Here is a 288,358-nt window from a genome sequence, read left to right on the forward strand (position 1 = left end):
AGAAGACAATTATCTGCGTCTGGTGAAACTGTGAAGGTGTAATCTACTGGGTAATACTGGAGATGAACAAGACTGTCGACAAGGGACGCTATCTCGCCCAACTTCATCGCGTGAACAAAGCAATTCTGCAGAAAATGGTCGATCGACGTAGTAAAGTCATCCTTCTTCACCCAAAAACCGCAATATCGTCAAGGAGGCTCTAAATCATCTCGAATGGTTGTTCTACCGCATCCTCTGTACTCTCCGGACCTTACGTCAACGGATTATCACCTTTTTTGTTCCATGTCGAAACAAATGAAGGGCTTTACTTTCGACTGAAAATTGATTAAAATGGCTGAAAATTAATTTATTCGAAAAATTGATGTAGATAGGTTTGTAGAGCAACAAAAATACTTTCTAATGCATATATATATATTTTACATAACAAATGTTTTACATTGAAATGTACGATAAACAATAAAGTAAACTATTTTAATTTAAAAAATAAGTAATAAAATGTAAATTTTACGTTGTTATAAATAGAAAATGTCAATATTATTTTTAAATAGAAATTTTGTTTATTTTTTACAATGGAACTAATAAACTCTGTCGTCAATGTTACAGCATTATGTATTATTATAGTTTTAAATAAACAATATTTGAATATTAGGTTCGGTGCATAATTGTCAGCGGATTTTAAACAATATTTATTATTAAAAAAGATAGATAAAGAATCTACAATAACATTCTTAAATGAATATTCCGGAGCGTACTCATCATCTATTACTTCAATAAGTGCTTCCCATTTGCAAATAATATTATTATTTCAAAAAGTAAACAAAACAGCAATTTTTATTAACAAAAACCCCATCTACAAAAACGTCTGATAATTATGCACAAACTCAATAGTTTTCGTCTTTTTGTTGTGGATAGTTTTTTTGGAATACAATTGTTCTAATACATTTAATTTAATTTTTTTTCTACGCCGGACACTGTAATGGGAGAAAATTTTTTAATGTTTGGAGCCAACTAATATTTTGCAGGGTCCACAATAAATTGAATTTTCATAACTTTTCCAAAAAAAAGTTAATAATTATCATTCAATGAGTATGAGTAAATCTATATTTCTGGTTTATATTATGTACAGAGTTGATAGAACATATCAACAGCAAATATTGAAGTAATTGTCCATAGCCATCATATTTGTAATCATTTATTTCCATTAAAAATTTTCAATAATTTCATAGACATTAGAATCATAACTTTTACAATTGTTATAAATATTATTAATCTATTATATTTAATTGTATCATTTTATTACTACAAATTAATACTTGATCGATTAACCTGATTTCAACATATCACTGTATATGCAGATACAGTGGAACCTCGCTTAACGAGTTCAATCTGTTCCAAAATTTCCTGATTTTTACTCGTATAGTGAAATACTCGTATAGTGAAACACGTTTCCCATATAAAGCAATGTAAATTCCGTTAATCCGTTCCATGCCGAAATACATTTGTGTTTTGCATTTACAGCAAACACACATTATATTTGCAAAGTATAATCCGCTTTAAACAAAGATGACAAAGAAAATCGAAAATGGTTAATATATTCAAAAATACATTTTGATGATTGGCAAATAAAATAATATTTTTTATTCAAAAAAGTAAACAAAACTGTTTAAAAATGAAAGTTTGTTGTGTCTAACCATTATTATTATAATTATATACTATCCATTATGAAGTCTCTTAGTCTATATGTTTTATTATATAAACAAATACGTAAGTACAAAGAAACCTCCATCAAGCGTAAACAATCCAATTTATACGTACGAATACGATTACCTTTTTGAATACTCCGAATTCTGTGAAACACTCACTTAATCATCAATATAAACAAGGCCCTACTCCTAATCATAACTCGTTGAATTTTTGAAATTATCTATATTATACTTACATAAATGAAATAAATAATTATAATAATAGTATTATAAAATGTGTTTTCTGTTAAGTCCAGGCGACGTATAATGGGAATAAGTAGAAAAAGAAACATATGTGACATCTTGTATAATTAGGGGTTCCGTAATCCCCTTACCTCAGGGGTCGTTGAATGGTTTATTTAGAATTAGAATGGAATATGCTCGTTCCCGTTTGAACCATCCCAACTGAATAAGTCGAATGATTGGCGCGACAATTGGTAATTAAAACAAAACAAAAATGGGACAACAGCAATGACCGGTCCAAATGTTTGTTAATTGTTTTAGTTTCCTTAGATAGAAGTGTTTATTTGAGTGATTAATTAAGCTCACACACACGCGCTTTGTGTTGCTTTTTATTTTCGGTGTTGCATGTGTACGTATTTTTCGTTGTTTCCTCTGGCTGATTAATGAGCTTGTTTAATAATAGTTGCGAGATAACAATGAACCCGTGTAGCGAAGTACTGTAGTTCGGCTTGTATAGTTTAGTGGCGGCGATCTCACAATGGGGGGAATTCGAACATGCAAATGAAGCCGCCAAAATCGGCTGAACTTTACCAGAGCGGTGGTAGGTGACCAATGCTTGTTGCCCAGAAGAACCGGGGACCTGTTTCGAGCGCGCTCCGCAATTGGTTCATCTGAAAACCACCGGAGGGAAAATTCTTGGTCAGACTCAAGCAAAAAGTAGTACCGCGATTTTCTCACGCGTCCGTTTACGTAAATGGGCTATATAAGATCGAAGATCTCGACGGCAATCGAAGGGTAGAAGACTAATCTTCCAGTTTTCATCCAGATTTTTCAAAAATCCGACTGGTAACGTGGTGGTTTCAGGGTTTAAATGGTCGTTGGTACATGGCGTAGGAACACCCTATGGTACCCGGCTGCCATCTTTGCGCGTCCCGTCCGAAGCCCCTCTCTCACAGAACCGAGCGAACCGTTGTCGAGGACGTATCGGAGATACCCGTGTGCGTATCCAAAACAACATTTGTTTATAATTTGCCTCCTTTGACCACCACAACAACAGCAACTAAAGACAAACAATACCATGCAGATTATTTGAATATAGAATATGCGTGACACCTAGTGCGCGAGTTCGAGGAACCCTTCCAAGAAGTTTACGAAGGATTTTCATCACGGTTGTTGCTGTTTCTGTTTATTTATTTAAAATTTGTTCTGTTATTCATGTGGAAGGTACAACGATAATTCAGTGCCCGCGGAAGGAAATTTGTGTGTTATGTGTGTGTGCCCCCATGCGGGAAGTTAAACTAAAATGTGGATTACAAACTCGAGAAAGGATTATTGTTTTTGGATTATAGCATCTTCCGCACTCGTACTCCTCTGTCTGGTGCACACTGCAACAGGTTAGTGATATTTCCTTTCCTCCTTGACGATCCACATCCTCTTAATTACATAAACAATAGCTTAAGTTTAAAAGTCTTTGTGGTAACGGCTGTATTCTTATATAATTTCATGCGTTCTTCATGTCATTTTCTTATTTTTTTAAATTTATTTTGCTCCCCCTTTTCTAGTGTGCAAATGCAACAGACGTTTTATATTTTTCTTCCCTTCTTTTATGTGCATGGGTGTGCTTGTGTGTTATAGTTGGGTGGTTGAAAAAATCCTCAGCTGCGCTCGGAGGGGTGTTATAGTTGAGTTACCACTTGTATGCCAGGTAGGCTCTGCTCCCACCTTTACTACCCGTCCTGAAAACATCGGGACTACCTCACCTCCACCTCTCTATCTCCGATCGGTTCCTTTATCCCTTCAGTTTCGGCTCTGAAAAGGAAAGACAGACCATAGAGGAGAGATAGCAGCATCAAATACAAACAGACAACCCGACGTTTTTCGCCTCGATAAATATTGACGAAATTCACAGACGTATGCCAACACAAAAGAAAGGCGTAAAATTTATATCTTAAAGACTACGTAAACCTGCAGAAGATTACAGAATATGCTTTTCGGAAAAACGTCTACACCGGAAGTCCTGACATCCTAACGCAAACCAAATGACCAAACACAATTTAATGTAAATGCGAAAAGTGTAACCTCGCTTCATTGCGCCGTTACCATGAAATCCGTTACCAAATGAAACGAATGAAGTAAATTCCTTGCAAAAGAAATGCTTTTATTGATACAAATTAAGCGTTACGCAGTCTGTCGCTTGAAGTCGGTTCGGGTTCGCTTTCCCAACCGGCCGTTAATATCACCTACCTCTATAGCCGTACGCCATGCCTTATTCTTCCTCCGTTCTCTCTGTCCTCCCGTTTATGGAATTTCAGACGCGTTTTCACACAGTAAAATGCGGATGTCGAATAGAGAGCCTAATCGAAACTACTGGATGCAATTAAAACAAATTTCATCTTGCGAAATCATCACGGAATGAAAATTTTAAAATTTGTTTACACGTCTCCGATTGAAACATAAAAATTATAATAATGGTACGGCTCCACCTCCATCGCTCCGCTCCGTCCGACGTTAGTTTCTCACGGTTTTTAGTTCTCTCATATTTTTTTCTTCTTCCTCTTCTTGTTTTTATTACGCTCGCTCCGCGGCCCGATCTTCGGCGGAATGTAAATATTTTCTTTCGCTTTTAATTAACTTTTTTTTTAAAGTTCCCTTTCGAAATTCATGTACGCACCGAATCCTGCGAATTACTTACCAATTCCTTGCGTGCAGTTAGTTAGACGCATTAACAATACAAAATTGGTCATGCTAGCTACTCTTTTAGTTAAGCTCGCTCTTTGTTTCGCTTTGCGTTTGTTTTCAATTCACCTCATATGATGCATTTTAGTGTTAAGCTTTGCGGTCATGTTTTGGCGTATCTCAAGATTATTGCTACTATTACTACTAAACTTTACAAGTAGCAAGTACCATAATTACTTGTAAAAGTTGCATGGCAAGTGGCGTATTTAAAATTGTGAACTTTAAACATTTAATATAATCATAAAATTTATTGCAACAACCATAGAAATCGTTATCTTTGCTTATTTGTGTATATTTTTTTAATTGGGATCGGTTTATTTATATGGAATCATGTGCGAGAAAATGTGGGCCTGGGCGTGTTCTCGGGCACACACACAAACACACACCAGATCTCTTCGGAGAGAAAGCTTGTGGGAAGAATTCTCTCACTTGTCGGATCCGTGCGCAGCCAGCTTTAGTAATCGAGTTACTCGAAGAGATCATAATAATCAGATGTATTAAATCTCATGTTTATTTCTGCGATATTTGCCAAGTAACTTGTATTAATATTATAATTATATTCGACAATCTGGATAAGTACTTATTAAGTAATGCGTAGCTTGAGATGAAAATCTTAGGTTGCGTAAATCAATGAAAACAGTATGTTACTTGAAAATTGCCGAAAAAAACTATTCGCGATATGCTGTACAAACAGAGATAACTTCATGCAAATAGATCATTTCCTTAAACGAGCTTATTTGTTCCTGTGCAAACATCGATACGAATCCGCGAGCTAGTCAATTCCTCAAGGTAGATATAATATCGCCAGAAGAAAAGTACCAATATATATATATTTTTTATCTCGCCGCTTCCCACGAAAATTTACATACCCGATTTATTTGGAGACTGTGACAAATTAATTAAATATTTGAATTATTTATTTTTTTCTCTCTCTAAATCCGTGTATACGTTTTTTTTTTGTTGTTAATGTGGAAAGCCAAATTCCCACCGAGCCTCCTCTTCGTATGGCCATTAACATTCAAATTCTCCACCGCCTGTGTTTCCTTTCCTTTTTAATATATCGTATAAATTTATATCGCTCCGCTCGTTTATCCTTGTAGGAGGAGGTTCTTTAATATTTCGAATGCGGATCGCGGAATGATATTTCGTCAGTGATGATTATGACGGAATAACAAGTCGGCCATTGTTGCTCCTCCATCCATTAATATTCGGAGAATTCCGTGACACTTTGCCAATTGCGAAAAGTACGCGGTCACTTTTTTCTCTTCTTTCTTCCTTCTTGTTGTTAATCTTCTATGGAAAACGAGGGAACAAAACCCTCGTCTTCGTTCTACTCTTTGTTGTGCTTTTTTTGTAAGCGGCGGAGGGAGGCTTCAAATGTCACGTACCGGTTAGGTCATCCTATACCATTCAATCGTCCAAAAGTAATTTTATAATGTTTGCCTTTCGCCTCTGCTCGTTGTTTCGGACTTAAATAGTTAATAAACCGATTTAAATGGCATCGATAAATTACTATTTCTTTGATCATCCATTAATCATACTCCATCGACATTCCGATCGATCAATATTTATATTAATTAAGTCGTTCATCAATTTGCTTCGAATGATTTAAACTGGTAGTACATTCTAAATTCTTGTAGTTATTATATAGTGAAATATTTCCCTTACCGAATGTTTTGTTTCTTTCAGATTTTTTGTTTAAAAAATTACACAATACATATTTGATCATAAAATAAACGAGCTTATTGATTTTATAATTTAAATTTGTCGATTTACATAATTGTATCATTATTCAGCGACTTGTATTATTCAATGTCAGATTTGTATAAATTAATATATAGTAGCAAATATTTAAGAATCACATAAATAATAAAATCATTTGGATTTCATATTTATATATATATATATATATTTACATTACATTTCTAAAGGAAAAAAATCACTAATTAAAAGTATTTATTTTAATTTAAAGGCTTTAAGATTATATGGTTTTCAACATTTTCACAGCGCATAAAGCTTTAATCCTTTCTAGGAAGTAACGCGCTCATCCTACTTTATTTACAAAAAAAAAGTCTGCATAGCATGTACAGAACCCAAGTACAGGTAGTTCTTGTTTTACCCATTCTACATCTTTACGAAATACTTATAAGAATAAATGAAATATGGTAAATACTTCTTTATAAGTACAAAATAATGTATGTATAAGTAAGATTTTCACTTTGATATAATATTTAATAACAAATTATTTCACATTTGCTTCTATTCTATTTTTCTATTTATTGCTTTAAAATTTCAATAATATATATTGTTTAAAAAAACATTTTAATTATATAATGGAAATAATTTTATTATCAATTCTTATTCATATAATTTGTTCAGATAATATGAAAAGTTTGTACGTTTATATTTTTCACATATTTTATGATTTCTTACATTGAGTAATAGAGCTAGCTAATTCTTCAACAACCCGATGATTCAATTGTGGGACATCTTGTAAATTTGAAAAACATGGCATTTTATTATATAAATAATACTTGTTTGCAAATTTACTACTATAACTTGCGTAAATATATAAATAACACATGGTTTAAGTTGGTACACATGTAACAACTAGTCGTAATGCACGGTGTGTAGCCTTTAACCAGAATTAAAAGCCTTGAACCAATAAATGAAACGTTGCGCTAACGGAAAAATATCATTATATCATCAATCATTTCTTCTGCATCATGAAACTGTGTTTATCTTAGTAAAAGTAATCGGTTTTGCACATGCTTCCATTGATATTCAGAGAAAGTTCATGGTAACCTTTGAATTGGTGAGCTTGATCGGTAATTCGGCAGATTCGCATACGCTACATATGATTCGGGATTGTTTTGCTCTCAGCAATATATTGTAATGTTTGGATGGAAACAATCATTCTCAGGCGCGCGCTTTTACTTCGCCTCTCTTTTCGCTGTGTCATGTAACTCCGCTTCCCTAGAGAACATTTTTTTTTCTCTCTTTCATACTTCTTCGGCTCACCGAAACGTATTATGTAAAAAAAGACAATATTGTATGCTAATTCTTTTAGTACATTAATTAGCTATGAACAAAAAAAATAATAATGGATAGAGAAAGAGAGAACTAATATAACATGCAAATGCGTTTTTCTAATTGGCCTGTAAGATTGCATCCGTTTCGGTTTCTCTCCGCTTTTCTCTCTCTCACACACTATGCTTGTTTCCATTCTAAAAATTGAAATGGAATTGCGGTAATTACTTGAAATTACTAAATCGATGCGAAGATTGATATGAAAGAGCGGTTCACAGTTACACGTCTCTCGGCATCGGTCAGGAAGAAGAAGTTTGTGGAAGGTGGAGCGAGAGGAGGCGGAGGTCGAGATTATAATTTCTCCCGTTTCATTTGCGCCGATGCACGTGAAAACCAGATTGAATAAACGTAAAGAATCTTCTCTTTCTCTCTCTCTCTCTCGTTTCATCTCTCGCCTCCACCTTCTTCTTGATTTCCACCGCTTCTTAATCGGCGATTTCGTAAAGTCTATAACCCAGATTTTCGTGCGGTGGGTCCATCATCCTGTGCTATGGTGCTGCGATCGCTTTTCTTCGTATGCCTTTCAGAATTCTTATTTTCTCGAATGCCTGCCCTCTCAGGCCGCAGCTGTCGGTGACGTCAGTTCCCCTGTTTGCGCCCCCTTTGTGCGCGCACAGACGACCGTGTAACGGTTCCGACAGGTGGTGGAGGCAGCAGCAGCGACGGACGGCGGCGGCACCCCCCATCGTCACAATGGGGTCCCTCGCATACACCGAATACATACACACACCGTACATAACGAACGAAACAATCAGGCTCTAATCGAAAAAAGAGCACAGTCCTGGCATTCTTTATGACACTAACAATTAAAAAAACAGTGTTCCTTCTTTTAACGATTCAGTTGCGTATAACAGTTGGCCGTTAATTGGAGCACTCCGCCCAAGACGGTATTATTGAATATAGTTTCCTGTTGGTGGTACTTCTTCGTTTTTTCTTGTTGTTGTCGTCGACGTCATCGCTGTTGCTGTTCCCCCTCGTTGTAACACGATCCTTTTTCGCCGTGATAAATCTCTTGCGAATGATCGGCTTCTGGTTTTCTGGCTGCTATCCCAGCAGCCGGAAGTGATCACTCCTCTTCCAATGTGCTTTTCATCCACATATGCAGGACACCCTTTGTCGATTCACTTGGAAAGTGATCGTTCCAAGTAGACTCTCATAACACGTAACACGCATTCTTCGGGCGTTGCTTTGGAACGGGTTCAACACATGTCTTCCAAACTAGTTTCCAGTTTGTTTTTCTCTTCAATTTCAATAATAATCCGTACAGTTTTATACAATATAGAAAATACATGAAAATCAGTTAAATAAATAGATAATTCAATAATATTAAACAATTATACTATAATAAATATTAATGGTAGAAATATCACCCATTCAACTGGTATTGTTTAACTTTCATAAACTGTTGGACGTATAAGAAATACATAATGTTTATATCTATGATTCAATTTATTTGCGCAACTATTTATAACATTAAAAATTATTTATACCTTTTATAATTGCGTGCATAAACACGGACGTCACTAGATTTGCATTTGATGAAACGCAAATATCTATAAATAATTAATGAAATGGTTAGTGAACATATGTAGATACAATAATTATTTCAAGCAATATGATTTAATTAGTGAATTGATTTGGATACAATGTTTGCTTGCAGCCTATCGATTTTTTTCTATTCGAACACGGACTCGGCTTGTAGTTTATGGATATGGCAATAAGTGTTTAAAGTCTGAACAAATTGCCTGCATTCCTCGGTGTTAATTAAAATTAATTATACTAATTTTTAGTGAGCTAAGTAACGTTAATTGCGTTTAGTATATTTAGGCGAGTCGCCTGAGCATTTTGCAGCAAAATAAGATATTGCAATCGTTTTATATGTAACAAATAAGTAAATTGTTACAGCACTTACGAATTAACTCAGTCCACTTATCCTTTCGAAAAGCGGAAATTTTGTAATGTGAGAATTCATTTTCTGTAAACGCAATATATTTGTTTCAAAGAAATACGCACTAAAATATAGCTTGTGGGGGATGTAGATTTTGTAAAGTATACTAACAGCATTTTCTTTATTAATGGTTTGTTTATATATATTAGATTATTATATACCATTGCGTTCAAGATGATAATGATATACCTATTAGTGTATTATTATCCGGTAGATTTCTTATTAGTCATTGAAGCATCTTTCTTTGATTTACTGTTTTTGAAGAGAATTAAGTAAATGTTTATCTTATTTCAATAACTTATTTATTGGCTGTTAAGTTGAAAGCGATACTCAATATTAATGTTAGCGAATAAATTACAACGATTGGAAATACGAAATTTCTATATCCTGTAATTACGTTTTTTTCTTCATTTGTTTTGTTTACGTCTGAGCTGTTAAATTTTATGCGAATTGAATGATTATTCGTGTTGATATTGGCTAAGCGAAACTGAAAGTGAACATTTATTTCCAGTATTTACTCAACTATGGTAATGAAAGTCTCGATTAGCATTTTGTTGGTTTCCGTTGCCCATATTTTTTTTGAATCGTCCAAATCAATTTACTGTCCAATTTACATAAAGCGTGTGAATCTAAAATGAAGAAGATGAAGTAGTCAATGGAAAAAATAAATAAAGAATTACTATTTTTGCGCCAATATTGTTACGGTTATTCCGATCCCACAGAAGAGCTATAGTTCCGGCTGTTTATGTCTTTTCTATTTTCATCTCTCTTTTTTTAATTGGTCATTAAGCATTAATTATGCTAATGTCCATTGTCTTTAATCTTAGAGCATTCGTTTCTAATAACAATAATTGTTGAAACAAAGGCGCCTTTCTTTCTTGTTTCTTCTCGCGTTCGGATCAATTGATTTTGGTGCGTTGGCATTCGGAATTGCTAACGGTGGGCGCAGCGAGGCTCGCATTTAGATTGATGATATAATGGAGTGTGTGGCATGGAAAATTGTTATATCCCGGATGGATTCATTAAAAGGCATTTTACATTTCGAGTGGTGTTGTTCTTCACTGCGGGACGAAGCCCGAAACGACGGAGCGAAGGGAAATAGAAACGAAGACAATAACAATGTACAATTGCCTCAATTACATCTAATTTGAATTTTCTACAAATTAAGATGTTTACGTAATCGATGAGTGCTGTTTTTGTTGGTGGGGGGAATGCGTACTACTACTAATTCGTTGATTATTAACTAACTGCATTTTGTGTTGAGCTTAAGACTAATTCCTTTTCTTGTCGTTTGTTTTGTCTGCTTTCAGGATTCGTTTCGTGTTCGCCCAGTCCATGCAAGAATGGAGGGTCCTGCATATCATTGCCACGCGGAGACTCTTATTGCAAGTAAGTACATAACCAAAAACGAGAGATAAAATCCTGAATGGAAAAAAGTTTTAATTTAATTACGTTTTTTTTTTGTTGTTCGTCGGTTGTTATTTATTACGAAAGTAAATGAATTCGCCTTCCACGAAGCACCGAGCGGGGAAGACTAATTGAATTCTTCGACGCGATCAATTAAGCTTTCATTCTTTCAGCATTCCTTCGCCCAAAAGATTATTAAGCTTTGTTTTGGTTTTAATGCAATTACAAGTTTTTTTTTGTTGTTGTTTTAAATATCAATCTTGCAGATGCCGTTGATCTTAATATCCTGGTATTTCCATCTTTAAATTTAAATTTATTCGACTTTCCAATGTAAGATTATTCGTTACTGTATGTAACTTTCTAAGGAATTCAATGGCATTTTTGTTCGTCTTTAATTGTCCGGCTGATTCTTAAGGTCAAATGGTTTGATCTGAACCGCAAATAAATCATGATTGATGGTGATCTCGCCAATTGGTTGGGTCGCCTGGGTTTATGGACGATTTTATGGGCCGCGGCTAATTTCATATAGTGTGCGAACAGCGACATGTGCGCTGTCTCGCTATACGTCGCGCAACAAAGGCGCGATCCCATTCACCACGCCGATGATGATGATCACAATTAGAGGTTTAATTGAGCGATTCGTATCATCGGGCACTTGCGATTTCCGCACTCGAAGAACTAAACGTTGATCGCAGCGTGACGAACGAGAGCTTCAACAAACAGATGGACGAACAATCGGTTTTAGGGGATTCCCCCTACGTACTTTTATTTGTTATATATTTTATTCGTTGCTCTATAGGATTTAATTTGCTATTGTATTGTGATTTATCTGTTTGGGCAGCAGCGGTACACGTTGTTGCTGTTTTTTCCTCGCTCTTTTGATTGATTAAAGCTGCTACCACATATGGTTTAAATTGTAAATGCGTATGGTAGTAGATTACTTTTAGTTTGTAGAAATCATTTCGTTGCCCAATCGTGATCTACCGTAAATGAAACAAAAATAATGGACGGTTCAATGATCCAATCAGTTTCATGAGATTTATTTCATTTCGTTGCGTTCACCTTCGGGGTTCACTGTCTTCCTGGGCATGATTTATTCGAATTATTTCACGTTCCTTTTTTTATATTGTATTATTATTATTTTCGATCCAACCAAGCGGCAACGTTTTTGTATTCTGTGCTGTATCCCGAAGGGGGGAGATTGATGATGAATTATGGAGCGTGTCTCTTCTAAATTTGCCATATTGTCAAGTATCCAAGCACACCCTTCACTATAAAAGGGTTCTTTCAAAAGGCACAACACACCATATGGGGCTCCAAACAATATTTTTTTAAAGCCTCGTCTTAATTTATCCACTAAAGCTCAATTGGGCTCATTCCCTTTTTAAGCCGAGATAAGTTAATGTAATCTTAGTTACTTACCATGGCGTTTTCGTGAGAGGTTTTTTTTGTTCGTTCAACGATGTTGGTTTTTCCTGACATGCTTCGGATCGGATCGAATTCGGAAATCAAAGTAAACAAAGCTTTCGATGCGCGTCCGAAGAGAAGATTTTTTTGTTTCTCTCTTCTTTCGCCGGCGTTGTACTGTACACATTCATTGGACGATCGGATAAGCGATGCGCGCCTAGCGAACGGGCAATATATTTCAAAGGCGATCCGCCTAAATGCCTATTCAGGTGAGGAAGAGGAATATAAATTTAATGGGGGAGAAAACAAAAAAAATAAATATATATACGTAGGAATTTATTGTGGACGGAAGACAGAAAGGAATACGAGATAAAGGCGTGTTTCTCGTGTGCGCGGCGTGTTTTGTTGCGAAGACCTATTGAAGATAATAGATAAAACATTCGCTTTTATCCATCGAATATGACTTGTATAATTCGAGGATTCACGGAGAACGAGTGTAAATGGGATTTTAATGTGCGTGGAAGCAATTGATTCCACGATCAATTAAAAACCATGAGCGGAGAGACTTCAATTTAGACAATTGCTTTAGATATTCGGGAAAGAATGGGACGCTGGTTGCTAGCGTGTAGCAAAGCCAGGATTTCACAAAAGCTGAGTTAATTAGACTTCACGCAACGCTTCTAATGAACCCGCGGACGCGCACCTGAAGAGGTTCATTGTGGATGTTGTTACCGCAAAGATTGAATGCTGTTACCCGTGATAAGTTCTGCATGTGCAATCAATGCTTGAGCGACATGAGAAGGTTGAATCGAAATCGAATTTCGCCGTCGTCATCATCATCATCGAGTCTGCGGTTTTTAATTGCAGACGCTTCGTCGGCCGCCATCTGCCGTCCACTTCGTCATTTTCAGGCTCTGCACGTCGTTTTTCGGGGCGGCCCTTCCTTCGGAGGCGCGCTCCAGATTTCTCACAGCAATCAGAGGGGCCACTCGGTAGCAATCGAGAGAAGTGCATTAATTTTGAAAGGCAGTGCTGCGATTGAGAGACGAGATAATTGTTGGCTTTGGCTAATACGTTGATGCCATCGACGATAATGGGAGATGCTTTTTTGCTGCAGCTCTAATTGGTGATTCTTTAATTAATTGTCACCACCTAAATAGTGTATTATATGTTATGAATGCGCGAAGAAGAAAGGGCGCCAAGTTTCGCTCCTCTGCTTCACATGATGGAGCCTAGGTTTTCGGTTTGCCAAGTGTATGATTGGCCAAGTAGAAAATTGCAACTTTATTTGTTTTTATTACACCGCATTCGCGGGTAATTGCTTGTGAACCGAGGTAAAAAAGCGAAAAGAAGAATGTGCGGATCGTTTGTAAATGGAGCCAACAGCCAGACCAACTGATCGACCATCCAGCAAGAAGCCTGGCCGGTCCCAACCTTTTCTCTGCAACGCGATGATCATTTGAATACGCACGCCCCGGGCGGCACGATTTTTTGTGAAACTGCTCCTCCCATCGGTTTCGGATTAATAAATGTGGAACATTATCGTGCTCTAGGCTCTATTTACATCTTTCTCCTTTCAACTTCTTCTCAGCCGCAATACCAATATAATAATCACGATAAGTCGACCTCTTCGCGCTTTTGCTGCCATTGTTCGCGGCCGATGATTCTTGTGGGAAAACTAGCATCGGTCCCGGAAGTGGGCAGTTAGACGCTTCTCCTTAGGGGCTCATTCTACATTTTGACATTTCCAAGTCCGTACGTCTTTCTGCTGCGGGGCGAGGTTGCCGATCCTCTCTTCTTCATGTGAAACAGGTATCCTCAGTGTGTGGATATAATATATAACGTGTGGTAAAATGTTATTTGCTCTAGCTCCATTCTCGGAGCTGCCGAAACGGCGTTTCCGCTCGACGAGGACTCTCCGAACGTATTGAGAGAGAAAGAGCAAGAGATGTTGGCGCGGAGTAGGAGGAATGGAATCCGAGAGAGGAGAAGAAGTAATCTACTTTCGAAGACTTGTGTAGCGGCATTGTTGCCGTGTCTACGCTCTTTTGAAAAGAAATGGATACACGGGTTTCATTAACGGACGGAGCTTTTCGTGTTGTCCTTGCTGTGCTTGTATGGTTGGATATTATATAGAAACAAGGAGGACGAGGAGGATAAGTGGTCCAGTCCAAGCCGCTCTGTTGTTATCTTAATGCTTTTTGTTTTGATTGACCCGAGAGGAGGAACGCCTCGTCATTATTGCATTAACTCTTGCGTTTCCACGCGTCCTATCGGGGTGGATGCTGAGATAAGGCTTTCATTAATCCATTAAGCCTTTCCACTTCATTCAATTTTCCATCGTCATCCAAGTATCCAAGTCATCTCATCTTGGTTGGTTTGAACAACCCTCACAGACCAGCTGCACCTTTTCGTGTAGCCTACCCTTCATAAGCTCACAATGAACCACCGTACCTGGCCATAAGGCACCCTAGAAAATAGGGTCTTAAGGCGACGCGACGAACTCGATCCGACTCTCATCATACATACATATATCCATACACACATCCTCACGGCGAGCGGATGTTTTCGTGTCTGCTAGTATAGGTCTCGTAAGGTGGTGGCACTCAACAAGTGGTCTTCGAGGGAATCTGAGCCTTGCGTTCGTCGCTACACAGAGGCCCGTTTACCCTGAAGACATTGCCCTGCCGAAGAACGCACATATCCCAACGTCCCACGTGCAACACATATGTTGTTATTGTTGTCGTTCGCTCTGCGTTGCCGCTTTCTCGGTCGAGTTGTGCGTGGGCGAGCCTTGCAATTAAAGCTCAAGACTAATTAAAAATTACGCTCTAAAGAGATGTCGGCTTTGCCGGAAGGGAAGCCCATATAAGATCCCGAACAAGCTTCTTGTGGTCATGATGTTGTAGTCATCGTCGTCGGTGTGTGGTTATGGTGGTAGGTAATGATGGCTGAAAGGCGATCCATTCCCACCAGGATCCGGTAACGTTGAACCCACTTAAACCCCTTTTTCCTTTCCACCTATTGTCCTCTCCCTAGCAGCTTCCGCAAACCACTTTTGTTATCATCTCCGGCCGTGTTTATCATCATAAAACAACACACATGCAACTAATTAATCGTCCCTTGAACAACTTGAATTGAGCTATTGGTCATTGACTTTTATGTCAGTTTGTACAGAACGGAGTAATACAAATTGCCGGCGCAGTTTTTAACTTTGGCAGAGATCACGATGCTCTCCGGTCATGATGATGATAATGATGATGGTGATGATGATGAATTGAGTGATTCACTCACTCGCCCCTCTGAGGTCAAACATTTACGACGTCAAGACAAATTGAGTCGGGCCGCTGAAAATGAAGTACTCCTCGCTCTTCTATGTGGAATAGAAGCGCTCCCAAAGCTACCGACGAGAGATAGCATCTTCCGCTAAAAGCAGTTGAAGGCGAGCAGGGACACCGTTTCATTAGCACTTCATTCATTCGCTACAATGACAATTGCTTATATCCATGGTTGCGAAGTTCTGCAAACAGCCATGTATAGAAAATATCCAGTCTAGATTCGAGTAAATTATCGCTTTCTAATCGATAAATCAAAGTAAAACTCGATTGTGCGATTGAAGTGAGTGTGCCGAAGTGAACGATATTTTATAGCCCGGCATCTCGTAATGCTCGACAATTTATTGCCGAGATGTTGTAGGCTCAAGAGGATTAAAAAAATGTATGTATGCCTCTAATGAACTATTGTTATACTATTTATATAGGAAAACATAACAATAGTATGAATCGACTTATCAGATTTAATACTTTGCTTGACATAAACACTAAATACGTGTAATGCGATCATTAGTTGAGAAATAACATAAATGATACAAAGAAATTGTGTTTGTCATTTAATTTTTAATTACAGACATCTACAAGTTTTGTACTTCTGGTCCATTGAATTGAATAGAATCATTATCTAGACTGTTCGTATGTATAAAATACAGGACTGCTCGGTCTTCTCTTCTCATCTCCATGTTGGTGGCTTTAGCTGTGTGTGTATGTAAATTATGAATACCGCCGTACAATCCGGTTTTAGTGGGCGAGACAAGTTCAACTTCTTCTACCTCTTCTGTGATGCCCTCACATCGTCATCTTCGCAAGGCACAAAGCAATTATTATGTGGTCGCAAAAATATGTACAATGAAAGGAGTGAAGAAGAAAAATACGAAATAGGAAAGGACAGTGCGCCACAGGGATGTGATCAAAATATGAAGAGAAAGAGAATAGATGAATGCGTGTGGAATTGACTTTTTACGAATTGGAGAAGGATGATTGAGAGGAGGCTGGTGGTCGTGAATAAATCACAACGTCTAAATTGGACGAACGCGCTTGACTTCTCTTAACCTTTACAATTTAAAGGTTGGAGGAGAGCAGAAATAAAATCAAGAACAGAACATATTCCATCTCGCTTCGATCCACAGATGCTGATGCTCATTGTTTCGTCGTCGCCGTTTCGTAACCTTTTTCCCCTCGAGATTATCGATTTCAAAACGAAGCAATCAACTAATGGGGAATCTATCTTTGGTTTTCTCTCTTTCCACGCGAATTGTTCTCAATTAAAGATACCTCATCTCGCTCTTTTTATTATTATTTCTTCTCCTATGCTCCTTTCGTTGCCACTCACTATTTCTTCTCGATGCACTAACGACCGCTCTAGCCTAGTCCTGATTAAGGACGTGCCTTCGATGACTTCTTGCACATACAGCACACACACACACATATATAAAAACATCATGACCGTTCGTACGTACGTGTTGTTCGTCGATGAGGATGAGAAGAGTAAGTCACTAACCTTCCAGAGAGAGCCACCATTCAGCCGAACCATCGGGAGTTCGTCACGTCTGCTAAATGCAAATACACTTAGCATTCCTGAGTGATTGTTATTCATTCACACGAAGGTTTCGATTTATGAGATGTCAGCCATTAATATAGGCTATACGACCGACCGGTAGCTGAGAGATACCATAGCTAATCGCCGATTATTGCCGAGAGCATTCTGACACTCTTTGCCACAGATGATTTATGCTACGTTTCGAAAGAAGCGCTTTTAATTAAAATCGAAAATTCCTTCCTGCCTAATGCATATCTGAAGTATCTTATCCCCGGGGATGGATAGGAGCTACCGCCTCTTTCTCTACATTTTTTTTGCTTCTCGAGCTTCTGGTTTTCATAGCCAATTAAATCCGCAGGCAAGCGTTAATTGCGAACGGCCGGGTAATGTTTCATGTAATTGAAATAGTTTTTAATTACGCGCTCACTGCACCAACAAAAAGTGTACAACACGACCTGCAAAGAACGTCGTTTTCAACTACAGGTGGATGTCGATGTATCCCGAACTAAGTATTTCCAGTATTTAAGTACTACAAATACAAATTTAAGTTGTTAAATTCGATTCTTCGGTCCAGATCAATTACAGCTGAAAAAGACAATACTCATTGACTATTTGTGTATATTTTTTATATATCACAAGTATCTTGCGTTAAATCTAAACAGATTCTTTTAAATCCATTCTAAATATTTATGCGGTGCAAGAAGTGTCTCTCAATCAAAAATAGTGGAGAGCGTAATTATTTTGAAGATGAATGGTGTTTCCTTTCTGTCGAATCATTCATGAACTCGAATTGATTATGAGTATTCGATTACGAATGAATCAATAAATACATTAAGAATATGTCGACTCACTTAACAGGTGCATCTTAATTGTTCTGTCAATTTAATTTTATCATTTGTCTATTATATAAATTAATTATATAATCATTTACTACCAATCATTATTACCAAAAAGCTTAGTTATTAATACCTGAACTTATGTCATTTGATTGGTTGAAAAGTTTCATGTGGTCTACAATAAATGTATAAGTGTTAAAAGATAACCTTTCCAACTGGTCATCGACCATTTGATGTCCTTCAGCCGTGTAAATTGTGTGAATGTGTGAAGTGTTAAGACTTGTTACTCTAGCGAATCGTCTTCGTTCTGCTAGAGTACCATTCCATTTGTTGTAATAACATATATTTACAAAATATAATATAATTAAGTAAATTAGACTATATAGTCATCTGGTAACTGTATGCGAATCTAATGATTGTTTAATTTAATTCTAGCTGCACGTCGAAGTACGTAGGAGAGTACTGCCAACATGTGAATCCTTGCTACACGGGTCCAGGACCTCGATGCCAGAACGGCGGTTCCTGCGAGGTGCGCGTGTCGCCCGGCACCTCGCCAAGCTTCACGTGCGTTTGCCCGCTGGGTTTCAGCGCCTCCCTCTGTGAGATCCCCATCGCCAACTCATGTGACATCAAACCGTGTAAGAACGGCGGCACGTGCAACCTGACTTCCTCGCTCAAGTCCTACAAATGTAGCTGTGCACCAGGATATACAGGTAAGGCTATCAACATCTCCACGTTCGTAAGACGACGCTCACGCACTTCTGTTTTCTTCTTCAATAGGAACGCATTGTGAGAAACAGGACCACTGCGCGTCGCAGCCTTGCCGCAACGGTGCCGAATGCATCTCGGTCGGTGACAAGTACAAGTGTAAGTGCGCTTCCGGTTTCAAAGGACTCTCGTGCACGGACGACAAGGACGAGTGCCGACAGAAGCCGTGCCATCATGGAATTTGCCACAACACTCACGGAAGCTACACGTAAGTCAAAGCAAACTCTTCTTAAATCGAACGCGATCTTAAAGATTTGTACTCTTTCAAATTAAGCTGAGAGAGCACCTCAATTTCTCGACCGCGTTTAGAAAGCCAACATAAATGGTCTCCTTTTTTTAGTTATTCCTACATCATCATTATTATTATTACAGTAGATTTTTATCGAATCTTTCTTTTTCTGTCGAATCAAATTATGCTCAATTATTCCTCCTCTCCGAAGCATTAACTCTCAAGATTTCAAATCAGAATCGTTTGCGAAAGCTTCAACTATATCCAACAACAACTAAGATTTGTTTTTTTATATATACATTTAACGTCATTATTTTCGACTTTGACAAGATAACAATAATTCTTGAATTAGAAAATTTGGTAAACTTGTATCTTATTTTTCTTTAAAATTACGATTGCATACTAATTCAAGGTTTTGGATTTCGCGTGCTGAGGTCGTTCCTGAGAATGGTATATTTTTACAAAATAAACTAATGCCGTAACCTGTGTGTGGTCTGGTCGATTTGAATGCTATTTTTGGGGGAATCAATTAGCGTTTTATTAGCTACAAATGGTCGTCTGCATAAGCATCCTTTTGTTAAACCGCTCTTGATGTAAGAAGGCGGCTGCAGTAGTACGTCAACGTCGCAGATGGATCGGTTAAATGGATTCAGCGACATCCAAAAGCGAAGTAGCATTTCAAAATGAAATAGAAGCTAATTTATATTTTAATCCAGTAGTCTGCGTCCGGCGTTGTGGTGTTTTCGTTTCTTTCTAAAGCGTGTGGTGTGTGTGTGTGTTCGTTCTCCGAGTGTTTCTTTCTTCTCGTTGAGACACTTGGAGGACTTATGAAACGCGAGATCGAAGGTTATGGGAACGAAAGAAAGCGTTAATTAATGAATTTCATTATGATTATTACAAGTGTATGTTGTTATTTTTTGTTGTTTCAAACTTGTTCTTTCCTTCTTCTCGCTGTTTCTATCCTTCGGAGCTAATACCTAATTCGCTGAATTCGTAAATTGCATTATGGAACTGTCCGGCGAGGTGGATTTTTTTAACGACCAATTTCATGCGGGATTACATGTTTGCTGTGCGGCGAACCTTCTTTGTCCGCCGCGTCGGGTGAAGATGGAAATGGAGAGATGAACCTTTCAGGGTTCACCGAAGGGCGGGTTTTAATTTATCGCGGCATTGTTTGCGCGCGACCGCGTATATACCTATACCCATAAACATATATTATATGAGGCATCGATTTTAATGACACGACATTCATTATGATTCCGAGCCTCGAAATATCCAAGCAAGAGCAGCAACAACAACCGTTGTTATTTATGAGGTTTTAGCAAACTGCGAGTTGGTACCCTCTTCTCCTCCTCATTTGTGTTGTTGTTGCCGTGCTTCGGTTCACGATAAATCCTGAAATCTCTCGTTTCATTTAACGCCGCTGCAAACTAATTACCACCATATATCCGCCACTTGTACATTTTCGCGACACTCTCATATACACTAAGTGTGTGTTACACAACATACACACACCATCTCCTACAACACCAACTACAATTATTACCATTGCAACACGGGAAAAATAATACCCATTTGCAGGCACGTCTTCATTTGTTGCTTCGAAACGCCCCAAGCTCCAATACGGTCGATACATTTTCTTATAATTACACTCCAATTAATTGGACTCTCCTTAAGAGACTTTGATCATTAATAATTAGTATTTTTCAATCAAGCGTTTGCAGTTTTTTCATCTATTCATTTGCTAAACTAACAAAATATCATCGATAATTTGTCATTAATAAAGTGTTCTATATCGTATTTATATATTTTATTGGCACACTAAAGGTTAACTGTGTTGTGAAACAAACTCCATGTACACGCAATTATATTTATTTGATATTTTAAAAATAAATTGTGCATGAAAATAAGCGCACACGATTTTATAAATAAACATCTGCACAAAATAACATGGTAAAACTGTGGCATGCATAATCAAAACTAATAAAGAGCATTTTGTTCCATGAGTTACAAGAGGCTTGTTCTTAACTACGGCCAATTATGCCGCTAATTGATTCAATTATTCAATATTCCGTTGACTGAATCAATTGCCAGTGCATCCATAGATAACCTCTCTTTCACCAGAGGCACCCACCTTTCTTCTTCTTGCATTGCAATTCTCGGTTTCCAATTAGCCCGTTTGATGCATTAGAATGCATCGCGCCGTGCATCGAGTTTTATGCAAATGACAATTACCCGAGAGGTGCATTAATTAATTAATTTATTGCGTACACCCGGATTCGTAACGTGCAAATGGAAAGTAAACTATTTGCGCTCTGCATCTGACAACTCCGTCTCTCTCAATCCTAACCATTCGATTTTTATTTTGTGTTCTCGTTCTCTTCTATTTCCCAGTGCTATTATGATATAGGTATAATGTAAGCGCTTCCAATTATAGAACTTATTTTATAACGCGTTTGTGTGTAAGTAAGAGTGTGGATTTTTTTTCTTGTTCGTCGCCGTATGCCTTTCATCGGTTTATACGTGAGACAATAAATCAAAGGCGCGTCCTTCCCGCAAGGCTTTTCGCAAGAGACAATGCACTTTTGCACTTGTGCAATCATGTGGAGGAGACTTCGGAGTGTCTCTTTTGCCAAAGCTCTCTTCCTCATTATCGGACGGCGCTGGAGGAGGCGAAGCCTATCCTCTCCGAAACGCTTCCTGAATGAATTACCATGAAATTATACGCGGAGACGGTGCACGTTTTATGAATTAATTATGCAGACTAATCTCGTGGTCGCGACACACACATACATACACACACATCCAACGTTCAATTCATGAGGACAAAGGAGGCCTCCATTGAAAAGGGGACCTGCCACCCCGTATCTCATCATAATCATCATCATCACCTGAAGAAAGGTACTGCTGCTGTTCTGCTGCCGTTGTTGTCCTCGTTGAATGGAAGAGCGAAAAAAAAAACTGGCGAAGAATGGCCTCCTCCCTCCGTTCGTCTCTCCAACCGAACAATATACACGACACCGTAAGACAATGTCCCGCGTTTTCTTTCGCGACCATATGTGGTATATAAATAACACTTTGGTGAACGGATCGTGACCGGGCCCTTCCTCTTCATTACTGATAGGGGCCCCACAGGAACGAAACATCGGCCTGCTCCTCGCAATAATATAACTAGAAATAAAAACGAAGGTACGCGGCGACGTTTCAATCCGTTATCGGAAAAAGCAACAACTATCCTTGGAGAGTTATCACCTCTTTGCCCTCTTCTTCTTGCCTAGCACCGCGAACAAAGACACGCTTGGTAGCTTCCATCCTGTCAGCGTTTTTCTTTAGCTTTCAGCTCTTTACCACTTATTATACCTTTGGTCAGGTCATCCATATTTAGTCTTCAACTATTAACCGGTATTCCTTGCTTCTCATCATTATTTTTATATACACCTAGATCCCGCTTTGCGTCGATTATGCTTGCAAATTATAAATCAATTAAGACATTCAACATTTGAAATACCCAAGTTGCTTTGGTAGTTAATCGTGATTTTAATGATCGTATCCCAATGAAAAAGGAGCATAACATCTATTTCTTCAAACTGAAATAAGTATTTATTCACCACGTCTTTGTTTATGATTTTTTGTTTTTCAATTATCCAATATGTAAATAACGAAAATAATTAATAATTTCACATGATGCAAAGTTCCATGTGTTAAATACTTTCGAATCTGTATATCAATTGATTAATAATTATTTAAAGGACAATCAATCATATTTAATTGGTAATTTATTGCCTCGCACAATAGCTATAACCCGTTAATTCTGGTTATAGAAATCAACTGCAGCTATAAAAGTAAATACTTCCGTTTGGCCACATTCTCTTGATACACTTCAATAAATGATCTATTTAGAGTTTATCTAAACTATTTGAAAGTCTCAGTTTTTGCTGAGAAACTTTTTCATTACGTTTTTGTGATGAAATACAGAGTGCAATTAATTAAAGCAACGGAAGCGAAATACTATTTAAAGATTGCTTTTCTTGTGGTGTACTTTTTTTTCTACATATAAATATATATATATATAAAAAAAAGTACAGTTTCCAGTTTCGATATTTAATTATTATTTGTTTCTCGCTTCGGTTCTCTTCATTAGTTGCGACCAATTAATAGCGTTAGGCCTGAGGCCACGGCCGTTTAGAAAGAATAATCCAGGTCTTTCGTATATATTGGCGTTGCTGTAATTAATGTAGAGAACGAGGAGATCTGTTAGGATTTCAAGAAAGTCAACGAAAGGAAGAACGTGTATTTAGTATAATTATGCAATTAGAGGAGTAGCAGAGGGGACTTTGATGGAGGTAAAAAAAAATGAAGCAAGCAAGTAATTTATTCTGAGATGTACAGATTTAATGGTAGCCCGACCTATACCAGTGTAATTGGTGATTGTAATTAATGACTGATTTTTTTTTGTTCGTGCAAGTATATGTGTATTCCCCGTTGTTCTTGTTCATCCTCTAACTCTCCGGCGGCTCGTATTCTGGTTTCCGTTTCTGGTACTTCTCGCAGAGTGTTTACTTTTGCATCATTAGAAGTAATTAGCGTCTTCGGCGACGAAGATTGAGCGCTTTTTTTCTTTCTTCAAACGCATTTAAAACGTTCGTTTCGTGTTGTTGTTCTTCGACGGCGATTATTATTTCTCTTTGAATCGTGTTCATTTTTTGTTTGTTCTTGTTTTCTTATTCTATTCTGTTTTGACTTGGCGTTAATTTAATTGGTACACGCGGAGATCAGACATGGACTAATACCCAACATAATGCAACATCTCTCGGCGATGCGAGGAACAGGGTCCGGACTCTTGGTTCCTTATATGGCTGTAAACCGGCTCTCCCCCTGTCACTTATTTAACATTTGCTTAAAGCTAAAGAAAGAACGCAGAAGAAGATATTATTTAAAGAATAATTAATAGAATTCCTTCATTATCTCTGTATTCTGCCGCTTTACCAAATACGTGGTTGTTTAGTGCGCGTGCATGCTTGGATGTCACTTGTACCATCGGAGATTAAGATCCAGGCGGATAAACAATTATCATCAATAAACTGTTATAAAACTCTGATCGACTGCTTTGTCCTATCCTCTGGCATCCAACAACTATTTCAGACTAGATTAGTTGTTAGTTGATAAGGGTATAAACTTGGCTTGAAATGATTGTGTTTAATAAACGCATTTGTAATTGCGACGTTCACATAAATTGCAAAACTTAACTTGATTTTTTTTACATAAAACATTTATCTATACTGTTACCACTATATATAGAAATATCTGTATCTTAGATATTGAGGAATTAACAATTCTCATTACGTTACAATTTATACAAGATGTTATATTGCATTGTTTCTACTATTGCAAACAATTATAAATGGAAGGAACTAACCATTATTTTTAAAACTGAATTGATCAATGGACACTTTGAGTTTTTATGGTTACTATTGCAAGTTCTTGTCAACAAGTACACAACCGCTGCATAGTATATTTACTCATTAAAAACGTTTATTTACAATAACATGTCTAATTGTAAATTTGTTTTATTGGATCATCATCTAACATATTTATCAGACAATTTTAGCGCTTTTCCATGGAAATTATCTTCTCGATACGAGGAGGAGAAACTATAGCAATTAGAAGTAATGATAGTTATTCGGAGGCACTTTGCGAATTTGCATTGGAAACTAATTTCGAATCTCGCTTATATCAATTGTTGGTTATAAAATTGCGGACGATGATTATTTCTTGTGAGAAAATGTCGCTCGAGAAAAACGCTTTAAGTAAATCCTGTTAATTAACGAGGCGCGATGATGATCACCGAAATGGATATGTCGCAAAACTAATTAGGTCTTCGCAATCTGGACTCGTGCGTTTATCAATTCGAATGAATTTATATGCGTTGAATAATGTTGCATTTCGAGCAGACCGGGTGAGATTTTCAATTACATCAGACGTTTAATTGCAAGCGCATACACACTATTCACATGGCATTAGCATAATGGCGGCCTTCAGGAATAAAAAGTCGACTGGAACAGTTAGTTCGTGCTGGTGTCGATGGAGCCGAGCGAAGGAGAGGCAAACAGTTTCCACCATCAATTAATCAACCTGCAGGTTATATATATTTTTAATTCTTTGTTATTTAAATCGACGTTTAAATCTGAGTTGATTGGAGCTCGGTAATATCTGTGAGAATGTGGAAGCCATCATACGCACACTTTATTGACTTGCAAATACACGCCCGAGCCCATGGAATGTCTTCCCGATTCAATTAGCTTATCCTTTCCATCCTTTTCGTTTTGTTTTTCTTGTTCGCTATGAGGAGGTGTTGATTTAATCAGTTCGTTTTTTGAAATTTTATCGAAGCGATGCGGTCGAAACCCTACACATTTTCTTCTCGGTTTTTACGCGTTATTCATATTTCGATGCACTCCACTTGACATATCCGATTCTGTTGTTGAGGATCCAGTGACACGATTTGTATCTACGTCGCGAGGAAGAGCAAAAAACTAGAGAGAGGGCTTTGATCCTGATTCCGGTTTTGCGTGCAGATAATCACAATAGTGCACGCACTCTGTGCCAAAATGAGGCAACGAAACAAGAACAATGATGTATGGTACATATGATGGAAATCCATTTGCTGAAGTTGTTATTTTTGTTTCATTTACATGGTGTACTGGTATGGTATTTCATTATTACCATCATCATGGTCTCGTATAGAGATGCCTGGACGCGTTTCGCTACAAGTCGAAAGAGGACGGTCGAAGCAGAGTACTTTGGTATGTTCGGTTCGCGAATTATAATGCCAACAGAATACGTATTCAAGCTCGGCGCTTGCTCTTGCTGTTGTATTGTTTCTGCACTCGTTGTTAGCCACAAGAAACACGCTTTCATTATTATAGACAACGATTCCTCTGAATTACAATAATCCGTATAGTTCGTACATATATTTAGTTCCAAATTGGATCAAAGATGGCTTCACAATTGTTACTGTTTTTTTTTTTTTTTTATTAAAAACGTGTTTTTAATTTTATGCAATCTTCAATATATTATGTATTATATATTAATTGTATTAGAAACAGTTGCATGAACAAACTGAAACTTTTATTTTCAAATTTTCATTTCAAATAATAAGAGTTTCATTTGAAAACTATTTCTCGCATAACTTGTATTTGGGGTTTTAAAGTGGTAATTGCAAAAATAGTGCACTGAGGGTTCTTGACCGCCAACAAGTTTTGTTTTTCTTCTTGCATTTTCGTTTTCGGTGTTAAATACCCATGGGATCGTCAGTATCTACTGCCTACAGTTCTTGGAAAAGTTCTGTTCTGGGGTTAAAGCCTCCGGTGTTCTCTTTTCAGCGCGGTGGCTGTGTGAGTGTGTGTATGTGTGGGTCTTTGGACTTTGGGACGATTTGAGGTAAAGTCGAAGAACCGGTGCGTCTTGCAGCGCCGCACATGTGACGACAATTCCAACTCGATTTTCGTAATAACACCATAAAAATTCCCGGCCGACGACATTGACAGAGAAGCGACGCGAACGATTAACGACCTCTCATTTCACATGCGACAATCTTTGTAATAAAGATGTGTACTTGTTATACAAGAACACTAGTTGTTCCGAACGTTTACAAGGGATTACGTTGACTACAATTTTTGGATTCCGGTTTATTTTTTTTATCTTCTGGGCCCAAGTCGTGGGAAGGACCCACCACATTTCCTGAAATCCCCGAAAGCATGTTTTTTATGAGCATTTCTTGTGTTGCTACTTCTTCCTGAAAATAAATATGAAGAATTAACATATTCTAATAGTAATTTGGCGTCGCCGCTATTGGTGTGCAGCTTTTCCCACCGTAATGAAGAAAAGCAGTAGTGGGCAGCCAATTGCGCGAATGGCTTGTTGTATTTTGCACGCCCACCTCTTGAGACCCTCAGGCGTAAATCACTCCATGGAGGAGCGGAGAGGAAAGGAGATGAGGATTCTTCCAGCGCAGATTCGTATTTGCTCTGCTGTGGCACGGCGAACAAGAACATGCACATCATCCCAGTTTTACTTTCTAAAAAAAAGCATAGCAAATCACATACAGAAATAAATAAATAACTTTACATTCGTATTTCTCGGAAGGCGATCTAAATGCTCTCGCATTTATTCGAATCGCGATTTAGTTATTTGATTCGAGCAGGGAAAATGATTACTCTGGGAATTGTTCGTAATCTATTTATGGTAAACACGGAGGGAAGTGAGACGACGAGACCTTGCGTTCGCAGATCGGTTTGCATGCGATGCCCTGAATTTGCAAAATTCCTCGTCTTTCCTGCCAATGCAATATAAACTATCAGATCTACTAATCTAAATATGCATCTTATTGTAATGCCCGAAACCCGAAGATTTAGTATACATTTTTTACTTATAATATTCTCAAAATTATACTTTATTACAAAAATTCGTATGTACTTTTATAATTTTTACTTTTATAATTCATAATAGAAAAAACATTACAAACTTTCCGCGTAAATATTTCTTATTGATAATGAATTGGGATTTTACTTTTCAATTCATCAAATACATATAATTAAAATTACATCTCTTGATTAATTCATAGAATAAAGTTGTACCCATACTATGGAATCTTTCTCAAATAAAGTAAACGATTGAATTGGAAAAGTTAGTAGTTAAAAGTTGAGTGTATTCAAAGATCGAGTATCTTTAGAGATCGCATATCGCGAATCTGCGGATAGATAAGTGGTTGCACGGAAGAGGCCGGTGGGATAATAACGGTTTTTAAATGTAAATCAAAATATCAGGCGAAAGAGAGAGCTTTCCACTGAAACGAACGATATATGGCCGATGAATACAATTAAGGTCTTATTGAAGCGAAACGCAATTAATTCCGCCGTGGGTTTTCTCGTCGCATTTACTTTGCAGATTGCAGCCGCGTGTGTATGGGTATGCATGTGTATGTATCTGCGCCAATTAATTAAAAGGTCAATTAGGTTTCTTCTTCCTATTTCGGGCCGAGGGTATGCCGCAATTTTCCATACATTTAAGGATTGAAACCCATTCATTGTGTGTCCCATTGGCGCGGCGGCCGCCATTGTGTTGCCATAAAAGCAGCAGAAAAACCGATCGATTAAATTTGCCTTTTATTTTATATCAACGAAGAAAATCAAGAAGAAAAAAATAATAGAATTTGGGTCACAATCTCTGCGTCTGCGTCTCAGGCATCATCAAATCAAGATGATGTGTTTTTTTTTATAGATTTTGTAGTTCTTTTCCAGTTTCTGTAAAGAAGGATTAGCGCATTACGCAAACGACTAAGAAGGACTGAAATGTTGTTTCTTAATCCCGGTGGGCTTTGCGGAGAGTTATTTAATCGAGTTGCAATTAGGAGAGCTTGAAGATTGATTCTCCAGATTCCTTCTCAGTCATTCGCATTTATCTCCCGTTTGGGGCCTTCTTGTTCTTCTCGATGATCATCATCATCTAACTTGGTTCTCTCCCACATCCAACGTAAAATCGATTATTTGATCGATCGCCGCGATTAAATCCAAATCGAGCGAACTCCATTTATTATTTATAGAAACGCATTCCGTAAAATTCGCACCGAAAGAGCGGTGCTCTCTTCTACGTTCGTTTCCCTTGACAATTAGCGTCGGATGTGGTGGCATTTGGATTAGGATAAACATTGTCAATCATCGTTTGCTGATAATAATCCGTTTAAGGAGCTCGACTGTCAATCACGTCTCTTTTCCCCATTAAGAATAATTATGATTATTTATTATAAGTTGGAACAAAGGGATTCCACATGAGAGCGAGCGAAAATGAATCAGATCAATAGGTGGAGCTAAAGGTTTATTATATTTAATAAATGATGAAATGCCTGCACGTCGACATCATTATCGTAGACTTCTTACAATCGCAGGTATAGCCCTTTTTCGGTTTGTTGTTTCCCAGATCCTCGCGTCCAAAATTACGTAAACAATTACGAGCGATACGATTCTTCTTGGTAGCATTAAAACGGATTAAGAAATAATGGAACCTGTTATGCATGTCACTTCTTTTATGCTTTTGTATGATATTTTCGGTGCGTGTGACCCGCGCAGGGGTCCTGTTCAAGATGAAAAACCCCCCATGTCGCTAATGGTTCCGGTTATGGCGCAGCAACGAAAAATTCTGAAAAATTCTTAGGTTTTGACCTCTTCGATGGACGGAGATCGCGCGCGCCGCGCTGCATCGTATAATCAAACTGTCAAAGTGGATGTGGTTGATGTAAATAAGTGTGTGTGTATGTGCAGTCGCCGGAGATTCGGTATGAATACAATTGAATGCCATTGGAAAGGTTAAAATCATTTGTTCATCTCGCTGGTGGAACATGCGCCCGCCGGGCCCCCCAGATTCCCCCCTCGTTATCATCGACGAGTCGTGATCGAACTGTACTTCTCCACCTCCGGCCTCACGATTTGGTGGTTGAAATTATTCATTTCCAATCCTTATTTTCTAATTATTTATAGATTTCCGTTTCTATTCGCTATTTTATGTTGCAACATTTCATATTTCGACCATCTAAAATGGCAAGTCCTTTCTTATAGTAATCTACCAAAAATAATACGCTGCATTTGACTTTTTTTAAACAAAGTACATTCTAAATTATATTTATACTTTTTTCGTGAATCACACCTGTCGTGTACATATAAATTGTACTCAAAAACAAATAATATATTACCTTTTGGTACACCAGCTACAATTGAACATAATTCGAAGTAAGATAATATGATTCATGAATATAATATTGATAATAAATGAATATCGTATATGCAGTCAAATTATTAGGGCAGAAGGACCTATGGCCAATAGCCCTTTGTATCAGTTAACTTTTTTGAAATTATATTTATTTTGTACGACTAATGCAATAAACATTATAATTATTATTTAAATTCTTAATAATAATAATTATTGAAACAATAAAATTACAAAATAAAAAACTCAAAGGGCTATTGGCTTATTTTGTGTTTTTTTATTTTGTAAAACTTGATTCGCATTCACAATAATTTTATAATAACACAAATATTAAATTTCTACATTTTTTCGAAAATGAAGAAAAAAATAATTTTGTGGTGGATGAATAATTAAAGTACGGTATTCCTATAATGCATTGTATGCATTCGGGATAAAATCTAGTGATATTTCACTATAAAAGCTAATTGAATGAGAATTGTTCGGAGATTGTGGTAGTTTCGCATGTGCAGTTAATGGCGCGGCGTAATTGCAGATGAAGGCTGGATGTAGGAAATTTAAGAGTACCGCTTTTCCAAGCGGATTGATTGAGCCATTACCGGTAACAATTGGCCGGAATGATAACCCAGGGACCACCCGACTATTGATGCAGGAAGCGAATGGAAGTGATCCGCGCCTCAGGTGGAGGAAGTGAACGTCTTCGAGAGTGGTGCAAAGAGCAGCAGCAAATCTGATCAAAGGTTGCCTTCAGTGGAGGCGGATTCGGAATGCCGCGACCCGGACGAAAGTGCAGTAGCATTAATTACCCAACAATGCCTAACGCTTTAATAGATATTGCACGTGACTGCACCGTAACGGTCGCAATAGGAAGGAGGCCCCCTTACATTTGTATTACTGCCCATTGAAATGATTCTATCTGCTTTCCGAGCAGCAGATTATCATACATTATTTATCTCCGCCACTCGCGAGATTCATGCATACATACATGTATGCATACGTACGTACAAGCAGCATTTGCTGGAGCGATCTGAAGAAGGTGTATTATGGTAAACCCGTTTACTCGCTCGACGCTCCGAGATGTGCGATGAAGGTACGAGCGAGCGCACAAAGGGCACAGCATCACGGTGAAGATGGTCCAAGAGATGCGGAGTGATGTAAAGAAAATGAACTGAATGCATGCTGCATGCGAAGGAAAAGAAGAGGCATTCACATTGAATTTGAAATTTAGTTTCGGAAAATTGCGACACCCGTTTTCCGCTGCGCCAGTATCATTTCATCGGAGATGCCTATAAATCGCTCCTTCGGCGAGGCGATGTAGCCTTCTCTCCATAGGCGACCCATGGTTGCCCGTCAAACCAGTCCCGTTTATGGCATCTCCCCAGAAACTTTAATTGTTAACCAAAAGGTCTTTTTGTACGTCGTCCTCGCATCGGGGGCTGCACACTTAAACTTAAAGTAGCTAGCTAATCAAATACATGGACCCAGGGAACAAACAAAAAAAAAACAAAGAATAAGTAACCAAACCGACCCAAGCTTTTATGCTTTAAATATATTACATACACGGCGCGTATTTACGTGATGAAACCCTTTTTCTTTTCCTTCGTTCTTTCGCTGTCTTCGTCCCTCCGGATGGGAGTGACTGAGTCAGGTAGAAGCTCCGAAGAAGACAAGGAAAAAACAACCTACCTGACTTTCGGTTTTGGGGACTATTTTTTTTGTATTTCTTTCGTTGCTCCTTTCTGTTCTTCGTGTTTTCTTTTGTTTTTGTTTGATACACACGCATGCAGGCCGCGTCGCGCATATTAATCGGCTCGTTTCTTCGTCGGCTTGCTAATAAAATGACTGAATAGTGTAGTATGCTCGACCATCGAAAGAACAAGTAATTACAGCTCGAGGAGGAAGAAAATCCCATTTTCTCGGACTGTTCCCAACGATTGGCAACGGTGCGAGCGCGCGCGCTCCTTCGCGTCCGTCTTCCGCGCGCCGCGTAATTGGATTCCTCTTTATGATGGATCTATTAATGTCGGCGCGTCTTCTCCTCTCCTGTCTTCTTCTCCTTGCCGCACACAATGCAAATCGCGCGCTTAATAACTGCAATAATCGTAAATTCCAACTCCATCCTGCTGATTGCTCGTAAAACAACAAATGCGCCACCTCTTCTTCTGCTCACTCATATTCATTTCCTTCAAAAACGGAAAGTCTCATTCTTTTGTTCTCCAACGTTGCCAACGCTTACATTACTTTTATGTATAGGACAATTTTATCCTACCTGAAACTAATAGATAATAAGTATCGTGTATTGAATGAATTATAATATTGCATTTCGCCTAAACTTTTGAAAAACTAAAGATTCTTTCAATATAAGTTCTTAAATAAATATTATTATTTTCATTTGCAATTTTTGTTTTTCCATAAAGATAAAATTGAGCTTATTGTAAATATTTCTTAAACGCATTATTTTACTTAACTATTTATATTTGTGCTTTTTGTAACTATGTATGAAAGTATGTTACTATTAAATAATATGGGAACAGATGGTCGGTCTCTCGTCGACTATTACATACATAAATGGAAGATGAATGGAAAACTTCTTTTGCAGAATGTTACGGATATTTCTTTCATAAAAGTATAAAATTGTGAGGTTTATCATTCATATCTGTTTGTTTTTATTTTAGTAATTACTATTAATTTTAATTCATGTTAATGTTTTACTGTTTGCTTTTATCTGTGTTGCTCTAATATCTAATATTATTGAACATGTATAATACAAGTATTTGCGAAATAAAACGCGATACCTCCGAAGATCTTGTCAATTTATTTGACAGGTGTTGTGTGGTAATGGACTTATTAAGAATGGGTGTCTAATGTTTTGATATTTGTTTCAGATGCACTTGCGATGAGGGTTTCACCGGAAAGAACTGCGAGAGCGAATACATTCCATGCAAGCCGAGTCCTTGCGAAAATGGAGGGCTCTGCAGGCCCTTGGATAAGCACACATACACATGCGACTGTCCCAGCGGTAAGGCCTTCTCTTTCGACTTCTTCTGTTTTTTTTTTTGCTACCGAAGTATTGAGTTTCTCCTTCGGCAAATATTTTTTTCCATTTTGGTCGTCGCCGTCTTGATCGAGCGTTTTTCCGCCGTCTCCTGGAATTCTTTGCCTCGACGTTGCGGGGCGGTAGACGGACGGTCGGAGAGGGTCAGAAGTCTTCTCTCCGTCTCCGCCTGCTCCTCCTTCTCTTCTTCGTCTTCGTCCTCATCCTCCTCGGTTCGTCTCAAGCCACTCTTTTCCCAACGAGAGATAAAAACGGCCGGCTAGAACAATGCGTTCGCCCGACCTTGGAAGAGTTTAGTTGCTTTGCGGTTGCCATTGTCCGAAACATGATAAATGTACCATTGTAGCTGACCAATGGGGAATTTAATCCCAGAGCGCGGTGCACACAATTTATTACGTCACCGTGTCGGGCCTATCTCTCTCTCTCTACCTTGTACTCTTCCCCACTTGAACAGTCATCGACGAAGACGTGGAAATCTGGGCTCTGAGTTCTCTCCGTTTCTCTCTTCCCTTCTACGTGAAGTGTATCAATTGATTGAAATTTATGGGCTCCCCGGCATTAGGCTGTCGTCCCTCGAATCAACGCCTCATTATTTACATTTCAGTTTACGTTTATTAAATTCATCGATGACGGGCCTTGTATTCGGCCCCGGAGTCTGTCTGCCTGCCTGCCCGTGCATACACTACTATGTGTCGGATCCGTTAGATTCCACAAGACGTGACCACTCAACTTTATAAACAAAAACTCGAATAATTACCACCCGTCCATGTCAAATAATATAGGAACAGATGGTCGGACTTGTCGTGCTCTTATCACCTAAATTGCTGGTAAACAATTTCAAACTATCCAGATGAATTGAAAAAAGTAAAAATGCAAGCATAAACGTTTAAAATAATGTGAATATGTGTTCCGTCTTCGCGAGCGTATGTCACATGCAAGAATGTAAACAGTTCAAGTCTTTATTTTGTTTAGCCGAGGTCCCTCCGTCGTATCGCACGTAAATATTTATTCTCAGTACCGAGATGTAAATAATCAAGAGAGTTGTGTTGACAAAGATTCCGGATCATGTTCATAAATATGTGAGCCACTTGGCGCTGATGATTTAATTCAGCATTGTAAACAATACAATTTCATTAATCCGGCATTCGATAACTTGTATAGTTCACTCTGTCTATTCGCAGCGTGTTTGGCGTACAACACGTGGGGCGATTTTGCACATAGAGACATTTCCCGTTACTCGCACTAAGAACTGGATCTTCCTGGAACTGTTAACTTTTTGTTCGGCTCAGGTACCAGAGATTAGATCCTCTCCTCGCTTTGTTGTCGTCATTCCCGCGAGAAAAATGGTTTTCTTCCCCGTTAGGCTCCTAACAAAAGTTTTTTTCCTGCATTTATACTTTTCTGTAATTCCTTCTCCAATTCTGTTTCTTTTTTTCCTTTTCATTATTATTCTTACTTCTTTTTTTGTTCTTTTCACCTTGTTCTTTTTTCGGGGTCATCGCGCCCAACTCACGAAGAATATTTTATTGTACATTATCTATGTCCACCGGGTATAATTATACGCAACAATTTCATCACAGTCGGATCACGCACCTACGTCGTAACTCTCTATGGAAATTATTCCTATATTACCTACCTCTCCTCTTGTTCTTAGAGTCCACGCAGTCTCTCCGTCCCCCTGGAAATTCCGTGGTGGAAATTGTAAAATAGCGAAAGGAAAAAAAGTGAATTGAAATTGTACGAAGACAGAGATAAACAGAGAGAGAGAGCGTACATTTGAGATAATAAACTATTAGAGGGGAGGCAGGAGCGTGCAATTTGCGAGATGATGGCCTCTAAGAGGGGCTTTTAAGGTATATTATTGGATGCATGCATGCACATGAGGAAGAAAAGAAAGGCCGCAAATCGAGGAGGTTTAATTATCCTCATTCGAAGTTATATGTATATATATATAGAGTCGTTTTAATTCCTCGCGTGAAGATGAAGAGGGCACATTCCGATGATCCAATTAAAATATTCCCCCGGCCGCATTAAACGCGTCTGTTATTATTAAGTAGTCGCTGATTAATAATCCCGCATAAATTATGCAGATGCACAATTGCATTCGTGCTTTCGCATGAGTGAAATGTTTTCTCTCCGACGTTCACGTGCATTCCCCAATAAGTGCGATCGTACCCCGGGCCTCCACTCTGGGTCTCCTATTTTGCATTCTTTTATTTTCTATCCATCCAACCTACCTGTTTGTTTATTTGCCTCTCTTCTTATTCCTAGCAGCTAGCATGCAAACGTCTCGAGAGGTGGAGGTGTTCCCTATACATAACTACCTCTCTTTCCCTCTTTCGTTCTCGGCACAGCGCGCAGCCTTTGAATAATGCAAACAGATCCAGTTATGTCGTGTGTTGTTGAAATTCAAATTATTGTATGTATCTGACCCATATTCGTGCCAATTCCTCCTCGTGCAATTGTTTAAATTACGTGTCATTAGAGTCTTCGACTTTCCGATTGCTCTCACGTTTCGGACATATGTATCATTTTCACATAAGAAGAAATTACTATAATGAGGCTCGAGGAGAGAAAGAGACACGGACAGAGGTAACTCGTAAAAAGTGAAGTGAGAAGAAGAGAGTCAGAGTGAGGAGGGGATTGGTGGAACAAGAGCCATAGGAATTCACCTCTTGCGAAATCGAGATGAAAGTTAGCGGGCTTCAATTTTCAGGCGAAATCGAATCTCCCTGATTTGCATTCAATAATCGCAATTTTCTCTTTGTCTTTTGCCTTCTCGGTTCTGGAAATGTTTCCTGAGGCTCTTCCCATGTGTGTGGCCTCTTGACGAGGAAACACTGCCAACGCGCGGTCATCATTCAAAGTGATGGGACAACCCGGAGGAGTTTGTCCGTTTTTTTGACCCCTTCTCTGAAGATGAAGCGTGGGCGCCACGCATCACCGTAAAATGCAACAATGCATACGTAATCACCATCGATCCTAATTAAAATTGCATTTAGGTACTAAACAACAATCGACGATCGCTAGCAACAACATCACCGGATTACCTAATATCACCCGAGTTATGCTTTGATACCTGAGACATACTCGCTTGTGATCTGTACGTCGTGTAATTCAATTAATTTTATTACTTTGTAATTAATACGAGGCATATGCAATAAAGCAATTAAAAGCGCGCTCTCGAAAATGGATGGATGCAATAAACTCGGATGACCGCTCTTCGTCCAAGAGATGAATGGATGCAGAGGATCGAGATGACGGGGGGACTTCTTCTGTGACTGCAAGAGATATAGAGGGAGAAAGAGAGTTAAGTCCATGCAGTGATGATTTCAATTAACTGCCGTTACGCAATAGTTGCTCTGTTTTTATTTGCGAGAATGAACGACATCAGCGTTGCTCTCGGATCATTAATTGTGGACTTTTGTTGCTTTCATTCTTTTTCGATGTTAAGTATCTATCTCAAGATTAGATTTGCGAATAATTCAATCGGACCAAATATAAGATGTACTTCTACGAAACGCTTATTGTCGTGCTAGTGTTTTTGTTGTGTTAATGTAAATGTATGATTGCATTTGTTGTTGCGGCGGTGTGTGGGCGAGAGAGGTGTTCAAAAGAAGACGTTGGGATTCTCAGCGAGTGGAGGAGAACTAGCCCCGAGGACAATGGCGGCGAAGTCGGGACACCCCGAGGTCCGAGTGTCGACACCGAGGTGCACGCACCATTACTCCACCTCCTCGCCAACTCGGACACTGTGAGAACCAACATTTACCGCCCATCAATAAGCCCGGCTCTCTCGAAGAAGAAATAACCCAGCCGCAACAACAACAAACATACAAGAAGTATTAAGAGAAAAAAGATCGTTTATGCATTCTTCAAAAGCGAGTAATTAAGTTTGTTACCATTAGCTTTTTAATGATGTTTAATGGTATTTGTTTATGTTTAGGAAAAGTTTGTGGTTTCTTTTTCATCTGCTCGAATGTTTTGTAGAAGGGGCGGGCACAAAAAATAATCTAGATGCTTGAAAGAATTAGGAATATCTGTTTCTTCTCAACGGCATTTTTTTTTGCATCATTCCACTTCGTAGGAATAATAATTGGGTGGGTGACACATGTTGCTAGAAAATAAACATCCCTTCTAATGCATTCCAAACGCGGAGCCACCAGATGTCTGGGCTGGCAGAATTCGGGAGACGAAGAATTGGCGAGTTGTTTGCTGTATATGTATATATTTATGTGTGTGTATGCTGCATTCATCAGCATTCTTTCTCCACTTCTCTCGTGGTACGATGAACGATTACGGGTGTGCAGAAGAACCTTCCCACAGTCGTGCTTCCTCCTGGCACTCGCCAAGCGCACGAAGGCAGTGGTGGCGGAGGGGGAGGCGGAGAAGAAAAAGACGGGGAAGGACGAGAGAAGCAAGAGAGTCCGAAACGACAAAACGGCAACGCGTGGACTCGAAATGTGAAGCACCTCCGCCGTCAATTTGGAATGCAAATCGGGTGAGCGGATCAGCGGGTTCTTCCCCCTTTCGGGGTCGACACAGTCGAACAGACAACGTGCACTATAATAATAATAGCTACATACAAACAACAAGTGGATGTTGTAGTTGAGGCGTCGGAGGAGGAAGAGGAGGCGGCACATCTAAGCGCAGAAAATGGAAAGGAAAGTGGCCGGGCAGCGGGTGATAGGGTCCGGATAAACGACGGCGGAGAGGCGTTCGTTCCTCGCAGATCGTCACGTCCCGATATCCGTCTCGGCGCAGAAAATCCGAAATTCTTAACCACTTTATGCACACAATAACGGGCGATGGCAATCGCTCCACCGCTCGAAATGTGATTTCATATTCCTCACCTGACTTTCACTTTATTCTAATCTCAATCGAAAGGTTTCAACCGTTAATGATTATTATTGTTGTTGTTAATGCTATTAGACCTGTTGCTCAAAGCAAAGAAATAATTATTATTGTAATCGACACGTACGTTATATGTGTGTGAGATATAAAGGAACGAAATCCGGTTTGGCGTACAGATAGTTGCCGGAAGCCGAGACTCAGTTAAGAGAGTATATCTCGAAGAGTTGGGAAGTGATAGAAGAAACATCGGCGTGGGCTGAGAGATAGATAGTGACCGTGGGAAAAGTTCTCCACTGCGAGTGGAACGCGCTGCTGCTGCTGCTGCCGCCGCCAACTTGATGCTCCAGATGGCCATGGTTGTAGTAGTAGCAGACGAGGAAGGAGTATCCGAGGACGAAACGAGAAAGTCCTCGACACCCGAAATATTCTTCTGCAATTCCGACACTCGCATTAACAGACGAGACAACATGCAGTCCTCGTCAGTCGCACAGCTTTATATACTTATTCAACGAATAGATTACATTTGCATCGCGCCTTGTTATTTACATGAAATATTAATAATGAACTAATTACATCCTGTTACGGGCTACGTACTATTAATTGGATACAATCCAACACGCAAACGAAATCATAATATAAAATAATTATCGAAGCAAGATTTAGCTGGTTCACCAATTAACGGGCGATCAATCCAACACTGTCAATATGCTGATGATTATCATAAGGACAACGACTACGACGATGATTACTAAGAGATTACGACGACGACGATGATGATGATGACAAACAGTAAATTCAATTAAGATGGAAATTACGGTTCACAGAATCACTGTTTCTTCGTTTGGAAGAAGTGTCGTGTCACTTTCGATTGTTTCCATTAATTCTACATTAGCATTGGTTGCGCTCGTTTTTACATCGATCACTTCTTTTGTTTTCTATAGGTAGTAAAAACTTGTATTGCGTTATGTTAAATCTCGGACGGTATTGGAATAGTACTCAGAATTCCAATTTCATTTTACAACGTAAATATCTATATATCTACATTTTGATTGAAATCTTTGCATGATTTTAATGTTAGATTTAACTGTCATAAATTGGATGACATAGATTCAGACTGGTTATGATGACCTTACCTATTAGTAATTTGTTTTTTACTAATAAATCTGATTTTTTTATTAACCAATTAAAGTTTTTGAACTTTATTTCTAATTTTTTTTATGCTCGTGCTTAATTTTAGCTTTAGTTGATCCGTCTATATCTAGGATAAGTCTTCTAGTGCACATTTATCTTCGTTTTTAAGGCATTCCAAATATATTGAATTCAATTCTCAACATATGTCTTTACTATAAAAAAATAATTATATTTATGTCTGAATATTATTTTTGTTGCAGGTTTTCGAGGTCCAAACTGCGAGGAAAACATTGACGACTGTCCGGGTCACCAATGCCAGAATGGAGCGACCTGCCTAGATGGAATCAACTCGTACACCTGCCAGTGTCCTGCGACCTATAAGGGTCGCTTCTGCGAGCAGGACGTGGACGAATGTTCACTGAGACCGTCCGTTTGCCAAAACGGTGCGACCTGCAACAACAACGTCGGTGGCTTCTCCTGCATATGTGTAAACGGTTGGACGGGTCCGGACTGCTCCGTTAACATCGACGACTGCGCCGGAGCAGCTTGCTTCAATGGGGCCACATGCATCGACCGGGTGGGCAGCTTCTACTGCCGCTGCACCGCAGGAAAAACAGGTACGCAACATCTCCGAAGAGCAGGAGGAGGAGATATTGTTTGCAGGTTGTTTTGTCATTTCGAAGAGGGAACACAATGGACCATGGGCGTGCCCCTCGACATCGAATCCCTCGCGATACCCGCTATTAGTGTATAATCAAGAATGCCCCATTCATCATGTCTTCTTTTTATTTCCCATTCTTCGATCCTTTTTTCTTCTTCGTTTTAACGTGTGCTGCGTTCGAGGACTGGTCATGTAACCACACCTATCTTTAATGATCTCTCACAACAATACAAGCAATGTTGACACTGCACCAAACGCTCACTCTCATACACACACACATAGAGAAATATATAAATATAGATACACATACATACACACACCCTTCTTGTTTGCGTTTCACATGGGCGATTGCTAAATCGCCAAAGGTCTTTCGGTCCTCCCCTGCAAGGCGCGAGTACGCGATCAAAGAAGACATCTTTTACATTCAGCTGTCTTCGGGGCCGCTGCGGCTCCTTTTCCAATGCATACCAAATAGACGACGACCGCTTCTTTGCCTCTCTGAAAGCCTCCGGGACCGTTTCAGATGGAGTCTCACACATGCCATATAGTAGGAAGGAAGGCAGGCAGGGTCAAGAGATTGTGTGCACTCCATAGGTGTGGCTTTATTAATTGATGATTGCATTCGAAGCGTTGCATCTAGGTCTCTCTCAATCTCCCAACACACACAGTCTTACTTCTTCTATTCGTTTACTTTATTAAGGAACATCATTAAAATCTGAATCGCCGTATTCTTCGAAACTCGAAATGCTGACAATCTTGTTTATTTTTCTTTTCTGATTTTTTTTTCTTCTTTATGTACAATAATTCATCAACGATATCCTCGTCGTTCTTCTAGGTTTGCTCTGTCATTTGGATGACGCCTGTACTAGCAATCCATGCCACGCAGATGCCATATGCGACACAAGCCCCATAAATGGATCGTACACTTGCAGCTGTGCATCGGGATACAAAGGAATCGACTGTTCGGAGGACATTGATGAGTGCGAGCAAGGTAAAAGAGAGGAGAACCTCTTTCCTTTATTTCTTTCTTTAAGTTGTATTATTTTTTGTTCCTATCTTCTTTCCACCGCTCTTGTACGTTGCTTCATTCGTCAACTGCGAGAGAAACCAAAGCTAAACTGCAAGCGGCGTAGACAATAAAATTATATTAATTTTGATGCAATTCGGAAGTTAATTATTAATTGTAATTTACATTTTTTAATCTAGAAATAACTTACTTATATATTTTAAACTAAAATTAAAGAAAATAAATAAAAAAAAACAGCTTTATGCTGAAAATTCTCATAAATTTAGTAATAAACATTTTAAATGAAGAGTATTAACATTTATGGTTTTCTTTTTGAAGGATCACCATGCGAACACGATGGAATATGTGTGAATACACCGGGGAGCTTCGCCTGCAACTGCACCCAGGGCTTTACTGGACCGCGTTGCGAGACCAACGTGAACGAGTGCGAATCCCACCCATGCCACAACGAAGGATCATGTCTGGACGATCCTGGAACCTTCAGATGTGTCTGCATGCCTGGTAAGTTATTTGGTCTTTATAGATAAGAATTTTTCAGAGAGATAGATATAACTAACATGTTACCTGGAAATTAATTAACATCATTGTTAAAGTCAACGCGTTAATGTGACCATAATAGTTTCGAAATCACCTGAACTTAAACGAAGAAATTCAGATGATCAGATCATCTTAAATGGCAGGAGGTAAAATCACAAAATGATGTTTTAATCAACACAACATTAATCTTTGTGTCAATTACCATTGAAAAAGTATAAATATTGTCGCAGGCGATAAGATCGAACAATTAAATATTCAGCAATTAAGTGGGAATCCTGTAAACCGTTTTCGGTTTGCGGAATTGGTTTATAAAACGTGGACGATTTTAATTGGAGAGTTTTTAATTGAAATTAATGCCAGGATCGCTGTGTGCAAAGCGATCAAGCGTTTTTTTTGCCAGTCTGAATTCTCGTGATTATAAATCTCTGCTATTTACATCTTATGCATATTATATGAATCGTCATTCTCGGGTCTGGTTTACTCCGTTCTTCTTCGCGTCCGTCAGTATTTTAGTTTTACTTTTTTCATGCTGCTTAATACTGAGAGTTCGGCAGATGGTGGTGGAGACAATTTTGGCGAAAATTCGGAGATCTTCAGATGCGCGCAATGTGGTTTATCGCTTCCTCCCACGATGCCATTTTATTATTCATCAATGAAACGTTTATACGATTCCAGCTAATTGCCATGCAGTTTTTTGGGTGTTCGGCCATCCAGACGCGCACCCATTTTGTATACACTAGGTATAATATGATGTTAAATTATAAGAACTTATTAACGGTTCTTCGGGGTCTCTCTCAGGCATCCACGCCTCTTCTAAGCACTCGAATATACATTGGTATGCTCTTTACTCCCACGTTATAAGCCCCGACCGGCACGGCTTGCATATATTATAATAGTAATTGTTCCCTATTTCTATATAACTTACACTAACTACACTCTTCTTCCACACAACCTAGGCTGCACATACATATGCATACACATACATATCCCGGCTAATATTCAATCTGGCATCGCTCGCTCTCCGTCGAAAAACCTGTTCCTCGTCCAATTTTTTTTGTTGCCGTTGTTGTAACTCTTCCGCCCGTCGAGAAAATTACACAATAATTGACGTTCCTCTATTTTTCTCCCGCTGCCGCCACCGCAGCCTAAATGATTTGTTTCTTTCATTCTTAATAATAACCCAAATTGATAATTCCTCGGTTTTGGTAACGGGACACATATGTTCCAGGATCCTCAAATAACTTCATTAATTTATATTACGATCATCGAGATTATTTTTTGTCCGAAATTAATTCACATCAAATGTCCGTAATTGAGGCTATTAAATTTCGTTGCTTTTTAATGGAAGACAATTAGTGTCCGTATGCGTTATGTGCTTCTTGTAATTAACAAAAGGAAATCGAGCTTTAAGCACTACCAAATGTACGTAATTCGGATACTGGGAATATGCTTACAACACAAATGTATTCATTTTATGTTCTAACTATTTCATTTAATCCTTCTTCGTATGTCACCCATATGCATTCAGTTTAGTATATGTGTATGTGTTTTTATCCTTTTTTTCTACTGTACGTAGATTCTCGTTTCTTCTTAAGTTCTTGCGTTTGCAGCTCTAACTGTAAAAGATATAAAAAGGAAAAAGTGGACGAAGAAGCAGTCTGCGTCGCAGCAAGTCCATTTATAAATTCAACTCTATCTTTATCCGACGTCCATACGTACAATCTTAATGCAATCTCGCAATTCTTAACTGGGTAAACAAACGAGATCTCTCGAATGTACATATATACATATTTTTTTTTGTTGCCAGCGTACTTGGCTATCTAGAATTGTCATCTGCACGAAATGAAAATTACACATAACATAGACACATATCATCCACGTAGTTGTCAGCAGTTTAGCATTCGGAAGTTGAAAGGCATCTATGCTAGTCACAATGATGGCGATGGCCTCACCTTAATCACCAACAATTTGTCGCGCGGTTTTATGGCTCGCGTCGCGTTTCCGATATTATTGACATTATTATTACTACGGCAGCGGTGGCTATGGGAACGGGGCCAATTATCGTTACACCGAAAATAAAAGAAGCAGAACACCAACACAAGTTATTGATTTTGACGATCTTCAGTCGATTTCTTTGAAACTATTTCTTGTTTGGTATTTGTCCACTTCCTTCTTCAACGCGAATGTCCTCTCGTTGTATTTATTTTGTTGTCTCTTTTTTGTTGCTGTTGGTTTGAACTCGTCTCTTCTTGGTTCCGCTCGGTCACCTCGCGAGACCAGGAACCCAAGAGACGTCGTCCCTTTGGCCATTATTCATTCTCTCATTGTTAACACATAAAATTGAAACCCGATCGTGTATAATGCAAACAGAATTACGGGGTTTTATTTATCGTGTGGAACTATGAGCCGTGCGACCCAGTTGTCATGGATTCAACACGCTCGGTTCTTTACAATTTTTGCCTCTTCCTCCTCCATTGAATCCGTTCCGTGGGCAAAGCCGCCTTTATCCGAGATGACATTTCCTCGTTTCGGGAATTGAAAATCTGCATCGGTTTGCACTCGAAGATCGTTTATGCATTCGTTCGCTTTGTTCCTTATGTAAAATATACATTTTTATTTCCATATGTACGTTTAAATTATCTACGAATTACGTCTAATTAAGATAGATTGGACTTGATTTCCGCTCAATTCGTGAAGCGTAACTGAAACTTCCTTATTTAATAAAATTATAAGAAAAGTAGACGAAAAAATAAATCACAACTATGGAACAAGAAGCATTACATTTTTGTTTGATTTTGTGAGGTATATTAAAGTTGGTTATTCACTATGCGACAATTGCAATGTAACTTTAAAATTGTACGGAAATGCGTATCTGGAAGCTATTTCGCTTCTGCAGTGAGTGTTGAAATCATTGATCACAATGATTAGAATATCCTCTGTCAATATTTTGTAGTTTATCTTAATTGTATGTATTTGCAGGATTTGCCGGTACGCAATGCGAGATCGACATCGATGAGTGCAAAGATGGACCATGTCTGAACGGCGGCATCTGCCATGACAGCATCAACTCGTTTAAGTGTACGTGCGCCGTTGGCTTCACCGGGTCCCGGTGCCAGATTAACATCGACGATTGCTTCTCAAGCCCCTGTCGCAATGGCGGAACATGCGAGGACTCCATCGCCGGGTACACTTGCATTTGTCCACCAGGATATACAGGTAATAATGATACTAGTGATTATCTGAATGCGAACTAAACTGTTTATATCTAAAATAGGATACTCCTGCGAAACAAACATCAACGATTGTCAATCCTCGCCTTGCCAGCATGGCGAATGTATAGACGGTGAAAATTCGTTCTCGTGTACTTGCCATCCGGGTTACACCGGCTACTTGTGCCAATCACAAATCAATGAGTGCGAGTCAAATCCGTGCCAATTTGGAGGCACATGCCAGGACCTCGTGAACGGTTACCAATGCATCTGCAAAGCTGGCACATCAGGCAAGAATTGCGAGATCAACGACAACGAGTGCATGAGCAATCCATGCAGGAACGACGCCCGCTGCATCGACGAAATCAACAGGTAACTATTGTCCACTAATACACATTCAAAATATAACGAATTTTGGACTAACACCCGACCAAAACCCTTAACTAATTAACTCTCTTCTTTCCTTTTCATGGTGGCGTTCTAACATTATAGTTATTATTATCATCGATCGTAAGTGTCCAAAGTGAAGAATCGCACAAGTTTTGAGTTTGCTCTGCATGATATTTTTGTTTGATTTGAATTTGTTTCCGATGTTTGTTTAGCTTACCTCAATCTGTTTTACCAGATAATGCTTTTTTGATTATTTCGATTTCCATATAAACCTGTCTTGATTTGCTTAATGCATTGTTTGCGTTTTCTTTGTCTCAGGTACACTTGCGAATGTAGACCTGGTTACACTGGACAACACTGCGAAAAGGACATCAATGAATGTTTATCGGACCCTTGTGCAAACGGAGGTGTTTGCATTGATCTCGTCAACGGGTTCCACTGCGAGTGTCCAAGAGGTTACCACGACGCGAGGTGTTTAAGCGATGTTGACGAATGCAAGTCTAATCCATGCAAACACGGTGGTACTTGTGAAGATGGCGTCAACCAGTTCATATGCCATTGCTTACCAGGTACTTGATTCAAAGAAACTTATCAATTTCGTAACTAACTCAAATTACAACCCTTTCAGGATACGGAGGAAAGCAATGCGAGAACAACATTGATGAATGCGCTTCGAATCCATGTCAGCACGGTGGACATTGCCATGATCATTTGGCATCTTACATGTGCGAATGCGTACCCGGCTATACCGGCACTAACTGCGAGACAAACATTGATGACTGCGCATTCAATCCGTGCAAAAACGGCGGTACGTGCATCGACCAGGTGAACAACCACATGTGCATCTGTGAACTACCATTCACGGGTCGCGAGTGTCAGGAGAAGTTGGATCCATGCTCACCGAACAAGTGCCAGCACAATGCCCGCTGCAATCCGACCAACAACTTCATGGACTTTGTCTGCACCTGTAGCGCCGGATACTCGGGACGCCTTTGCGAAGATGACGTCGACGAGTGTCAGGCTTCGGCACCTTGTCGCAACGGGGCAACGTGCAAGAACACCGACGGATCGTACCAATGTCTGTGCGCCCACGGCTACGAAGGCAAAGACTGCACCATCAACACCGATGATTGTGCTTCCTCACCCTGTCAAAATGGCGGCTCTTGTCGCGACGACGTCGGAGATTACGAATGTTACTGCGTCAGCGGCTTCGAGGGAAAACACTGCGAAATTGACGTGGACGAGTGTCTGTCGAACCCCTGTCTGAATGGAGCTACCTGCAATCAGTACGTCGATTCATACACGTGCACTTGCCCATCTGGATTTTCCGGTATAAATTGCCAAACGAACGACCAAGACTGCACCGAGAGTAGCTGCATGTACAGCGGCACCTGCATCGACGGCATCAACTCCTATAAATGTATCTGCATGCCCGGTTATACAGGCTCTAATTGCCAGAATCGCATCCACCTCTGCGACAGCAATCCCTGTAAGAACAGTGCCATCTGTCACGACCACGACGATCGGTACAGCTGCAAATGCCCATACGGATTCACTGGAAAGAACTGCGACGAATACGTCGACTGGTGCGTGACCAGCCCTTGCGAGAACCAAGCCACTTGTCACCAGGTGAAAAACCAATACAGCTGTGCCTGCGGACCGGGATGGACAGGAAAAGTTTGCGACGTGGAGATGGTCAGCTGTACGGACGCGGCAATCCGCAAAGGCGTCCACAGCAAACATCTTTGCAACAATGGCACCTGCGAGGACATTGGCAACTCCCATCGCTGTCGCTGCGTGGACGGATACACCGGATCCTATTGTCAAATAGAAATCGACGAGTGTGAATCTGCTCCGTGCCAAAACGGAGCCACCTGCAGAGATTTAATCGGTGGTTACTCTTGTCAATGCACCAAGGGTTTCCAAGGTCAAAACTGCGAGCTCAATGTGGACGATTGCACGCCGAATCCATGCCAGAATGGTGGTACTTGCCACGATTTGATTAACAACTTCCAATGCTCGTGCCCTTCGGGTACTCTCGGCTTAATATGCGAAATCAATTCGGACGATTGCAGACCTGATTCCTGCCACAAGAACGGTACCTGCGTGGATAAAGTCGGTGGTTTCGAGTGTATTTGTCCTCCTGGATTTGTGGGAACACGTTGCGAAGGTGATATCAATGAATGCTTGTCGAATCCATGTTCAAATCCGGGGACTTTGGATTGCGTCCAATTAGATAACAACTACTACTGTAACTGCAAAGCTGGATACTCTGGACGACATTGCGAGAAGGAGGTAAACATCTGCGACAACTCTCCATGCCAGAACGGTGGTATGTGCTCTGCTATTCGAGCCGGTCACAAATGTACATGCCAAGAGGGCTATTTCGGAAAGAACTGCGAGTTCAGCGGTTACGACTGTGAATCGAATCCATGTCAAAATGGTGGGGTTTGTAGAATACTTGATGGAGGCGGATACCAATGTGACTGTCCGGCTGGAACCAAGGGCAATAATTGTGAGATAGATTCATTTGACGAATGCACTAGCAATCCGTGCCAACATGGAGCTATATGCCACAACAAATTGGGTGATTACATCTGTTACTGTCCGCCGAAACGCAATGGCAAGAATTGCGAACTTTTCGATCCCAACTTCAAAGGTGGCATTGGAACGCGGATGGATGTTTCGCGTAAGGATCCCACCATCTACTATGCCAAAGATCTGGAGATTCAAAGGAAACAGTGCATCAAAAATAAGTGTCCATCAAAACGTGGTAATTACAAGTGCGATGATGAATGCAACACCTACGCTTGCGATTTCGATGGCAACGATTGCTCATTGGGTATGAACCCATGGGTTAATTGCACGGCGCCTATCAAATGCTGGGAAGTATTCAGCGATGGTATCTGCAACGAAGATTGCAATAACGCTCAATGTTTATTTGATGGCTATGATTGCCAGAAGTCATTGCAGCGTTGCAATCCAGTTTATGATGCCTACTGCCAGAAACACTACGCCAACGGACACTGTGATTATGGATGCAACAATCCAGAGTGTAATTGGGACGGTTTGGACTGTGAAAATGAACCGCCGGCAGTTGCTGAGGGAGTCTTATCGATGGTCATTCTCATGGATTTGCAAACGTTCAAGCAAAATGTGGTTGCATTCTTGCGTGATACAAGTCATCAACTGCGAACGACAGTGAGAATCAAGAAGGACGATTTAGGCAATGACATGATTTACCCTTGGATGATTTCGACTCCAGTCAGTTTCCAAGATTCTTACTATGAAAAGAAACCGCAAGCTACAGGTGGCGCCGGGCAATCGGGCGTCAATGTATACTTAGAAATAGATAACAGAAAGTGTACCACCGTTTCGGCCAGTTCCGAACTTTGCTTCCAAACAGCCACATCTGCTGCAGAGTTCCTTGCTGCTAAAGCGTCAAAGCACACGCTTTCACCGTCTTTCCCAATCTACCAAGTGAACGGTTCCACAAGTCCCAATGATTCCGTCAACGAAACAACAACAAATGCCAAGTATGTTCTATACGGAATACTCTTCGTTGTTCTATTTGGCATATGCGCGGTATTCATCATCACCACTCAGAGGAAAAGAGCTGCGGGTATTACTTGGTTCCCTGAAGGTTTCTTACGCACCAACTCCGGTACAAGAAGACGATCCCGGCGCCGCGGCCCAGATGGCCAAGAGATGCGAAACCTTAACAAGAATCCGTCGATCGCTTGCATGGACTTAGATATGAATATGCACGGACAACACATGGGACACGGGCAACAGTGGTCCGACGATGAATCCGAGGTGCCGCAACCTAAGAGAATGCGCGTTCTGGAGACTGATTATCAATGCGACCAAACGGCAATCACCGATTATGAGGAGGCTGAACCCAGACACTGGACTCATCAGCATTTGGAAGCCGCTGATATTAGACCGTCGGCTATGCTCACTCCTCCACAGGGTGATACCACCGATGCCAATGCCAGAGGGCCTTGTGGATTGACTCCCATAATGGTTGCAGTTATCAGTAGGGGCGGCGGTTTAGAACCCTGCGAGGAAGATGAGGATGATACGGCAGGTGCTGTCATCCAGAACTTGGTAGCGCAAGGTGCTGACTTGAATTCGACCATGGACAAAACCGGAGAGACTCCTTTGCATTTGGCTGCTCGCCTGACTCGAGCGGACTACGCAAAACGCTTCTTGGACTTGGGTGCCGACGCCAACGCTCAGGACAACACTGGCCGTACCCCACTGCATGCAGCCGTCGCCGCCGACGCACAAGGAGTCTTCCAGATTCTTTTACGTAACAGAGCCACCAATCTAAATGCTAGAATGCACGAGGGAACTACGCCGCTAATTCTAGCCGCTCGTCTTGCCATCGAGGGAACAGTCCAAGATCTGATCAACGCCGAAGCTGACATCAACGCAGCTGATAATTCCGGCAAAACAGCGCTGCACTGGGCAGCAGCTGTTAATAACGTAGAGGCAGTCAACATATTGTTGTCGCATGGTGCAAATAGGGATGCCCAAGATGATAAGGTACTTTTTAATTTCAACACATTTTTAAACTAAAAGAAAAAGATACTGTTGACTTTTTAATCAGTTCAGGTAATATAATAAATGCAATTAATGTTTATTGTGTGTTTGCAGGATGAGACTCCATTGTTCCTTGCCGCTCGCGAAGGTTCATATCAGGCGTGCAAAGCGCTTTTAGAGGCGTACGCCAACAGAGAGATTACCGATCATATGGATCGGTCGCCACGGGACGTGGCCAGCGAACGACTGCACCACGACATCGTGAGGCTGCTGGATGAGCACATACCCAGAAGTCCGCAGATGGTGAACGTGATTCCGAACAACTCGATGATGAGTAAGTTTTACTTGTCTGATTTCACGGACGTTTTGATTAAATCGAAAGTGTTCCATCAATTTGCAGCGTCGCCAACTGGACAACTAATCCAACATCCGACAGTGATCGTGCCCAAGAGGCAGAAATCGAAGAGGCCCAGCAAGAACAACAACAACGGGCCGTTGGGACCGACGAGTCCGCAGGTGGAGGGTGCCAACACTGGCAGCATAAGACGGAAGCCCAGTGTGAAGAAGGGTAAGAAGGCTCAGCAGGGAGCCATGCAACATTCAGAGATGGTGCAGAACGTCGACTCTTCTGTGACATTGAGCCCCGTGGAGTCGCCGATGACGAACCTGCCGAGTCCGTACGACACAGCATCGTTGTACTCGAACATGGGGATGACGGCTGGATTGGAAGGTATGCTGGTGAACAGCAAGCAACCGCCGCCCTACGAGGACGTCATCAAGAACAACAACCAGTCGCTGCATCTGGTCAGTATGGAGAACTACAACGCATACATGTCAAACTTTCCGGAGCAGATGCAGATGCATCAACAGCGGCAGATGCAGCAACCGAATACGCTGAGTCCACCATACTCGAACCAATCTCCGCCGCACTCGGTGCAGTCGAATATGTCGATGTCACCGCAAGCGTACGGCTCCCCATCGCCGGCAAAGACTCGGCCCTGCCTACCAACCAGCCCTACGCATATCGCTGCAATGCGCGCCGCTACTCAACAGAAGCATGGCGGCATTCCGCAGACGCAGGCCGTGCAGATGGGCTTCGACTTCAGCCAGGCCAGCCTCGAGCTGCCCTACAACGCGTCGCATGTCGCGAACGCCAACACCGTTACGCCGCCAAGCCTGATGCCGCAGCAGTATCAGCAAAACTACTACCTGACGCCTCCGTCCCAGCACTCGGACGTCGTCACACCCCACAACATCCCCGACAGCTGTTTCTCCACGCCAAGTCCCGAGAGCCCCGGCCACTGGTCCTCCAGCTCGCCACACTCTTGCAACTCGGACTGGTCTGAGAACATCACCAGCCCAAATACCTACACTTCTACGCACCAAACGAACAAAGGCTCGGATGCGATTTACATCTAACCCCAACCCCGAACCGAAACTTTACAATACTACTTTGCGTACTCTGAACATACATAATACACAACAAAGAAACTAAAGAAAAGAAGTTAAACACACACGAGGATAGCCCACAAAATATCCATATTATTATCATTATTATTAATTGTTATTTAAACTCGCTGTAAAATAATTACGTAAAACAATATTATAATTATAAGGTAAGTATGAAATCAAGGGGCATGAAAACATGAAAAGCTGCGACATATCCAAGTTTATTATTATTATTTTATTATATATTGTATATAATATTTTTATATTGTTAGTTAGACATTTAAGATTTTTTATTTCATTTCACTAGATTTCAGTCTCAAACTATTTTCTAACCAATTCCTAAACTTCGACCAATGATGATTACTATAAAGAAGAAGAAAAAATACAACACACACGTGTCTTATTTTTGAGATAATTACTCTTAGGGAAAGGATAAATTCTCTTCGGAAGCGACAATAATCTCTCTCACCCAAACTGTCTCTCTATTATACATATAAATATATATTTTGTGTAATTTAGGTTAAGGATGTTTATTTATAATGAAAAAAAATCTATTATTATTATTATTAATTTGTATTGTTAGACTTTTCAGATCGTACAAAGTTTAATGAAACAAATAGATCTGTGATGATTCCCCTTTATAATTTATGAACATTGTCGATCATGATATCCGACGGACGGATCGACGGAGAGGAAAACTAATATTAAATAGTTGAAAATGAAGAAGTCGTTGTTATCGTAGCGTTAAATTTTTCTTCGGGGTGATATACATATATATTATATATACTAATGTATTTATATAATATAAATATGGATTATGTACATTTTTTTTTAATTATTTGGTATTGATGTATCTCTGATTATAACGTTCGATAAGTTTAAACTTCATTCTCTTTCATTTTGCATTTTATTATATTTTTGTAAATTAAATCTTTAGTTTTAGTTTTATTATATATATTTTTGTTTTGTTTTATTAGGATCAATTCAATTCTATCTATTCCTTCTCTTTCTGTAAAAAGGTACTGATTTTTTTTCTCATACGTTTATTATTTTATTATTACATTCTTTGCTAGTTTAAAGGAAAAGTAAAACGGTCGAGACGTAGTTTAGTTACGAAATGTTTTTTTTTTATATATATATATATAAATTCAAATATATATATATGAAGTGTGCGTGGTTCAGTGGACGAAGGCACAGCTCATGCGGATCCACATTTGGACCATGCACTTAATTTATAAGAGACAATTTACATTTTATATTAGTTTTATATACGACAAAATTTGCATTGTATTATATTCCTTTTTTTTAATAATAAAACAAATACAACTTTATTATTATTGTTTATTACCGCATAATCATCCATCAACATAAATAATCTGAAATTGTACTAATTATACTTGTACATTTTAGAGCCAGAGCAAATCTTATAATCATTTAAAAAACTCATGGTTGATAATCAAGCACAATTTCGCCAGCTACATATGTAGCTTTCAAATTTAAAAATATAATTTAGTCTCACATGCTGTTTATTAGGCTTTTCATTTTTCAATGCTGAAAATTATAAATATGTCTATAATATAGGAAACGCAATTTCTATGGAGAAAGTAAATTTTATATTAATCCAATAAGAATTGATCATGTCTTGTTTTACAATATGTTAAGAACTGAAAATTACAATATAGAAATATAGCTATTTTTAGGAGATGGACATGGGTGATTTGTTCATAGATATAGAAACATAAGATTTACTAAATATTGAAATAATAAATTTATTATCTTTATATACAAATTGCACAGTAGCTAAAAAAAACAAAGGAAACACTGTCTAAATACATATGATCGTAGAATATATCTTAAAAGAAAAATAATATAAGTGAAAATAAAATATCGTTCAGAAAAGATCGAAAGAGAATAATAGTCGCAAGTGTGTCTATGGTGTGTTGTGTCTGTGTGCAGATTAAAACGTATATATATATATACATTAAAAAGAAACACGAGAATCTTCAACAATCAAACATTGAAAATAAAATATATATTGAAAAGCCCTAAGTAAATACGCTTATATTAATCATAATATTAGATAATACGTTTTATTCTTCTTATTGAAATTTAAGCACAAATTAATTTGCAACCTGCTTTCTTTTTGTTTCTCTTTACATCATTATTAAATAGTGACGAACGATTGATCGTTAGCAATATGTATATATATAATTATTGTGTGTGATTGTGTGGTGTGCCGAAATATAAAACAAAGTATAAAGAAAGAACAAAAAAAATAATCAAACACGAATACAACGAAAATCGTAAAGTGCGCGTAAATGTTAAGCAAGATGTACTGTAACGTACTGTCGTCGAGTCGATATCAAAAATAAGCTATATCATATCATTTCTTTTCATGTAAAAAACTAATTTTCGAATTGAAACGTTAATTTCATCAGTATATAAAAGGAATATTGTAAATTCCATCAGTCTACTAAACACCTACAAATTATTTTAGTTATATCATGTATGTATATATATAAAATAAGAGACAAAGAGATTGAGAGAAAGAATATGATGAAACGCAGATTTATATGTATATATAGATATTAATATTTATAAAGCAGATGTATGTAAGTAAACCGCAATTTTACTCATGAAAATCGTATCACAAATCAGTGTTAAATCCATCCAGACATGTACTAACATTTCGGGGAAGCGGAGGTTTAAATGCAAGTCATCGGTTGCTTTCGGATGAAGATAGTTGGAAGGGAGAGAGATAGAAAGAGAGGCACAGTAGGATAGGGAGAGAATGATTGAGTGAGAGAGACGTGTGGGTTTTTTAAGTTAAGTGGGCGGGGCGTCGGTCGAGAGGCGGGACTTTGTCGCTGATTCATCGAGTTTCTTTGGCGGTTAATCTGTCAATGAGTTCCTGCAGCGGCGCCAACTCTCGCCGCTCGATAAGGTTAAACTCCTGCACGAAGAATATAAAATGCTTGAACGAGGTGTTCAGATGAGCCTCCTCACCCAGCTGAACGACCTCGCTGAAGTGCTGATGGTAGATGTGGGCGTACACACGGAACAACCGTTTCAGTATTGTCTTTGCGTTCAGCAGGAAGTTCTTCGGAAACGGCACACCTGTAACGAACACAAATAGAAGTAGTGTTATTGAACGATTGATGTACGACGATGGAATTTACCTATTTTAGATGGGAAAAGGGTCTCGTCGTCCAGCTGGTCCTGCACCCACGTCATTAAATAGTCAATGTACTTGGGTGCGGAACATTTGATGGGCTTCTTGACCGTGTGACCGTCCGCCCAATGGTACTCGTACTTGGGACCCGCCGACATTATGGGACAGCTATCCTCCGTGCAGAACTCCGTTATCGTTCCATAGAGCATGTTGATTTGGTTGAAAAAGTCGACAGCTGCAATTCAATAATGCAATCAATGTTAATTCTTTTACTTTTACCTGCACAGCCTGGAGACTCACTGTTCACAGCGACCCATTCATTGAGATCTTCTCCTTCAGGTAGCATGACAGCAAGCCTCAGATTGCCTGAACCTAGTGTTGCAGCAGCATGTTTCATCAACTCATATTGATGAGTACCCTCTGGTATATTCTTCTTTGGCTTAAAGGTTTTTGAAGAGCGGCTTCCACTAAACAGACAAAAAAATAAGTCAATACCTATGATCACATATTGGTTTCTCTTTATAACATTGATGACTAATTTAGGGGAATGAATCATTTACATCTTTCCGGCAAAACAAACAAATGTAAGGAATATCTTTGATGTGTACTTCCCAATATCAATAATGCCAATTTCCCAATGCTATTTTTAACTTGATGACAAGAATCCCCCTCACACAAACCAAACTACATGAAACCACCAGAAGAAACCCAAGGATATTGAACATAAATAGGTAGTTATACTTACAAAAGGAAGCTCATCTTAGTTATCAGTCCTTTGATTGAGCGACGAGTCCACCCTTTAAGGCCTGGCCACCCTCGAATACCCACACAAACCAAAATAAAAACACACTAGTCGAATACAACTACTGACACTACGAATTTCTCGCCGCTCGAACGTACTGACTACTCACACACTCGGTATATTGTTATAACTAATGTATGTATGTATATACACGATATATCGGGGATCAGTTATTTGTCAATGACCTTTCACTACATACAGATGTTTTTGACATTTACGACAGACGTGACATATCAGAAATAAATAAATAAAATCGATGCCGATTCTTAACTGCAAATCGATTAAACGGCAATTTTCTTCGCCACCCGCTTAACCCGACCGAGCAACAAATTTCACACGAAACCCATTTGCATGAACCACCAGACCAGACTAAAAATATTTCGAAACCTTAGACAACCCAACAAACTTACGCAACTCCAAGTATTTTAACAATAATTGAATTAACTAAACTCTTAAACGTATTGATAATTAAATAATTTCGTAATATTTCAATTACTTATGTATTCTGTTATCTAACATCATATACAATTTTTTAATTTTGTTAAACAAATTTGAATAAACAATAAAATTGTAGCTTGAAATTAAAAATGGATATTTAATAATGTTGCAAAATTAGAAGTCCTGGATAATTTTAAATATTTACATTCAAAATAATACTAAATTGCAGTATAGAATACTTGGTTTTCATTTTTTTGATGTTGGTACAGCTGCATGTGTCATAAGAATCATTATAATATACAACGATGACCGTTTTTGTGTATTTGAAAAGTTTTATGTGACAGTAAGATTTAATTATTTTTACATTATATTTCTACTAACTTCTACAAGCATGGATTCCTTTTATGATGCTCCAAGGAGACCCCCGATGTTTCGAAGCCCCGCTGTCCCTTTGGCATCAAATGCAAATGTAAGTAGCTTTCATATTGTTTGAAACAATTGAAAAACTGAAAATGTTGTAGATATTACCAACACATGTCCCTGATGTTTCAATGTTGGAACAAAATTATGGTACTGTGCCTATAGATAAAAAGGTGGAGATGTCATACAATGCATGGAAAATACAGAATCAATTTGGGAAGGAGAATGTTCAACGAGTAGCTGCTCCTCAAAGCCAGGCCAGTATCTTAAGAAAGCAAGTACGCTTCCTGAGTCCACAAGTACAAGCACCATTTAGACCAATGTTGCCAATGGAAAACAGTACACAACCTCAAGTAAAAGAGAATACATTTCAAGCACCCATTTACAATGCCCCAAGAAGTACCAATAATATTCTTCCAGCCAAGCCATTCCAGAAGGTTTACTTGAGTAACATTCCAAATAGAAATTTGGATTTAAGCATTATTGAGTCTTCAAGAGTTGAAAAGATACCAATATCAAATGGTTTTCAGAGGCGTTTTCATGTGGCAGAATCTACTACAATTGAACCTAGAGTGGAGCAGCAGCCTCCTCAAGAGAAAGCAAGTGATGAGCCAACTGTCAAAGATCTGATGAAAATTATTCAACAACAGAATGAGCAATTGATATGCTTGCAGAAGCAGGTGTCTACTTTGTTGCAAGAAAGAAACGAGAAACCTGCAATGACACCACCGCAACCCATTCAATTGAAAACGATTGATCCGAATAAGGGGGTTTTACCTAAATTTGCGTTCGATGTGATGACCAGCTTCGAGGTATCACTCAAACCATCTCCTTCTAACAAGAATTGTTATCAGGGGCCTAAAATACAGGAGATCTTTGAACCTGTCAATGTTCCCATTCAACCGTATAGATCAACAGATCTATCGCTCACTTTAAACGAACCAATTGTTGTACAGGAAGAATGCCATAGCCCTGAACAGAGTATTCACGTGGAGATGCAGGATTTCAGCTCCGAAAGTGAAGACGACGAAGTACCAAGCAAGAATTCCCTAATTGGCTGGACTATTTACAACAATGTAATGGATCAGGTGAATCATTTGCTGAAGAATTCTCCAGAACAGAAGCACAACCATCAGGTATTGGGAGGAAACACAATGAAGCAAGTCAAGCAGACTACACTGAGGCATCTTAAAAGTGTTGGTGTTAATTTGCCAAACAATGTACCAATTGATGATTCCAATGACTACAGCTCAGAATATAGTCCCAATGAAATCAGTTTCGCTGTCAAGCAATTACTAATGAAATATTTACCTGATGAACAGCTGGCTAAAGTGAACAGTAACAAAGGTAAACAACCTCTAAGCAAAACAAAGCCCAACTACCCAACAAATCTCATAAACAGGAGGCCTGAATTTTCTATGGCCACAGTGCAATATATGGAAAAGTATAATCTACTGAACAAAGATAAGCAATCCAACAAACAGCAAGACAATTTCTTGGACATGACAGCTCTGAAACAGCAACCAAAATTACTTTGATTACATTTAATATTATTTTAATTTCTAATTTATTAATTGATTTAAAACAAATTGTGATAAAACAAACAATATATATTTTACATAACCAGGAATTGAATATATAATAAATAATCTAAATATTTACATATTGACTAGTCCTAGAGATTACTACACACTGAATGATTCACCACATCCACAGGTTCCTTTGATGTTTGGATTATTGAAAACAAACTCTGAGCTCAGCTTGTTGTGCACATAATCCATCTCTGTGCCTGTTTATGAAACATTAATTAATTTTATCATTTATGTTTCAAATTTATTCAATCATACCTAGCAAAGTTAGTTGAGCCTTTTTATCAATAATAACTTTAACACCATCCTGAGTCACCTCCTCATCTAATTTGTCCTTCTTTTCTGCATAATCCAAAGTGTAGGAAAGTCCATTACACCCCCTCTGTCTTACACCAATCTTTAACCCAATCTAAAAACCATCACATATTTTTTTTTTGTATTTTTTAAGATATAAATGTATAAAAATTTCTCACGTAATTATCCTTGTCCTTCAAAATCTCCTTAATCCTAGAAACAGCTGATTGTGTCTAAAAAAAAATATTGCATATTAATTTGCAACAAAACTGAGGTTATGCTTCAGATGTTTTTTTCACGAAGGTATTTACCAGAACCAGAGCAGCTCTAGATGGTAGAATTTTTCTATTCTTAACGGCTCTCACTGTGGCCGTTGCCAAAGATTTTGTTGCCATCATAAAATTACGAAATTAATTTCTTAACATCCCAACGAAATTTTGCTAAATTATCACTGACAAAATCGAAAGAGCTTATGCAACCACACTGTAGATGATGTGACGTAAGGGAAGCATAGACTGTTATCTCTCGTGAAACAAATATAACTATTGGTTTCTTGATCATGAAAATATTATATTCTTTTAACTCATATGAAAAATATGCGTGAAATATTTATTGTAACAATAAACTACAAACTTTAAAAAGCTCAATGCAATAATTAAACTAAAATAAATAAGTCAACTGCTGCAAAGGACTATTGACCATGGGTCTTTCTGCCCTTGTAGAGCGATTATTTTCCATTTATAAAAAATAATTGAAGTTTTGTTTCTTTTTTTTTGCAAAATAGAATTCTTTGAAGAATGAAAGAAATAGATGTTCTTATAAACTATTTTATTTTAAAATTTATATAATATAATAAACATTATAAAACGTTCCAGGTTTCTTCGAACGCAGAACATAACTTTGTACACGTCAAAGCAGCACTCAAAGGGTAATTACTGATTGAAATTGTATCCTCTGTATAATCTAAATCTATCTTTCCATGTGCCATAGCTCCAATAACTATGGCAATTGGTTCTTCTGTAGGAACAAGTTCTCTGCAAGGAGTAACCTTTGATGAAAAAGACATGGCAATTTTCTTTACACCCACTGGTAGGTGGTCAGTCACTGGATTCTTAATAACCTTCAGCAACTTCATTGAGCTATCACTGGCACGAACTGCAAACTTATGCAGCAATTGCACTAGAAACGAGAATAATTAACATTGATTTAATTAAAACTTTGTATGTCAACTTACCCATTAATCCAGCAAATCGTTTGAATGTTCGTGGTATCCTTGTTTGAGGATTTACTTCAATCAACACATTATTTTTAGTATGTATATACACTTGCAGCAGACCAGCCCTGTTCAATGGGCTGTCCAGCAGCATTAATAAGCATTGATGTGTAATATCAGGCCTCACCTCAGATGGATTTCTGTTATTCTTTTTAAGGATGTGTGCATGATCATCACAATTCAACAGCTCAAAACCATTGCCCACCTAGAGAATATGATAGATAAATAAGTAAATGTCAGATGATAGAAAGATATATTTTACCTTAACACTCTCAAGTTGAGCATCCTCCAGGATGATGATCAAACGTTTCTCCTGGTTTTTCACGTGTGCAGTCACTAGATGCTTAGGCACTGGATCGAATTCATTGTCGTCTTTACTATCCTTCAGCTTCCTTTTCTTACCCATCTTACTAACCTCAAAAACACGTGTGTTTTGAATGCGTTTAAGTCTTGAAAACAAACTGAACAAACTTCAAAATTCGTGCGACGAACTTCAAGTCGAAGATGAATCAAGCCCGCCAACATAAAAATAATTAAAACACGACAAAAAAAACAAACGCACATGGCATTAGCATTGACAGATAGGTGCTTGATCCCTTTAAATATTTTAAATAATGGAAATTGATACTACACCCTCCACTTCAAATGTTGACCAGACGGTGGATAAAAAGTAAGTAAAACACAGTTAATAAAGGTTAAAATAAATGTTTAATTCATTTACAGATTGACTCATTGTGAGGTTTGCTCAGTTGCTTTAGCAAAATACACTTGCCCTAAATGCGAGGTTCGCACCTGCTGCTTAAAATGTTCTTCAATACACAAGAAGGAGCTCGAGTGCAGCGGCATTCGCGATAGGACGAAATTCGTGCCTATGAACAAATTCACGAATCTTGACTTGTCCAGTGACTACAGACTTTTGGAGGAGATTACAAGGAATTTTGAAGTGATTAAGAAAGATTTGACGCGTTATAGGAGATTCGATGATTTGCCCCATGTAAAATAATTAATTACATTTGCATTGATGATAGATGTTGATTTTTTTTAATTTTTTTTCAGTATTTGCTCAGGTTAAAGAAGGCAGCATACGCTCGGCAGATCAACTTGAAGTTCCTTCCTCCGAGTTTCGAAAGGCGGAAAGTTAATTCCACGAAACTTAAAGGTTGTGTGATCAATTGGCACCTTGACTGGGTGTTCGTGAACGCGGATAACTTAAAGTTCTCAGACGAAGCTGTACCGGAAACTGAAAAGCTCAGCAGCGTCCTTGATAAGTATTTAAATGAGCAGGAAGACAAAGTATTGCAAGAAAGAATGCAATTCTACCAAGCATCTGGTCTGCCGGCTCTTAGGATTCTTCTGAAGGCGGAACAGAAGAAAGGCAAGAAGTATTACGAATTGGATCCTGAGGACAGTATCAGGGATAATTTAAGAGGGAAGATGATTATCGAGTATCCAATAATCCACGTTATGATGAGAGATCACGCGATAGGATTAGACGTGATTGATTCGGATAATGAAGACGAACAAAGCGCAATCGATGGAGGACTCGTTATTGATAAGATGCTCAAGAATGCGGAGAGCGATGAAAGTATATATAATTCATTGAAGAATTTGCTCTTCGTATCCGGGGACGAAATGTCCGAATGATTTATATAGGCAATAGGCAATATTACGTCTCAAGAATGATATTTATTTTATTTACTATTGAATTTATATTGATTTTTAAAATATATGGAAATAAAATTCAATTTTTGTTTTTAGTAGGTTGTATATCCTGTAAATTAAAAAAAAATAGTCCTGTTTATTTTATCCTTATTTTGGCATTCCTGCTTAACTGTGTTTTTTTTTCGACGCGTCGTTATTGCTTGTTTGTTATATATTCTGAATTAGTGAATTATTTACGGACATATATTTAGGTAATTATTAATTTATATTTACTTACTACATTAAATTACTTATTAGTGGCTAGAAACCAAACTTGATATATGTTTTTGTAATCCCTCTTAAACTCTAACCTATTTAATCTCGTGAATATCGTTTCTCCTAGGATGTCTGATTTCTACATTAGATACTATGTGGGCCACAAAGGGAAATTTGGACATGAATTTCTTGAATTTGAATTCCGTCCTGATGGCAAGCTAAGGTATGCTAACAACTCTAACTACAAGAATGATACAATGATCAGGAAGGAGGTCTATGTACATGGCTGTGTCATGGATGAGCTGAAGCGCATCATCATGGATTCCGAGATTATGCAGGAAGACGACTCGCTGTGGCCGCCACCAGATCGTATTGGTCGTCAAGAGTTGGAAATTGTCATCAACGACGAACATATATCATTCACTACATCCAAAACTGGTTCATTGGTGGATGTGAGCCAAAGTAAAGATCCAGAAGGCCTCCGTTGCTTCTACTATCTTGTGCAAGACCTCAAGTGTCTAGTATTTTCATTGATTGGCTTGCATTTTAAAATTAAGCCCATATAATAATTGATAACTGCTAAGTTTTTTTATAATATCTATTTATAATTTAATAAATACATTAAATTCATAAAAAAATAACATCATTTTATATTTATTTCATTTATCAAATGGATCTACAACAAAGATAGGTTTTGTTTTACGAATTGAACATTGCGTATGTGTTCTTTACGAATTAATTATTTTTTTAAATAAAAAAGAGATTTGTATCAATTTATTTATTGATATAAATCTCTTCCGGCCCTATATCTACCCTTTTCGGGTTTAACAGCCACTGCACATTTTTGTTGGTATTTTTGGGAATCGAACCAACGACCTTTCGTATCAGATTTTCGTGATGCAGCCTGGCAGCACATGACGAATGAATTTGTATGGGCGGGAATTTATTAATTGTAAATTGGGTTGCCTTTAACTATAAAATTTAGTTATTTTTCAGTTGCAGTGATGCACACCTGACTCAACAATTTGAATCTGACAGATTTTACGGTTATTCAAAAAAAGTGTGAAACTTTTAAGAAACAGTGAAAATGAGTTTCAATGTGATGGTCGATATGAAGATGCCTTCATATTTACAGGAGATATTCAGATCAGATGAGACTGTCCACATGGTCTTCAATGAGGTAATTTTGTTACTACTGATTTCATATTTCTTATTGAGTCACATATGTAACTAGGAAAAGCCAATGATAAAGTGTGAGGAAATTATTGAAAGTGAAACAATTGAATCTCCTAAGTGTGATGAGATTGATCTCACAGGAAACCCATTGGAGTTGGATCTGAAGGACAATGACTTGTGTGATATATCAGTATCTATGGTATCAAAAATGGAACCAAATTGGAGCCCTGAAGAGAACAGGCATTACCCAATTGATTTGAATAGTGCTAGGTATAATTTTGATCATACTTGAATTATTACTTAAATGTGTAGTTGTTAATATAGGAAATGTTTGAATACTGTGAATATGAACTACGATTGCAATGAGGATCATAAGTTGGAGCCTGTGGTGTATTGTATTTGTGATGGTAAAAATCAACAAAAAATTTTGGTGCTTGGTACAAATCCAAAAACATTCACCAGGACCAGGGTGTTATTTACTGGATGTTTCCTACAAACAGAAAATATTATAAGCATCAATCACATGATTGAGAAACATTATTTGAATTGTGACTACAAGACTAAGGTCAACACAAATATTAAAGCCTTATACTCAGTAGTTGGTTGGAAGATAGCTGAACATAACTGGCAGAAGTCAAAGAACAGTTGTTCTGCTTTGATAGAGGGAACTTGGAATGAGAAAATGTATGAACCTCTTGGGGTTAATTCTGCTTCATTGGTAATTTCACGTATTATTATGGGTTTAGATGTATTTATTAACAGAATCAATTTAAGATAATGCAAGTTATTGTGGGGCACGAGAAATCACCTTTGAACGTAAATTGGGAGCAGCTGAAGCTTCTTAATCATTTCAAATGTATACTGGAGGAGAATAATGATTTGGAGGAAGAGATGGTGTCCTGTGATCCCAGCGATCTCATGGACATCCTCAGCAGTATAACAGAGATGACCATGGAGATGCAACAATTTAGGAAAAAGTCTTCGAATAAGGATAAGAAGGAGAATCATGAGCTGAGTTTGGTTAGGGAGAAGGATTTTTTGGATAAGTTATGGGACAACTTGGTCGGTTAGTGAATTTCGGAATAGTCTGTATGATGAAAATATTAAATTTTGTTTTTTCCTTTTCAGTGTGTAAGGACGTCGGCACCTTGAAGATTTGCTTCAAGAATATATTCGAGGAATTCGCCAACAACACGTTCATTAAGCTCAAAGTTCTTAAGGATAATGATACGTCAATTGCAACTATCCTTCTTGGCCTGCTGGAAGGGAAATTGGCGGTGCCGAACATTTCTTGTGCAGAAGCTCTGCAAATGCTAGTCGAGTTGGGATCGGAAAAGCTTAAGAACGATTATCTCCATTTGATAAGCAGCGCTCAGCACAGCAACGTTTCCAAAGAAATCGCGAAGAAATGGATGTAAGCATTTTGTAATATCAAATTTAACGTTATTTATTTTTTTCTGTTTCTAGGGAGTTCAATGATCGTCAGGATAGCAAAATGCGCATGACGACGGCCAATCCGAAGGGGATGGTGTCTCGCATAACGAAGATGACGCTGCACAAAGATACTTACCACAAGAATATTCCCAATCTCACCAAGAAGCTGAACTACCTGAGCAATTTGCATTTGATTGCTGAATTCCTGTACGTCGCCAAAGCATGCAACCTGCCAGATCAAACGTCGGACATTATCAAGAGCGTGCATGAGAAGTATCTACACACCAAGAGCAGCACGCTGGAGAGTCTTCTCGATTGCGGACTGCGGGAATGTAGGGTGAACCTGCACCGCATCAGTTCATCCTTGTTTGTCAAGTGAAGAATTCTTACATAATAATCTTCAGCAATAACCATTTAAACGCTTTTTTTTCAGAGATAAAATTATCTATTGGAATATGCGTTTGGAATCTGAATTCGGTAATTCTAAAACAGTCACGATATTCCATCATACAAGGAATCCCGTCTTCCCGACAGCTATATTCGATGATTATGGTGAGTAAACATTTCTCTTTTAGGTACTATTAGTAATTTATTTTATTTTTTCAACTATTCTAGATATCGTTACTGCCTCGAAAGATGACGATCTTGTGTATGTGGTCGAAGCTATTATCGATATTAATTAGCAAAATCAATTATATTTATTAATCTTTTAATTATTTGAATCCTGAAGTATATCATTCCATAATGAATTAACATATCGATGTATCGTTATTATTTGTTGTGAGTTGAGAAACTGTTTGAGAAATAAAATACAGCATATTTTTATAGTTTTATTAATGTCTTCTAATATTTATTTACATTCTATTCAATTTAAATTAGGCTTGTCCAACCCCCGAACCAAAACTGTTGTTCTTTACAAATGTGTTAAATTGGATTTTGAGCCCCCGGACATAAATATGAAATGCCCCCGCCCCAATACATGGATGGTGAGTCAACTTAAAAAAAAATGTGAAAGCGGTGGAGGCGACATTCCAGAAAAAAGAGTGATTGTGGTCCCCAAACAGTGTTAGTTACCCTCCCGTAACTAAAACTGTATGGGGGCCCAATTGGGCTAATTACCGGTCAATCGGGCCTGTGCTTTCCAATGTAGTCTAGAAAAGCTAGAAGGTTGGACATTAAGTCTTCAGTAAATTAGTGAGCAACTGACACCAAGTGACATTTATTACCTATTAATAGATTTTCTATGCAATTATGAGTTGTAAATTGTCATCATAATATTATGGCTGTTTATCACTTACAAAAAAAAGTTTATGTGTATGTTTATTAGTTGTATGTTTTATATCATGTTTGTTTTCTTTACAATTCCAAACATAACTATTAGTATATTCAAATTATTAATGTGAAAATTCCAGGAGAATTATATCCATTGACGTATTTATTGAATTTTATTTGACTTAGTAATTTGCAATAAATAATGTATTTCACTGAAGAGTATAGATTGCCTGGACGTTGAAAATATTATGGAGAGTTCTAATCAAAAGATAATAATAGATAATTCAAATTCATAACAATAATAAATAACTGAAGGTTATTAAAAGACATGAACTAATATAGATGCTAATTAAAGTTCTAGAAGTAACCAATTAGAATGAACAAGTAGGAACTGCATAAAGAAAGAGTTGCCTTTCACAAAGAAGTTATAATATTTTTTCCGCCAGACTTATGTGTGGATAAAAAATCAATTTCAATTAATTCTCAAGAACAAATTATGTATATTTAGCAAGGAATTGTTAATTTATTCCATCTGGATTAACATGTTAAATTGACTTAAACCGTAGATGGGAACCGCCTAAATTGAGTATATAGAATACCAACATAACGATATTCTTAAAAATCGTTCACCTGTATTTAAAACGCCCTTCTAACAAGTTGTTTCAGTTTCTCACGTTGCTGGTATTGCTAATATAGGAAGAAGTGAAAGATATAAATAGCATACATTTATGAGTCATGCATGACGGCATGATTTGAATTGCAGGATGTGTTAAACATGATATAATTTTGTAAAACATATTTAAACGTAACTCATGTCATCAACATAAATAAAGTCAATAAAGCTAACATCAATGTAATACTTTTTATGCTCATTTAGATGTAGGTTACGAAAGTAAATGAAAAAGAATCAATTTCACCCATTGCTCGCATTTGAAGCGATGTTCTCCGAACATCCACGATTGTTCGAGCGGTCTGTATGTATGTTTGTTGAAATGGAAAATATTGCGCAACGAAACGCCTACAGTAATAGGATACATTGAAGAAATAAACGTAAAATGGGAAACGTATAATAATACACGCATAGGTTAAGTGTACACTAAATATAAACTGAGACGTTCGTTGGTCACTGAATTCACCACCGTGTGCTTTTTTTTCTTTCGATTGTATCAACAGGCAGTTGTAATATAAAAGCAGGTAAATATTTGGAATAATATGCAAATTCCCCATTTTCATTTTATATAAATTGGTGCTCTGTGTCTAATTTTGGTGATGACTAATTGAGTAGCATCATTGATTATCATTTTATTAGAAATAAAAAAAGCTCATCAATAAATTAAATTTGTAGAGCCATGGCTGAGGCAGGATTTCCCAATCAACATACCACAAGGACAACAGTCACAACTAACACAAGGGTTGAAACCACCTTGCGGTTTGATAAAAGTTATGTCAAGACAATTCCTGGAATTCTAAAAATTGCTCAACTTGTAAGTTGCATTTGATTATTTATTTACATTTGTTTACTTATAATCAATTATTTCAGGTATTGAACATTGTTGGTTTCATAAGTATTTCTGCTAGTGGATTAAGTTATTATTCACGGGCTGAATACTTTAACACAGTTGCCATGACTGGTTTTTGGTTTACTGGTATTTTGTTGGCTTTCTACCTGTTCCATGTTATTGAAAAGTTCTACAAGGTGCCATGGCTGAAGATTGAGATGATTTTTTGCGCCGTTTGGGTGATTTTATATTTGATTGCCTCCTGTTTAGCTGTGACTGCTGGATTCGAAGGGTATTCAGTTGCAGGTGTATTTGGTTTCATTGCTATGGTCACATATGGTTATGACGCCTGGCTGAAATATAATGGTGTTCGAAATGGGGAATTGGCCCAAGGTGAACGAGTCATCAGCACACAAAAAACAACAGTCACATCACCAACAGTGAACTACTAAATAGCATCACACATAAAGCAAATTAATTAATTACGTAAAATTTATAATTTGAGCAAGCATATAGGTTGCATAATATGGTGGCATCATTATTCCAAAATTGCATTAATGCACTTACGTTACGAAAATGTTATATACATTCTAAACTTTATTGAAACATTTTTTTTTATAATATCTTTATAGGATTTAATCCCACATATCTATTAAGCATATTCATATATTTATGTTATTCATATATACAATTATTCTTTTCAAAAGAAATGGCACATAGTGCATATGTTGTTTTTTTAAATTATTTTGAACAAAAATTAATATTTATTTCAAGGAATGTTTCTAGCTCATATAAATATATCCAAACACTGGAACAAGTTTGTGGCCTTACACCATGTAAATAATAGAATTATTTACATATTGGTTGTACATAACTGGGAGATCTTAATTCTCTAACAATAGGTATTTATTTATATTATATATATATAACACATTACACATTTTTTTTAATATTATTCACATGTATTCTGAGAGATTGTTACTTAAATATATTAAAATAGGGAAGCATTTAGTTTAATTTCTAAAATGTTGCAATGTTTTGTGGGAAGCAATTCAATGTGAAATTTCTTGTTGATTTGAGATGTGAGTTGAGATTTATTTTTATTTTGCAACTTTGAGTCCACTAATAAACCATCGAACTTACGTCTCATAGTTTTTTTTAGTTTTGTTTTGATGTTTTAAACTTGTTTGTTACTTATTGATCTGTTTTTAACACAATTTTAATAAAAAATAATAATATTATTAATGTTTATGTCCCTTATTTGATGTAGTATAGGATATCGAGTAATCTTTTTATTTATATTCTGATAAAAATACAAATATCAGCTATTTGCGAAAATTGATAAGGTTCATTTCTGTGCAATTGCAGAACTCAATTTACTAAGGAATGCTTTATAAATGCAATATAAAGCTGACGTTTCATAATATCATATATCCAAATTGATTGATAAAACAAGAGATTGGCAATTTACGTAGGTGCAGGAAATTCGACAAAAGCGATACAAGTAACCAGAACCGACCTTGAAATCTTATCAGTCACTTAACAAATACAAATTATGTAAATAAATGTGCTTTTGCAATTCGCTTCAAAAACAAATGTAAATTTCTCAGATCCACAGTAGATTAAAAAATAGCAACTGCAAACTATTTATTGAATTCATTTAAAATATTAGAAAGGATTTAATGAAATAATATTTTTATTTTATTTATTGTAATGTAATATGTATAAGTTTTTTTTTCTATGCAACAAAACGAGAAAATTATTATACAAGTAGCTAAATATTTATAATTTTTTTCCTTCCTCCTGCTTCTTCCTTTTTGGTAAAGCCTCTGCCATTTAGCTGATATTTATAATAAAAAAATACAACAAACAGGTGGTGGAACAACAATACCACCGAACCCCACAATGCGATGGGGTCGAGGACGGATTTATAGGGGGGCATATAAAATGTTTATGGCCCTCAAATACTTAAACCTACGAGAACTGACACTCCACCCAAACCTATAAATGAAGAAGAGTAGGATGAAAAGAAATATTGGGGTTAAAAAATAAATGATTGAAATACAGTGGAACCTCGCTTAACGAGCATAATCCGTTCCAGAATATCCGGATTTTTAGTCGTATAGTGAAATAATTTTCCCCATATAAACTAATGTAAAATATGAAAATGCGTTCCATGTCGAAAGAAAAGAGTATAACTTGGTCTCGCTTTTTAATGATTTTGCTTTTCGTATCTATGGTTAGTTTTATTCTTTCGCTTTTTATTCGGAGACATGCAAGTGTTATTAAATTTAAAAAAATCATTAATAAATACAAATAATAATACAAGTTTTGAAAATGATGTAGCAGCCACACAATCTGAGACTTCTCCTTTCCTCGTCACACGTTATGCGAAACGTCGTTAAACGAGTCATTTTTACAATTTATTATGCTCGTTAAGCATACTATTTAGCTAAAAATTCATAACATTAATCGTTTTGTAATGTCTGGCTTGGTATATTGTTATTTATTGTTTGTCAATCTGACACTACGTTACCAAAAACCTCATACGCGAAAGATGACGGACAGCCGGGTGTACCTTATATATTTGTATCATGGTTGCTTAGGGCTCTATGATTTTCCCTATTTCAACATTAATAAGTTCAACTGTTTTACAATGAAATATATGTTACAATGACTGACAATGACATAATCAAGTTCTTTCAAAATCGATATCAAGTAAAATATAGAAATGAAGAAAAAATAGTTTTTATGTCTTATTGTTCGCGATCGACCAGCAAATTATAAAATCCAATAAAATGCTTTTTATTATAATGAGTTTGGTATTCTCTTTGAGTCGTGGAATATAAGAAAATATTTAATATGTTATTATTTAGAGGTAAAGTATATTCTATACCAGTGTTACTCAATTACTGACATTTCACATTCTTATTGGAAAAAAACTACAAGTGTTTGTTGTTCAAATGTAGATATTAGATTTGTGGTCCCATCATTTTTTGTGGACCCAGATATTTCGTCCGACTGACGGACCATAGCGACGCTACTTTTGTAAAAAAAAAACCCTCGAAATTACATGAATATTATTCAAAATCAAGTTCTATCTATACCTAAACAAGGTATAGATTTCCTAATTGTAGACGTTGTCGATGAAACATGAAAAAAAAATCAGTAAAATGCTATTGGAAAACTTTATAGAAATTCAATATTTTCAAGAGAGTTGCGCCTCTGGTGATGAGGTATGAAGATGACATTGGTCGAGCAGGATAGAATGTGCGCAAAAACGTTAGATTCAAACATGTAAGTAGGCAACTTTATTATTATCATTGCGACCAGAAGAGAACGTCGACGCAAGTCAAATAGAGAGCTGAACGAACATTGCGTTGCGCTAGATGAGGACCATGTGTTCGCCTGTCAGTCGAGCGATATTTTGACGTTCGGTGCGGTAACACAAAAGTGCGCTTTGTTTATAGTGAAGCAGATCGGGCGGAGCGAAACACATGCGAAAACATTGGAGGAGATCAGCAATTTCCTGACAGCTGAGGACGTCGTTGTGGTCGTCGTGGACGTCGCGACGCAGGGCGAGCGCCGCATGCGACCCCGCAATACAACAACACTTCAATAAATCGACTATAGAAATTTCTGAAATTCGTCGCGATGGTCTTCGAATCGGTTGTGACGGACGTGCTGAATCGCTTCCTGGGGAACTACGTCGAGAATTTGGATGCAACGCAGCTGAAAATCGGCATCTGGGGCGGTGAGTGGCCAAGTTCTTGGTCCGTTTGTTGTTCTATCTCTCTCTCTCTCTATCTCTTGAATCGACGCGACCTGTGACCTCATTCTTACAAACTGAAATTGGTACATGGGATTCAGTTGCGAAAGGCATCTATCTAGACGACGGCATCGATATGTTGTTTTGTTGCCTTTCCAGCATGATGTCATCGTCCGCAATAGGAAACTAATCAACATATTATACTATGTTATCATCATCGCGACTCATTTGAATATCAGGCGCTCTGTTTTCAAAACAACGCACCTCACTCACGCCGTCCGAATTTAGTGTCAATTACATAAAACGTGCACGAAATTTAATTACTCCAAACCAACTGCTAATTACTCTTTCTTTTGCTCTTGTTTTTTTTTGTACCTGTTTTGCACGCTCCTTTTACGAGCCCTACTTTCCACTCCTAATTTATCGACGTTCCATCTCAGAAGGAGTGCTTCCGCATTTAGTTTTTTTTTACTTTCTATACGTACAATTTTTCTAATGTTTCAATCATTTTTATTTTTATCAAAATGGTTGATATTTTCAAGCGTGCAGAGCAGTTGTTTCCAAACTTTTTTTATCCACGAAATATACTATATACAGCAATACCACGCATAGTGCGGCTTCGTTCAGTCTGAATTCACTATAGTCTAGTTTGAAAATTTCAATTAAGTAAAATTAAAATAAATTTAAAAAAATATATTAGTTATACATAAATTATTGTTTTTTTTTTACTTTTATACAGTCAAGTCTCTGTACGGTTTATTTTTGTATGTATTAAATTCCTCAACAGTCCGGTATATTAGAGGAAACAATTCAACCGTTTCAATCTAAATAATTTCATTTTCTATAAATGCTATTTTACATATTGATTGTTGAGTATTTTAAAATAAACATAGATTCAATGGTCTTAATTCCATATTATTTTGTTTATTTATTTACCCATTTGGGAATGTATACATTTATATACAGTAGTAATTGTTTATTGATTAGCTTATTTATAAAATTTATTTATTTATCTGAAAATCAATAAAACTTATATTGACAAGGCGCGAGCCAGTGCGAGTTAAGTTACACTCTTTGGACAAATCTTGGAAACCACTGTCCAAACTAGTTCACACTGTAACCAACCTTTGTTTTATAGTCGCAAAATGTATAATTGCTATTCTTGGTATTTTCGCTATAAGTTTTTAGTTTAAAATGCATATTATTCTAATTCTGTTCACTATGCAATTAAAGCAGTGCTTCCCAAACTTCTATTATTCTGACTCAAACCTACACAATCTATACTAGTGAAGATCTGATTTATGTTAATATCCATGGCATACTCTATTAAAAAAAGATATGCAGTATTTCAAATATTGATTTTTGTTTTTATTTCGCATATTCTAAATAATTAATCATTTTTCCCATTTTATTTTATGGAAAATTGGGTTAATGCATAGTTTTATTCAATACTTTAAAAATGTTTATCTATTTGACGGAAAGACTTCGGTTGATAGTCCTTTAGTCTATAATAAGTTTAATAATAATGGTTATCTAACAATATTGTATAAAGATAACATTATTTGTACAATACCCACTAAATGCACTTTGATGAGTGAAATAACAATTGCTAACATGTGTATTATCTCTGTAATATCTGTGTATATCCGGAATGCTTTTTATTTGCATTTATTTCATCTACACTATTAGATTTTTAATTTTCTACACTTTGATTTGGATGTATTGCTCAGTCAGGGATTACGTCGTTCGAAAGGATTGTAGTGTTATCGGTATTTCTATTATTAGATGTATGTGGAGTCGTAAAAATGGAACATTAGATTCCTTCCTAAAAAAACTTTATGCATTTGATTCACAATGTATGAAACATTTTTGTTGTAAAATATTAAGTTCGATTTTTAAAAATATGGGTAAAAATGGAGTCGTGTAGATTACAAAAATTCATATAAAACTAGTTATTTTAGATTTCCAATAAGCAACAAAATGTATTCTCAGATTATTTTTCATGTAAGACTCATAATATCAACTAAAGCAATTCACACTTGAGTTGAATAAAAAATGAAAACAGAAATTGACATGAAATTTATCTAGAATAAATGATGATTCATTTACAAAAATAGATTGGTGATTATATCTGATATTTTGGGATATAAATTTACCAAAGAAGAAGAAGAAATTTCATTAATGCCAAAAGTGTAGATTAACTATAATAATAGTAAGCATTTTAAATTTAAGCTATTTTTTGTGTGTTAAAGTTGGATATGATACAATTTGTATGTAATGTAGACATTTAGGTTCATTTAAATTAAGTTTAATGATGACCTATGGAGACTAAAATAAATCTATCTCGGCTGTGACAAATTCTTAGGTCATGGGTCGCACGTGTTTTATGCATCCCTTTAGATATTAATTTGAAAGTGGGTTCAAGCGAGCAATTCCTTAATACAGTGGAACCTCGGTTAACGAGTTTAATACGTTCCGGATTTTTACTCGTATAGTGAAACATATAAAAAATACACATAATATGTGTACACAAGTTTTAAAAATGATGTAGCAGGCGCGCATTCCGGGACTTCTCTTCTCATTGTCACTCGTTATGCGAAACGTCGCTATTTAAGCGAGTCATTTTTCTTACAATTAATTTTGCTCGTTAAGAGAAATGCTCGTTATGCGAAGTGTTCGTTAAGCGAGGTTCCACTGTATTCAAGTCTAGAATATAACACATTGTTAAATATAACATTTTTGTTGCCTTCATTTAATTGTTGAATATTAAATTTTACTTGTTATATTTTTTTTAAACAATTTATTATATATTATATTTGTTGTAGATAATGAATCAATAGTTTTATGTTTTCCTAATATATAGAAAAAAAATAAAGAAACTTGGATAGGAGGAAATAAGTCGTTCCAATTTTAGTTTTGTGCAATATAAATAAATACCAAATGGTTGAATTAATTAATCCTATACACATAAACTCAACATTTTAAATATTGCATAATCATATGTAAACTTTCTCTTGAAATAATATACAACACGGCAATAAATAGCATCGCGATTACGCAACCGCGATTTGTCACGGTCTACTGAAATTACATATGTAACCTTTGTATTTTGAAGTAAACACAATAAAAATCATAGTGTTTGGTACTCTGAGGGGAATCCTCCTTTGTTGATTCAATGCGATGTACCAATTATGAGGATCGCAGACGCATTACTAATTACGCAATTTCATTTCTGCGCTGCCTCTATTTATAAATAGTCATACTCGTATTTGGCGCATCGATTTCTGTTAGCTGGAACAAAGAAAAATACAAAGAATAGAATGCTATTCGGTCTAGTGAAAAGTCGTCTCCGAATTATCGATTGATAAAAAATGAGAATCGAAACGTTTGATTCCATGGTAACGCATTTAGCTTATATGATTTTGTTATTTTATTACAGGTGATGTTGTCCTCAACAATTTAGAGTTGAAGCAGTCCGCGTTGAGTGAATTGGATCTGCCCGTGCAGACGGTCTATGGACGCTTAGGTAATTCAATTGTCGATCATCTCATAATTAGTTGATGTTCACCGTTTGTTTTCATTAGAAAAATTGGTATTGAAAATACCTTGGAAGAATCTTTATGGCGCAGCCGTCGAGGTGTCCGTGGAAGGACTGTACTTACTTGTGCAACCCAACAAGGAAGTCAAGTATGACCCTGAGAAGGAGGAGCACCGCCACCAGGAGTTCAAGCAAGCACAACTGGAGAGGTTGGAGGCCGCCAAAGCAATGAAAGGTTTGTGTTTGATTCGTTGCAACAGTTGTATAGGTTTCATGTATCTTTAATAGTTGTTTTAATTTTTGTGCAGGCATCAAGAAAGGCGATGATTCGTTCGTGGAAAAGTTGGTCGCACAAATCATCAAGAACGTGCAATTATCCATCAAAAAGATTCACGTGAGATACGAGGAGAAGCGGTTGGAAAGGCCTTATGCTATGGGTGTTACGCTGAACAATCTTCAAGTGCAGACCACTGATGAGAATTGGAAGGCTGCCATCGTCCAAGAAGCTATCTCGATGATCTACAAAGTACGAAGTTATTAATCAGTTGAGCGCATTTACTCATTTGATGTTTACAGGTTGTCTGCCTAGATAGTTTATCCGTTTATTGGAACTGTGACACAGAAATGTTCAGCGATATTCAGGACAAGGACCGACTCATCGAAGTTTTTCAGCGAGACATCGCTTCCAGAGACAACGTTCTTCCGAATTACAAATACAGTATGCATCAGACGTGGTGGTCGCTAAATATTTAACTGTGAAACATTTCTAGTATTGGGACCCATTAACTCCGACGCCCGATTGATAATGAATATGAAACCGGAAAACGACAAACCGCCAATGTCCACACCAAAGGCCCACGCTGAACTCATAATCGACAATCTGGCAATCGGTAGATGTGACTCGCAATGAAGCAAGGAAATGTAATAATATTTGTTAAACCTTCAGGAATTACCAAGGACCAATATAGAGATGTGGTAGAATTTGCGGATTCGATGAGTCTGCAGACTTGCGGGTTGCCGTATCGGAAATACCGACCGAACGTGTCCTCTTATCGCGGACATTACAAAGAATGGTGGAAGTTTGCGTACACTTGTATCGTGGAGACGGAGGTCAAGAGGCGCAGAAAGGAATGGGATTGGGTCCACATGCTGGAGCACCGGAAAAAATGCAAGGACTACGCGGAGTTGTACAAGACAAAGAAAGTTCAGAAAAAAGTTAGTACAGCTAACTCATCGATAATAATCATTTATTAATCCAATATAATTCTAGCTTACCAACGATGATGAATCGAACTTGTCGAATCTTGAGAAGCACTTAGATTTCTTCAATCTAGTATTAATTCGTGAACGCATGCAGCTTGAAATAGATAAATTGAATAAGATGGTCGAAGATAACAAACCGAAGACTTGGTTTGGAACGATTTGGAATCGTTTGAGCAGTAATAGCGCCCATGAGATCGACGAATCAACCAATATTTGTATGCAAATCCAATTAAATGAAACATGTTGACTAATTTGTATTTTTGTGTTTGTTTTAGTGTCCAAATTCCAACAGGCTATGACCAGTGATGAGAAAGAAAAACTTTTTGCCGCTATTGATTACCAAGAGAACATGCAGCCGGAGAATTATCCGGAGTCCTATGTGGGTGTGGTCGTGAAGTTTCATCTGAAGAATTTTGAGATTAATATTAGCAACGACACCAAGAATATCTCGAGCGTTATTAAAACGAAGTTGCAGAATGTGCGATGTCACATCGAGCAGCGACCTAAGAAAAACGGGCTCAAGATTGGAGTAAACATTCAGGATTTAAGCATGTATGGCATGCAACAATCTGACGGTAATATCCCAGAAATTATCACATCACAGGTGGACGATTCTGGAACATTATTAGACGTACTTTTTGAAACGAGTCCGGTTGGTACGGACTACGGACAGCGGATTCACGTATCCGTGGAACCTTTGAAGATTGTCTACGACGCTGCAACAATACGCGAAGTGATTTCCGTTTTCAAAGTTCCTTCGTATAGTGCTCTAGAACAGTAAGTCTGCGTGCTTCATTTCTTTCAAAAGGAAATAAATCGTATTGTTGAATTACAGGTTGTCTCAAGTCACTGCAGCCCAGTTGAGTCAATTTAGAGAGATGTCGGCTGCAGGATTGCAACACGTAATCGAGCAGCATGCACGCATGGATTTAGACATCAAATTAGCTGCTCCTTACGTGGTTATGGCCTACAATGGTTGTTATACCGGTAACGAGAATGTACTTGTGGTAAATTTGGGTCGCCTCCGGTTCAAATCAATTGAACGCGACGTAACCGAAAATCCACCAGCTAATGTCTCAGAGATGTACAAGCGTGGAATCAACAAGGAAGATATGATGCATGAGCTCATGTCGCAGAGTTACGACCGATTCACTCTAGACATTTACAACGTGCAAATTCTTTTGGCTCAGAGCGACGAGAATTGGCTGGATTGTATAGGTCAAGGGTACGATAAGGGAATTTCACACATGCGAATCTTAGAACCATTAGATCTTCACTTCATTCTGGAAACCTGCTTGATAACAGACGACGTCAAGCTACCAGCAACCAAAGTCGCCGGCGTATTACCTTCGGTTTTGGTCAACATCACAGACACCAGATTGCTTCTGTTACTCAGCCTCTTACAATCGATCCCTACAGATTTTGGAGAAGAGACTGTGCATATAGAACATTTGGTAAATATCGACATTATGCCACGATATTCCATAATTCAACAATAAACAATTTTAGCCGCGAAGCGTTAGCTCTACATCGCTATACAGGCATAACGATATGTCAGACGTTATTGTTCATCCCAGGAAGTCAACCGCCGCCGTGAACGTTGTCCAATTAACCAAGATGCAGGTAGACTTCGAGCTTAAAGACATTACGATAAAGTTGTCTCATCAGGAAATGCTCTCATCGCCTATCGAAGATGTAGCCATCCTGAACGTGCACTCTATGAGGTGTCACATGGTTCAGCAAACATTCAACATGGATGTGGATGTCTCATTAGCAAGCATATCGATGTCTCAATTCCTCAACGGTCTTAATCAACCGATCGAGGTTATTTCAACACCGAGATCAGACAAGGACTTCCTTTTTAACGTTAAATTCTTACAAGTAAATATCTTTGTGCCAATTGCCATAGTTTTTAATTATCGGTTTATTCTTTAGGTTGATAAAAAGTCCCCCGACTTTGTCACGAAATACGAGGCTTGCGAGGCCTTGCTTTCCGTCGATTTTGCGATCTTAGCTTTGCGTTTGCACCAGGAAGGTTTGCAGGATCTGATGCGATTTGCAAACGACTTACAATGTCAATTAAACGATATTACTGAAAAACCTAGGCAAAAATCTCGAATTTCTAGACTTAGTAGTACCAGCAGCTCTACTTCGAGAAGAAGGAGCGGAAGCTTACATAGGTTATCAGTTATCTCCCGTATGTATTCTCTTATAAAATTATACATTTTCAGTAAACAAATATTTTGAATTGTTTAATTAACCAATTTATTTCTATTTTTTGTTCAGATATATCAGAAAAGCAGTTGAATATTAGAAAACCCAAATCACGGACGTTGGTGTTGTTTAAGTTGAAGGCGCGTTTGAACGAGGTTTCGGTTATGTTCGAGAATATAAATACCCGTATCTCTTTGATCTCAATCAATGGGCTCAGTTCAGACATCACCATGAAGAACTATTCTACCGCTATCAATCTTACCTTGACAAACCTTCAGATTCTAGACATGAACAAAGAGAATATTCACAACAAGATACTCACTGTAGCCGAAGACCAGGAAGCATTGGATGTAAAAATTGTTATCCATAATTTGGAGCCTGGTGACACGACTACTGTCGATATGGAGGTCGCTGTTAAGTTGGGTTGCATGAAAGTGTCGTTTGTAAACTGGTACATTTCTAATATGATTGTAAGTAATAATAAGAGTTATCTCATAATTCAATTGAATTATTTGAAATGCTTAATGTATGATTATATTTAATGGTTCTATTTAACTAAATTTAATTTAGGATTTCATGAATCGCTTCCAAGTAGCACAAAGAGCAATCGCTGAAGCATCTGAGAAAGCAGCGAGAACTGCGAAGGAGAACATGCAGAGTATTTATGAAAAGGCCACCAAGATATCGCTAGATATACACTTGAAAGCGCCAGAGATAATAATTCCAGAGAACTCGAAAAGTCTGAGCGGTCTGCTGGTCGATCTAGGTTTCATCACCATCACCAACAAATTTAACGATCTGGATATAAAGAACGAAGCCGGTTATCGAGTTGTCATCGATGAGCTAATGCTGAAATTAGAACGACTAGGTTTCGAAAGCATTAAAATGAATGAGAATCTAGAAATTATCGAGAGGGAGACCTTAATTGAACCGGTTACCTTCACTCTTGATGTTAGCAGGAATCTCTCGACCTGGTACAAGGCGGTACCCGACTTGGACATCAATGGACACATCGACTCGATTCATTTGCTATTGGGTGAACCAGATTACAGGACAATGATGCAGGTATTGAATGGGAACCTATCTGAAGGAAATGTATATGTCCAGGAAGCCGGTGACTCAATTCTTGTAGACCAATTTGATAGGGAAGCGGATGCTTCGGACGATCCTACTGGAGATGCGAAGATAAACAACGCACCAGGCACAGGGGACGATTCACTAGTCACAACCACTCTCCGTTGGAACTTCATTATGAAATGCTTTAAGATCAATCTATTTGTTCTGAATAGCGAAGGCAAACGGGAGGGTTTGGCCGAGTTGGCGCTTGAAGGTTTTGCAGTGCGGGGAAGATTGTTATCCAACAATTCGATGTCAAACGCCCTGCTACTAGTAAACTGCTTGCTCACAGACACTAGACCTGGAAGGGAGGATAAGATCAATTGCCTCTTCAGTCGCACTGCAGACCCAGTGGAAGAACGTGGCGTTCCGGACAGCGTTCTGGGGCTTAACAGAAACATGATTGATATTACCTTCACTAAGAAGGAAGATACATTTAGTAAGCAATTATCAGTCCATTTGGTGCTTCTTTGCTAACTTTTTATCTCTCTCATTTAGTCGACATCAGGATTTACAGTTTTACATTTATTGTCTCCATGGAATATATGCTTAAGCTTTCAAACTTTTTCACTGGAGCGTTAGTCGTTCCGCAGGCCCAAGTCAAAACAACGAAGCAGCAGCCTGTTGCGACTACTACAGAAGCGAAGGAAACTATGATGTCGCTAACGTTAAAATTGGAGAAACCCCATATTATCTTGGTCGAAAGCATGGATAGGATCGATACAAGAGCATTAATCCTAAATGTATGTAATTCATTTGAAATTAGTATAGACTATTGACTATATTGTTTATGTGTTTAGAGTGAAATTCAACTGAAGCTGCGATTGATCGGTACACATCAGAGTATCAACGGCAATATAAAAGACATGCAAATGTACACGTGCATCTTCGATCCGAAATTGCGACAATCTACAAGGAATCCGGTCTTGGAACCTTTGACGATTAGTGTGGCTGGATCCACGCCTGAAGGAAAGGGACTGCACATTGAAGTATTAAATTTATTTATATGTCTTTGGGACATATTTTAAAATTAATATTTGCTTATAGATTTATCTAACTGACGTATGCATTAGCGTATCCTTGTACACAATAGAAGTGTTGAATAGGATTATGGCTTCTTTATCTCCTGCAAGTGCGCTTGAAGAGAATGAAGAGGGAAACCAGCATATTGATTTCACGGATATGTGGAATTTTAATAAAAATACTGATTTTTGGTTCCTCAAGAAAGGTATGTTGAATTGTTATGTTTGAGTTTAATTTATAAAAAATGTTCGTGTTTTGATGGTGCAGAAGACACGGCCGCAGATGCCTTGGTAGCTTTTAATGTGGACTCCTGCGGCAATGAGGTACCCACTAAACTGAGTGAGTTGTGTATCGTGAATATGCCTTCTATCTTGTTAACGTTGGAAGCCGGCGTCGGTAACAACACATTCCCCATGCTTTTACTCCAATCCAGTTTCGACGGAAGAATTCATGATTGGAGTTCACAGGTTTGATTATTATTAGTATTGTAAATAAATTGCAAATTAATCAGCGTTGTGGTATCAGATCTTTATAGAATCTATCCTCACCATTCAAATGAGTTACTACAACAGTTTCTTAGCTATCTGGGAACCTTTGATCGAACCCATACAAGAGATCAAAAATGGAGTCACCTTACACAAACCTTGGGAATTAAAATTAGAAGTAAGTGTACACGGTTTTATTTTCTTTTTTTCGTAATAGGAAGATTTACTTTAATTCTGCGTTAAATTTAGGTGGCGATGAACGATCCGACCGATAGCAATGAACAATCAATGAATGGATCGATGGTCGCGCAAGAGGGAGGCGAGATCATCGAGCAGATTCAGACAACTGCCGCATGCGTAATTGACGTTTCTTCTGCATATAATCTTGAGTTGACCCTCACGAAGACCAGCATCGAAGTGCTTTCGAGTTTGGGCAAACTTTTCGCAGCCGCCGTTAAAGATTCAGAAGCGTCCTTTGCCAAGACGGAAATCTCTGCTCCTTATAAACTGATCAACGTGACTGGAATTCCCGTCGATCTTCTACTTAGCGATGATTCTCATTTTTGTTTGGCAAAGAACAGTGAGATGACCAATCTTGTGCATCTGGAGTCTGGAGCCGAAATCGAATTGGAGCTACGCGATCAGACGGACAGGCCGAACGATGCTAGGAATTTAGCCAAAATACTAAACGGCACTGCCAAGACAATTGATCGTTTCTTGACCATCGAAGTTAAAGATATGAACTGCAAGTTGCATCTGCCTGTGATAAAGGCAGACAAGAGGTTCTTCATGATGAAGAAAAAGGCAATTTACTGGGGTCTCGTTTCTTCGGTAAAAGTTGTCAATGGGGTCACCAAAATCACACTTAGCAGTTCTCTAAAAGTAATAATATTTTCATAATATGTATGAGTCTATTATTAATTATTTTGTTCTTAGGTTTATAACAAATTTTCTGTTCCGATTGATATGTATTATATGAGGGACAGCGGTAATGAATTAGAGTTTATAGCCACAATCTCTCCTGAATCTGCGATGTATGTACCGATGCGTGCCGTCTACTCTCAAACCAGTGAGCTGTTCTTCTCGGTGGTCAACTATTCCGTTACGACTACTCCCTATGTTTGGAAGGATCTTCAGTTGAATGTAGCCTTATCAAAGACCTTAACTTGCTCCTCCAAAACCGCAAAAGACGAATCTTTTGTCATACGCGTAAGTAAATATTTATTATTACATGCGAAGCGTAGTATTAGTGTACTATTTTGAAAAAGAAGTTTGGATTCGTATTGAAGCGATCGTAGGACCGGCCGACCCGAGGCGGAAATAACTTTAAATGAAGTGTTTAAATAGAGCATACGTTAATAAGAGCATTTCGTTAAACTTTATGATTGCAGTATAATTATATTTAAATATGTTGTCTACACTTTTATATTGAAAGTGTAAATATAAAAAGTTCTATTACTATTTAATATAAAAAATGAATGTATAGGCTGTGGGTCAAATGGAGCAAATTTACTTCGAGAATACTATCAAACACACGATGGTTAGTACCGTGTACAACATTTTCTTGAGGCCAGCAGTCATTTTCAAAAATTGTCTTCCAATCGACATAGAACTGTGCGTGCAGAATGTGGTTGGAGATCATCTGATCAAACCGGGAGACATCCTCGAAATTCCCAATGTTGAGCCGGGTAAAACTTATATCGTTATAAGAGTAAGTGAAATTTAATATGGTATATGAAGTGAAAAAGAAATGAAAGCTATTTGGTTTACTTTATTCCTTAGCTACCCCTCTATCTGGAGAAGGAGTGGTCGTGTCAACATGATGTTTCCCAGAATCCGGTACCGTTCACCGTTTGGACCTTCGATAGTTATGATAGTTCACAGAAGGTGTCCCTTGATTTGGGCATGCACATCCTTGTTGAGAATGAAAGTTTCATCATGAGCTTATACTGTCCGTTCTGGATGCTAAACAAGACTGGATTAGCACTCTGCTACAGGGTGAGTAACCCATAATCCCATCCCTCCATAAAATGGTTCTAAGTCCTCTCTGTTTCACACGGTGTTTTGCAGAAGTCTAGAAAGACTGAGCGGAACGAGGCGTCCGGCAGCCCCGTTAAGGTACCCTCCCAAATTCATTCACTTTGCTCATTTTGTTTTTGTTTAATATTAATGATGCACCCCAACTTACAAACCTCAAATATATTTAATCATTGGAAGATGTTTTTTTTTGATCGCCGTTTTATATATTTATTTCAATTCCAACGTAAAGGTCATGAAAGAATTTCCTTCCACCTTGTGTGCTGTTAAATATTTCGAATTAACTGTTATTAAATCATGTTTCCAATAATATACCTTCCCGCAAAAAAGAAAATACAATATTTGCATGTTTGTACAGATAGTTTGCAAAATCTATTGAGCATGGCTTAATTCGAGTCTGCTTATAGTCTACTGATTTACAATTTATTGACATGGCGAAAATTGCAGAGCACCGATGAGAATGCGAACATCCTAAATCATCCGGCCAATTTCAAGGGACCCATCTTATTCTCATTCAATGCCAAGAACTTCTTCGGAAAGAAAAAGGCCTGTGTTCGCATTGAACACGGTGAATGGTCCGACAAGTTCTCTATCGATGTGGCCGGTTCTTCGGGAGTTATCATCTGCAAGCACAACGAAAAATTGCATCAGGTAACTTTGCAAATGTTTTTAATCATTAATTAATGCGTATATTTGTCGAGTATTAATAAAGTGGTGCTTTGTTTTTTTTCTAGATTGGTGTGAGCAATCGCTTGACGTACAACGGCTTGACCAAGCAGATCATCTTCACGCCGTATAACGTGATCATCAACAACACTCCATTCACAGTCGAATGTCAGGAGGTGGAACGTCCTGCAGATCCCTGGACTCTGGTTGCCTCCAAGGCGTGTTCTTCGTTCTGGCCATCCAGTGAAAAGGATGATAAATTAATCCGGGTGCGAATCGCTGATACTGATGAGATCACCGCTCCCTTCATGATCACCGAGAGCCACACTACTTTGTTGAAACTAAAGAATAAAGTAAGTAATTGACAGCGGTGGATAAACGAATAGATGATAGATAATTATATTTTTCAGTATGGCGGTATTAACGTTGATATACAAATGACTGAAGGCGCTGTTTACATAAATTTGGCCCTTTACGATCACGGCAGCGCTCCTGCTCTGATTATCAATAATACGATGCATACCATGAATTTATGGGAAAAAGGATCAGTACAAATTAGGTGAGTTTTCTTAACCATTTAGAAAGTAAATATTTGTGAGACTGCAATTTACTAAACTTAATAGTAGGCGAATTTCCGTTCCCTAAATTTAAGTAAATTGATTCATAATTGTATTTTAGGAAATTACCTCGAAATCAAAATATGTATTACACTTGGGATAATCCGTCAGGACCTAGGGTGTTGGTATGGGAAGGTGGTTATAGGAAGGAAATGGAAAATGATTTGCGAATGGACGGTGTGGGTGAATACCCCATCTCCGAGCAGTACAACGTATTCTGGGTATCCTTCCTCGAAGGAATGCAGCGCATCCTCCTCTTCACCATGGATCAGGAGGTCGCGGAAAATGCGCAAGCCTCCAAGCAATTCGAGCAAATCGACAGGGAAATAACTTTATCCATCTACGGCGTCGGCCTATCTCTCGTGAATAACATGAAGAGACATGAGGTGATGTACATTGGCATAGCCAGCACCGGCATTATTTGGGAGACGTGCAAGATGCACGGCAAACGCTACAAGCAGATGAGCACAAAGGACAATATCGCCATGGAGAAGGCTTTCCAGATTTACAACTTGCGGCAGGTCGAGAAGCAGGACGAGACACTGCAGAAGAAGACCATGGTCGACGATCGCACAGAGGTCAACTTTGGTGAACTGCTTATGCTAAAGCCGCATAAGCGTAAAATCAAACGGCGTTTCCAGACCGGCCTCTGGGTGCAAATGAAGAGTAGCACCCATCAGATGCAGCTGCACGCCAAGGTGAACAGGCTACAGATTGATAATCAGCTGTACGATTGCACGTTCCCAGTTCTCCTGGCGCCGGTGCCTCCTCCTAAGTCGATTTCAGTCAATAACGGTATGATTAGTTATTAATATACAAATCATCAATATTCATTCATTTCTTTGTAGCGCATAAACCATTCGCGGAATTGAGTATCGTGCAGCTCTTGATGAAGAACAGTCAGGTGCAGCAGTTTAAGTACTTCAAGATCCTCATTCAAGAATTCCATATCAAAGTAGACTTGGGTTTCATCAACGCCATCATGGAGGTCATGGATACTGTTGAGAAGGAGGACGATATAGTACATAATACCACACATTTTTTAATAACAAAATATAAAACATTCTTGTTTTTTTTTTTTGCAGAAGGAACGGTTCCTTTTGGATTTGAACTTAGTCAACGAACAACTATATTCGCATGTCAGCACACACTCGATCCAAGAGCAAAAAAGTTTTTACGATTTGCTGCACTTCTCTCCGCTCAAGATACACGTGAGCTTCTCGATGGTATCTGGAGGAGGTATTACAAATATGCCTAACTTCTTGAGCGTACTGCTTCAGGGTATCGGCGTTACCCTCACCGACTTGCAGGATGTCATTTTCAAGTGAGCATAATCTTATAATCTCCTTCATCCAGTTAATTGATGAATCTATTTTTTCCCTTAATTAGATTGGCTTACTTTCAACGTGAATACAACTTCTTGACGCAGCGGCAACTAATTCGCGAAGCTACCGCTCACTACATGGGTCAAACCGTGAAACAGCTGTATGTGCTTGTCTTCGGTCTGGATGTTATCGGTAATCCATATGGATTGGTGTTAGGTATTTCTCAGGGCGTAGAGGATCTTTTCTACGAGCCAATACAAGTATGTAAATATTTATTAATTTTAATTCTTATTTTTATGATCGGTTTTTGTCTCTCATAGGGGGCAATTCAAGGTCCAGGCGAATTCGCCGAGGGTTTGGTGCTAGGTGTTAGGAGTTTGTTTGGACACACGGTCGGAGGAGCTGCTGGTGCAGTATCAAGGATTACTGGGGCCATGGGCAAAGGTATCGCGGCGTTGACTTTTGACAAGGAATATCAACGAAAACGACGGGATCAAATCAACAAGAAGCCGGCAACGGTACAAGAAGGAATGGCGCGGGGCGGCAAGGGTCTTGTTATGGGAGTGGTGGACGGTTTCACCGGCATTTTCACCAAGCCAATATCCGGTGCCAAAGAGCAAGGCGTTGGTGGTTTCTTCAAAGGTTTGGGTAAGGGTGCCGTCGGTTTGGTGACGCGTCCCACCGCCGGCGTCATGGACTTTGCCAGCACCTCCTTTGACACCGTGAAGAGGGTCACCGATTTCGGTCATGAGGAGGCCTCGCGTTTGAGACCGCCGCGATTCGTGAACGCTGACATGGCTGTGCATCCTTTCAATAATCTCCTGGCAGAAGGAAACAAGCTTCTCAACGAACTAGAGAAAGGCAAATATTATAACACCGACATATATTCCTGCCATTTCCCGATAATCGAGAAGAAGGAGATTCTGATTCTCTCAGACAAGAGGATGGCCTACATCGTACACAATGACCTGTTCGGAGGTTGGCAAGTAGACTGGTCCTATACCTGGGGCGAAATCGACAGGGCGCCAGAGCTGACAAACCGCGGTGTTCAGATTTATTTCGAATGCAAAAAGAAAGGTATCCTATACAACTCGCACGAACAGAGCAAAATGATACTTCTCTCCAATCCAGAACTGTGCAAGCAGATGATCGCCAAGATCGTAAAGCACATGAGCGTTACATAAAATAATTCACATGGTATCCTGCGATTCGTGGAACAAATGTGTATTATTAACGACATTGAAAATGCACTTGTCGAATCCGCGGAGCTTGGCTTCACTCCTAAAATGAATAAGAAGTGCACGCTTGCTTAAAAAGAAACATAACCTTTCTGTAGAGATTTTTATATATATATTATTGCCCTTTTTGTAATATCGGTTATATATTGTTGAATTTAAAAAATTCTATTTGTTTTAACAGAAAAAGAAAGAGGTAAATAAAACTGCAATTGTTTTTTATAGATATTTTCTCATTTAATAAATTTCTGCCTGTCAACCTTTTTTTTTTCAATTTTGTCTTTGATATGTCGAGCGGATCTCCGGTAAACGCCAACGCAAGAACCGAATAATAGTTAATATAATAATCAGTTGAGGTTGGATCTGCGCAAAATATGCATATGTACAATAAATACCCTATTGTCAATTCGCTTCATGCTCGAAATCATATATGTATACGCATACACACATACATACATATATTATATATTGGCGCAAACCGAGAGATCCAAATACCAAAATCGTCTGCCGTGTTTGTCGATCATTATTTTATTTCATCATTTATTGCACTGCATTATTGTTATCGTTCGTTCCATTTCATCATTATAATATACACGTTCATTATTTCATATTATTTTTTTACAAAATATTTTCTTGACATTTAAAATCGTTCACAGTCCGTAAAAACACTGTTCGTTTTCATTTTACAACACACTGGATTTTTCATTGCTCGACGACGAAAGGAACCATCCTTCTTACATTTCTGCGTGACTGGGGAGGTGGGGTGTCAATCAAATGCAAGAGTCTCCGCAAGAAAGTTACACAAACAAACAAAGAAAAAACAACGATAGAACTAATTAATTGCTAAATCGTAATCATAATTACAGCCTGGAAGTAGAAAGAAGTTGCGATTCAAGTTACACTATTTTAACTGAGGAACGTAAATTATATAAGCTTTGTACAAATGGAAAATTAACAAAAAAAAATAAGAAAAACAATGAATCGAGGAAAACTGAGAGAAAATAGTTGAAATAAAATTACAATAAAATAAAACTATTGTCTTAGCGAGAGTGCGTGGACACACACTCCCCATTCACGAGGAAAGTACGCAGCAAAGGACGATATCGAATCGCAGCTGCGGTGCCTCGTTTTGTTATATAATAATAACATTTATATATTCATATTTATATATATATAATATCTATGTATGTATAAAATTATATTGAAAAATAAAAAATAATAACAAATAAAATAATAAATTGCTTAAAATAACGTTAACTTGTTTTGTTTGTATATATATAGTAGTAATAATATTATTATTATCATCATATGTATTATTAAATATAAATTTCATTTAGTATTAATTTTTCTTGACGTTAAAAATAATTTATTCGTTAGTTGATTGATGGTTCTAGTTTGGGTATTATGATGGTGATGACGTCGCGAAGGAAGAATTAGCGTTCGCTTAGTCGGCGTGCGGTCACCTGCCGGTAATGACCTCTTCCTCGACGTTGAGTAACCGTTTCACTTTGTCCGTATACCTCACCAAGAGAATCTTGGAGGAGCGTGTGCTCAGTTTCTCGTTGGCATTCAAGAACTGGCAGCACCTGGCCCGCTCCAGGAACTCTGTCATCTTCATTTCCCTGATATCACCGCTGTTACTACTACTATTGCCACGTTCCGCACCACCACTAGTACTGCTATTATTACCAGAGCTAGAACTAGCACTACTGCTACTAGGATTGTTATTGAGTTGACGCAACAGCGTTTCTTTTGATTTTATCTTGAGGATGTTTGAGAGGTCCTGAAGAAGCACCCAGCGCTCCGATTCGCAATCAGGAAGCGCGTACAGATTTGGCAGCATCTGTTCGCTGATCTCCATCTCAATGTCTTCTTCCATCGGAATGGGATCACCCTCCGGTGCACCGGCCAGCGTATCAAAGCCAACGTCTGGGTCATCTGGAAATACAACAAACAAGTAAATACATGTATTGCTTGGTATATTCAACTAACTGTGATAAATCAAACATTGTAGAACATTTAAAAAGCGATCACCGAAATCTGAAAAGTCACGAATTGATCCCATTATTATAGCATTATTCAGGAAATATAAATAATTTATTGGCAAATAGTCCAATAAGCAAATATTAGAATCTTACTAAACTTTGGATTTACAATTTGTTTTAATTAGACATTGAGATAATTCGAAATTATGAGGAAATGCGCTGTACATTTCATTCATTCATAATCCTAGTAATATCATAGTACTAACCGAAGAGATCGGCCGGCCCGCTGTACCTCCAAGCCGGCATAGGTTTTCCTTGGAGCTCGTGCAAATGTTGTTGCAGGAGCGAGACCGTGGCATCGTCCACGGCCAGCTGTATCGGTGTTATGCCTGAGTAGGTTGCGAGGGACGGGTCTGCGCCGTACGAGAGCAGCAGCCTCACGATCTCCACGAATCCGTTCTCCGCAGCTTCGTGTAGCGGCCTGCGACAAGCAACAAATAACGCGTTAATTATATGTAATTCTGGTGGGCTAGTTAGCGCGCGCGCGGCCTCAAATTTCAATTTACCTTATTCCCCCTTGCGCAGACTCGCTGACTAGAGCTCCGTATTGCAACAGAAGCCTCGCAATATCCAAGTGCCCTTTTGAGCAAGCCTCGTGCAGTGGTGTGTATCCCGCATTGTCCTTCGGCGAAGGATCGCAGGAAATCTTCTCTAGGCAGTACGCCGCTATATCCTAAATTGTAAAGAAAAACAGAGAGGGATGAGATCACGAATGAATGTGAACATTGTGAGTAGTCATGTAAGAATGAGAGAGAGATAGAAAGATGAGTGATAAGGTATTTGTGCCTGAACTCACCGTAAAACCGGAACGCGACGCCCTGTGGAGTTGCGTTTCGCCGACCCCTTTGTTCAGTACCCACGTCTTGATCTCCTTCTGAATCTCTTGGACGGATGAAGGGATTTTCGTCTTTGCGCCCAAACTCCGCCTACCCCTTGGCCTCTTCCCGATTTCTTCGTTTGGTTCGGTTTTCACCACGTCCTCCTTCTTCACGGGCTTTTTCTTTTTTCTTATATAGTCGAAACCTGAGCTGAATTTTCGCTTGCCTCGCTTCTTATCTGTACCGCTCTTGACTACAACGCTAATCGTAGGCTGCTTTTTGGTCCAAACGCTATCGTTTTCCTTTCCTTTAACAACCTCTTCCTCATCCTCTGGCGCCACCAGATCATCGACACACGTTATAGGCGGTGCCGAGGCAGGTCGGTCCTCTCCAAACACCTCCCTAATGGTTGCCTTCTCCTTGAGTATTCGTACCAGCGACGAGTTTTTCGGAGGCTGGATAATCTTAGGAGCATCGGCTTTGAGACGTTTCCTTTTTCTACCGCCGTACCTTTCGAGCAGCTTATCGATGAAGGAGCTGCGCAGCGAAGTCTCTGAATCGTTTGCAAAGCTATAGTTCGACTCGAGATCACTGTCCTTTTTGAAATCACAGTTTGTAGGGGATATGGGATATGGGTCCAGGTCCGGCAGCGAGGTCGATATTCGATGCATGTTGGGCGGCCTCGACACCTTGATCAGCATCCTCGGCATCCGCAGCGACTTTTTGTACCTGTACAAATCCTCCTCCCATCCCGGTTGGAAGGCGGATCCATCGCCAAATGTTGGTTTTTTCGCCGGCTTAGTTACGAGTAAATTCGGCTTAATGTCTTCATCCCACAATTTGAATTTCGGTTTCACTTCAACAGATTTACTAATTGTCTCATCCTCCTCCTGTTCTTGCTCCTTCTTGATCGTCGACGTTATCGTTGCGGAGCTCGTAGTCAATTGACTAAGTGGAGCATCCGAATCGGAATCACTCTTCACTTTCATCTTCATCGGCTTCGCCTTGGGCTTGGCAGGTTTCTTCGATGGACTTCGCAATTGCTCTAAGAACTGATCGCAGGCACTGTTGAAGAGTTCGTCCGTTGGACTGGGTGGCAGCTGGATCTGGTTAGGTACGGTCTTCCGATCCTTACGCATCTCCACGAGACTCTGCCTTTCGAGCACTGGCATTTCGTTGTCGCTATCTTGGAAGTCGAAAACACTAGTCTCCGATGAGCTTCGGATATCCGTGCGCATCTTCGAGTGGATCAACTTTGGCGGACTAGCGTTATTGTTTACCGTCTCCTCCACCTGTTTCAGTTCGGCCTTTGTACGGATCCTTGCAGCAAGGAATGCGGCTAGGCCATCCAGATCTGTGGACTGATCCTTGACGGAATCAACCGCCTTAGGAATGCTCGGTTTGTACGGGGGAGTGTTCGAGGTCCGCTCCAAGCTGACTGCTGTAAAGGGCGAAATGTTCCTACGACCGACGATACCAAGTTTCGGCTGCAACGGGGCCATCACCTCCGTCGTCGGCTGTTGAATCTGCCTCATCAACTGTTGCTCTTGTTCCAACTTTCTGGCACCTTTGTTCTGAAGGCTCGTACGCAGTATGTTAAGCACATTCTTAGTTGCTTTCTTCGCCCCCTGTTGTGGATGCGGGTGCGGCTGCTGAGGTAACAACGGTTGAGGCGGTGGGTGTTGCGTGTTCATCGCCTGCGATGTCTGGTGTTGCGACGGCATCATCATAACTGGCGGCACTTTACGCTGGAACTCGTAAGAAGACAGTTTCTGCTCGATTTGCTGGTCAATGGTTTGCCGCCAGGACTCCATTTTCGGAATTTTCTCGGGAACTTGAGAGGGTAGGAACTCTTGCGGACGTTTCGTTGGAAAGTCCATTCGGGGCAGTGGTGCTGTAGCCGTCGATGCCATCGGATATCTGTAATAGTTCTGGGGGCCACCAAAGTTCGGCAAGAAGTCGATTTTGGGAGCCCTCGGCGGCGGCGGTTGGTATTGCGGGTTGTGCTGCCTGTACTTGCGGTCATCGTAGTCGATATGAGTAGAGTCTGCAGTCGTCTTCACTGTTTTCACGGACAGATCCAGAGGCGACTCGCGTTTCTGCTTGGCGGTAAGCAACTTCTGTGGCGTGGTAGGAACAGATTTTTGTGGAGGATGGTAGCTCTGCGCCGTCGTCGGCGGCTTCTGGGCAAAGGCCTGGGGGGCATTGGAGTAAGATATGGGTGTATTCTGCTGATAATATTGGTTAGCAGTTTCCGCCTGGTAGTGTTTCTGCCTGTAATCTTGCTGATAATAATTCGTTGCTTGGCTATTGCTGCTGCTACTGCTGCCGCTCCCGCCTCCACCTCCTGGTCCGCCAGCACCGCTGCTCGTATAAGGTTTATAATTTGTGTATGGGGGGATAAGACTAGAAAATGAGTTACTATTGTTTGTTGTTGAGGAGTGGTATTTGGAATAGGCGGGATAGGTCTGCTGGTAGGAGTGCGGCGGATACGATGGGGTAGTCTGTTGTTGTTGTGGCGGTTGCTGCTGAATTGGTTGTTGCTGCTGTTGCACCGATTGCTGCTTATGGATCTTGGACTCGAAATAGGTTTGGTATTGAGGTCCGTAGCTCGGTTGCTTGGCAGGTTGGTGGATTGCGGTATTCGGCACGTGTGAACCCTGACCTTCGTTCTGCTGCTGATCCCAATAAGGGACAGCAGAATGTTGCTCTGATCGCACAGATCCATCGTTATCTCTATTAGGCTGAAGACGCTGTTGCTGGTGCAGTTGCTGTTGTTGCTGCAATCGCTGTTGCTGTTGAATTCTTTGTTGCTGTATCAATTGATTCTGTCGTTGCTGATGCTGCAACCTCTGTTGATGTTGCTGCTGGTGGTGAAGTTGTGCCGGTAACCGATGTTGCTGTTGCTGCGGTTGCTGGGACTGTTGATGTTGTTGCTGTTGCGGAGGATGGTGATGGTTGTGATGATGGTTTTGCTGTAACAACTGTTGTTGTGGTTGTTGTTGAGGTTGCTGTTGCGGTTGTTGTTGTTGATGATGATGTGGATGCTGTTGTTGATGATGATGATGATGTGGATGCTGTTGTTGAGTGTTGTTGGTAGATGGGCTGCCTGAGGTTACGCCCGTAGCCGCAGGTAGCCCTTGGAAGTATTGTCGCGCCCCCTCCAATACGTTGCTGAAGGTACTATCCATGACACGCAGGTCCTTACCCTGCTATCGCGTTTCCTGCAAGATGAACGAAAATCGAATTAGTTGGAAAGAAAAGCAAGCACCGTGTTTACACACACACAAATTCACCTCTATACTATACACATGTTATATCCCTGCTATTTTGAGCCCAATGTGGCGCTCCGGCTTCGACAAAAATCCCAAACGTTATCTAAATATAAATGACTGAAAACCTAAATTCGCCCTGCATTATTTATAGGCCATCGGCGGGCGAGAAAAGTTTCGCGAAAGAAGGAGTCATGTGTGGCGCGCCTTCTACCCGTCCGTCCTCTTCGTCTTTACAGTTTCGAAGCATCCTCCAGATTTATGTAGGTCATATAATGTTCGTTCCGTCGCGCTGTTGCGTACATCGTCGCACATACATGCATACTCCATATCCTCCACACACGACGCCTTACTTTCTCCAAACGTAACGGTCGCAAAACGAAGAACCGGACTTTGGAAACGATTTTCAATCGCTAATGTCGCTGTTACCGTTCGTTCGTGCCTTCGAACGTTCAAATCACTTTTGTTTCGATTCATTGATTCACAGCTGATTCGCCCAATTCAACAAAGTGTTCATTATTTATTTGATATCATTTAACTTTGCCGAATTTGCAAAATGAATAACACATGGAATAGTACTATTACCAATACCATTAATAAACCGCAGCGATGAACAATTGCGTAACACTTGATTCAGCAAACAAAGCTACTTAATTTATTAATTAATACAACTTTGAACGGAACATAATATAATGTACAACATACAATCAATATCTGAATGAATAATTTCCGCGCAATTCACCTTTACCAAATATCTTAATAGTCAAAATAATATTTTAAACATAACACAAATATATTCGATTATATAATTAGTACGCTTTTTATTGTTCAAAACATAAACTATGTTGATTTTTTTAGTAATCCACCTACTGTACTTCTGTTTTAACATTTCACGTTGTGCAAGTGGAATTATTTTGGTTGGAATGTACATTATTGGCATTTCCACAGGTTTCAAATAAGAATAAAATGTATTAATACTAGCACAATGCACTTACTTCTGCATTATTACTATCTATAATAGGAAACGCTCGTTTGTTTGCCACAACCGCAGTTCCCTTTCTCGAATGCACGAATGAATGAAAACGCGAATTAAGTATCAAGAATTTCAATTGAATGGTCAATGATTGTTAAATCTCATCCAAGATTACTACAGAGATTCGTAATAACTTGGGTTTTGAGAACACCGACATCATTATTATTCAATGCTTATTAATGATTGGCTGCGATTGGGTGAAAGTTTTGGGCTTATATTATTTGATACTTAAATGGTATTTCAATTATGGAAAGTCTGTTGAGAGAATGGATGTTACTTTCATTTTTAATTTAATAAAAAGAATGCAATTACGATTTTATCAAATATAAATGACAAACATGTTGTTGTATTTAATGATAATACTATACATGACATATATGTTTTATTAACGTAAGAGTAGTTAATTAAACGTACTTATAAAAAAAACAGGATTATACAGTTCCTAATTAGATTTTTATGTATGAATAATTAAATGATATTTTGTCCAATTAAGCTTTATACTCCTGCTTAGATATATAAAGTTATTTGCTAAGGCAGTGTTTGACACTGAGAGATTAAATCTTTTGATTTCGATTAACTTCCTTTGGCTTCTCAATATATATAGTATACTTTTTTTCATATGAAATTCAAGATTTCAATTATAATATAAATAAAACATCCATATTATTAGTGATACATATTATTCAATGACAGAAAATGTTTCACTGACATTGAACACCTTAAGTACTAAGTTTATTTAATTGCTTATATTATATTGCCTAAACAATTTATACATGTTACAACTACTTGTACAAGTTGTCAAATATAATAAACACAGTGTACCGCGTTGTATACGTTTAAATTAATCTAAGCTCAGTAATACTGTGGATCAAATTACTTGTATATTCTTTGATTGTTAAAATATAATGTTTTTGTGAAATCCGAATCAATAAGTATAGGATATTGTTACACAATTAGATGTAGTTGACAGGGTAAACAGATTCGTAGTTTTTATTATTTATAATCGAGCGTTTGAAGTACAATTATTCAATATATAATAAAATGTGGATGTCGCGAATGAATCAACAAAAGTCATTACGTGGATTCACGGCCAAGGCCGTCGTTTTCCGATCTCTCTCCCAGGGATCGCAGAATGAAAACCGCGCGCGCGCTATGCTTTTTACTCTTTATTTTTTTTTGGTTTGTTTTCCGCCGATAAAAAGCGACGCTCGCTGAAAGTCTAGCAGCGCGCGCCAAACGTAAAATGGGAATCCCCTACATACACTCTTTTTTTTGTTATCCCCCGCTAATAACAAGCGGATTAATCAATCCTGCCGCAATTACTGCGCGTCGCATATGTCCTACAAATATTTTCGCGTTTGCTTCGATTGCGCCGAATCCAATCCACACGAATCTATTAGAGGAACTGCGATAATTAGTTTTTAGCGGATACAATTAGTTGCATTTGCATTTCAGTGCCAAGGTCGAGCGAGCATTGTCCGCCACGAAAGGGTGTTTCCCCTTTTGCGTGCGTGTTTTAGAATTCGTACGATCCTTACTTATTTCAGTTCTTCTTTTTTGGGTTCGTCCATCAGTTTCTTTCGGTTCGTCGCGCTACGGTCTCGCGGCGGAGGCAGTTAGCCCACTTTCTCGGCTTGCTTAATGTATGTTTACAGTTAGGTCGGGACGAGGAGAAGGAGGAAGGAAAACGCCGAGACGCCGCCCCGCGACAACCGAAGATTCGCGAACTGCGCCAATTCTACGTCTTCGGATCGTTTCGGAAAGGTCAGAGGAACTGCGAGAATCGGGTCAATGGACAATGTCGACACCGCGAAACGCACGTCGAGCGCTTTACCGAAATTACTAGCGGGTCGAAAGAAAACCGAAACACTTTCCACATATATATATATATATGTGCGATTTTCTTTTCCTAATCCCAATCCCCATCAGTAGTACCCAACAGCTGATTACGCAACAAGTCTGTGGGAATCTATGAATGGAAACAATTGTAACTTAAGCTCTTAAGGTCGTCAGCCACCGGATCAGGCACGTCCAGCCACCGAATTATCCATGACACGTCCGGCGTCGTTCCGACTTTCTAGTTAAATAGTTTATTATAGAAAATAAAGACCGTACTTATTTCATTCCGTTCAGATTGTATCAACTTAATGCTGAGAAAACCAAAAGTAAAACATAATAAATAGATAACAATAGAATAGTTTATATTTTCGCATTAATCGGATGGAATTTAATATAGCAGACATTATAACAAATCTTAACAAACGGTTAAATTTAACATATCAAAAGAAAAATACACATTCATTAATCACAAACCATAACCTTTATTTCTTATTTTTAGATCTAAATATAATGATAGTTTATTGAATTATGTATCAAATATCATCAATAAAATAAAGCAAAAATTACTATGTTTTTCGTATTATGTAAGTATAATCTATATTCGTTTTTGTGCTTACGAATATCTAATTATACGATATTTCTACTATCAAAATCTATAAAGAGAGATGTAAAATGTATACTATAAATCTCATATAAATATGATAATCAATTAATCCAAATAAACATTACTACATCTTACGATAACCTAAGATCTACATTATTTATAATATTTGATATTGTTACTTTTACTATCAGTATGTAATACGGCTTTTCATTAAATTCACGAGAACATTATTTCAAAATGTTTTTTTTTAACTTTAAGTATTTTTATGTCGTATTCACACGGTGCGTGACATGAGACATACATTTCTGTCTGGCATACCAAATACCATGTACACTATCAGTTGCACTTTCTAGTTCAGTTACATTCAGTAGTAGGCCTGAAAGACATTGATGTCTCATCTCACGTATAGTCTGGTTGCATCATTATTATATGTTATTCATTATCAGGATCCTACATCTATTTACATGTACATTCTATTACATTAATATAATAAAATCAGTTTAGGTTTCTTTCAAATTATAAATAGAAAAGTTACTAAAATATAAACATTATATATAAAATATATATATAAAAAGTATATCTACGATTATTTGTTTGATTTGTTTCGTTGACAATAAATTTATATATATTTGATAATGCCAAGTATAGAGATATATCAATTAATAACTATTTTTTTTAGTTAATAAGTATAAATATAAATTTTGTTAATTCCTATGTAATAATGGTATCAATGATAACTTGGTATCTTATATCACATTATTTACAGTAATAAGATCTTTATTTAAACATTTTTTTTTGGTCACAATATGTGCCAAAAGGTTATCGACCGAGGTCTTTTCGCCATAGTAATAAGATTTTGTAGTATCCATTTAAATGTATTCTATATAAAAAGCTAAATATAGGTAACATGAATGGGTGTCCGGTAGCTTTTGACAAAACGGGACAAATATAATGGTACTTTAGTAGATCGAAAATGATTTGCTTGAGTAAAAAGTTTTAACACCACTTAGGTACACATAATACATTCAGCTCAATAATATAGCTGATGTGTGACGATTTACAAATAAAATTACTGTTACCGGTATAATTTACCATTTATATATTAATCAACTTTGATTTGATAATTATTTACGAAAAAAACATAGATTTTACATTAACTGGATTCGATAATAATTTTTTAACTAACTTTAATAATACCCACAATCAATATTTTTCAAACTATGATACAAAATCAGATGTGTCAATGAGTCAGATTCAATTAGAAATATAGCATTGACAGTGATATAATACCAAATAATTATTAATGTGACAGCACAGTCAGGAAACATATTGTCATCGGTGATTGATTATTCATAATACAAAGTAAATATCTCTAAATCTGGTAAAATATAAGAGATGATAAATGATAGTCATTTTGAAAGAAGCAACGATACACTATTAATTCACATAAGATAAGTAATCAACATTCATTAGTAAAATAAATCAAAACTATTCATTATTATAAATGACAGATACTTTTTTTGTAAATTTTTCTTTATGATACATATATTTCTGGACAGATCACGTGCTTCAATAGTCGTTGCAATAAGGAAACAAAGAAATTAGGAGTCAGCGATTATTTTGATCTTGCGCGTCGAGGCCAGGCTGATGACTCACTGATTTAATTAGCAACTTGGCATTGGCAGTGACATAATAACAGATGACGTACTGTCATAGAATCAATACAAATGAAAACCTCAAGTTGTTTATGTGCGTTATAATTATCAGCTAATACGCCATGGTAACATGACATTCCGTAGAATCATTTGACACAAATTGCATTGTTTTCTTTTTTTAATAACAATTTATGAAAACATTTGCGAGGCAATAAACGTGGAGTAATAGTAACAATTATTAATTGATATATTCATTCAAAATAGTTTATTTAAACGAAGTCATTTGTATGCGTGTATTTAAATAGGATTTATTGAAATTTATACGGTAATGGTTAGTTTAACTAACATACAATAAGTGATTTGTTCAACCGTATCGGATTGCGGTCATTAAACTTTTGGGTTTGATTGTAGATTGATGCAATTTTCCTTAATGGAAACTTGTTATAGATGCTTTAGATTATGTTTGTAGTTTATTGGATCGACATATAAAAAACTTCACTCTACTTAACAGATCACTTTAACAGACACAAACAATTTTCTCTGAACTGAGATTTCACAATATTATTTATTTATACTCACTAACTTATTTTATTTGCTTAAGACGTTTTAATGTGTTTGGACTATGTTTTTTTTAGAGTATGATTGATGTTCGTTCTAACCGAATGAAGATGTCATTGAGTAAGTTGGTGATTGTTTTCATTGTTGTTTATATTAACGCGAAAGCAAATGTTTTATTACCTTGACCGCGATTTCCGACTGGACGGAAAAGGACAGTGCATGTAATGCAAGTTGAATGCATGCCAAACAAACAGACATCGGATAGGATTGAAACTTCGTGTCAGGAGTGCGAAATTGAAAGAAATTCTTTCTTTTCGGTCGGAATAAAGTTCACGAGTTATACTAGAGTAAAATTGGGCAACGATATGTAAATTATACACTTACTCTCGCCGAAACTATTTCCTTCTCCTTTCTCTTTTATCACGGCTGCGATTATTCTCATATTTTGTGTGTGTGTGTGTGTTGGAACTCGTCACGAGCAATTGCGAGGACGGCTTTTGAAACTTATGCTCTTAGTTTCATCCATGGTTTCCCATGGGTCGGGGCCGGTCGGACGGACAGGGATTATAATTTATTGACACTCACAAACACACACATTTCTCTTCCTATATATGTATACAAAAACACACTGAGTCAGTCTCGCAACATCATAGCCGCATGCACAACAAATGTTATTTTTCTTTTGGTTTTTGGGACTCCTCGACTTCCCCCACCAGGCAACCAATGACCATACACCCAACAAAATGTCCGAGCAGGTAGAATTTTTAGATCATCGCACTTTCTTCCTTCAACCAACCCGGCGAGCAAACGCAGAATAAATAGAATATACTTCGGGTATTTTCAACTGTGTCGACTTTTCGCGATGCAATCTTCATATCATTATACTGAAGACCCTGATTAATAAGTAGTTAGTGATAGTTTCGTAACTAATTTAAAACTGTTCTATTAGTATATAAAAAAAACATTAATTAAGTAACATATATTATATAAGTCAATATGTTAACATTGTTAGCCTATAGAAAACTAATACCAATTAATTGAGTACAAATTGTTAGAATATTACAAATGTCATATTTTAAAAAAATACTTAGCACTGAGGATTATTTCCTATTAATCAAAGAAGGTTTGTTATTTAAAAACATTTTTTTTGCAAAATTATAAAAAAATGTCTGTTCTAAATGTTCATAAATCCAGTTTAGATTAATTTATTAATAAATACTTTTTTTTACATATTCACGATTAAATAATTACAATCGTTATTATGATTACTAATAAATGTAGATTTTGTTTTACAAAAATAAAATCTACATCAGCATTAGGATTATTTTTTGAGATAATTAAGAAAATTCGGTTTAAAATAAGCTAATAATCTATAAGTTTACTATTTGAAAAAAAGAGTGCCATTGTAGTCCAAGCAGGTAAAGACTAGCGTCACTCAAGCAAATCACAAGATTTAACTTTAAGATGTCAAATATAAACACTATATGATAGATATATCTATAATAATTATAAATATGATGTATGTTAAAAATAAATTATATTTTGGCTAAACTCAATAGTTTTCATTTTATGGAGATTAATTTGTGGATGAAACTTTGTGCGAACAAGTATGTTTGTTTTAAGTAAGCGTATTTAATATATCCGTACGAGCGGAGTGCTCATTAGAATAAAGATTCGTTTACATGCAGAATAGTTGGTAACGAATACGCGCCATAAATATTATGCACTTAGGATCGTGCACGTTGTATTTATTACCTAACAAGCTACAGTTAGCTAGTTATGTAAGCCGCGCTGATTTTAATGAATCATCCACGCACACTTGTCGTCCTATTCATAGCGCACTTCTCTTTCGCACATATAATCTGTACGCCTCTAGACGTAGAATATATACATATGGTATAAATCGATTCAAATCATATTGCATCAACTATGATAATTTTTGCATGAAAATGACGGCGACATATTTATTAAATCATTTCAAGTCATTCATATTTTTACTTCTATAGTAAGATTGCTACATGTAATACTTTTAATTTACTTGTCAATTAATTGTTAAGTATCACGAAGTATGTACTGAATTTGTTTAAAATCCAAGACCAAAACACTTTTATATATATTTCAAATATATATTTAATATATTTCAAAATTTTATATTAATAAAAACTTTTAAAACATTTTAAGTTATGTTTCAATTATGAAACTCATTTATATAAGTCAACAGTTATCGCAAGGACCAATACATTTTGTAAATTTTAATTTATAAAGGCTTTTCATTTTAGATATCTGCTTCCATTATAAAAATTAAACACCACCAGTAAACCATCTTTGTCCACTGTACCCAAGCAGATACAGCGGTATTTATAGAATTTTCTGCAATCTAGTAAGAAATAGCTAAAACTTGTAGTTGTATATTTGTTTTTTAATATATAGAATTATATAATATAACGATAAAAGTAAGACATGTACTTTGCACTCGAAAACTCTGATCAAAAAGGGCTTTAGGGCAACAGCAACCATTAGAAAAAATAGAATGTCGAAGTGTCTGATACAATCGTCAAAGGAATTATCAAAATAACCGAGAAGTACTTTTGATTTTCAACATGGCAAGAAATTGTACTTTTTACTTATATGTTGGACCTAACTATGGACAACGCATGGAAACTGTAACAAATACCATCTGCCTAAAAATAACTCAATTGGAGTTTACAAGATACATTGTACGTAGAAAAAATTGCATTGAAGTACCCACTCGAGTACACCAAATTTTTGTATTTTTTTTTTGAAAAAGAAAATGTGCTGTTATTTTTTTGTGTTTAGTTTTTATAAATGAAGGAATTTTTAAAAGAAAATCCATGTTTTTCTTTGTTGGAGTTTGGGCACAAATGGGTTAAATAGTAGAACAAAATTAGAAAAAAAAAATACTTGAACGCATAAAAAAAATCGAATAGTCCGATAATTATTAGAATCTAATTCTGAGCGATTTTGCAGGTTTTAGATGTGTATTACTTTTATTTTTACACTATTCACTCTTTAAATTCTAAAACTTACAAACAGAAATGATTAATTTGATCGTTTTTGTTTTCTGAGATAAATGTTCTTCTATTTGACATTGACATTCTTTCAGAAAATCAAACAAAATTCAAACGTATGTAAGAAAACAATAAACAATTAAGAATAAACCTTAATAATTTCTTATTATACTCTATTATTAATATGAACTTCTTATGATTCTGACACAATAAATTCCAACGTTTGCGTAACACAACAAAACATTTTTCAATCGGCAATTTGCCTGCAGCAATTTCGAGCAAAAAAAAAGAACAAACGCAATTTATAATTTTGATTATGCAAACACATCGGTACAATGTAAACCGCAGCGAGTCGTATTTATTTCTCTATCGCAATCGATTTTGGAAAGTGGCCGTATCCGAATTTCGTTGTCATTAAAACTTTTCTTTTCCAACAAAACCCCGGTCCGTTTCTTTTTTTTTGTTTCCGATTTTTTACGCTATTTTTTTTCTAGCGTACTCACTTGAAGATTTTTTTTGTAGTATTTACCTCTTCGTTTGCAGGACATAGCGAAGAATGATGATGCAACATGCTATTCCCAGTCGTGGGCTCCTCGCACTTCGGAATTTATTGCATCTTGCTGCGGTACATTTCCTTATATCCTTAAGATCATGTTACCAATGCCTGAAACAAAAAAAAAAACAAAAATTATAGAAAATGTACGACGACTTATCTACGGTCAATCACTGATTTCGTAACATAATGAAATAATATTATTCTGGAATTTTCCACATATTTACATAATAATATGAATCGAATTTACATAGAAATTATATAACTAATATTATTGAATAGTTATTTAGCTAATATTATCGAGGAAATGTGTTCAGTTTTTATATATTTGGACTTAAATAGGAACTAGCCATAAACAACACAACACTTTACAGGTATAATTGACTGGAAGGTTATAATGATTATGCCTGCTTCAAAATTCATTTATTGTAATTGTGTAGTAATAAGAAAAAAAACAGTACACTTTTTTGTATTATTTTAATTCAAAGCGTATTATTTGAAAATTAATTAAATTTTATAGTAAATGGTTGACATTTTCTCGTGCTTTCATATTGTTGGTACTTAAGTATGGATATTATAATTAAACTTCACATTAAATTTGAAGGTTTGGATTTGATTGTCTATATTAACATTGGACTTTTGTCTTTTTTTGCGATCTTATTATCATTGGATATTAGTGCTTGTATTCATTGTGTAAATGTATTTGAAATCAATTTATTTACAAACTTGTATAGGTTTAGTTGTAAAATTTTCTTAGAATAATGTATATTTTGTAATTTTAGTATATAATAACTTAGAAAGATAATTGAGGTAATGAAGGTGAAGGTGAACGTCATTCCAAACACATCGTAATAAAAAATCAAGTAGTGATGGAACTGTACGAGACTAGAATCAATATTTACTTATAGTTAGATATTTCTATTAAGATCTTTGCGGAATTTGCGGTAGAGCGAGAATTCATCTGAGAGTTACTAAGAAACTATCGAGACTTAAACTATTACGCATTCATTACATGTTTTGTGCTTTTGGTAATTGCAGGCTTTCGCAAGGTTTCGACAATAACAATGTGTCCGACCGAATTCGGTGTAGATTTCGACGAAGACGACGTTGTCCTTGGACGTGCGTATGTGTCGAAACCAAGGTTGCAATCTCCGCTCGAGGACGAAGCGGCAAGTGTACGTAAGGATGCAGCATCATGCTCCTGCCTTTTGCACGACTTGAAGCAAAGTGCAAAAATAACGCAGCATTCGGCACACAGCTTAATGTCCAGTAGCCGTTCGACTTTTCGTAGATTCGCGTTGCATTTGTGGATGCACGCAGAGCGCACTGTTTTTGTTGCGTAACCGACGTCGGTAGACGCGGTTCTGCCGCAACATCAATGTCAGAACGCACCCAACTATTTAGGTCGCAACTCGAAGCCGCACAAATAGAAATAACAAATAAATCATTTACGAAAAAAAATCACGAGTGCTCACGCTCACTTGCTTTTACATTTAATCGCTGGATTTATTTATTTTGTCCACATTTAAATGCAAGTGCATCAATAGTAGATTACAAATCTGTAGTAGTACTAGGACTTCAAAATATTTATTTTCTTTCATAAAATATATATATTGCCCAAACTTTAAAAATCATCCATTTAATCTGTAAATTATACAGCTATATTGATATTTCTCCATGAATAGAAATAAAAGAACTATGGAGTATCTTGTTGTCAGAATTTCTAACTTATTCTTTATCATGATTGTATCCTTTGCTAAATAAGGTATTATGGATTTGTACATACAATAACAATGTATAATCTAGTATATGATTGTTTTTTAATTTTCAATGCGTATTAATAAGCATTATCTTATGGAAATCCCCAAAAAATACTCATCATTTAAAAATTCCGTGTCATAAAAATATACAAACAATAATTTTGTATTACATTTAAATAAGTCAAACAATAAGTTTTTCTAAATTGTTTTCGTTCATTTGTCAATAAAAGTGTCATTCGTAATGTGGCAGTGATTTTTTTCAAACCAAAATGTTGATGTTTAATTCAGTCATGCTTTTTCAGAATATTAATAAACCACTTTATTTATGATTCCTTCATTGGTTGCTGATTTTGATCAACCTAAACATCTAAACATCGTTATTTTAAATGATTCAACATGTCTCAATTCACTAATTTGTAGTTTTTACTTAAAATTTTTCAAAATAAAAATATTGCAACATTTTAGGGAAATAACGGTAAGGATGTTTTTCTGAATAAACTAATGATCAATTCATTTAGCCAAGATTGTTTATGTTTGAAGGACTCGTATCCATAATTCAAACCTTTTTGACTTTGTCTTCAACTGCTGAATTTCCTTTAAAGGATATGTCGCAAGTCTAAGAAATAAATCGTGAATTTGTTTCAAACTATTTTCAAATTTAATTAATTGATATTAAGTATATTTAGTAATAGAATTATGACCTACTTTTCTGAAGTATTTTTCCACAAATTATATGGCATGTGGTTTGAAGTTCTAGTCATTAATTGTATTTTCCTGTTTTTGTATTTTGTTGACATCATTAAGAACGTTAATTATCTAAATAAAAAAATCAAAAATGATGTTAAGATTTCATAAGAACTTTATTTAATTTACGAATTTGTTTTCTATTAGTATTTTAATATTTATTAATCAAAAAATGTATTTTCTTAAGTAATTTTGCTTTAACTTCATTAATAATTAAAAAGATACTTTCGTAACTTCCATGTAGTTTGCGTAGATTAGTTTGTTTTCTTCTATTATGGCTGTGTCAGATCCGCTATAAATAATGCATGCGTCTTCTGAATACATCTATAAACTAGCATTTAATTCAAACTCATTCATGCCGTTGTTGTTTGTGTATACAGGAAAAGTGTACCTTCCTGTAGAACTTCCAAATTCAGCTGTTCCTTTTATTGCTTATTATATGACCCAGTCGACTCTGTTGTGGTCTGTCACGCAGATATGTCACGAACCATTCAACTCCAAACACTCAATTCTTTGTTCCACTTATTTTACTAGCCCAATTTTGAATACAGTAGTCATTGTGATTTCCAGATTCACCAAGATTATTTTGCGTCACGTCGAAGGTTTAATAATATTTTATTTGAGCTTTAATTTTTGTATAATCACTTGTTATTATTCTAGTGATTATGACCTTCTCAACTAATTTTGCTAACACCGATAATTAAAGATAATTTGTGTAATCTTATAAAAAATAATACACGTATATCTGACATTATATATTTTTAACATCTTTGATTAATTTTAATAATTGTAAATATGATTAGTAAGAAAATATAAAAAAATATAGTTAAAGTATGTTTCAATTATGTTTGATGCTTTACAACAAATGTCGTCCAATACTTAAAGTAACGGATCTGATGAATTACAACCTAGATATTTTTTTCTTTTAAGATTATAGTCAGTACCGTTCAGTTTCCGACATATACCAGAGGAACAACCAAAAAAAAGATATGTCGGATATGAGACTACGAAATCTAGTTTCTTATTAAGATAAGTGTAGACTTCGTGACCTATTTTTTAATTTACCTTCAGTAAATTATATAATTATATCCGGTATATGATTAAAACATTTGATACTAATTTTAATATAAAACACTTTAATACATAAAAATAAAGAATTATATGGTTATATTTTTTTTTCATAAAATGTAGTAGGAAGTTAATGATTAGATTTTGTTTCAATACATTTATTTCAATGATACAAACGTTTAATGGAAATTAATTTATTCCGCATTCTTTCATTTAGTTTAAATATTCAGTTTTAATAAATTCCACTTAAAAACATTTAATAAAATAACTTGTTAATAAAATATAACGGTGTAAATTTGTTTAAATTCAAGAAACTTGAAATAAGTAGGTCAGTTTCAACCAGTTAAAAAAATAGTTAAATATCTAATTTATTTTATTAAGTAACAGTTAAGGAAGATTTGTAAATAATTACGTTTGAATTGAAACCGTGCAATGTGGGGAAGGCGCGAACGCAACGCGGTATAAAATTATTTTTGTTCTTCGTTTCATCGTCGTAAATTTCAATTAGGTTAATTAGTAGTAATCACCTTTTATTGACTTTCCAGTTAAAAGTGTTTAGCCGTAATATCCTGTTCATTAGGTGCGTATATAAGAAAGTATGAGGAATATGTTTTAACTGTAACTTATTTAGCGCGCGACTCGCGTTCACCGTTAAACCTTTTTAACTTCTCTTAACGTGTTTCACAGTCGTCATTAGCGAAAACGAAGAACGAGGCGCGCACGAAACCTCCTTTGTATTGATGTGAACCACGGTAGTAGCCCCGTATATTCATTGAACCCTGGCAGCATTATGAAAACACGTTTGCACTCGTAAAATAAAAAAGAAAACTACTACAACAAATAGATTACAACCATTAACATGTTTTGAAACACTTAATTCTCAGAATTATAATCAAATAGGATGTTCTTTACATTATTTTCTTTGCATTTTGTCACGATTTGTTAATAATAATTAAATATAAAAGTTATTCATTGTTTTATTTTGTTGAAGTAATTGTATGGTTGTTGCAATAAAAATAATCGTAGAAATGTTTTCACTTATAAAAAGTATATGATGGGAGATGTTAATGATAAAATTCATGAATGTCTTTGTTAGTTTGATTAGATATATAATTTATTGATTGTATATTTCGACGGTTTTTCTATTCTATAAAAATGAACATAAACAACTAAAGGTTATTAACTGACACAAAAAGAAATGTTGAGGAAGTTGAAGCAAATAAAATTGAAATAATGTCCCATTATGGTACGCCCACACAACTTACATCCGATAAGAGAAGTCGCGCGTGAACTTTACGAATGTACTCTAACTTTGGTTAAGCACGCATCTCAAAACATATGTATGGAAAAACTATTTCACAATGGAAAACGAATGTGAATTATAACAAGAATAATCATATTGTTAAAGGTTTTGATTTTAAAGAATAATTATACATATATAATTTCAAATAACGTTGCAGACATATTTTGAGGATCATAATACCATTAGTATTTTTTAAAAAATTGTTTGCGCGTCTCTGATTTAGATTATATAAGAATAGCAACAAATATGAAAACGTCGGCGTAGACTCATCATTAGTAGCAGTACAAAAGTAGCGACGACGATGTTGCGTCGCGGCAATAAAATCAATCCGTACATATTTCAATGGCACGAGATCAAAATCCATTCGCCAGAGGCAATCTTCATACCTTTACGTTGCGTTTCTCTTTTTATAAAGATTGCAAGATTAATACAAAGATAATTACAAGTACACAAAAAAAACTGGTAATCAATTGAGAACGTCGAGTGAGACGAAACGGAATTTGATCATCTGTTCTGTCCGCGACGAAACAAACCATTTCATTCAGACGGCGCGCGGCCTCTTCCCTAGGGTTACCATGGTTACCAGTCAACAGTTAGTTCTAGGTTGGGGGCGCAATTCGGGAGAGTTGGCGAGGATGGGTGAGCGGAGGGTTGAATTACGAGCGGGAATACTGCCATATCTGTGTGAAGCCAACATAAAACAGGGTTGCAGAGTTTTCCGTGCTAAAGAAACATTAATTTCGAGGGGAAAAATAGCGCATGCAAAAAAGCAGTTAATAAGTTAATTACCTCTTAAGTTTAAGTTTCATTCGACTTTGAAGATATTCGTAGTTTTGCTTGAGATTAGTAAGCGCAAACTTTCTTTAGTCTCTTTCTAGTAGCAACATATAAATAAAATATGTAGAATCCTGGATGGCATCAGATTTATACAAAGATGATATATTTTACTAGATAAGTCACATATTTAAATACATTCATTGATAACTTGGACAAGTATTTATAGTATGAGTCACAAAATATCAAATCATTTCCAAAATGTTTGTCAATCATCATACTTTCCCAAGTATTTGAGTTTTTCGTCATTCTGTATTACCAAGGTTATTACACAATAAACAAAATAAGTTAGTATTGTAGTAGTATACGTAGTAAATAAGTTAGTATCTTGTCTCAAGATAGTAGGCGGTGTTAATGATTTATCAAGTATCGCGTAGTTTTTAATAACATGTGTACTCAATAGTAGCTCTCTTTCTACAATTATATTCTTATTATATGATGGAAAAAATCTAAAAAAAATTGCAATAGTTGCATTAAAATTTGTTGAAAATGTATAATTAACGAGTCATCAGATTTCCACCGATTTTCACCATTACCATCATTTCATTGATGCAACGTAATTCGATGCCAAACTACAATTCCTGGTAATTCGTACGCGGGTTCAGCGACCTCTGCGACGATCAAACGCATTCCCTTTGAGCAATCTTCAATGGATGAGCATGAGGACAGGACGTTTAATCTGCCACTAACGCCTTTTTTTAGCATTCGACTAAAGATGTAGGAACGTAAGATTAAAAAAAAACAACATATATATATGTGCGAATTGCCATGCCAGATGTTTTAACTCTGCTTGCAAACTCGCCGCACACTGAAACAGCATGTTTTGTACTTCATCCAAATGAGCCTAATAATATAAGAACGTCTACATATAAAAAAAAAATGGTACATACTATTTCATTATAGTGAGAGTACAGACAGTTATATGAAGAGTGTAGCTAATTACTGTTCTGCTACTACGGTTGTTGTAGAATTTTCACAAACTTGATGAAATAATAATAGGCTGCGGATTAAGTTTTCATTATAACAGATGCAGTACCGTAAAATTTTGAACATAATACACACTCGTGTACAATGCGCGCACTTGATTTAGCGCGAAAGTTTCTGATAAAATTTCCTATATAATAAACATCCATAACTTTTCAAACAACTTAAGAACTGTCACGCTTGTTCAATATTGAAAATAATGTTTTCAATATAAGTATAATATGCACACTCATTTTTAACAGGCTATAAAATGAATACAAATTGTGCGTATTATAGTGGAGATTGTACATAAGTTTTATCTGTGTACAATGTTAACATTACTTATAAAATCGAGTGTTCGTTGTGCAAGGTTGACGGCGAGCGATTAATGTCAATGTCAGCATTGGATTTTATTTCAATTTTGATAAACGTAACTGCGAAATCAGTGGCTGTAAGCATTATAGAGCACTAATTAGTTTCGCAATCGGTAACGGCCGTCACTCGAACATCATCTCGTTTACGGGGAACGATATATTATTACACCTTCGTATTTTCACGTGTATCGCAATTATTCCGACCATGGCATATCTCATATGTACGTACGTACTGTTGCGATGATTGTGTAATGCCGCCACACATCCATCCATGCTCGTTGCGTAACGAACGTCGCGTCACGGTCAGTTGGATGGAGTCGCGGCACTGAAGAGAGGAGGTTCGCTCTCTCTCTCTTTGTCTGTCTTTCCCCTGCGGGCGTTCCCTTTCGGTTCCTTCTTTCGTTTTGCAGAAAACGCTTTGCTTTCTGCCCACGAGAACCGTAACCGAGGCTCCGTGGTCTCGTTGTAAACCTGTCCGATTATTGTTTCCTTCGTTCGGAATCTTAACTGTTAACTTGATGCTTTTGTTTCTTTCCCACTCTCTCTCTCACTCTATGTCACTATTTATGTTACCTCAACAGGAAACCAAATAGACAATGCACATTCAATATTATCCTAAACGTAATTAAATTATGTAACAGAAAAAAAGGAATATGAATAAAAAAACAAATTTATCTATGCAAATAAATGCGAATTTGAAAGGGTGCCACGTATATTTTTTTTTCCTCATCGACAAGGGAATTAATTCAATCGTTTACGAAGGGTGTGTCTTCCTGTTTTCGTGCGAAAGAAATTCCTCGTTCGAAGCTTATCTCTTAATACCCAACTGAACCTTGGGTCTATTAATAGACCCGGTTATATCGTGAATTTCATTCAATCATCATAAATCTACTACGTTTATTTGCGATTTACCACTTTCAAACTGTAACCGAATCAAAACAATATTGAACAATTTCTTTGTTCTCTTAAAATAGATCAAACTTTACAATGAATCACATAAAAAATAAATTGTTAATTATTTTTTATTTAGCTTATTTTATTTTTATAAATAATTAAAATTAGTTTTGTCCGATGTAATTAATGTCTACAAAATCAGGTAAGCTTTGTTATCTAAAATATGATGATTAATTATATGGAAAATTTGGCTATTAAATATGGACATTTACACACGATAATGACACACTAAAAATTCCAGCAGTAGATATTTTTAAACTTTTTGTTTATTTTTAATGAATTAGAAAAATATATATAAATCATTAGGAAAAATGTCATTGACCGTAGACTTTTAACCTTGTATTTTTTTTAAATAATTTATGTTTATAATTTAGTAGTTTTCCGCGAATAAACTATTTCAATTTATTGTACTATTTACAATTTTAAAATTACAAAAAATATGAAAGAATTATTATAGCTTATATTATAACAGTTAATATTTACCATTTACCAAAAAGTTTGGCATCAGAAAAAGGTACTCAACATGTGTAAGTGATAAAACTTGAAACAAATTATAAAAGTTTTAATCATCAACAAGAAAAAAAACAATTGTTATCATTGAAAGAAGAGAGATTACCACATTCGAATTCCCAATACAATGAGGAACTGAAGTCAAAGTATAATACTTAAGAGAAATGAAGTGAGAAATAAAAAGTACTAAATTTTTGTATCCAATAATAAAGTAATAGAAGTTGAAGTCAAGTTTCAAAATAAAGAACTGACGTTCGCAGTTTATTTGATAAAAATCTTCTTTCCTGAAAACAATTTCACAAGTAATTTCACTTGTATAAATTTTCTCTTAAATCAACTTGCATACGTTATTCGTTTACACAATGGAAACAATATTCAAAAACTCACATTTTCAATAAATTTAGTTATAAATTTTATTGCAATTCATAATGATATAAAATAATTAGATAATTATGTTATTTGCTAATTTGTTTACTTATATTTTGCACGAATAGAAATAATCAACATAATTATAATTAATCAGTATCAATAATGAATGCTTTAGATAATACAAACCAATTAAGTTTATTTAATTTCAATTGTTTATGATATGTATTTATGTATATTATTTCTACACGTATAATTTTATAATTATACTTTTTTTATAATTACTAAATTCAATATTTCATGTGATGTGGGTATAGTATTGTATTCATTTCATGTTGCCTAGTATTCTCAAAGTCTTCCATTTTCCGCCTAAAAACACGGGGAAACCCGAAACCCTCGAACCAAAGCCCCCACAATATTCCCTGTTCCGAGCAATTGTTGCATGATCGATCGCTCCAAATACCATCCCACGCACAAAGAGAACCTCGTAACATCAACCCCTAAATGTTGATGTTGCTCGACGTAGAAAGGTAAGCCAACAAATAATCCGCTGTATCTGAGTAACGCTACAAACAAATCTTCTGAGAATATTGATTATTTTCCCTATATTGAAATTAACTATAACTTTCCATATTCGATATTTGATAATTTACTAAAGTTTAACAAAATTTTAAGAGTTTACTAAAGTTAAACAATATTTGACAGTTTATTAAAGTAATATAATAGTAACTTTATTACAATCCTCTCATTAATTCTTAAATAAAAGCTACTACAAATACTTTTTTGTGATATACAAATGTAATATTGTCATGTGTTTTGAATCGTGAATTTACTTTTCAGCAATCGCGAGATCAAAAGGAGAGTAAGTTTAATATTATGATTGCAATCTCTGGATGCTTTATGAATGGAATCTACGTCGGTTGAGTGACTCACGCATCATCCCTCGCAGTAAATTTAATTTCCTCGAGGGAAATCCCATCGGGGGATTCGGCACATCTTAATGTGTGTACCAAAAACTAACTGAAACCAATTTGGCCTAGTGAATCAAGGATTTGCAAATTATCGAGCTTTCCGAGTAATTTCTTTTTCTATATATTCGCTTCTTATTTTAAACGCACCGCCGTTTTGTAATCATGAATTATGCATGCAGAGAAGGAAACCCTTTCCAGCAAATTTAATTTCCCTTAAGAGGGTTCCAATGGGAATTCGCAGGTTTATGAATGTAGCAAAAAGCATCGTTTCCGCAACAAATCGATGGTTAGGATTACTACCGTCAAGGAATGCTTTCGCGATGAACGCCAACATCGCGAATTCTGCGGCACAAATTTAATCATTTAATTACTTAACTGCTTTCGCTGCAACCGCAGATTGAAACACGATTCATAAAGATACAAACTGTATGTTTATGTAAAACCAAATGCGACTGGCAAGGAAAAGTTTCAGCAATCCTAAGACATCTTACGTAACTTCAATCGGAGATCGCTTAGGCAACGTCCTTAGAGCAACTGATGTAGTTTCTTTTTTCGATCAGATGGTTTTATATTGATCTAATATCGTTGCTTAGATTGAAGTCCCGGGCGACAGTCAAACATGACTACTACATTCGAAATAAAATGTAGGGGAGAATTTTGCCAGCTTTACTTCTATACAACTTATATTGCTTACCATATGGTGCAAATAATAATCCAGGTTAGTCCGATCAGTCATTATATGAGTTGTAGTTAAATACACAATACTCAATGAGACTATACGGATCTAGTATAGCAAAAGAAGAAGCAATAGAAGTTTTTGGATTAGTTAGTTAGTTTCAATTTTTAATGTTGTCTACTGACTATATAATTCAGTCGATTCCGCTTAATCAGGACACATTGGAACTAGTACATACTGTTCCTATTAAACAGCTGGCCCAATTATCCGAAGTTACACATGTATCAGGTTGGTCCGTCCATGGATGCGACTCAAGCACAGCATTCATGCGTATGCGCCTCAGACACAACATGCGTGGATGGATTTCTGTCCCGATTAAACGGAATATTTTCCCGAGTTTTCTTTCCGTTCTTTAGGATTTGTCCCTAATAAGCGGCTGTCTCGATTAATCGGAATAGATTGTACTTTCCAAGTACAGTCGAACCTCGCTTAACGAATTAAATAAATTGTAAGAAAAATAATGTTTCGCATAACGAGTGACGATGAGAAGAGAAGTCCAGGATTAAACTCATTAAGCGAGGTTCCACTGTAATTTGTTATATATCGTGCAGTTAAGTCAGATACTCATGATGATTATTGTAATTTCTATATACACTCCATTTTACTTAACTGACAAGTATTGAGTATTAAACAGCCAGCTTTAAATAATCTATTTAACTCATTTAATGTTATTTTTAGATTATTTAAATTTATTGGTACTATCCATCCAGTATCTTCGACTGAATTGAAGCCCAGCAATCGTAGCAGTCGAATATTAATTTGTTCAAGTGAGTTAATTAGCTTTATGGTGGCATTAAACGGCGAATCAAGAACGATCGAGCTCGTAGCGCTGATTCACTTAACTATCTGATACGCCCGTTAATTGTGTAATTTCGAAATTAATTGGTTCACCTAATATTTAATTTATGACAACATTCTGAAAACGAGGCAACTTAATATGCCGCATATTAATACCATCGTTGCTTATCATTGAAGTTTGTTTGGCGTAATTAGTTATAATTTAAAGACCAGATCAGTCAGGTTGTGTCACCAAGATCACCACAATAATCCATTTAAGAATTAACTATAGGAATTTGCCGGAGACTGCACGGAACCGATTCGGTGGGCGACGAGCTTCAAATGACGATTACATTAACATCTATTATGTTTCAATTATTATAACACATAACCGTCAATTATACACATGTACAACTAGAATGTATGTTTAATTAAAATCACGGACATATCATCAATTAACAAAAAAAAATATATCACAAGTAGTTTTCGTAAATCGAGTATTAGAACGTGTCTAAAATTTGTTCTCAAAAAATAAATTTAAAATTGACTAAAATATGGAATTCGTAAGTAATACCAATTTTTTTTATTTACTTTCATAGAATTGTAATTGCATTAGTTTTATTTAGATCACTTTAATTCGTTGCCGCTAATAAACTTATTGAGTTAACTGACCTAGAATCCTTTGATTTGTTCAGAGCATCTTAGAGTTACTTCTCTTTGTAATAACTTGGAGAGTATTCTAAACTTTGTCTCGTATTGATTGTATTTCCTTCGGCTGGTGTTTTCCAAGTTTACTATAGATTCATGTTTCAGTTTCAGCCGTTAGAAAATTAACTCAAAAGTAAACAAATTTACAAATTTACGTAAATTTTGTTCCTTACTTTAATAAAATATTTATCACACATATCAAGTTATAAGGAAATATAATTTCAGTTCTTTGTTTTGCATTTATATAACTATAATCTTTTATTGATTAAAAATATCAATCGCATTTACACAATACACACAGCTGAAGGATTTTGTAATTGATGTAAATTGTAGGGGTAAATCTAGACGAAACTTCCTCAAATTGTATTATTTACACAACACTTAGTAAATATATGTTGGGCTTAAAATCAGTAAATAAATACAATTAAAAAAATAAATGAAATTCCTAACTTGAAAATTAGGTGAAATGTTATATTTTAACATCTTAATTTTGAACAATAATATCTCAATACTGAGAAAATACTGTGAGAATTTAGTACAATTAAAACCATTAATTTGTGTCTTCTCATGGTACAATTCAAATCTTAATAAAATCTTGCTATTTTTAAAAATATGTACTATTATTAGCAGCAAAATTAGTTATTTAAAGACTGTATAAATGAGTTTGTATTAATGCTAGATAATCAAGGTTAAGTTGATGTAATTTACACTGACTTTGGCAAGGCCTTTGAAAGAGCGGATCACGCGATTTTCTTATATAATATTATAGTTCAACATAAGATAATTTTCTTAACGTCTGATTTTAAATGATTTTCCAAAATCAATATTTTGCATAATTACTACAAAACATTGGATTCTTTAAAGAAATTAAGTAAAAGAAACACATAAATACACATTTAACAAACTCTGAAGTTTACCTACAACATTAAACACTTTTGTATTTTTAATAAGTTATCTGAAATAACAGTATTGAATTGTAAAAAAGATTACGCAGTATTGTGATAACTTTTTTCACTAAATTATAAAAAAATGAGTAAGATTAAAATTAATAAATATATTCTAACTTGAACCATTCTTACAACAGTCAGTGTACATCTTCGTTAAGTCTTGGTACTGATATACTATGTAAATGCCACTAGCCTTAACCGTTTATGACTTAAGACTTCAAGCATGAAATACATATTTTGTTCTCTTTATAATAATTAAGTTATTAACGTTGCACTCTGTAATAACATACATGTTCAAATAAGTATTTTATTTTTTACTACTCCCACTACATAAGTTTGTTTACATAGTTTACTAAATTATGTAACTTTATTAAAATTTAATATTAACTATTTACCAAATTTGTTCGTAATCAACTACCAATGAATTAATAAGCGTATCTATTAAAATCCCGACACCATGGAAATTCACACATGATTACTGTCCCGATTAAACGGAATATCGTCATGTAATTTTTTTTATTATTTCCTTAGTTAAGTTTCCGTTCTTTAGGATTTGTCCCCAATAAGCGGTTGTCTCGATTAGCCGGTGTCCCAATTAAGCGGAAACGACTGTAATTAGTTTTTAAATTGTAAACCAGGAAATTTCAAATAAATGTTACAATTGAATAGATTGCAAATAAATTAAGATGTCTAAAGAAATTCGAAGCAACCTGTGGAATAAAGTACCTATAAATACCTTAATAAACTGATTATTTTAATTAAATAGTTTCAATTAAATAATGACTACGACAAGGATACGTCTATGTGTATATATTCAATGGGGCTTATGTATTAATTAGTCTATAGATTTGTCCAGCAAATCCGGCCTCGGTTTATTTACTTTCCGAGCAAACACCGCATCTGTTTATTTAGTATTCGTCGAATCGATCCGCACTTTTCCCTCGCCAACTTCTCTCCCACTCCACCCCTCTTTCATTCGCAGCCTCTATATCTGTCAAATTCGCGCGCGCTCTTCGTCGCCGAAGTGCACGGGGAATCCACTGAATCTTATATTGAAATACCTTGGTAGATAATGAGCTACCTTGAAACGCGATATCTCCTCCGGCTAGCTAGCCGGATCAGTACTAAGGGCTGTGACTCGACGAAGTGTGGAGTGAATTTCGGATAAAATCACCCCCGGCGCGCTCGCATATTTATTTACCATCATCCCTCTGCCAGATTTATCGGGTGCCCCAGCTGTGCGGAAAATAATCGTTCTGCCATAAATGACTGCATTCTCTTTCAGTTTCATTTTTCAATTCGCGGAATTTAATTAAATGTGTTTTTCGTGTACGGCGCGACCTTTTTTTCCTTTCGCCAAATTTTAATTATCATCCTCTTTTGATGTTCATAAACAGTGCGAGCTAATTAATTTTATTTCAGCATTGCGGACGCCGAATTAGTGAATTCACCAATTACAAAAAAACACGTGTTGTTTGTAAATTAAATTCAATTAAATATGCAAAATAAAATGTTTTCAAATCATAATTTTATCAATCTTTCAATTAAATTCTAATTTATACCTTACATAACAGCGATATACATTAAATTATTCAGTAAAGTGTAAATATGTATGTATTATCTAATAAATAGTTGCCTGTTTTGGGATACTATTCAAAATATTTGACAAGTAACTTCTAATTTTATTCGACGATCAGCAAGTCCTTTGCCAAGCACAATTTTTTTCTAGGATAGTCATGATAGTATGTACACACGACGCGAATTTTACATATTACTCGTACCGCGTATTAGTTTGCTTTAGATTATCGTCTTGGTGAAAAGCTACGAGTACTTTCAATAATTAAGTGTATAACAAATAAATTACGATCGTATAATAGTCAATTATGACCATTGAAACGTTCAATAAATACTTGTTATTCAAAAATTGAATATCTATATGATTCATGCACCGCATTGAGATTCATTAAGTGCACCTATTATATTCTATTTACATCATACAGTACGTATTCGAATGGGAGTATGGTCAAACTTCACAGCATCATAGTCAAGTAAGAAAAGCGGTATAGATTAAGACCAAAAAACGTGCACATAGAAACTATGCGGCGGTAATGAAGTTTATAATAGTTAAATCCTCTATTCAATATTCAGGAGTTCCCTTTCCGCTACGTCCGCATTCATTTCAAATGTTGTTTTTTCTCTTTCTCTCTCTCTTTCTCTTCCCTTTTACATCTTGTTTTTACGTCAGATCGAGCCGGTAAGCCGGCATAGTTTATTCATCGAGCACGAACCGAACATGCCTCATTAAAAATGAAACCCCCAATTCCGACCACCTCGAAATCAAGCTAACGTACGAGAACCAAAGGCCCCCTTCTCCTTCACCATTCCAGTCCTCTCAATCTTTCAGTTCTTTCATTTCGCCAACGCTAAAAGTCCAAAGATTATTCACTAAACTTATGATACTTGCAGACTAGGCCCTATTGGGAATGCTCAATATGTCAAGGACGTGTTGTATACAATTATGTATAATGGAGTATCACGTGAAATAATCGAGCCGGTACATTTCGAAAGTCCAGTTTTTTTTACTTGTTTTTTAATCTGCGAGTATATGGAAAGCGCGCGCTCGACACAAAAATAAACGCTGGCCTCAATTTTTAAGGTCAAGAGTGCGTTCGGACTTTCTTTAAAAACAGAAATATTGAAAACGAAACATTTATGTATTTTAATCTACAATTTAAACGAATTTTATTTTAATCAAAAGAACTTGTTAAGCTATTTACAATTTGAAATATATTTAATAAATAATTGAATAGTACATGGATGCCTCCTAAATACAAAAAAAAAACTGTTAACAAAGTGTTTTAAAGTCACAACATAAAATTTATCGATAGATTAACTAATGGAAATAATATAAAATATGTATAATCCTGACATAATAAAATTAAATTAATTAAACATGTAAAGTAAATTGCATTTTACATTTTGTCAATACACTAATTACATTGCAATATTTCTGTTTCTATCAGTTGAATTTGTAGATTAGAATATATAGTAATTTTCATTCGGTGTTAGTACTAATTACGAGCTTTCTGTAATAATTAGCTACCAATCAAAGTAAAAAGAAATCTAATATCCATACTGGTAATATTTGCAATAAAATGTTTTCTTTAAAGTTTAGAAGTTGTTAAAATAACTCTTATAATTATGGTAGTATATTCAGATATTTACCTACAATTTAAAGATTTCATTTACATGTCAAATGATAAAAAACTTCAATGGTAATAATAAACTATTTTTTATAATTGTATTATAATTGTATTATAAGTATAATTTGTTTCTTAAGTAACTAATGTAGTTTAAAATTTCTTGATAGCTTAGTTTAATTTATTTGTGAATTATATTTTTTTGTGAATGAAGAGAATACAAACATAAATTAAAGTTAATTTAAGTTTATTAGTAATAACTGTAGTTTCAAAGTGTATGCAACCTCCAAGTGTTTTAAAAGTCTCACACAATTTATGTATGTGTTTTTGTCTTTGGTGAATGGAGAATGGAGAAAAGACTTCAAAGGTAAATCTAAACTTAAGTTCTCAAAGGCTGGAATTGTCGTAGGCATTTGTACTTGAATTATATTTGGAATTAAACAAAAACATCCACGACCATACGTGCGCGAAGCAACGTAAAGTTGATGAGAAAGAGGAAATCAGGAAGCGCTAAAGAAACGTGCTCGACTCTATTTGCAACGTTTGTAATTTCTATTTTTAAATGCACTTTCGTACATGACCTATATCGACTGGAAGACCTCTTCAAATGGCCGAAAACAGCAGATTTTTGTTATTGTTTACGAATGAAGGAGAGGAAGAGAGTCCATCGATTGCGTGCGTCGCTGAATCTCCGCTAGGGCCGTTGCCAGCGTCGCGACGCCCGTTGTCAGGACGTCCCTCCCGACATTCACCCTCTGTCCGCGCTGCAACGGAGCCCTATTTTCAACCCTATGCACACACACTCGCACCGATATAACGAGCAGAATGCGATCGAAACCCTCGTTTATAGCAAGCATATACTATATAGTATGGAGCACGCTTATATATAATTACTTCCGCACCTATGACCAACTTTTGGAGCAGGCACCTCGTTTATTCGTGTATTACAATCCGTACTTCATGCATACTACATATTGCAACTGCAATAAAACCTCAATGAAGTCACTTTCCGATGATGATGCGATTACGCGTTTGCCTGACGCACTTGATTCGATTTTAATTGTGACATTCCCGATGTAATTCATCCCAGACCTGTATAAAACCGTCAGTCTACAATTTGTATCTTGTCATCGCTGATGCTCTCCAACATAATCAGTGACAACTTAAAATTAATTTATCATATTATAAACTTTCAATATTATTCGAAAATTTATAGTATTATAAATAATAAGTGACAAATAATTTATAATATAATTTCAATTTATATATTTGAAAATGAATATTGATATATTAATACATTTTATTAGAGAATTGGATATTTTTAGTACAAACAATGTTATATTTTGTCCAGAATCTCTCAATGATTTTGATTCCTTTTCTCCATCATCGTAAACTATGAAATTTGAGGATATCACATAACGTTTGCTATTTAAACCAGACCATAATGAGATAAAGCTAATTAAGGTTATTATAATATGTACAAGTAAATAGAAAACTTTTCCTGCTCGATAAGACAATTATTTATTTGCGTAAAAATAGATCATCGCCAATTGGAAAAATGTTGATATAAAAAAAAACATATATCAATAACATTTCTTATAGAAATTAATGATGTTGTTAATCAGTGAAAATTGTCATCTTTATGAATAACACTATTTTATACTGTGGGTTCGTGTTTATTATAGATGTTTATGGAAAACCAGTCCACAAATTACAAACAATGATTTTTTTTTTATTACGAATGATTACTTTCTTTCAAACAGTTATAAAAAGTAAACTCATTAATACATATTTTGCATCAATTAAAATTTCAATAAACAATTTTTTTTCTTAATGTAAAGAATGACTCAAAGATCTGTAGAGAATGACTCCTAGATTTGCATAAAAACTCCTAAAATAAATTAAAAGTAACAATGGTCTATAACCAACAATTATTACCATAATAATTACATTTGCTACTCATTTGCTACAATTTACTCATATCATTCAATCAGAGATATTATTTATATCAATTCTGTAATAAGAATCTATCTGATTAAAGGAAATCACGTTTAATTTTTATGTGCAATCTAAACGGGAGTAAAAAACGCGTTCTTGAATGATGGTAGTAAACGTTTAAGGAGTTGGTGCTTGACGTGCGTGAAAAACGAAGTGCAATAATAACGTGGACATAGTGTGCTCTCGTTAAGGGAACGCGCAAATAGTGGTGTAGCAAAAGAAATAGAGAATCAGTTAGGATGCAGAGGCAATGACTTCTATTCTTCGGTAAATAAGAATGAAAGAAAGAAGGATAAAAAAGCAGGATGTTTACTGGATTTGTAAATAGCCTTCCTTCGCTTGGTTATTATACTCGATGTCAAGCGAGTGGAAACACAATTTCTTTGTGGATATTATTGATATTTCACTACTTATTTTATTCATAAAATGGATCTATAAGAACAAAATCATTTTTCCGAAGTGGTGTACAGCAATACCTCGCATAGTCCAGCTTCGATCAGTATTCTCAGATCACTATAGTCCGGATTGAAAATTTCAAACAAATCTAATTTTAATTGTGCAAAATTAAAAAAAAATAGTACACAAGTCTCTTTTTGCTGTTTATTTTTTGCGGTTTTATAGTTCAAGATATTGGCGAAACCGAGAATGCGAGGTATTTTTGTATAACCAATATGGATAGGAACATCCTGTTATTATTTATTAACATTAAATACTAGTTAATATTGCTAATAGAGTAATAATAATTTGACTTATTCAAAAAAATCTAAAATTAAGTATGAATGTAAACTATGCAATTTAATAGAGAAATATATAGATTTATTCATATTTCATGCATGTTACATAAGACATAATTGACAGTTAGACAGTTGAACTATTTATTATTGATTATTGAATTTCCCAATGTCAGTGAAATTGACCTATTTATTTGTCAATTCTTAATTGAATTCCAAAACTGTCATTTAAATATGGAATTCATGTTAGAGCTAAAAACATGAAGTCACAGTTTAACTTATTATTGTATAGAATATGTGTAATTCGATTACACGGCTGATTTATCATCGTTTATACAACTCAATTTAACAATGAAATAGTCTATTGTTTCCATGATGCAATAGGAAACTTTGGCAAATTTAAATTTTATCTTGATATTAAATTTAAGTTCGTTTATACATTCGATTCCGCTTAATCGGGACACATCGGGACTAATACATTTTGTCACAAGTTCCATAAAATTACAGGATTAGTGTTTTTTAATATTTAACTTAATAAATGCATACATATTAAACAAAGTGTATACGTACTACATAATAGAAACTGATATAATAACAATAAACATGTATCAGGACGGCCTGTCCATGAATGCGGTAGATGCGGCTCACAGCATCCATGCGCATGGCGCGCGTATAACATCCATGAACGTGGCGCTGGGGATTCACACACGATTATTGTCCCGATTAAACGAAATATTGGTCCGAAAAAGTAAATATGTATTATTTCCTTAGTTTTGTTTCCGTTCTTTAGGATTTGCCTGTCGCAATTAAGCGGAATCGACTGTGTTAAACAATGTAATAATAATTGATGAAGGGCGGAAAGACATGATTTTATGGGTAGGTTTTTTTTAAATTTTTATACATAACTGTTTCAATAAATATTACTATTGATAAGTTTGTCGAGTGAAAATTAAGTTCAGTCTCAAAAATTGACTGGATGAATAGATTCAAGTTGAAGTAGACACCGGATAAAGCGACGGAGAAATATTGTGAAATTAATTGGAAGCTTATTACTCGGAAAACGGTTCGGTAATCGATTCCCGAACAAAACGCTCTCTCTCTCTCTCTCGATCACAACCAGACGATAAACGCTCGATTGCACTCATTACATATTTATGTTATAATATCTACCTCTGTTACTTCCATTGTTTTGACTGCCTCTCTCACTATTTATGTGTTCTATCGCTGCATTGCTTCTTTTAATAGCAATTCATTATCTAAAGTTCTCTTTTTTTCTTTCTAGTTTTATTAACTCTGCGGAGAAAGTAAATAAATATTTTCAGTATAATTACAAACACGTTCAATTGGTTTCAAAATAAACTGCTTTACGTCCCACACAAATTAGTTTCAACAGCAAATACCTCATAGGAATAAACATTAGTCAGATTATCAACAAACTTGACGTCATCTAGTTACATATATTCATTTCAAGTATTTTCTAAGATTAATTCATGAAATAATAATTATGTATTAGAAAGTTATACATTTACATTAATTAGATTTATAGAGAGAGTTATCTTCAACTAATTACAACAATACGTCGCATAGTGCGGCTTCGTTCAGTCCAGATTCACTATATGTATAATTTGAGAACAAACTAAATTTTTATACATAAAAGATAGTTTTGTGCTGTTTATTTTTGTATGTATTTAGTTCCTCGATTAGTCCTGTTTCAAACAGTCCACAATGTTGATACAACCGATTACCACATAGTGCGGGTATATGACAATTAACTAAATATTTCGGAATAAGAATGTATACATACATTCTTGACGCTTCTAATAATATTTTGAAAATATCCACTGTGTAATGAATGTTTGCTGTTTAAATCATCGGTAAAACAACAATTGAAAATTAAGAATGATGTCTGTTGGAAAACATTGAGCAATTCGAGACAGTCGTTACGTAATCGATTATTTTCGGACACGGTAATAAGTTTGGAATAAACATGGTTCGCAAACCGCGCTGAAAATAATTAACTCTGATAAACTATTATATGAATATTCAATGCAAATATTGTACTGTTCAAAATTCATTTCCAAAGTATAAGTAATAAGCCTTCAAAAAAAAACGAAACATTCAGGCTTCTTCATTAATCTACCTGTCGTCAATTGCTTCACCGATTTATTTCGAAATAACCTTCAGTTAATCGTTTTCGCACGGTTTCCATATATTATATAATGTACAAATGCAAGGATTCATATTTTATTATTGATTAGCTCTTACATAATATTTATAATTGCTTTATCCAATAAATTATAAAAGAGAAAATTAAGTAATTGACTTCTACAATTAATAAAAGCATATTTTTCTTGAATATTTATATAAAATAGTTTTTAGTAACAACTAAAAACTTTTAGTAACACATATCTGAGAATAGTTGTAGTAATACCTTTTTCGCATATAAAAATAGCTTACATAGTCCAGTGTGAAAATAACCTGCACAAAAAGAAACTTGACAGTATAAAAGAGGTCGGGGGGGGTTTAACGATTTATATGTAAAAAAATATAATGTGTACTAATTTTTTAGATTTTTTTTTTTGCTGAATTGAAATTTGGTTTATTTTGAAATTTTCAAACCGGACTAATCAAACACTTCAATAATACAGTAGTAAATTGTAAAAGTTATCAAACTAAACTAAATTGATTTAAAATGTATAATTCTACAAATGTAGAATATTCTTCTGAATATTTTGTTTGTAATTATTTATGATTATTTATAATTTATGCATGGTATTGTTATACTATATTAGTGTTGTCAAATTCAAATGTGTTCAGAAATTTAAAATTTTGAAACGCGTTAGATAAAATAAACAGCTGTAATACAATCAATCTGCTGATAATATTTGTCCGATTTATGTTATACAAAAACAAACGGTTCAATCTTCTCCAGTTACGTATCTCAATTGGCAATTCGAAATGCCAATACAGTTTAATTTGCAGCGGATTGATCAATTGAAAAATAATTGCAAACTTGGCGAGATCGAATTTTCGATGCGAACGCGTACGCGAAATTCTTGCGTTATTATGTGATCTGCAAATGGAACGATCGATGTTCGCCATTTTAAAGCCTGAAGAAACCAGTTTTCCAGCTCGCACAAACAATAAATAAATCGATTTTCGAAAACGTCATTGCAGTTGCCGAGGGAATTGGATAAATGCTTCGATGCGATTAATTAATCGACTTGTTTTGTGCAAAATAATATCATTAGATGTTTTATTTATAAAAAAAACATAATTTAGTTATGATCTAAATTAATAGTAACAATAATAACTAACAAAAGTCTAAAATATAACATTAATTAATTTTCTAGAGAGAGAGTATCTTCAACTAAGTACAACAATGCCCCGTATAGTGCGACTTCGTTCAGTCCGGATTCACTATATATAATTTGAAAACAAACTTAATTGTATTTGATAAAAACAAATTCTTAAAAAGATAATTAAGTTAGATCTATATTAATAGTAACAATAATAACTAACAAAAGTCTAAGTGAATTCTACATAATTTCCCCTATTCTCTAACTCGTGATGCTCAAAATGTCGTCGCAAAGGTAGTTCTTGTTTTGTCAAAAAACAGCTAACATTTATTAATTATATCAATTTGTAGTAACTTCCTTGTTGTTCAATATTTTTCTTTAAATTTCGCACTAAAAAAATCTATACGAGCTCCCTTTACATTTTTTTAATTTACTGTACAATTACGTATGTAAGATTGAGAGCATGCTTTACTAATGTTGTTTAGATGAAAATATTCGAATTTAAAATGAGCACATTCACAAATCCAAACATTTTTTTCGTAAATTTCTCTATAAAAATGCCTTTTAATTGTTTTCGTTTGAGGCCGAACTTAATATTCGTGCGGGCTTCGGGCCTTTAAGAATAATATCTTTTTCATTAAACGGGAGAGAAGCAAATCTTTTAAGAATATCTTCAATTAAACAATTACAATTAGCCTCATCGGTTAGTCCAACTTCATCCTTTCTTTGGTTTTCCATATTAATATTTTCTATAATAAATGATAATTTTAACACGGATGTGGTGAAAGAGTACACTAAAAATAGAGTTAAACTAATTCAGACAACTAATTCAAATAAAGTAAATAACGGAAATGATTATTTTCATATAAAGAAATGAACCAGCCAGCTCTTTATATGATCTTTATATGATATATCAATAAACACTGCTCGTCCACGAAAACTAAGCCAGAAACCGCATCTACTAGTAGTAGTGAAACAGTTGTTAACTTGAGCACTTGACCTAGAATACCACGAAGTGCGCATGCGCTAAGTAAGCATATCCCGAAATTGACTATGTGGCATTTGTACATGAGCAGAGGGCATATCACTGTTTGTCAACCGTTGAATCGAACACTTTCGACAACTTTCTTTTATATTTGATATGATTTACGTTATGTAAATGCTCTTGACATTTTAAAATTTTAGGGATGCTCCGTATCCGGACGGATGATGTACACTATATACTCAATATAGGTAAATCTCAAGTATAATACCGCACAATATGTACATTTGTGTACAATTGCTGTTTTCTTTACTTTTTTTTAATAAAAATATTATTTGTAAATGGGAAGCAGTTATTGAAGTCCGGAATAATCATTAAAAAATGTTATTGTTTTTTTTCTTAATAAATATTGTTTAAAAAAACGCCCGATAATTATGCACCAACCCAACAATACATTACATTAATTTTCATTAATAAGTACACGTAAAATGTATCATTGATTAAAAGTTTGACATTATTGTTTTTTTTATATATTAAAAATGTAAGTTTAAAAAAAAACTTAAAAATCAATTAGTGCGTATTATATACGAATTTCAATTTTATCGGAAACTTTAACGTTAAATCAAGTAAGCTTTTTCTACAACAAAGCGGATTACATTCAAAATGTTCCACTTTTCAGATACTTAACGTGCGAAATAAAATTATTTTCCGTGTTTATTGTCCTGTCTTGTATATTACATTTTTATTATATAAGTATATAATATTTTTCTGGTTTTAAACGTTTATTGGATGATAATTAAATTCTTACTTGTCTTTCTTAATACTCTTTGGTATATATCACATGATTGCGTCGCTGATTGTTCGCAACGTTTTCCATTGGAATCTCTGAAGTATTTCAATGTTGGTGTTGCTCACTGAACCGTAAACTGTATTTCATGCGACAACACTGGATTGAGAATGGATTGTAGCATACTCAAATCCAACAATTGCTCTGTCTTTCTTTCAACTAACCAAATATTTTCTATAATTGACATCCATTTTATAATTGATATCCATTTTAATTCTAAATTTGCATATTTGCATGTATCTAAATTCCGCGACGAGAACTTTAATGGGAACGTAAAAATAATTAACTTAACATGCGTTCATTAAATCCAAGGAAACAGACAAAAAAAAAACTTAATTAAAACCCGTATAAAATGCACGTAATTAAACCACCTGTATGTTGCGTTAATTGAACGATGGACGTTAAAGATTTATTCGTGTATTAAACGTTTCATTAAATAAATAACCCATCCACATAACTGATTTAATTGAAGATGTCCAAAACTACAGATAACTTCTCTATTTAATCAAAATTTACATAATTTTATGTGCATTTACTTCAATAATAACAAAAAATTCGTAGCGTAATTAAGTCAATTAACTTTGCATGAAATTAAAACAATTTTGTTATTTTTATTGCCCGTTAAATGAGTATTCATATCCTACATATATTTTCATTGTGATTCGAATATAATTTGAAACATTTTTTCAAATTAAAATAGTTTCAAACAATTAAAACAATTAAGTTGTGTTTATATAAATCATATTTTCTAATTTATGAATTCCTCGCTTTTAGATTTATTTTACTTTTCTTTCCTTTTGTTGAAGAAAATGAATAATTTGAAAGAAGAAAAACAGTATATATTTTTACACTTGCTATACTAAAAAAAATGGATCTGTCTGTCTCTACGATGTAAATGATTGATCACCTTGAAGAACTCACGAGTGAATACCTTTTAGAATTGGAAAAGAAAAAGAAATCTGAAATATTATTTTATTTTTATAGACCTTGACGATTTATATATAAAAAAAATATAGTATTTCCGGTTGCAAAATCAAACTTTAAGAACAACTTTTTAAACAAAAAAAAAGTCTTTAGAATCAAACAAAACTTACTTGCAAAAAAAGTAAAATAGTTCTCAAAATTAGTATATTTCGTAATATTGCCAAATATGCATAATTTTATTAAAAAAAACTCCAAATATTGTAGATTAATATATCTGCTCTATTTTATATAATATGATTATAACATTGTTAAACTTACAAAATATTTTACGAATTTCTTAATAATAATATAACTCAGTGATTCTCAAAGTGTAGGGACATTGTTATTTCCAAAAGTGGGTCCCAGAAACTTTTTATATCCAAAAGGGGGTCGCAGAAACTTTTTATGTCCAAATGGGGGCCTCGGACCAAAAAGGTTGAGAATCAATGATATAACTGTTTCAATTAAATTAATTAATTTATAAATTAACATGATATATACAATTATTATTATAGTATCATTTTATGTATAAACTATTTTTTATTAGCTTCTAATTTTTGTAATAAAGTAAATTAAAATGTACACTATAATTTATATAATTTCTTGTTTAAAGAATACACAACTTACATAAAGATAAATATAAACTAACACTAATCCACTCCAATGCACTGTACAATCGCATGTAATTGCATTATGCGTAAATTAAGATATTACCTAACAGATAACTTAAACATACTTACTAAACTGCAAATCGCGTGATTGAAACGTTTAGCGCCGTAAACAGCATCAGCCCAATTGGACAAGGACAAAAAGAGAAATTTGCTAATTAAATCCACTAAATTCGTCGGTAATTAACCAGGACTCCGTTTAATTAATTAATATACTTCGCGGAGCGAGAGAAGCACGCGGGGTATTGGATTAGCCGAGGCTAAAGAATCGATACGCCAATACCGATTAAATTATAAATAATGCTCCTAAACGCAGGTAACAACAGCAAGACGACCGAATTACTTGAAAAACAAACGAACGAACATCCTTCAATGTAATCACATCTCACTGACATTTTGCTTTATTTCAGTCCGTTGGAGCAGAGTAATCAATTAAGTCCTTTTGAAGAATGCTTTGCTTTCGGTTCTCATTCTCTTTTTTTTAACCACGAGATGAAAACCGAAGGGTTTGTTGGAACGACACGTGCAACGGGTCCGAGGATCGAGGACGAACTGAATGCGCGGATGACGTTGGGACGCTGAAAAAGTGCATCCGACGCGACCCTTGTTTCGGGGAGGAGAGGGATCAAAGAGTGCGTGCGACGCGTCGGAAGGGGTGCGAAAGAGAGATGACAGAACGACGAAAAGGGAGGAAAAACAAGGGCAATCGCTTGTTAAGAGTGCATCAAAAATACTTTAATCCAGGCTGATTGCGCTCCAAATGACAATTATTTTCTTTGAAATATTTATCAAGCCGCTGTAATTTTCTTCTTCAATGATTGTTTTTAATATACGCACGCACACATGTTTCTCTGCATTTACAATGTACAAAATAAAATATTTTATCATAAATTTCACTTTTTATATAGTAATAACAATGAACTCGATTGGTGTAACTTAATAATAAAACTATCATAAAATATAACACATTTTCGACTTACAATTTTTCAATGATTCTTTCGATGTAAAACTGGAACTACCTGCAACAAAATATGACACATGAGAATGAAAATTTTATAATGGTTTTATTTGATACATATCTTAAGAAAATCGAATTACATAGTTTAAGTAAACATTCTTAAAAGAGTAAACATTAGTTTTGAAAACATAATAATTATTTTCGGTGGAGATTAGTGCAGGTAAAAATGTCTTTGTTTCGAGGAAAACCAAGAGCACAAAAGAATTACTAACTCGAATGCCGGTGTCATGTGACTGAAAAAGGTATAGTTTCAAAGATTTTATCAATTAGAATAAATACCCAAGCAATGAAAGTAAAAGAAAATATATCAGAATTCTATATACAATATACAGCTGCTTGATAAATACAAGTAAACAAAAATTTAGAATAATTATAAGCCTTTAAATTTATGGAATTAATAGAATAATTGAACTATCACAAACAAGATGTAGCACTAGATAATAATAAATATTATATTTGGCAAAGCAATGGAATAGTTGAAATATCTACTGTACTAAATGAAAAGTTCATACTAGATGATATTACAGAATTTCATTGCCAATACTGTCGAGAAAGCTGAAAAGCCTGTACCGGAACGGATCTTCACGATGACTGTCGGAAAGTTAACTGAGGCCTTGAACTAATTGAGACCGGGGTCTGAAGGTTCTTAAAGAAATCGATTCGAATAAAGACAGAGCAGCAAGTCCAAAAACATAGTATAAAGTTGTTGATTGCCCGTTGCAAAGAAATAATACTTCTATTTATCTATTTTATTATTTATCTCTCCCTGTATATTAGATTAGTATTGATAAATTGCCAAGAAAAACATAAATATTCATTTATTTAAGCTAGAAAAGTTAATAGTATTTTACTTATTATATATTATTTCAATAAAAAGATGTTAAGTAGCAATTATCTTGATTTATTAGGGAATTATTTGAACTTTACAAAATCACAGATAATATGCTAAATTCAATTATGTATCTAATTAAGAGTAATTCCGACATTTACAAACTTAATTACAACCAATAATAAAAAAAAGTTATGTAAACGTAATTCCGTCATTAAAGTGTACACATTTTTTGTATGCACTAATAATATAATAAACAAGTGTCAAATTGCAATGTTTTGTAATTTGCACGTGGGCGTTTGAATTATTACGTGCACTCTTGTAAACGATGAACAAACACAATTGTTGTTGAAAAACAAATTTCGCATCAATTTTTCGCATTAATGCAGGTTGGTAACACTGCTCGTGTTTATTAAAATAATAAAAAGCAAATTTTACAAATAATTTATATCTGCTAATTGCTATCACAAATAAAACTCGTTGAAACGGATAAAGGAATTCACATAAAACGCGTACGTACGCTCGCAGCGTTTTTAATAACCGCTTTTATATGTCAATGTCAAAGGTTACTCATATGCTCTGAAAAGTTCGCTCATGCAATATTTACAATCTCCAGAAGAACGCACATGAAGCTTCTCTTAAATTGAACCTTGAGTACATCAAATAATCTCAATTAAAATACAAACAACAATACATAACAATACTCTCGCATAATCCAATTAAGCAATTATTGCACAACAAAAATGTTATATTGTATTATTTAAAATTCCGCTCTCTCCATCAGCGTTTATTAAACTGGGACGTAATTAAATCTCCACAGAAAGCTTCACTCTCTTTTATTTATAAACTTTTATTATATTATACGTTGATTGCAGAGCAAAGATGTTTTTGGTTGCGAGCGTATACTTCCCTTCTATAGTGCAGGAAATGGGAACGCATTCCGCAGAAAATGTAATTAATACTGGGGGCGGATGATGCTAGAAATTGCCTAGCCGCAACGGCAAGGTACAAAATAGTATGTCGTCCGGTATTAATGAAGGTTCGCTTCATTGGCTTTTACGAGGTCTTTCTTAGGGAAATTCAATTCATTCCTGAGCTTTTCATTGCTATGATATTGTGGTCATTACCAGCTGTTGCATCGGCTTGCGAAATTACCATCAATCATTCCGCATCTAATGGTTCTCCAAGTTCAACGCCTACCAGAGCAACAAGCCATCCTACCTAAACGCAGTCCTGTACAATCTTGATAATATCATATTAATATACAACTGTGTTTACATAGTGCAATGGTAATAATACACTCAATTTGGCTGCTACATTCTTCGTCTTTTCTAACTCATTTTATATTTATATCATAACAACTACTCATTGACAAGTTATATAAGATTTTCGTAATCTCCAAACATAAGTACTTGCGTTTTCCGTATTGATTTTATATTATATTATTGTGAAGCAGGTAAATATAGATATCTTAAACTTAGTGTATTATATAAAGTAATACCTCTCATAATGCGGATTTACTATAGATTACGAGGACAAAACAATTGAAAATATTTTTTTTGACATAAATCATCGTTTCTTTTATTATTATGGTTATATATGAAAATGTTTATTTATGTTTTGAAAAAAGATTATTATTTACGATCGTTATTTCAAGTCTCTTTTTGAGCTTTTATATTATGAAGTAATCTTCAATTAGTTTAATTAGTCAGTGGGGAACATAAGCGAAACCAATTACCCGCACTATGCGAGGCATTCCTGTAAAGTTGTAAACAAATGAAAAGAACTATTATTCTTCTAATATGTTTTATGATAATAAGAGGTCTCATCAAGAGATATCAAAATACAGTTGATTCCGCTAAATCGGGACAAGTACATTTTGTCCCTATTAAGCGGCTGGCTCAATTATCCGAAGTTCCACAAAAATTACAGGATTAATGTTTTTTAATATTTTATTTAATAAATTGCACAAAATAAATAAATAATAAAGCAAGTCACAAAACTATAGTATGCTTACATATTAAAAAAATGCATACGTACATAATAGAAAATTATGTACTCTGGAGGAATTTGTCCATAGTGGTTTGCCTTCTATTTTTACGATATTGAATATTGTCCCGAAAAAGCGGAGTAATTTTATGTTATTTCTTCGGGGTTGTTTCCGATCTTTGTGATTTGTCCCTAATAAACGGCTGTCCCGATTAACCGGTGTCCCTATTAAGCAGAATCTACTGTATAGCCAAGTATTATTTTTATGGCCCAACTATTTATTTTTAGTGATAGATAAATATTGCAAAAAATACATACACTTGCTAAATAAATAGTAATACTAAATAGGTTTATTGAGCAAAACAATATATACATAGAGCAGCAGTAAAAATATAACTATGAATGTAATAACTGGAAATTGGCCAAGAGCATACGAATGGAGTAGTTCCAAAATCATATTTACAATATTCAGAAGTTTATTCACATTTACGCTTGACAATTGAATTTTATATGAATCTAAATCCTACATATTTATCTCCAGTTAATTGCGTTTGTTATATAAATCACTTAATTAAAAAAAATAATAACTTAAGTCATTATTTTCATTTACCAAAACAATATTATTAAGTACTTGATAAATATAGCGTAGTATATACTTGCATAATTATAAATCAAACATAACTATCTACATTTTTTTTTAATTGGTACACATCATTTTATTCAATAGAGATTGTCTTTCGTATATTAAAAACCATTTTATCAATAAGGAATATTATAAAAAAGGAAGTAAGCAAGATGGTCGTAAATCAATAACCATTTGTAACAATTACTAATTAACATGTTTCTCTTGAATTTATGGAAATATAAGTATTGTTACTATAATTAACCTAAATTGCATCTAATTGCATAATCACCCAGCTCTACTCCCAATCATAACTTCTGAATTAACAAGAATTAACTTTGTAAGTAGAATAAATATTTAAAATTAGCCTCAGCAGAACCTTTAAAGATGAGCATAGTCTCATAACAATCTTAATATGACGAGTATAGTCTCAAATCTTAAATCGACCAAGTACATTATTAAAGTTATGTAAAACCAAACGAATTTCATTAAATTCCCAACTATTAAGACTCGGCACAACGACAACACCAGACAATATTCCACTGTGCCCAGAATTCCATCCCAGGGACACAAGTACTTCACTTGGAATGTTCTCCACAATATGTAACTTAAAAGTAATAAAATATGAGTGGTAATTTTCCTATATATTACTTATTATATTTTGATTTAAAAAAATATTTTTTTATATATTGCATGATATATTTTTTAATTAAACATACAATTATACGAGATGATATGGGATGGTGGATTATTTGTTCAGATTCTTCTCTATTCTATTTTCCTGATATATTCGTATCAAAAATAAAATGTTAACTTTGGAATAATATTTAAATTACGTAATTTATAGATGTGCTTTTTAACACGTTGTGCTGTACTTCTATAACAACGGATGCTTCAAATAAACGTGCATTTTAAAAGCGGTGATTTCATCATGTAAAGCTTAGTGCCAGCCATACAACAGTGGCTTCGCGAGGTTCGCTTTTACGAATGGTAAAAGGCATGAAATATTTAATCAAGTATGAGAGATGCGAGGAGGGCTTTTAATTTTAGAAAAGTGATTGAATGCAGTGCGGAATCAGCGGTTGGAAAAAAAGGCGCAATCCTGTAAAAGCCTCTCCGCATCATCGATAATATTTTGTTTATTATTGGCTATCCATTAACGGAAAAAGAGAATTATCGAACCAATTTCCATTTATCCTTTTTTACACGTATCAATCTTGCTACTTTTTCCATGCATTTATACTTGATTAATGGCACATTGGCATCAAACGTAATCCAATTGTAAATCATCAAAATCCAAGTACACGCGCAATCAATGGACAAGCATTGCAGATTTAATATAAAATTAACTTCAATCATGACCCGTCTCGTGAACTTCAGCATATTGTAATAATTGAATTTGTGGCATGTTCGAGAGCAGTTGGCGCGCTTTTCATTATTCCCCACATCTGTTTGACATTATTGAGCCGTAGAAGGCAACGCCGATGTGGGTCAATTCGGAGAAGTTTATAATTCATCTCCGGCAAGTCTAAGTCTTGGTATTACAGAACGGACTACTACTACAAAGACGCGACATTGCAATTCATATTTCAACACGCGACATGACTGATTATTCATAAGCCAGCGGATATTTTGGTCGGATGAAAATTCAAATGTAAAACATAAACATCTTTAACGTGCATTAAACGAAACGATATGAAGTACAAGGTGAAAAGTAGAAGACTTACGTCAAGTAAGCAGCTGGTTCGCTGTTATTCCCGAAAATAAAAATGCAGCGACGTTAAGTCTGGCGACCTAGTTCAGACGGTCCCATATCGATCAGCAGTATTACCATTTAAATATGCTTGAAGTCCTATAGGTATAAGCATCAAAACAACATCTCTAATTCAGTTACTATAGAAATAAGTCTTTTACTTATTTTTTATATATTGTTTACGGCCCTATTTCTTCTCCCTTTCGGAGCGTATCGACCCTACAACCATTTAGCGAGATGCACGATCCCGAGGATTTCGTCCTTTCGTGACTAACCCTCGTTTCATTTTTGTGTTAACTCCAGTCAGATACAAAGCAAAGGCCTTCGAGACACAGACAACGTAGATCAACGTCTACATACAATTATTTATAATATATTATACAATTCAAATCAACACAAGATACCGCCATAATATAAATTGTTTATGTTTATCATCATATAATTATTATTTCAACATACACTTGATTACAGTTATATAAAAAAAATGTCAAGTATAAAAACTCCTTTAGAAATCTTCTGAATGTTTTATAATTATAATAGTTAATTATTTTGATAATAAATAATTTGAAATAAAACAAAAATTGCATGATCTTAGATAATACAGTAAAATATCTTTTACATCTGTTATGAATTAAACCCAACGTTTAAATTTCACAAGCAGCTGTGTTATGCACAACACAGGTAAACCACAAGCATTAAATAAGTGTAAATCCCAGATTTTGTGTTTAACAAAAAAATAAATATGCATACGCATTACAAGATATGAGAATATTGACGTAGACATAAATAATAAACAATTTATTGTGCGCTCACGTTTTTTTTTTCAGCGAGATAAAAGAAATGGGAATGTCGTTCAGGTCGTTCACTTTCTAGCAAAACAATCGACGATACCGTAAGTGAAAATGAGTGTTTCTTCCTCGACCGCTTTCAACGCAGTTGAACGTTCCAACTCACGCAACAGTATCTTCATAGTCAACGGTAACTTTCCGCAAATTTTGGGAATACTCAATAATATCAAGTAATCAGTGTTTTCGAACCGTAACGTAAAATACACACAGTTCAGTTCAATTAGATTACGAATCAAATTTCCAATCTGACTTCGCAAAAGAAAATAAAACAAACCAAAAAAAATAACAACATTTTGTGTTTCAGCAATTAAAACAAATACACGGAGAGCGCTATTAAAGATTAGCGCGCCGTGTATATGGGAGAGTTCATGATACACAATGCAATTCATTCTCTCTTCTCTGTGGGTTTGCATGTGTTTGCTTATATTGCATATATATGCTGTCCTTGCGTTGTGTGCGCGGAGAGAGCACAATATTATTTACCAACAAGAGTATACGTGTATATGTATATATACCCGTGCATATGTATTCGAGAATCTCCTTGACCGGTGCACAATAACACGACGTTTAAAATTAAAATCGTCTATCTTTATTTCTTTCTTGTTCGTCTCTCGAACTCGCCACAAAAATCGCACCATCAATTTTCTTTCGACGCGATGTCTTGTCCCGTCTAATTTTAACGTCGGACGGCAAAAAAATATATATATATATGCTCGACCATTGCCAAATACAAAAAGGAACCTACGTCCTGCGCTTGTGACTCGAAGCGAGGTCAGTGTGAGGATAAAAAAATGTGACGATTACTCGAAAACTTATATCATCATAGCGTTTTACTCGCAAATAAATATCGCATTACCGAGACAAATGATCTTCTGAAAGGAGAAGAACGTAGAGTGAATGATGTGCGAAAGTTAGAGATGACGCAGCGCACCCCACGGCTCCGAACCGAGGATTATTTACAATGAATCACTAGATTGATTCTGTACTTGTGACTTAAAACGAAGTTCACATGAGAAAACAAAGTGATGATTATTTGAATAATTACTTATAACATTGTGATTTATAGCATAAATATGTTATAAATTACTAAGACAACTTTATTTATTTAAAATGTAGACACTGTAGAAATATTGTGAATACAATTGTGAAGTAAGGTCAAGAACATAAAATGAAACTAAATATAAAATTACCGAAATAACACATATTTTTAAAAAGTACTAAACATTATGCGAAGTATTAAGTATATACTATATTCCAAAGGGTTCTATATTGAGTTCTATTATTTGGAATCACAAAATTAATCGTGACACAAATTTATAACTTATCATTATGAATTAGATTAAACTAATTCGTTGCTCAAGATAAAGATGTATATCTAACGGTAAAAGTACATAATCGGTAAATGTAAGTTCAACTTACATTTCCGTGAAATATATACACTTACCCAATGTTCATATAGGTAAATAAAATATATATGTTATGTCAAGCCAAAAAAAAAAATAATCACATAAACACATAATTATTTTATTTATTTCTTTATAATTTACCTATTTAAAACTTTACTAATAGCTTCTTTTAACCTAACCTTGATATACAATAACTGTATCTCGTATTTATTATTTTCATCTTTTACCGTAGTACGTAAGTAGATGTAAACATTTACCGGTACAAGTAGGTATATGACGCTGCTGTCAGATTTATAATTACATTTACATTGATCGGTAAATTTACATATTTACCGGGAAATGTATACATTTACCGATTGTGTACTTTTACTGTGACATATATATAGCACATATACACAAATCAGTTTGTGTAATAAGTAATGAGTATTTATTATAAGTATGTTTGTGATTTAAAGTGAGGTCAATAATTGGATAAAAGCGAGGATTACCTAAAAATATACTTATACCTTATTAATAAATATCTATACGTATGTAATAAATTATTATCGACGCAAACAAGTTGTGAGTAAAGAAAAATGTGAAATAATAAATCAGAGCTCCATATTTTAATAATAATTTTATATAAATCATTGAATACATCTAAGTGTTCTGAGTTTGTGACTTAAAGCAAGTTCAAGGACAGAAATGATTATTACAAAAGTTACTGTTATCATCGTATTTTAGATTAAACTAAATATTAACGAGACAAATAATTACATTCAAAGTACTGATGTTTATTTTATGGTGTACAGAATAACTATACAAATTTACAAAGTACGCCCATTTCAATTATTATTTAAAATAAATTAGTGAAATCACATAAACAATTGTATTTTTAAGTATACAAATAATTATTTTAATACAATAAGCGACGTTATAATATAAGAAGATTCGGCGTACTGAGTCCGATTATTATTATAATTTAGTATATTTATGCATGCGTTTGTGATAATAATAGCGAGGTCAAAAAAGTGAGAATTATTTAAAAAAATTACTTATATCATCGCGCTTTACATAAAACTAAATCTCAATTACTAATTGACGTCATGTGAAAAAAACGAAGAATATTAAAAGAAAATGCGTTCGTCAACATTCCAAACTGGTATCCATTAATACTAATTTGTTAATGAAACTACCGCATGAATTATGTGATAATTAAGATTTCTAATAAATCAAGTATTTATTTTTATTTTATAAGTACTCCAAGGCTTCACTAAGTCCTTTGATAATTGAAATTTGCAATGAAAAATATTAAAGTATGTTTTAATTTACATTAAAAAATATATTATATTATATAAATGTCATGTCTGGAGTAGGTGATGTATATATAAAACTATGGTGTTCTCCAAGGCTCCTCAATAATTGATATTTGCAATGAATCACTCTTATGATTTTAGTGTACATAAAATATTATATAAACGTCGTTGCATGTAAACTAGCGTACCCCAGGGCTCTATACTCAGGCCTTGATAATTGATATTTGCAATAAATCAAGTATAAAATCGATTGTTTTTTTTTGTAATTGATGGTTGTAAAGAAACAGTCTTTTGAGTCTGTTTTACAGAAAATACTGGTTTCGAGAGGGAAACAATTAGATGGTGCTGAGGAAAAAGATAAGTAAAAGTTCTGCGTCAGGCCAAAAAGTTGTTGTTGTTGCTGGTGCAGTAGTCGGGTTCTCACGGCGCTGCGGAACGTTCGTTCGTAACAACAGCGTTTGTAGGCGAACAACATGCCACACAAATAGACACACAGGAGAGCGTGTCATCGCGCGTCTAAAAATAAAGCAACATCTATAGACACATAGTCTCACTGTGAGCATACACACTCTGTTGCTGCTACGTGTTTATGGGACGCTAGTTATAATATTCTCAGAATCCCCAGAGATCTCTTGAACTACGATAATTCTTCGCATACTCGAAATCTCAATACAAACGAGCAACTTAAAGATCAAATGTGAACAGGGCTCAGACGATCGTGTTGCATCGCAGCGGTGAAACTATTTAGTCTACTCTACACCATGCGAGAATAATATTTATTTAATAAATAACTAGATCGACTGCAAAACAAACCGATACAGAAATTATTGGTTTACTTCCTAAATATAGTACAACATAATCTAATTTTATAACTGTAACCTTCGATACTTTATTTTCATTTAAGTGTTTATTAATTTCATACCGTTCATCAAATAATTACAAAATTTGATAATAGTATTTCGAATGTCAAGTCTGCAAATGTTGTCTGCAAATCAACAGGTATATTCATTATAAAAAAATACAAACAGGTGGTTATGTCGCGCAACAACATTTGAATTGGACCAATAACACAGCAGAACATGTTGTGGTTTCCATGGCAACCTTAAATACAATTTGATTGGTTGTAGGCTACATAAAAACAATAATACGAGAAACTTCTAATAAAAATAAAGAATATAAACAATTATAATTGAAAAGTTAAATATAAACATTTATACACAATTAACCATTAAACATGTTTTTTATATAATTGCTACTTTATTTTAATTAGAAATTGCATTAAACACAATTATTACATTTAAACAATAGTCAAAGTTAAGTAGTTAATAAAATTAACATCTCATTTCTAATAAGTCATTTTTCATATAAAAGTTCTTTCATTTTATCAAGACAAAATAATTTCTAAAACTAAACCACCTATACTTAATAAATAAGAAATTCTATATTTAACTAGCATTTTAATAATGATTTCTTTTTAAATACTATATTAAAAATATAAATTTATCTTTTATGAAATAAACGACTAAAAGATTATATAGGCAATTGTAAAGTGACCTTTTCAAAGGACGAGTTATGGAAACAAAGTCTTTGTACTGAAAGTAAGTTATTAGTATTAAATATTATGATGTACCTCCAAGAACCCTCAATTATTTCTTTTTTTAACGAGTTTAATCCGTTCCAAACTTTCCGGATTTTTACTCGTATAGTGAAACATATTCAAAAATACACATAATATGTGTACACAAGTTTTAAACATGATGTAGTAGGCGCGCAATCCGGAACTTCTCTTCTCATCGTTATGCGAAACGTCGCTCGTTAAGCGAGTCATTTTTCTTACAATTCATTTTACTCGTTATGCGAGGTGCTCGTTAAACGAGGTTCTACTGTATAGTTAATCCAGATACGACTCTAGACTTTATACATATACAAAATTAAAAAATGATTTAAAGTATTGAATTTTTGTATACATAAAGAACTGCAGCAGTAAAAAAGCAATTTACAAATGTAAATTAATGCACATATTTTTATATAAATAAAAACGATGAATATGATGGACTATTTATTAAAGTAAATTGCTTACAAACGGTTAGTTACGTAAGTGAAATTTAAATAATTCGTAATTAAATTATAAATAAAAATGGAATATGAATTTACTTTAAAATCAAAATTACAGTTAATTACTTTAAATAACCGACAAAACTTTTAGAAAAGTTGATCTCACTCGTAGACACTAAGTTCAAAGCGAATTTTATATGAATATACATTTTATTATAGAAAATCCGTTGATCATAAAATTCGCGCAGTTATGTAAAAGCTTTTGACCAGGAAAACATAATTCACTCGCGAAGTATTTTACATTTCTATACGGTACGTCTGTGTCCGTGCTTCCTTTGATCAATTTTCTCGCGATATATTTTCTTTATGCGAAGACGCGCTCGGTATTCGTCTGGCCTAATATCGCACCTAATATTTGTGAAGATTCCGATCCCTTTGTTCGCCGGTTGAAGAGACATACTTAACATAAAACCTGGATGTCAATGCACTGAATGACACTCGTAAAAAAGAAAGAGAGAGAAAGAAAAAGTAAATAAAATGCCGAAAGATACGGCGAACGGTTTGTGCTCGAGATAGACGGAGTGCAAACGAAAAGGACGCATTCTTTCGATACATACATAAACAGGCTCGATGTATAAATAATCTCTAAGCTTAAAGTCGAAACGAAAGGGCAATAAAATCGTTAAGAGGGATTGTAGTAAGTCGATTTTGTTTTTCTTAGTCTATTTAAGTAGATGTAATCAAACCAATTCTATCGGTAAGTTCTGTGTTTTGGATAATTTGTTACTCTATAAATCGCATTTCTTCAGGTTTTATTTTTTATATAAAACTTCGATAATATTATTGTTTAGCTTCTCGAGCCAATTAGAGTAGAGTCACTAATAATCCACGGGAAATTGGTGGTAAACACGTCTGAGGTCAAACGAAGCGAGCATTCAACTTTTATTTCGTAAAGTCGTAGCGTTCGCGCGCAATTGACACGTGAAAAGTTTCGTTTCGTTGTTTGTTTGCCTGCTTGCTTACTGTGCGAGCGACTCGTCGAGGTCTGAGCACACCTGTATGAACCCTGTGTACCTGACCCCAACCATTAATGCACCACCCGTGATTGTACCTGCTTTTAAACCGAGCGCACACCGTCGTCCTCTCCCCCACTGACAATGATTTATGCACTTTAAAGCTTTCCAGCTCTGGAACTACTACTGTATTGGGCGGAGAAAAGTTTAAAACTTTCACACATTCCAAACCGATTTCAACAATAACAACAACTTTTCCCCGCCTTGACCCAGAAAAAGCCTACTTTTATAATTGCGTCCGCGCAACTTGGAAACTTTTTCTTACCTCGTTTTATCTAAAACACATAAAGCCCATTTAGATGGATGCAGCGTAATCTATCAAGGTTACTCTATGCATCGCATCTCGCTTATATCGAGTCGCAAAGTATTTTCGTTTTTTTTTAAATTTCGTACTGGTAATTTGTAATTGTCTGTGTATTTGTCTGCGTGGATCCTACAAGATACGATTGTGTCAGATAGCACTGGATTTCGTTTGGTTAGTTACATTGACCCAATTTCGTTGGCACACAAACGAACGTAGCCGCCGTCGTCGGCTGCTTTCTGTTCCATCGCTCTTCCTCTCTTAACTCTACATTTCTCGCTCACGCGCGCTAGATTACATTATTACGATGGGTACTCTCGCGCAATCTCCCTTCATCCCAGATCTACTCATCCTACAATTCTTTGTTATATAAAACGGCGAATCCTCAACTTTCAAACAACAAACATGAACATCACAGCATATTGCTGGATTCTTCAGCGAAAGAAGCCCTTCTCTAATAACTTTTATAGAAAATTTATTATTTATTATGATGGATCGGATGACTCGATAACTACTAACACTATACATCACTCAATCATGTTTAAAGAAAAACCAATCCTCTCATATAACAAGTTATAACAAGTAAAAATATCATGTTAAATAAACCAAACGCAACAAAATTTTAATTTTAAAATTTTGGTGTCAGATTTTGATAAATGAGTTATATATTTCTATTTTTCAATGGAAAATCGAATAAATGCTGGTACAATTTTAAACCAGTTATAATTTTATAAACAATGCTTTTTGAAAGAAAATTTAAAACAGAAATAAGAATTTTCTTGAAGGGTTTTCCAAGCGGAATTTCAGTCTTAGTCAAGAGCAGGAAAAATTACTATTCGCAAAACGAGCTGAAAAGTGGATGCCAAAAAGGATAGGTTTCTCTACTACCGCACCACCTGCTCACTCGGGTTTCCCCCCGTCTCACTTAAATCAAGTGCAACTTCTTTCATTCCCCCAGCCACAAAAGGCCCTTTAAAAGACGTGAACTAATGACATATACGCATTCACTGAATAATTACGAAATATGATAGTTTGTATCGATTTCGTGTGTGATTCGTAGTCGAATTAAGAGTATTGCAAAAAAAAGTTTACTCATTAACTACTGATTCATTAATTTGACTTTGTTGATACTTTCAATAATATACTTTTTTATTAAGATAATTGACCGACTTTTAACTAGTATTTAATTAAAATAATATAAAAACGTTAATTATAAATGAAAAATCGGTGACAGCATTAATTAATTCTAAGATGACATCTTTTTATACCAAAATTAAGATCGGAAATATCTTATTATAATAATTAAAATATAATATAATTAATTTTTGTTAAACTTTTGTAATAAATATTTTACTGCATTAAATTATATATTAATATATCGCATGTTGATGCGGCCAGAATTGAGCTGATTAAATAGATAATTACACGTATTAAATATATAGTTGAGAAATTATACTAATGCAAATTATGTCATAATGGTAAATGATTTCAGTTTAATTGACGAAATAAGGGTAAATGGTTTTATGAATTTATTATTTATTAATTTGTAATCTGGATTTTAACCTAAACATGTTGAGATTTCGCAATTCAATTAAGTAAAATTTAATTTAAAATCAATAGTTAATATATTTATGGTAAAGGTCACAGTTCATTACATTTACACACATAAATGTCCGCATTTAAAATAAATTGCATTCTCTCACGTTAAAAAAGTCAAAATTGATGGTTAAGAGATAATTAAGTAGATTGTTGATAAGTTGCATTCAGTAACACAATTGTATGCTCAATCAAACCATTATAAAAATACATTTAACAACGTGTACGTGTACTTATATATACTAAAACACATTTGTGTAACTAAATTGGAGATAACGAAAAAAATAACAAAATCATTAATTTTCTAACTATTGTCTTTAACTTTGGAAGATTTGGAAATATAAATTTGAAGAAAGTTATCTCATTTTAAAATCTGATAAACAATGTCTTTTCTAAGAGAATTAGAAACAGAATGATCGGATGACACGTTTAAAATGGAATAAATCTTGATTATACAACTAAACTATTAAAAGTCTGATAATATGTGTGAATTTTTTTGTAAAATATTCTAATTAATACAAAGAATAGAAAGAACATTTATAACACTTTAAAATTACATAAATTGAAAACTATAAAACTTGGTCAAAATCAACTTTTATAGTGAAAAAAAACTTGATTGTAGAAAATAACTAAAATAAAATATTTCTAAACATTGAACGTGATGAAATATATATATGCACTTTAACGGTAAGTTTAATTGTAATTTATTTTTTTTGAAACTGTTCGTGTGTCGTAAAAAACATCTGGAAAGCATCGGGTCGATGTGTCCTAATCCAAAAACGAGCGAGGATAACGGGATGTCAAAGCATGCGAAACGGACGACCGTAAATAAACGACGAAGTCGGTGTTGGTTTCATCGAGCAAGAACTTTTTAACGATTAGAATTTTAAAATAAACGTACATAAATTTATGTATTCGGGTCCAATTTATTTTTTGAACGTCGGCCAGGATCACGCACATATAGCCACAGTCACAGGGAATCCAACAGGTCACCGAACCAATTCTCCATTCGCTATTATAAACTCTTTTTTTGACCGTTTCCATCCACACATTTAACTGTAAATCCGTAAATTCAAATTTATAAACGTTTTAATTGATTGGAATGACACAGATTAAGTTGAAAATATCTCTAAATTATATTACTTTTTTTTTAAATTTATTTGCGTTTAAGTATATTCAAAGATCAAGGAGTATGGGCATTAATTACGCTTAAGCCAAGTCCATATAGAGTAGAAACATGTTCAAAGATTAATTGTAAAATAGTCTAAGATATTAAGACGTTAGTAGAGGAATCCGAGCGTTTATATCTCGCATTATTAATAAGTACCTCCCATCTACTCCATAAACCTATAAATAGAGTGAGAATATACGGTTTTTTTTATATATATATTATCGACGCGCAAAAATGCACGGCTATCGCGATTTTTATGAAAACGACGGGAATCACGTAATAACGATGGATAACAATATAAATGTACACAATAAAATTGTGTTTAATGATGCCGCAGCATTAAATTGAAAAACTCACCGGGGGCTTCACTTTTTTTCTCTTTATTTATTCCTCTATCCGTCTACGTCTTTTTTTATTTTTGTCGAATCCCTTCTGGCACAAATGGGGAAAATCCTTTTAATCCTCTTCCGTCGATCTCAGTTTCTCCACGGTATTTAAACAACAAACACTTATATCATTTTCGAAACGGTCAGGATGAGCACTGTATAGATTTTCTATTTGTTTCGGGGGGAGGATTCCTCCTTCGTCTGCGCATTCACTGGTTTCTATGTGTCAACACTTAAGCGGAGCGACGACCGCCAGACGTCGGGGCTCGACCCGAACTTCTTCTCCTGCAAAGAAAAAAAAAACATTAGGACCAAAAAAATACACACGCACACAGAAACTGGAAGAAAGCATTATGTAACATCTTGTGCGGAGATACGGGGGGAAAAGAGAGACGGATATGTGCGGAGCGACTGGAGAGATAATACCGATAGCGAGTATACATATATATTGGTGTCATGAAAAGTTGATAACTTTTCTGTTTACATTACGCTGCACTTATCAATAGTAAAAATAGCTTGATCACAATTGTGAGGCGATATGAAAAATCGTATGGTTGGTTTACGCGATTTCCGAAACGATGCATTTTCGTAACGTTTCTATTTGTAAGATACTGGAAATTAATTTCGATGATTCGACAACTGCTGCTGCTTTTTTCGCTCATTCGATTATGCTGGGAAACGAATACTTATCGTGAATGGAATGGGAACTAACTGACCTAGAACAACGCTTCACAACAACACGCCATTATTTTTTTTATATTATTATTTTAATTTGATCGCTTCCGACGAAACATCCCAGATTCCAAACACTCACAATGGGCATTACGCAATTATGATTTGCTACACTTCAGGTCTTCATTGTATTCCGTAATGGTAGACATTTAACTGAGTTAAAACCGATTTATACCAAAGTTAATTGTGCTAGTTTTTAAACAATTAACAATCTTTTTACATAAATAAAACTTCATAGTTAATGTTTTTATTTAAATTTGATATGTAAACATGGACATGGCTAAAAACCATGACTATCCGAAGATGCTGAACATACTTATTTCAATTATTCTACATCATTTGCTTATAATACGTTACGTGACAAATACTACGTAATCTGTTAAACCACAATTAAAGTTGAAAATATTAGTATGTACCAAATAACACGTTAATTAACAAATAATGCATATTGAATTACTATAAGGTATTAGTAAGTTCAAAATTACTAATATAATTGTATTTAAACAATATTTGTATAAACAGACAAAAAATACTTATAAATAAACTCGTTAATATCATAATTATAGATACAAACGGCAATAATAAAAAGATACAACAGTAATTTAATATATGTATGTTTTACTACAATTACAATCAAGGCTACACATTTTTAACTACTTTAAATTATTAAATCATGTAGGATGGTAAAAAGTATAAATAGTGTAAGGTACTTTAAAGTTGTATATTATATAATGCTCCCACCGACAAATTTTATATGTCTTTCCATTGGAAGTGACACATTAACAAATAAAAGCAATAAAGAAGTTCCACGAGGTTATGTTTTAAATATATAATTAATTAAGAAAACATAATGACAATTATTTAACCTTCACATGCTGAATAACTACAAAATTGTCGATCGGGTAATTTTTTTTCTGTTTAATTACATTATTAATATGAATTATAAAATTCATCCTGCATAGCTTTTTTCAAATAAGAAACGTGTGTTGAAATCCTTTAATTAATTTGTTAGCCTGGAGGAAGGTCAGTTGTTACTGATCCGCATATCATACCTTTTGATTAAATGTATACATTTCCTCGGTAAATGTAAGTTTCCGGGAAATGTACACATTTACCCAATGACGTCGGTAAATATTCATATGGTAAATAAAATATATAAGTTATGTCAGGCTAAAAAAATAATCACACAAACACAGAATTAATTTATTATGAACCTAACATATTGTTTGCTGGTGACCTAGCCTAACCTAACCTTGATATACAGCAACTGTATCTGGTATTTATTATTTTCAACTTTTACCGATATATGTAGGTAGATGTAAACATTTACTGGTAAAAGTATATATATGACGCTGCCGTCAGATTTATACTTACATTTACCTACAAGGTCAGTAAACGTATACATTTGCCGTGACATATATATATATAGTTGTTTTTATAATGCAAGTATGCCCAATATAATGGTATGGCCAATAAATCTATTATTATTTAAACAATACCAAATCGAGTCAATAGATGAGAATCTATCAAATACAGTAAATTGTATTAGTAAGAATCTGATTAAGTGAAGAGAACATCTTAAATTATGTCAACTATAGATTGAAACAGCGCAGCGAAACAAAACGTAAAAGGAGAGGAGAGTAATTTCCTGTTTGGGATTCGAAGTTCGTGGCTCGCACCTCATGAATAATTCCTGGCGCGTTTAATGTACGCAACAAGGGAAATACAACGAACGACGGTGAAATAGAAGAAACAATAATTTGGGACACTTCAACGACGAGCTAACGGCCGTTGTTCGATTCTTTGGCACAATCTAACCGACTACAGACGTCGGCGATGCTAGACCGTTTTGAATGAGCCGCACCGAGGTCAGAGCATAAGCCATGCATTTAGCGCACATGAAGTCATTTGAATGAATGCATGCATAATCGCTATCTATCGCTCTCACATGAGATTACGTTACATAATTGCATCGAGCGGGGAGACTTTCGGAGTTTCCAATCAGAAACGAATATTTACGATTCTTATCATGTCGCACTTGCTGCTTTACGTTTAACGTTCGTTCGACCATCGCATTGAATCCATTAAATAAAAAATCAATCTAATCAATCGATAAGCATTTTATTCGTGTTTTCGAATATTTCAGGTTTCAAAACTGACAAAATAATGTGATACACCACTTGACCCAAGGTTTTATAAGGATTGAGTATCTACTTTTATTTAGAACATCAAACACATTGTAGCAATCACATATAAAGTTGTCCATAAAAACCAAGGTTAAATCCTAAAAGTCTCTAACATAAAGGTATACTATTCTTAGTCAAGTATCAATTCTATGAGTCAACAATAGAAATACCACGTGTTTATGTGCTAAAGTTTAGCTAAACTTACTCTTTACTTTTCAAGTACTTCTATTATGGTACGCTTTGGTTTCCAAATATATAATCAATAAACTCGTCAGATTTCGTATACAATTTCGATTTACTAACAAATTTAGTTTCCAAATTGCATTCAAAAATGAATTATTTTGTTAATCAAGAAATATAATTTACATTGTATATACAATTTTCACTGTTTTTATAAACTAATATTAAGTTATTATTGATTATGGTATTTAATTTGTATTCATGTAATTGTATATGGTGACAGCGTAAGTAAAATAGACGCTGCTTAAATTTACTAAGCTTAAACATAAAGTAGCCGATCTCAGTGCTTTTCATAATTAAACTTGAATAGTTAAACTTGAAACTAACTCTCACCTATTGTCATCAGAATAAATGGAAACCCGAACATTATTTACAAGCATGACTAAATGCTTTATTGTTGCAATCATAATACGATTCAGTAAACGACAATAGCGTGGGCTAATATTTATGAAACAATACCACGGTCTAGCAGCAAAGCTTGTAAGAGTACAGTCGTCGAAAATGGAAACAAAAAGCTCACACGACTTATCACAATCGAACTTATCGCTAAATATATACATTACCATTAGTCATTCAATTACAATCGGTCGTTACTATTATTTACAGTGGAGTCGAGGTTTTGCATTGATTTCCGCTTAATATTTGAATACATGCGAACGTAAACTAAAACAAATTGCAACGAAATGGTCAAAAGATGAATTTAATCAATTGTACGTTTCCTGCTAAAATTTTCCCCATTCGTTAGTGGTAATTCCTATTAATGATATTATTTAGACTTGTTTACTGTCATATTCATATTACGCAGAATAGGGCGAAATTCTACTAAATATCAATTAATATTAATTGAAAACTGCGACGATTGTTTGTGCAAGTTTAAAAAAAAAATCGCGAAATTCGACGAATAATTTCAATAAAACAAACAAAAAAATAGATAAATCGTATTAAGATTATTTAATCATGCAATGTACTTCAAAAAGATACATTTAACATGGAAAGTTTAAATCGTTTATGGATGGTAATTATTCGCGCGCAATCAATTGGAGGGCGACGTTTGTAATGGAAACTTTAATCCCACGATACCCACAGATTCTGATGTTGCCTTTGGAGATGAGGGATTGTGCAATATCTAAAATAGTCGTAAAGGATGTACCATTTATTTTTTATCTGTTAATGACGTAAATGCATATAACAATTTTATTCATTAAAGTTTCCATTTCAAATCTCTTTCTAGTAGAGTAAGCTTTAGTTCAAAAATCACTTTTCGATAATCTTTGAGATGACGTAGAAATATAAACTGGAATAAGAGCTATTAAATATCATTATATCTTTTGATAGAAGGTGTACCAAGTACAAATAATACTTTATAAATAGTTCAGTGTTGTTGTTCTTTATTGTAATAAATAGTAAGTTGGTACTTCTGACATTTATGTCGCAAGTAACGCATAGTGTGAATGAAACATAATATATATTTTAAGTTATAACTGTAAAGGAAACTTGCTACCAGGTAATAAATTCCACTAATTGTCAACCGCTAACTAATTTACATCTTGTTCAAATAAAATAGATTATAAATATTTGAGGACAAAAATAAAATACCGACCATAAATCTCGATGTAAAAAAAAAGTTATATTATTTTACAATCTCAGAAACCGGTTCTTTTCATTTACGAGTACATAACTAATCTGACTTTATCCAATGACTTGTTTTCACAAATTCTGAACATTCCCTTAAACATTAACCGTAAAACCATATATGACAATACAAGTCCTAAGATATCTATCTGATAGAATGTATAATTGCTACCAGTTAATGGTAAATTCAAGGATAGAAATACCATGCGTACACCGGAAGAATCTACAAGATGTACAAGTTCTATACTTGGGCAAGTTACTTAACTTCCGTTAGAATCGATGAAAAGTAACTTTTCTAAAAATCTGGTATACTCATTAGTTACAAACTTATAACTATCAGGGTTCATAATGAACAGCCTAATTCAAGTAACTTTTAAGATTGTAGAAGGAAGATAAAGGGTATCACACAAAGCTGTAGAAAAGCAGCGAAACACAAATAAAGACGTAATCAAAGATAGAAATACGGAGCGTACACCGGAAGAATTTTCAAGATGTACAAGTTCTATACTTGGGCAAGTTACTTAACTTCCGTTAGAATCGATGAAAAGTAACTTTCCTAAAAATCTGGTATACTCATTAGTTACAAACTTATAACTATCGGGGTTCATAATTAATAGCTTAATTCAAGTAAATTTTAAGATTTCGGAAAGAAGAGAAATGAAGAGAATGCATAGCTGTAGAAAAGCTGTGAAACACAAATAAAGACGAAATCAAAGACGAAGTTACGAAACTCACGATCAAGATAGGAAGTGCAAACTTTATAAAGTAAGAAGGTGAGATCGGGTTCTGTTCGCACAGCAAAATTTAGATTCAAGGTTAATTTAGTAGATGTTTCAAAGCATAGAATAGAATGAAAGACCACAAATCATTTATTTCTTTTTTGTGTGTGTTCTCGGCAATCTCGTGATCAAAGAGCACAGTGCGAAGGATTTCGTGAAACCATTAAAAAGAAACGGAAAGCAGTTTCACTCAGGAATGTCAAGATGATGACCGATTATTGCCGCTGCTGGAAAAGAAACTCAACCGAAAGTTAATTCGAAAAGAGAGAGAAAGAGAAAAAATCATCGTTTATAATAAATTAATTAATTAATAACACGTATACAATACGGCAATAATTACCATAAACGTGACTTATTGCAATATTATTAGTCTGGAAGTCTTGCGGAAACATTATGAATTGTATATTGCACATTCCGTAGAAATATTTTATCATATTTCATATGCATTTTTTAAACCGCAGTTTTACTAAAGTTCATATTGAACTTGACATATGTGGTTTATATTAAGTCTAGCACAAAACAAGGTCTTTCAAATTCAATTTATATGCATGCATAAAGAGTTCTTCAAATTATATTGGTACACAATAGCTAATATTCATAAATGATACTATAAATAGAAGATATATTAATAATAATAAAGTTTATAAAAAAAGTCGAGTAGAAAAAGTAATTTAAATAAATAAATATTGTGGTTAACTATAAATATATTACATAGAACATTACTTAATAGATTAACTATTCACTCGTTACATAAATCAAATTACAAATTGTTGAAGGTCACCGATGTAATATCGTAAATTAAACTCAAAATAAGAGGAAATAGATCTTTTAAAAAATATATATTCAATTGTTTATTCATTACAAATTAGTTACAAAATTATTATCAAAACAATACAATAACAAAAATTAAATTAAATTCAACTGCTGCAAATGGCTATTAAACATAAGTCTTCATTTTGCTCGTTAAGCAAGGTTCCACTGTATAAACATTATATTTACAAAATCATAGAACAATAAATTAAATTCGAATGAATACATTTCGTACAAACTAACTTTGACCTAATGAACGTTATGTATCTTCGAGATTGCTATAAATTACGAATCAATTATATTTAAAAGAAAAATCTTTCGCACAAACAAACTTTAGATTAAGAACAAATTTATTACATAACATCAATATTTATGATTTGCCGACCATTTCAATCGTTTTACATTTAGAATTTATAATAATATTTGATAAATTTGTTTTCATAAAAAGAATAATTATTTATTCATTTTCATGTTATAACGAATAATTTTATATTAATCAAATAATAATACTGCAAATTTAAATCAAATTGAGACATGAAGTAGGTACATATACATATATGTCCACAAAATGTAAGGTTTCATCATTAATGGCCTTAAACCTTATGAAATCATTCGATTGTGTTTTTTGGCATGTTTAAGAAAGATAACAAAACTTATTCGATTTTTTCGTGAAAATATGTTTATATTGTTTTGTTTTAAACTTGTTATAAAACTAGATACAACGTGACTATTACAAACATTTCTACAAAGTAAACTACAATATTCAATTTAAGTTTAAACTGTATTAGTTACTTTTCCAAATATACTTATTGCTGTATAAAAATAATAAGTGGGAAATTATATGATCGACTTAAATCAAGAATCAATAATACATAGTAACCAATAAATTTAACTTTATTTTAATGGTGACGATATTGTTCAGTACTAATATTTTAAAATAATCTATATCAATCTTATAAGTAACGGGCAGAAATTTTGAATATTATTATTTCTTATAAGGAAATATTAGCTTATTGTATTTGATGTCGAAATATTGTACGTTATAGAAGTTAATTTAAAAAAAATAAAGTTTATTGTAAAGTATATAATTGAAAATATAATTTAGTATCAGATGAAAATAAATTAGGAGATTAGCATAAAAACAATAATACTTAGAATTCAATAGCTTTAACTTTATTTCAATGGTTATGACAATTTTCGGGTGTACTGATAATAATAGCATATACATTTTATTTAATATAATCTAGTTCGAGTTCTAGATATCAATTCGAGTTTTATAAGGAAATAATTGTAATTGTTATGGAAATATTTTACGTTGTAGGTGAAAAAGGCTTATGTTGAAAGCGATCCAATTAGGACATATAGTATGGATATATCTGTAATAAGGTTTAAGGTCATTAACTAGGAGACAATTGCTCGACGGGATTCTGGACGATTAGGGAAGACAAAGAAACGGTTGTTTACTTCTTCCATTCTCGACTTCTTCGTGGAAATATGTTTAGGCACGGTACACAGTTCGAAAATATTAACAGGCTAATGGAACGCGCTGAGGAAGATTACATGATTGCGTGCTTTCGAGCGGCAGACAAAGTGAGAGATATGATGGAGAAAGAGAGAAACGGCGGAGACGAACGAGGCGAGTTTTCGGGGCGAGGAAAACAAATCTGGCAAGTGCGGAGCAGGAGAGGCGGGACCTGAGCCGAGGGAGACAGAAGGGGCGGTGAGGGGCGCGCAGCTACGATCGGATCGAGTAAGGAGAGCGAATGCGTGTGTATGTATGTCGTGTAATTGAAATGCGGATTGAATGGACGAACAAGTCAACTTCGTCGTGGTCGTACTGAAGATTGAAGATGAGGATAGGCGGCGCGCGAAGAACAAACCGAGTCGCCGATATAAATAGAAATTCAGCTACGTGGCACACGGAACGGTTCTCACCCAAAAGACCAGAGAGGACAACGCGCACTCCAACGCAAGCACAAAAGAACCCGTGAGCTGCTGAGACGCGGAGGGGGATAGAAAGAGCGAGAGAGAAGGAAGATAAGACCTGCCAAAACGGAAGAATTCAAGCAGTAGCTTAAGAAAGAGATGGGAACTCACCAGCAGCTAATATCCAATCGCGATTCCTTCCTCTCAACAATAACAATTAATGAAAAACCAATTGGAACGCGCACCAACAGAAACAAAAAAAATATGAATGAATAAATACAAATGGTAAACACAGCACTGTGCACAAATCGCTTAATCCTTTCGTGTTTTCGTATCTCCCAGAGTGTGCGGGTTTTTAGCAGTCGCGGGGGGCCCACAACACATACACACTCGCACAGACACACTAATTCGTATACATATACGCACACAGAGAGAGTCGACACTTTGTCGCAACTGACTCCTCTCGTTTCTACTCTTTTCAATATATATTTTTTTGTCAAATTGGATTGCAATGACCGTAGGGGTTAGATCACTTGATTCGCGTATTTCACTATTGGGGATCCTTCCGGTTCCGCGACTTTTTGCCGAGAATGTGGTGGCTTTTGGTTATTTATTATCGGACGGGGGCGACGATGAGCGCGAACGGGGCGTAAAACGTACGGTGCTCCCGCGACGAACGGTTCTCAGCGACTGGCGAGCGGGGCTCGAACGGCACCCGAGCGCCGCTCGCTCGCGCACGCGCCCCACCCCAGATCGACCCGACAACAAGACGGATCCCGAGACAACACAAAGCGACAAACAACAAGGCGCCGCGCTAATAACCGCTACCATCGTAACAACAATAAAATAATAATAAACAATGGTAATACCAATAAAAAAGATATTAAAGCATTCGCACCTTCCTTTCAGTGCATCTGCTACTTCCTTTCATCTGTTTAATCTGCATTGTTTCTCACTCTTTCTTGCAGCTTCTTCCACCCATTAACTTCTGCACTTCGCGCGGAATCAACGAACACTTCAATCTGATTACAACATCAAAGTCACAATAAACAAATGTAGGCAACACCGCATACCTGTCAATCAAATTAATTCGGCAACGAACATCCAATTAGCATAACGATTGTATATCCGGCAGTTAAACATTACGCAATTGCCATGTAGATGCACTCGAGTCTTATACAAGTGCTTTAATATCAATACGTGGTAACACATTACTCGTTCACGCGATCATCGGCAAATATTTTGCGAACCGCAAATACTTACGGAACAAACTAAAGTCGTTATGGAAACCTATGACAGGCGAAGATTTGATTATATAATTTATTTATTTATTTAACAAGCATAATCTGTTCCAGAATTTCCGGATGTTTACTCGTACAGTAGAGAGAGGTTCGCATAACTCGTATCTCGCATAACAAGCATTTCGCTTAACGAGCAATGAGCAAGAAAAGTCAAGGATTGCGCGCCTGTTATATTATTTTTAAAACTTTGGTACACAAAATCACAATTAATATGTCCGAACACAATTCTGGAAAAATGTGTGATTACAAACATTAGTGATTATTTGTGATCATGCAACTAGAATGACTACTAACACCAGGAACTGTTTTCCAATTCACACATAGGGTGAAGTGAGTTTACGTCTGACTCCATTTGTTTATTTTTCTTGTATTGATCCGTGTTCTTTGTGAATATCTCTTTACATTTTTATATAAGAAAGTGTACATAGTTCGTTTATATACTATAATAATGGTTGGACACAATATATAAAATCGAAGTTATCCGAAACGTCATTCGTTATAATAATAATTATTGAATTTATATAATCATAATAATAAAAATGAATATTGACTATATGTTATTCCGCCCGGTACAAAATATATTTTATATTTAAAAAAATAGTTGATGTTTGTTCCGCATAACAATACATCTACTTTTGATTCTATAATACAGGGGTCCCCAAACCTATGCCCGCGGGCATCATGGCGCCCGCCGACCGTTTTACGTGTGCCCGCCGCTGTGCGGGCAAATATTTTTTTTGTGCATTATGTGTATTATTGACAATGTCCAACTATAAATTTACATTAAAAAAATAAATGGTGCCCGCCGACCAACCGGCATTCTAGAATGTGCTCTTTGGTGCAAAAAGGTTGGGGACCCCTGCTATAATACGTACTCATTACTCGCGTTCTCCTAGTAAAAGTGAAATGCGTGCGCCACTTGATATATTTCAAATAAAACATTGTGTGTACGTACCTTTAATGAAAATCTCTAAACATAAAAACATATATTAAATCCAATTAGAAAGTTGTTAAAAACATAATGTATTATTATTATAATTATCTACAATTGGTTTTTATTTAGTTAATACTTTTATTGTGTGTTTTATTGATAAAATGGTTTATTTATTTGTAAATGATGATAGCTATTTCAATTAGCTAAGTTGCATTTTACCAATTAAATAATTTATGTAATTATAAAACACTTAACCAATAACATAACATGTAACACTTACTTGTACTTGTCGAGTACATCCCTTAACTAGTTATTTGACGCATATCGCTTAGCATCTAGCCAAAACCCATTTATTGTTGAGCATGTGATTTCTATACATTTTATTTATTTATAATGAAATAAATGCTATTACTTGATTAAATACAACTTTTTTTTACCCTAACTTTTATTATTCATTCACAACCTGCCAACATCTCTGGCTATAAGTTGTATGTTTTTGGCCAAGACAGAAAAAAAAATAAAAACAGAAAAAACAAAATAAAAGCATGGAGCGATTTCCCATCGGAAGTCTTCCTATAAATACAACTAGTTAGCCAATTTTTGTCATGAAGCGTTATAAATCTTTAGCACTAGATATACGGAAATTGTGAGTTTGACTCTGTGAGTTTAGTTTGTAAAATATAGAATAAATTTAATAAAAGTAGCCAAAAGCATATGTTGCATAAAATTAATTTGGGCAGAAAAAAAACAAGGTCTGTTAGTTATATAAATTATTATTTTATTTATTTATAATACAGTGGAACCTCGCTTAACGAACATAATCCGTTCCAAAATTTCTGAATTTTTACTCGTATAGTAAAACAATTTTCCCCATATAAACTAATGTTATATACGATAATACGTTTCTTTTTAAAGTAATTTTTCTTACAATTTATTTTGCTCGAAATTGTTGTCTGTTCGTTAAGCGAGATTCCACTGTATTATATCGCAGTTTATTTGTTTGTTTTGTATTTAAACCCGATTTTTTTTATGATACTAGATGATTTGGAACATAGTTTTTAAAAATACAAAGAGTTATATTTTATTTCAAGCTTTTACATTATAATGTACATATCGTCCCAAATGACACCACCTCTTATTACCATTAATAATTTACAAAAATTCTATACAACAAAAAACTAATTTGTTTCAAAACCTAAACTATTATAATCGTACATTTCATCTTCAAATCTTTGCCCTTTCTCAAAATATTATTCGGGCCCCAAAATCGCTAGGGATTTTTTGAAGCATGGCTTCTTCATAAGACAAAATCAAATTTGAATATTAGGGCCCAAAGCAAAGCCTCCTACAAATCAGCCCTCATCGCATTGCGAGGTTCGATTCCATTGCCCGAGCCGCCCCGGATTTAAAACGTACGTGGCCCGATTGAATTTGTTTTTTCGTGGCCCCTCAAATTTTAAATAACAAAATGAATAAATATTAAATATTTATTTAAAATAAAATCCAATTACAAAAATCAAAAGTCATGAAGCGTAAGGTAGACAAATTTCTTCATTAAAAAACCTGTTCCATATATAAACACAATGAATATAGTTGAATTTCATTGAATATAAACTTATAAAGAAATGTTTTACATGTTCTGAAAAATCTTCTAAAATAGTATAAAAATTCAACTGGATTGCTTCTTAACTCACAATCGACATGTTCATTAAACTGTTTAATTCAGTGGTTTCCAAACTTTATGTTACTACGCCTGCCTTAAAAAAATTTAATCATTTGGCGCCTCCCTCCCCCCTACAGTTCATAAAATCTAGTAAACTTTATCAGTCATTTGGAAAATTACTCACTGTGACTAATATTCGCGCCTCCCCTTAGACTAGGCGCCTCCCCTTAGATAAATTCGAAGGACAATAAATATGCCGTAACTCTGTCCTTTTCAGCTAAAAATATTAAACATTTTAAATGGATGATGGAAATATTTTGATGAAAGAATAAATTTTAAAGCTTCAAATTTTTCGACTAATATATTACCGACTAATATTATTAGCCCGCTTCCTTCACAATATCAATAGATGTTCAGTGGAACCTCGCTTAACGAATACCTCGTATAACAAGCATTTCGCTTAACGAGCAAAAATGACTCGCTTAACGAGTGACGATGAGAAGACAAGTTCCTGATTGCGCGCCTACATCATTTTTAAAGCTTATGTACACATATTATCTGTATTTTTGATTATGTTTCATACGCGTATTTCACTATACTCGTTAAGCGAGTTAATCTTAGAATCTGTCACAGCAATTTTTAAATGTGCTGATATGCTGCGGGAACACTTCAAGCTTGGGGCCCGAGATTGGGCGTAATCGTTCCAATCGGCTCAAATCCGGCCCTGCACTGTAGTTCCGTCACTCATTTCACCGAACTTCAGTGCCAAAACATTATTGTTCGAAAATCGTACATTTAAAGATTAATCAATTACAACAACACAAACGTTTTATTTTATAATATTTTGTATCTCAATTAAATTCTATATCATAAACTTGTAATATCTATTATGTATCATATTGGGGATAATTAATTATTTAATAAATGCAAATCGGTTTGTTTTCATTACCAATCGCAATTTAAATGGTGTTTATTAATATTGCAATTTGAATATATTGATTTTCTTGAACGTCAATAATTCGACAACATTAGATTGAATTGGTATACCAATAATATAATACAATTGAATTTTCAGCTATTACCAACGCTCGTAAATATTTAATATGTGTTAATATTTAAAGTGTTTTAAGAAATTGAAAAATTGTTGATCGAAATATATTCAATTGGAATTATCGATAAATTAATTGTCCATAATTCCAATTTAATGAATATCCAATTGCAATTTCCGATTATTCCGACGTAGTAGTTCAATTTAGTTCTCAATTATTCTGAAATATTGGGACATATTTGTAATGAATATTATAGATGATAATCTTTTGATAATTACAATTCAATTAAATAGTATGAGGTTAATACTATTTAAATTCAAATTCCTCTAAAAAAATAAACCGTAATTAAAATTAGTTATGAAAACAAAAATAAAATTAACATTTGTCGACTATTCAGCATTATTCTACAAGAATATTGAAATGTTGAATTATAGGATATATTTTTTATCAATTATAGAAATATAGTACAACCTTGCTTAACGAACGTAATCCGTTCCAATATTTCTAGATAAACTAATGTAATTGATAATGCGTTCTATTTTGTGACTCATTCTTTCTTACAATTTATTTTGTTCGTTAAGCGAAATACTCGTTATGCGAGGGTTCACTGTATTTTTAAAATAATGTAATATTAAGACGCATATGCAAACTAAATACTAATAAAATAATACACAAAATTATGTTATTATATTTATTAAATGGTGGAAGACATTCGTAATAATCCCAACACAAAGAACAAAATGGCTTTGAAATAAACGATTGTTCTTATGAAAATAATAATTTCCGTGAGCATTTATAGACGGTAAAAGGTGGTGCGTTTGGTACGATATCTCCCTTTGACAAATAGTTAGTGGTGTGTAAAATGAGATGCTGCACCTCCCTCCAAACTGGTAATTATCTTATGGATACATGAGCGTCCCTGTCTCCTTTTCAAGTGGGGGCAATAACGTTCCTAAATGTTTTTATTACTTCCATAAGGTTGCAAAAGAACACACTTAAATATCTATATACCAAAAATATTAGGTTTCAACTAAATATAAATAGAAGAAACGAGTATGACCACAAACCATTTTTTTTTTATATATTGATACGCTATTGAAATTAAAAATGATTTACAATTATGAAAATAACGAAATTGGATTATTAATATTTAAGATCCGATGAATGTAATGCAAGGTTTGTTTACGATAATAGTTGAATGGGTGACAATAGTAAGAACAATTATTAATAGTAGAAGATTTGTAACAGTCAGTATTAATTCTGGAAGTCACATACAATCACCTAATAGAAATTAAGTCAATCGCAATGGTTAGTTTTGGAGACAAAATTCCTAATAAATACAGGTATCCCCCCACTTACCAACTAGTTCCGATCCAATGGGTTGTTCGTAAGTCGGGGGAATTTTAAAAATTTCAAAATATACTTATTTTACCACTTTTTATCATGGTTTTTACAGCATAAATTTGAAAAATTAGATTAAAATATAAATACTTTTCAACGTAGACATCACAATTATTTAACAAAAAACGATAAAAAAAACAAATGCAACAAAACAGATAGTACATCTCCAAAAATATTATATTTTATTAAAGAAATTAGCATTAGCATTTTTTTATAACTATATATCTAATTGTAACAAGTTAGAGCTTTTAGAATTTTCTAAGTCAGGAGTCGTAATAGGAGTCCTATAAGTAAATCGGGAGTACCTATATAACAATGGCGGATTATCGCATAGGAAACGCATGCCTCTTCAATCAAGGGGGCCTCAAATCTTAAAATGGACCCACGACAATCTTAATGTGGCCCCAAAAACCGATACTTCCGTCATCAAACTAAAAAAAATATTTGAATTGGAAATATTTAGAGGAGCGTCTCATAATTAAATTACGCCTGGGCCTCTCGAGTGCTTCATCCGCCTCTGTTTTATAATAATATTGGTTGCAAAAAAACACAGAATGTTTGATTCACATCTATATTAAAATTTTGTATTATTAAAATTTTCTGGTTTTCAAACGTATGATTAAAATAATCATTTTTCTTTTATAACTACAAATAAAATTTTGAATACAGTGAAACCTCGCTTAACGAGGAAAATAAATTGTAAGAAAAATAACTCGCAAAATAGATGCATTATCGTATATACATTACAAAAATTTATATGAGAAAAATTGTTTCACTATACGCGTAAAAATTCGGAAATTTTTAAACGGATTATGCTCGTTAAGCGATCGAGGTTCCACTGTACATTGCATCAATATCATCATTCTCTTCTTTAAAATGAAGAAATGAGAAAATTGACGAAACACTACATTATTGTATGCAACAATTCGTACAAAGAAAATATTTATATCCATGAAAAAAATTTAAAGTATTATTCAATCCCAATGACAAAATTGACGAAACACTACATTATTGTATGCAACACTTCGTACAATGAAAATAATTATATCCATGAAAAAAATATAAAAGTATTATTCAATTCCAGATTTTTATTAATCATGATGATACACATTATTACATTAATGTTGATTGGTTAGAACTGCACATTCTCATTTATTTGTTAATTACTATTTATAAACAACATATCCCTACTTCTTAGTTCACTTCCAACCTGCCTGGTTGCCTGTATCACGAAAATCACGATAAATCTCATTTTATAAAAAAAAATATTATTAGTTATTTAAAATGTAATAAATACATTAAATGAACGTTATGTTATTTACTGCTTTTTGATTAAAGCATTTAATAAACTATAATACGAATACTAAAAAATATCAACAGTTTGTAAACTATAAGTAAATCTTAATTATTTCCTTTCACATGAAAATATTACATAGGAAAATATATGTTTCACTTATATAATCGTAGTTTGACGTGCACAGAGAGCTTTCGTGATTTCACTAATTATATAAAAAAAGTTTCATTGATTTATTTAATTATCGTTGGTTTTAGTGGAAATTGCTGCATTTAAAAACAGATTAAATCTTATTAAAATTGCAATGCAGATGTAGAGTAAATTGTTAGTATATTAAGAGATGAAAAATCATAAAGAAGTCAAAAGTATCATTTTATACCAAAAAAACTTATGTCAATTTTTTTTAGTATGATTGCTATTTTTTTTAGTATCAATTCATAAGCATCAAAATTCCATATTTTTTTTTTTTTTTTTTAAATAGAGATTTATATCAATTTATTTATTGATATAAATCTCTCCGGCCCTATTTCTACCCCTTTCGGGTTTAACAGCCACCACAAATTTTTGTTGATTTTCGGAATTGAACCAACGACATTTCGTATCAGATGTTCGTGATACAGGCGACCATAGCCACACGGCTACGGCCGCCCTAAAAATTCCATATTTATATTGAGAAAAATGATCGACATTGCGTCTAAATTCAAATTTTGATAATTTTAGATAGGCAACTCTTTTCACTATGATCTATAATTGAGATTCGGTGGCAATCGCAAGCCCGACAACCAAAATACCGTCAATCAAATTCCCGACGTTTGAAATGCCGATTGTATCGAAATCCCGACTATATCGAAAATGTCTACAATAATATTTTTAAATTATTCCGGAGCGTAGTGACTTTTAAATTGTTATTAATAATAAATAATCTAATTGTATTTGAGATTATTTCATAATGTTAAGGTTTTTTTATGAATAATACAACAAAATCAAATAAATGAATAACAATTTATTGTTATTAATAATAAAAGTGTAGCACAAGGTGACTACGCTCCGAAATAATTTTAAAATGTTTTTGTAAAATTTTTCGATATAGTCGGCATTATGGTTGTCGAGATTCTGATACAGTCGGGATTATGGTTGTCGAGATTTTGATATAGTCCGGATTTCGATACAGTCGGGATTGCAATAGACGATCTTTCGGTTGTCGGGCTTGCGATATAGACCCTTGAGATTAAATCACCTATCTTTTTTTTATTACTTTATTATTCTGATAAAAAAGAAACACAGATTTCGCAAGATGATTTAAACTACTATCAAGATTTAATGTATTAATAATATTTTCTTTTAATATAAATGTGAACAAATACTATATGTATTATAATTTAGACAGTACATTTTTATTTGACCCAGGTATAAACAATAAATACTTACCTTGTATCAATTCAATTTATATTATAATTATTATTTAAATATAAATATTAAATTATAAAGACTTAACTGATGTCGCGAATTGTAAACATTACAACATACACTAATAAATATAAATTCAGATTATTGGTTGGATGTCGATGTGGAAGAATTGGGTATTCGGATTATAAATTCCCTAACATATAAGATATATTTTCTATTTCGTTTTATTTCATAGAAATCATTTTCAGTATATTTGTTTTTTGTTGTTTTCGTCTTTTTTTCGTAAATATATTTGTATATCAATAAATAAGGCCACTAAATTACTTAATGTCTATTCGATAAGGACACTTAAATGTGGTATGTTATTGTCATGGTGCGAAATGAACGGTAACCCACGAGAATAATAATCATAGAAAAGTGTAAACAGACAATATATATATAAAAACAGAGAAAAATAAATAGAAACACTGAAAATGAAGTGAGTGAACGAATAGTAAGTAGCAGCAGGCTGAAAATAAGCATCTCTCGTTTCTTGTTTATTTCATTTCTCAGACAGTAACGCGATTTCAAACCGACTGAAACCGGACGTTGAGAGTTATATATGTAAAAAAAATGGATAACATTATAAAACAAAATAATATGGGGAAAACTATTAAAATAAAATAAAGAAATAACAAACAATGAATAATGTCCCGGACTAGGAACGACTAGAGGTCTTTCATTCATATGCTTATTTGCAACTATTTGGAGTGATAGACTAGCGTCAGTAGAACGTCAGGAAGCTAAATTAATAATAAATAATGGGTGCGTGTGTATAAAATCGACTACTCACTACGTAGGACTTGACAAGTACTCAGTAAATATGAAATAGTGGGAACGAGATGCTCACTGCACTATTTGTACTTGTCTTCTGCAGTAGTCTCACTACTTCGCAAGTACTCTTACACTTATGCAATGGAGTTGGATAATGACAAGATGATATATTTTTTGGTCAGTGCATGTAAAAGTTAATTGGCAAGTACCGCGTTGATAGTAGACGGCATGTAAGATGTGTATATGATCAGAATTGTATTCGGTATTTGGCGGGCGGCGTGGGTGTTGGAGAGTCGCCGGGTTTGCTGTCGCGGCCAAGGCTAGATCCGCGTCGTACGGGACCACTGCCATAGAACCGCACCTTCGGATGTGGCAAAGAACTAGAAGAGTTGTCGCTGAAGGTGGATGCCGAGTCGCGACTGGCGCTCAGGCGAGGCGATGGTTTACGCAACGACACCGACGAGCTACCGCTGTCCGAAAGACGGCCGTAGTCGCCAAGTTTCCGCGGGGGCGGGATCATTGATCGCGCCGGGGACGGCTTACGGTTATTAGTACTAGTCATGCCTGGTTCGGACTTCTTGCGTTCGGGCGGCGTCTCAGAGGGTAGGCGGTTGTACCTAGTACGCGGTGGCCGCGGTAGACTGCTAGGATGTGTAGGTGGTGTCCCAGTCCCACCGCTGCTGCTACCGCCGCCCGTCGAGTCCTTCTCGGACATCCTTTGCTGCTGCGAGCTGCGACCTTGCTTCTCCAACAGTAGCATCTCCTGGCCCGACTGGCTGGCGGTATTCGCGTCGGCGTTGGTCGCCGTCACGGAGACGGTCGTCGTTCCGATCACCGCTCCCGACGCCGACGGCTGAGATACCGATGAAGAGGACGATGATGTCACACCCGCCAATAGTGGCTTGGGAATTGTTCCTTTTCTCTGCGCAGCGACTGGATTAGTGAGTCCTGGAAAACAGCAAAGCGCCCGCTGAAAACGAGAAAGAAAACGGGTCCTAGATCGGGACATGTCGGAGTCTGCCATTTTGAATTCTATTTTTTTTTATTAGTGTCTCTCTCGGCACACCACTCCAACTTGCCACTACATGCGACTTAGTCATTTAATAAAAATAATAAATAAATAAAGCAACAAACAATGCACAGGTAGTAAAAAAAAAATCAATGAAATTTTGTAACTTCCAATTTGAAAGCTTGTTTGCATTCGAGACGCGAAATATTTCCAATAGCTGAAAGTATTCTAACGCCCCTTGTGTTTATTGAATATAAATAAATAAAAAGACCATGCGTGTTAAATATTAAAAGCTTAAAATAAGGTCATCATCTGCATCTGCGGCTTACATAAAATCTAATTCAACAACGCTATGATAACTTTACTTAAAATTAATAATGCTTAAAGAACATGCTATTATTTAAATACAATGAACTCCATTTGGGGGGAGACAAACGACAGTTGATGACTGTAAATGGTCTTTAAACTAAAGACCACAAAGTCTGTCCACGCGCCGCCTCCCAGCTCGTTTTCAAACGAAAAGTAAAAAATAAAAACAAAACACTTATCAAAATCAAAAGAAAAATGTACGTTTTGTTGAAACTCACTACTACAGAATACGTCGACCTAATCACGTGGAATGTTTACTCTATATATAATTTCATTTAGCCTAATCAATAAAAGGTCTCAGTTTCGCCTACCTTGCTGAGCAACTGCGATCCCAGTTGATTGTCGATCTCTTTGATTTGATTGTCAAGCGTCTTCTTCGTCGAATCGAAACATTTGTTCTCGAATTTATATGAAGGCATATACGAGCTGTCGCTTCCTGTATAAGAGTTGCCGGAACCAAAGCTAGTCGAGCTTGTCAACACACTGCTCACTATAATAAATCGTAATTAGAATTGATCAAGTAAATGCTACAACTTATAACTTACCCAATTCTTCTCTGGATACGCTAGCTCCCAGCACATGGTCCAAATCAGAACCGGCGAGGCTTGGATGTGGTGTATGGTGAGGTGACCTGCTCAACATACTAGAAACGTCCTTGTCATAAGTATGATGTTTCTGCAGGACGCGTATCATGGCATCACGCTCGGCCAATTTCGATTCCAAATCCTTTAATCTATATTAAAAAAAAAACATTTAAAGTAACCAATATAAATTAATTGTATTAAAATATAACCTAGATTCCAGATCCGTCACTTTCTTTTGGGAAGCGTGTGCCTCGTCCATGTGTCTAATCTTTTCGTTACGAGCCTCAGCTATAATCTTTTCTGTTTCTTGACTAGTTTTTTCTAATGCTGCAATTTTAGCATCTCTGTGCACAAAAAAAGATTTAATTGGTTTAATTGACTAGTTATTATATATACTCACTTGGGGATGCTAGCCGCATCGATGGCTGCTTGTCTTAATGCATTTTCCTCTAAATATCTTTGCTCCCATTTGGAGCATTCACCCTCCAATCGCATTATCATTTCTTCGCGTTCGCGGAGTCTCTTCTTGAGATCCGCGTCGTCAGAGTTCAAACCGCGGATATCTGCCCAGCTAGATTTTCCGCAGTCGTCACGTTTTGTTCGCTCCAACTCCATTTCGAGCTGCTGCCTTAACTGCCTTTCGGTTTGCTCTCTCCGCTCACTAACCAATTGATGTGAAGTCAAGGCGTGTTGCAATTGCATCACGCGATCGACGTACACTTGTTTCTTTCGACTCTGAAAACATTATTATATTTGAATAAATCGAGTTCACTGGTGGAACAAATTGCTAGTACTTCTTCCTCTAGTCGAACAACGTTCCCCTGGGCATTAGTGAGCGCAGATTCCAAGATATCGATGTGAGTTCTCTGCTCTTGAAGCGTAGCCCTCTGAGCTGCCAGTTCAATCTCCTGCCGCTCCTTAGCTGCTACCAACTCTTTGTCTAAAACGTATTTTAAATTAATGAAATTAGGAAACAAAAGAAGACCTTAATTGGTTCTTACTTTGAGTTATGAGTTGTGTAATTAAAATTTCTCGCTTATTGAGTTCCCTTTTGTGTCCGTCCGAGGTCAACAAGCCGAGTTGCTCCCGTAATGCCTTATTATGATCCTGCAATTTCCGGCATTCTGTCTGCAGACGTTGCCTAGCCATCTTCTCCAGCCGCTCTCTCCTTTCACTCAGCTGAACCAGCTCATCGTGTGACCTGTGGATCTTTACTACTTCCTGCTCCAGTAGTTCTGTCTTCGCCACCCTCTGGTAGCATTGTTCCAATTCCATCTTAAGCGCTCCATTTTCCTTCATAATTAGCTCGACCATCTCCACTGTCTGCCAGTCCCTCTCGGTGGTACTCTCCACTCGCCCCTTCGTCCTAGGCCTTGGCACATGCTTTACGTCGTCATCACTTCTCATCATCGAGAGGTCAGGCTGTGATTTGGACATGGCCTTAAAACACTGCTTTCGCTGTTTCATGCACTTGTTGTAGTCGGGAGGTGGTCGTGGGTCACCGATCCTCTCCCCTTTAACTTCCTTTGCCAAATGTTTCAAGACCGAAGATTGGCTTAAATAGTCATCGGGAATTTCAGTAATCTGCACGCCCGTTTCGTCGGTGCCGTGGCCCACGCTGGAGCCAGTAGACGGAGCTGGCGATGCTGACATCTTCTGAACGGATTCGCCTCCGTTTACCGGCGATCCCTGAAGAAATACACCAGATTCCGTATCTCTTCCACCCGAATTACGACCTACAACAACAAATGTATGAAAAAAAGAACATTCTCATACAATCAAAATAAATTTTATATACTACTTTAGGAAATCATAGTCTCATCGATATTATTCTACCATAAATAATAGATTATTAAGTAATACTGAGATAATTTTACCTTATTTAAAATGAGTCATAATTGTATTATTAGAGTTGTGAATTGTAAATGACAATATGAATAAGTTAAACCTTTGAATGTTGTTGGTATTAATTTACAGAGATAATATACATTAGATATTAATACTCTAAATTTAATGAGTTTTGTTATTGGTTAATTGTCATTGACTTGTAATACTGGATCTCAACTTTGTACATAATTTTAAAGTGTTACAATAGTAATGATGTCAGCACATGTGTACATTATTCATCAATATGTAATGTACATAAGAAATAAACACTTATATTCTACAAGTAGATGTAAATAAATGTAGTAGTCACCTGTCCATGTGTCTTCACCAATACTGTGTATGATTAGAGTATTATAGGATGAGGATGATACATCGAGTGAGCTTCTGTTTGATTGTAAACTATCTCTAAGGGAGCTACGATTTGAGGATTGTTGGAGATTCTCTTGGCCCTGGGGCTCCTGCCTGGCTGTGTGTCTAATGACATACTTCTCCTCGTTGGATAGGTTTTCATTGGATGTGGAGACATCAGTCTCGCTGCCACTAAGGCTTGGCTTAAAGGAGCTAGTGGACTGGCTGGCAAGCAGCTGCCAATACTGTCGATTGGGCTGCCTCAAGAAGCTCATCTTTGTGGCCTCCTGGCTCTGCTTCACATTATATTCACTGCGGAAGAGAAAAAGACAGTGAGAGTAAGGTTAAAGGTGATGGTGATCGAGTAACCTGAATTGAACTTAATATTAGATTTTGCATTTGTTTCTAATTTTGGACGTGAAAAATAAACAAGGCATGTCAGCGCGCCGCTCTTTCCCTCTCGAAGGAGGAACGTGCGTGAAAATAAAACGAGATCTCTCACCTAAACGACGGATACATGGCTGCAGCGCTGACGGACACCTTCACCTTCTCTGCATCACAGCACCTTACGGAAGGAAGGAAAGAAGTGAAGTCTCTTCTGCTGCCCGAATTCCACCCTCGCAAGTAACAACCGAAGAAAAACACAGATTCGTTCGACGGACGTAATCAAAGCAATTGCACCTACTTTATTATTCACATCAGTCGAGAGAGAGCAGCTGGTGTGTCATACCTGAAAGTCGTTCCGTCTCGCTCGAGCGCGTCTCCACCCCATCCATCCATCCTGCTCTAAACGCACTCGCCTGAGGAATTTCTTGCGCTGTTGTCGCATCTACGACCAGCTGATAAGATTGGAATGTTGTTATTCCCATGGCGGCATCGCTCGCTCTCACTCTTTCGCTCCATTATCTTATCACTTCCTCTCACCCCAAACACAACACCGTCAACACATCGGAATCGCTTCCAACGCCCGCTACTCACATACTTCGTTAACTAACAAATACTCATCAACAGGAATCAATTATATTCATCTATTGCATCCGCTACTTCTTCTGAGGTGACGGATTCGAGACCCAAGGCATAAAAATAAAACCAATCATGTTGGATGATGAGATAAAACTTTCACCCGAATCTTATGCCATTGTGTTTCCACGGTATGTCCAATACCACACGTTTCTCTCAATTAAAATACACACACAAAAACATTAATCTAATCTATCTACATTAATCGATTTACCTTCTCTAATTTTAGATAACATCAGTTTGATGTAGACTCCTTGACTATTGGATTATATTTATATTTTTTCATTCTTAATTTTTAATAGCTTTTATTTGTTTTATTGAGAAGTCACTTTAAGTTTGAGAAACACAGATTTAAAGAACAGCTTTTCGTAATTGTCATAAATGTATATTAAGATTGTGATCAAAGCATGCTGCAACTTTGAACATTTTCAGTGAAGTTTGAAGCAATTTAGATTTTGGCAAGTATTTATATCATGAAAGGAATTGCAATGAGCGGTATAAAATAGTTATTTAGAGATATTCAAAATGACTAAACAGTGCAAGAGATTATTAACTTACATAAGCCACAATTCAATAATATACTTAAATAGATAACATCTGTTAATTCCAGAATATTACAATTATTAAGTTTATATTATAAGATGTTATATTTATAATAGTATAACATTGATAATTACTTTGTAGGAATACATATAAGCTTTATAATTAATCGAATTCTGTAAGTTTATTATATTAGTAATTCTAATATATAATCTAACGATAATCATCGGATCAATTGATTTTAGAAAATAATTGAAGTTTTTTTTCATTCTATTTTACAATTTATTACATTACCTTAGTTAGATTGTTGATGTTCTTTACTTTTGTAGCTTGTCATATAATTCATACATTTTCTTTAATAATTTTTGTTTATATAAGACTATAGATTTACAATATGTAAGATTCCAATTTGCTAAGGATAATGACTATTACTTCATTTTAAAGGTCTAGGCACGTTCATTGCCTTAATACAGTGGGTTTTAACCACTTTTTAATCACCATATCAACCATATTTGATCAATAAAACAAAAAATTAATGGTTTGACAACATATTTTGTAGGTCTTAAGAAAAGCTCTTCAAACAAGGCAAATTTCCAAGATTTACTTTAATACAAACGCTTTTATAATATCTTCGAAGTGAATAATGTGCGTTTTTTACACTGCAGATTCAAATTTAGCTTTTTGGAACCAGGTCTCAACATTAAAGTGCGTCATGTTTTATTTCGTTTTTCAATTCAAAAACTTGGTCAACAACATTTCCTTTTGATAATCAACAAACAGTAGCGTATGTTTTTTACTTAGTTCTTTGAACTAACGAGTATTGAGACCACTAGATGTTATATAATTGACAATTCTCACCAAAGAGTCGAGCACTTCTTGCAAAGGTTTGGTAGGAAGGGTAAATCAGTGAATATTCCAGAATAATCCCTTTACTTAGGGTGCATTTTTTTAAAATTTTGACTGAAAGACCAACCTCGAATCAAAAAGTATGGCTGGTTTTTCCATTGTAAGTTATTACTTTTTAAGAATGAACTTATCATAACCATCAGAGATTACTCTTTGATGTCCTTCAAGTGAATCTCACGAATACGTGTAATTAGAACCCTGAAGTAACATCGGTGGACTTGTCAAGTTGAAAGGAAATGACAGGAGATATCTTTATTTTAGATAGTATTTGTTCCATCACATTTATAGACATGTATAATATGCGTCTCTGAATTGTGTTGTTGTTGTTAGTGCCTTCACCAAGAACTAGAATAACCAATTTTAATAAACACAGTTTGATGAGGGTTTCTGCAATTGTATTTTTTGCATTTTCAAGAGCAATTTTATATGATGTCATAACTACAGCTTGGCTTTGTTTCAACAAAGTCCCAGTAAATACCAAGATTTAAATTTAATTATGGCTTTAAAAACCAGCAATCCCCCACAAAGTCAAGACGGTCCCCTTGTGGATTGCGACGCACTGGTTGAGAATCAGTGCCTTAATGGGCAATCCGTCACTGGTGTCAATACTCTATAATTACAAAGTAAGACGGAATTTAAAATAACAACAAAATAAAATCTCACAAAATTAAAAACTTCTATAATATTAGATAAAGCTCTAATAAAATAAAATTTACTCCATAGAAAACCCTACAGATAAACGAATAACAGAGTCACGACTATAAAATATAATTTTATTTCTTATTTTTTCTCAGAAAATTTGATTTTAAAAAGGAAGGAATTTCTATTCCTATCTATCTATTGCTCATATAGGTCCTTGTTTTAGATAGAAAATATGCAGTCGCATTCATTACTAGTACCCGACGTTTTTTTTAAGTTGCTGCAAAATTTCTTCCTAATGGACGCTTTTGGCGAAGAGTAATTGAGTATTGGTATTTTGTGTCATTTTATTGGTTGTGAGCAGCAGTATACACTTGTTTCTCATACACATACGGTCACTAATTTATCTTCTTTTGCTGTCTCCTTGTATGCAATTTTGTGTCAAAATGTTTTATTAATCAAATAATTAATTTATTTTTATATTTTAGGTCTTGGCTAAAAACCGGTTTTTTAGATGAAAATGTCCGGTTTTAAAATTTTATAAATTTCTTCAAAAAACCGGTTTTCTTCCTTCTTAGAATGTTAACTGGTTAACTTTCAGGCACTTTTTCATATAGCAATAATTAATTCATACTATTACAATATTTTATATTAAACAAATTTGATTGCGATTATCACCAATTAGTTAAAAACTTAAAAACAGTAAGTATTGATAAGGAAATACGTAACTAAACATATACATACATCTCATTATCTATGTTGATTTTGACAATACTTTAGTATTTTCAGCTTTATCACTATGAAAATCCTCATGAAGTTTCTATTTTGTAAATATATTTCTTATTGAAATAATTAAATGTTAAATTTGTTATTGGATTCCATATTTCCAAACTCTCTTCATTAATGTCTTCAATATTAGTCATTTCTTTTAAATAAATAATTCTGATCTTATTTTTAGAGCTTTTGCACTATATTAACGGTTGTAGATTTGGAGAACCATTTAGCAATTAAAACAAAATTAAAAAAAAAGTTAACTTTAATGACATTGAAACATTTTATTTTTTAGTGAAAATAATCCTGATTTAGGAAGAAGTGTCATTGTTGAGCGACCAGTGTCAAAAGTAATAACTCTGAATAAGCACTAGTTAGATTAAAGAGAAAAAAGACACAATCAACTTAAGACTCATAGACTGGAACCTCACATAACAAGCATTTCGCTTAACGAGCAAAATTAATTGTACGAAAATTACTCGCTTAACGAGCGACGATTCGCATAACGAGTGATGAGAAGAGAAGTCCCGGATTGTGCGCCTGATACATCATTTTTAAAACATGTATACATATTATGTGTATTTTTGAATATATTAACCGACTTCTATTTTTCTTTGTCATCTTTGTTTATAGCGGACTATACTTTGCAAATATATTTATGTTATATAAACAAACCATGTACACTTTTTTATATAAACAAATATTAAAAGTATAAAGTACCAAGACCCCGGATTGATATAAGTAATATAAACAAATATTAACTCACTTCACCGTGTGTGAATGAGAAAACAGTTCCTAGTGTTAGTAGTCATCAACATATATTTACAAACTTGTGTTCAGACATGTTATTTGATTTTTTTGTGTGCAAAATTTAATAACACCATATATAACCATATGAAAAGCAAAATCGTTAAAAATCGAGACGAAGTTATACTTTTTTTTTCCGGAATGAAACGCATTATCGTAATTTACATTAGTTTATATCAGAAAACGTGTTTCACTATACGAGTAAAAATCCTGAAATTTTGGAACGAATTAAACTCGCTAAGCGAGGTTCCACTGTATTAAAAAAAAGTGATTTCAATTTGTTTGTAAGTTGACTATTTGTGTAATCATTATTTCTTAGGTTAAATTTGTTTATATTGTTTCAATTTCATTGACTTCTTTTGTTGAGATCTGTAATAAGAGACTTATATAATATAATATAATACAATAGTACGTATCAGGGAAATTATTTTTAGTATTGCTTGCCTAGAAGATTATGAACTATTTTGAATTAAACAATAACATCGAAACTTAATAAATATTTTCTCGTTTCTCAATATTTTTTCTTCTCGACACGTCATATTTGTATGTAGTTGTACAGAGTCCAAAAGCTAAAACTATTTCACCAGTTCCTCGCTTTCGCCATGCGACAGCTGTCATTTAGGAACCGATTAATAAGTTTACGCGTTCCATAGTTTGAGAAACACTAGTTTAAATGAGTTTCAGTTTATTAGTTTGATTTTACATTAAGTAATACGATAAAAGATTCAACCGAGTTCAACTATACTGAACAGCAGAATCCCAGTTTGATCCTCGTCTTTATGTGATACACGTCTCTGTTGTGATACACATTTACATATTGTTGTGTCCAATCACCAAGATGCTTGTCAATGTTTGTGTCTTAACATTGGAACCCAGACGCAGAATTGGTATTTGATTGCACAAAAAAGATGACCTGAAGCTTCGTATAAAAACCGTGCCTTGAACTCGCTGCTTAGTTAATTTTATACGTAGAAAAAGTATTTGTAATTAGTCTTAGGAAGAACGTTAAATAAACAAGAAGTATCGTTAAGGAAATAGCATTTTAATAATAAACACAAGTAAAAGTCGTTGGATTCATTATTTACAAAACCTAAGACTCTACAGAGACAACCGAAGAAAATAATCTACAATGCCCAGAAATATATACCTGGGACACAACAATATGCCACTAGCCGATAGCTGAGGAAATTGTGTTTGACAAAAGATAAGAGAAGGGTATGGAGGTTCAAAGAAAAAGATACAAATTTAAATGATATTGAAAACTTAAAGGCGTCAATTTTGTAAGAAAATATGTGTGCCCGTCTTTTTAAAATCATCATAATCTACAACATATAATTTTACTTAATATTGTTGTTGTTTTTCAATAGATGTTATAAATCGTAGCATTGATGTCTTTAATTAATCATTTTTTGTATCTTCAATATAGTATTGTTTCCTTTTAATTTTGAAACATAAAATTTAAAAAAAAATTGAATACAAATTTAAAAAAAAAATAGTACGTACTTTGAAGGTCACCAATACATATTTTGTTCATCTTGTTATCTGTTTCACCCTCCATTTAGCCTGAACCCATCTCAAGTTTCTCGCTATAGAAATTATGCTAGAAAAACACAGTTGAAGAAAAACTAGAAACAATATTCAAACCTAGTCTAGACTTTTATTTGTATCGTATTATAAATAATATATGTGTTTATTAGTATGTTACATGCTGCCATTATTAAGATTTTAGCTCTGTTTATTTAAATTCTCTCTGTGTATATTAGCTTCTCACTTCGGTCTCAGTTTCAGTCAATTATTTAGATTAGTTCTAGACATTTCGTTTGAGATATGTGTAACAACATATTTCATACACTCAAATTACAATACCGTTGAAAACATTCCCGATTATCGATGAAAGCGCCTCTTTCATACGCACACCCACACTTAAGAGACTCGATTTAGTTTGGAGCGAGGATCATTTAGCCTTGATTTGATTATGTGATCCCTTGTAAACCGACACACAGGTTCGTCTATTTATAATTTCGACAATTTATTAATAGACTACCTAGTATTTGTTTCTGTCGGCTTCTTTGTCCGTCCTCGACTTATTTTCTACCTTTCCGTTTTCTTTTCCACGTTTCCAGGATTAAATCCCTCGCTCGTATACTCACGCGCTGGAAAATACAGTTCCCAACAAGGCTTCTCGGAATATTCGCATAAATCTGAATACAGTTGGCACGTGTCCATAAGGACAAAAAAATAAATAAGGAGAAGCGAAAGAGAGGGGAAAAAAGGTCTAAAAATATCAGTATTTTTACCTGCAACGACACATTTTTCCCACTTTCGAAAAATATTGAATATCTATTTCGTCTAGAGAAAATGCTCTTTATGGACATTTTTTGCTAAATGTTAAAAAATGTTTTACTTTCTTAATCCTCTTTAAAATGAATGCTAATTAATATGTTCATTATAATTAATATAAATTTATTGAATTATCTTATTATTATAATAATAATTAATATTGCAACAACCATAATACAAACATTTTTCAATAAATAAATATTTCATAACTGAAAATACTTTTTCTGATCAATAACAAATTATTTTACAATTCCTCGCATATTTTTACTTCGATCAATTCGGATTCAGACTATAGCCCGATTTGAAAATTTCAAAACAATTTTAATTGATATTTTTCCTCTATACAGAGAAGTTTCATTTTGTGTTGTTAATTTTTATGTGGTTTTAAAGTCTTCCGGTTTCAAACAATCTTCGATAATGGCGGAACCGATTACCCGGACTATATGAACTATCGGTGGCAATCCAGATTGTATCAACATTTCCGGATTTTTACTCGTATAGTGAAACATATTAAAAAATACACAAGTTTTAAACATGATGTAGCAGCCGCGCAATCCAAGACTTCTCTTCTCACTCGTTATGCGAAACGTAGCTCGTTAAGCGAGTCATTTTTTTTTACAATTATTTTTGTTCGTTAAGCGAAATGCTCGTTTTGCGATGTGCTCGTTAAGCGAGGTTTCATTGTACTTCCAATTTATTCATGTTTTGTAGAACATGAATATTTCTTTGCTTAACAAAACCTTAAAACTACAAATTATTATAAAACATTGTTAAGAATCTTCATGATGGTCGATAGCTGATTTGATTTATTTTTTTAACTTCTAACCTTTTCCAATATTATGTCAGAATGACATAACACATCTCATTAATATTATTCAAATATTCTAAAATGAACAACGATTTCGAATTATTTCCATTCATAGATTTATAAAAAAAAAACATGAAAAATGTGTTATTTTTTTTCTCAAAGATGTTATTTTATCTAACAATTTATAACTTTTTTTTATAAATATTTATATATTTCGTTCGTTCAATATACAAATGTGACGTAGTTGACGTTTCATAACTTACGAATAGTTAAGCAACTTGTATCTCTTATGGATGACAGCTGTCATATCAATACGTATTTAGAATAATACTTCAGAAGATTTTTTTTAACAACACGTAATTAAACACGGGTTAAAAACTTTATACTTCTAGAAACTACAGATCTAGTTATTTCGATTACATTCCTAACCAAAAGATTAGCGAACTAAGTCTTTCTCTCTACATTTTATATTTCTAACATAAATTTAATATTCATTTATAGTTTTATATGAAACCACCACACAAAATGAATATGCACCAATACCTCGCATAGTCTTACTTTGATTTGCAGTGGCGGATTAAGGGGTCTCCAAATCGCAAAAAAACGTAACGATTTTCTTAGTAAGGTCAATAGAGGGGCTCCAAATCAGGTTCCGTCAAGTGCCTTACAAAATCATGATGCGCTACTGTCGATCCGTATTCACTTTTGAATTGAAAAAAATTAAAGTAAATTGGTAAAAAAATCACAAAATTATGAATTTTTAATAAATTATCATTTTTATGCGGTTTTAAACTTATGCGATACAATACAATTTATTATGAAACAATCCTTTCTCAAACCTTTGACTTTCCACCATCTCCGATATATAAAACAACAGATTGTAACAAAAAACTTTTATTTTGAATTCTGAAAGTCGTTTAAAATTAATAAAAGAAAATAATGCAAAAGTCTAAGAAATTCGAAAGGAAATAACCGAATGTGTTGTTTTCATCGGCGTTATTATTGCATAAACAAAAGATGTGATTAAATTTTGCTAACAAATAGAAACGACGTTTCTTGAATCATTGACTTATCGTATTTAATATTAAAACGTTCAAACGTTCATTTTCTCAGAAATAAACCTTAAAGATAATCCTTTCCCAAAATCCTTCATTTTTCACCCTTTTCAAATATATTGTAAAAAAAATGCTTTGTTATGAATTCTGAAAATTCTTGTGAAGTCAATAAAAGAAAAACGACTGAATATGTTGCTTTCACCGTTTGCGTTTTCCATCGGCTTTACCAATGCATAAACAAAAAAATATGATTAAAATTTGCTAACATAAACGGCGTTTCTTGAATCAATAATATATCGTGTTTCAGTAACCAACAACTTGCAAGTAATATCATTAATTATATCATTGTTTATTGGTCTTTTATTACTATAGAATAGTAGTGCAGAGGCACGTGTTGCATGTCAATTAAAAAACAAACAAATAAACACAGCCTTTAATTTCATTGACTCAAATCAAATAATAAAATAAATGTAAACAATATAGATGGAAATTTTATGTATTATTTTGTGATGTAATTCTACGTAATGGATTTGAAGTAGTGACCGTTTTTACCTGTAGTTTACCTGTAAAATTAAGATTTGTGTTTTCTTTCAAATATTTCAGAGAAAAAAAAATGAAAATAAAAAATAATTTATTTAACAATCTTATAAAGCAGTTATATATCAATTTTATATAATAAAGAACACATTGTCTTTGAAAAAAACCCTGTAATTACGCCTTTTATTATAAATAATAAATCATTAAAAGTATTATATTTTGCGAGTAAACTCATACTTTTTTTATAATTATTTAGAAATAAAATTATGTTGAATTTGGAGTCATACGCAATGTTTCTATTATTTATATTAATTGCATTTAAAAGAAAACGTGAAAGATGTGATATATAGAAATTGGTTTTAGAAAATTCCCAGACTCAAAGCTTGAAATAACAATAAAGTGCGATTGTATTGACCATAGAAAGAGGAGCACCTGCACGAAGAGACCCCAAAACCAGATGCTTGGGAAAACGAAATTTGAAAATACAATTTTTCTATATTGTCACGTCTCTTCATGAAATGCAACGAATAAACAAGAACTTAAAATGTATGTAATACATTATTGAACATTATAGAAACATCAATAATTAAAATGTAAAATAGCAATTATATAGTTACGGACAAAACATAGTGAAATGAAAATCACATGAACCATTGACAGGACTCAACGACGAAATCGCGACAATCAAGTTCCCGACATTCGAAATCCCGACAGTATCTTATTTGATATAGACTTTATAATTTATAATTAATAATAATATTAAAGTAGAGTAATTTTTAATATTGACTATTTTTAATAATTATTGTAACCTTTTCTTTCTAATCGCTAAATTTTGATTACTTTTTAAAGATTTTAACTGTTGTAGTTTCTTATGAATTTACTTGATTTTTCTTCAGATTAGAATAGAGTTTAAGATAATTTTCTCTCGTTTCTGATGAGTTCTCAATAAATATTGTTAAATTTTATTTCATTTTCTTCATGATTTGCTCATCTATAGTCATTTAATTCTTTGATGTATTTTTTTTTTATTGAAACTGATTTCTATGAAGAATTATTACTAATTATAATTGTTAACAATATTATACATAGTTATTATTTAGGTCAATAGTCTCTTGTAATTGTTTTTAATAATTGAATATGTATTTATTTTATATTTCTATGACTTTTGCAAACATTACTTTCGTTCTCTTTAAAATTAAATTAATAGATTAATATATATAATATTTTAAATAAATGTTTATATTCTGTGAAAACATAAATTAAACATTTGTTAGTAATATTAATGTATTTTTCAATTAATTTGAAATATTTTTATGTTAATTAATAATAGAATTTTATTATTGCTTCTTTGAAATAATAATGAACGTTTGATATTAAAAAAAAAACATTCAAGGTGGATAATTATCATTGTGCAACTTTGAATCTCAAAAACTAATGTTGAATTTAATTAAATCTAATAAAAACTATAAATATTACACAATAGAAAATTAACAAATGTTATGAACCTTAGCTTTGTGAAAATATGCTTAATATGATGATCGTCATAAGCTTTTCTATGTACAGTGGAACCTCGCTTAACGAGCACCACCCATAACGAGCAAAATTAATTGTAAGAGACTCGCTTAACGAGCGACGTTTCGCATAACGAGTGACTATGAGAAGAGATGTCCTGGATTGCGCGGTTACTACATCATTTTTAAAACTTGTTAAACCCGCTAAACGAGGTTCCACTATATTATTATTTTTACATTTTTATCGATCGAAGATTTTCTGCTCGAAATTTTGTATTAATTATATGATATTTCAGAATTTTTTTTGAAGATATTTTTGATGTTTTGAAGCTATTGCAATCTATTTTCAAAAAGTACATATGAAAGTAAATTCTTTATGAAGTATTGCAGATAGACAATTTGGCAAATATAGCACACAAGAATTAAATTAAACTTTGTTTTAATTTTTAATGAAATATCGTAATGTTTCAGGCAACAGCTTTAGTAGGAAATTTAAAATTTACATTACAAGTTATGGTAAACTTTCTGAAAACAAATTCAAAATATGATCGGATAATAAATATTTGAAAAAAAATATCAATAAATTATGAGTAAAATAATAGAATAAAATTTGCTATTAATCTTAATTCTATACTAAACAGATAAATTTAAATAAAATTAGTTATAGTTATTATTTTTAAAGTTAATTTGCAGAAAATCGGTGATAAAACTTAATTCTGGACATCTCATATAGATTTAACTAAAATGAGATTAATTGAAAATTATTATTGTTAAATAAATGTAAAATTGTTAAATATTGTAACAGGATTATGTTAAGTTAAACATAAATCTGACAATAATATTGGCAACTAATTTAATTAATGTTAGTTATCGATAATTTGTTAAGATATTTGTAATTTCATAGGATAAATAACGTAAAAAATATGATTTCACAGGATGATTCAAAAAGTCCCGACGGGTGTTTCTGGTTTGGTGGTGGGAGGAGATTGGCGAATGGAAAGAGAGTACTTAGTACGGGATCTAGCGGTGCAACACGGAACCGTTTGATCCTGATCGCAGTGTTGCAAATTACGGTTTCGGATTGTTTATTGCACTGCAAATAAACGGTTGGGTCTTTTACAACCCCAAAAACTTGTTTTAAGCCAATAGCATAGCATTTCCGTATATATAACCAAATATTTTTATCCTTCGAAAATACTGTTGCAGTGGTTGCAGTTCAGTGAGGTTCAGTGCACTTGCAGAACGAGGATCGTTCACAACTTCAATTTGGCATCAGTGCTTGTACGTCAGCTGGCAGTAGCCGAGTTCGAGAGTGAACAGACAGAAATGGCGGCTCTCTGTCCAGGTGTTCAGTATGGTTTATCATCGCAAGAAAGTTTTGGTGCAAATAAGGATTTGATATTTGTGAAGCTGACGGATTCCGCTTTGCGGGCCATCGAGGATTTCGTTAGGAATCAAGTAAGTACCGAATTTCATGCAGTTCATATGTCTCGCTCACGGGGCCTAGAAAAAAAATAATACATGTATATATATATATGTGTGTGTGCACACGTATATGTGAGTGTGTATATATGGTGTGTAAAATGGCAAGACGGCGGCGACGGCGGCAGCGAACAATGCCGTGACCAGGGGGGCCAAGAATGGACATATGCATTTAGCGAGCTCGTGAGTTAGATAAGTCGCCATATTTACCCAGGGGGCATCCCGAACTAACCTAAATCCATGTCCGGGGGCGGCTGGATCCGGGACCTGGGCCCCGCCGTCGCTCCGTCTACGGGCCTGCCTCGGCCACAGAGCCTGGATCGGTCGGCGGCCATCGATACTCTCTCGCCACGGCTCCCCCGGCCCCGATCTCTCCTCACGCCACGTCTGCAAACATATTGTTGCCCCTAATTCGCGAACCACCCCCGCGACCGCCCACACATCTAGGCCCTCCAGATCCGTGCCCCTGCACAGCTGCCGATCGCCAAAAAAAAAAATCGCGAAAACCAAAGCAAACGGAAAAAGGGAATGAGCCCCCTTGTTTATAAATAACCAATTTTGACAGAAGCAGCCAAAACTCGAACCAGATAGAGCAACATCGAGCTTTTCGCAATCTGATCCCATATTTTACAACAAAATATCGAAAAAAATATCCCATTCAATGACATAACGTCAAAATATTGAAACATAACCTAGATCCGCACGCCAACGGCGAACTGTCAAACTTTGACAATCTGCAGATCGGTCAGCTGTCGCCGTATCATTTTTATATATTTTCATTCCCTACGAATAACGCGCATAACATTCAAAACCAGTTTCATTTTCCTGACATTTAAATGTGCCGATTGTCTCGCGCTCGCCCGAACCTCACTCGACTCTATTTAATTATTTGTTTCATTTTTTTTCGAAATCGTACTACGCATTCTAAAAATAAGATTAAAATCGGTGTATATATATATATATATATACATTTTTTAATTCTTCGAATCCTGTGTCGCACGCTCCTGCGATTTAAATTTCTGTTGCGCAAGGGAAACAAATTATGTGACACCGCGAGCAACAATTTATGTATCATTGACACATATTCGCAACTCCCGCATGTTTCACAATTGGCGAACCGAATTTTCGTGTTAAATTCTGCACACAAGTGAATGCAACAACAAAATATATTGTTATTATTATTGGCAACAAATATTGTTGTTATTGTTTCTCCTTGTTTCGCGCGCGCTGGCCATTCTGGCAACGTTGCCGTTCGTTTCGAAACCGGACTCTCGGGCGACTTAGATTCGTTTAGACTTTCTTTTCGCGTCTCTGACGCAACCCATTAACGAATTGTGCAAGTGCAAGAAATTGATCGCACGGAACGAAATCCGTCGATTTTGATTTGATTTCATAACATCCCCCGTGTCCCGTTAGCCCTCGGCAATCCGACAACGTTGTTGTCACTTCGTTTGACAGCTGTCAACATTTAAAAATTTTCCACTTATCCGAACAAGTTGCGTTTAAATTCAAATATCTGGATTACTAGCAAGAAAGTACTCCTATGTGCAATCAGAACTCGGCGAATGCTAAAAGAAAATAGGAAACGTTGTTTTAACCCACAATGTTTATACGATTTGTTAGACTAAAAGGTGCTAATAATATAATAATAATAATAAATAAGAAGGATAAGAATACAATAATTCGATAGACAGTTATGATGGAAACCTCCAATAAATACTAATACTAAAAACTCTTTAAATCATTTAAAATCAGTGAAATGTTGTTATGTAAACGTCAATATTGAGCAACTTTCAAATTTACCAAAGCAATTTGATTCAACACATAATTTAAAAGTTTGACAGTTATCAATAGAAAAGAAATAATCTTATCATTAAAATGCTTGAATATCCATTATATTATGCTGTAATGTTTCAATTAGCAATTGCAACTAAATATTTCGATTGGCTCATTGTGTTGAATGCCGTTTCATTTCGGTTGCGGTTGATTATTTGAATTCTTGTGGTTCCTTAAATTAGAAAGTAGGTCGTCGAATATCAAGCGCATTTTGTCGAAAAAAAAAACAACAATAACAAAATAGGAACCGAAAGATGGTCGTCTAAATACTTTCAGAAAATTTTGGTATATATAGATGAAAGTATATAATGTCTGCTTTGTAAAGTGTATAAAAGGAAAGTATTTGCTTATGACCTAATATAGAGTTAAAGTTTAGACTGGAAATTTACAAAGAGTTTGAATCTGTTTATTCATTTTGGGAGTCTTTGTTTTGAGCGACGTTACTTATTTTCTGTTTGTTTAAAGTTCAGTGCCACAATCAACTAATAATATTGATAACAATTGTGGCCAAAATTAATTTTGTATAGATATGGCAGCTATGGAGACAATAAACAATGATGATCTGATAATATGGATATGAAACAATGTTGTGAAAAAAAGAAGAATCAATATTTTAATTGATGTCAAATGATCATAATAATTTGTAGGGATTTTTTCAAAGTACTAATTTAGAAAATACTAAGTGTTTCAGATTTGTAATTATTCTCCAATTTTCTCTATTAAATCGACATATTAGATCTTAGATTTACAAACATATAGAATTAATATTAAGTACTAATATGTAAGGTGCTAAAAGTTCATTGAATATTAACAGTTCTACGATCCCAATATTCTCAATTTTCATAAACTAAGCATGTTTGTAGCGCGTTCTCCATCGATTTCTCGCACGTGTAGTTTTCGATTGGTCGCAACTTCGAGGAATATTTCCTTCAATTTTGTAATCGAACGAATGAATAGAAAAAAAAGATGTTATTGTCGTTGGAAAAAGCAGCGAAATTCGTGCGCGTTTCACGTAATTATAAAATGACCACTTTCGCTGGACGTGAAAGTAACTTCGAGGATTTACGTCCATCCGAGGCATCTAGGTTCACGTCTTCGCACCAGCTCATTCTCCTCACATCCTACTGCCGGTTTCCCTTCGGTTTCGTTTCGTTTATTTCGTTGTCCTCGAAAGGAAAAGAGTGTATGTGAGAGAGAACGCAAAGTGGGTCTTGCAACATGATAGTTCCGTGCCCCGGTCGCGCGATTCCACAGGGAAGTCCCTCAACTTGACAACAGAAACGTCATCTATGCAATACGCAAGATCACGTGTTCCGGTCGTGGTTCTTTGTTTCTCCTAATCAATTGTGTTTTAAAAAGTAGGCCAAAATAAACGAAATTGAGCTCATTCCTTCCTCTCATTTTTTTATGTTACTCCTTCGGATTGCTCATTGCAATGCTTTGATGATCTCAGGAATGTAGAACGTAATTGTCGATATCCTGTAGTGGCGCATTGTATCCTAAGCGCGCTGAAACAGGGGAATTCCGACTATTAAATGATGATACTATTTGTTTCATGAATAATTTAGAAGGGCATGTTCAGTTTGGGGTGTCGTTCGATGTGTATCAAGGTATGTGTCATTGTGCAGAGGTTGCTGGGCGGCCGAAAAATCGGGCGATCATGTTAAATATCAAGTGGCCTATAGTCGTCGCGTGAATGTGTGTTGAGGTCAAGGGCGATGGCAAGTGACAGCCGCGGGGCTTCGCGTCGCGCGCGCTCCTTCGTTCGACGTTCACACGTCGACCTTCGATCACGCACTCACACTCACTGCGCGATTAACCAATCAACTCATTTGCGACCCCAAAAAGCAAAAAGGAAAGAAAGAAACGATACTAAGATTGAAGGAAAAAAGAACAAGTTCCCATGGCATTTAATGTTGTCGCCGAATCCCGAAATGCCACACCTCTCCCAACATGAGACCTCCAAAAAGCAGGACTCTGATTATGGCCGGAAATCCATCCATTCGACGATGCTCTCTCCTTCGCAACAGCTTTGACCTTTACGAGATCCAATCTCGAGGAGGTCGCCGAGCTCGTACGAACCGATCGCGCATTACAAAAGAAATAGACGTAATGTGTTTTCGATATTTTCCAAAGGTCCCTAACGAGCGATTCGTTACGACATCCAGCCGAACGTAATTATCCAGGAAGCGGGGAATTGGAGGGAACTACCGTAGCGTCGCTGCTCTGTTTTTCCCGCTCCCATAACACGTCACAAGGATAATTTTATGGAATTATCACTTGGTGTCATTACGCACAAGATTTATTCAATTACCTGGTAGTTACCGAGTAATGTGTTCGAAATATGCTCAAACGATTAATCTCTTATTAGTAAATAAGTAAATGTTGGGACACAACATTTCGAAAATGTCCACGGCGTTTAATCAGATTACGCTGTTACAAACTTCGGTTACATAAAGATACGGTTAATTGAATAAGTCGCGATTATTATATTACGACATTATCTTTGTCTGATCTACCAGGAAGCTATCCTTTCTTGGGATTGCGTAACGAACTGCGTAATATCTAACAATTATTGAAAAAACCTGCATGATTATGAACTCCGAAATATTACAGAAGTATTCGATTCTCATGTAAACCGCGAATAGCGTTATATATATATACATTTAGAAATAATTATTTGACTTTCGTCATGCTAAATGTATCCTTGATCTTGCGAATTTTCTTACCGGAAGTAGTTCACCAGATTTAATTCAAAATGTTATTTGAAGCAAATTGAAATATAATCAACCCATTTAATGTTTATTACGCAAACGATAATTGGACGTCAAAGACTTTCAAGACGATCAAACTTAATCGAAAATTGATTAAACACGATGTCTAATTAATATATTATCATTATTTTTTGTCCAAAAATATATATCAAATAATCAGGAATATCCAATGTCCTACAATTATAAAGTTCAATAATCGATATATCTATTCATACCATTGTTATAGTAAATGCGTAATATTCTATTTATATTTCTGGCCGCTTAGTGTATTAAATCTTGCTACTGTAGTAATGTAAAAAACTTTTTTATTTGAAAAATGAAAAATTACCATAAAATGTTGATGAACTGTCTTTGTGTGTATTGAAATGGTGGTCTCTATTTGCAGGAAAACAACTTCCTTCAAGTAAATCTTGTTTACATTTTCTTCTTTGTTACAGAATAAATTAAATAAAGCACCGACGATAAAGTTCCTTGGCAATGAAGGGGTAAGTGTCAATGAGAAGTTATGATGCGTTGTCATTCAGGAACAAATAGGTATTTGTATCGGAAATTAAGTTAAGATCAATGACGATTTTCAGAGTCGCCCAATTATTCTGCGTGCGTCAACTTCGGAGGCGCACGCGATGATTTATGTAAGTGGCGTAATGCGCTGCAAACAAGATCAACTTTGGTAATTGGATGCAACGATACTTTCCATTGATGCTGTAGTTCACAATGAGTGTTAAATTGTGGAAGCTGCGCAGTATCTTATTTATTTATTCCTGAATGATTGCAAGATTGGCTGACATTATGTTTTGTATGCTCTTTAGCCTCATCATTAATCCCGATTGTTGTGTTTCTTTTCTTGCAGCAATTGTCGTTCCCGTCTCACCACAATGGTAACAATTCGTTCAACTTTTCCATGTCGAGCACGTCGGACATGGAAGGTCCTGGCGGCAGCTTGGAGTGTGTCCAGCAGCCTCTCCGTGGAAATCTTGCCAATCTCGGACCAGTTCAGCACAAGCTCCGCATCCTCGCGAACGACGACGTTTACGAGACCACCAGACAACGCATGTCCGTTGCCGAAGAGAATCATAAAAACAAATGGTATGCTGATTCGTCTTAATAAAAAAAGTTCATTTCTAATGATTTGTTTTTTTGCAGTGCTCGTGAGATTAAGATGAACCAAACAGATATAGGCAGGAAGGTGAAGGTGAAACATATGCCGGGCAGGCCAGTTCCGCCGCCTCCACCTCGCAAGGAGACTATGTCGATGAGGGACGCACTCACCAAGCCGTACACGGGGGGCGGTGGTGGCTTGCCTATAATGTCCAATAACAATAAATCGTCGCCAGGATCTCTGAACGGGCTTTCCAACGGTTTGGGTAGTAACCAGGTCAGCAGTTCGAAGCCTCAGAACAAACCGTCTATACCGGATATCGCCAAAAGGCCGATCAAAGAGCGTATGATCCATATGCTCGCGCTGAGGCCGTTCAAGAAGATTGAGCTCTACGATCGCCTCACAAAAGGTTAGCTGGAACTACATCTTTCATTCTTGTAATATTAATGTATAACTCATTGTAATATTTACAGACGGTTTACGTGAGAAAAACGCAATGATGTCCGTGCTGAAGCAGATCGCCTGTCTGAAGGACAACTCTTACCATTTGAATAGGGCCATGTGGAACGATGTCCACGAGGATTGGCCTTTCTATACTGATTCGGAAAGACAAGTGCTCAAAAGGTTAGATTAATATTTAAATTTTATTCAACTAATTGAAAGACAATTACTCATTATCAATTACCTCCTCATATTGAACTCTGCTAAATTGTATCATTCATATTCACTGACAAGTTTGTTGGAAACATCAGCAATGTTTTCAGAATTTTTCTACTCATTACATATACGTGGTAGGTTTTAAAATTTGACTGACATTTTATGATGGTGTTTGCAGGCGAAAGCCACAGAATTTAACTCCGCCTGGTAGCAGTGATGGAGGCAGCTCGGGCAGCGGCCACTCCCCTACCAGTACTCATCCGGGATCACCGCCGCTGCCGGTCTCTTCCGCAGTGGGGTCATCTACGAAGAGGCCTGGCTATTTTGACGGCGTCGACGGGTTACCCACAAAGAAGCCGCGTGTCTCACACTTCCAAAAACCAACAGAACAAACGTCCACGTATCCGCAGAACAACAGCCAGCGTCGCACCGCCATCGACTCTCGTGATACCAGCAACATGAACCCACGCAGCAGGGAATCACCAAACACCAACGGCTACCACAACAACCATCATCACAATAATTACCATGAGAAGCGGTCGATCAGTGACGAAGATGACCACCACACCACGACAACCATCGCCACCACTACCACAAACAGCAGCGCCATTACCACACCGCCGAGCAGGAAGCGCGAAACGCCTCCACCAGTCTCCCATATGCAGTTGAATAACCACAACAACAAATACGCCGCCAAGGAAGTACTAGTAGACAGGACGGCCGCCAACAATGGTCTGCTTAATGGCAGCCGCTCTAAGTTTGAGGATGGCAAGAAGGATCGCCACTACGGCAGCGGACGTGTTTCCTCAAGCACGCAAAACAAGATCGCGCGCGTTAGCCCGGACAGCCAATCAGATAGGATAGCGCTGCCTCCGCAAACCGACGAATTTCCCGATTATGTAAAGTGAGTAGTTTTTTTCTGTTCCATTCGACAATCGCTCATCCATCCATCTTACGTCTACAGAGAATATACCATTATTAAGGACATCGAGCAGCGTCGCCGTTACAAAACGGATTTTAATAAACATTACGAGGAGTATAAAGAACTGCATGGCGTTGTTGAAAAAGTTTCAAATAGATTTACTCAACTCGAGGGCAGACTCAAGACGGAGGATACATCTACTGAACAATATAAAGTAAGTTACAGTTACATATCTATTTTTCTATTTATTATTAGCGTTTCACTATAATAGTACCTTTCACGGTACACATTTTAATGTACAATCATATATTACCACTTCAACAATATAATAGTTGATGTTATGTCATAAGGATTTGCAACGACAGATACTGAGGGAGTATCAAGACACCAAGAAGGATAGAGAAGCAACACATGCTAAAAATCGGTTCCAGTACCTGCATGACAAGCTGTCGCACATAAAGCAGCTCGTCTTTGATTACGATCAGATGTACACCGACCAGATGGATATCAGGTACTGACAGTGGACTGCGGCCCATTGGCCAATGACATATGACCGATCATCATATATACGTTACGGACAACTACAATTACCACCAATGGACGACGACGCAACGGGATCAACGTTCTTTCACGAGTGCTTCATGCGACACACCAAGCAGTGTTGTTTTGTTTGATTGATTGGCAGCCACCAAACCAATCTATCGAAATAATACACCCCAAATGCCCACCCCTCTCAACTATATCTCTCTCATTTATATATATATATAAACATATATAAGACAGAAAAAAGAAAAAATAATATTAAGATATCAATCAAACAACTAGAGTCTATCTATATATATGGCATATATTATGTATATTTTGATATGGAGTGTGTAAATAATTATTTTCGAGTGGGACCTGGTAAAGAATCAAGTTTTATTTTATTTTTTTCTAATTTTATTAATGATTATTATAACTACTATTTTTTATTATTATGTTTGTATAATTTACGAAGTGGACTTAAGCAGTGCATTTTTGTTTCTGTCTCTGTTATATACGTTTTATTCTAGAATTATTGCTTGGGTGGAGCGCGGAGCAAACGGTATCTCTCCACCCATACAAAACAAAAAATAGAAAAAACAAAAAAAGAGGATGTTGATGATAATAATAAAAAGAAGACAAAGCAGAAGGAAAATCAAGACACGCCCGCAGTGATATTACGATATCCGGAGCAGCCTGCAATCCGGAACCACATTCTTTTTATTTATAAGTAGTCTCAATATCGACGTGTAACTGAATTTTACTTCCGATTTCTATGCATAGTTTATTTAGTGAGTAATTGAAAAAAAAAACAAAAAAGATATATATTATATATAAGTATATATATATATATATATGAAATGAAAGAAAAAGTATGCCTTATATAAATAAATAAATAATTAATACAAAACCTAGCGAAAAAAAATTATATAAAAGAATAAAATGCAAAATATTATATTATAATTAGCGGAAAGAGATGCGACTTTTGTTGATTGCTCAAGGAAGAAAACAAGGCGCGCGATTTTATTTAATGTCTAATATTTAGGGAATAAAAGGAAAACTGATTATTATTATGATTATTATTTTGGAAACGCGGATGAGGGTATCTCCTTGCCTTATGACGGAGCCCGTCGAAATTTTGGGCCTAACCATGATGCACTTTGTACCAATTTTTGTTTATTTGTAAATACTTTAAGTACAGTATGTTTTATCTTAATTTTCTGGCATTTGTTTTGATTGTTTTTTTATTACATATATGAAATCATCGTTCGGCAAAAGTTGTGTCGGATGTGGAGAGGCGGCGAGGAAGAAACCGCCCGCTGCAATTGACCTGATTTTGCGAAGGCTGTACTAGTAGTATTATAATCAGATTTGCTGCAATCGTCATGAGCACATTGCATTTCATCAAATGCTTCAAATCGACCCATTCTTAGACTGCGCCAAAGAAGCAAGGATGGGAGTAATTAACTGATTTAAGGAAGATATGATGAGTTGGTAATGGAAAGTTCTATTGTTTTTTTCTCTTCTTAATTATTATTTAAACTTATTTTTTTTATTGAAAAATTTCGATGTTATTAGTGTGTCAATTCAAAGCACGCGATCGTTTTTGGGCGTTTACACATGCATCGTCACACGCACATATTTATCGATTAATTTATTTTTTATTTAGTCATTAAAACTTATTCTTTTGACTGGTTGAGTCCATGCAATTCTTTCTTTATTTATTCACGCATCGTTTACAACTTTTTCCAAATTCACATCCCGCACCAACCTCTGGTAAACTTTCCATTACCAATTTATTTTGTTAGTTTGGGCTTCAAATTGTAAAACTAGTTACACTGGGCAGTAGCTTTCTCATATTTAATATTATTGGAGCTTATGTGGATTTTTTTAAATAATTACTCTATTTGTATTGTTATTGGTATTTCGTGCCATAGAAAATATATTTATATATACTTCGTCGAATGTCGGGCGTTTCCGGTGCGCAATTGCCGATTCGCTTCTCCGTTTAGTCCATGGCAACCGAATTGTTCAAACCAATTGCGGATCGGTAACATATTCATGGGTGCAATCAGTATTTATCGCCATTAGTTAAGTTACAGTTACCCGCAGACAAAAGACGACAGACATCGCGCAATCTCTAGGGCATTTAGCGCCTCCTATGTTTCTGTAATTAATGTTATTGACATAATTAATTTAGATAAAAAAAAAACAACCGACGTCTCCCAAACTGTGCCAAAAAATAAATAAAACAAATATGATTATACTAAAAGCAAATACTAGGTTGTATAAGTAGACACACAGAGAGAGAGAAAAGTGCGAGAGGATTAGTGAGTGTGAGACTGTTTACTTTTTTGAGGTTTCGTTTTGTTTTTATGGCAAAAAAAAAGAAATGGCTAAAATGAGAGATAGATAGAGAGAGGAACGGCAACAGCAACATTTCTTTGTATCTCAGGAATTAATGATATTATTATGAACAAAAGAACACCGGGGAGTGGCTATGCTTCTACATTACCATAGCTACCAAAAAAAGAACGTAAACAAGATAAAACGCGAACCGTGGATTGTTTGCTCTCGTCTATATGTATTTTTGTATAGATATAATTTAAAGATCGAAAATATCGTTTTATTTGTTGTTCGTTTCGTTTGTTTTCTCTTTTTGTTTGACTAGGAAAAGAATCAACTTAGAGAGAGAATATAGGTGCCTTAAAGTTAACACAAAAAAATGTCGTAGACCACAGTAAAACGAGAAGAAGCTTGTAGCCTTATATACCGAACATTGCCTGAAAAGAAATTTGAAATTCTAAAAAAAAAAGAAAAGAATATGAAGAAAACCGTCAGGGATCTGCCAGCCACAGACAAATCAAAATTTCAGAAAGAAATTGAAGAATATGCCTTATTAATGAAGAGAGAGATAAATTAACATTTCCGTAGTTGCCTCACGAACCGGAACCACAGGACAGTTTCTATTATATTCAGTTAATTTTGTTTATGTTTTGTGCGCAATTATCAGTGGCAAAAAATTATTCAACATACACACCCATTTATACATATATATATAACTATAAATACAGTATATGTAATGTAAACATATAAACTAATAGATAGGAGAGCTTCGTAGCGCGCGCGCTCATTAAGTTAACCCATACGTATAATTTTCAATGTCCCCAAATGCAAAAGAATAACATATGTTATATGGAAATCTGTGATGGTCTCACTCATTCCAAATTTAGGTCCACTGTTGTTGTTACTATTATTATTTTCGTTATATTAATTCACTGATTTCTGTTAGGGGGCGGTAGGCGTGGCCTGGGATCGCTGGTCAAACCGAATGCCAATATGCAATGATGAAAATTGCCGTCGTTTCTATTGACATGATACAAAAAAATAAAAATAAATGTGAATTCGTCCAAACACGTACTTCCAGAAAAAAAAATAGGAATACCCGTCCACGCCCGCCCCCCTCGCAAGCGTCCTGCCAATCAGATTGTCCGTCGACACGCGCTGACGCGATCAGGTTGTGATTGTACATACAAACATTATATTTTATGATCTTCGATGACGACCTCGGCCTGACCTTGACTCATCAAACTATATTATAATTATTTTATTATTTCTTTTTTTTTGTTTGTTTCAAAGATAAAGAAAGAAAAAAATGGATATACATACATATAGAAGATATTCATTAAGCAAATACCATTGTAACTAAGATTATTATGAGAAAAAAAACGTAAAAAAATAATGAAAATATATTATAAATAATATATATTATATATTTAAATAATTTAGATATATGCTTAATCTTATTATCATTATTTCGTTTCTGTCTGTCTTGCTTCATTATGACAGCCCGTCTCGTTAAGAGGCTTAAAAAACAGTATACACGTATTTTGCCGACAAGAAAATAAAGAAACTTGGATGAAAAGAGGAAAAGAAGAAAGGTTGCGAGCGTTCGTTACTCGCAATCTCATATATATTCTGGGGTTGTGTAATTTTTCACGCATACATATTTGTTTTGTTTCCAATTGTTATTTGTTATTACCATCGTCGTCGTCCGTTAGATTCTGCATATTCAATTTTTTTTATTTTGTTAAGGGCATAAATAGAATATATAAGTCGTCATTATCATCATCGTTAATTTCCGGTGGACGCACTCGTGCAGACTCGTGCCCCGACTAAAACATATTATATTTATATATATATATAGACATACAGGAGAGAAAAAGCACAGACTGCGAACTCCCTATAGGGCGAAAACCTATATTATTATTTTTTTGTTTAATTATTATTACTATTATTTGTAATTATTATTTGTTTCTTACCGTGCAGAGAGTTCTTACTGTACTTTTTCAAACGTGATTTATTTTATATACTCGTGCAGAGTCTGCACGCCGGTCTGTAGTATGTTCTTTTTTTTTAAATTATAACTGTCTTCTAAAATGCGGATGTGTAAAATATTTGATGATGCCGATCAATCCGATGGATGGGAAGGAAACAATCGATGAATGATATGAGATAAACTGATATACCGGGTTGTGATGATTCGCACACACGCGGGTGGGCGGTCGGACCGTAGCTCCTCCCCCTTATTTTATCAACATTCATTCACGACACAAAACACTACAAACACACATATAAATACTACACTACACACAAGTACGAGGAAAAGAAAGATAATATATTTGAATGTAAATCTACTATCCAAGTGGCTTGGTTTTTTTATAATAACATTATTATGTTTTATTGTAAATTTGAACTATGCAATATATTTAAAAGCATTATGAAAATGACAGACAGACATGGTTTTTCTTTTACATCCATATCCGCCTCCGTCTTTTCATCAGTTCTGATTTCAGCGTACGCGGGCCCAATTTGAATCACAACTTCTTAACTTTGCAGATTTCTCTTCTTCCACTTCCAACGATGTAAGTATCATAATAAATAGTTCAATAAATAGTTTTAAAAAATAGAATCGATTTATTTAGTATCCAATATATACAATCCTTTGTCATAATGATTCAAATATATGTAGGAGAAAAAATGTCATCTTTCAATTACTTAAAATTAATAAACATACAATCCATTAGGATTTTAGAAAATTGTTGATTCGAAACGACTATCTTAAAGTTAGATCCCGGCTCTATGTGTTTCGAATTCAATTAATGTAGATTAACTACGGTTAATTTTGCGAAAAACCTTCGAAGGATTGCAGCTCGGGCGAAGTCAGTTTCGTATGCTTCAGGTAATCAGTCTTCAAGGCTTCTCTAGCAGTGAATCGCTTAGCCGGATTGTACTCTAGTATGCTCTGAAATTGAAATTAATCATTATTGTGTGAAAGTTTTCATCGAGCGTATATTGCATTTACCAATAAAAAATCTTTCTGCTGAGGTGTGTGAAAATCGATATGATCGGACAGATCCTGAGGTTCCCATTTCGGGAAAGAACTGCGGTAATCTGGAAGACTCGTGCATCCCGGCCAGGTTGATTCGTTAGGTGTGCCGCAAATCTTGAACATTTTATATACCTGATCGATCTCGGAATCACCGGTAAATATGGCTTTCTTGGTGATCATCTCAGCCATAATGCAAGCTAAACTCCACACGTCCACTCCAGGTCCATACATCTTTGATCCCAGCAGCAATTCAGGAGCCCTATACCAAAGCGTTACCACCTCGTGCGTGTAAGCTCTAATCGGGACCATAAAACACCTACTCAAACCAAAATCTGCTAACTTGATGTGCCCTTCCTTGTCTATCAGTATGTTCTGTGGTTTCAAATCGCGATGCAAAATCCTATGTGAATGTAAGTATGCCAAACCCTCAAATAATTGCTTCACATAGCTCTGGAAAAAATGTATTATATAATTATAGCAAGTAATTACTATAATCAACAAACCTTGATTAAATCCTCTGGCAAACGCTCCTTAGATAAATCCAGATAATTTTTCAAATCCAACTCAAGATATTCAAAGATCAAATATATTGACTTTTGATCCCCGCATATGATATCCAGGAGCTCCACAATGCTTGAATGATGCAAATCTTTTAAAAGGCAAATTTCCCGGATGGCTGTAGAAGGTATGCCCTCTGAGTCTCGATTCTCATATCTTTAAAAGAAGCTCACTTTCAGTCATGAAACTCCAATGGTAAGGGTGGAATACATTAGTTGTTTAGTGGGATAGCAAAGTAAGCAGAATCATGTGGTGCTACGGCTATGTTAAAATGAAACGTAAAACACACAGATTCAACTTACCTTAAGAGTCCCCATCATCATCTGCAGAGAGCTAAGCAGCAACTCACCTGTCCAGTTTCATCTTCTTTAGAGCCACAAATTTGCCAGTGATTTTATCCTTAGCTTTGTACACAACGCCATACGTACCTTCGCCGGCTTTTCGCAGCTTAATGAATTTGTCCAATTTGTTGGCATTTTGGGACAGCGTGTCAGAGGATACGGTTAACATTTTGGTTGATCAATGACATGAAAATAAGCGGGAAAACAGACTAACGTCCCCACCGACACGCAAACGACGAGCCATTTTTTATCCATACTAATGAAAAGAGCGCGCGCGCATCTCCAGCTGCTAGAAATTCAAGCGTAAACATCAAATTGTATTAAACAATATAAGATGTACAATATTAAATGTTATTTTATATATAACATTTACAAAAAACGTTATTAATTACAAATAATATCTGCTTGCAATTAACTGTACTCGTACCAATTTTGCAGACTATGAATAAATAAAAACAAAATATTATTTTAAAATTAATTTATTATTTTTCATCCGAATAAACAAGTAATACTCCAAATCTTTTACAAACGACTTCAACAACCTGTACCTCCTCTTTGGAGTCCTTCCAAACTCGTCCTTAACATTCCGCTGATCATTACTCAAAGTCTTCAGATGTTTCTTCTCCAGCTTCAAATGCTCTACCAACAACGTAAGCTGCATGGGAACGGAGAGATTTGGGAAATTATCTAAACCAAATAACGCGACCTTATCGTTTTCCGTTAATTCCTTTACTGGTTTCATTCCAATTATTCCGTCCTCTATGGACGCTTTCACGTCCACATACTTTTCAATATTTTGTCCCATGCTTAAGCTAATTTTTGAATAATCAAGCCTTCGCAAATGCAATTGTTTCAGTATCATAAAATCATTGTAATTATTCAAAGCAGTGATATCCTTCAAGCAGTATTCCGGTTCACGAATCGGATAAACAACACTGTTTTTCAGCACATTGTATCCAGTTCTGTTTAAAGTGTCAGTTTCCATGGCATCTTCACATACCTCTTCTACAGTTTCTTGTAAATTTAGTTCAGGTATGACAGGTAGATTATGATCTAATTGCTGACTATTTTTCTTTTTCAACTTTGCTTCCTTAATAATATGTTTGGACACAATCATATCCACTTTAATATCCTTTTCTACCAAATTTTCTTCAATATTCAAACTTCCATTTTGTATCTTATCAAGAACTTTTTCATATGATTCTTTAAAAACAATATCCCTTAAATCATCTTTGCTCACATTGACTAGTTCTTCTACAGGCACCTCCTGCCAAGTAAGGGACAGAACTTTGGTGGTTTTGCCAATACATTTGAGATTAATGGGGGTCTTCTTATAGTACATAGATGATGATGCAGCATTTGCTTGATCTTCCTCTTTAAAGAAAAGGTTTGTGCCAAAGTAAGCATCCTCGTATTTACCTAGATAACATTAATTTTTAAACAACTGTTTTAAAGTTCATGTACCTTACCTGAGAAAACCTGGTCACTGATTTGCACATATGGCTTGCTGGTGTCAAGTTTGGCCATTTTAAAGAACATATTTGGATTGGCGAAGAAACTTTGTTCGATTTTATCTTGAAAATCCAACATAATATATTGTTCCTCGTAATCCGTTGCCATCGTATTTATTTATATTATTGGTTATGTTATTAGGGGTTATGTTGTTTTGAAATTATGACTTCAATAATAAAGCTGAAATTATCTGCAAAAACAGAGTTTCGCCGAACATAATATTACCAACATACCAACGAAAAACTATAAAGTAACTAACATTTTCCCGCCAAATAAACGTTTACTTTTGCATTGGTTAGGAATCAAAAGCAGCAACAAGTCGTTTATTTGTACATTATTTTTATTCTAATAAGATAGTTAAAGATAAAGGACAGCAAAAATCATACATCATGTCTGGAAGGGTATGCAATTTACTTTTTTTTATTTGTTTGAGCAGTATTATAATAATATATGTTTAAATAACTTATAGAGGGAATCTGAATCTTCCCCTGTGCGTTCAGCGGTGGACGCTAGATCGGCGATGACATCCCCAGTTCAGGATTTTGAGCCATTTGAAGATGAAGGGGCTTTGCTGGGTGATATGTCTCAGTTGGATGAGATGGAGGAAGATGATGGAGAAGGATTGTTTGAGGATAACATGGAAAAGTATGCAAGATACTTCCAAATTTCTTGATCCAATATGTAACTCTTTTGGTTTATTTTAGTGATTATCGTCCTATGCCAGCTTTGGATAGATATGATCCAGATATATTGGACAATGATGAATATGATGATATGTCACAGGGTGATAGGATGGCAGCAGAGGCTGAGATTAGAAGGAGGGAAAGAGAAATGGGCATTCTACGGAGAGATGATAGAGAACTGTTTTATGATAAAGCAGATGAGGATGAGGTACAATATTAATAACTTATATAGCTTTGCAAAGTTTAAGAAAGTTAAATTTTTAAATATAATTTTAATTGATGTAGGATCCAAGGCAAAAGAAAAGAAGGATGGCAGAGAAAGCAGCCACTGGTGAAACAGAGGACACAGAGTTAATTGAGTCTATTGAGAATCTAGAAGATACAAAAGGTTACACAATTAAGGAATGGGTCTGCATGATTGGGCCGCGTACTGAAATCGTAAACAGATTCAAGAATTTCCTAAGGACATATGTGAATAGCAAGGGCCATTATGTTTATAAAGACAGGGTGCGACGAATGTGCGAAAATAATCAGTCCAGTTTCACCGTCGAATTTCCAAATTTAGCCAATAAAGAGCACGTACTAGCTTATTTCTTGCCAGAGGCGCCCTTCCAAATGTTGGAGATTTTCAATGAAGTAGCTAAAGAGATTGTTCTCACAATTTTCCCAAGCTACGAACGCGTCACCAACGAAATCCATGTACGAATTTCAGATTTGCCCCTTATCGAGGAGTTGCGAACTTTTAGGTGAGCATCGTTCTTCAAGTTTCAGTTCGAAGTCTTAAAAGATTATAATTTTAGGAAGTTGCACGTAAATCAATTAGTGCGAACATTGGGTGTTGTTACTGCTACCACCGGAGTATTGCCACAGTTGTCTGTGGTAAAATATGATTGTAACAAGTGTGGCTTTATTTTAGGCCCTTTCGTACAGTCCCAGAATGCTGAAGTTCAACCAGGTTCTTGTCCTGAGTGTCAAAGTATGGGACCTTTTATGGTAAGTTTTATTAATGCCATAATTTCTGTCGCCCTTTCGGTATTTATCTGTTAGACAGCGTTGGCTATCTCAAATAGCTAAAAAAAATTGTGATTTCGAATAAGACAAAAATAACTTTTTTTAAGTAGAGAAGTGGATCGCGGTAGCTTTTTAAGAATAAATCGTTAAAGTTTCCTATTGGATTTTAATCCGTAAAATAAGTTGCTCGTTTTTTTAAATTACTAAATGATATATTTTTATTTAGATTAATATGGAACAAACTGTATATCGAAACTACCAAAAAGTCACGTTACAAGAGTCGCCGGGGAGGATCCCGCCAGGTCGCGTCCCACGATCAAAAGAGTGCATCTTATTGGCAGATTTGTGTGATCGCTGCAAGCCGGGAGATGAAGTAGACGTTACCGGAGTGTATACGAATAACTACGATGGTTCGTTGAATACGGAGCAGGGATTCCCTGTGTTTTCCACGGTGATCTTCGCCAATCATTTGGTAGTAAAAGATTGTAAGCAGATCGTCCAATCGTTGACGGACGATGACATCAATGCCATCGTTAAGATGAGCAAGGACCACAGAATTGCGGATAGAATTATAGCGTCAGTAGCTCCGTCCATTTATGGACACGATTACATTAAGCGGGCGCTAGCGCTCGCTCTCTTCGGAGGTGAACCTAAGAATCCTGGGCAGAAACACAAAGTCAGAGGCGATATAAACGTCTTGATTTGCGGTGATCCGGGTACTGCAAAATCGCAGTTTTTAAAATTCGTGGAGAAAATAGCACCGCGTGCTGTCTTCTCCACCGGCCAAGGTGCCAGTGCTGTTGGTTTGACGGCTTACGTGCGGAGAAATCCGACTACGAGAGAATGGACTCTAGAGGCTGGAGCACTCGTCCTGGCTGACCAAGGTGTCTGTCTCATCGACGAATTCGATAAAATGAACGACCAGGATCGTACCTCCATCCATGAAGCCATGGAACAACAATCCATCTCAATCTCGAAAGCGGGAATAGTTACCAGTCTTCAGGCCAGATGTTCGGTGATTGCCGCATCCAATCCTATGGGCGGCCGCTACGACGCCAGTATGACCTTTGCGGAAAATGTCAACCTTTCCGATCCGATTCTCTCCCGTTTCGATATCCTCTGCGTCGTCCGCGATGAAGTCGATCCCATCCAAGACCAGCATTTGGCCAAGTTTGTCGTCTCTTCGCATATCAAGCATCATCCATCCAAGCGTGATGAGCTTATAGATTCGTCGGACGTTGATGAGTTACAGATTCCTCAAGAGATGCTCAAGAAGTACATCGTCTACGCTAAACAAAACGTGCATCCAAAACTCCAAAATATGGATCAAGACAAAGTAGCTAATATTTACAGTCAACTTCGACAGGAATCTTTGGTGAGTTATTTTATTAACAATTATAATAATAAACGTAATGTATTACATATATGTTTACATACAAAGGAATGTTTATTAATATTTATAAATAATTTAATTTATTACTAACAGATAAATAATTGTTATTTTTTTCTAGGCAACTGGATCATTGCCAATCACGGTGAGACACATTGAGAGCATGATAAGAATGGCGGAGGCTCACGCCAGGATCCATCTGAGGGATTATGTTCAGGAGGATGACGTCAATATGGCAGTGAGAATGATGTTGGAGAGTTTCGTGGAAACGCAGAAGTACAGCGTGATGAAATCGATGAGACAGGTAATGTTGATCAAGTCGTATTTGCTTAAAAACTCTTTATGTTACATTATCACCATTTCAGGTGTTCCAACGGTACTTGCTGTTCAAAAAGGACCACAGCGAGCTGCTATTCTATATCCTTAGGCAGCTTGCGCAGGATCAATTGACGTTCTTGAGAGGAACAAATGCCAGCGAAGCTCTCACTATCGAGATCGACGAGAAGGATCTGAAGGATAAAGCGAAACAACTTGATGTGCACGACTTGAAACCATTCTACCAGAGTAAGGTATTCGAAAGCAACAACTTCATTTACGATTCCAAGAGGAAAATCATTATACACACAGTGACGGATAATGATGTGGAAGACTGAGGATTTTAGAAAAAATCATTTTTATTCTTATGTGTTTAACATGTTTATTATATTTTTTATACAATACATATGTAGTTTTTTTTTGTCCCAACAAATTTGTAAACATATTTTGTTTGAAAAGGAATACAAATGTTTAATGTATTACCATTATAAATATGATTAATATAAAAACATTTATTATTACTTTGTACCTCACATGTACATTTTATACATGTTATACAAAAACTTCAACAAATATATATCTTGCTAAATATGTTTCTAAATTTAGTGTATTTACAAATTCAGTTACAGAATGTGATAAAAGATCACAGCAGTCTTTGATATATAAGTAGAAAAATAATAGTTTACAAAATAACCTTAACTTATATCAAGAAGATGATGAAGAAGAGGAAGATGCGGATGAAGATGATGATGAACTATCTGAGCTGCTGCTGCTGTCACTACTACTGTCGGACTCATCATCATCTGAGCTACTAGATGGACTGTCATCTTTGCCCTTTTTCTTGTCCTTGATATTACTTTCCTTGGGAGTTGTCCTGAAAATAATATATTTAATAAACATGTACATATGTTAGCTATATTATATAAATACGTTTTCTCATTATTCATCTCATACAGTTTCATTTTCTTCTTCAGCAATTTGGTTCTTGTTATCCTGTGCACATATTTCCTTTTGCCTGTGCATTCATATGACCAATGACCATATTCCAAACATTTCTGACAGCGAACACCCTGTGGTGGGACCACTGGCTCCTTCCTGAAACATTTTTATTACAGATAAGTAAACTTAAATAAATGAATACTAATGAATGAAACTCACTTTTTACCAAAATATCCGTTGGTTATATTTGTCTTGCTCATGATGAGATAATCTTCTACACTTCCCTTGCGACACTGCCTTGCGAACTGAACTGAACTCTATGTGATGGCACTATATTATGTTTTGGTTTTGGTTGGGAAAAATATGGCAGCCGTGCGATTTAACCTCACTTTCTGAACGGGGGTTTAATAATAAAGAGAGAGGGAGAGAGATGATAGAAAGAAATAAAGCGTTGCGCCATCTGTAGGTCTGATCAATTAATTTACAAACCATTTGTTCACTTGTTTCGCTGCAGCAGCAACAAAACAAAACAAAAAAAGGGGGAGGAAGAATACGGCATACGATTTCAAATGTCGCAATCGATAATTCCTCGATGTAAGTGGATCAAGCAAGCAACTCTCGTTTTAATCGTCTGCAATAAAGTCATCAGCAGTCATCAGAAACTTTGAGCGTATGATGAAGACTATCTGACGACTGCTAGTGAATCATCCGCTGCGGGATTCCGTCGTCAAGTGTTGTTATTGTTTTTCCTCATATATCATCATCAGTAACCGCGTTTGACCAGTTGTCAATTGCATGATTGTTTTGTAAATTTGTTAATTGTTTTCCTTTTTGTTTTTGTTTCGTCTTTATTGTTTTCTTTTTGGAAATATGGCTGCCGTCTGAACGTCAAATTTGTATATTCCTTTATTTTGGTGAGCGAATTTCTCAATGAAAATTCACACGCGAACTCCTTCCGCCTTTCACTTTCCCTTTCGCCAACCCCGGACCAACAACGCCTAGTGCAGTGCAGTCTCGTCTCGTTTGCAGGTCATCCATGAGTTAACTCCGACCCGAGAATGTCTCACATTGAGACGAAGCTGAGGGCCCATAGCCGACTCGATCTGAAATGGCTCAAGACTGATCTGCAGGCCGTCTTCCACTCGCAAGACAGTTTGCACAACTTGTGGAACCGTCTTATCATTGATGGTGAACTAACAGGCACCTTCTCCGATGGCCTCCTCAACTCTGCAGGAGTCATTGCCAGGAAGTGGGACCACGACAAGTACTACTGTGGTCTTCGGGTAAGTCCCATCCTTGACCCATTATTCATGGGACAGTGCAGATAGACACAGTACTTGCTTTAGTTATTTATTATTAAATCCAATTTATATGCTCTAGATTAGCAGGATGATAGACTTATGAAAACTATATTTCAATTTTAGATAGATGATCTATAAAATTGTCTACCATGACTATTTAATATTTTTATATTTTACTTTTATGTTAAAAATAAATATATTACAAAACTGCAAGTTGATCAACTTCTACATCAATTGGGTACATATTGAACTGTAACCAATTCAAAGTAATTACACTACATATAGCTACAGCATTTTTACTACATAATTTCTTAAGCCTTGAAGTGATACAAAAGTAAACAATTAATATTATTCTTATACTGAGTTTATGGTTTCCATGACTACAACGTGGGGGCGTGGCAGACCATCAACATTAACATAACTGTTATTCTAAAAATTTGGAGGAGAAATATTTTTTATATATAATATACAATGTTTCACTTTTTACTGAAACACAGTCATAAATATTTCCTAACAATACTAAATCAAAATGATGTGGTTATAGGTATTAACATGCACTTGCTGCGATAGCATTTGCGGACCGATGTCGGGCTGCAATTGCTTACCATGTCAGAAATTGGATGCCGAAGAATCTAAACAATCGGATCCAGATAACGTACCGCCTTGTCTACCTCAATATATATTAAATTCTTGGACCTGGGGACCGCAGCCAAGTAAGCATTTCGTAATTTCATCTACTACTGTAATATAGTAGTAAAAACTATTTAATGACTTCAAAATTTTCGTTTTCAGATCAGGATCAATTGACGACTCTTATAAGAAGCTTGAACAATGAACAACGTCGGCTATGCTTGGAAGCGGCGAACACCTCGCTCTCGTCCATGCGTCTTCACCAGAGGCTCATAATTTATAAGCGTTATTTCATTGCCGTTAATCGCGTACCATATGTTTCTGACATCGAAAACAACGCGGTCACCAGAAAATCCAGCATGGAGGGTGCAACCGAGGTGGCCAAATGTAGCCGCAGCAAGGGCGGTGGTTCCACAACACCAGCAACGACCGCCTCGTTAACTCTTGATCCTACATTGGGTTTAGCTCGCGTTGGATCAAGAGCCGCCCTCAATTTCTCCTTTGCTTTCCTTAGGCGTGCTTGGAGATTAGGTAATCGGTGTTGATCTGTTTTTCTTGAATTCATCCACTAATTCTATATTTTGTTTCTAGGCGAAGACGTAGATTTGTGTAGTGAGCTTTTGTTAGAATCTCTAGAGGCTTTGCAGTTGCTTCCTGTTGCTACGCTTTTTGATGAGGTCACCGTCTCTCCGATCTGGCTGGAAGTTGTAGAGAGATCTTCGAAATTCCTTCGACAAGTTGTTATGGGGTTTGTTCATGCATCATCCTGAAATTTCTTTAGATATTAATGTTTGTTATTTTATAGCGATTTAAATAGCGTACGACAGTATAACGTTCCAATGGAGGACCAACACACTTCTCTCAATCTGCTATTGGAATTGGCACTGCAAAAAGGATCGTTGAGTAGTATTTTGGAAATGACACTTTTGTTATTCCACCTTTGGGAAAAACGCACTCACATTGATGATAATAGGTACCTAAATATTATATGTTGTATAACAAACAAACATGATTGGATTTTTAGATCACCTCCTAATACAGCAACTGCTCCTTTAGCAATGTTCCTAAAGAAGTTCGCATTAATTCCGTGTTCCAAACCATCGATTGAAGATGTTGAAGACCCTCGCTGCACAAAAGTCTTCCTAAAGTTCTGTAAAATGCCTGAAGAGGATTCGGTAGAGATTGATATGAATCGTGCTTCTGTAATGTTATTGTCTCATCTGGATAGACTTGCTGCACCATATATACCACCACAATCATTCAATAAGGTAAAATAACATGGTTAGATTTTATTTATTTATTTATTGATTTTATATTGCAGTCTGTTATAAATTACAATGGACAGCAATTTCTTGCCTGGGGATTTCTCTCCTGGAATATCGGAGTTGGTCCGCAAGCTATCGAAGCTCTATCCACAATCAGCATTTACCAATTGTGTTGTGCTTATCGCTGCCTTTTAGCTCTATGTACTTATGGCAACGTTTATATGATTCAATTGTGCTCGGAGACACCGTGCTTACAAAAAGTTGAAGGATTGAGAAACAAGGACGTGATTAAAATAGCCGCTCATCCCGAGGGTAAACATTTTCTGGCTTTAACGAGCAAACAAGAAGTATATTCATGGGGTAGCGGCGACGGTGGCAGATTAGGGCACGGTGATACTCTGTCAAAGGACGAACCAACTCTAATAGAAGTTTTAAAAGACAAGGATATTGTAGACATAAAATGCGGAGGATCTTACAGGTTTTGTGTTTAATATTTTATTGCTGGGTATATTACCATTAATTGTTTAGTGCTGCAATATCCGAGAATGGAGTGCTGTATACTTGGGGTCGTGGAAACTATGGTCGATTAGGTCATGGAACTTCTGATGACTGCTTTATCCCAACAATGGTGTATGCATTATCTGGTCAACATGTCGTAACAGTATCTTGTGGATCGGGAGATGCTCATACTCTTTGTGTTACAAGTCAAGGACGCGTTTACAGCTGGGGAGATGGAGATTACGGGAAATTGGGTATGTTTTGCGTAGCAAAGTAAAAGTTCACTGTTGGTAATAAAACTTTGTTAGGTCGTGGTGGATCTGATGGTTCGAAAATACCTCGTTTAATAGAACGACTGCAAAATGTTGACATCATCGATGTATTTTGTGGATGCCAATTTAGTATGGCCCTATCGCGTGATGGTAAGGTCTACAGTTGGGGTAAAGGCGAAGGTTGGAGATTAGGGCATGAGACCGATGAACATGTTAGATTTCCTCAGATGATACAGACTTTAGAAGGTAATTATATCTTAATAATATTACACACCTACTACAATAATTACATTTTTAGGTAAAAAAATCATAAAATTGAGTTTAGGTACGGGTCACGTCCTTGCTCTCACCGAACAGGGAGAAGTTTTTGGTTGGGGCAAGAACGACTACAAGCAAGTGTGCGACAGCAATGAGAATTTAATACAAAGACCTTATCTATTGGACTCGTTGCAAGGGCAGAAGGTCATAGGGGTTTGTTGCGGACCTACGCAGAGCTTTATTTGGTCGGATTATAGTTCATGGATACCCCACAGTCGCATACCTTTCGTAATTGATCTAAGCGAGAACACGTTCAGATATATAGAACAATTATTGGAGATAGTTTGCGAGAACACCAAACAGTCCAGCAGTGTCATTAATTTCCCCTTATCGCAGGAGAACGAATGTATAGCTATTGCCTCGTTGAATCTACTACTCTTGCAGTTGCATTGCATAATCACCAACAATGTGGATTCAAAGTATTTGGGATTAGGTGTAGGAAGCAAACTATTGAATAGCTTGAAGACACGCGTCGTTCATTTGGCTAGTTCCAATGGGATTATGTCCACTGTTCAGCAGGCGGCTCAGGCCACTCTGCAGGCAGGTTGGAGCATACTTTTACCAACAGCGAACGAACGTGCGCATACTTTGAGTTCACTTTTACCAAACACAGGTAATAACTTTATTTAGCATTTAATTTGATTAATGAATATGCCGAATGATTGTTTTATGCAGGAATTGATCCAAGCGTGGTTAGCTGCGGACACCGATTCATGACTGATCTCTTGGTGTGGAGTTTGATGGCAGATGGGGGCTTGGAGACAGCGCTCTGTGAAGCACTGCGTGTGGAATTGTCAGAACTAGCCGATATCGATGAGACCTTTGAAGCGTCCATCAACCATACCGCTATACCTTTGCTTCATTTGGTTAAGCAACTGCTAAGGTAATTTCATGAAAGCATAAACAATGCATATTTAATTTATGTATTTTCAATTTAGAAATGGAAGTACTTTTACGCAACTACGACTACAAGAGTTTACGTCCACTGGAAAGCTTAATGCACAGCCTCATAAATCCACGCACTCGCCGAGTTTGAATTTACTTCTGAGATTTCAGCGTTTACTAATTGCTAAAATATATACCAAAGATAGCGACATTCTGCAAGCGGCCGAATCGCTCCTTAAGAAATATCTGCATCAATTAACTGAGCACATCACAGAGACTCTGATTATCGCATACGAGGCTGCTATACACCGTAAAAACTATTTAGCTGTAATGCAGATGATAAAAGGAGATATTATTGGTAACATTTCAGTCTTAATAAATATTTTATGCAACAATTTATATTTTTTATTGTTTCACAGATATACTGCTTCCTGAACTTATTGTATCCATGATTCTGCTACAGCAGGAAATCGAAGAGTTTTTGTTCACCATGGACTGGATGCATGTCTTTGATAGCGTCCTTGCTTCTTTGGATAAATTATGCAAGTTATCGCCGGACATCGAAGCATCTGATACCGATGATGTATCTTGGCCGGGCGTTCCACACACTAGATCCAACCCTTATGCATCACACAAAAATCACGACGAACTACCTCTGATAAGAAAAGCTGATTTGGAAAATCATAATTTGGATGGCGGATGTTGGGTAGTTATCAACAACAAAGTCTACGATATTCAAGATTTCAGGTTATTTGATTAGCATGAAAAATTATTTATTTTTCTAAATTAACTTTCTATTTGCAGATGCGAAAATTCTAGTATGATGGAAATTCTTCATAAATATGCAGGAAAAGATGCTAGTCACGTTTTCAATAGCACTCCCCATAGTTTGTCCACACTTCAGATGATGGAAACGTACGTCATTGGAAATTATTCCCAACAAGAACCTGACTCTAGACAAATACCTTTGGACAGTTTACACGTGTTGTCTACACTTCTGGACACTGAGAGACACTTGGGTCACTTGCTAGGATTGCACGCTTTTCATATGAGACAAAGTTTACCTTTGCAAGAACCAGAATTTCTTAGCAAAGATTGGACTGAGTCTCCATTTTTACGAGGAGGTTTACAAGTAATACTGATCGTACTTATGTTAGTAGATTTCCAATAACATTTGCATTTTTAGGTCGTATTACCGCCAAATCCCTTTGAAGAAGAAAAGGGTGATGCAAGGAGTACAAATTCGACAGCTGGAAATACTCCAACGGAACCGCGCGTCAACACCACGCATCACATTAAAACTAATAAAACTCTTCAAATTCCATTAAATCGCATCAACAATTTTATAAACGCTTTGGCGGAGAGTAGATTATCTGTAAGTACTAAATTTATTCAATCCTTTTATATTAAATGTTTAGTTGATTTAGTTAAATGTGGCCTTCTTTTCTCTCCATATTTAGGACTCTTATGTGCTAGCGTTCTTGGCTGTAGTAGAACAACATTCAAAGCAAAATAACTTTTTGACACGCGTCGATTTTTCCTTCGAGCATCCCGTAGAGGAGATCGGTAGAGTGCTGTTTGCAGTTTTATTGAAACATTTAGGACTCGGGTATATATTATTACCAATACTAGATGCATGTAAGTAGTTCTCTCATTCTCTACCAGAAAAAAACGAAATGTCGGCTTTTTTTAATATTTTTTTAATTACATTTTCACACTTTTAGATTTAACACAACCAAATGTAAAATTACCGAAGGCTCTCGCCGAAATGGTAAAGTTGGTACATACTACCAAGTGGAATTTGATTAAAATACGACAGGAACAGAACCGCAGCTATAAAGAAATATGCATTCCAGTATTGGAAAAATGCAGGTTTCTATTGTACGAGATTAAGCCTGCCATTAGCATAGAAATGGAGGCCTATAAGAACGTAAATGTTCTTTACAAGGAACCGCGCGTGAAGACATTGGTGAAGAAAATCATTAAGGATCTTAAATGTGGTCGTCACACGTCAGACATTCAAAAACCGGAAGACATTGTTAATGCTACGATCCAATCTCAGAGCATAGAAAGGCATAAATCCAATGAAGATTTGACCAAAAGCAGTGTAAAGAAATGTGCATCCGATGGTAAAATTTCCGAAAGCAAAAGCGATACCGATGATGTGAATAATGAAATAAAGAATGGCACTGATAAAAGTACTGCCGAAAGAGTTATGTCTGAGTCGTACAATGCAAAAAGCATTCCTAAGAATTGCACCGACCTGAAGACTGAGCTTGAAGAGAAGTGGACTGTCGAGTCTAAAGTTGAGATAGAACAGTCCGATCAAGACAAAGAGAAGAAGTACGAAAATGAGATGGCGTTGAGCGCGTTGCTGACTAAACTGACTGAGAAGAAGATGAAAAAGGTATGCAATGAGAATCTGGAAATGATGAACACGATTCTTGAATTTGTAATGCACAACAATTCCTGTGATATTGATACACTGCGCAGAGCAATGTTCTGTCAGGTGAGACGCTGTAAGATTAGAAAGGAAGGCTTAGAGTTAGTGAAAAATTTACTCTCTAGGCATTATTTATTAACATCAACACGGTATGCTATAATCAATGGTTACTTGGGTTTGACAAATATTTCAACCAAGGATAACATGTCCCATTGCTTAGATGGTATTCAACTGGTGACTCCGGCATTAAAAACAGAAATACTCCTTAGTCAACTTTCCGTCACAGAATGGTGCATTGAGTCCTTGCGCAATTGTATTCTTAAAGATTTTCCGAATCGTGTTGGAAAACAAAAATCAGTAAGTGCGAAAATCAATTTGAATTTAGGTACGTATACTTTGCTGCGGGATATTCCAAGAGCAAGAATGCTGCTGGCTATCTTGGGAATGCTGGCATCGAATCATTATTTGCCGATGGAATTGAGTCCGTTGATCAATAGCGGAGTTGTCAGTTCCGTATTGGCATTACTTCGACAAACTGGATGTGATCAGAGTATCGTAAGGAAAGTGTCTGAGTTCTACGTACTATATGCTGATATGGTTGAGACTTCCAAGCCGAAGACCAGCTCATTGAGTGGTCCTGAGTTGGCGGCGTTGATGAAATTGGGTGTTCGAGTGATCAGAGGGACGGACTGGAAGTGGGGAGATCAAGATGGACCACCTCCAAGCGAAGGCAGAGTTATCGGAGAAATTGGGGATGATGGTTGGGTGAGAGTCGAATGGGCTAACGGAACAACCAACAGTTATAGAATGGGCAAAGAAGGAAAGTACGATTTAACTTTGGCCACACCTCCATCTCCAGTGTCATCGGAAACTGATTCTGAAGAAGTCACTGATACAGGTAAAGTATTTATGAACTTTAAATAATCATATATTAAATTTATTATTTAGGATCTCATATAATCAAAGATAATCAACTGATTAAGTTCTTAAGGGATAGCAGCATAAATTTCTTACGCAATATTGCAATAAGTGCCGGACTTGCGAAAGGGAATTTAGATCCGTCTACTATACACGGTTTGAGCAGCCTCTTTTGTAGCACTCTCAAATCAGGAAATCAAGACTGGTGTAGTTTGACGCTTGTAAGAAGCATAGCCCAGTCGTCTCAAAATTCTATAGCATTTAGCACAAAACCTTGGGTTAATATGCTACTGAGTTTCATTTCCGCATCGAATAGCGCAGGTGGAAATGTTGTGAATTTACCAAAACAGGTAACACATTACAGTTATTGTGTACGAAGAAAGTCATCTTGACATACATTATTTTTCAGATTCTCTCCGTGCGCTTATTGCAGACGGTGTTGCAATCCTGGGATATGGATAATTCGGAAATACTACCGCTGCTCGAAAAGGTGTTGAATATTTTAGGGAAAATTATTTTAACATGCTCTTATGACACCGGCAACAAACCCCTATGCGAGTCAAAATCGCTAGTTCTTTTGACCCAATCACACAGCAGCACTCTGGCTCAAGAAATAATTAATTTATTACGGACCTTGCACGGATTGGTCGGTTGGAATCAAGTGCTCAATGCGATTTTGGTAAATAAGTTGAACACTGCGGCGTACTTCCTCAGTGAACCAAATGTGCTTTCTGTGTTCAATGAGCCAACAAATGAGCCTCAGCATTATATGGTAACTGCCAGTTTAAATGTAATTGGTGCTTGGGACGTACGACCACGAATTGGAGCTGTTGCTGAAGTAGATGGTTCTGTTGGATCGGTTATAAGGGTTACACAAAAGGGCAAACTTTGTGTACAAATTCACGACACCGGTGAAATAAGAAAGGTTGCATTGCCTGGATTGAAGCTTATACAACCAATCAACTTTAATTTGGAGCGTATGCTATTTGGGGATAACCTGGTGAAGACCTGGGCCACGCTGTTACTGAATAAGCAGTACTCCTTCTGTATCTATGACAGAAAACCAGTATACGGACAGGTAAATGTTCCTTACTTGCGCAGTCAACAGTACATGCTGAGCAGCTTGAACGCGTCGAGGGTATTAAATTCTAGTCAAAGTAAGTTGAGGAAAGTCCTGAAACACCCAATCAGTTCCATGGAACAATCTCAGGAACAACAAGAGGATGATGGTCCGCAGCAACCTATTCTATTGATGCAGAAAATCTTAATGAAGGCCACACAGCCAAGCCCATTGAAGCCAGGATTCACATTAGAAGAAATGCAATTGGCCGCGTTGAATCTAAGCCAGTATTTAGCTGCGGAGGGTAACTTCGATAAGCCTGCGATTGTTGCTGCCGGTTCTTCGTCGTCAACATCGGCTGTAGCTGCTGCCTCAGCTTGCTGCATCATAAATAACGATAAAGGGGTTTCGAAGAATAAAGAGGGCGGAAGCGAACTGCCTACACCAACCAGCGAAGGTTCCGTGAAATCTGTCGTTAGCGAAAAAAACGCAAAGAAAAAGAAAAACGAGGAAGCAAACCAACTGCCGGTGAATCCGATTGTTACTCAAATTGTGGAAATGGGTTTCTCCAAGAAAAGTGTCGAAAATGCTATGAAGAATATAGGTATTGAGTTATTAGTCGTCCTATATTTGTGGATTATTTTGCTTATTATTTCAGGAGTTGCTGCAGATTCTTTAATTACACCAGAAAACATAATATCTTGGTTGCTCGAACATCCCGATGTTGTTGCGTCAGATACCGAATCTCTAAGCTCATATTATAGTTCCGATACTGAATCAGCATCTGATCAAATTGATTTGGCTATGAATTCGTTAGGAGAATGTACCGGGGTAAATTCTGTTTTTAGTTTTAAAATATTTTATGATCATAATCTTTTTTTTGTTAGATGGGCGATTCTTTATCACCAAATGCTATAATTTTCAACCAAAGAACTGATTTCTTGTCTAATGACGAGTATGCGATGTATGTGCGTGATAACATCGAGATAGGTATGTTGGTAAGGTGTTGCAGGAGTTACGAGGAAGTACATGTAGGGGACATTGGAAAAGTGATTAAAATAGACAAGGAAGGTTTACACGATCTCAATGTTCAGGTATTTATTTAATATTTTTTATCAGAAATTTTATTATCTTAATATATATGAAGGTGAACTGGCATAACCGGGTGTATACATATTGGGTGCGTTTTATTCACATCGAATTGCTTGGGTTTCCTCCAAGTCTTCCAGCGCCAACTGCTATTAAAATTGGAGATAAAGTTAGAGTAAAGTCTACAGTATCCACACCTCGGTATAAATGGGGTTACGTAACTCACGACAGCGTAGGAATAGTTGTAGGTGAGTTAATTTAAATTATTCTATTAATTATTTTTTTTTGTTAAATGTAATGTTTTATCTTCTCAACAGCTATTTCTTCAAATGGCCACGATGTCACCGTCGACTTTTCAAAGCAACAGAATTGGACCGGTCTTCTCTCAGAGATGGAATTGGTACCTTGCAGCCACGAAGGTGTCACTTGCAACGGATGCGGCGTAAGTCCTATTAAAGGTGCCAGATACAAGTGTAAGACTTGTGAAAATTACGACTATTGCGAGAATTGTTTCTTCACCAAGAAAAATCATCGGCATTCTTTCAACAGAATAGTGGATACTGGTTAGTGCATCCATCCATCCGTTCGTCCGTTGATAGTAGTTTGATTTTGTTTTCTACAGGTGCTCCAGAAGTATACGTAGGTAAACCAGGCCGTTATTATAGAAATGAATTTTTGGAGTCCGAAGGCTCTGTAACAAACGAATGGAGCCGTTGCGTACGAAATGTGTCCGTATCTTCACAAGAAGTTTTAGCCAATTTTGAAAACCCAGGATGCGTGTGGCAAAGTTGCGGAATACAAGGAGAGGTAATTTTCATATGAATTAACAATAAAAAAAAAAGATTTTTTTTTACTATTATTTTAGCATTGGATACGTCTTGAGATACAACCAGACATACTTATAAAGAGCCTAAAAATGGGTGTGGATCCTTCTGATAAAACTTACATGCCATCAGTTATCATAATTAATGGTGGGACTGCTGTGGGATCTCTTTCAGAATTAAATGTGGTCTACGTGAGTAGCACAGACAGAATGGTGACGTTACTTTCCAATATGGATCAGGTTTTAATCTTAATTAAGAAATTTAGCTTGTTTTATATATGAATTTGTAATTTTAGTATTATCCAATGATTGAGATTGCCATAGTGAAGTGCAAGACGCGCGGCATCGATTGTAAAATACATGGAATAACTATTGTTGGAACAAAAAAGCATGCTCGCGGAGAATTGAAGACCTCTGTTTGTTTTTTGGCCAATGATTGGGATTTAACTCATGAACAAACTTTTAATACACCGTATACTGGTAAGTAAATTACAATTATATTAATAGAAGTATTTTTAATGTTTTATTTGCAGCGCAAGGTTCTAGTACGGGCAACAGCGGCAGCAACGACTACAAAAATTCTAATTGCAAAGTGTTCGTTTGGGGATTGAATGACAAAGATCAGTTGGGTGGTATGAAAGGGTCGAAAGTCAAAATTCCGGTACAGTCTGATTTCTTCAATCAGCTCAGACCCATCCACATGGCAGGTGGTTCAAAATCACTGTTTATTGTGTCTCAGGAAGGGACGGTACGAGTAAATTTCTAAATGAATCTTATGTTAGTTCATATATTAATTTTAGCTGTATGCGTGCGGGGAGGGAACAAATGGTAGATTAGGTCTAGGCCATAATAGTAACGTGTCCTTTCCAAGGCCCATTCCGTTCCTCAGTCAATATGTTATTAAGAAAGTTGCAGTTCATTCTGGTGGTAAACATGCTTTAGCATTGACTTTGGATGGAAAAGTATGTGGCAATTTGGAAATATGCAATTAGTACTAATTATAATTGTTTTAGGTATTTTCTTGGGGTGAAGGTGAAGATGGAAAGTTAGGCCATGGAAATAGGTTAAATCTAGATAAACCAAAAATGATTGAGCGTTTGAGAAGCAAAAGAATCAGAGATATTGCCTGCGGCAGTTCCCATTCTGCCGCAATCAGCAGCAGCGGAGAGCTATTTACTTGGGGTTTGGGTGAATATGGTCGTTTAGGTCACGGTGATAACATTACTCAACTGAAACCGAAATTAGTGAAGACCCTTGTTGGTCATAGAATAGTCCAAGTAGCTTGCGGTAGTAGAGATGCGCAAACCTTGGCATTATCCGACGAGGGTTTGGTGTTCTCCTGGGGTGATGGAGATTTTGGAAAATTGGGTCGAGGTGGTTCAGAAGGATGTAACATTCCTCATAACATCGAACGGTTAAATGCGCTGAACGTTGCTCAAATAGAATGCGGAGCGCAATTTTCTTTAGCCCTTACTAAAAATGGTGAAATTTGGACATGGGGTAAAGGAGATTACTTCCGATTGGGCCATGGTACGGATCAGCACGTAAGGAAACCAACAATGATCGAGACTTTCAGAGATAAAAAGATTATCCACGTTGCTGTGGGAGCCTTGCATTGTCTAGCGGTTACAGATAATGGTCAAGTGAGATTATTGCATTAAATCATGTAATTTGAAGTTTACTATAAAGTTTCAAATATTATAGGTTTATGCTTGGGGGGACAATGACCATGGCCAGCAGGGAAATGGAACCACTGCAGTTAATAGAAAACCGGCTCTCGTTCATGGCTTAGAGGACGTTTTCATTAATCGCGTGGCGTGCGGTAGCTCACATTCTATAGCATGGACATTGCAAGACATGCAAACTGTATCCATGCAAGAACCTGTGATGTTTTCCGTGCCAAAAGATCCTCTGGGATCTTCCATATTGGGTCTATATGATGGCGAAAAGACCAGCAATCGAGTTTCGAAAAAGGAGCCGACTTTAAGCGGTATTGTTATGTCCTTGGAAAGCAATACAGCTAAGCAACAAGCGCTCCAACATATTTTGAACGCGATTCACATACAGCAACTTCGCCAGGCTATTATAAAGGCTCTGTGCAGTCATACAAATATGAATGCATCAAATAATAGCAAGGTGATTGAAATTTTAACATTAAATATTCCACAATTTTATGTTTTCATTTTAATTCATAGGTAAACGCAGGTCATGAAACTCCACCGGAAGGAGAATCTACACTTGGTGGCAAAGATGCGGACATAATTGTAACGGGTGGCGGTGAAGCTCCTGCTTCTCTAGCAGAATTAGGTTGTCTCAATGTAGGTTTCCTTGAATTTATTGCATCAATAGATTACATATTTATATCTTCAGAGCCACCAGTCTACTCCAGAAAGTGATGAAAATCCAATAGCTTTAATGCAGTCTATGACAGCTAGTAGTTGCTCCGCCAGCTTATCCTCTAAACATTCTCGAATGTCTACAAGCGCTATGTCTGTTATTGCCGCCACTCTGACTTCGCACGCGGAAGTTGTTGGAGATGGTGATGTAACTGGTTTGGATGAATTTACCGTGCTTCTAACCGAGAGCGATGCTAAACTTATCGTCGATTTATTGAAGTTGGCCGTTGTTGATAGAATTGAAGATGAGCATGCCAAAGAAATTCTGTCTACCGTTCTTACAAGTGAGTTTTTATTTCATAATGTTAATTGTTTGTTGAAACTGTTTTTTTTTGCTCAGACATGGGGATTGCGAATAAATCTATAGGAGCTATGCTTCTTGAGATCTGCGTTACTGAATTGGAGGACACTACAAGCAATACACATACGCTGTCTATGACGCCTCATCCAGTTGTTCAAGAGTCCAGCCATCCTTATGTGGACGATGTTACGCTTAGAGGACACGTGAGGTTACCTGGCGCTGACGCTTTGAGAGTGGAATTTGATAGGAGATGTTCGACTGAGAGGAGACACGACCCCTTAACAATCACAGATGGCAGAGGGAAAGTTGTGGCCACTAGATCGGGCAGAGAAAGAACGGATTGGTCAGCTGAACTTCGAATTCCTGGTAAAACGATTTTTTATTACAATAATTTTGAATATATATATAATTGTTTTTTAGGCGATGAATTGTACTGGTCTTTTGTGAGCGATAGCTCTGTAAACGGCTGGGGCTGGAGGTTTACCGTCTACCCTATAATGTCTAATCAATCCCCGAAAGAATTAGGTTCAGACAGGGCTGTTCTTAGTCAACCATCCGTTGATATGGTCATGTGCCTTTTGGATCCAAAAATATACAAATCCACAGATACTGCTTTAATGTCTCGATTGGCAGCCGCTTTAGCCTCCTGTTCGCAGCTTAGTTTTCTTTGTAAGTCATGCTTGTGCCGCTTGTTATTAATTTCTCTAACTTATAATTGTTGTTAATTGCAGCGTCTAGTCAACGAATGTGGGCTTTGCAAAAACTGCACCGATTGTTAGTAACCGATGACGACAATAAAGGTCTTGGATTTCAGTTGCAGCAACTTCGCGCACCGGACAATGCGCTTGGAGGACTTTTGGAAGAGTTACCTCAAGCATTGTTGCGACAGTATGAACATGAAGATAATTCAGTTAGGGCTGGTGTGCACTTGATGCATTCTGATTTCTTCAAAGTGCTAGCTGCCCTAGCATGCGATTTGGAACTGGATAAAATGATAGGCGTTTTATCTGATAACCATAAGTGGTCTTGGTTCAGAAGATATTGCAATGCCTCGCGTGTCGCTAAATCTCTGATCCATCGTACAGTGCTTCCCGCACAATTCAGCATGGAAGTCCGGAAGAAAGCAACGGATGCTTCCCAAGAGTTGATGCTAGCTGCACCAGGATGTTCAACTGGTGATATTTGGGATCACGAACGTCACGATGTGTTCAAGAAGGAGCATGATGAGCAACTACTGCAATGGCTGAGTAGGAGGCCGGATGATTGGACCCTCTCATGGGGCGGATCTGGGACGATTTATGGATGGGGTCATAACCATCGAGGTCAGTTGGGCGGTATCGAAGGTGCTAAAGTTAAAGTACCAACAACATGTGATTCGCTTTCCGGTCTGCGGCCAGTTCAGTTGGCGGGCGGAGAGCAAACGCTATTTGCAGTCACAGCTGATGGTAAAGTTTATGCCACTGGTTACGGAGCTGGTGGACGATTGGGAATCGGTGGAATTGATTCCGTGCTTGTGCCTACACTTCTTGAATCTATTCAACATGTGTTCATAAAGAAGGTCGCCGTCAATTCTGGTGGTAAACACTGTTTAGCATTGTCGGCTGATAACGAGGTGTACTCATGGGGCGAGGGAGATGATGGAAAACTGGGACATGGCAACAAAACGTTCGTAATTCTAATTTCATTAAAATAATTATGTTACTAATCGGTTAAATGTTTAGCACTTGCGATAGACCTAAGTTGGTGGAAGCGCTGCAGGGATACGATATTGTGGTCATTGCGTGTGGTGGTGCCCATTCTGCTGCCATTGATAGTTTAGGACAACTGTTTACTTGGGGCAAAGGACGTTATGGAAGATTAGGCCACGGAGATAGCGAAGACCATCTGAAGCCTAAAATTGTTGAACATCTGCTTGGTTATCGCGTTATAGACGTGGCTTGTGGATCCGGTGATGCTCAAACTCTTTGCATCACAGATGATGATAATGTTTGGTCCTGGGGTGATGGAGATTATGGAAAATTAGGTAACTAATAGTGAATAAACTCTTTTTGTATTTTTTTTATAGAAACTAAGATTTATATTTTAAATGATGTATTCTAGGTCGTGGAGGTTCTGATGGTTGTAAGGTGCCCATGAAAATCGAAACTCTAGCTGGTTTGGGAATTATTAAAGTTGAATGTGGTTCGCAGTTCTCAATGGGTCTCACGAAATCAGGATACATATATACTTGGTACGAAGCCCAATTATATATACTTTGTGTTATAGTATTTACTCATTTTTATTAATTACAGGGGTAAAGGGGACTACCACAGATTAGGACATGGACCAGATGAGCACATTCGAAGACCACGCAAGATAACTTCGCTTCCCGGCAAAAAGTTTATTTCAATAGCAACTGGCTCGCTTCATTGCGTAGCGTCCACAGACGAAGGGGAGGTTTACACGTGGGGCGATAACGACGAGGGGCAGCTGGGCGATGGAACGACGAACGCCATTCAAAGACCCCGACTGGTTGCTTCTTTGCAAGGAAAGAAAATTACGAACGTTGCCTGCGGATCTGCCCACACTCTAGCATGGTCCACAAGTAATCACACCTCAGCTGCGAGGCTTCCGACTCAAGCACCAATGGAGTACGATCTCTTGAAGGATATTCCTATGCAGGTGCTTCACAGACGTTTAATACTCTTGCATCATTTCTCCGAACTAATTTGCCCATGTATAACGATGTTCCCAATCACTGGTCTTGGCTCTCTTCATGAACTACGAAATATATTGGTGTATTCCATCAAGGAAGCCACCTTCAGAAAGGTTGTTCAAGCAACTATGGTCCGTGATAAACAGCACGGTCCAGTTATAGAATTGAACAGAATCCAAGTGAAGAGGTCAAGATCACGAGGTGGTTTAGCGGGAGTAGATGGAATGAAATCTGTTTTTGGTCAAATGGTCAGCAAACTGCCACAACTTACTTCCGAGGCTTTGTCGTTACCCCATCGCATCTGGAAAGTTAAATTTGTCGGTTAGTTTTTGTCTAAACAAAACAAGTTCAACGCAAACATTATATTTTTATTTGATTGAAATAGGTGAGAGCGTCGACGATTGCGGTGGCGGATACAGCGAGAGTATTGCAGAAATGTGCGATGAACTTCAAAATGGATCTTTGCCTCTTTTGATACCTACTCCAAACGGGCGTGACGAAGCTGGAACTAATCGAGACTGCTTCCTATTGAATCCCTTGGCGAAATCCTGTTTGCACTTGAACATGTTCCGATTCTTAGGTATGTCTTTAAAGTCTGATTCAACGTTGGTTTTAATGCGATAGGTTTTGTAGGTGTATTGATGGGAATCGCAGTGAGAACCGGCTCACCACTAAGTATTAATTTGGCGGAAGCAGTTTGGAAGCAACTCGCCGGCATGGAGTTAACGCCCGGAGATTTGACTGAAGTTGATAGAGATTACGTGCCTGGGTTACTGTGCATTAGGGATATGGGGCCGGATGAACGACTCTTCCAGAACTTGGAAATGCCTTTCTCGACGCCTTCTTCTTGCGGCACTGATGTTCCACTGAGCACGAAATATAAGCGAATCACTTACGAAAACCGCATGGAATACGTTCGATTGGCCCTGAACTTTAGGTAAATTTTATAGTAAATTAATGCAATGTTTTAACTTGTTGCTGCTTCACAGGATTCATGAGTTCGACGAACAAGTTAAAGCCGTTAGGGATGGAATGTCAAAGGTAATACCGGTACCTTTGCTGTCTTTGTTCAGTGCTTACGAGTTGGAAACTATGGTTTGCGGTTCTCCCGACATTCCCTTGACAATGTTGAAATCAGTTGCAACTTACAAAGGTCAGTGTTTCTTTATGTTTTAATATGTTCTATAATAGTCCTAACATTAATTTTCAGGTATCGACAGTACGTCACCTTTGATCCAATGGTTCTGGGAAGTTATGGAGGACTTTTCGAACCAGGAAAGATCTCTGTTCCTTAGGTTTGTCTGGGGTAGAACCAGGTTGCCACGTACCATCGCGGACTTCAGGGGTCGTGATTTCGTGATACAGGTATTGGACAAGTACAATCCGGCTGATCACTTTCTGCCTGAGAGTTACACATGCTTCTTCCTGCTGAAAATGCCCAGATACTCTTGCAAGGTAGGTTTATTGCTGTACCTAGAATCGGTATGTGACACTGGTTTTTGTTTTTGCAGCCTGTCCTCCAGGAGAAGTTAAAATACGCAATACACTTCTGCAAGTCGATTGATACGGACGAGTACGCTAGGGTGGCGATGGCCGGAGATCTGGCGGTGAGCTCGAGTTCGGATGCGGATAGTGATCCTGAAATGGACAGCGATCATGAACAAATCGTAGCCCGTCCAACATTCATACCGCCATCGATCGTTTAAAGGGAAACAAAATCGAACATTTTTAAACCATTTTATATATATATATATATACACATACAAACGGACACATAACGTATTCGAGCTTTACATGTTAATCTGTTCTCATTATCTTTGAAATTAGTTTTGTTCATTTTGTTTATTCTCATAATCTCGGCTTTCCATTTTTTCTACGGTGAACAATTTTTGTTTAAGTTGTTTTCCCCCCTTTTTTACCATTTTTTATATATTTATTGCATATTTATTTTTGTGGTTTCATTCCAGTATATACATATTATGAGTATACATATACTAGTATCGGATTATGTCCATTGATGAGAAGAGGTCGCGCTTGATCGATGCGAGTGCAGATATTGGAATTATACCAAATTTTGCTTACGAACGCAATAATCTTGTATATATATTTATACGTAATCATATTTATTACATATTTGCTACTCTTGGTACGCTAATTTACTTCTTCACTCCGGCCGGCTGAGAAAATTAAAGTAATTATTATTTAATTTTCAATTTATTACGTATATTCTATATTAATAACTAGTCAGTTTTACTTGTAAACGAGCGAGAAATACAAGCGAGACGAGTTACTGGAAATTTTCTCTGAATCCAGTTATTATTATTATTATGTAAGTTCAGAAATGTATTTGAGTTTTTTTAGATAACCGAACATACACGAGTTTTGTTGAAAGCAATGTTTTTGATTACACCTTTTTTATATTATATCTGCATATCATAATTTAAAGGTAAGTATTATAGTGCGTACACACTAATCATATATTATTGAAATAAAAGCGCTTTTCTATTGATTTTTTTTATAAGTAATATAAGATATATACAACTTTGAATATTATTCTAGACAACTCAAGTTTTTTTTGCTTTCTTTATTATACAGATAGCCGTCGTTTTACGCCGCAGTTCCGTTTCTACAAAATCCGTCTCAAATCGAAGCGCCGTAAAATGAACCATTATTTACAGTGAGCTAACTATAGGGTTTAGTTCTATATAAGTGTAAAATCGGCAATTAATAAGCGTTATTTCGCAGCAGCGTTATTATGAATCGGTGTAAATCGAACCGGCGCAAAACGACGTTTACCTGTACTTATTTGTTCGATTGCCAAAGAGAATATGATTATTGTCTGTAAACTTATTGCAGATTTGCTGCAGATTTTATTTACTTTTAGGCATGTTGTTCCCAGCGCATCCACCATATTTTGTTTAATAGTTTCAGCAAACTGAATATAAATGCAACATAATTTTTACTATGTATATATAAATTACAATTTAGTAAAAGTATATTCTTTTATGTTGGTTTAATTATTTATTTAGGTGGAAATGTTGGTAGAATTCGTACAATTATATTTAAAAAAATAGCGACATTAAGTTGGCATGAAGACATTCGAATTGTTTCTGTTATTTCATTTTAATTTTCAAAAAAAAAATAAGCGACATTTCATAATGTCGGATGAACACGAACCATACGATGATCCGAAAGCCAAAGGACTCGCGCGACTTTTCAATAATTATACAGTCAGAGGACGAGCAAATGTAAGTTTCACAGTAAAATCAGTCAAATGAAGACGTCCCAATTCAGACAGAATATTAACATTTTATATAGGTTACTATTGGTGCTATTGATTTTATTAATTGCAGGTGACCTTAGCTACGTTCGTATTCCTAGGATGCGTCTATATCTACAAGAAAATCTTTTAAACTAATATGATCACTGTGTATATGTTAAATTCAAATAATGCCGCTTCCTCGATATTGGCATCCCTGTGGAAATCTGGTGTGTACCTGCAGTTACATAACTCGCAGCTATCCGTCTCTGTCTACCCAATAGGATTTCCCATCAGCCGTTCCACTTTGTCTCATTCGTGTCTTTGGTTAATCTTTGGTCGCAACCTCTCCGTGCAAATTTCCAATGTAAGTATTTATACTGTAGGTTCAGTTAAAATTATTGATATTCAATACCCATAGTAAAATGGCTGGACCAGGCGCCGATGCTAAACTGAGCGGATTATCCAAACTTTTCAATGGATCTACCATGAGAGGCAGGGCCAATGTAAGTGTATACATTCATATTACGATTTATTCTAAAATCGAACCAACTGATTATATAATGAATACTGGATAACCTCAAAAAATCTAAATCTTATTAGAATTGCATTACATATTCAATCAATAATAAAATTTACTCCAATTTACCATCAATGGTAGGTGGAGTTACTTTGATCGAGAATCTATGCAAGTTTATGGTTTCCAAATTGGCAACCAAATGTACATCAATAATATTTTTGTTTTAGGTTGCCATCGCCACCTACGCCTCCATCGGTCTTCTTGTCGCTTATTTCACCATGAAACCAAAATCCAAGAAGTAAAGTTTTTAGAATAAGCATGTAGGAGAAATATACAACAACAACAAAAAAAAAACTAAATATTGTTTTATTTTCCCAATATGATTAGCTAATTATCAAATCAATTATATCTACCTACAATTTTCAGAAATCCGATTGTGATTAGTATTCTGATTAGTTTTCAAAATATGTGGAATATTATAATCCGTCAATGTTACATAATTTATTTTATAAATGACACAAAGATCCTAAATAAAAATAATCCATAATATTTGCTAAGAATTCAATATTAAAAATAAATATGCTACTATCATATTTATTTGTAAGTATCAGTGCTTCCCAACCTTTTCACATCACGAAAACAAAAATATTTTGCCATTGATTTTAAAGTTATCTCTTCGCAAAATGTTATTCTACCAAAGTGTTACCATTCATATATTTTAAATATTTTCGTTTGTTACTGTTTAAAGTATGTTCGATAAATCAACGACCTTGAACAGTCTTTTATTTATGACAGTTTGTGAGCGTAAAGTAAATGGTGTCCAGGTGCGTCCTGTACAAAAGGAGGTAAGTTTTGAATTTAAAATATTCGAAGCCAAATTGAAAACTTTACCAAAAGATTTGAATTCAACAGTTCTTAACAATCACATTTTCTAGAATAGCATATCTTTCTTAAAACATAACCTCAAGTAAAATCATATGATTATTGCATCATGGCGGCTTATGACGTTGCTGGTGACCCAAAGAGAGTAATAAACAGTAGAGTTGAGAGTTTACTAAAGTTAAGAAACATTCGATTATATTAGTACTTGGATAGGTGACTCAAAATTTGTGAACTTATTTTTTGTATTAAGACAATTTTGATTTATTTAATAATATTTTTGTTCTAATATGGACCTAGAAAAGAAATTTTAGATATTCTAGGAATAAAAAAAATACTTTTGAATTCTTGTAGCAGAAAAATCGTTCGTTTTTGGTAATCATGAGGCTTTCTACCTGTAATTGTAGCTCCCTTATTGTGGGCGAGTGCAGAGATTCGTTTCTCCCCTTCTCGCCCCTAATATAAATAACACAAAAGTGGGTAATATAGACACACAAAAAAATGTACGCACATTCGGTGTTTCTTCGCTCAAAAGAATCTTTATAGGGGAGAATGGACCCTTCGTTTCCCTTTTTTTTTATCTATGTAGTTGTGCATCCATCTTCTCCATATCCTGCATTTCCTATTAAGGATGTCTACGACCTAGGTTTTTCAATACTTGAATAAAAATTAGAGAAATTAAAGTAAGAATATCCAAATATGAACACCAACTTGACGATTTCAAAATAAAAATATAAATATTATTCTGCCTTCGTTGAATGAAATGTTCTGTAAGTGATGTAGTTTACAAAGAATTTGTTTTTTTTTTAAATTATTTTACCACAAAAGAAACTAATAATTTCCGATTTAATATTCCGATTTAATACTTTAATATTTGTATAAACAAGATTATCTTTGAATTGAAAAAGAAAATTTATATGAAGTGCAGAACAATTGGCACTCGTGATTGATTGCACGTATACAATTTCTTAAAATACGTTTCTGATAATGTGAAAGTCTGAATCACAATTGAAAACAATCAGATCATAAAATATTTCCTTGAAATGAATTGTTGCACTAAGTATATTTATGAATATATTTATTATGTACATATGATAAGATGAATTACATTAATTGTTTGAAGTTCATCGAATTGATCACGAAAACTACAATAAACATGTCTATGACAAAGAATATTTTAAAAAAATCATAAATATTTATATCAAAATTAATAATAACTTATTGTGTATGTACATCACAATTGGACATTGACCGTAGTCAATAGTATTTCTAATTATTTTTTTATTTACTTAGATATACAAGAGTAATTAAATAATACTTAAGTCATAATAGTATGTAAATATCAATAGCAGAAATACTGCGGTGTATAGCATTTTGTACATGTTTTTCTTATATTTATGGTAGTGGCACAGTGCATATATTCCTAAGCGTTTTGTAGACCAGTGGTTCTCAAACTTAATGGTCCGCGACCCCGTTTTGCACTTAAAAAAATTAAAGGATTCCCCCAATGGGTATGTGTAGAAAAACATACCTCGTCTGTCATCAATTTTTCTGCGACATTTAGATCCAATATATATTTTAACAGATTTTTATTAACCAAGCCACCAAGTCTAATCCACTTTTATAATTCAGTTCATTTAATTTTGCCAATCAACGAGCTCAAAACAAATGAAAAGACGTACATTATTATTTATTTGACGATAATAAACGTATTTTGTGTTTATGTTATTTCATTTACGCCGTATAGAAGTACTTCAATTTGCTTTACAAGAATTTTTTTTTCAACATTCTATAGTTATCATTTGCATTGAATATTGGATATTTTTTAAAAATATGATAAATTATTGCATTTTATAAATTCGTAAATCTGAAGATGATTTGTAAGTGCTAATATTATATTTGTAGAAAAGTTAAGGTATCTTATGGCAAAAAAAAATGAATACATGTACAATTAATAGTGTCTTTTTAATCTTATTATTAGAAATTTGAATCAATATATATAAAGATATAGACTATTCATGGTTCTTGTAATATGTCGCTATGATTTTCAGAACATCAAAAGTATTTTAGTAGTCTAATCACAACTGTATTTAAATTGTCCTAAGATTTTTTAAGTCACAGTCGTTATAATTCGAAGTAACGTAAATAATAAGTGATACGTCCAGACAGAAAACATTATTATACCTTGTATAAACTAGTATCGATTTGATTTAATTATTGAGTGTGTAAACCATTTTGTCCCAGAATATAATATAAATAAATTATTGTTGGTACTAAGTACCATTAAGGACAAAAGGGTTAAAAGGTTTAAAAGAGGTATTTTAGTTAAAACTGTATTTTTTTTTAATTGAATTGATGTAAAGAATATTATCACTATTGTACTACTTAAGTTAGCTGACAGTAAACAAGCTACATTAAGTAGAACAATTGAGTTGGACTTTTTCTAAAATTTTGGGTATTATTATACTATGCTAATTGTTGGTGTAATTATTAGTTGCTAGGACTACTAATGTTAGGTACCGTTCGAACAAGACTTTAATTCGGATGAAAGTTCATAACAGGAACGTTTGAAATAACGTTACATTTTTTTTTTTGTTACTTTCAGTTCGCATCAGGCCGAATTTCGCTACTTGAAAATGATTATTTTATGGCATGTATTTAAATAATTTACGACTGTCAGGTGGTGGAAGATGTTGACCAATTGGCGTCGACAAAAGTGCATTTCTCAATTGTTCGACAATTTTTTGTGCGAAGACCGCTGCCATTGGTGGAAATCGTGACGTCCTTTGTTCTGGGCATGGAAAATTTCAGGTAACGGACCGGCACGCACGAAATATTTTGAGATTGTGCGTGCGAGAGAGAGGATTATCATTGATAATTTATGCGTATTTTGTGTGTACGAAGAGTATAGAATAATGTTAATTATGATTAAAGCAAGAGAGAGTGAGAGATAGGAGAATATATAAAAAAAGTCCCGTTGTTATCCCGTTAATCCATTCCAGATTCGAGGCGAGGTCTGGTCGCGCCGCCGGAGCCGAGCATGTCCGATCGTTGCCGATGAGCGTTTCTTTTTAAAGAACACAAGAAATTCGGCCATTTTGACGAGCGTAGGGAGTGAACAGTTGCAAAACAATCCGTGTGTTTAGAGTGGAAAGTTCAGTGGCTGGTATTGCGAGAGAGGAGAGATCTGCGGGCTTTGGAGACGACGGTATCTGTGCGTGTGTGCGTTGTCGAGTGTGTTCCCCCGAGAGCTGAAAACCTCCCCCCCTGAGGCCCCCTCGCAACCAGAAGATACGTTCTCACCACCTGAGTGTGCCCCCCTTTTTGTGCTCCACCGTACCCCATATGGCGTGTTTACATACGCTCAAACAGGAAATCAGAACATTGGAGCAAATCTTCCCAAAAAACCATGATAGGTTTCAGATTGTGTCCGCGAGTGTTGACGAACTGAGCTGCCGCTTCATCGGCAAGAATGGCAAAAAGTACGAAATCCACGCTAACATTACGGTAAGAATCGATTTTTGATTACACATAGGCCATACAACCATCATATAAAATAAAGCGAATCATAAGAAAACGTGAATAGGGACGAAGGAAACAGCTCAAGAAAAACATGATGGAGGAAGGTAACAAAAAAAAAAGAAAAGGCAAGGAGGCTGATAACAATACCACCTACCTTCATCTGTCTGCTTGACATTCACATCCATCAGCTGTGCTGATTCTCTCTCTCTTTCACATGCTCACACAATGACAGATTCTCTTGCCACCATTGATTCAATGCTTTTTCATGCCGACAGGAAACATACCCATCAGTGCCACCAGTCTGGTTTGCTGATTCTGAGGAGACCAGCATAACAAATGCCGTACAGATACTTAGTAACACTGAGGGCCTGGACAATCATGTACTCCACCAAGTGGCAATACTCCTTAGGGAGTTGTGTAGACTTCATGCTGTCCCCGAACCTCCTGATGTTGCTAAACTCACCTTTCCAAACCCTCAAATTACCAATAGCAGGTATGTCACCCTTTCATCTACCTTCTACCACCATTTTGTTTCTTGAAGCATGCTTAACTCTCACAAAAGAAATATTTCTTAAATAAACACATGAAATTTAATATCATAGATATCCAATCCATATTTCTCAATAACATCAACAATCATATGAAATAATTTTAATTCAACCTGACAATATTTATAATTTTTCTATTATAAGTATAATTGAAGACACTCACTAAGGTAATTTAACTTATATTAATTGGCATATTCATAATACCACAGTAAGGTAATATACTAGCTAATTTCCACTCAATATATTTAATTGTTATTTAAATTTGAATGTGTATATAAATAACTTAGCCCACAAATAAATATTATTTATTTGCAGCAATTAATATTCAATTTTGATGGTAACTAATGACTTCTGGCTTTTCCATCTATTATAAATAGAAATTTAAATGCATCACTTTGACATGTGACTAAATTCAAATATATTAGACAAGTTAAAGTTATTGTTGTTATTTAGAGATGGCGTTTTTTCTTAACTTTAAATTGACAATTAAAACGTTTATATAACTATTTCAAAGCGGTCGGAAAGCACGAAAATCTAAAGAATTCATCATGTATGAAGCCATTTAAGATACGAATCTATAAAATTATAAATAGTACGGATGAAAATTTAACTTAACTCAGTTTCAGCAAAATCAATATTACACGCACCTAATGATTCAACTCTATACTGTTATTAAAAGTTTCCAAGATATGGAAGTAATTAGAGCATTGAAAATAAAGAATTCAATAATTCACGACGTTTCTGTCATATTTATATTTAATTTGTAAAATAAAAGGACTCATGTGTTTGAATTTTTATTGGAATTATCTTTAGTTATTCAACATTTTTCTTAAGCGCATGATCAGAAATCATTGAATAATATGTTATGTCTAAATTCAATGTAAGTTAACCTTCAGAAGATCATGGTTGTTAGTGGATGTATCAAAATCAAATTCCATTGTTGAAACTATTAATTCTAACATTTATGTCGTTCTCTGATGTTCCCAAAATTGCTGCACATGTAAATCATAGTATATATAGAGTTTGAAGCTTTATTTTATGAAGCCCATTTATAAAATTATAAATGGGAGAAACTACGATTTCCTGAACTCTGATTCGAAACGAACTCGCCTCACTAAATATATCCCAATCTTTAGAAGATTTGACCTCAAGGTTGCTATAAAAAGCATTGAATATCATAAAATGAATGTTGAAAAAGTAATTTAATCAATATTTATCTTAGATTTCACCAATTGTCAAAATTGTTGTTTTCTTTACATTTATTTTTTTAATTCATAATGTGCGTTTACTATTATGTAGCATTAATATAGTAGTTATTAAAACGAAAGCATATTTAGTTAAAAAAATATAGATCTTTGTTGTTCGAGGTAACGAAAGTTGACCACTTCAAACAGTTCTATTACATAATAATATTATACTAAACTGGAAATCAAAGTTTAAAAATACGGTCTAATGTTTGCATTTTTAATGCGCTTTTGAATAGTAATTACGTTTTGTATAAAACTGCACTCACTTTAAGCTTAAAAAGCAAAAGTAGACAACAAATGGGATTATTTACATAATTTACTAATAAAACTCATAAATATGACCTCAAACGTACAATATTTTAATAGAAAGTTATAACTACTTATTAAAAAAAAAATAGTTTATGAACTGAATTGAACTTATTATCTGCGTTACCTTCATGCGTTGACAGTTATCATTACATTTCGGATAAAATCTGTCTGAGTGTTGACGATAAGATGATGACATTATTGCTATTACTATTAGAAATATAAATCTTTCCTTTTTCCCCCTTTTGTATTTTATGGCGCGTGTGGCGGTCGATAAAACGCTGACCTTGAATTAAGTACACTATCAATCTTTCAGGTGAAACTTTAATGAATTATTGTCGTTGAGCAAATTCCATTGCAATCGTCATCTTTTACTGTTGGCGTTAATAAGCGTTGTTCAATAGCCAAACTTTAATGAAAAGAAAATAAACACCTTCCGATAATGAAATGCGCAATTATCGACGGCCTTCATGTTTCATAATAATTGTGCATAGCAGTGTAAATAATAATGGGGGCTTTGGGATCCGAAACAATTTGGTTCGCAATTTTGCTTAGTGAATTGAATTATCTGCAATTCACATATGTTTGCAGCTAACACTACTATTTGAATTATTTGCAATAACCACAATGTCTGATATCGTGTCGTCGTAGGTTGTTCGATGTTTGACAGCATATCAAGGTTGAAAACCGTGTCGTGGATTGTTGCTGGATGAGTTTGATTTGATCCATGGAATTTGCAGATTCTGATCAAATAGAATAAAAGCATTTTACTAGAATTAAGTGTGTAATACCACACGTACTTAAATACAGTGGAACCTTGCTTAACGAGCACCTCGTATAACGAGCATTTCACTTAACGCGCAAAATGAATTGCTTAACGAGCGACGAAGAGAAGAGAAGTTCCGGATTGTGTGCCTGCTTCATCATTTTTAAAACTTGTGTACACATATTATGTATATTTTTGAATTTGTTTCACTATATGAGTATAAAAATCCGGAAATTTTGGAACGGATTAAACTCGTTAAGCGAGGTTCCACTGTAATCAGAAAGGATATCGTGAACGAATAATTTGTTATGTTAAATATTGTTATGTCATTAATATTATGGGCAAACGTTTGCAAATTGCCGAAAAAAGTAAATAATTGTTGTTTGTGAGGTTTTACGTAGTCATTTCAATATTTACTCTTGCGTAATGATCTTCATTTTCATGGTCTTTGTACAATTCATCCAATCATATGCGTTTTGTTCATTCTCTAATGAGTACTTTTAATGCGGCAAACATTCATTATCGAGCAACAATAATTATTACGTAATTACTCGTTTCACGGAATGACACGACCGCAATTGTCATGCGTTTTTATAGTCAACCATATAATATATATTACCAAATTATATATATTTTTGAAGTAGTTTTCTAAACGATTGTAATCAGATTCCTAAAATAGTTGAATGACATTCAGGTTGCGATCATGTTGTTTATACCTACTCTTTTCAATTGTTTATAGATCTGAATGAAAGCTACGTGACGCTTGTCAAGTAATACGTACTGGTATATGTGTGCAACTTACCAAGATATCTTATACTTACGCAAGTAACTATATATTATACATTTTATTTTCACCACAAGTGTGAACAAATTCTTATTAATTATAATTAGAAAATACTGTTTCAATTACGGAAAATTACTGTAGATTTTTAAAATATTCTGGACTGGGATGCCCACTTCATACTTATAAATTAGGTTTCTAGAAAGTGTGCCGCAATGTTTAAAAGGTTGGAAATCCCTGATGTAGATAGTTAAATAATATTTTTTGTTTGTTTCATTGATAGTTTAATAACTGTCAGAAACAATTAAATAATTAATTTACAAGAAATAATGTATGTAATTTATATAAGAAGTAATGATTTTTTTAATAAAGAAAAAAGAGTCGTAAATTGTGAATTGTCTGTAGTTCTATTCTGATAACTTGTTTTGCATCTATATGTAGGAAGTCCAATTTATATTTATGATTAATTTAAACGCTTTCTTGAAATAATCATACATTCTTTTATAAATTAAATAACAATAACAAACTTTATTCTAGAAAATAGCAGTAAATATCAATATTTATAGTTCTGTTTTTAGTCTCTATGCTTTTTGCTAGTTTTATTTTGAGCGTTTCATGCAAAGTCCAATTTTTTTAAAATAAAAATATTTTATTATGTATATTTAACATCAAACCCTTCAGATTATTTTCGAGTCTCATCTAGTATTTTACATAATTCTATTCTATAACATAATATATTCAAATACAGGTATCCCCCGATTTAGGAACTAGTTCCGTTCCAAAGGGTTGTTGGTAAGTCGAATTTGTTTGTAAGTCGGGGGAATTAAAAAAAAAAATCAAAATTTATTTATTTAACCACACTTTATCATGATTTTTACTTTTATATATGTTAAATTTCGTATTACTGACTGCATACATTTGAAAAAGTAGATTAAAATAAACAAAATACTTATTTACAAATACTTTCCAATCTAGACATCACAATTGTTTAATAAAAAAAAGATAAAAGAAACAAATGCAACAAAACAGATAGTACATTTTTTTATCACTATATATATTTATTTCCTTTTAACAAGTTAGAGCTTTTAGAATTTTGTTCGTAAGTCGGGGAATACCTGTACACAAATTGTTGCGTTTGTAATAAGAAGTAGTTGACATATAATTGTAATAATCCAAGTAAATTTTAATTTAATTTACAATAATTTCATAATTTAGATATTATCATGAATAACATAATCTATTTTCATTATGTATCTAGCACAAAACTGGATATGTATATGCTATAAATTATTATAATGTTAACCATAAATCTAACGTTGACTGTAGAATGAAATTATTTCGATAATAATAATAATAATAAAACAAAGAAAATCAAAATTATTGTGATTTTTCTATACTATAATTTGGCTAGTTTGGTAAATCTAATATTTGTGGTATATTTTTTATTATAAGTCAAATAACCTCCAAATTCGAGTGTAGATTAGTTTATTTTTTATCTACTCATATATTGACAATATCTCTAACGACCTCAACGTACTAGAAACACAGAGTAAACAGCTGTTCCATTATGTTTCGGTACAATGATTTTAGAATACAAAACCTTGTGTAATTATTACATAAATTTGGTTCAGCCTTACATTACGTTTGCTTTATACGTAAAAAAACGTATAACTTAATCAGCTATTTGTAAATAACAATATTTATGATCTTCATTATTTTTCCAAAATCATAGATAATAGAGTTTGTCTCCGTCCTTCATAAATTTAAACTTTCAAACTCCAATTGAGCAAAAATGATTAATAATAATAATATTTATTAGTTACAATGAAACCAAAGGGCTATCGACCTAAATTTTTCCACCCAAAAATTATTATTTTATTATAGATAAAACAAATACTTCTCATAGTGCGGGTAATTACAATTTAAAACCGTACTAATCGAGGACTTTAAAACCTGATAAAAATAAACAGCTCAAAAAGAAACTTGACTACAAATTTTTGAATAATTTATAATGTCGTGTACAAATGTAAAATTACAAATGTAATTCTAGCTGTCATCTTAAAGAGTAACAAATGTAAATTTGATATCGTTAAGTCATTCATATCAACTGTGTCATACTTTTTTGTAAACTGTGACGTATTTTTTATGACTTGTGAAGTAGTGCGCTGTTGACTTGTTATAATAAAATAATAATATTTATTGCAACAATATAAAGAAAACAAAATTTAACATTTCCATACAATAATAATAAAACAAAAAGTGAACTCCTTCAAAGTCTTCCTATCATGACTTAACATATTTAATGCTAATATATTGTTTAACCTACATTAGAGTTTGCTTTTCGATTAGTTTATGGGTCTTGACGGAAAACCGGTGGATAGTAAAAATTGTAACAGTAAAATGTCGGAGCAACGCCGGATGGGTCATCCGATTAGTTTGTTATATGGGTTGCTATGGAGAAATCAGAGACGATTGCTGGTGGTAACATGACTGCTTTGGTGGGCGACGACCGTAAACAGTATTCACAGCATATCTTATATTCATAAGTTTTATTACAACAAACTAATACTAGGAATAAACTAGTTTACATCAATGCTACATACATGGCAATTGTAAGACAACTTTAAATATGCTTTTCCATTGGTAAGTTAACTCAGAGAATATTTTGCAAATCAACTATATTCGTATTCTGGATTATATTATTTTATGCGACATGCATACAGTTTTATTATTATTACTTTTTTTTTAAATATGCCTATTTGGCAAACTTAAAAGTTGGCAAACGAATTGCGGTCACAAAATTTCGCCGGTCGATGAAATTTTCAAAACCCAATATCCCAAATACTTACTTAAAATGATTAATACTTTTTACGCTTTATGAACAAAACATAAGTTGTAATTTTAATCCAGAACATTTGGAACGCATAATATTTTCAAAATAATGTAAATGAAACTTTAATATTAACCAGGGTTGATGATAATAGTGCAAATTTAAGTTTTTACTGATAACCTTTGAAATTACGTTGCAAGAACCGGAGCAATTACCTATGACAGTATTTTTTTTGTTGCCTGTCCAAATGACGTTGATTTTCATTGCCAATCAAAGTCACCTATAAAACATTTGAAGTATGTTCATGTCGTTAAACGAAAACATGTCCGAACTGGGCCATAAATACGAAAATGACGATCGTTCGGTCTATTGTTAGTTGCGTTCATGCGTAAGCTCCTTTACCAAGAAATCGCTTGATTTTTTTAATATCTTATCTTTGGGACTTAACAGTTTGCTACAAAGTTTAAGTTGAATGTCGTGCATTATATTTTTTTGAGACCAAATGCAATCAACGTCTGTTATATATACTTTTTTTGTTGTACAAAACGCTTACACTTGATTAATTATCTGCGAAGTCACCCGTTATGACTAATGCGATGTGTAGTGGTTGAAACAGTACACGAAACTTTATTACGAGCTGCATTCAATGTTCATACTGCATTATTGGTTTCTTGTTTTCGTTGCAATTGCTGTATTTCATAACAGTTTAACCTACATTTAACTTAATTGATGTGTTTGTCAGTTTTTGCGATTTTGACATCCTATCTATAAGCGAAAAACAGATTAAGATTTAAAGGTGACAATGAATTTTAGACAGAAATATTAATGCTTGTACTTAGTTTCCTACTTAACGATTGCATAGTTGTTACACAAATCAAATACTAAATTGAAACCAACAATATTTCGATCCACTTCTAATTGGTGAGTTATTAAAAATGACATGTAAATTAATGTTTTCCAAAAGGAATATAGAGGGCGACAATGTCGTTTCTGTCACGACAATAAATACAAACACTTCTATCGACCACTTTACTTGCACTACCTTATTTTATGTCTCTACGCAGTACGATTTTTTAAATAATTGTATAAAAAATATAGGGCCGCTCTTTATACGGTATTTTTTTAATTGTGGCACTTTTTCAATTTACGGCCCAAAATATTTCGGCACGTATCTAGGCCGTAATGCGAAGTATGGATGATTTATGATTGGGGTATATCAATCAAATTACAGCAACATCATTCACATCAGTCGAAAAATTAATATTTTATTAAATGTATTAACGGTAAATTATGTAAATTAAAATCATGTAATTCACTTCAATTTATAGCAAAGTTTCTATCGAGCAATTAAAATATTGGGTGAAGTAAAAAGTACATCGAGACCAGCCTTATGCAAATGGTTCCTAACGGTTTTCTAGCTAATCTTCAGTTTCTGGGCAATGGAATAAGTGCTCGCATGCCGACTCGACAATTTCCATGATTTTATCAACATTTACGACGATTGGTCTACCTGAAAGTGTCTCATCTTCGACGTCCATATTACCAGAACGGAAGCGTCGGAACCAACGTTTTACTGTTGTATACTGTATTGGGTTTATAAACAACACATTTTTTTGACCGCTTGCTCTGCTTTTCCTCTTGGTCGTAGTGGTACTGAAGAATGTATCGAATTTTCTTTTTTTTTATCTCATATTTGGATAACACAACTGGATTCACTAAACACAAAACTGTCAAAGCATTTAAGTCGCAATATAGTAGGACAAGATACAAAGTATACATCGTGAGATATAGCTCACAAAAGCAATCTAACGAAAACGCTCAGAACTTTTTACTTCACCTAATAAATCTTTTCCAAAGGTAAACAAAGATTTATTAGAACCGCAAATTAACTTAATCGTCAAGTAATGTGTACAGTAAGTTTATTTTGCAGTTACTTGTACTTTCTGAAATTATTTGGACAATTTTATGAGATAAATTGAAAAGTATAGCGTATCGATAATTCGTTTTTATAAACTTTTTATGTCATAGATTTTTTATATTAAAAGTAGTATAATATAAACTATTTAGTTTTGATATGAAGATATATAAAAGTATACAATTGTAGATGGTTTACAATTTAAATAAATTATTTTCATTACAACGTCATCTTTTATGTCAACATAAAAGTAAAGATATTATGTTGCAGAAGGTCACCTATTGAAGGAAAACCATTTAAATTAAATGCAATTTATTTTAATACCTCTAGTAATTGTAACTTTAATAGTCGTTTTTATTGTGCGTGCAAACAGGAAAGTTTCGAACTACTCAACTTTATCGTTGAGACATGTCGAAGGAATGTTCATCAACAACAACAAAATAAATATTTAAAAAAAAAAACACAACACTTATTTTGTGCAGATGGATGTAAATCAGTTATAAAACTGGAAGGGCAATTGAGCAACTCAATAGAAAAATATATTGATTTATGCATTAATTTTAATAACTGTATATAATTATAATTGTACTTTGTAGAAGTAAATTAAATATGCAGAGCAACAATGGTAGTTGTGAAAGATACGATTTTTAATTAAATTAAACGAAGGTAAATATTTGTGTGTACTTGTTTAGTTCATACAATGATAAAAGTTTGATAAATATTTACAAGAAACAATGAGTTTAATTAACACAGTAATAACATTAAAAATATTTTTTCAAATGTATTAATTTGGGTCTATAGCAGCAGTTTTTGGTCTATAATTAAAAATAGATACATGCATTTACATTACATTTATTTAGTAGGAGTTTCATACTGTATTTATTAGATGTTGGATATTGTTTGTTTTGCTTGTGCAATTGAATTGGAACTGCAGAAATATGCTGAAAGCAGAATCTTTATTTAGCATACGCAATTAATAATGTCAATAGGGTGGGGGCAGGAGAGAGTGAGACGTGCGTATTGTGAAATCGACGACTCCACTGCACAATCCATGAGTATTATTATTGAATCACGTATTCAAATTTGCAAAGAGTGGGTTTTCCAATTAAAGAAAATGCATTTTATTTCAATGCAAGTTTCGATAACAATGTTAGGTAATATGAAATTAACTGCGAACAGAACAGAACAAGAAAAAAATAATTTATCAAGTCGTCGATAAGATAAAACAATTATTTATATTATAGAATCAAGTTTAAAATTGTTGATCTAAGTTGGTATGTTTCAATCAAAAGTCAAATTTGATGTAAGTTATGTGAAGTATATTGAATTGTACAATCGTATATAATTTTGAATGCCGTATTCGAATAGTTAATGTAATTAGATTCGAAGATAAAAGTTGATATGGTTAGATCACAAGTTAGTAAGGTATTTTCACAGTAACATTCTTATATGTACCTGTGTTTAGGAAACTAGAATTAGTTTGAAACATATTTGGTTTAGATGGGGTAAATGTATTTGAAAAAAAGGAATAAATTGGTAGCAATTTTGACTGGGCGTATGAAAATAAAATATGAATCGAATGAATGAATGTAATTGCACGAAACAATTCCTTTGATGTATCGGCTAATTGAACTGAGACCACTCTGACCTCGCTCTCTGAACGCATAGGAATCGAACGGAATGAGAGATAACGTTAAATATTCGATGGCCGAGTCAATGACTCGTTTTATTATTTATCATTGGCTGCTCGAATGTTTTGGGCTCAGCACAAAGTATGAAACGTTTCTTAACAGCACCGCATCAGTAACGAAAATGTGTGTTCTCGGTATTTATTTAAAATGCTCCATGTTATGTAAAATGTTAGGTAATTTTGTTGGGCAATATTTAATTGTTGTTTTTCTCTTTTTGTTTAGACTTAGTAGTGGGATGGAACAGATGGAGGATGAAGGCTTAGATAGCGAACAGGACGCGGAAATGGCTGATTCGGATGCTGAAGCTGATGACAGCGATGCCGAAGAGGACCTTGGAATGGAAATGGACGATGGTGGTAGGGCCAAGAACGAGGAGATGGGCGTCGAGCATTTGGCTACTCTGGAGAGACTCAGGCAAAATCAGCGAAAGGACTACCTCAAGGGCTCAGTGTCGGGATCCGTACAAGCCACAGATCGCCTGATGAAGGAGCTGCGCGACATCTTCCGCTCTGAATCTTTCAAGAGCAAGATGTACGAGATCGAATTGGTCAATGAGTCGCTTTACGAATGGAACGTGCGTCTCATGTCCGTCGATCCAGATAGTCCACTCAGCCACGATCTGGCATTATTGAAAGAAAAGGAGGGAAAAGATGCCATCCTATTAAATATGCTCTTTAAAGATACTTATCCGTTTGAACCGCCCTTCGTACGTGTCGTTCATCCAATAATCTCAGGTAATTCTATATTTATCGATTACATTCATAGTTTTAACTCAAAAGAATTTTAACGTTCACAACACTATCTGCTTTATTTAAAGATGTATTCATCTCATATACATTATTGAAGTTCTTTTAGTACGTACAATAGAATACAATTATATACGAGGACAGATCAGACTGTTTTTTTTTGGAACAAACCATGCATATGTACGTCATACATATTTTTTCAAATTGTAACAGGCAATAGTTGTCAATTTTAAAACCAGTTCTAGAAGTATACATGATGCACTATTTTCAGATAGTCCTTCCATGAAGAAACCATTAGGAAACAACGGAATGGTGTCATTTCGGTTCCCAAAATGGTCATTGTTGATAATCGAAGAAGTTCGAGTGATAATTTATAAATAGTTTAAATAGTTTAATTGTGATTTGTCGTCAAGACAGTCGACAGCTATATAGAATCCAATGAGGGAAGGTTACAGATTATATATTTTTTGGTTGAAAAGACAAAAAGTTCATCAACTGTTTGAAAATTAGACAAACACATCAACAGGTCAATATAACGAAAAACCCAAACTCTTTTGAAAATTAAGGTACTTCTATCATCTTTCGATTTTACCTTTATTTTTTTTATCGTTTCTGAACCTGAAAAACCAAAATAAATTTTCATAAAATACTGACTTTTCTATAATCTTCGTGTTTGGACTAATAAAATTTATTTAGTTTTTTTTTGTTTTGTTCTAAAAACTTTCCGGTTTATCCTCGAATTTCAAATGTCTTCATTTGAAATATTTTATAATCTTATCTCTGATAGTTTTATATTAAGTTTAATTTAAGTAAACTTAAGAACAATTGTTTAGGTGTATTATTTTTATTGACTTTCTTCGTATATTCGCTCATTCGTGAAGATGATCTAATATTATTTAATTCAAATATTTTGTATCTATATACTCAACTTCTAATTACAAAGATTAATTTCAAATTTGTCCAAGTTATTTTGCTTGAAAAATGTCAATTGATTTCGTTTAACTGACACCATCGAAAATGTTTTTATTGTTAAAACTTTAGGTGGCGGAATCTCTTCGTCGCTATCCAAATTGTCTTCGATCACTTCGCTTGCAAGATGATTGTCATCGACTCGGTTAGTTTATCATTCTTTATTTGATATTTTGTTTTCGTATAGGTACATATACGTGTTAATTAATGCACTACGAAAACCAAACAACATATGAACTTAACGTCATGCCAAATTGATGTACAGCCAGCTGTGTACCTTTGACGTTAACATTAAATTCTTATGACATCGATGAATGTTTAGGGCTGATATTTTCCAATTAGAATGTAAGAACAAACAACATGATTAATTATGAATATAATGAACTTGTTGTAGTTAATGGATACATGAATCTGATTCAGTTGTAAAACTAGTTAATAATTTTGGTTTTTCACATTGAGTTTTGATTTGATGCTGCAGTGCGTTCTCGTTTAAATTCTCGAATAATATCGATGTCCGTATATATAAAATATACATGGTTAGGTTTTCAATGACCTTTCCGTGATGTTAAGCATCAACATTTGATTGTTCTCTGCTAGTGCAGCGTTAATGATATAATCGATCTTTCAGGTGGTTACGTTTTGGTGGGTGGTGCGATCTGCATGGAGTTGCTGACTAAGCAGGGTTGGTCGAGTGCGTATACAGTAGAAGCTGTGATTATGCAGATCTCTGCGACTTTGGTCAAAGGCAAGGCGAGGATACAATTTGGAGCGCCTAAGGTATGTTCCCAGGGACAATACAGTCTGGCCAGGGCCCAGCAGAGCTTCAAGTCTCTAGTGCAGATACACGAGAAGAATGGTACGTAACACTGCTTAATTTCCGAGAAAAAAGTAAATAATTTTGTTTCTCATATTTCAGGTTGGTTTACGCCACCCAAAGAAGATGGTTAAGACTGGTAAATTGGTTCACCTTAAATGTCTCCCAATCAACCTTCCTTTAAGTAAAAACAGCAACTACAAAAAAAAAATCTAAAAAAGTATATATATTATAAATATAGTAATGATAACCACACACACACACAAACACACACGCGTCTGCGGATGGGGTGGAAATTGTTTTCGTCTACTTGTATCTTTAATGGAGAAAAGAAAAAGATTTGTGGAATTTTACAAAGAAAAAAAAAGTTGTATCTTAGTGCCTGAACATGTAATAATTCTTCAAATCCTCGTTCGGAGGCGTTCTTACACGTCACGTTTTTTTTCGCTACGAACAACTGTAATCGTTATTATTATTATTTTAAATAATATTTTTTTCGTTTCGAAGGCGATCGCCTAATTTACTATTAATAAGATAACAAATTCATTCCATGTTACTTTTTTTTCTCTTTTCAATTGAAAGCGGACGGTTTTTCGGTTGGGAGAAGATGCGCTGCTTTTTTTTACGGTGACAAACTAAAACAACAAGAGGGTTGAATAGGGCTGATTGATAATGATTTTCGGTAGATTTGTTTGATTATAATGATGATGTTGAAGATGTATATAGGGGGTTATATACGACATATATAAATATATATATATTAAAAAAAGTACACACCCTATATATTTATATAGAAGTATGTTTTTATATAATATGAATCTGTGATCTCTCACTAATTTATTATATTGGTTGGTGATATGTGTTAGACTGTTTACATTTTTTTTTCTCCTCTTATTATTATATACTATTATTATTTTTGTGTGTTTAAATAATTAATTATTTTTACGTGCGTCAAGTAAGCAAGGAATGGTTAGAAAGACAAGATTATTGGAATCAAGCGTTTCGCAGGGAAACGAAAACAACTATTGAAATTTCAAGTTTGAAAATAAAGAAATGAGTAGAAGAATGCGACGCAGCGCGATTGTAGTTGTTTCTGCTATTACCGAACATTCTATTCGAAGACGATTGTTGAGCCCCTATTTTCACCCACTTGGGATAATACTGTTGACAGCAGCACATTATTACTTTTATAATCATACTTTTTTTAAAAAACGATCCTGTTTTAATTGTGGTTTGCCAAAAAAAAGGAGAAGAATGTTTCAGGGAGTTTTGCACCCATTTGAAAATAACAAAGTTTAACATTAAAGCATTCAATTATCTCATTTTTTTTAAATGTATGTGGCAGCTGATTGTTTGAATGTGTACGATGTGTATAACTTGTAATTATGCAATAGGTAAAGAGAAAGAAGACGAAGAAGATAATAAGAATAACGCAAATCTCTGTTTTCCCTCCGGTTTTGTCGTGCGAGAGCTGCTGACGAAGAATATAGAATATACATACATTATAATTTAAACTTTTCCACGTGTTTTCTTTCAGTCGATACGTAAGCTGGCATTTGCGTTTTATTATTGTTTCCCTTTCGTTCGGATTGCCTAGTTTATTATATACACTTATAAATTATTATTATTATTATTTGTCCTTATCGCAGAAGTTATGGAATTTGTTGAAGAAAATAGTCAGGTTGTTTATTATTATAATTATTATTACTATTTTTTAATGTAACTAATTAAGTGTCTTTTGTGTAATTTAGTTTTTACTCGATTATCCTTTTTTTTTCATTTTTTATTTACACACATAAATATATATAAACATACTATGATGATTTGATTTGATGAAACGAAGATGAAGCTGATGATGTAGAGGTGTGTAACTTCGAGGTATTGTATGTGATTTTTGTAAAGAAGTTCGGAAGGTGAATATATTTATATTAGAGCCAGTTAATGTTTAAGTTCGATCTGTAAATATTATTCAGTTTAGATGTATAAATGATTAATAATATAATTAAGGACACTTATTTGACTTGTTTATTATTTACGTCGAATCCCTTCTTCAGGTAGGTCTCTTTTAATCCTTTTTTGCATCCAATAATTCTAGATGTATCTTTTATCTATTCACTAGCAGCTTTAGAATTTAGAACTTTATGCATTGTTTTTTTATCCATATAGAATTGTCTACATTGTTTATGTCTACACCCTCATGTACAGATAGAGTTTGTGACCAGAGAACACCTCCGTAAAGTAAACATTGTATATTTATTTTTATAAATTTTAGTCTAGTTTTTTTTAGGAGTACAAACCAATCGGTTTATCAATTTATTGTTGATTGTAGGATGTAGATTTATTGAGTCATATTTATCGGAATATCTCCCAACCGTGTATTTATGGTTCTCCTGTGTACTTTCCGTCACACTATAGATTTGCTGCTTTTTGCACTCTGCATTTTGGTATGTGCTACATGGGAGAGGACCCCCTGTCACGAGTTCTGACGTCCTACTCGGCATTGTTGGGTTATCTAAAGCAGTGGAAAACCTCGCAAAACAAGCAAAATTCGGTCCAGAATCTTACTTGTAACTCGAAACATTTTTTCCCCATTTAAATATGATGCGTTTTATGCAGAAAAAATAAACCAAAATTTACCCAAGTAAATATATTTAAAACCCATGTAAATATTTTTAAGAAAATCCTATTCACTTTTTTTTCCAATTTAAACAGCTCGTAACAGGCGGAAACAGCACGAAGATGCCAATAGGCTCGTTGGAAATTCACGAAAAACTGAAAAAAAAATCGGAAAAAACGTCTTTTCCGTGTTACTTAAAAAACATTACGGAACTTTTGTTTCATAAAAAGTTGCGTAAGAGAGGCACAAAAAACACGTGAAAACTTCGCAACACTGCCAGTTAGGAAAATGCAATAAAATATGAAAAAAAAGTTTCATAACTTAGGAGTTATTGCTTAAAAACTAAAAACAGGTCGGATCTTAACAATTGTTATATAGTCAGTTGCGTAATGGTAATATTTACAAGTTTTGATATAATAAAAAGGTAGAACATATACTCTTGTTCAAACTCTTTATTTAAAATAAAATGTTTATTTATACATTGTTAATATATCCCGCCCAGAAAAATAAATAAAGAAGAAAACTAAACAAACATAGAAAATAATTTAATTTATAATAATTAGTAATGTTAACGGCAATACAATGTATGATGATGTATCGAGGATCTCGATAATTAGTTTTTTTTCATACATTTTTATTCTTAATCCTCCGCTTGATAATTTTTCTTACTTCATTCGACTATTACTATTGATACTAGACATCTCTGTATCACAAACAATAATTGGCAAAAACTATTTGCTAAAGTTTGTATTATTTCGAAGAGAAAAGAAGGAAATGAATGAAAACAGGAGAGATAAAGAATGAGGTATTGCATAGAGAAAGATTCAAATATTTATAATATAATAATAGTAATAGCAGCAGCAGCAGTAGTTCTTGTTGTAAATGTAATAACGATAATAATTTTATGTATAGAATAAATGAAGATTTTGTTTTGAAACAAATGTATCTTCTTTTGCAGATCTCACACGGTAACAATAACTAGGAGGGCTATCCTCCACGATCATCTGCTTGAAAACTCCTGTAGATATTTGAGACTTATGCTCGTGGCTACCCAGAGCCGCGGTGTCGTCCTTCGCGATGAACAGCTGCAAACCGGAAGCTGAAAATATAACAAAATAAGAGGAGCGTGCCGGCGTGAGTGGTAGTATATCATTACATTCAGCCGAATCGTCGTCAGCCGCCTACTTCAGATTGGTGTTCTTGATCAGCTAATAGATCAGATGGTCGCTGTTGACTCTGTTGCCCTCAATGCGTCCCGGCGCCTTCGTCTCCTGCTCTTGAGGTTTGGTTTTCTTCGGCCTATCCAGAGCCGTCTTCGTCCAGTCCAGCGACCCCATCTGACAGCACCAGGCTACCCGAACTAGGATTCCTGCAAAACAGAGCGAAACGATTCATATAAATTGGTTTGTTGATTTTCTTCACCATTTCTGGCGTGGTTACCTCATTTGTTCGACCACTGCGATGTTCGTCTCAGCAGCTCGTTTAAACTCTGTCACCCAATATTTTTTTGTTGCAACCTCCCCAGAGTAGAATCTTGCTCGGCTTTGATATTGGTTGGATTGAGACCTTTTAAATGAAACTACTGTATCACATAATGATGACCAATTTTTTCCATGTTTACAAATTCACTACACAACGTAGCGTCTTCAAACTTAAGCTTATGATCAGAGTAGTATTTTTTTTTTTAAAAAATCACCATTTATAAGTGAGGTCGGGTAATTATGGGACTGCTCTCGTAATTACAACCTATACATTTCCCAAAAAGTTTATAGGTGTTCCGTGAACACTTGGAACGAAATAATTACGAAATAACTAATTAATGTTTTTTCTCATTTTTTTTTTAATTGTATTGATTATATGTTTTTACCTATCCTATAAAATATACAAGGAGTTCCGTGAAAATTTCAGAATTTACGAAGTGTTCCATTTAAGGAAACTTTGGGAAACCCAGCAGTAGATAATAAAATGTTACGTCTCGACTTACCTGCTTACATTAGATATTAAATGTAATTGAAAATAAAACTTAAGAAATGTATAGTAAAGGGAGTTCAAGAATAAAAAAATAAAAAGCGAAAACAATTCATCCTTTATTAATAGAACAATAATAATAACTATTCATGTATATACACGTTATATTTTGTTTGTAAGTATTCCAAGTTTTTTTTTGTTTGTATATTATTATTTTTTTTTTGTATTACACAACCTCTATATGTATATACATGGATAAATATATAATATATATATATCTTTTTTTTTTCTGTTATGTTTATTTTTTTTGTTTCACCATCAATAGCATTGGTAACAATTAGGGGGGAAAATAAAGTTGAGAAATAATGACGTAGATGTGAGACTGCCGAAGTCTTAAAATTAATAGGATACAAAAAATATAGTAATAATATAATGTAATTCAACTAGTAGTGAAAATAGTGACCAGCTTACGTAATTCAACAATTCTTAAAAATAATATTATTAATCATATGACTCTAATATTTAAATTTAATATATATATTATATTTGTTTGTCTGTAATTCTTATACGTTATGGTAATAATAATTCAATAATCATTATTATTTACATAGGCTGTTTTCCTATAGATATTATAAATGTTATTTAAACCATTTATTTCTTTAGTCGCAAGGCGATCCACACCGTGCAGGGTTTTATTCTTGTTTCTTTATAAACGCACGAGTGTTCACCTGATTATTTTTGTTGTTTATTCTTGTTTCAACGGACAACAAAATCATACGGTAGCCGACTCAATTCGACGCAAAGTTCGAAGATGATTCGGTTTTCATTTCCGTGTGAATTGAGACGGCCTTCACAATCGAACAATGGATCAATCAAAGGACAGAAATGAAAGAGCTCGGATATTTTTGTAGTTTTTTTTCTTGTTACAAGAAGTTTAACAATGCTTTTTGTTCCCGCCTCCCTTATATAAAAACACGTCTCCGATTCATTGATTACTAGTGATTTTTTTTTTGTCTATTTTTGTTATTTTTTTATTTTGCTACAACGCAAGTGGGCCGTGTCTAAAAGTGTAGGCCCGCAAAGAACGAAGATCGCACATAGATCTCAACAAATAACGTCAAAGCTCGAAGCCGATTTGTTTTCTGTTCCACGTAAATAAATAGAGATAGATGATACAGAGATAGATAGAGAGAGAAAATACATATAGTACATATCACTAACCGTAGGTTGCTTTTGTTTTTTCTTTGTCACTATGGTAACAGTCATATAATATATATAATATTTGTATATAATATTAAGCGCTACCCGCTAAGATAAACATATGAAATTTAAAAAAGTAGAAGGAATCGTTTTTTTTTGTTATTTTTTTTAGGTACGTTTGGCATTATATTTTTTTTTAATGATTTATTCCTTCGCGATGAGGGGGAAGACCGCTTAAGCTGTGATTTGGGGGGTGCGGATTAGGGATGAGAGCTAGTGGCGTTAACGATAGATATCGACTTCTTTTAGAAGTCTTATAGTTGCAAGGGAAGTTTATTGTCCTTCGAAATCAATTGGGCTGGTGGATGGTGCGCGAAATGGGTGGTGGTGGATTATGCAACTATAGAAAAATAGTCTTCGTCTTGGGGATGATTTGGTGCGGAGACTGCTCGAGAAGAGTAGATGGATCTTGCCCTTTCGTCGGCCTCACCCTTCTTGCAAATTCGGGCAAAAGCCATAACGATGCAAGCGCGATATGTGGTTTTAGTGGTCCAGGATTCTTTAGTTCTTCGCTAAGAGGGATTATCATCAACTACATCTTATATTTATTATCGCTCGCAAACTATAACAATATTTACCGAACCCACGATCGGGTTAAATGCTTCATGCACCAAGCGCAAAGTCTTCTACTTTCTATACTTTTTTTTGTTCCTTTTTTGTTTATTTTTTTTTAATATATATATATGTATATTTTGTCCGATAAAAACCTACGCGTACTCGAGTCAAAAAGTTTTACATGTACATTATTTATATAGAAGAGAGCGACGTGGCGCCTCGGATTATCCTCTTTATAAATCATTCATACTTAGTGCGAAAACCATGTGCAAAGACTCTTATAATATATAAAGTATATATATATTGTTTCTAGTTTTGTTGTTTATTTGTTTCGGCTGTCAGGCCAGAAAATTTACGCAACATTTATCCCGTTTCTTTCGAACCTTTCTGCTTCTTCTCTGTTATTTTAATATATATCACAATTCGTGTTTAAGTACTTAATATATCAATCTAAGATAGACCCGGGATGGAGCGCGCCCATCCATCCTCTTCCGTTCTTGCTCCATCATCATTATATTATTGCTAATTAATTAAACTCGATGCGCGCCCCGATCCTTCATGCTTTTAAAAACATTTATTACAACCCTCGAAAAAGACGCGAATTTCCGCTCATCGTCCAATTTTATTCGCCTTATTATTCAATTATTGACTATATTATTATTACATATATTTATATTCTTATTGATACGTTAATTGTATTCAATACACTAGCCTCAAAGATTGCGACTTACTAATAAAAGACTGTACACATTTGCCGGTTTGTTTTCGTTTGCTCCGCATGGTACAGGTTACAGCTGGTACCATTTCTTGTCTTTGTATTTGAGCATCAGATCGTGCGCGGTTCCGGCGAAGTTCTCTGCCTCGTTGCGCATCCTTTCCGAGCTATCCTCTAGTTTGCCCAGCTTCTCTCCGCGCTCGAGCATCAATTTGTGAGCCCTGGAGATCTCGTTGGAGGAGCTGGCCACGCGTGAGTTCATCTCCTGCAGGGCACCGGGGATGTGTTTTGCCACATGCTTGCTTGCCTTCCCGCTGTTCTCGCCAACTGAAACGCAAGATAAAACCATCAGACAAATTTGTGCCATCGTCGATGCTAAGCAAACTTACAAAGTTCCTCGCGGTCCAAGGACCTCACACCGCCTCCGAATAAGCCTCTAAAGAAGCTCTCCTTCGGTGGTTCAGGCATGTCCAGCGGTATAAAAATCTCGCCCAACATTACATTCATGTTAGTGCTGCAAACATAATAAAAACGTTACCTGGCGCATCCACTCATATATTTATGTCTACAGACATTTTATAAACATACTTGATACTAATCTAACATGGTATGATCTAATATCAATTTGTTATACAAAACAAGGTTATACATCATGCATCATGACTTTGTGAGGCTCTGTGCGCAACTTGATGGAGGCCCCTACTAACAAAATCGTTGCTTTTTTGCCAATTTCGAGGCCCCTTTGTCCTGCGACTATGCGGTAAAGCGTCACTGTTCCAACGTTTGTTTGAGAACTTTCTGAACATGTACAAAAATTGTGTTTTTTTGGAAATTTGAATATTTCTCGCCGATTTCTCAATACTCAATAATTTTGAATAAGATAAGAAAAACTTCATCATTAAAATCATGCAATATTATAATAATTCGAATGACTTATAACATCATTCGTTTAGTCTTAATATTAAAGTATCAGAATTGCAATTACAATAAACTTACCAAAAATCAGCGCAGAGTGTGAACTTTTGAAGTTCCGACGGTGAACAGAGGTATAATCCATGGCCTCGGTTACTGAAGCAGAAGGTCTTCGAGATCCTAGAAACAGACTCAGGCAATCAATCACGCGAATTAACGTCGTCACAATGAGAGAACGGTCAGCGACGGAGGCGATCTCGTTTCGTCTCTCGTATTTTGCGAAGCTTATAAATAAAAAAACGACAAAACATGAATAAATAAATAAATAGAACAAAATCAAATAAAATACAAATATATAAAACCAATCGAATAATTTACATGCAGAAACACGAAGCTCAAATAAACCTATAAATGAAAACAAAATGTATTGTAATCAAAAGCATGCATCTAAAAGTAGTGTCACATAAAAATGCAGTTTGTAGGTGTGCTCTTCTCTTATTCATCAACATATTTTATATACAGGGTAATTTATTTATGCACATTAATTATATTTTGATTTTTTTTATATGCGAATCATCGAAAGATAAACGAAATATGGTGCACGTGTAAAAAATTTAAAGTTTGTGAAGAAAAATAGTACGTGCGAAGAAATTACACAAAGGGATACATAGTTTTTTGTTTCTACTACTTGTGACACTCGCGCAGACTGCATTTTGTTTCAACAACACAATCTAACCTGCAAAAAATAAGCTCTCTAATGAACGAAACCAATAATCATCGGACAAGGTGTCCCAGATCATATTGTTCATCATTTGCTTTCTGAATATAACACAGACGATATGATATCCAGTAAAATTTGTTGTAAGTAGATTAAATACATATATTTAGCAATAGTATTGAATTTAGTGAATTATGGTACGTACACACTATTTTTATAGTATAGATCGCAATACTATGTAGTTTGAGTCGAAATGTTTTTTTTATTAACATCGTAAGTAATGTTACTTCTAAAAACAAGTATTTTATTGAATTGTAACGTATCCAGTTTCATAATGTGCAATAGAAACTTTATGACGGTACATAGTGTGTGCGCATCATTAGATTTTCTTTAAGATTGCAATATCCATTCTAGTATAGATAGATGCGGACATAATTCAAATTCTAGTAACAAAAAATAATGATGAATATCTGGGACACCGTGTATATAAATATAAAAAGAACGAATTCATCCAGACATTGAACAAATTATGTACCAACAACAACACACAAAAAGTTTTTAAACACATCAATTTAAAAAAAATATATGTTGATCGAGCGAGTTGTCAAGAAATCGGACGGATACGTCGAACCACATTTCCTGACATTCGACGGTAGTAAAAATATATGGAATGTACAAAATATGATATGCAAAAAATAGACATAGATCTTCACAAAAACATAGGGACGAATATCTACGCTCAAAATAAATAAGACAAAAAAATGTAGCTACTTGATGTACACATTTGATTTGATTATAATTGCTTCACATCGACTATTGACTTTTTTTTAATTTTAAAGACACCACAAACATATTCCAGTGTGCGTGTGGATGGATGTATGCGACGTGTTTTTGGTAATGTATGCGTACAAATATTCGTTTTTTTAATTTTTTGTTGTTGTTGTGGTGTTGGTGGAGGTATGGGCGCGTCTGGAACTTACTGGTTAGTGTCCTCGTTAACAATGAGTTGTTGGCCCCAAATGGACAACATTGGGTCTACTATGCCTTTGTTTGATTGTGTCTGGAAACTATCACAACCAAGGTGTAAATCAGTTCAGAAAAAAGAATGAAACAAAACAAAAATAGAGAAGATCCATTAAAGAAAAAATAACAACAAAAATCGATGGATGTTGTTCTTGATCGCCCACGATCCCACCCGTCCCATACTGATGATATCGTTACATGAATAATGTTCATGCAGTAACCGTAGACCTTCCTAAAGGGAGAAGGTTGTAAAGAGGAATGAAAGATAGATTTTAAGGGTGCAGCGCAGCTATGGTGGCTAATGGAAAATCCAGTGAATCAGTTCAAGAAAGAGAGAAAAAGTAAGAAAGAAGTGGGGAGATCCGGTTCGCAGGGTCCTACCTTAGTTCCGAAAGCGGAAGAAAATCTATGTCGATCAGTGGCCTTAGACTAGGAAGGCTGTACACCTGAAGGTGGCCGTTGGATACGTAACACGCCAAGCATATGCTATCTGCAGATGAATAAAAACAAAACATTAAGTTATAAAATTGTGGTAAGAGAAGTTTAATTTGCGAATGAACCTTTCATCGATGTCGTCACAGCTTTTACGACGAAGTCGGTGTCGGCGATCTGCTGGCGGTAGACGCACGTCTGCGATGGTAGTCCAACAACTCTAGCCTGTTTCTCGCTGGTGATGACTACGTACTGACGATCTCCGGGCGGCTCGCGCTGGTTGTCTCCCAACGTGGGGCTCATCCTGCTAGAGCACTTGGTAGGCGTGCCCAACTTGCTGTCTCTGCGGTCCTTGTTATCATCCTTCCACGACTCGTAGCTATTTGGAATGAGTGAACCGTTGCAGTCCATAAAGGACATGGACAAGATGGCACCCTTCAACCGGAAAATGGTGACACCGACGAGGGAGACAACCACTGGCTGCGAGGAGCGACTGTCCGGATCCGTAGGTCCTATCAGCACGGTCAGCACCGAACCCAGGCTCGTTCCTACCCATAATGTGGGCGTCATGTGGTTGGGTTCTACAGCATCCGCATGTTAAAACATTTGTCCAAAATGGCATATGCATTAATTACCTGTGCGCTTTGCATAAGAGTCGGCGAAGACCAGGCATTGGATCGCCTCTGCGGTGATATTTTCCAATGAGCTGATCGAAGACGAACGCGACCTCGAGAACGAGTTGTCCAGCTTATCTACGCGGCCCATAAACACAATCGACTATTAGACAAACCCATCGACCCAACCTTCGCATTGCGTTATTATACATTATTCGTTTTTTTTTAATTTACCGCGTAAATGCAACAACAAAAACAAAAAATATACACAACATATAGGACCAAGCGCATGCGCATTAAAGCTTATTCGCGCATCATTTCAACGACAAAGAAAAACGATTATCATTTTATCATTTTTCTTTATGTTTCAATAATTATTATTTTCATAAGATGATTCACTTAAATATATCTGTTGCTCTGAATATACTAATTCGGGTATTGGCAGATAAATATGTGTGGAACTAGTCCAAATCCGTTGCATCAAAACAAATAGTAAAGTCTTTAACTCTTTGAGGGGTGGTGGTATACGCATTGTTCCACCTTTTGAACATGCCTAGCAAGGCATTATTATAATTTTATAGAAAATTACCATTTAGGTTGGTTGGTATGTCAAAGGATGAATCTTGATAGGCAAGACCATCCAATGTTGATTCAGTTGACGTAGTTATCTGATTCCGTTGTCCAGAAATTTAGGAATTTATGGCCCCTCATAGAGTGAAAGTTAACTATATAAAGTTTAACTTTTAATAGTAAGAACTAGTTCCGTAACATTTACTTTTTCCTGATATTACCTGAATTTGCATTTCGAGTTTAAGATATTCAAGCAAAATATAGTAACTAGCCTTCTTCGTTTTAGCTTTACCCTGCGATTCTTAAACTTTTCGTACTAAAGATGTATAACAAAATTAGCAATATATTATGTGTTCATTGATACATTTTTAATTTTAAAATATTTTTTAATATTTAATAACTGTTATTAGCTAATCTAATTATATTTGATAATGTGAATAGAACTTTTATGTTTACAGTTACTAAATTCTACTTAATTTACTTTAAATAAAAAAAAAACAATTTTAACTTTAATATTAAGTTATTTTGTATTATATGAAAAGTATTGGGAACTCGGCACCTCCGTCAATTCTAACGTAATGTATTTATAATATATCTAATTAACAGTTATAATAACTCATTCAAATATATCAATAAACACAAAATATGTAATGATTTTTTATGTATAATATTATAATTCAAATATTTTGATATAGTATTTTGTATATATCAACATATACACTTTAACTAAGATTACTCACTATTCACCAAGTGTCGAAAAGTTAAGAGTTTTACCCTTTTATGAATGTTAATGTCTCTCTTCGCGATGTCCAAATTTGAATTATCTTTTTTTTTTCTGTATTGAAATGCTGGGAATTGGACTTGGATGTAATGTTGAAGCTGAATCTGAATGATGTATCACTTGAAATAACACTTTTCGTGTTATGTATTAGTTATATACATGGATTATGTAGAGAAATGGATAGATAGAGATATTTACATATATATAGAGAGAGACCAATAAAGATTTGCATGCAGTCTAAAGTGCATTACTAAAGCACACAACAACATTCACAACGCTTAGTGCTGCGGAAACAAAAAAAAACACATTTCCTTTACACAAGACCACATGCTGGCAAGACACGATGTTTTACGTGTGGAAATGCACTTGGATTGCTTAAAAACAAGCGCAAAATTTTGAGAAATTTCCTGAATTTAAAGACTTAATAATAAATTTCAATTAATTTCGAATATAAACCTTTAGATTTATAAACCTTAATGATAATTTTAATATTAATTTAGTTAATAAATACTATTAATGTAAGAAGAATAATAATTACTAAAAAAATAATTATACGTTAATAAGTTTTTTTTTTAAATATAAATATATTAATTTGCAGCTAAATACGTGTGGTTGTTAGTAAATTTGCGTTATTATAAATTACGTTCTACGTGCAATTATTGTATAGTTTGGTTCTAAACAATCCAAGTGTTCCAATCGTGCAAAGCTCGCACTGTTTCTTTCATCAAAACAACATCTGCTTATTGTCATTCGCACAAGTCAGTGTTAGTAATTAGTGTAATATGGAACTGAACTGAAAACTCGACTGAACGAAAACAATTAAAAATAATAATAATACAAAAGAAAACTAAAGTTTTTCTTTTTTGTTAATTTCTTCTTGTGAATAAAACCAATAATAAAAGAAATTGTAAACGAAAAGTAAGTGTGTTTTTTCATATGTGTGTATGCGTGTTGCTCGGGGTTTGGTGTGATATCTTTTTTTTTGGCACGTTCCACATCGATATAGACACTTATACGCAAATATATATGTAGAAAGAGATAGAGTTTCATAACAGCAATGTCAGTTCAATGAAGGGGGAAGAGATGATAGAGTGACACATAGATGCATTGGAGAGTGGTGAATGTAGAGACAGATGGGGGGATTCTGAAAGTGGCCCGACAAAGGTCATAGTATCTGTGGTCAGAACACTTCAGCTACGCAAGAATTTTATACATGTTTTTCTCAGTAGAGAGGAAAAAAAGCATGTAACAAACAATAAATAACTAAAGAGATGGAGATGTCTCGTGAAGTGGTTGAGAACACAGATATTTTACAAACATTAATGGGGGGAGTTTACTACAAAATCCATAGGAAAACGAACGTGAAGAGTACTAAAACAACAAGATGAGGTACATACAATTTTGGATAGTACATGTCACCTTAAAAAAAAAAACAAGAAAACAAAACAAAATATAACAATTATACATGCCTAGATCAAAAGTTCTACGGTGGATTTGTGGATCTATTTTACTGTTCGTTTTTTTTTTTCAATATTTTTGTTCTCAAATATTCATTACTTTCAGTGCGGAAAACTTACAACTCTCTGTGCGCTCTATAAATTACTAAATCTAAACGGTCTTACGTGTTTTCATTTCATTTTGCGAAAAAATACGCAATGAATCTCAAGGGTGGATATCTATATATATATATAGTTTCGATGGTTACGATGTCAAGTGTGAATTAGATGCGATGGGGGTCGAGGATGGGCAATAAAATGTCTAAAGACTTGGACTTCAATTGATACGAATTACTGGTTAATTGATATCTTCTCAATTACGTTTTACCTACTTTGTGAGCTTTCAGCTTTGCCAACTGAAGGGTGAAAATAATAACAAAAAATACTATCAAGAATCGCTAATTTGTGATATCACTTCTAAACTCTATATTAGTTACGTGGGTGTGCCTCGAAAGAGAAAATAACTATTGCATATAACATCACATTAATTATTGCTGTTCATTTCAATATATTATTTATGACTTATATTAAGAATCAAATCTAAGTCTTTTAATATAGATTTGAGTATATTTTCATATAATAAATTAATAATATTTGGATTAGTATTAAAATACGACATAAAAAGATAATTGCAAGTCATTGGTTAAATTTTGTAAAATTAATAATAACTAAGTGTTGGTATCATCATCAAAATACTGCAATATTAAATAAATGTAATCTGACATTGATGTTCCGTGCAATGTTCAATACAGTTGACTATTAGTGTATGTACGTCATGAATTGTTTCCATATTGTAAGTTCAATAAACTGAAAAAAAATTCAAAAATTATAATTATTTTTTTTATATGCAATAGTTGATTCTTAATTCAATGTTTTGAAAAGTCTATATAAGAAGAATCTACTAGATATATATATATAGTGAAATAGATAGAGAGAGATATAAAGGAAGCAACGAATCTACTGAACTGTTCGAAGATTGAGTAATTTAGCGAAACAGAGTGAAAAGTAAGAAGTAGGAATAGAATAGAGAAATAGACAATATATAATTATATATAAATATATACGGGGGTGACTGTACTACCAAAACTGGAATATTGTCGGGCGACGAGCAGTTGCTGTCGCGGGCCGCCACCGGACGACTGGGGGGCGGCTCCGGCGCTGTTGGGAATGTGTTGGATGGTCTGGTGGTGTTGATGATGATGAAGATGGTGAAGATGGTGGTGGTTGGTGAATGATGATTGATGGCCGCCGCCGCCGCCAAAGGAGTCCTCCAGGAGGTGGTAGCTGCCGCCGCCGCTGCCGGCGGCTGTGGCTGATGTGTTGATGGTTGTGGTGGTTGTGGACAGACACTTGTGCAGTTTGTTGCGGGTACCTTGCGATCGGGAGCGGCGCGGCGGATCGGGCCTAGCGCCTCGCACGGCCCCGCCGCCTCCACCACCTGGACACGCCGACGCTGACGCTGGACTGCACACACCATTTATCTGTCCCAAAAGCCAACAAAACACAGTACTTTCACACACTAAATACACACATAACGCTGCATCTGGTCAATACGATGATTATCATCATAATCATCGTTATCATAACATCATCATCAATTATTAAATATGGTTTTACTAAATAAACAGATATACATGTATGTACTTTTGTTCCTCCAACAGTCGTAAATCGTAATACATAAAACAGACAGATGTTTCCGCGGGAAACGCGCGCTCCCCTCTCGCTTCAACCAATCCGGTGGGCTGCTCTAGCTATGTTTTCAGGTATGTTAGATTAGGTGTATTCAGAAGGGCGCGCGCCTCTCGCGCGGAATTCTAATGTGCTTCTAGACGAGTGCAAGCAGAGCGCATCTTCCCCGTGCGTCTGGTCCGGGCGTTTTCCACGTCCGTTCTGGGAAAACGCGAGGATCTCAAGCCGCGACGGGGGAGGCCTAGTTCGAACAACATGGGTCTTTTGGGAATTTCAGGCGCTACGTGCCCACCCACAGTTCGCCGCCCTCCGATTCGGGAAAAATCGGAGGACAGGTGTCCCCGGATGCGTGGGTAGGCGTTCGGGTGCGTTCAAGTATAGTCTAGTTCTTGTGTACGAAACTACACGCAAATTTACCCAACAACAGGTCGAGTAGGCAACTGCTCTCATCGTCCTTCAACACAAACCAAAGCCACCGTGAACATAGTCACAAACCCCCCGCACGCTGAAATCAATCAACAGTTATATACAACATTGCTCATCAAACACAAACATAATCACAAAACATTGGTCGGCTCTCCGATCGAGATCGATGCGCAACAAACAGCATATTTGTATACAGAAATACATCATCTTACAGACTATACCAAAAACCAAAAACAGAACACCTCGCAGTGTGAAGGAAAAAGAAATCATAATTCAAGGAACAAATTAAAAGAACAAAACATTAAATAAAAGTATAAAAGAAAAAACGGGGAATAATAAGTAAAAAGCGTATCGGCAAACAAGCGAGAAAAATCGGTCTGAAATGGGACGAAACTTAAATTAAACGAATATATAATAAACATATGTTTTTAGTATGTTTTCGTTCTTGGGCCATGTAAATATTATTTGTTTTAAATCTTTGTTAAATGAAAGAAAAAATAAATAAAAATAAAACTAATAATTGTAAACCACCACCGTACGTTTGACATTCCTTAAAGAAACATGTAGAAAAATATTCAAGATAAATCACTACCAACTTTGCTAAATTACCAATTATAATAAATACTTCTACCGAAATCAGACATTAATAAACAAGAAGAAGACGCAAGCACAAACACACAACATTCTTCACTAAAAAATCTTTCAGTTCTGTGTGTTGTGTGTGGACCCTATTGGTAGTTCATTCAGAAGAGATAAATAGAAAGAGATTTAGTAAGGGTTTGGGAGGATTATTAAGTTATTATTTTTCTTGTTTTGTTTTAATTATTTGGGTGGGTTGGGTGGTGGATATTTGGTCGATGATTTTTTATTTTTTTAGAGTAAAGACTTACTGAAACGTCTCATCAAGTGTCCGGCGAACGAGGGTTGCGCATTGCAGGGCACCTCTTTATCGTCCTTGTCGCCGCGCAGATCCAACATTAGGTCGGGTTTGTACTTGATATTTGGCACCGAGAGTAGTCTCTGGTCGCGTGACCTCTGCTTCTTTTTTTTGTTCCGAGGTGGTGGAACTGGGCCATCGGGAAGGTCAAGGTCGCAGGGTCTGTCCACGGCCTTCGCTGCGCCCTTACCACAGCCTCCTGCATCTAAAGTGTCATCCGATTCGTATAGCTCTTCGCATTCGGAATCTTTGGTGTCTAACACGTCATCGGACTCTTCGGCATCCTCTTCGTTCTCCTCCTCGTAAGAAGGATCTTGGGTAGGAGAGACTCCTGCATAAAATATTGAGTTGCGCTTGGCCGTCGTCGACGAGGAGGACGACGAGTTTGAACGGAACTTGATCTTGATGTCGACCTTCGATAGGCGCCTCTTGATGTTCAAAGATGACTTCCACGTGGATGATTTCCTGCGGCCGGCCGCTGTTTGTGGTATCGGCACCGCCTGCTCGACGACATCTTCGAGCGCTTCGTGGGCTACTTCGACGGGGGTGGTGTTGGTGATGGTGGTGGGCAACGGGCAGGGCATGGGGAATAAAGGGGACTCCGGAGATCCCATCTACAGGCATGCACAGGCCCAGATTTACACACAAAATCATAATAATCGTAAACAAAAAAAAAATAACGAAAAAGTAAATCATAAACAAAATAAAAGTGAAATAAATAAAACATTTGTAAAACACCAATAAACAAACTAATGAAAATAAATCAGTTATATAAATCAGGTGGTTGCGAAGAGGACCGGATTATGAGAATGCCACTCAAAATAACCTCTTCAAACTTACGACGATACACCTTCTCAAGTAGCAAATTAACATATACGTAAAATAAATAAGGAGTCGGCAACATAAAACTAATAGTAATCATAATAACAATAATAATATAAGAATAATTAAATAAATAGATCGTTGATCAGATTTGGGGTCAGTAGAAGTAGTAGTGCTAACAATAATATCATGCCTGCAAGAGAATTATTTGAATCCGAAAGGCTGAGATATGTGTTCAAATATAGAGTTGTAGATAAGAGAAGAAGGTAATAGAGAAAATAAATAGATTTTGGTGGAAGATGATAATAACCTGATCAATGCTGGGACTTCTGGGGTGCCGGTCGTCCCGGTCTATGGGTAGGATGTCGGTGGTGCCGCGCTTCGGGCTCCTCGGGGCTCTGCAGTATGGGTCCTGGGCGCCATACAGATCCGGACTTCCCACGTTCAACAAACAAACCTTCTGCTCTATGTCGATTATAACAATACCGGCCTCGTTTCCATACGCCATCCTGAAAACATTCAAGAAACACAAGACGCATTTAATATATTGGTCATGATATAATATATTTAAATATATTCAATGTAAATGATTATTGGAAGTTTGAAATTATTTATATGACTTAAATTTTAGATAATTTTTCAAGTATTATTATTATTCATTTTTAGATAAACAGGAAACGCATATAAAATTTGTTAAAATCTTGCGGGCCATGGTTGCTAATCGCTAACATCACACTTTTCTAGATTAATTTGTCTGAGAACATTCTCTTCCAAAATTCGATTGAGGTTCGTTCCGTGTAATAGAAACCACTTGCTTTACAAACTCTGTTCATCTAATAGATGTTCACGGTTACAACGTTACGGGTAACGTCTTCGATAAAATAAGATCCAATTACACCTTTTGATCAAACTACACACTACGTGGTAGTTACTCTGTGAAGTTGTATTGGTCGATAATTAATCTCTCATGAATTTAGAGCAGTGACTAAAGTCTGAATATAAGAATCTTTAATGATTTAGTATGAAAATAATCACGTTTACACTGTTAAAATAAAGCGAGACAATAAAGTTTCAATATAATAATTAAATTACGATAATTTCAAGAATTTAAGTCAATCAATTGTAAATATATTGTTAGAATTTTTAATACTTACAATCCGTATGAACTGTTGATGGTCAGTGAGGTGATATTAGATGGGGCTTCACCGTTGCTCCAGGGTGTGATGCAGACAAGCTGTACCTGGTAACCTACGGGCTTCTTATGGTTACCAGCGCGTACTCTGAGGATGTCCTTTCTATCGGAGGACTCCATCATATCCAGGCGAGAGCCTGAACCTGCGCTACCTGGCCCAGAGAACTGACAGTCCGGAGAGCATTCGCCCTCGTCGGGGTTCTCGTAGACTATGGGAACCTCTAACACAGTCATTTCTTCATTGCTCTCGAATCTCTTGAAGCAGTAGAGGATGACATGGCTCGAGGCTCCTGCAAGACACAGTTTCCTTGACTCCGGACAAAACGAGATCAGCTGCACCGCGAAAGGCTCATCTTCGCTCTCGAGCGACCTTCGAGCTGGCTTTTCAAAAATCTTAGCCGTCTTCAGTTTGTATAGGACCTGTAGTGTACCGGCACTTGCATCCCAGAATTTTAGGGTACCATCAGCATGTCTGCACAAAAATATATTTAATTTCAGTTTGGAAAATACTCAATGAAATAAAACAAAATATCAAACAAAAACTATAGCTATTTAACTATGTAATGTTTGTTATAGTAAACTCAACTCCTCAATTACTTTAATTTTTAATGGCTGTTATACAATAAACAAAAATTGGTGTGTACAATAGTATACATACGTAGTCAAGAATTTGTAAATTTGTAATCACCGAATCTAATCTTAGAAATTATACTGTTTAGTAGGGGAAGTAGTAGTAGTAGTAAATTCACCAATAATGAGATTTATTACAATTTAAAGTTCAGAAGAATATGAAAAAAAATCAACAATTGTAATTTGCTGTTTAATTAATTAAGCTTTGTTTTTAAACTCATTTTCTGTACACATTACTGACATTCGTCAAGCAATAAACAATTTACCTTGCAACTTGATAATTATAATACAAACAATCGCTGGTTTAAAAATGTATTACTCATTGAATCGTGTTATTTATAGAATTATATAAAACTGGTGTAATAAAAATAGTAATAGTAATAATTTATTAAAACAAAGAAATATTTATAGTTTATTGACATCTATATATTCTTTTTTTGGTCTATTACTTTTTATAGGTCACCGTAATGTTAAATGCAGAGGACGAATGAAAAGAAAGACGAGGCAGAATTGGGAATTTTGCTGGAGCCGGAAAATTTGGATAGCGAAATATTGAAGAGTGCAGAGAGCTGCGAGATTGTAGCTGCATACATAACAGAGGTCCTACTGACTAAAGAAGAAGACGAGAGGAGACAGCAGGCCCTACGAGGGCAGTGGCAATAGAGCACAGACATAAGTGATCCAAGGGACGTGCCAGACAGGCAAGAACAATCAGCATCGCAGAGGAATACAGGTCCTGTATGCTGACGAAGAAAAGGAGAGGTTTTAGTGCGACAAGAATCCCACAGTACCACGACTTCACCCCGTAAAGTTTCCTCTCCTCTAAAAAAATGGAACAGCATAAATGTTGTTTGACTATTAACTTGAAATTATGCAACTTGTATTATTTGACTTAATACAAGTTCCTAAAATACTCGTATATAATAAAAGATAATTAGCAAATTCCGTATAGTGTGTATGCACCTCTATTTTAATAGTTTTATCATCATCTAGCCAAGTTATGTACTTACAAAGTATAATATACTTTTTATATAAAGTGTTGCATAAATTGATATTTTACATAAACTTTTATAATCAGAAAGTATCTATAATTTTTAGTTTCATACCTCCTTAAAAGATTAGTTTTATATCAAAAGTCAAGTATATTTAATCCTAAAGGATGTATTCAAATCAACTGAAGCAAACAAAAAAATAATTGTGAATATAACGTATAAAAATAATTGGTCTGCACAATAAAAAAGGGGAATTTTAACAGTTACCCAAATTGAGTGTTACACAATTAAAAAAGATAAAATTACATTTCCCGTCGATAAAGTATTCAATTTTCCAATTTATGTATTGGCAAATATGCAGTTTCTGTCTGCATTTGAATGTAGCTTATCTTGGTATGTATTTAAAAACTATTTTTTTATACAACAGTAATTATATATTCAGTTTACTCACTAATTTATTTTATTTACATTTTTAAATATTAATAAAATGGTAATAAATAATGTAATATTAATTGTTTGTCAAGTACAATTAGTGAATATGGGATTAATAAAGGGTTGTTATGATATGGGAGTTGCTTACCCCGTCAAAATGATCTCGCTGTAGCTGCAGGAAGTCACCGTCCAAGTTCCACCGCTGATGGGCCAATCTTGGTCGGAGAAGTCCGTCCGCTTCACCGCTGTAGCGATTCCTACTGAATAGAAGGCAGGAATCAGATCTGCCGGACAATCGGCTAAATAACTGCAGCAGGTGACTGGCGACTCGTGTATGTTCATCGGGTACGGATTCTCTAAACACGGGAAACCAACGGTCTGCAGATCGATGACCACCAGGTCAGTCTGTAGTAAAGCAATGATGGCGTATGGCTCTTGCATCTCTTCACCGTCGACAAAGGGTGGAGCATAAAAGAGAATAAAAACAAAAAAAACTTTATGTAATAAATTGTTCATGAGAGCTTCATATATATGTTGTACCGCTGGTATATGGTGACTCGCAGAGAGTTATGAAATCCACCACCGGATGTTCCATCTCCAGGACCGTTGTGATTTTGCTGTGAACCACAGTTATACTCGGAGTCCTGCCTGACTGATCGTACGAATTTCCGCCTGAGAATATCACGTACGCCTCGCTGAAAGCAATAATTTGAATGGAATCGTGAACGAGAATCTATTTTGACGTGGAAATATATATTCCTACCCAGTTTTAGATGATTTCCATTCCACTTTCGGTATTGCCTTGCACTGCTCAATCTTGCCATCCTTGCCGACTTTCGCTGTAAAATTCAAATAAAAAAATACAATATGTGGAAAAACTGGATTCAGACTTCGGGTCAAACATTAATTAATCTATAAACGCTGCTCGATAAAATTTACTTTTTAATAAAAAATAATGAGTTGAATGCAGATATATTTGGATATTCCTAAACTCTAGTTATTTTTTCTTGAAAATATTAAGATTAGATTTGATTTTCTTGCATATTGCTGGTAATCGGTTCCGACAATATCTCGGGCTGTTTGAAATCAGACTAATCCAAGAACTTCTAGAATTTTATTTTGCTCATCTAAAATTTAGTTTGTTTTGAAATTTTTAAACCGTGCTATAGTGAAGCCGCACTATGCGAAGTATTGCAGCATCTATGCTAACATATTGAAAAATTAATAACAGTTAACACCTTTAATTACTCACGCCGGTGTAAAAAGTACACCAATATTCTAAGAAATCATACATCTATATTATCTTTCGCCCATCTATGACACTTAACGTAACCTATGCCCAAAGTGTTTACTAAGTGCTGGTGCAATATTGTGTTGATTGCTGCACTAATAAGTTGTTTTTGTGCAGGTTCTTCTTGCTCTGCAGTGTTGGTGTAATTATGACAAATCTGATTCAGAAATTATTATATTAATGTATTAAAAATTGTTATGAATCTAATAAAAAAGCACTAGTCAACATGAAAGTATATTTTTGTCTTAATACAATCATTTATGCACAACGTCTGGTAGTAATACATGTGGTGTATAAAATACACCGTGCGAGTAGTACATAGAAATTTTTTGGCACGAGTAGATAAAGGTTAAGAAAAAAACACTTCCATGTAATTTCTGAAATGAAATGCTTGTATTTTATTTGTTTTGGGTGGATTGTGAAATGAATCGTGGAAACGTTTGTTGGTCTGAATAATTAAATAACAGAATCTAATAAGTAAACAGAAGAACAAAACTAAACAAAATTCAATTGCAAAGGGTTTTATCTATACTTTGTGATTGAATTTCGAAAACAAAAACTTTTACTCCCTAAAAGATTGAAGTTTATTGTTTGTTTTAACAAGAACACGTTGTTAAAATTTGTTACTAAAGTCAATTTCAATAAAATACAAAACATGACTTGAATCCATATTTGGTTTTAGTAGTGTAAATTTTTATAGTGATAAATGCATTACAGATACACGTTAAACTTTTGTTGTTTTCATTAGGAGAGCTTACCGTGCGGTTGTGAGATGTGGAGAGGTTTCTGGTTAAGTTTGATTCCCCATGTGGTGAGAGAGCCATCGTTGTGCGAGCACATGAACTGCTTTCCCTCGTGGTGCCACGCGATTGCCCTCAGAGGCTCAGAAGTTTGATATCTGATGTCGGCGGTTTTGTTCTTCAGATCCCACAGGACGACTTGTCCGCTCTCGTAGCCAACTAATAGCTGCAGGATAGAAAAACGTGATTGAATTGTTTCTATCGATAACTTGAGAGATTCGAGACATACTTTATTTGTATCCAATGGATTGTCGCTGAGGTGAACTACGGGTCCCGGGTGCGTCTTCCTCGAACTGCAATGCAAATACTCAAAATTGTGAATTCTGAAAGTTAAGTTAATATGAGGATTTTTACTTACACCTCGATAACCTTGTTCCAATTGATGATGTAGCCGGAGAGAACAAAACTCTCGATGTTCACCACGTGGATGTTTCCTCGTTCGGTGCCCACGTACAACCATTTCGACTGTAACGGCAAGTGCATGCACGTTATCCTGCAACATTAACGCGAACAACTTAATTTGCGTCTACGTGCCAATTATTACAAGATTCATTCATCATTTTACCGTTTTGATCTTTATACTAACTTGTAACATCCATGTCTCGTGAAAAGACATAGTAAAAAGTATTTTCATCTTACATTTAACTAATTGACATCTAATTCGTATTTGCATCAAAAATACCTAACGACATTTTACTTTATAATAAACTTAGAAACATTCAATTATTATTTAAAATCTGTACATTTAGTTTAATGTTCATTAATAAAATGTATAAAAGAAAATAGAGCAACAAAAGTATCATTATGACAATCATTAAATCAAAAGGTTTGTAAAACTATTACAAGAAATGACCATATTTGACATGTATATAAGATTGTCTATGAATATATATCAAATATGACAATGATTGATAGATTTGTTCAGACATTTATTTTGGATAAAAAACGGAAACAATGAATTTATATTAGACACATATCACTGATTTGTCAGGAATAGATTAAACTTTTAAATGTTTACAAAATAAAACAATAGAAATGTAATCATCAATAATGGATTGAATGTATGAATATTCATAAAATATAAACAAACATTTTTTTCCTATTATGGAGATAATCAATCATAAACAAAGTAACAATTATAGTTTACCTTTCTTTCTGGAATTTCAGACTCTGCACAACCTGCGGTACCTTCTGACGGAAGTTCCATAGGTGAAGGGTGTCATCTGCGGTTGCCGATATGAGGGCACCTTCATTTACCAAGAACTGCAGTTGAACAACAGCCGAGCTGCCCAGAGATCCATCCGTGTCATGCCTGAGGTGCACATCGACGCCTGGTTGACCTAATCTATATTCGGTTTGAGGTCAAGGAAAAAGTCCAATGATTGAAACGACGATAAGTGCACTCAGATTGCACGCCATAAATTAGCCAGTCTACGACCTTAAAAACCATTAACAAAAAGTACACACGACGAAAATAACTTGATTTATTGCTGTAACTTTGCTGTCGTTCCTCGGTTTCGCATTCCACACGCTTCGAATGATTATTCCGAAACCACAATACACAAGAATTTTCATTTCACTTCTCGAATTCTAAGTGGAAACATATTTATCGAGCATGCGATTAATGTAGTCTTATTCGGTTTCCAGTCATTATAAATCATGTTTTAACAATTTGTTATGTCATTGTTAGTTTTCATAGTAATTTGTATTCATGTATCAATCAATTCATATTATGATCGTATCACGCAGTACATGCCAAGTAATTTATTGAACAATTAAATTGATGTTCATCTATTTATGTAAATTGAATTGACAAATAAATCCTTCAAATACCTGAAAACGTGAAAAATGGCAATCAGGTTAGGTAGATTTTATGACTTAAAATTACAAAAAAAAGATAGTTCAATTATTAATTATATTAATTAACATTATGAAAATTTTAAAATGGTTTGACAAGTCTTCAGAACATTTTTTTATGTAATATTTTATGGTCAGTTATGATATCTGAAGTAACTAGCACATTTAATTTAAATATATTAGTTTTGTCTGAATTACATGTATATGATATGATTTTTTGTAATGTTTATGATAAAACAGATATTTTTTCTAGTATATTTCTGGTATATTTCTGGGATTCGTATTAAAGATACTTTATCTATTTTATGCTATAACTTTTTCTCTTTCATTACATTTTTCTTTCAGTGTTATATGCTTGATATCCATATTACGAGAGGCGGATAATTGCCTGGTTCTCAACGATGAAAAGAGCGGAAACGCTTTCTCGTCGGTTGTTCGTCTTTTTTTTATCCTCACGATTAGAGCCCATTCAAACGAGTCGTTTAAAACGAAAGATTCGAATACACGTACATTTCGGAATATCTAAAGCTCTATCCCTGTTTACAATATATATGATGCGAAGGAATACATCATTTAATTTGCGCGACTCGAGCCCGGCGCATTCACCCGCACTGCAGTTGAATTCTATTGAATGTTTCAAAGTGTTTTCACTTTCAAATATACAGCAAAACCGGACTCTATTTAAAGTAGTAGTAGCAGTTTTAGTTTAAGTAAATATAAGGAAGTAATTGACTTACATGTATTATCTTCTGTTTGTAAATTATGTTATAATTAGGGTTTGTCGGTTTTTAGAGAAAATTTATATAATTCGAAAACTAAATAACCGGTTTTTTTTAGCCTAGACTAAAAATATAAAAAATAATGTAATTATTTGATAAAAACATAAAAAATGTTGATACAAAATCGTCTCTGTTACGTGAATTAAAAAAAAACTGAAATTAGTTGTAAGATTTTTAGCTAATTTACAAAATCTACAGAACATTTAGACAAACACGTCTAGGAAGCTAGACGTGTTTGTTTCTTTCACTAGCTTCATTAAGTTTTTGGACAAATTTTATCAAGATTGTATATTAAATAGAAGATGACTGTGATGATGAAAAAGCGACGAAGAAGAACAACATTTCATAGCTTGATTTGAAAAATAAATTCATAAATTCATAAATATCTTCAAGAACATGAAGATGTACAAAGAGAAAAACATATAATATTGTTCATTATTTAATGCTCCAAAAACAATTAAACTCAGTAAATTTTGTATTTACAATAGATCCGTGTGAGCAATATAAAATAAGTTGTAAAAATCCTTTTTCTCTATTTTTTTTGTATAAAATCGAAAACCGGTTTACACCGGTTTTGTAGAGATGTTGTAGTTGAGATTCGAAAACGTTTTTTTTTTAAATCGGTTTTTGTATAAACCCTAATTATAATTATTATTTATTGAGTCATAGTCATTACTTCAGTTTCAATATCATTAGAGATAATCAAATACTTGTTTAAATCATTTAGAATGTATGTTCTTTAGGTTGGTAAAAATGTTTGTACGAGTTGTCAAATCTAAGGAACTTAGTAATAACAACATAGATGTGTAGACTCTTTTAAATGTATCGTAAAGTAGATTTAAAGCTCATAAGATTAAGATAATTCTATGGGACTATTACTCTTACTTAACGTAACATAATCAAAATCCGCAATTTTAAGCCCCATTTAATATAAAAAATCCAATTTAACGACAACTCCCGACAAAATATGCCCAGAATTTATACTAGAAGTGAAAATAAGAATTTATAAATGAAGTTATCCAGTGTTACATGGAATAACTATGTATAAATAATGGTTAAATGAAAGAGAAAACAGCACAAACAATCAACTTTAAACTCATTTGTTCAGGTCATAGTATGTTTACCTCTTAGAATGAAGATTCGATTAATAAAGAAATTTCGTTGAAAGCAATCTATTCGTAATTCGAGGTATTTAGTAGCTAATTAAATAATAGTGTCAGATACTTTCGCTGTCAAAATCACACCGCCATCTGTTCCATTGATAATTTGATTTTTTCTTATTTCTAATGATTATTAATGTTAACACGAACGGAATAAAGTAGTACAGATGTAAATCTGATTCCTTAGATCATATTAAATGTATCGAGATTTAATAACACAATTATAAAAAGGTTTACCTTCAAAGATAAATCGGATGTTATTTAAATCTACTTTTTCTTTCCTGTTATTCGCCACTCTCTTTCTCTCTCTCACAAACAAACACATATACATTTTCCCTGTATAAATTTATTTTATCTGCATCGATTTTGTATCCTGGGGAAACATTAGCTCGGGTTACGCCGCCGCCGCCCCCAGCTGCCGCCAACGAACAACCCACTCCGATCCCCGCGTCGGTCTGCTTCGCCCAACATAATATTTATATCAAACGGGATTCTGTTTCCGTTTCGCTTTGATGTATCCGAACGGTTTCAATTCAGCCCTCCGGATTCCGACCCTGTCTCCTGCTGCTCCATGCTGCTGTTGCCGCCACCAACCAAAGAGACCCCCTTGCCGCCCGGGCGCCTCCGCCACCAAAGCTGCGGCCGTTTTGATGTTGTGCTGCTCCACAATTACAAACTCCAAATCACACATCTAATCCGAAAACCACAGTTTGTACGTGTGTGGGTCGGTTGTGTGTTTGTGTACGGTGGAGTGCGAAGATTCGGTTAGCAGCACCAAGATTGAATCGATATCAAATTGCTACATCCCCTATTTTTCGTCGAAATATTTCAATTAGGGTGGGTGCAGGGATAGCAAATGCTTCTCTTCGTCGTTGACATACGACGCTGGTGATAAACGGGGGTGGTACGGGGGTCGAAGGGTAGCGCGTTTATAGGGCACATCCTCCCTAATGCTTCCTATATATAATTGTTGTCAGATGCGGAAATTTGTCGTCGTCGGAAATTTATAATCGCAAACGTCTCGTCCCCCCTTTTCTACAAAGCTGACTGCTCTGTCCCAAATAAGTTTCCCAGAAAATTTTTCATTTTCAATATAATACATCAAATGGGGGTTAATAGGATGTAATGTTATCCTATTAAATGAGAGTTTGATGTAATTGTTTTCAAAATTAAGAATATTGTCTACAGAATTTAGTCCACAAGGAAAAACACAGTATTATTAATTAAAATTATTAACTAATAATACTACAATATTTTATAATCTGATACATCCTCTTACAGATAATTAAATTATTTATAATATTAACAAAAATATATAGTTAATAGCCTATGTAATCGATTTATTTTCTATATACACAATAATACCGCGATTTGAGAAAAAAATCAAACTCTAAGTAACTAATATTTACGTAAAATCTTTAAAGCAACAAAAGGTACGAACTTACATATATAAATAATAAATAAACAGAAAACAAAATAGAGTTCGCATTGTCTCCATTGTTTCTATATACAAAAGTGGATTTCTCCGGTAAATACGAAGGTGTGCAAGAAACATATTCAAGACACTTCCCTCGAGAAATTGAAAAGAAAAATGTGTCTATGAATAAAACATCAACTCCCATTTGAATACAATTCAATATTTTATAGCGAGAAGGCACTGAAACGCGACAACAACAAAACGAAATTCGAACGATTTCATCAGCAGTACGAGTTATGTATTGTGCATTTTGAAAAAAAAAATTACATCGCTATTGCTTTTATTATATTTCATGCAGAATAACCGTGACAAGACAAAGTATCATTTTTTTAGAACGAATTTGTGTGGAGGAAAGTATGTATTTGCTATTTTATATTGTACACTATGTGGGATATGAGAGATCAATACATATCAGGTGTACCAACTTATATTGGTATTTACTAAAGTTTTAATGTTAAATGTCCATATGTTTTTACAGTTTTTTTATAAATATATTTCTCGAGTACACTTCAGGCGAAACTAAGAAGTTTTTTTTTATATGAAATTTGACTAATGACCATTTCAACTTGCAATGATGATCAAAGTTATAAGTCGTGTGACTTAAGTACTAACAAATTATTAAACAAAATAAAACTTAGGCCAATCTCTTTTCAGTCGATCCTATTTTAATCTGACAGCTGATTTTTATTCTATTATATTTTTATTAAAATACAAAGTACAGGATAAAAACTCAATATAATAATACAAATATTTTAAATAAAAAAAAGTCAACTGCTTCAAAGGGTTATTAACCATAGGTATTTCTGCCATTTTTAGTTATTTTATTCAATTTACATTTGTCTGCCATTATTTGGTTTCATAGTATTCATTGATTTTCAATCGCCTTTAAATGCAATTTGATCATTGAAAAAAAAACGATAATTTGTACATAATTTCGTATACTAATTTTTATTTTATTAAATTAAAATTTAGTTTGTTTTGAAATTTTCAAACCGGATTATAATGAATACATACGACACGAGATGTTACTGTAGAGAAACCAAATAACATGTGTTTATTTATGTGTTTATTATTTGGATGTATAATTTGACCAAAATGTTCATTAGTTCAGATTGTCAATTTTTCTCAAAGTTGAAGAAGTATGAAAATATTAATATTCGTAATATTTTTCATCATAATTACATTTGTCAAATACACTGTATATTGATGAAATTTAGCTTCAAATTGAGGGTGGGTACCGTTAGCTAATTGGGTTACCATTACTAATTCGAATTATTCGTTAATTAGTAATGAGGTATACATTTGAAAAAAAATCTGGGGCATCCAAATTGATGCGAGCTAAGTGCCGGCAATTACGGACACAATAAATTAAGTTTAAATTGTTGTGTGTTAATATGCGGATGGATGAGGGGGAGGATCGTTGTATGTTATGTTGGCGACTGTGGCTGGTGATATTTCGCAACTAGTTTAATACAGTTTGGACGGTTAGGGAAGGGCTAAAGTTCATTTTTGATTTATGAACACAGAGTACGTCGACCGAACTAATTTACCCAAACTAATTGCGCAAACATCGCCCGTCGGCGCCGTCTCGCCTTTAATACTTAATACCGCCGACTCTTGTACTAATAATAATAGAATAAAACAGGGGTTACCAATCTTGTTTCAGCAAGTACCTGCACTTTATAGCAAGGAAGGAAGACGAACATTGCTGGTATTGCGAATAAGACAATAGCCCAGAAATAGTTTTTTGGATGCTGCAGATGGGCGACGATGAATCACGAGGCGGAATCAAATCTCGGAAAAGAGTTGGAACTGGATACGTTCGTTGGCGAGATACTGAAGAACCTAGAGAAGTGGGACATTATCACAAGTTATGTAGCAGGGGTACTCTCTCTCTATTAAGGAAAATGACGAGTGGAGGATGGAGAGAGAAAGGGAAGAAATTGATAGTGGATACACAAAGAAGCGAAGAGCAGGCTCAGAGCATTTGCATTGCAGAGACATGTTAAAACACCGGACCTGTATGCTGATGAAGAGAGGTTTTAGAGCGGTAAGAATCCCACAGTACCACGACTCCACCCGTGGTCCCTATGTAAGGTTTCGTCTTCTCTTCAAAAAAAGGGAGTTCTCAAACTGTGCGCCGTGGCGCCGCGAGAATTGCAGAAAAAACTACTATTAATATAAAGTTCGCCTTGAGATAGACCAATATTTTGACTTGGTGCGCCGCAAACCGAAAAGTTTGGGAACCCCTGGATTAAAAAGTATCTGCGTTCACACATTTAATGTAAATATACATTAATTTTTGCATGCGCACTAGATGGTATTACAATAGCGATTTTTAATTATATTGTTTATAAAGTAAATACCTCGGATAGTGCGGGTAAACGATTATGTCAATATACCGGTCAGCTTGAGAGCGGATAATCGCGAATTTTAAAACCACATACACATAAACTTGAGGCTTGTGAAAAAAAATGGCCATCAAAAATTATTTATTCACTATAGTCAATCCACATAAATCGAACACATTATGCTAGGTATTGCTGTACTTATTTATGATGTAAAAGTGAAATTTAGCATTCAATAACGGTTGATTTGAAAATCTATGTTTAATAAAAAAATATTTATTTTCATATAACACTAGATAACATTCAGTTTAACTGATTTTCCTATTTAGTGATGTTTATGCAAAATGACTTACATAATTGACTAATATAAGCTATGTTATTTAACATTTTATTTTAGTTTATATCTATTTCCTAATAATAGAAAATTTTGCTTTTTATAGTTTTCAATCTTTGTTTGCTATATTTGATACTTTTCTGGTCTTTACATATATTTCTTTATCTGTCATTCCACTTGCATGCGCATTTTTGCTTTTCCTATAGTTTCTTTATATTCCATTCCACCTCTCTATCATATTTCTTTCAGTTCATTTCTTATTTTCATTTTTCTTTTACTTGACTTTATTTGTTTTTATTTATATTTCTTTATCTTTCATTCCACTTCCACTATTTTCGTGTTTTCTATAGTTCGGTGGTTCCCAACCTTTTTTTGTGCCATGCCGTTCCAAAGCCTTTGTAAAGTTCTTATGCCCAATACTTCAGTTTTCTTATTTTTTACAGTTTTTTTTATATCTCAATATATTTATGTTTATTTTGATTCGTAAGGTATTTTTTTCATTATGTTTCCTGATGTTTGAATCCATTTTCTTTAGTTTCCCACAACTTCATTTATTCAGTTTCCTTTAGTCCTAGTTGGCTGTGGTGGCCTTCAGTTACTTTTTATTACCATTAGTTTATTAAAATTTAGTTCTAAAAAAATACATTACGTCTCAGACAACTTGAACAAGTAATTAAAAAATTAGCATAAATCATGTAACTAAAAGTTATTATTGTTATATCATAATTTATAGAAACTCAAGTTAATAGTTCTTACAATTAAAATTCATTACCAAAAGCTATGATAAAGCGTCTCTGTAAATATGAGTTGGAGTGCACTAGCCACAAAGCCACAATTCCACCGAAAGTCCTTCTACATTCATTTCTCTCTATGATGCAGTGGACACCCAGAAGGCATTTAATCTTACAAAAGGATTTAAACTCAATTTCAGTGATTTATAGTCCTCGACCCTCGCTCGCGCTTTCCATTTAGTGGGAGGACCATAAGCTTTACTATTTCTTTTTAAAATATAAATCTCGCAATACTTTATCATAAATGATCTGAATTATTGTCAATATGAAATTTTAAATTGCATATTACGCCTATACAATATGATAACATGATCATATAAATGTCTGTCAGGACATAAATTTCAGCTGAAAATAGTTACTACTTTTAAATCTCATGCTATGCAATATTCTAAATGCAGCATTACATAAGTAAACAAAAAGCAGATCTAATTAGATGATTTTTTATAATTACAATGCTGAGCGAAGTAAATTCCGTCGTACAATTTCGTTCTCATCTCATTTCTTTCCTCGTATAATGAACAAGTGCAAAGTATGTGGGTGAAAAAAAAGCTTTTACATTAGAGACTTTTGCAAAAGTTTATTTTTTATTTTGCTGGCATGCAGAGCCCTCTTTACACTGCCACTCGTTTAATTGCGTACTCGACGTATGTATTTGCATAATGAGTCATGAACACCGTAATTACCGCTAATTTACATTTTATTCCGTAATTGGGAAAATACACTTTGCCTTGTAGTAATGAATAGCGAATTGTAATAGGTGCAGATAACGAAATCGTCTGTCATTAGTGTACACGTGTTAGATGAAATTTCTTAGTATCTAAGAATGAGGGTTAAAAGCATTCTCTTATAGTTTGGCGACATTAATTAGGAACATGAGGTGGAGTCAAAGTACCTTTCGATGATAAAACTTTGGCTGTGTGTTCTTTGGCTGTAGGGAAGGATTTATATGCGGGAAGCCTGTAATTTTAAAATTATATCCTGCGAGTGATAAGAGGAAGAGGGAGGCGGTTATCGGAAGGAAGTGAGTTATCGCGACAGGAAAAATGTGTCGAAATGAAGAGGGTCTGCAATCCCAGCAGGGATTATCCGCAACGGCGAATCCCTGAATCCGCATTTGGTGTGGAAGCTGGAGATGGAGAAGGAGGAGGAACAAAGATCTCGTCGACTCCATTGACGAAACGGCTAACGTGTCCTTAGGGAATTCGAACCTTAACAGAGCCGCCAAAATCCTCCGTCACCCAACCCACATACACCGGATAACGTAAGCCCTTTTACAAGCGGCGCCCTTTCGCACGTCCCTGGCCGTCGCGACGCCGCCAACGTTGCCTCTACGAATGCTTCATTACGCTGATAGCTACTACTGTTTTGTTTTTTTTTTCTCTTCTATTTCAGTTTTAAAAAATGTTGCAGCAAATCCATACTTAAAAGAATTCACATCCTTGACATTTCTTCAAAATTATCATCACCAACATTAAAGTAGACAAGGACAGGTATTAGTGATTTATTACTTACACAAAAATTATGATCATTGATTCTAGAATATATGAAATAACATTTTTAAACATATGTTGAATAAAAGATTTGAATTCAAGTTATAAATAAATTTATTTTATGTTTTAGAATATTTATAATATGCACTATGTATCTTACATGAATATCAAAAAAATATTCATCTAACTTCCTTTTATCAAATGGTACTTCTATACTACATCAGATGGGAATTTGATGTTGGACAACTTAGGAAAGTTAAGCAATACAACTATTCCTAGTTATAACGGGCCACAATGTTTTGTTATTCGCCAAAAAAAACACTGCAAAAAAAAAGCAGAAAGCAAGTCTTATTTCCCTTATCAAAATAATTGATTCCTTATACGGCCAACTGTTTCCTAACGTATCTGTACATGTAAAATATATATGAATGAATTAATATTATCAATTTAATAATTAAAGTAATATAAAATATTTTATTGTATAATAATGACAATATAATTTAATTGCTTATATAAATTATAAAATTTATACCAAAATGTGTTTATTATAAATAATACTTTTTTCAATACATTAAGTATTTGACCTATTTATATATTAACATATGCGTGTAGGTAATTTCATAATTACAATAAGTAATAGGAATTAATAGTAGAAATAAACATTTTCACACCTCTTACAGTAAAAAATGTAGTAAAAAATAAACTGAATTTTACAATTGAACTAAACACTTTGGATTTAAATAATTTAAATTTTAGTTTGTATTAGCAAAATGTAATATACCTAATTAATACATGTACAAAAGAATAAGTTTTTGCTGTTTCACATAACTGTATATAAATAATTCATTCATATGTGTATATTGATGCATTAACGAGTTGGAAAATACTATTTACATTACCCATCTAAGTATAATCTACAAAAAACGTTGCTTGTCTTTCGAAATGTATTAATTCAAATATTTAAATAGTATTACAGCTGTTATTATAATGTCTACTGAGAGAATCACAAAATCGTGCTTAGCATTATAATATTATCACTGAGCTTCGGATTACGTTTTCCACGCTATATAAACTTGGCAAAGCTCCTCAGCTATGCATCTTCATTGGTTTCCATGGAAACAAACACGTCAAGACCTTCGCAGGTAATACACGGATTCCACGTTCATTTGTTCCAGGATTTAAATCAAGTTGCGGAAGATTGGAAAACATTCCGCATGGACGGAAGAGAGCTCAGGCAGAATTTTAATTTATAACCCCCCCCCAAAAAAAAAGAAATTCCATGTACTAGCGGCGACGGCTCGGCAAAATGAATATAAGTGTTCATTTCCAGTTTTTCACCATTTTTTTTCTCTCTGGCAGATTTATTTATTTCATTTCACCGTTCCGCCGTTCCGCGAAATGTACGTTACCTGATTTTCATTTATTTACTTATTTTTGCTGTTCGTAACGCCAACCGCAATGTTTCATTTCCCCTGGGAAAGGTACACAAAAAAATAGAACATGGATGGAAAAATATAGTTTGCGATCTCAGCTCTATCTATTTGATATTTTTGAATTCTACTGGGTTGGATGGCAATTAAAATCTTAATCATAGTTTTCGGCTGCGAGCAAACAGTTCAGAGCTTCTAATTAGTGCTGGTACGTGGAATCGGAGACTGCTGCACACTTCCCAATTTCAGCTCCAGAGTTCACCGATACTCCCCTAATTGGGGAATTGAATGCATAAACAAACGGTGAAATTGCAATCGATCCAATAGATTCAGCGCTGTATATATTAAGTAATTAAGTTCATATGTAGTAACGCTGTCACCATTTATGAAAATGGATTCACTAAAACGTAATTAATTAAAACCCCGAGTAGTTTTTTAATGAACCAATGGATGGCGTAACAATTTAATGTTATTACATCTATTGTATACGTTCTAAATAAACTAGTTAACTAACATTGATTTAATTTCGTAGGTAAAAAATTCTAAATAAATCAATAATATTCATCATAATATACGGAATAATTATTTAATACAATGAGAATTAGTAATATTAAAGTTTTTTTTTATTCCCATATAAACTAGAAACATTTTATTTTTTTATGTGGTAATAATTTTATTCACAATATGTTGATATCTACTACTAAATGTTGGTATTGTATCCTTGACCATATCTATATGAAGATCTTCGTGTATTTGTTTATTCTTGTCGAACCACGGAGACCTAATAATATTTCTTAGGCATTTTGATTGGAACTATTGTATAATTTATAAGTTCGATTTGCTGGCCGCACCGCACAATTGGATACCATACGTCCATACTGGTTTCAGTATTACTTTGTATATAAGTAATTTATTTTCGACTGATAATTCCGACCTTTCCCGTAGAAGCCAGTAGAGTTTTTTTAAACTTTATTTCTAATTGCTCCCTCTTAGGCTGAATGTGATCTTTCCTAACTAGAAACAGGAATATTTTTTGTTATATAAATAATAACTCAAATAGCCGCCTTAGCTATACTTGCAAACCGCAAGACCGATTTTTTATCATATTGTTGAAAAATAATATGGATAGAGAATACCTCGTTTTCAATAAAATGATGACATGTGACAAAGATTCATCTAATTGTAGATGAGTCGCTTTATTGGCAACAATAATTTTAAGATCATGCGATAAGACTTCTTTATTTGCGGTGATCTTCTAGATCCGCGGAACACTGTTGTTCCGAGAAAAGTTAAAAACTAGTAAATAAAATTTTATTGATTATGTATTATTACCTATTCCACAAAATAAGCAATGCATGAATACTCGTTATATTCCCCAAAGATGCAGCTTTTATATGCATCTTCGGGATTCATTGCATCTGTTATAATTTTAAAAAAAATACATGAAATGTGAATACATTCCTTTTTTAATTTTTAATTTCTTCAACTTTGGATAAAGGTGTTCCGTGAAAATTTCAGGATTTACAAAGTCTTCCTTTGCAGGAAAAACGTTTGGAAAACCCTGTTCTAGATAATGTCTATGCCAATAACCCAGAGACAATTTGCACTCTGAAAACCTACGTCGAAGCTGCTTTTGTAGAAATAGAACATCAGAACATCCAAGTGAGTTATATCACTAAAAATCTACTTGTTTCTACTTTATATTGGAATAAAACATGTTGATTATTACTATTTGTTGTGATATTATTAAGAAAAAGCAAATTGTTCACCTCTTGAACACTATATAATCTTTCTATGATACTTTCTACGTAATAAATTTTTTTGAAACAATTTCTTTAGCTGTGAGAGAAAAACAAATTATAAATAAAATAATATTCGCAGTAATATATATTATATCACTATTTATAGTCACAATCATCCAATATTAGTTAACTTTTGTATGCTGATAAATAGCAACGAATTATCGTGTTTTCTGTCTATGTATATAATATTTTCATATTTAGCAATAATATTTATACATTTTCTCTAATGGTTAAGTTTTATAAGCTACCAGAGAATATAACAAATATGTAGTCTTCTGTGCAATAAATATTTTGTGGTAATTAATTTAATATAACATATTTATTAGCCACACTTTGTATTATTCTTAGTAAGTGGTATTTGGTCATCTAAATTACAAATTTGAATATTGACATTAATTTAATATATATGAAGAAATTTGTAAATCAAGATCTACAAATTTTCTTCGTAATGAATTATTCATATTAACATATTCCTCATCTGGAAGCATATTTCCACTCACAAATGAAAAAATCCACTAATTTAATATATGTTAATTTCTTTTGAACTTTATGAAATATGAATATTTTTTTAAGAATTCAAATGCATTAAGAAACATTTTATTATGAATGTTTGACTTAAAATCGATTGCAATTAGTTTAGATCCAACATTGTAAAAATTAATTAACTTATTAATCAATTAAATATGTATTTTGTTAATAAAATTTGATGATTTATTTAATTTCTATAATCAAATTATTATTTGAAAATGGGGTGCAGTTATTGAAGTTTCATTTTTTTAATAAATATTGTTTAAAAAACGCCTGATGCACCAACCCAATATTTCCTCTGTGGTTTGAATTTTTTTCAGTGATATATAAAGTATGCCAAATTATGTTTATTTTAAATTTACCACCGCCATCTTTCCAGAAGCTCAAAATCTCGCAAAAGCATTTTACATGAAACGTGCGGGTTTTAAATTTTAATGGGAATTTTCTCGCGAAACCGTAAAGTTTGAATTTAAAACCATGCCCAGTAAATTTTTGCCTTGACTCCCCACCGGGAAGCTAAATGTATTTTTAAATTAGAAAACCACCCTCCAGAGCAGCATTCGAATAAGCGTAAATTTAATTTTACTGCGGTTATGAATCATTTATGGTAAATTGCGTTTTACTGGCGGCATCCTAGAAATGATTTTCTTTGTTTGTTCCTCCACTATTTTTTTTTGCTGGGTCGACGGGTTTTCAACGGATTCGGTGCGCAACAAGTGCGCATGCAATGAAAATTTTAGCGAGAACGGAATATTTTCCGTCCATTGCCGCATCCATCAGGAATACCGGAATTAATTGGCGAGCGAACGACCCGCAAAAATAACCAAAAGCAGAAACAAACAACCGGTCGCGGTGTGCTTTATATTCCATTTTCTATAGCTTTTATTTGTTTCAAATTGTCATTTTCCCCTGCGGTCATTTTAACTATTTCATGCAATTTAAAAATTTAACGTTCATGTTGTTAAACAGAAGAAGATATCCCACAGTGTCCAGATAACCATCCCTGGGACACGACAATGTGATTACAGTTCTGACATTTAGTCCACTGTTAATCATAGTTATAAACAATATTTTACGGCACAAATATGTAACTGTTATACTGTATCAACACTATTACTAATAATAAACATAATTGTCTGTCAGGTGTACCAACTGATATGTATACATCATTGCATAATCTGCAATTGTGGCTGTCAATTAAGATTGACTATCTTCGGGCGCAATAAATCTCATAACCAATAGCAGTTGGTTCGCATTATAATTATTGTTTCAGGTCATCCATAGTGCATTATTATGAGTGAATAAAACACATAAATACAAAAAATACTGTGTCTTTTCATTATATTTTTGTGGTTGAATAACTTAATCAAATAGATCAATAGACACATTTTAGATAATTATGTTTGATTTCAATTGAAATTACACTTTGAATCTTTATTTTTGTTATGAATTTTAAGTTTAGTTCTTTATATAAAAAAAAACTTATTTCTATACTCACACCAATTATATTTATACAAAATTCAGGCAGTGAAGGTATTACATCTCAACAGAGGAATATGATTTATTTCGTTATTTCAGCTCTATTTAATAATCAACATTGTCTATATATTTGTCTATATTATCTAATAGAATTTTGACACTTGCAAAATATGATATTGTTTGCGTAGGTCTTCTAAGCTACGACCCAAGAGGTCGTCCCATAAATATTTACATGGTAAGTTAACCTTAATCATTATCCGAAAGGGACAAATCTTCGATAGTCTTAATCAATTATGACCTAAGGTATTATACAATCCTTCCTTCGACTTGTTTATTGTAATGAAGACATTTATATAACAACCTAATAATAAGTTAGTATAATACTGCATCCATGTTATCCATTAATGTCCATTTGTACACCTAATATTAGTTTTCAATGGAGTTAGATAGCAGTGAAACTGGTAGTTGCTTAATATTAATAGATATAAAAACTAACTGGGTGTTCATTTTTGTGTATGTCTTAATTGTTTACTCTTTATTGTAGATTCTAGTTTTTTTTTCATTTGTTTCTGTAGATATTGGTATAAGTTGCCCGATTTAGGTCTATTGGATAATAAATGTTAGGTTATTTTAGATTAGTTCATAAAGACTAGGTTAGTTAGTACTAGTTACTGTATTGGTTGATTGCAAAAATAAAGCGAAATAAATTAGTCAGCTAGATTATGTGATATGCAAAATAAATGGTTATTTTATTCAATTTTGTATAGTTGTACATAATAACTAATTTTCAATTAAAACCATGTGTCTGGTTAATTAAGTAACACTAATTGTCAATTTTAATCAATTCAATGAATATTTTCGGTAAAAGTTTCGAAGTAAATCGTACACATTTTAAATAAAAGCTGTAGACCATATATTACATTGATATATTTATAGCTACGATTTTGTTTTCCATAGAATGGTGTTAATTGTTGGATTTTTTTACTCACTGTATTGTGCCCTGTCTAACCGAAAATACGTATATTGTGTTTTATACCATGAATTATTATCATGGCAATGTTATTTTTTGTCCCTTTCATTCTGTATATTTCCGAAAATGCAAATAATGATGAATTCGCGACATGCAGATTGTCAAAAACAATTGCCGGTCCGCACTAATTCAAATCGTCAATTGTCATCGTGCGTTTCCAGTTCGTTGTATAATCAATCATTTTCCGTCTGGCTGGTACACGCATTTGTCCTCGGATTTCGGGAATGGAAATGTACCGAATCTGATGGAGGATGCTGGATGGGCGAGGTCTGATCAAATTGAAAAATTGCCTGCGATTCGTGACTCGCGTCGCTTTATTCGCAAGGACGACAGACACACACAAAGAAAAATTGTACGAAAGAAAAAAAAAAGGAACGGAAAGATTCTGTAGGTGAACAAAGTAGACGGGGAACCGGGTTGGCGTTAATAAATGGGGTGACATTATCGCGAGAGGCAAGATAAACGGGCATAAATTGGCGCCGGGGTTTCTCCACCGAGGAGAATGGGAGAGGAGGTGGAAGTTTGTCCTAGATGTAAGAGCGGAGCCGCCCTTACCGGAACGGCCGGAAGACAGATTCTTGTTCGATGAAAAGGATACAGCCTAAGGGATCCGCACTTGGCGCCGATGGCCAGAAGCCTCTGGATGGGGTCGAAGGCGACAGCCGTCGGTTGGAACGGGAATCCGTGCCGGAATGTCTGCAACAAAACGGAAAAATCTTATTAATGCGGATCCTTACAGCTTGAGTGCAGGATGCCTGCGGTGGCACCAGGAATTCCTGCTAAAATCCACCCGATGCAATTTCCTAAAGCTCGTGCTCAGTAAAGACGGATGCTTTCAAATACACAACAGTATTAACAAAATTGTTAGTCTTGAGTAGGAAGCATTGATACCCTTGTATCAATAAACCAAAAGTTCATGGCTATTACAATTCAATTTTCTTTCAAACTCTCTTGTTACGATACGTTTTCAAAAAATCTCGTGTTATGTGGAAATAAATAATGGATTATGGTTTAAAATATTTCAAAAATATTATAGAAATTGTATCTCCATTTTTTTTAATCGTATTAGAGCAAAACCGTATTAGAGTTAAATTGAAGTTGCATTTATATACACTAATGCAGATCTTTGCAACCTATTCTACTAGAAGTGCATATTCAAGAAATACCAAAATTTGTATTAACAAAAAGTGTTTGTTGTTAAAATTTAGATATTTAAGTACAGAAAAAGAGAAAGTGAGGTGGTCTAAAGCCTATCACGAAAAACACAGACCATAGAGATAACGCGGGAACGGATTATTCTGGTACCTTTAAAACTCAGCAAATAATAAAAATGCAAGCTGAAACTATGAAGTCTACAAAAACAACAACACAAAATACGAGAACACCTTCTCGTTGAAATCTTGACAGCCAACAACCAGAACTCAACTGGCAGATTTGTGGTCGCAAAACCCAATTAACAGGATTGACACCTTTATCTTAAAATGGAACAACCACAAGTCAATCGTCAAATCTTCCTTCTTCATGTCACAGAAAGATATATCTTCTACACATTCATTATGAGTCGTAGATCGTCTACGTCGTGAAATTTTCGTGTATAATAAACTTTTAGTTTGGAAATGCGCTCATCATTCAAATCTTGCATGTATACTATAAATTATTTCAGAGATTCGGTAAATATTACAATAATTTAGTATAATGTATGGTAGACAATAAAGGTGAATAGTTGTTAAATCAATTTATGAGATATTCTTTATGAGAAGGACTTTAATTTTTTATATCAAATTGATTCACATTACTTCCATGTGCACAAGTAGAATCAGTTTGTTCCAAAGGCAACATATTTATTTGCGAGCAATCAATAAAAATGGATAAAGCTTGAATACCCGTAAAATATGAAATATTCACATATTATTTCAGGATTTATTACATTCTAGTATTTATAATGAATAATTCAGAATTCAAAATATTCAGTTTTTTTCAGTCCATTGTTTGAAGAAATTATCGAATATTTTGTTTAAGGTTAAATTTGAATCATGTATAAAACAGGATTAGTTAATTATGTACTATTAAATACAATTTTAAATATGGAAATTTATATATTAATAGACATTAGGTTCCAGATTTTGTTCAAAATTTTACTCAACGGTGAATGAGATTCTAAGAATTGTGAAATAGTTTAAAGAAATCGTCAATTGAAGTACCATGCTAATCAAAGATTACCTGTAGATATAAGAGTAAAAAATGATATGAGGCATTAATGTATGTCAAAGGAATCAATACCTATAAGTTATTAATACCTTTCTTTAAATTTGTCTTTAATTTCCATAATTTTGGTGACTCAATTTTCTTTATTTTCTTGGTTATATTTTTCTTAACTTGTGTTAAGTTCCTAATCAGTATTAACTGATAAAGATGCAAATGATTGACAACAAAATGATATATCTTTAAAGATGATATCAGAATATTATTACACTAATTTCAAGCTTTTATCAAGATTAATTGTGTCCATAATTTAAGACGGTACTGCTCACATCCATCCATCGATCGATGCAGTGGGACCATCGTCAACAAGTGCCACGACGATAACGACAAACACGTAATGTATTGGCGGTTCATCCACAAAAGAAAACCCACTCCCTTCGTCCTTCGAAATGTCAGCACAAGAAGAGCGATTGGCTCGTTGCCAATTTCGCAAATTTCTCGAGCAGATTCCCATCAATCTCGAAGATCCATCGCCTTCGGATTCCCGGATAAGTGAATTTCGCTGCGACGATGCAACGATTCATTGCATCGCTCAAGCGACGACCCGACCTGTCAGAAGGATCAACAATAGGAAAAAAACACGCAATGGCAGCTTATTTTCAAATTGACGAGCGAACTTCTCACCCAAGTTGGATTCACGTCAATCCAAAAATAATGCGCCCACTTGGGACATACCCCAGTATTATAACTCCATCCATATAAATATATATATATCTTCATTCAGGGACTTTCAAACTTATATTGGATAGCAGCTGGAGAATATTAAGCATGCGAATATATATCGATTATTAAAGTGCTTCCATTCATGTATTATACATACTATTTAATGTTATTAGAATAGTGAGAATCATATTTTTTAGGAGGTTTCTAACCTAACAGTTAATTAATTAAGCCGTATACATTATTGGTTTATTGTAATAATATATTTATCCCGAATTCACAAAAGGTATGTAAAGCCTCGTGATCATTGTTGAAGCACGTGAGGACTAACGTCATTACATGCAGTTGACAACTTGATGTGATACACAAAAAGAGAATGGAATGAAGTGCGTCAATTCAGTTGATGAAATCGTAGACTGAATTGTAATGATTTTTTTGTAAGAGTTACATGGAAAAAACAAGTTTATATAAGTTAAATTTTATTAAGTAAATACTTTTTCACAATCTTTAGTCCATCTAATTAAAATTACGTTGATATTATCAATATATATTTGTAACTATTCCTATCAATTTGCTATAAAGTATAAATAATGATAGTTTAATTATATTATTACAAAAATGTTATTAATATTAATTTTAGCCAATAATAAATAACATTCCTTAAATACATATTTATGACTAATCTTTAATAATTATAATTTAAATTAGTTTAAGTTAGTATAGATTTTAAATGTTAGATATATCTCAATTGCTAAAGGTAATCCTAAATATTATAGTACTATTAACGGTATCAAATGAACATAGAAATATATTTAAAGATGATTTACTATAATCCTAATCATGGATTAGGATGTATTCAAGCTAGTAAGGATTTTGAATCTCATAAGAAGGACGCAATTAAGGATATGGGCCAAAGTAGATTTTGAAATGCTGAATCATTTCATGAAAAATATCAGAAGATGGTTCAATGAGAACAAAGCAACATCGTGTGATAAACTTCCTATAACACGGCAAATAGTTTCATAGAAAATTACGTGCGGTCTAAAACTGTGTTATAAGCTTTGGATATACAAAAATGTGGTTAGGTTCTAAAAAATACTTTTTATTTCATATAGCAACTTTAGCAAAATGTTGATCGTGTTAAAGCAAAACCGTGTCACAAACTTATTAGATAATTATATCTAATTATGAAATAACGGTTTTACGTTTCATAGAAAATTACGTATTATCTAATTTTTCTACGTTAAATACAGATAAGGAAAGATTTCTTGCAATAAATCACTCTCGACAATAATATTATTCTATATCTTTGATAAATTAAATTTGTGGTCAACGATACGAGGTTTTAATCAAAACTTATTATAAAATATCTTCAATATTAATATATGTAATACTATTATATAAGTTACAGACAAATATGGTGTTTCTCAACATTTTTGTCCCAAGGCCCATCATATTTGTTGTAGTTGTCTGCGACCCAATTGTCTATAATATAAAATTGAAAAATCGATGATAGCTAAGAGTATTATACCAGTTCCTCGTTTTGACGCAGGGTGGCAGCTATCATTTCTGGACCATTAAAAATTTGACCTATAGGTTGAGAAACGCTGGTTTTGAGACATATAATTTTAACTTATTATGAAATGGTTTAAGTTTCAATACTCTATGGACAACTTTGAAGAATTTTGTTTAGCTTAAATCATATAATTTGTAACTATTTGTAAATTATGAAATTACGTTTATACGTTTCAATTTAAAACAAATACTCTACGAACAACTGTTCAAATTTGAAAGTAAAATTGCAAATAATATCAGATGGTATTGGAAAATACAAACGAGAGAATAGAATATTTTCAATAAAATGGGTACGAACAAAAATTGAAGAAGCAAACATTTCCGAGGATGGATTTACCCAATGTATTTGAATATAGAACAGAAACGCGCAAGTTTCCGTAACCCGTTTTCTCCGAAGGTAGACAATGGCTGGTAATAAAGGACCTTAATTGAATTTACTATCGATGTAATCTTGAACAATTCATGGGATTTACGACTGAGCAGGAAAACGATGATAAAAATCGTGCAATACGCACTTACGGGTTTTCAGTGGCACATGGCATAAGGAATGCACGATGTACGAAGCGGTAAGCTTTTAAAGCGATTGCGTAACCTTGGAAAATAATGCAAATCAAGAAGAACAATAATGTCTAAAGACAAAGCAAAAGCGAAAAAAAAATCACCTGGAAACACGTAATTCCAGCTTTTAATTCAACTTTATGGATTGTAATAAAAAAAAGTACAGTACGTTTAATGGAAACTTGTGCATGAAATATGCACGAGGAAATCACCCTAGACGAAGTCACGAGCTCGAAGCACACATTCCGGACTCGACGGCGTCGGCTGCAATTTACGTCACCCCTTTTTTTTCACGTTTATTCTCTAACGGTGTTAATATTTCGCGCAGAACGACAATCGCATCCTGATTCGAATGACCTTAAAAGTAATATCTGGGAATGAAATGAACGCAGATAGGCACGCAGAAAATCATCAAATAGTGGAATTGTCAGGAAGGTGAGTGTAATCATCGCAAAACCCCTAGGATTCAGTCACGCGAAAGCTCAATCCTAAATAACGGAAAATGTGCACAGGAAATGAAAAAGAAATTGAATTCGTACGTTGATTCAAAGAATAACAACAAAAAAATCATTGTAGTTGTTATTGCCTTTCGTCTTCCATTAGGATTCAGATCAGTGCTTTTCAAATTGTCCTTATAACATGAATTTGGTAAAATAACATTAAATTATTTCCTTTTTGCAATGTACTTTGGTTTTTATTTCTACATCTTATTATGGCATTCCACAAAAATGTTGAAGAACAAGTTTAATATTTTTTTATTGTTTAAAAAATATTAGTATTTCAAGTTAAATTTTATTTAAATGTATTAACTAAGGCAGAAATCCCTTTATATATGGATATAATAAACTATATTTATGAATTTATATTATATTTATTGTGATTCTTTACGGGTAAATATAATAATAATGATAAGAGTTTCCATGTTTGATGACGGAAAACTAGGAAATATAGAACAATGATTCGTCATTTATATTTTGAATGATTTTTTTAGTTTGTTATATAGTTCTTATTTTACAATCTATTCCTGCAAACATTAACTAAAGCATGAGAAAACTACTCCAACAATTCGCTTATCCTTCGCCCCATATTTCAATGGAAATGATTGTTTTATTATACAAATTCATTTAAAAGAAGTAAAATCTTCAAATGGTGTATTACATCTGTCAGAAGGAAATACGTTAAACGAGTGTTCACTGTATATAACCTTACACATAGAATGAATTTGTTTTCTTTTGGGGAAATCTGTTTTTACACTTTGATGTAATAAGAATTATTGAAAAACTACAATGACGGAACATGCAAACACACAATTAGCAATAATGTGAAACGTGGAACGGATATGGAAAAGAAATGAAATAATGTCTATGTCATATTTTATAGTTATTAATAAATATTTTCATATCAATATTTTGTGAGTTTTTTTTCTTAACCAGCCTTGAAGAATATTTTGTAAAAACATTAAAATATTGTATCATGTCTTTGATCGTTATAATCGTGTCGAACTGACATAATGATGAAGTCTATTTGTCATTATGACATTGATTGACAACATTGTGACATATACATCGTCATCGTGACGTTGAACAAATAGCAATGGTTTTCAAAATTTTCATTATTCCACCTTATTTATATACAACATCATTCCTGTATTACAACAACAGATATGAATCAACATTAAAAATAAAGTGCTACATGACGTTTACATCAATAAGCTTTAGATATTACAAGTAAAAGGTAATTTTAAATACGTTTAATTTAGGCATAAGTCATCCGCCTGCAAGCGATTAAAGCAAAGAAGTTTGCATATACATCATCATTAAAAAGTAGAACGCCATCTGGTGGTTAGATTATAACAAATGGATGACCATTAAATTGAAGTAATGCTGTTCAGCTGTACGTTAATCTGTCGCCTTAATGATTGAAACTCTAAACTCCGGTCAATGCCGCATTATGTTTTAATCCTCAGGATTTGGCCGGATACCTAATTGATGGCATAACATAGCATAATGTAGCGACGATCGCCACTAACTTGAGCTCAAGCGAAATGAAATAAATACGTTGAAATCACGCCGGATATTATAATCCTTCGTAGCGGTATGCGTAATGAATGTCCGCGCGGATCGGAATTTACGTCCGACAAAGCCATCCCAAACCCAACCGCCCTTCGTGAAAGCCACCCAACTCCAACAATGTAAATAATTCAATTGCGCGCGGTGGCGGCAAATTCGAAAATTCCCGGCGGCGCATTACAGAGAGGACCGACGACCGAATCGCATTATCGATGACATTATTAAGTAATGCCAACTTATATATCATCACCATTCGCATTTTAACTGTGTTTGTTTTGTTTGCATACGACCTCGCATTAAAATTAATTAATCCACTTACTATCAATTCACTCGAATGTAACATGTTATACACTTTATATGACAGTGATGCAGTGTAGACATTCAAATCAATTGCAAAATACTATTACTGAATAAAACTTTCTACAATATATTACTATCTCTAATATAATATAAGATATTGTGAAAGCAAATGTTATTGAATAAACTGAAATAACTTAAAGTTTTAATTTCAATTTACAGATTCTTTTGAAAACTGTAATAATATCAATAATAAAAAATAGAATTAATTTCAATACTTTCATCAAATGAGTAAGTCCATCTTAGTTATCCTTTCAATATTTATTGACTTTGAGAATCTATTTCCTAATGCTCTTAGTTATCTTTTAATTTCTTCAAAATCACTATACTATTGCACATAAATCAAATAAAAATCCTTCTGCACCCTATTTATTTTATCAATATTCGAATAATTGCTTCATTTAAAGTCAAATACATATCCTATTATTTCCATTATATATTTTATAATCAAACACAAATTTCAAATATTTTTAAAGGTAAACATTAAAATAATTTATAACTTAATATGTAGAATATGCAAGTACATCGTAAAATTTCGTATTATACGAGGGTTCTCCTAAATTTCAGAACGAGCTGTACGAAAACCATGTTCATAAAGTGTTTTAGGGGCGATTATTTCAGTACATTTCAAGAGACAACAAAAAATACAGATGTATTACCGTCTTTATTACGTATTTCGCGTATTGAGTATTATGGGCTTGATTATGTAAGAATGGGAAAACCCAAAGTACATTAACACGTTGACGACGGCATGACCCGTATCATAAATTATGTATGATAGTTTTGTCGCTATGCACGCCACTGATTTTGACTGAGTATAACTTAAAATATCTTAAGTTAATTACAAAGTTCAAACGTCAATACATTTTTTTATACATATTTTAATAACTCTTGAAGCAATTTAGATTAAAACGCGATATTGTGACATAATTTTTGCATAATTTATAAAATAAATTGCGAGACACATTTCTATAAAATGTTATAAAATGTTTAAAAATATTCAAAGATGTATAAGAAAAGTTTAAGTTTGTAATTGACGTAAGATATTTGACTTTGCACTCAGTCCATAGGCGCCCAGGAAAATTTTTCTTGCAGCAGACAAACCGATTTGTACGGTACTTAACATATTAAATAATGAAATTATCATAATAATAAGTGAATACAAAAAAAACATAAAGTATGAAAAAATAGAGGCAAAAAATATTAGTTTAATCGGAGTTACTGCTAAATTTAAAATGATTACTGTTAAACTGCATTTGTATCATATCGGTTAACTTAAATCGAATGAAGACATTTTAAAAGCGTTTTATCATGATACAAAAACACAAGGTATAGCCATTCAATATTTGTCATGTTTTGCGCATGATATTGTTGGTTAGCTTAGTGTAAGATCGAAAAAATAAAGTAACTTGATGATATCATTGATATTGTGTAAGTCACCAGTATCAATATAATATGCATATTGGAATATTTCGACTAATATGAAAATATGAAAATAGTGACTTAGCTATAAAGAAACATTCCAGAAATATTACGTAAATTACACATGAGCACAATTCAATTACTTATAATTTTATAATAATAATTATCAAATGTATTGGTCCTATCAGCCAAAAGGCTATCGACCAAAGTATTTCTGATCAATTTTAATATTATGGTGCATTTCTTTGTTTAACATAAGAAATGCACCATATGTACTCCAACTAAAGAAACATACTAATAAATAGTACCACATCTACATTTTCTTTCCCCCATCTATCATACTTAACGTAACCTATGCCCAAAGTGTTTACTAAATGCCGGTGCAATATTGTCTTGATTGCGACACAAATAAGTTGTTTTTGTGAATGTTCGTTTTTGATCTTCAGTATTGGTGTAATACAATGCTGATACCTTTCTATTAACGCTTATATAGAGGGCAATGATGACATTTTTTTGTCGCAATACAATCATGTATGCACTCCGTCCTGCAGTAATACATTTGGTGTATAAAATACACCGCGCGAGTAGTACATAGAAATTTCAGTGCGAGTAGTTAAAGGTTAAGTTGATACTCACGACACCATCGAATGACTTTTGTGTAGTACAATATTTCGATAGTAATTCATTTATTTAATTTATTATTTATATAACATTCATAATGTTTACTTGTAATGTAATTATATTAAAGTGTGAAGTAATAGCGCAGTGCAGACTTACTAAATGAATTAGCATAGACAAATAATGCTCCAATTAGCGGAGAATTAAAGGCTTAGAAATTCGTTTGGCGACAAAAGCTAATTTAAGCCCAACAACTGTAATTTCGGTATGGACGTGGACACAAAAAGCGTCCAATTAACAGGTCGACCGAACGCCACAATTAACGCTCGTCCTGTTGTCTAGGCATCTAGGCTTAATACAGTCAGACCCTGTTAATGTTGATACTATAAACCTGCCAGATGTTTGATCAGGAAGTCGCCCCCGACGACATCCTCAGTAAATACACGGAAATTACAGCAGTTTACTCAACGAAATCATGAATGCGTTAAACGCGATCCACATTGAATATTCCGTAACTTAATGTCAAAACCTTAATCTATTAAACGTGATAAAGTTTAGGTAATTCGAAAGGAGATAGATAGAGAAAAAATAGAGTATTAAAACGATCCAATATTTTATGCGGCCTTAAGTCCGCCGGGGGATTTCCTGCGCGCATTTTCCGCGAAAGAGCTTAGACGAAAAAGACTTTAAAATTTAATTAAGCAGCCTACTTCTTCCGAGGTGAAATAATTGAATTATAAAAGAAAAACAGAAGCTCTCGGAAGCGCGCAACTGAATCCGCATGATCTGTCAAACGTAATGCTGTTTGCGGTGATGTACTTGTGACTTGTACTTGTTGAACGCTCTTACCCTCTCCTTTGTGCGTCAGACATGAAACGTTTCACCTGGAGACTCTTCAGAGCTCTTCATTTTGCGTATCCACCGAATCAATGATTCCGTTTGGGGCCACTGAGTCTACAACTGTTTACAACACTGGTTACACTCGCACTGTTGTTGACAACTTCGAGATAAGAAGAAAACGTTAGAGAAAAAAATAGTTATTTATATGCAAAGGGATATATAACGTGTATTTTCACAACTAAACTATCATTTGAAATTTAACAAATTAGTAACTAAAAATGGTGCTAACAATGTTTCATGCAAACACAGTTTGTCCTTGCTCATGTAAGGAAGCTTCTAATGCCTCCTTTTTGAAGCATGGTCGATTTCATACACTTCTGCAATATAATGAAAATACTGTAATCGGTTCCACCAATATCCCACACTATTCGAAACCGGACAAATCGATGAATTTTAGAACTCCATAAAAATGAAAAGTACAAAAAGAGACTTGACAGTAGACATTTTCTTTGAAAATAATGACGTCCTTTTTGTAATCAATGCTTTGAAGCTTGAAAAGTTCTTAATCTTTCGTTTTAAAGACATCTTCTTTCGAGAGTAATTTGTGTCTTTAAAGATAACCAGTTTCAGAAACTTTCGATTTAAATATTTTTATTTTTAACTGACGCAAATACGGATATATAAGAATAAATAGACATTTAAATATGAATTAGAACTTTTATCATTGACCAATAAATCTGTTAAATATTATGAATTAGAATATCCCAATATTTATTAGCTATTTTAAAAAAACCTAAACTTGAATAACTAATATCTAAACTGATACTAATCTTCTTATTGATTAACTATTATTAATATATACAAAAAACCATTAATCCTCAATACTAATAGTATTTTTTTCTTAATTCTTTACTAGATAGGAATAACTTACTCATATGAGAAAAACATGAAATATTAATAAACTAATCATGATTAACAACCACCTAAAACAAGTAAACTATGCTGCGCCCATTAATAATCAATAATTGATAGAAGTTCCTTATATATAAAAAAAAAACAGATAAACTATCTATAAGTATTTTGAGTCATTATGACTAAATACAAGACTGTCAACTAACTTTGTGTATTTCTTCTAGTAGATAATAATGATTAAATAATTATAGAAAAGTGATTTGTATTTAGGAAATCAGCATTAATATGTAAGTTATTTCAATAATCCAAATATTTTAAAATGATTAACATTAACGTACTAAATTAATTGCCTATAACTGTTTTTTATGAACTATGGTAATCTTGAATTGAAATGGAAAATCAATGTTCATGCCCAATATGAATTTGGTTCAAGTGTTATAAAACCAGATTTGCATCTTGCGGAGCTTCAATTTAGCAATGCTCTATTGATCAACAACAGAGGTGGAGGCACTCGAGCACGTTGGATCGGTATAATTATTCGACGAGGCGAGGGTTCGGCACCGCGTCTTCTCTAATTGCAATTTGCCTTAAAATTGGAAATTATTGTTCACACGCAGATGGTCAGCATGAAACAGTTATAACCGAGGGAAGCGCCGGAGTTCCGGAATGCCATCTAGTAATTGCTTCGATAAACTTTATACTTGCAATTTGATCTCCGAATCAAGATTATACAATATTCGTTATTTAATATACGAGGGGTCGGCAGACATGAGGGCCAAAAACAACTGCAATCCAGCTTTTTATATTTTATAAAAAGCCACACATAGATAAACAAATTCATTTTTTTTTAATTTAATGTAATTGCATATTTTCACAATACAGTCAACCCTCCTATAACGCGGTACTCTCAGAACGCGGTTTCCAAATAACGCGGAGCTGAAATTGTGACAGCCCTCCTATAACGCGGTACTCTTACAGCGCGGTTTTCGTTCAACAGCATCCCATAAGTTCCTTCCGCGCAGCCTATGAATGGCTCTAGTCATCGGCTTGTGCGGAAATTAAACCATCAACGCTTAATTCGTGTTGGAAACCTCTTTTACCTCAAATGGTTCAAGCAATATAAGATGATTCTACAATTCACTTCCAGTTATAGAAATAGTAAACATTGCTTCTCGTTTAAGCGATGAAGAATTTGCAGTAAACCATCAGGATGTAAGAGAACTAGTACTCGGGAAAGAAACTTTAGATGAAGAAGAACTGATGGAATTAATGCATCCACCTCAAATGCACTGGTAAACGAAAATAAGGAAAACAAATGGGTGCCAAATCTCGATTTACAAGTTGTGAAAAAAGAGCTAAATTTGGCTAAAGAATTAGAACTTCATTTCATTCAAACTGATCGTTCAACGGTGCGCAGCGCAAAGTTTAAAAAAGAGTTAAGAAATTGCTTAGCTCCCTACAATCGAAAACCAATGTGAAGATGAACTAAGTAATGAAGACATTTTGCCCATTAAAAGAAGACGAGTTAGGCGACTCATATCTGACAGCGAGGATGAGTGTTGAAAGATTACATAATTTTACAAAAGTTATCATTGCTTTTGTTGAAAAACAGTCTTTTAGTTTAATTCTTGTTTAATTTTTTTTTATCAATCCTTATATGAACTCTTCAATTCAATAAAAATAATTTATAATTTATCTTGTCTTTTGTATTTATTGGTCTCCATATAACGCGGTACGAATGATGTGATTTGTACTAATTCCGAGTTTCTTATACAGCGGTTTCCATACAACGCGGTAGATGGTTTCCATAGAACACGCTACGAATTAGCCTGGTTTGTACGGTTAAAACCGAGTTTCTTATAGCGCGATTTCCATATAAAGCGGTACGCACTCACCGCGTTATACTGTACATAAGCGATTTTTTTATAAACATTAATATGAAATTTAAATGATAGTAAATATTGTAATGTATTGTAATTTTCAATTTGTAAATACACATTAACTAATATTAATTTGTTAACAATTATATATTATTTTATTCTTAACGTTTAATTACTTACTTTTAATACAAAGGTCGCCAAATTATGTTCTAATCATTGAAAAAAGAAAGTTTAATTTTTAATTATGTAGGACAATGTCAAAGAGAAAGAAAGACAATTACAAAATAAAGCATTGTCCACGATATCCATTTTTTTTAAACTTGGCAAACATTGATAATTTGAGGATGAATGAAAGAGTCTAGGAATTGCGAATTTTGCCCGCACAGAAGAAAACTTCACGGTTCGCTGAATGAAATCACCCTGACAACGAGCGTCTTTTTGAGGGAAAAAGATCTGACTGTTTTCGCGACTTGAATATATTACGTCGGCACAAAGGGCTGAATGGCCTGAAAATGTAAATTTAATTAAACGCCCGCTCTCGCCATTAGCGC

The 288,358-nt window shown here is 35.0% G+C and overlaps 22 protein-coding genes across 33 annotated transcripts in view; 12 read left to right on the forward strand and 10 right to left on the reverse strand.

The window, feature by feature from the left end:
• The first annotated feature begins 2,867 nt into the window (after positions 1-2,867).
• On the forward strand, positions 2,868-51,267 carry LOC108566871 (neurogenic locus Notch protein). 3 transcript variants are annotated; one of them, XM_017926966.1, is made up of 15 exons: positions 2,868-3,319; positions 11,010-11,088; positions 18,657-18,934; positions 19,002-19,197; positions 32,859-32,992; positions 39,274-39,630; positions 40,510-40,665; positions 41,020-41,202; positions 44,218-44,454; positions 44,513-44,819; positions 44,940-44,957; positions 45,156-45,406; positions 45,466-49,388; positions 49,500-49,719; positions 49,786-51,267. In XM_017926966.1, exons 1-15 carry the CDS (start codon positions 3,229-3,231, stop codon positions 50,802-50,804), a joined length of 7,449 nt encoding a protein of 2,482 aa, XP_017782455.1. In that variant the 5' UTR covers positions 2,868-3,228; the 3' UTR covers positions 50,805-51,267. The 3 variants fall into 3 exon arrangements, with proteins under 3 accessions (XP_017782455.1, XP_017782456.1, XP_017782457.1); XM_017926968.1 differs by lacking the exon at positions 2,868-3,319 and adding an exon at positions 10,803-10,901; XM_017926967.1 differs by lacking the exon at positions 44,940-44,957.
• Positions 51,268-52,704: 1,437 nt separating this feature from the next.
• Positions 52,705-55,183, reverse strand: LOC108566874 (MOB kinase activator-like 1). Its single transcript, XM_017926970.1, has 4 exons — positions 54,752-55,183; positions 54,307-54,473; positions 54,014-54,241; positions 52,705-53,951 (listed from the first exon to the last, which is right to left on the reverse strand). Exons 1-4 carry the CDS (start codon positions 54,763-54,765, stop codon positions 53,707-53,709), a joined length of 654 nt encoding a protein of 217 aa, XP_017782459.1. The 5' UTR covers positions 54,766-55,183; the 3' UTR covers positions 52,705-53,706.
• Positions 55,184-55,514: 331 nt separating this feature from the next.
• LOC108566872 lies at positions 55,515-57,264 on the forward strand. The gene is made up of 2 exons (XM_017926969.1): positions 55,515-55,715; positions 55,768-57,264. Exons 1-2 carry the CDS (start codon positions 55,638-55,640, stop codon positions 57,202-57,204), a joined length of 1,515 nt encoding a protein of 504 aa, XP_017782458.1. The 5' UTR covers positions 55,515-55,637; the 3' UTR covers positions 57,205-57,264.
• LOC108566875 (iron-sulfur cluster assembly 1 homolog, mitochondrial) lies at positions 57,262-58,032 on the reverse strand. Its single transcript, XM_017926971.1, has 4 exons — positions 57,861-58,032; positions 57,729-57,782; positions 57,514-57,664; positions 57,262-57,455 (listed from the first exon to the last, which is right to left on the reverse strand). The coding sequence occupies exons 1-4, from the start codon at positions 57,945-57,947 to the stop codon at positions 57,352-57,354; spliced, it is 396 nt and encodes a 131-aa protein (XP_017782460.1). The 5' UTR covers positions 57,948-58,032; the 3' UTR covers positions 57,262-57,351.
• A 333-nt stretch (positions 58,033-58,365) lies between these two features.
• LOC108566853 (ribosomal RNA small subunit methyltransferase NEP1) lies at positions 58,366-59,314 on the reverse strand. Its single transcript, XM_017926935.1, has 3 exons — positions 59,085-59,314; positions 58,784-59,027; positions 58,366-58,728 (listed from the first exon to the last, which is right to left on the reverse strand). The coding sequence occupies exons 1-3, from the start codon at positions 59,226-59,228 to the stop codon at positions 58,409-58,411; spliced, it is 708 nt and encodes a 235-aa protein (XP_017782424.1). The 5' UTR covers positions 59,229-59,314; the 3' UTR covers positions 58,366-58,408.
• A 55-nt stretch (positions 59,315-59,369) lies between these two features.
• LOC108566852 (box C/D snoRNA protein 1) lies at positions 59,370-60,497 on the forward strand. The gene is made up of 3 exons (XM_017926934.1): positions 59,370-59,492; positions 59,546-59,816; positions 59,879-60,497. Exons 1-3 carry the CDS (start codon positions 59,437-59,439, stop codon positions 60,464-60,466), a joined length of 915 nt encoding a protein of 304 aa, XP_017782423.1. The 5' UTR covers positions 59,370-59,436; the 3' UTR covers positions 60,467-60,497.
• Positions 60,498-60,646: 149 nt separating this feature from the next.
• LOC108566857 (protein mago nashi) lies at positions 60,647-61,329 on the forward strand. The gene is made up of 2 exons (XM_017926940.1): positions 60,647-60,735; positions 60,867-61,329. The coding sequence occupies exon 2, from the start codon at positions 60,868-60,870 to the stop codon at positions 61,303-61,305; it is 438 nt and encodes a 145-aa protein (XP_017782429.1). The 5' UTR covers positions 60,647-60,735; position 60,867; the 3' UTR covers positions 61,306-61,329.
• A 477-nt stretch (positions 61,330-61,806) lies between these two features.
• LOC108566859 lies at positions 61,807-64,182 on the forward strand. The gene is made up of 8 exons (XM_017926942.1): positions 61,807-61,919; positions 61,974-62,185; positions 62,240-62,633; positions 62,690-62,981; positions 63,044-63,329; positions 63,383-63,724; positions 63,783-63,901; positions 63,965-64,182. The coding sequence occupies exons 1-8, from the start codon at positions 61,827-61,829 to the stop codon at positions 64,030-64,032; spliced, it is 1,806 nt and encodes a 601-aa protein (XP_017782431.1). The 5' UTR covers positions 61,807-61,826; the 3' UTR covers positions 64,033-64,182.
• Positions 64,183-65,584: 1,402 nt separating this feature from the next.
• LOC108566844 (CKLF-like MARVEL transmembrane domain-containing protein 7) lies at positions 65,585-67,262 on the forward strand. Its single transcript, XM_017926923.1, has 3 exons — positions 65,585-65,815; positions 65,967-66,105; positions 66,162-67,262. The coding sequence occupies exons 2-3, from the start codon at positions 65,971-65,973 to the stop codon at positions 66,570-66,572; spliced, it is 546 nt and encodes a 181-aa protein (XP_017782412.1). The 5' UTR covers positions 65,585-65,815; positions 65,967-65,970; the 3' UTR covers positions 66,573-67,262.
• Positions 67,263-69,457: 2,195 nt separating this feature from the next.
• LOC108566881 (vacuolar protein sorting-associated protein 13C) lies at positions 69,458-85,615 on the forward strand. Of its 2 annotated transcripts, XM_017926986.1 has the most exons (32): positions 69,458-69,874; positions 73,329-73,415; positions 73,474-73,662; positions 73,736-73,953; positions 74,004-74,145; positions 74,198-74,317; positions 74,374-74,642; positions 74,698-74,905; positions 74,966-75,467; positions 75,526-76,144; positions 76,200-76,571; positions 76,626-76,887; positions 76,977-77,374; positions 77,475-78,459; positions 78,519-78,763; positions 78,821-79,009; positions 79,068-79,248; positions 79,311-79,510; positions 79,569-79,706; positions 79,778-80,410; positions 80,465-80,737; positions 81,015-81,239; positions 81,311-81,526; positions 81,599-81,646; positions 82,013-82,216; positions 82,300-82,584; positions 82,642-82,790; positions 82,910-83,643; positions 83,697-83,869; positions 83,934-84,172; positions 84,238-84,433; positions 84,494-85,615. In XM_017926986.1, exons 1-32 carry the CDS (start codon positions 69,775-69,777, stop codon positions 85,355-85,357), a joined length of 9,663 nt encoding a protein of 3,220 aa, XP_017782475.1. In that variant the 5' UTR covers positions 69,458-69,774; the 3' UTR covers positions 85,358-85,615. The 2 variants fall into 2 exon arrangements, with proteins under 2 accessions (XP_017782475.1, XP_017782476.1); XM_017926987.1 differs by lacking the exon at positions 81,599-81,646.
• Positions 85,616-86,742: 1,127 nt separating this feature from the next.
• Positions 86,743-151,841, reverse strand: LOC108566905 (probable basic-leucine zipper transcription factor N). Its single transcript, XM_017927028.1, has 8 exons — positions 151,336-151,841; positions 142,831-143,144; positions 127,498-127,536; positions 100,791-100,925; positions 88,250-91,495; positions 87,960-88,126; positions 87,660-87,874; positions 86,743-87,346 (listed from the first exon to the last, which is right to left on the reverse strand). Exons 5-8 carry the CDS (start codon positions 91,460-91,462, stop codon positions 86,868-86,870), a joined length of 4,074 nt encoding a protein of 1,357 aa, XP_017782517.1. The 5' UTR covers positions 91,463-91,495; positions 100,791-100,925; positions 127,498-127,536; positions 142,831-143,144; positions 151,336-151,841; the 3' UTR covers positions 86,743-86,867.
• A 9,006-nt stretch (positions 151,842-160,847) lies between these two features.
• On the reverse strand, positions 160,848-166,583 carry LOC108566904 (angiomotin-like). Of its 2 annotated transcripts, none has more exons than XM_017927027.1 (9): positions 166,458-166,583; positions 165,186-165,535; positions 163,990-164,724; positions 163,783-163,928; positions 163,389-163,723; positions 163,198-163,332; positions 162,950-163,137; positions 162,716-162,894; positions 160,848-161,996 (listed from the first exon to the last, which is right to left on the reverse strand). In XM_017927027.1, the coding sequence occupies exons 2-9, from the start codon at positions 165,496-165,498 to the stop codon at positions 161,274-161,276; spliced, it is 2,754 nt and encodes a 917-aa protein (XP_017782516.1). In that variant the 5' UTR covers positions 165,499-165,535; positions 166,458-166,583; the 3' UTR covers positions 160,848-161,273. The 2 variants fall into 2 exon arrangements, with proteins under 2 accessions (XP_017782516.1, XP_017782515.1); XM_017927026.1 differs by lacking the exon at positions 166,458-166,583 and adding an exon at positions 165,726-166,394.
• A 10,852-nt stretch (positions 166,584-177,435) lies between these two features.
• Positions 177,436-185,508, forward strand: LOC108566882 (RNA polymerase II elongation factor Ell). The gene is made up of 8 exons (XM_017926988.1): positions 177,436-177,615; positions 182,687-182,734; positions 183,100-183,335; positions 183,393-183,757; positions 183,822-183,972; positions 184,184-184,909; positions 184,970-185,141; positions 185,278-185,508. The coding sequence occupies exons 1-8, from the start codon at positions 177,484-177,486 to the stop codon at positions 185,443-185,445; spliced, it is 1,998 nt and encodes a 665-aa protein (XP_017782477.1). The 5' UTR covers positions 177,436-177,483; the 3' UTR covers positions 185,446-185,508.
• LOC108566883 lies at positions 177,604-178,504 on the reverse strand. Its single transcript, XM_017926989.1, has 2 exons — positions 177,872-178,504; positions 177,604-177,660 (listed from the first exon to the last, which is right to left on the reverse strand). Exons 1-2 carry the CDS (start codon positions 178,261-178,263, stop codon positions 177,639-177,641), a joined length of 414 nt encoding a protein of 137 aa, XP_017782478.1. The 5' UTR covers positions 178,264-178,504; the 3' UTR covers positions 177,604-177,638.
• A 4,895-nt stretch (positions 185,509-190,403) lies between the features above and the next one.
• LOC108566887 (cyclin-dependent kinase A-1-like) lies at positions 190,404-191,981 on the reverse strand. Its single transcript, XM_017926992.1, has 4 exons — positions 191,749-191,981; positions 191,345-191,555; positions 190,815-191,291; positions 190,404-190,754 (listed from the first exon to the last, which is right to left on the reverse strand). The coding sequence occupies exons 1-4, from the start codon at positions 191,907-191,909 to the stop codon at positions 190,629-190,631; spliced, it is 975 nt and encodes a 324-aa protein (XP_017782481.1). The 5' UTR covers positions 191,910-191,981; the 3' UTR covers positions 190,404-190,628.
• Positions 191,982-192,203: 222 nt separating this feature from the next.
• LOC108566885 lies at positions 192,204-193,419 on the reverse strand. The gene is made up of 2 exons (XM_017926991.1): positions 193,210-193,419; positions 192,204-193,159 (listed from the first exon to the last, which is right to left on the reverse strand). The coding sequence occupies exons 1-2, from the start codon at positions 193,358-193,360 to the stop codon at positions 192,204-192,206; spliced, it is 1,107 nt and encodes a 368-aa protein (XP_017782480.1). The 5' UTR covers positions 193,361-193,419.
• A 140-nt stretch (positions 193,420-193,559) lies between these two features.
• LOC108566884 (DNA replication licensing factor Mcm2) lies at positions 193,560-197,055 on the forward strand. Its single transcript, XM_017926990.1, has 8 exons — positions 193,560-193,653; positions 193,722-193,897; positions 193,957-194,143; positions 194,221-194,681; positions 194,736-194,928; positions 195,173-196,321; positions 196,458-196,640; positions 196,702-197,055. The coding sequence occupies exons 1-8, from the start codon at positions 193,642-193,644 to the stop codon at positions 196,987-196,989; spliced, it is 2,649 nt and encodes an 882-aa protein (XP_017782479.1). The 5' UTR covers positions 193,560-193,641; the 3' UTR covers positions 196,990-197,055.
• Positions 197,056-197,235: 180 nt separating this feature from the next.
• On the reverse strand, positions 197,236-197,959 carry LOC108566877 (zinc finger CCHC domain-containing protein 10-like). The gene is made up of 3 exons (XM_017926976.1): positions 197,810-197,959; positions 197,582-197,746; positions 197,236-197,525 (listed from the first exon to the last, which is right to left on the reverse strand). Exons 1-3 carry the CDS (start codon positions 197,848-197,850, stop codon positions 197,357-197,359), a joined length of 375 nt encoding a protein of 124 aa, XP_017782465.1. The 5' UTR covers positions 197,851-197,959; the 3' UTR covers positions 197,236-197,356.
• A 141-nt stretch (positions 197,960-198,100) lies between these two features.
• Positions 198,101-216,395, forward strand: LOC108566876 (E3 ubiquitin-protein ligase HERC2). Of its 3 annotated transcripts, none has more exons than XM_017926972.1 (44): positions 198,101-198,184; positions 198,620-198,873; positions 199,436-199,604; positions 199,684-200,052; positions 200,113-200,269; positions 200,327-200,494; positions 200,546-200,789; positions 200,843-201,264; positions 201,315-201,538; positions 201,593-201,802; positions 201,855-202,487; positions 202,550-202,757; positions 202,813-203,117; positions 203,179-203,506; positions 203,564-203,891; positions 203,946-204,134; positions 204,220-204,397; positions 204,484-206,100; positions 206,151-206,470; positions 206,530-207,784; positions 207,839-208,011; positions 208,068-208,274; positions 208,328-208,517; positions 208,587-208,832; positions 208,892-209,076; positions 209,135-209,332; positions 209,389-209,572; positions 209,626-209,840; positions 209,893-210,054; positions 210,106-210,735; positions 210,797-211,228; positions 211,288-211,410; positions 211,463-211,772; positions 211,829-212,155; positions 212,210-212,458; positions 212,521-213,454; positions 213,511-213,812; positions 213,890-214,019; positions 214,081-214,805; positions 214,870-215,064; positions 215,118-215,421; positions 215,474-215,637; positions 215,695-215,939; positions 215,996-216,395. In XM_017926972.1, the coding sequence occupies exons 2-44, from the start codon at positions 198,649-198,651 to the stop codon at positions 216,188-216,190; spliced, it is 14,574 nt and encodes a 4,857-aa protein (XP_017782461.1). In that variant the 5' UTR covers positions 198,101-198,184; positions 198,620-198,648; the 3' UTR covers positions 216,191-216,395. The 3 variants fall into 3 exon arrangements, with proteins under 3 accessions (XP_017782461.1, XP_017782464.1, XP_017782462.1); XM_017926975.1 differs by having other exon boundaries at positions 207,851-208,011; XM_017926973.1 differs by lacking the exon at positions 198,101-198,184 and adding an exon at positions 198,231-198,504.
• A 1,587-nt stretch (positions 216,396-217,982) lies between these two features.
• On the forward strand, positions 217,983-218,617 carry LOC108566860 (up-regulated during skeletal muscle growth protein 5-like). The gene is made up of 3 exons (XM_017926944.1): positions 217,983-218,110; positions 218,165-218,249; positions 218,491-218,617. Exons 2-3 carry the CDS (start codon positions 218,169-218,171, stop codon positions 218,563-218,565), a joined length of 156 nt encoding a protein of 51 aa, XP_017782433.1. The 5' UTR covers positions 217,983-218,110; positions 218,165-218,168; the 3' UTR covers positions 218,566-218,617.
• Positions 218,618-219,050: 433 nt separating this feature from the next.
• LOC108566909 (ubiquitin-conjugating enzyme E2 Q2) lies at positions 219,051-236,037 on the forward strand. Its single transcript, XM_017927034.1, has 6 exons — positions 219,051-219,108; positions 222,145-222,649; positions 222,940-223,157; positions 232,971-233,482; positions 235,092-235,319; positions 235,380-236,037. The coding sequence occupies exons 2-6, from the start codon at positions 222,488-222,490 to the stop codon at positions 235,409-235,411; spliced, it is 1,152 nt and encodes a 383-aa protein (XP_017782523.1). The 5' UTR covers positions 219,051-219,108; positions 222,145-222,487; the 3' UTR covers positions 235,412-236,037.
• A 4,725-nt stretch (positions 236,038-240,762) lies between these two features.
• LOC108566878 (syntaxin-binding protein 5) overlaps positions 240,763-288,358 on the reverse strand; it is a 124,686-nt gene continuing 77,090 nt past the window's right edge. Inside the window, exons 2-19 of one of the 6 annotated variants that reach the window (XM_017926982.1) lie at positions 275,253-275,350; positions 259,297-259,494; positions 258,508-258,642; positions 258,379-258,442; positions 258,108-258,315; positions 256,822-256,897; positions 256,599-256,753; positions 256,207-256,501; positions 253,967-254,476; positions 253,123-253,321; positions 250,311-250,419; positions 246,113-246,229; positions 245,606-246,058; positions 245,427-245,535; positions 245,003-245,089; positions 243,389-243,484; positions 242,782-242,906; positions 240,763-242,719 (exon numbers count right to left, since the gene is read on the reverse strand). In XM_017926982.1, the coding sequence (XP_017782471.1) occupies positions 242,466-242,719; positions 242,782-242,906; positions 243,389-243,484; positions 245,003-245,089; positions 245,427-245,535; positions 245,606-246,058; positions 246,113-246,229; positions 250,311-250,419; positions 253,123-253,321; positions 253,967-254,476; positions 256,207-256,501; positions 256,599-256,753; positions 256,822-256,897; positions 258,108-258,315; positions 258,379-258,442; positions 258,508-258,642; positions 259,297-259,494; positions 275,253-275,350 (3,288 nt within the window). In that variant the 3' untranslated portion in view covers positions 240,763-242,465. Of the gene's footprint in view, positions 242,720-242,781; positions 242,907-243,388; positions 243,485-245,002; positions 245,090-245,426; positions 245,536-245,605; positions 246,059-246,112; positions 246,239-250,019; positions 250,420-251,943; positions 252,605-253,122; positions 253,322-253,966; positions 254,477-256,206; positions 256,502-256,598; positions 256,754-256,821; positions 256,898-258,107; positions 258,316-258,378; positions 258,443-258,507; positions 258,643-259,296; positions 259,495-275,252; positions 275,351-288,358 lie in introns of all 6 variants that reach the window. The other 5 variants (XM_017926981.1, XM_017926980.1, XM_017926978.1 and 2 more) reach the window with 5 other exon arrangements.

This window comes from Nicrophorus vespilloides, unplaced genomic scaffold, assembly GCF_001412225.1.
Source record: "Nicrophorus vespilloides isolate i.1.1-1 unplaced genomic scaffold, Nicve_v1.0, whole genome shotgun sequence".
Lineage (NCBI taxonomy): Eukaryota > Metazoa > Arthropoda > Insecta > Coleoptera > Silphidae > Nicrophorus > Nicrophorus vespilloides.

Excerpts from the sequence above, each read along its gene's own strand:
- LOC108566881 (XM_017926986.1), top strand. The coding sequence starts at position 69,775 with ATGGTCTTCGAATCGGTTGTGACGGACGTGCTGAATCGCTTCCTGGGG. Across the intron at positions 79,511-79,568 it reads TTCATGATTGGAGTTCACAG|ATCTTTATAGAATCTATCCT; the intron begins GTTTGATTATTA and ends TTGTGGTATCAG. Across the intron at positions 82,791-82,909 it reads AAAGGATCAGTACAAATTAG|GAAATTACCTCGAAATCAAA; the intron begins GTGAGTTTTCTT and ends ATTGTATTTTAG.
- LOC108566882 (XM_017926988.1), top strand. The coding sequence starts at position 177,484 with ATGGCGGCTCTCTGTCCAGGTGTTCAGTATGGTTTATCATCGCAAGAA. Across the intron at positions 177,616-182,686 it reads AGGATTTCGTTAGGAATCAA|AATAAATTAAATAAAGCACC; the intron begins GTAAGTACCGAA and ends TCTTTGTTACAG. Across the intron at positions 183,758-183,821 it reads CTACGATCGCCTCACAAAAG|ACGGTTTACGTGAGAAAAAC; the intron begins GTTAGCTGGAAC and ends TAATATTTACAG.
- LOC108566904 (XM_017927026.1), bottom strand. Across the intron at positions 163,138-163,197 it reads GTGACGGATCTGGAATCTAG|ATTAAAGGATTTGGAATCGA; the intron begins GTTATATTTTAA and ends TTTTTAATATAG. Across the intron at positions 162,895-162,949 it reads CGTATCCAGAGAAGAATTGG|TGAGCAGTGTGTTGACAAGC; the intron begins GTAAGTTATAAG and ends GATTTATTATAG.
- LOC108566877 (XM_017926976.1), bottom strand. The coding sequence starts at position 197,850 with ATGAGCAAGACAAATATAACCAACGGATATTTTGGTAAAAA. Across the intron at positions 197,747-197,809 it reads AACGGATATTTTGGTAAAAA|GAAGGAGCCAGTGGTCCCAC; the intron begins GTGAGTTTCATT and ends AAAATGTTTCAG. Across the intron at positions 197,526-197,581 it reads GAGATGAATAATGAGAAAAC|GACAACTCCCAAGGAAAGTA; the intron begins GTATTTATATAA and ends TATTATTTTCAG.
- LOC108566875 (XM_017926971.1), bottom strand. The coding sequence starts at position 57,947 with ATGATGGCAACAAAATCTTTGGCAACGGCCACAGTGAGAGCCGTTAAG. Across the intron at positions 57,783-57,860 it reads CTAGAGCTGCTCTGGTTCTG|ACACAATCAGCTGTTTCTAG; the intron begins GTAAATACCTTC and ends ATTTTTTTTTAG. Across the intron at positions 57,456-57,513 it reads GGCTCAACTAACTTTGCTAG|GCACAGAGATGGATTATGTG; the intron begins GTATGATTGAAT and ends TTTCATAAACAG.
- LOC108566859 (XM_017926942.1), top strand. The coding sequence starts at position 61,827 with ATGAGTTTCAATGTGATGGTCGATATGAAGATGCCTTCATATTTACAG. Across the intron at positions 62,982-63,043 it reads GTTATGGGACAACTTGGTCG|TGTGTAAGGACGTCGGCACC; the intron begins GTTAGTGAATTT and ends TTTCCTTTTCAG. Across the intron at positions 63,902-63,964 it reads AGCTATATTCGATGATTATG|ATATCGTTACTGCCTCGAAA; the intron begins GTGAGTAAACAT and ends CAACTATTCTAG.
- LOC108566872 (XM_017926969.1), top strand. The coding sequence starts at position 55,638 with ATGGATTCCTTTTATGATGCTCCAAGGAGACCCCCGATGTTTCGAAGC. Across the intron at positions 55,716-55,767 it reads CTTTGGCATCAAATGCAAAT|ATATTACCAACACATGTCCC; the intron begins GTAAGTAGCTTT and ends AAAATGTTGTAG.
- LOC108566885 (XM_017926991.1), bottom strand. The coding sequence starts at position 193,360 with ATGGCAACGGATTACGAGGAACAATATATTATGTTGGATTTTCAAGAT. Across the intron at positions 193,160-193,209 it reads CAGTGACCAGGTTTTCTCAG|GTAAATACGAGGATGCTTAC; the intron begins GTAAGGTACATG and ends AATGTTATCTAG.
- LOC108566883 (XM_017926989.1), bottom strand. The coding sequence starts at position 178,263 with ATGGGATCAGATTGCGAAAAGCTCGATGTTGCTCTATCTGGTTCGAGT. Across the intron at positions 177,661-177,871 it reads GCCCCCGGACATGGATTTAG|GCCCCGTGAGCGAGACATAT; the intron begins GTTAGTTCGGGA and ends TTTTTTTTCTAG.
- LOC108566844 (XM_017926923.1), top strand. The coding sequence starts at position 65,971 with ATGGCTGAGGCAGGATTTCCCAATCAACATACCACAAGGACAACAGTC. Across the intron at positions 66,106-66,161 it reads TTCTAAAAATTGCTCAACTT|GTATTGAACATTGTTGGTTT; the intron begins GTAAGTTGCATT and ends CAATTATTTCAG.
- LOC108566871 (XM_017926966.1), top strand. The coding sequence starts at position 3,229 with ATGTGGATTACAAACTCGAGAAAGGATTATTGTTTTTGGATTATAGCA. Across the intron at positions 45,407-45,465 it reads CATATGCCATTGCTTACCAG|GATACGGAGGAAAGCAATGC; the intron begins GTACTTGATTCA and ends CAACCCTTTCAG. Across the intron at positions 49,720-49,785 it reads TCCGAACAACTCGATGATGA|CGTCGCCAACTGGACAACTA; the intron begins GTAAGTTTTACT and ends ATCAATTTGCAG.
- LOC108566874 (XM_017926970.1), bottom strand. Across the intron at positions 54,242-54,306 it reads TGAATGGGTCGCTGTGAACA|CTGTCGACTTTTTCAACCAA; the intron begins GTGAGTCTCCAG and ends ATTGAATTGCAG. Across the intron at positions 53,952-54,013 it reads CCTTTTCCCATCTAAAATAG|GTGTGCCGTTTCCGAAGAAC; the intron begins GTAAATTCCATC and ends TGTTCGTTACAG.
- LOC108566860 (XM_017926944.1), top strand. The coding sequence starts at position 218,169 with ATGGCTGGACCAGGCGCCGATGCTAAACTGAGCGGATTATCCAAACTT. Across the intron at positions 218,250-218,490 it reads CCATGAGAGGCAGGGCCAAT|GTTGCCATCGCCACCTACGC; the intron begins GTAAGTGTATAC and ends TTTTTGTTTTAG.
- LOC108566876 (XM_017926972.1), top strand. The coding sequence starts at position 198,649 with ATGTCTCACATTGAGACGAAGCTGAGGGCCCATAGCCGACTCGATCTG. Across the intron at positions 203,507-203,563 it reads TACGATATTCAAGATTTCAG|ATGCGAAAATTCTAGTATGA; the intron begins GTTATTTGATTA and ends TTCTATTTGCAG. Across the intron at positions 214,806-214,869 it reads CTGGAAAGTTAAATTTGTCG|GTGAGAGCGTCGACGATTGC; the intron begins GTTAGTTTTTGT and ends TGATTGAAATAG.
- LOC108566884 (XM_017926990.1), top strand. Across the intron at positions 194,929-195,172 it reads AAAGTATGGGACCTTTTATG|ATTAATATGGAACAAACTGT; the intron begins GTAAGTTTTATT and ends ATTTTTATTTAG. Across the intron at positions 196,641-196,701 it reads TGATGAAATCGATGAGACAG|GTGTTCCAACGGTACTTGCT; the intron begins GTAATGTTGATC and ends TCACCATTTCAG.
- LOC108566887 (XM_017926992.1), bottom strand. The coding sequence starts at position 191,909 with ATGTTAACCGTATCCTCTGACACGCTGTCCCAAAATGCCAACAAATTG. Across the intron at positions 191,292-191,344 it reads TGCCAGAGGATTTAATCAAG|AGCTATGTGAAGCAATTATT; the intron begins GTTTGTTGATTA and ends CATTTTTTCCAG. Across the intron at positions 190,755-190,814 it reads AGCAGAAAGATTTTTTATTG|AGCATACTAGAGTACAATCC; the intron begins GTAAATGCAATA and ends TTTCAATTTCAG.
- LOC108566909 (XM_017927034.1), top strand. The coding sequence starts at position 222,488 with ATGGCGTGTTTACATACGCTCAAACAGGAAATCAGAACATTGGAGCAA. Across the intron at positions 222,650-222,939 it reads AAATCCACGCTAACATTACG|GAAACATACCCATCAGTGCC; the intron begins GTAAGAATCGAT and ends TCATGCCGACAG. Across the intron at positions 233,483-235,091 it reads CGTTCATCCAATAATCTCAG|GTGGTTACGTTTTGGTGGGT; the intron begins GTAATTCTATAT and ends TCGATCTTTCAG.
- LOC108566905 (XM_017927028.1), bottom strand. The coding sequence starts at position 91,462 with ATGGATAGTACCTTCAGCAACGTATTGGAGGGGGCGCGACAATACTTC. Across the intron at positions 87,875-87,959 it reads TCTGCGCAAGGGGGAATAAG|GCCGCTACACGAAGCTGCGG; the intron begins GTAAATTGAAAT and ends TGCTTGTCGCAG. Across the intron at positions 87,347-87,659 it reads CGGGCCGGCCGATCTCTTCG|ATGACCCAGACGTTGGCTTT; the intron begins GTTAGTACTATG and ends TTGTATTTCCAG.
- LOC108566857 (XM_017926940.1), top strand. The coding sequence starts at position 60,868 with ATGTCTGATTTCTACATTAGATACTATGTGGGCCACAAAGGGAAATTT.
- LOC108566853 (XM_017926935.1), bottom strand. The coding sequence starts at position 59,228 with ATGGGTAAGAAAAGGAAGCTGAAGGATAGTAAAGACGACAATGAATTC. Across the intron at positions 59,028-59,084 it reads CTCAACTTGAGAGTGTTAAG|GTGGGCAATGGTTTTGAGCT; the intron begins GTAAAATATATC and ends CATATTCTCTAG. Across the intron at positions 58,729-58,783 it reads ACGATTTGCTGGATTAATGG|TGCAATTGCTGCATAAGTTT; the intron begins GTAAGTTGACAT and ends TCTCGTTTCTAG.
- LOC108566852 (XM_017926934.1), top strand. The coding sequence starts at position 59,437 with ATGGAAATTGATACTACACCCTCCACTTCAAATGTTGACCAGACGGTG. Across the intron at positions 59,493-59,545 it reads GACCAGACGGTGGATAAAAA|ATTGACTCATTGTGAGGTTT; the intron begins GTAAGTAAAACA and ends ATTCATTTACAG. Across the intron at positions 59,817-59,878 it reads GATTCGATGATTTGCCCCAT|TATTTGCTCAGGTTAAAGAA; the intron begins GTAAAATAATTA and ends ATTTTTTTTCAG.